At 41.6% G+C, this 288,358-nt stretch overlaps 2 protein-coding genes across 2 annotated transcripts; one reads left to right on the plus strand and one right to left on the minus strand.

Moving 5' to 3' along the window:
- Nucleotides 1-4,144: 4,144 nt before the first annotated feature.
- Nucleotides 4,145-51,878, plus strand: LOC124593982 (formin-like protein 14). Its single transcript, XM_047132334.1, has 4 exons — nucleotides 4,145-4,222; nucleotides 22,408-22,994; nucleotides 43,253-43,492; nucleotides 51,541-51,878. Exons 1-4 carry the CDS (start codon nucleotides 4,145-4,147, stop codon nucleotides 51,671-51,673), a joined length of 1,038 nt encoding a protein of 345 aa, XP_046988290.1. The 3' UTR covers nucleotides 51,674-51,878.
- A 10,932-nt stretch (nucleotides 51,879-62,810) lies between these two features.
- On the minus strand, nucleotides 62,811-240,526 carry LOC124593984 (cyclic nucleotide-gated cation channel beta-3). The gene is made up of 15 exons (XM_047132335.1): nucleotides 240,444-240,526; nucleotides 148,483-148,609; nucleotides 132,918-133,068; nucleotides 109,150-109,283; nucleotides 96,483-96,641; nucleotides 95,635-95,894; nucleotides 90,911-91,000; nucleotides 90,614-90,801; nucleotides 85,767-85,908; nucleotides 84,555-84,714; nucleotides 82,491-82,672; nucleotides 82,140-82,303; nucleotides 75,654-75,755; nucleotides 75,452-75,575; nucleotides 62,811-63,228 (listed from the first exon to the last, which is right to left on the minus strand). Exons 1-15 carry the CDS (start codon nucleotides 240,468-240,470, stop codon nucleotides 62,980-62,982), a joined length of 2,259 nt encoding a protein of 752 aa, XP_046988291.1. The 5' UTR covers nucleotides 240,471-240,526; the 3' UTR covers nucleotides 62,811-62,979.
- Between the last annotated feature and the right edge of the window lie 47,832 nt (nucleotides 240,527-288,358).

Below are 288,358 nucleotides of genomic sequence, written 5' to 3' on the forward strand. Positions count from 1 at the left end.
AGATAGTAGTTAAACGAGCCACACATCTCCTCCTAACTATTCTTGATAGTCCACTTGATCACTAATTTTGACCACCATAACGCTATCGCAAAACGGTTCTGTAATAGGTGTTAGCACATTTACATTCTTCCTGTTAAGTAGCATACCATTTTCGGTGTGATTTATGTTGTCAATGTCTGTAACCAGTTATCTAGAGTCTGCTGTAATAACAACAAACCGAAGAGTTTGTCTGTTGGTTTCGTCTTCCTCCCTAATGGCTGAGAAATGTTTAGCAGTTTGGAGGAACCCATGTTGACACTTTTAACTACCGCAGGCCTCCTTTTATACTTTAAAATACAAGATGGCGGCACTTCGGGTCACGTAGTTTCCGGTCATACACTCTACACAACTCCCAACCCGGTTGTGCTATTTTGTGTTTCACAAGTACAATATAAATACTAAAATTTTTCCTATGTAAGTCAATAGTAAGACAATTACGAGTACGTTTACATCAGAAGGCGAGATGCTAGAACGACATTTCATTTTGTACCAGACGATGGCATACATACACATACACCACATTTCAATGAAGTTGATGCAGCAGCTGATGATGCTACATTTTGGTGCTGTGTGTTACAGACTTTTTCACTGTTATGAAGGTACTTTTATAGAGCAAATTTAATCGGGTGTAACAATACCAATAAATCACAATTACACTCTAAGACAAAAAAGAAAAATGACGAACCACGATGGAAATAACCGAATGGGACGGCAATCGATAGATGTAATGTACATGTACAGACAAACGAACTAGTACAGTTTCAGAAAAACCGAATGATTTATTCAAGAGAAAGTGCTTCACAAACTGAGCAAGTCAGAAACGCGTTGTCCGCCATGGCCCTTATGCATTAGTTCATGCATTGTTGCTTGTCTGTTAGCACTAACAATTCCACTCAAACGATGCTGCATTCGGTCGTTAAGTAAAGGCCGTCGGCCACTACGTTGTCCGTGATGAGAGGCGATGCCTGATATTTGGTATTCTCGGCATCTCTTGGCACTGTGGATCTCGGAATATTGAATTCCCTAATAGTTTCCGAAATGGAATGTAGATACGTCTAGCTCCAAATACCATTCCGCGCTCAAACTCTGTTAATTCCCGTCGTGCAACCATAATCACGCCGGAAACCTGAGTACGGGTTACAGCTCCACCAACGCACTCCCCTTTTATACCTTGTGTACGCGATACTACTGCCATCTATACGTGTGCATATCGCTCTCCCTCAACTTTTGTCACCTCATCGTAGTTACATCAGAGATTCTTGTTCAACTTGTCACAGTATCACCAAGCACAAAATACTATCAGATGGGGCAACAATGAATAGCTATCCACGAGAAAATCTTGAAACAAATACATGCAAAAAGATAGGCGAGGCATAGTGACAGACTGCTCTACCACAAAGTCACCCATGGCCCCAGTGTTGTAGTCTTCAGTCTGAAGAGTGTTCTGATGCCGTTCTCTTGTCCTTCTATCCCGCAGAAGCCTCTCCGTAACTGCTGCTAGCTACATACACTTGAACCTGTTTGCTGTAGTCAAGACTTAGTCTTACATTATCAAAATAAGTACTCCCTGATACCCATTCTTTTGTTGTAGTTGTGCCATAGAGCTCTGTTCTCTCCAGTTCGTTTAAATACCTCTTCATTAGTTGGTCGATTTGTTCATCTAATCTTCAGCATCTTCTGCAACACAACATTCCACAACCTTCTCTTCTCCTCTTGCCTGCACTTATTGTCCGCATTTCGCTTCCATCCAGGGCTACATTACAGACAAATATCTTCAAGAAAAACTTGCTAATATTTAAATTTATATTTGATCGTAAATTTCTTGTTTTTACAAAAGCTTAGTCCCAGTAAAAATACTTGGATAACACACAGGGAATAGGCAAAATAATGTGAACATTGAAATTACTTGGGAACGGTTTATTAATAAAGGATTGGACCCCATTGGCATGTATACAGCTGTGATTCTTCTTGGAATACTGACATATAATGACTGTATAGTCTCCAGTGGAATGTTATGTCACTCTTCGATCATAACCTCTTCTAACTCCGGCAGTGACGAGGAGGGTGGAAATCCGCTCCAAAGTCTGCGCTCCAATACCCCCCACAAGTGTTCGATAATGTTCAAGTCCAGGGACTGTGCTGGCCAGGGGAGACGCTGCAGTTCAGTTGCATGCACCTCATACCACGATTATACTGTCGTGGCTGTGTGAATGGGTACATTATCGTCTTGAAATATGGCATCATTGTTGTGGAACAACATTTGAATCAATCAGGTGCACCTGATCACCTAAAATGTTCACATAATCGTTGGCTGTAACACGGCCTTTGAGAGTAATGATGGGACGAGCAGAGCCATGTATGGCTGCCCACATCGTCACACTTCCACCTCCATGCTTAACCGTTGGAATCAAACAATCAGGATTGTAGACTTCTTCGGTAGGACGACGGTTCAATCTCGTCTCCAGCCATCCTGATGTAGGTTTTCCGTGGTTTCCCTAAAATCGCTTCAGGCAAATGCCGGGATGGTTCCTTTGAAAGGGCACGGCCGATTTCCTTCCCCATCCTTCCCTCACCCGAGCTTGCGCTCCGTCTCTAATGACCTCGTTGTCGACGGGACGTTAAACACTAATCGCCTCCTCCTCCTCCTCCTGTAGACTTCTTTTAGCGCTCTCCAGACTAAAACCCGGCACAATGTTCGAAATAACGAAACGTTGACTCGTCGAACTATATCACGTGTTTCCACTGATCAGCTGCCAAGTATTTATGCTCCTGACACCTTGTTTTACGCTTCCTTGTGATGGTTGGCGTCACTAACGGTTTCGGTATAGCATCTCGTAATTAATATTCGATTTATGGAGTTCTCGGCGGACAGTGTCGATATATATGGCGTCTCGAAGATGGCTATTGAGCTCTGCGTCACTTTAACCGCTGAAGTTTTGCGTTGTTTTGACACAATTCGTGTTAGCATACGACCATCTCAGTCATTTAGTTCTGATTTGCGTCCACCACACGATGATGTCTTTCCATGTTTTGTGTAGGGTGTCATGACTGTTGCAACAGTTGCTCTTGAAACATTCAGTAAGTTGGCTGTCTCGGTTACTGATGCTCCAGCTAACTGGGCCCCCACAATCTGCCCTCTTTGGAACTCTTGTTAGGTCTTTCATTGCACGTCGACCCCGGCCTCTGCAAATACGAAGTGTGCGCTAGTCGTAAATAGCCTGCACTGATGCCTAGTCCGTACGGACCACGCACAGTACAGCGCGACACGTGCCTTACCTGCATTGTCGACCGTCAAACACAACCATCCCATTACTACCACTGTTCACATTATTTTGCCTATCCCCTGCACAACGCACATGGTGAATCGTTAACCCTTGCAGTACCCAGGGGGACGGGAATACTTTGTGCCCGTCTTTTGTAAACATCTAAATATCGATATTTCGATTGTTATTCATATTTTAAAATGCTGATCAAAATATTTATTGTTTTTTTGTCATTTCCTCTATCAGATTTTATAAATACATAATTTTTAGCTTAACTTAATATGTTAATTTAAGTCTAATGCCGGTGGTCGTAAAGTCTACCTCCTCAGTAGTAGATGTGAGTTGACAACGAGTGTCTTATTTCATAAATTATAACATTTCTGGGCATTGAATTTCTCTGAGTGCGTAGCAACAATGATCTCCACAGTGATTCATTTCTCTTCGGTTTCTGATTGTTTCTTGTTCTTTCTTATTCAGCGCCGTTGACAGAACTGATTGAAAATGTACCGCCGCTGTCTTACTGAGAGAGAAGTATTAAACATTTTAGAAGGACCTACAGATTCTGGAATTTGGTGACAGTGATGAAGTAGTGAGTGTAACTGAATGGGAGTGTGTTGTGTGGTCGGCCGGAGTGACCGAGCGGTTGTAGGCGCTACAGTCTGGAACCGCGCGACCGCTACGGCGCAGGTTCAAATCCTGTCTGGGGCATGGATGTGTGTGATGTCCTTAGGTTAGTTAGGTTTAAGTAGTTCTAAGTTCTAGGGGACTGATGACCTCAGATGTTAAGTCCCATAGTGCTCAGAGCCATTTGAACCATTTTTGAATGTTTTGTGTGCGAGGATATGAACAGTGATGATATACAAACAGGCTCTGAAGACGACCACTGGGCACCTGCAACGGATGGTGACACAACTGGTGAGGTCAGTGAGAAGTATTTGAAAAAGTTATTACGTCCAAATCTCCTTTACCATAAGGCGAATAGCACGAAACATAGTGAAAGAGCGAGAAAGCAGAAGAAATTAAGGTAAACTAGGAACAATAAGAGAAACATTCGGAAATATTTGTTTCTCCAGAAATTGTTAACATCGTAATAAAGCATACCAATGAAGAAGCATTGAGACAAAATACAAAAGAATGGTCATATGTGTGTGAAATCTTATGAGACTTGAGTGCCAAGGTCATCAGTCCCTAAGCTTACACACTACTTAAACTAAATTATCCTAAGGACAGACACACACACACCCATGCCCGAGGGAGGACTCGAACCTCTGCCGGGACCAGCCGCACAGCCCACGACTGCAGCGCCTTTGACCGCTCGGCTAATCCCGCGCGGCGACGAAATTCACCTAAAACAGACAGACTTGAATTCGTGGCATATAAACGGTTACTTATTATTATGAGGAGGGAGGGCATAATAAGTCACCTATTCCTGATTTATGGTCCAATACTTCAGGAATATTTGTTCATATCCCTACTATGAGTAGAACTAGATTCCATCAGCTTACTGAAATAGTAAGATCTAAAGACAGAGAGACGCGAAATGTTGTCATTGTTCCGTGGCAGGCGTCACTTCAAGGTCGTCATAAAGGAGAAACCTGGGAAGTTTGGTATATTTATACGAATGCTCATAAACGCTAAAACCAAATATGTGCTCAGCATGGAGTCGTATGCAGGGAAGAAAAATGATACTCCACAACAATCAAATACAGCTGCAGCTGTAGTGAAGCATCTGGTTGTACCTATACATCATTCAGGGCGCAATGTCACCGCGACAGATATTATACTTCAGTTGATTTTGCCGAAGATTCGTGGAGGAACCACAAGCTAACTCTCACAGGAACATTACAAGCTAATAGGAAGCATATACCTCAAGAACTGAAAGACATCTCAAGAAGAGAATTATAATCCAGCGAATTCTAGTACTGGAAATATCCTAATCGCAATTGTTTCTTATGTTCACCGTGAGAAAAGCAAAAAAACCTTCTGCTGCTGTCGACTCAACATTATGACGCTGCAATTGGTTCACCTACTGGCGCTAAGAAGAAAACAGTCATAAATTTGTATTACAATGAGACGACAGCCGGCGTTGACACAATCCATCAAATGATGAAATGGTGAGGAAACTCTCAACTAAGAGAGCAGCTAGTAGGTGGCTACTATCTGTTTTCTACACTACTGTGGACATAGCAGCGTTAAATGGTTATACATTGTTTCTGCTCAACTTCCCAAAGTGGAATAAGACAAAATCTAATAAGCGATGGTTTTTTAAAAGAACTGGGACTACGGCTCACGAAACCATACATTGAATAGGAAGCTGAAGCAGGAAGGGGAGGATGTCATTTGTGTCGTGAAAGCCAGTCAAAAGCATTGAAGTATAATGAAGTGAACAGTGTGAGATGCACATGCAGTAAACATAGCAAGAAAACTGTTATATGTTCCGAATGTGAAGACATTTGCGAAGAAAGAGATGAATAAGTGATCCCATAGACTATGTCCTGTAAACTGCTGTATTTAACCTAAAATATCTGTAATATTTTTTAATTGTAATGAAGTGTTCGTCAATAACTTTTTAATGTCTTTTTCTGCCAATGTGCAGAGTCCTGCTCAAGAAAATAAGACGAAATAAACCTTAATGATGAAAAAAGCGAAAAATACTAAATCAGTTTTTGAAGAGAGTGCTAAAAGAAATTTGCCGTTTCTGGATCTTTATTACGCATTAGTAGCTCTTTGTACAATATTTTGTTAACAAAGATCAATAAAAACTAAAGAAATTTTAATTATAAAAATTTTTGTGGTGGGCACCAATTCCCCTCCTCCCTTGGTACTGCGTGTTATGACAAATCCGTTTGTACTGTACGGGTTAACAAGGAAAATTGCACGCCCGGGTTCCCGGGTTCGATTCCCGGCGGGGTCAGGGATTTTCTCTGCCTCGTGATGACTGGGTGTTGTGTGCTGTCCTTAGGTTAGTTAGGTTTAAGTAGTTCTAAGTTCTAGGGGACTGATGACCATAGATGTTAAGCCCCATAGTGCTCAGAGCCATTTGAAACCATTTGAAGGAAAACTGAATTAGTAAAAGTACACGGTAATTGATTTGTACTGACAAAGAAATATACATTACATCTACATGGTTACTCTGCAGTTCACACTTAAGTGCCTGGCAGAGGGTTCATCAAACCATTTTCATACTACTTCTCTACCATTCCACTCTCGAATGGCGGGTGGGAAAAAGGAACAACTAAATCTTTCCGTTCGAGCTCTGATTTCTCTTATTTTATTATGACGATCATTTCCCCCTACGTAGGTGGGTGTTAACAAAATATTTTCGCATTCGGAAGAGAAAGTTGGTGATTGAAATTTCGTAAATAGGTCTCGCCGCAAAGAAAACCGCCTTTGTTTCAGTGACTGCCACCTCAACTCGCGTATCATATCAGTGAAACTCTCACCCCTATTGCGCTATAGCGCGAAACAAGCTGCCCTTCTTTGCACTTTTTCGATGTCCTCCGTCAATTCTACCTGGTAAGAATCCCATACCGCGCAGCAATATTCCAGCAGAAGATGGACAAGTGTAATGTAGGCTGTCTCTTTAGTGGGTTTGTCGCATCTTCTAAGTGTTCTGCCAACAAAGCGCAGTCTTTGTTTCGCCTTCCCCACAATATTACCTATGTGGTCTTTCCAATTTAAGTTGCTCGTAATTGCAATCCCTAGGTATTTAGTCGAACTGACAACCCTTAGATTTGTGCGATTTCTCGTATACCCAAAATTTCATACTGAAGTTAATGGAGGCTCGTATCCACACATTCGCTGTTGTCTAGCAAACAGCTCATTTCCCCTACCCATTTTTACTGGAATGGTTTCGCTCCTATTATCGCATGTTCTCATATATGTCAATTTTCGCTATCAAGTATGATACACCCTGTGTGGCATGTAATTTCCACAGAGAAAATAAAAAGTGCAGCAAATGAAGCAGGCGAAAGGGAATACAGACCTCTAAAATGTGTGATTGACAGAAGATGCATTGTGGCAAAGCAGGAAAAAAGCTAAGCCAGTGGCATTCTGGCCCGAGCTGCCAGAGTTGGCGGTCATGCGTGCGTGAGCTGTGCTTGCTTGTGTGTTTGAATAATGTATGTTTCTCTTTTGCTGATGAAGGCTGTGTCCGAAAGCTTTGTGTGTCACTTAAAAATTGTGCCTGTCTGCAACTTAACGTGTCATCTAATTACGGTAAGTAGCAATCTACCTTCTCCTACCCTGTTGATATTCTCACGTGGAGTTTTCATTGTTTACTCCTAACTACCTTAATCCTTAACTACCGATCATTTAGGGAAAATGTAGTCACCCTGCACGATAGCAGCACGAGGAATGATACGACATGCAACTGCTAATAACCCTTTTCGATAGATACTACCACGTTCTGCAGTAAATTCTTTATATCTTTCGTATCAACTCTCTTGCTTTCGAACTGCCGTTAATTTCAAGTCAGGGCTCTACAGCAAAATGAAAATACCGTATCGGAAATAAAATACAGTCTAAAATTATTGCATGACAGAAATTGAAATATTCATGGTTAGAAAACAGGAATGAAAGGCAATTGCAATAAGTAATTATCATTAAGTGGAATAAAATTTCAAAGAAATGTGTAGTAGCGTTTAATAAATTTGGTGAACTTAAGACAGTTAGTTCCTATTCGTGAAAATTTAAGATGCGTAAACCACCAAAATGGCCTCCATCTAAGCCTAAAGAGCTGTATTTAGGATGAAAAGACATTTTTGTGAATAGCTTAAAGACAAAGGGAAAATACGAGTAAACATTAGTTGGTCAGTGACACCCGTGCGAAAAAATTACGGTGATATAAGAATAGCGTGAAAGGACGTGTATAACAGATAAGCAACCTGACTGAATAAAGATTGAAAAAGAATGAGTAGACGTACGGGAAAGTAACGATTGTAACACTGTAATTAGGTAATTACGTTAAAAGCTAATGGAGACTTGCGGGAAAAAATTGAAGTAGTGATGAGCTTGCATGGAATGGTTCCAAATACGTTGTTCGAAAATACATGGTTGTAAACGGTGGGCGCGTCATTTGATAGAAAATATGGAGCCAAAAATTGAGTAATAAAATGGTGATTAGGCACTTGAAAGCTCAAAGTATCGTCTACAAACTATTTCTAATGTGGTCACTGGAAGTTCTATAGTTATTCTGTGTTGACAAAAGGATCATTGCAAACTAGATATCCTCATCAGTTTTGTTATACCTTCGTGATAGTAGGAATCTATTTTGCCACTCTTTCTCAATCACTTTGCGTCTGTCCCTGTCCTAATTGAAAGTCTGAGTTGCTCTTCACTTGATCGACTCCCCTGCTCTCCCTGTTGGCTTCAAGACTTTAATTTTTCCACGTACGGCAATTTCTTCAAAATTCTCTACGTCCCCTAATAGCGTGACTAGAAACCTCCCAGAATTTCTTGACATTCAAGGTACAAGGGTTCTCTTATCTGCTGCTCAGCACCACTTCATAAAAACGTCTGCTAGTTTCATGTGACTAGCGCTGGACGTCTTGCAACATTGCTGAATTTCTCAAAAGACATTTTTCACTAAATATTTTAGTTTCTTTCGCTATTGTTTGCCATTCATGAGCTTTGTTGCTTTATTAATTACAACTTCTCCACCAGTGACAGCTCTCCGTGTCTTCTACCTTATTGTTGATCCCAGGTACGCGGAACCATTCCCAGGATGCATTGTTTTGTTTCGGTCATTCACTTGCAAAAGTTTTCTTTTTGGTTGAACTGTTCTCTTTCCCATTTTCTGAGGTTACTGCTTTTATGACGTAAATATTACAGTAAAGCCAAATGAAAGAGCTATGGAAAGAAAATCAGTACAAAGATAACAAAGGAGGGATTAAAAATCTGAAGATAATGTGGAATGAAGAAATAATCGAACACGTACAGAGCGTGAAATACCTAGAAAGCAGAACAGGCAGCGGCTGTAACTGCAGCACAAAATTAAAACCGGGATAGCAAAGGCGAAAGAGGCATTTTGTGGGAATAGGAGTTTTCAGCAGCAACATGGGCAAGGGTTTGAGGAAGAGACTGATAAAGTGTTTTTTATGAAGTTTCCTCCACTGTAGTGCTGAAAGATGGGGAGGTGGGGGGGGGGGGGTGGGGGGGAGACATATACACATTGGAGTGGAGGCCTTTGAGATGTGGCTTGGCGAAGAATGAAAAAACTAAATACCATGGATAGGATGAGAAATGAGGTGAGGAGGTATTGAGAGGCGTGGAGTAGAAGGGATTGTATAGGCCGGCGGTAAGTATAAGCCACTTGCAGTTAGACAGAGAAAGCATGCCGTGCTTTGAATAACATGCAGACATTACTCTGCCACTTACTAGCATTTGAGAAATGTAGCTTCGAGTTTATTTCTGAGTGTTGAATCCGGTGAACTGTGTAACTTACAGCGTCGGTTATTACTGCTGAATATTATCATACTATAAATTATGTATGTATTTTGTACTATATTGAATATCGTCATACTAGTATTAATGTTTAAGGAGTCTTGTGTAGGTATTATAGTAATAATGAAATCCCGCTCACTGAACCCGGCGTTTGTTCTCTCGTGTTTTAATATAAAGTCGAATGGTATGGATGTCATAAGTAAATCTTTTTCTTTATTTCTAGGGCACGATGCCAAGGTGCAGGAAGCAGCTTGACAGTGAAGGTCGAGGGGAGAGGAAGGAAGCGATGAGCCGCCAGAGATAGAGATGCATAGCATCTGTTTACATGGGAGAAAACTGATGATGATTACAATGAAACCGAAGAGTTAAACAGAAACGAAGGATTTTGTAACTAATTTGTTCAAAACAACAGTTAAGTGGCTTGTCAAATGGCTCTGAGCACTATGCGACTTAACTTCTGAGGTCATCAGTCGCCTAGAACTTAGAACTAATTAAACCTAACTAACCTAAGGACATCACACACATCCATGCCCGAGGCAGGATTCGAACCTGCGACCGGAGCGGTCGCTCGGCTCCAGACTGTAACGCCTAGAACCGCACGGCCACTCCGGCCGGCTTAAGTGGCTTGTCGAAAATTATATCTCTCCTAATTGAGAAAACCAGCATATTCAACTCTGCAGATCGAAGTGTGTTAGACCAATGATAAACTAAAGCATGGACAAGCATTGGTTGCACCCAGATCGTGTTCGCTGACAGCTGTGAGGATAGTATCGTAGGAAAAGCCTAACTTAACGTGCTTTTTCTAATTTGCAGTAGCGTAATGTGTAAAAGAAGACGCTATTTCATGTTGGAGGACGACCGATGGAAAAGATCAGAAAGTATTCCACTGTACCGTGATATCAAAAGGAACATTTTCAACATCGGCTCTTAGAAAAATTTAATACCTGTATTTTGTTGCTTCATCCTGAGAGGCAACTCTTTACCGGGAAACAAAAACAGTCAAAGGGGAGTGCGCAACGCTGCGTCGCTGTGAAAGTGGTGTCCGCATCCTAGTGGCCAGGGGGCGCAGGCGGGGGAGGACTTACTTAAGGAGGAGGGGCGCCGGCCACTGCAGTCGCCAACATGCTCGTCAGGTCGCTGCCTCTGCTCCTAGCGGTGAGTACCCGTTCACTGCTGCCAACTTACAGCTACGAGCACTACTTCATCGTATATACTGTGAAACAAATCTCTTTCACTGCAAGCTCTTTGCTTTCCATATTTTGGGAGGAAGTAATACGGACCAAAATAAGGAAAAATTGTCAAGTAAAAATTGGCTCTAAAATGCACACCTTAAGAGCTGTGAGCACTTCTTCCCTAGAATAGATTTGTTCCACAGTAGCGAAGATGGAGAAGTCATAGCTCTTAAGGTATGCAGTTTAGATCACTAGACTTCTTTGCTTCGAATGATCGTTCTTGTCTTATCCCTGAATATTGACCATTCATCCTGGGATACCATATACAGTCCGCACACGCCCCTAATTCTGCTGTTCTGAGTTTTGAAACCGACGTGTAAGTCACATGACGGGGGGGGGGGGGGGGGGGGAGGGGGGGGGGGGAAGCCAAGTTTGTGTCATTCAGCACTATTCCTAGTGAAGCCGACAGTTAAAAGAGTTACTATCATTGTAGCTCAAACGAGTTGTGATTTTCACAATTGAAAGACTTGTTGCATTAGTATTACTCATGCAGCAGTACAGTTAACCAAATTTCTCTGAAACTTTCGATATTCATGTGACGGTTATCGTTTTTACTTTTGGCCAGGTGAAAGGACACCATACAGTTTGAAACACTGTATTGACACTTCTTTCTTTTTACAGGTGACAAAATATTAGTTGTTCGGTGAATTCCTGTTTTTGTTGCATTGTGAATCGTTTGGTTCACCGCCTCCACAGTGGCAGGAAACGGAATATCATTTCGGCTAGAAACATTTAGTTTCCTGCCTGTTTCTCAATAATATGCGTAAAAGAGTTTGCCATGTTTCCATTTCTATCCACGATGTCAAGTTTTCTTCCACAGTATAAGCTTAATATACTCACACCGAAATTATCAATATAAGAAATATATTAGTAAATGTTGATTGCAAAGAAAACTCTTTCAGTCAGTTAGATATTAACACTCTCTCGTCTCAAAATCTTCTTCATTCATCGGCTCCTTGATCCTGAGTACCAAGTTATATCCTAACTTACATCTGCAAGGATTTTGAAATGTGTTTGCATCAAACCTCTGTGCAGTCGTTTGGTCTACAAATACCTCCCTTTTCCTACTTCATCAATGGGAAAACTGCAGCCACTTTTGAGGTTGCATAAGAACATATTACGAAACAGACAGAAAAAAGAAAGATCTTGCAATTAATTAATATTTCATAAGATTCTACAAGAATTTTTCACGAGATAGATATCCTAAGGCACAAATAAATACAAATAGACAGCCATTCACATCTACTTGGTACCTGTAAATTCATTGACTTAATCTCGAAAAAAAGGTTCAGTTTTTTTTCCTTGAACTGTTTTACCCTTGGAACGATATGTTACTTCCTTTCAGATATCTTTCAGTACATCCAAACGGTGTACAAGATTCTGCCATTGATTGACAGTCTAGTGGGCTTCACCTAATTCTTCTTCTCCTGATGAATTTTGAAGAGGTTCTGCCAATGACTATTGCTGTGCTGTAGATGGATTGGCAGAGAGCTGTAACCATAATACTGCAACTGACATAAGGAAAAATTTAACAGTATTTCACGAATCGCCTGCAAATGAATTCCGCCACTACTCACCTGATCGAGATGTTTGTTTCAATACAATGACGTCATGAGCGATCTATATCAACTATGGCCTAAGACTGCTACAGTCCGTGTTGGTCGCATACACACGTCACAACTGCGTGCTCCAGTCCACGTGCCCACCTTTTTCGACGTCGCTTCAATCTTCTTCTTCTTCTTCTTCCCTCTGGTGAAACACTTCCCAACCAGGGGCTGATCTCCACCCGAGGAGAAAGAATAGATTTAAAAACAAAAATTGGTCTCTGTTATCACCATTTCGTTAAAATCTACTGTTTATACCATCGTCAGTAACAGTAACAATGTGACTTCCGCTTGCAGTTAAAGCCTTCCTCCAGGCCTTTCCATCCAATGCGGTCTTCATTTCGCACCTGAGTGTTTTCTGTTGTTATCTACGCACCAAACATTTCGTCTCTTGCAATTCATCAAACAAATTTCCTGATCCATGTATCATCTTATCGCCTGTCAACAAATCACAACGCCGGCCGTGGTGGCCCAGCGGTTCTAGGCGCTTCAGTCTGGAACCGCGCTGCTGCTACGGTCGCAGGTTTGAATCCTGCCTTGGACATGGATGTGTGTGATGTCCTTAGGTTAGTTAGGTTTAAGTAGTTCTAAGTCTAGAGGACTGATGACCTCAGATGTTAAGTGCCACAGTGCTCAAAGCCATTTGAACCATTTTTTGAACAAATCACAACCACCTCCACATCATTCTCATTAAGACTCGAATTACATCTTACACTCAAGTTTAGTCCGAAGACCATTTGTTTATTTTCTTGTCTGTTCACTGCTTGCTGAGAAACGCTCCGTTTTTGAACGCTTTTACGTAGTACAAGTCAAAATCTCACTGTCATAAATCCAAACACACACGAACTATAAGTTTCCCTGTCCTGACACATCGGCAGCTTAGTTTCGAAACCTGTTGTAGTTTATCAGAAGCGCATCAGGCCATTTGAACTCTTTTGTTTACTTTATTTAGCGTGGAGGCAGTTTCGAAAGTTATTACTCATCTATAATGAGGCATGAACATAGATAAAATTCCATCTTTGACAGCGCAGTGGCAATGAAATTAAAAAGGTTAAAAGGTGAACGACAGATAAACATAAATGGAGCAAAGCAAACTAAATACATGTCTAGTGTTAATACTTTTCCAGGTCTGCTTCAGTTATATTTATTTACTGTTCAAACAACACTTCTTTAGTGTTAATGTTTTTCTAGGTTTGCTCCATTTACACACTAAGACAAAAGAAAACGACGCACCACGAAGGAATTACCTAAATGCACCGGAAATCGGTAGATGTGATGTATATGTACAGACAAACAAATGATTATAGTTTCAAATAAATTAGATGATTTGTTCAAGAAAAAGAGCTTCACAAATTGAATAAGTCAGTAACGCGTTGATCCACCTCTGGCATTTATGCAAGCAGTCATTGGGCTTGATATTGACTGACAGAGTTGTTGCATGTGCTCCTGAGGGATGTCGTGGCAAATTCTGTCCAACTGGCGTGTTAGATCGCGAATACCTCGAGCTGGTTGGAGTGCCCTGCCGATAATGCTCCGAAAGTTTTCAGTTGGGGAGAGATCCGGCGACCTCGCTGCCCAAGGTAGGGTTTGGCAAGCACGAAAACAAGCAATAGAAACTCTAGCCGTATGTGGATGGGCATTATCTTGCTGAAATGTAAGCCTAGGATGCTTTGTCATGAAGGGCAACAAAACGCGGCGTAGAATATCATCGACTTACCGCTGTGCTGTGTGGGTGTCGGGGATGACAGCCAAAGGGGTTCTGCTATGTTAAAAAAATGGCACCCAAACCATCATTCCTGGTTGTCGGGCCGTACAGCGTGTGACAGTCAGGCTGGCATCCCACCTCGTCAAGGGCGTCTCCAAACAGTGTTCGCTGGTGAATGGGGCTCAGTTCGAAGCGGGACTCATCGCTGGAGACAATTCAGGACATCCAATAAATCAATTAGTGTCAAGCCGAATAACTGCTTGCACAAGGACCAGAGGTGCACCAGCGCGTCATTAACTTGCTCAGTTTGTGAATCTCTTTCTTGTGAATAAATAACCCAGCTTTTCTGAAACTGAGATTATTCGCTTGTCTGCACACGTGCATCACATCTACCGATTTCCGTCCCATTCGTATAACTCCCTCGTAATGCGTCTTTTATTGTATTGGAAGGTATATTTATTTACTGTTTAGTTTTTAAACTTTTTTAATCGCATTACCACTGTGCTGTCAAAGATGGCATTGCATCTGTATTCGTGCCTCATTCTAGGTGAGCAAAATATTTTCCAGTGTTGTTGGCAAATATTGTAACTCCTTTGACGACGATAATCAGTTAAAGTCTGATGGGTTTCTAAGCCAAAACCGGGTAGCTAAAGAAATTAATACTGTAGGACGTACACAATATTTTGTTTTTCATTTATACATTTTCTTAAGTATTCTTCCAATGAATCAGTCTAGCATCTGCTTATTCTTACAATGTATTATTTTAACGTGGTCATTCCACTGTAGATCACCTACCACTCTTACTCCTATGATTTTACGGTCGTAGCTGCTTACAGTGATTTGTCACCAATAGTGCAATCGAAGTGTACTTAATGCGAATTACGTTACATTTATTTTTGTTCAGGGTCATCTAACAGTCGCTGTACCAACTATCGATCCTCTGCAGGTCTTCCTGCATCTCACTGTTGTCTTCTGGCGTCGGGTTGTCTTCTGGCGTTGCGCTAGCTTTAAACTCAAGTTAACGGATAAGAAAGAGAGAAATTTCGTGTAAATGATGAGCCTCTACTAGCTATCTTATTGATTAAATGTGTAGAAGTAGTAAAAAAATGTTCAAATGTGTGGGAAATCTTATGGGACTTGACTGCTAAGGTCATCAGTCCCTAAGCTTACACACTACTTAACCTAAATTATCCTAAGAACAAACACACACACCCATGCCCGAGGGAGGACTCGAACCTCAGCCGGGATCAGCCGCACAGTCCATGACTGCAGCGCCCAAGACCGCTCGGCTAATCCCGCGCGGCGGTAGAAGTAGTACAGAGAAGGGAAACGAATCTGAATGAACATGCCAAGCCACTCTGTAGAGGAAGGCCTTGATTTGTAGAGAGAATTCTAGGAAATTATAGAGTACATACAGAGGAAAATGCTTGCAAAACTTCTTCATCGTAGCTACTGCTCAAGTGTTTGTGCTCGTTCTTAAGTCAGTCTGAAGATGGAGAACTAACGAATCTGTTCTGTCAATATGAGGGTTTTTACAGAGATGTTTGAGAAGCTTAAAGGAAATCGTTACAAGAAGGCGACTTGTTTCTTGTGAATTACTTTTCGATAAACATAGCGAATCATTGTTTCAGATAAATACACTATATGAGACGTTAATGCTTGTATGGAGGTGTATACACGGTAATTTTTCCATTGCATCAGTCTTGAAGGAAATGAGAAACGGCCAGAAAAATCCGCCGCCTCACACTGCGCAATGGCGATTAGAGTGCATACGTAAGAGTGTATAAGAAAAGAAATCAAACTGATACATCACGTCGATAAAAGTGTTGATGATTGACAAATACAAGGCGGAACTACAGACGTCTTCAGAAATAACAAAAGCAGAAAAAGAAATGAAGTACTTTTTTCTTAGGCTGTCGATTGAAACTTGTTATAAAGTACTTCATTATCTCAACGGTATCAGTTGGCGTAGACTGAAACGGTCCTCCCAGAAACGGTCATGGTAATGTAAACTGTAATGCTGATGTGTGTTCAGTTTCCCATGTTGTAACCCTGCCAAGGTTACAGCAGGAAGGGTATTGTGAAGGCGCCACAAGATAACAGAAGTAAGAACCGTTCCTCAAGACACAAATAGACTGGAATGTGTCGATACGACTCCCAGGCAGAGAAAGTGTTTCCTATGGCACCAACAAAAGGCGCCAAGCAGCTCTATCGTTACACAACATAAGCTCTCTTATGCAACACAAGTACACCACGACTCGTGTTACGTCTGCCAAAAACCTTAACAAAAACGTTAAAGTCTGCTATTTGGGTCGTCCTTATGTCCTCATAAAGTAACAAGAGGCATCACTCCCTTTTTTTTAGATGTCTGGATGGTTAAGATTTTGGATTTAATTTGTAAATCTTTTTTTTGAATTGTAGTATTATGGCTTTTTTATGCATTTCTATTTTCAAACAGAAACGCGGCAACAGTAAAAGAAAGTCATTACGGCCAGAATATCCCACATCTCGCAATTTGTCGACTTTGTTTTACGTTGCCATCAGTCCAATTTCAGTTCCTTCCGCTTCTGCTGTCTATAGAATAAACTTCTTATTTGCCTTAGCTTTCTTATTCGATATAATTTTAACCTACATATTCCCTGATTTGGGAAAAATTATTCCGATATCCTATAATTCCTTCAATTCCATGTTTTTGATCAAGCTACTAGTTTTCTACTTCGATTTCCTCTGCAGGAGGGATTCCAGAATTTACTTTGTGAATATCACTCGGTCTAGCACTTTATAGTCTTTATTCTAATATTTTCCAGATAACTTCTAATTTCTTGTAACATGACGATTTCATTCCTGTATATATAATGAAAGATCCTCTTCCAAGGTTTCCTTTCATTCATTCGGAACAGACGTCCGTAAAAGATCAACCTTCACCCCCTCGCATTTGTATTTAATGGTTCGGTTTTTTTAAATCAGATCTTAATTGCTCACTTTATGGTTTGTATCACTCTCTTTTGAAGATCTCGGTGTTCTTCCCATTATATATTTGTTTCTTTCTTTCCATAATTTCGATTTCTCACATGCACGAAAATCAAACTCAGGGATTCGGCTGCTTACGAATATTCCTGTTTTACTAGTGGCGTAATGCTACATCCTGTCTTGGCAGATACAAACCTCAGGTTACGAAGGTGTTTTCCAATTGATAGGCCTTTTCTATCTTGCTGATGAGTTCAGTCACCTCTTCGTCACACCGTTACACCTGTATTACTTTATCAAAATATTTAAATTTCTAATTTTTTCAATAATCTGTGTTAAAAATTTTCGGAATGCTTTGCGTTCGTCATGAACTCCACTTATGTGAAAAATGTAAGGAAACCTCTTCTCTCTCTGCTGTACGTTTGAAAAGTTTGTCGTACAGTTTTTGCTAAATTTCCAGATAATTCGTAATATCACCCGCAAAGGACATATAGATCCTCCCATATTCTTGGTTTTGTAGTCCAGTTTCATCTGGTCACTTACAAGGGAAAAGTGAGAAAACCTAGGGCTGGGACTCAGACGACACTGATGTCAGTAAAAGAGTAAATTTATTATTTTGGTACATATTGTACATTCTATAGCTCAGACGTTAACACGAGTACTGAATTAGTTTTGTTTGCACAATTTTTGATACAGTCGGGTTGTTAGCTTTTCTTTGAAATGAATAGACTGCAATAGCTGCTGTAACGAACTGTAACAATCCTAGGAACGTTTGTTCTGTACGCTGTAGTGTCTACTTACGCTGGAACAGCGCTCTTAAGAAATGCACTGCCCTTTTTTAGAACCCTAAGCCTTCCGCTTATTTTTCCTGTTAGTGATTTTAGGTGCTCGCCCCAGTTTGTGTCATTTCTAACGCTAGAACTTGTGCAATTTTCAAGAGAGCCGCCATTCAGTGCATCAAATAAACACTGGATTGTTCAGCATTTCCCTTCAATCCAGTCAACAACACCACTGACAGTGAATAATATGATGGTGTTCCTGCGACCGTCTGGTAAATAGTTTATGTATTTACTATATCTACGTCTACATCCGTGTTCCAGAAACCATTGTATAGCGCATGGTGGAGGGTACATCATCGATTTTTTCCCCTACCTATTCAGTTCGAACATTGAAGGGAAAATTACGTACGTACCTTAATCTCTCCTGTCATGGTTACTACGAGAGATATACAATAGTGCATCATAATATCCGCATATTCTTCTTCGGATACATATTCTATAAATTTACCAAAGGGGTTTGGCAAGAACTACGCTATCTTTCTTTCAAGGATTCCCATTTAAGTTCCCCGAGTACTGCTGTATGACTTCTACCGATCTGTTACGAACCTAACAACGTGTCTCTGAAATCTTTCAATGTCTGTTGTTGCACATACCTGATAAGAACTCCAGACATTGCAACAATAGAACTGGACGCACTACCATCTTGTATGCGATTTTTTTTGTACGTGCGATGCACTTTCCCAAAAGCCGTCCACCAGTTCGCTTCCCCTAATACTAGTTTTTCGCGATCGCCTCGTTTCATGTCGCTTCCTTGTGTTACCCTTAAATACTTATACGATGTGAGGTATTCAAGATGCTCACCATTAATCCTATCTGTTTGCTACAGCTATTATCCACATTTAAAGATAGCTTCCTTTCGTTACACGAAGTGGAAATTTTGTTCAAGTTCTTCTCCAGTTCCTTACGATCGTCCAACGATAATACCACCCCTCCTCCGCCCGGTAGAAAACAGCACCGCCAGCGACAAATCTTACAATGCTGTCGAGCCCATATGAAAAATTGTTTATGTATCTGGAGAACACCCACTGTGTACTACTACAGCCTACTGGTTTCTGTTCATAAAATAATCCTGCGACTTAGAACCAATCACATTCACAGGGTGGCGCACGAAATCACCCAACATTTATTTTGGCATTAATTGTTTAGGTTATCATTTGTTACATTGTGTTACATTGGCATAAGTGAGAGTAGCTCATGGAGATTAGTTTCTTTTATTTCCAAGTGCACTGCTGATGCATCAACCCAAGATGGCTGACAAAGGTAAACTGACTGGTGCTTTCGCAGAGACGGTTACGTGCACATTTTAGAACTCGATGGTCAGCATAATTTGAAACAGTACGTAGAAGTTATAAAACAAGTAACAGTAATGGTTCAGTGCATGAGAGGAAGCGGGAACGGCCGTGCCAATGTTCGTTCCCCACAGTTTGTCGAAGCTGTCACAGCAGCGTTACTGACAAGGCCAGGCAAATCGACAAGGAAAACTGCAGTACAGCTTGGGATTTCAAGATGATCTGTACAGTGAATTTTGAAAACTGATTTGCTTTTATATCCATACAGAGTAACAGTGTTGCCTAAATTAAAGACGGACAAGAAACACTGAAGAATCACATTCGCTGAATGGGCTGTCAATCAAGGCGTTTTCTTGAACAATGTTTGGTTTTCAAATGAGGCACATTTCGCCTTCATGCAGTTTTTAATAAACAAAATGTGCGCTTTTCCGCTTCCGACAATCCAAACGCATTTCATGAAAAGGTGCATTACACCACACAGTGAACAGTGAACGTTATGTAAACATGCTGCGTAACAATTTTGTTCCTCAGCTTCTTGCAGAAGGGATTAAATTACAAAACCAGTGGTTCATGCAGGATGGACCCGATCCACTTGAAGCTAATGTTGTCAGACTTCTTGCATGAAAATTATAAGGCAATGTCATTTTACACAGATTTCCTAAACGTTGCGCTTGCGTACAAGACTGACCCCCGAACAGTTGTTGTTTGTTGTGGTCTTCAGTCCTGAGACTGATTGAAGTGTAGTACAGTAATACAGTGTTAAAAGTAAATATAGATTGTTACATATAAAAGATAAAACGAGAATGCTCGGTAAAATACACGACGATACTTCCACTTAGAGTGTTTGACAGAGTTTGGCATTAATATCCACTTTTTTGGAAACAGAAAACCTGAAATAGAAATTGATACTTTCTGCTAAAAGAAAACGGTCTAACAGTAAAAATATGTTAACCACTTGTAATGCTGTGTTTACCTGGCACATATATCAATGATTTGTCGTCGTTCATGTAAAAATGATGGAGCTTCACGTAGCAGTGGAAATATTTATAGATAAATTATGCCAAACATATTTCAAGGCTAGTACTGGACTGGTGTTCGTAATCGACAAAATAGCTCTATCAGAAAAATGTGTGGGGTGAAGTTCAAGTGGAGATGCTGTACGTCGAAAAGAATTAGACTGTTTTGGAGAACGGAAAATTTGTCATTGGGCACACTTATCGACTTCATTTACATTAATTCGGACTATCAAAGCTATTGCCTTAGTCTAAAAGAGATGCACCAGTAACAGAAAAAATAACTGCGCACAAAAAGAGTCTCAGCCGCAAATATGAAAATATTGCCACGATATCAACGTTACGCTGTCGTAACTCTTTGGCTCCTGTGGGCGATATCATTGTAGATCCATATAACAGCAGCAAATAACTTCTAACGTACATACCATTGAGCAGTAATTGCAACATATAAATTTTGAGTACAGAGCAGATTTTTGGATTAATACAGTAATGCATATTTGCAGTAGGGCGTATACAGGGTGTTTCAAAGTCCTTGCATCAGACGCCTGGTGGTGATAGATCATTTCATAGGAACAACATTTGTTCGAGACAAAATGTTCGACAAACCATCCCAGCGATGCTAGGCGTCCTTTAATATTCACCGGCCGTGGGACGACGAGATTTCACCGAGCTTGCAGGGTCTACTAACCAGGTATGCTGCATACTATCTACCCCAGTAAATTGATTGAGTGATTTTCAGTACGATGACCTTAAGAATGAGTATCCCTGAGAAGATACTTCATAGCGAATCAGGAACTTTAATTCTGCTGGGCCTACCGCCTCTGCCCTATCCCCCCCCCCCCCCCCCCTCTTATAAGGAGCAGCTGACTGGATTACAGGCGGCACACAAGAGGTGTGCACGCCGCAGAGGGGCGCAAGCAATACTAGAGGACGCATAATGTCGCCGGGGGGCGACAGGGAACAATTTGTAACAAAAGTTATTCCCTCTGAAGAGGTCTTCACCCCCAGACGTTTGATGCCAATACTTTGAAACCCTCTGTGCATTAAGCTTGTTCAGTGTAACCTTCGAAAGCTTATTTTAACTTTAATTTGTTTAATCCCATTGTTCTTTACTGTAGTATCATTACATGACATATTTTTAAATTATATTGTACAGTATTTCATATAATTTTATATTTTATACAGGTTTCCTCTTAACATCTACACACGTTGCTCGAGGGCCTACTGAAAAGTAATGCCCCGAATTTTTTATGTGATAAATCTTATGGCTTTTTGAATAAAACAAACGTTATTAACATTCTGCATCTGTATTCTTCATGTCTTCATCTTCTCAACATGGTTATCCTGGGGACGAACACATTGCTCCCAACGAGAGAATAGTTCGTTGACACCGTCATTACAGAATGTCTTTGTTGACGGAGCCATAACGTCACTGCCGCTTGCACCGCTTCGTCACTATCAAAGTGAAGTCCTCAAATATGTGCTTTAAGCTTTGGAGACAGATGAAAATTGGATGGGGCCAAATGGGGACTGTACGGATGATGATCGATTACAGTGAACACAAGGCGCCGGCATCTTGCAGACGTCGCAGCGCTGGGCTGCAGCCTCACATTGCCACATGTGGGCGATCTCTTTGATTTCGAAATTCCACTACAGCACGCTGTTTCTCACGCACCGACAAAGTTACGTTAGACACCGCCATATTACACGCTACAATTCTGAGCCTTCTAGCGAAAGAGGACTGCAAATATGTAGACATGAAGAAGATATAGAATGTTAAAAACGTTAGTTTTAGTTTAAAAAAAGCTTTTAAGATTTTTCACATAGAAAAGTTTGGAGGCATTACTTTTCAACACGCCCTTGTATCTTACATTCCTAATAACCTACAAATAAATATTTTTGGGAACATGCCTATACTCGGACTTCCAATAATTTGGGCTGAATATGGCCCCAATCTGTCCGAATAAGTGAGCTACTGACAGTAATCGGTAATGTTGGTGTCGTGTGCACAGGTGTCGTTAGCGTGCCTACACGCCAGCGCGGCACAGGACCCCCTGTTCGTGGTGCGCCGTGCCCCGGCCTCCTCCACTGAGCCGCCGGCCAGGGGCAGGGCGCGCGCGCTGGTCTCCAAGACCGCCAGGGGCCCCGCGGCCGCCCCCAGCGCCGCGTCTCCGCTTCCGCCGCCGCCCCCACCGCCTCCGCTGGTAACCCTGCCCGACCAGCCGGCAGAGCCCGCGCACGTTCCGCACCGCTTCGCAGTGCACCAACGGGCGCCCACCTCGACGTCGGCGCCACCGCGCACGCCTCCGTCGCCGCCCCCACCGCCACCGAGGCTCAGACTGCCGGAGCAGCCGGAGGAGGCGGCGCCCGTGCTGCAGCGCTTCGGGCACCAGTCCAGGGGGCAGCCCGCCACCCCCGCGACGACGGCGGCGCCGCTGCCGCCTCCGCCACCCCCGCCGGCCCTCCTCCCTCAGCCGGCAGAGATTGTCCTGCCCGCGGCGCCGCCCCACCGCTTCTCGCAAGAGCGATCGACCCCCAAGCCGCTGCCAGCACCCGTCGTGCTGCCTCAGCAGCCCATTAGGAAGATTACGCCTGACGTGTGAGTATCCGCAGAATATGCTACCGAGCCATGACTTTTGTAACAAAGTTTCCGCACAAAACAGAGCGTATTTATTAATTAGTTATACAAAAGTATAACTTTTGCTACTTCTCTCTACATCTACATCCATACTCCGCAAACCACCTGACGGTGTGTGGCGGAGGGTACCCTGAGTACCTCTATCGGTTCTCCCTTCTATTCCAGTCTCGTATTGTTCGTGGAAAGAAGGATTATCGGTATGCTTCTGTGTGGGCTCTAATCTCTCTGATTTTATCCCCATCGTCTCCTCGCTAGATATACGTAGGAGGGAGCAATATATTGCTTGACTCTTCGGTGAAGGTATGTTCTCGAAACTTTAACAAAAGCCCATACCGAGCTACTGAGCGTCTCTCCTACAGGGTCTTCCACTGAAGTTTATCTATCATCTCCGTAACGCTTTCGCGATTACTAAATGATCCTGTAACGAAGCGCGCTGCTCTCCGTTGGATCTTCTCTATCTCTTCTATCAACCCTACCTGGTACGGATCCCACACTGCTGAGCAGTATTCAAGCAGTGGGCGAACAAGCGTACTGTAACCTGCTTCCTTTGTTTTCGGATTGCATTTCCTTAGGATTCTTCCAATGAATCTCAGTCTGGCATCTGCTTTACCTACGATCAACTTTATATGATCATTCCATTTTAAATCAGTCCTAATGCGTGCTCCCAGATAATTTATGGAATTAACTGCTTCCAGTTGCTGACCTGCTATTTTGTAGCTAAATGATAAGGGATCTATCTTTCTATGTATTCGCAGCACATTACACTTGTCTACATTGAGATTCAATTGCCATTCACTGCACCATGCGTCAATTCGCTGCAGATCCTCCTGCATTTCAGTACAGTTTTCCATTGTTACAACCTCTCGATACACCACAGCATCATCTGCAAAAAGCCTCAGTGAACTTCCGATGTCATCCACAAGGTCATTTATGTATATTGTGAATAGCAACGGTCCTACGACACTCCCCTGCGGCACACCTGAAATCACTCTTACTTCGGAAGACTTCTCTCCATTGAGAATGACATGCTGCGTTCTGTTATCTAGGAACTCTTCAATCCAGTCACACAATTGGTCTGATAGTCCATATGCTCTTACTTTGTTCATTAAACGACTGTGGGGAACTGTATCGAACGCCTTGCGGAAGTCAAGAAACACGGCCTCTACCTGTGAACCCGTGTCTAAGGCCCTCTGAGTCCGTGGACGAATAGCGCGAGCTGGGTTTCACACGACCGTCTTTTTCGAAACCCATGCTGATTCCTACAGAGTAGATTTCTAGTCTCCAGAAACGTCATTATACTCGAACATAACGTGTGTTCCAAAATTCTACAACTGATCGACGTTAGAGATATAGGTCTATAGTTCTGCACATCTGCTCGACGTCCCTTCTTGAAAACGGGGATGACCTGTGCCCTTTTCCAATCCTTTGGAACGCTACGCTCTTCTAGAGACCTACGGTACACCGCTGCAAGAAGGGGGGCAAGTTCCTTCGCGTACTCTGTGTAAAATCGAACTGGTATCCCATCAGGTCCAGCGGCCTTTCCTCTTTTGAGCGATTTTAATTATTTCTCTATCCCTCAGTCGCCTATTACCATATCTACCATTTTTTCATCTGTGCGACAGTCTAGAGAAGGAACTACAGTGCAGCCTTCCTCTGTGAAACAGCTTTGGAAAAAGACATTTAGTATTTCGGCCTTTAATCTGTCACCCTCTGTTTCAGTACCATTTTGGTCACAGAGTCTCTGGACATTTTGTTTTGATCCACCTACCGCTTTGACATAAGACCAAAATTTCTTAGGATTTTCTGCCAAGTCAGTACATAGAATAGATTACTTTCATCACGGATATTGTGTAGGAATTTAAAGATTAGAATATACAAAACTATTATTCTACCAGTTACGCTGTATGGGTGTGAGACTTGGTCTCTCACTGTGCAAAATGAAAAGCCGTTTCGAGTATTTGAAAATAAAATTTTGAGGAAAATTTTCGGAGGGAAAAGGGATGACATTAGCGGAGAGTGGCGAAAACTGCATAACGAAGAGGTTCACGAAATCTATTCAAGCCCTGACATAATCAGTATTATTAAATCACGTAGGCTGCGATGGGCGGGTCACGTAGCTCGAATGGATGAGGGCAAGGCAGCGCGCAGAGTACTGGTAGGGCACCTAGAAGGAAAACGCCCTGTGGGGAGACCGAGGCGTAGATGGGAGGACAATGTGAACGCTGATTTGAGGAGCCTAGGTATTGAAGGTGAATGGAAGGAAATAGCCCAAGACAGGGACAGATGGCGAAAATACGTTGCTGCAATAATGGACTCTCGAGTCCGGTATGACCAGTGAGTAAGTATACAAAAGTAACCTTTAATTCTCGAGCGAGGTGACGCAGTAGTTAGCACACTGGACTCGCATTCGCGAGGACGACACTCAAACCCGCGTTCGGCCATCCTCATTTAGGATTGGGTTGTCTGGGGAAAGAGACCAAACAGCAAGGTCATCGGTGTCATCGGATTAGGAAAGGACGGCGAAGGAAGTCGGCCGTGCCCTTTCAAAGGAACCACCGCGGCATTTGCCTGGAGCTATCTAGGGAAATCATGGAAAACCTAAATCAGGATGGCCAGACGCGGGATTGAACCGTCGTCCTCCCGAATGCAAGTCCAGTGTGCTAACCACTGCGCCACCTCGCTCGGTCCTGATTTAGGTTTTCCGTGATTTCCCTCAAGCGCTTCAGGAAAGTGCCGGGATGGTTTCTCTGAAAGGCCACGCCGTCGTCCTTCCCCATTCTTCCCTAATCCGACGGGACCGATGACTTCGCTGTTTGGTCCCCTCCCCCACCCACCCAACCAACCAACCAACCTAAGCTTTAATTTTGAAAAAGGTAAATAACTTATGGAAATGTAATTCTTCATGCTTTCCCGGCGATCTGTTGACATCTTGGATATCGGGAATCCAGCCGGATATTCGCGTCGTTCTCGCACGATATTTCAACAGCGTGCCTCGCTGTCTTCTTCAGGTGCTACCAGAGACTGGTCCTTGGGTCGATCGAGTCCAGTATTTATGCCTGGAAGGAGCTGGGCGTTCCGTCTCCGGTCCGCGCTGAGTCGGAGACAAGGTGTCGGACATTAGAGACCAGATTTGACACACCCCAGATCATGAACTCGACTTCAGAAGACGGCCAGGCAGGGCGCGGACGCGGTCGCAACACCGGTGACCAGAGAGGGCCAACGTAGGCGCGTCTGGCGGGCGCGGACCGCTGACGGAACACACGACACAGCGCGGACCGATTATGGAGCGTCCAGCACGAAACAGAAGTGGAAATCATAGTAACAGTCATGAGACACAGTACCCAACATCTCAGATCGGGTCTGACACACCTCAGATGACGTCCACAACAGTTGGGGACGGCCAAAACGGGCGCGGACGGCAGTCGGAACATCCGCGACTGGAGGGGTCCATTGAAGCCGAGTCTGGCGGGCGCGGACCACACAGGGAACACTCGATTCGGCGCGGACCGAAGACGGAACGCCCAGCTCCTTCCAGGCACAAATACTGGACTCGATCGACCCAAGGACCAGTCTCAGGTAGCACATGAAGAAGACAGGCACGCTGTTGAAATATGAAACGTCCCCTTTGAACAATTTTACACGACTGTGCTTAAACTGACACACAATATTTTGTTAGCGGAACGCAATCTGACTTTCAAAATTCCCTACAAAAGAATGGCCCTGACTAACATTAAACTATACCTTTCACAAATCACTTACCTCACAAAAATCTTCGCTGCTCAAGCTACTGCAATACAGCGAGCGCCACTACTGCCAGCTAAATAAAAGATTCAAACTATGGAAGGCACTAACTACTGATAGGGATAGTTAGCAAATGAAAGATATTAATAGAGAACAAACAATGTATTTACCTTGATATCATCATATATAAATATAGCAGTTCATGAAAAATTACAAAACTCCGCCATCTCTCTCCCCACATCCACCACTGCTGGCGGCTCACCTCCAACTGCGCAACGCTACGCGCTGTTCACAGCCAGCTGCCTAACACTACAATGGCGAGTATTACAACAATGCAAAGCAGACACAGACTGCCCACAGCACAGCCAGTGATTGTCATACAGAGGTGGCGTTACCAATAAAAAACCTAAACAGCCTACTTACATAGAGAAAACATAAACAGCCTACTTACATAGAGAAAACATAAACAGCCTACTTACATAAAGAAAACATAAACAGCCTACTTACATAGAGAAAACATAAACAGCCTACTTACATAGCCCCCATGCTCCCCACAAAAAATTTTTACAAATGGTGTTGGGCACTGGCCAATACAGATTTGACAAAAATTTTTCACAATTACAGTAACAAAGATATAAAATGCACACACTTATTGATACATTGTTGGTCAAAAGCTAAAAATTTCTCACAGTCCATAAAGACAGTCCACATTGTTCATCACAGTAAAAATGCAGAGTTTTTCTCAAAGTCCAAGCAGTAAAAGAAAATGCACATAGAAGTAGTGGATTTCCATGCAGTCTTGAAGAAGTGCTGTTGTCCTTCCAACTGAAAGACAGTGCTGACTCTTGACATGCAGACAGGTAATGGGCCACAACAGAGCAAACCCACAGCAGGGCCATTCGAAGTTCTGACGAAGATTGGTAGGTAGGTCATCACAGAGCAGACCCACCGTAGTCCTGGTAGAGATTACGATATTGGTGGGCCACCAGAGGCGCAGACCCACTGCAGTCCTTGTAGAAATAATGGTACTGATGGATCATCAAAGATGTAGACCCACTGTAGTCCTTGTAGAGATAATGGTATTGGTGGGCCACCAGAGGTGCAGACCCACTGTAGTCCTTGTAGAGATGGCCAGCAGCCATCTGTTGCGATTGTGCAGGTGCACATTCACCATCGAAGAGTCTTGCGGAGAATATAGCAAGTCCATAACCACCACTTGTGCACTCATAAAGTTTTTGGAATTGTCCTTAGAACCAGCAATGCTGTTATCCAGTCCCTTGCTGAGTTATTAACACACGTGCAAACACTAACAGTCCCTACTTCTCACATATTGTCCATATACTATGACCAACAGAAACGTGTGCAGTGAAATGTAACTTAATTGGAAGAACTGGTAACAATTACAATTTGATAACATAAAAATACAATAACAAAGATACAAAATACATCATTAAAAACATAATAATACAGATAACATCTGTAGTACAGGCTTTACAAAAGAATCGAACTAACATATACATCAGTGGAATTATGACATGAGTACATACATAAAAGATCACAATAATTTTTGAAACATCAACTTCACACATGAGCATTAAACAGAATAAATAATGTGTAAGCATATTTATAAGGTAAATAACATATTATTAATGCCAATTGTATTTGAGGATAAAAGTATTCCTCATCATAGTGAATGTAGCTTAATATTAAAAGAAGAAAAAAATTCTATGAAATTACACAGAGACAGGAAGAAAACAAATACACAAGGGTACACAAACTCATAGTGGGATAACACCAATAGGAAAGGACAGGGTTCGTTTTCAGTGTAACATGTGGTACTGCAGTCCAACCCAAAACTTCATATATCTTTCTTCTTATTTCATCCTTTGTTTCCACCAAAAAAAATTCTATCTAAGCATGCTTTCTGTATTTATATGTTCATACATTTCTTACCTCAACATTTACTTCCAAGAAAATCCTACCTAAACCTGTTTTCTCAATGCATTTCTTTCAATTCATCGCAACTCATTCTCTTCTATAGTCTACCCCCTCTTAATCTAACTTAAATCTACTGAGCTCAGATGCTAAACTAAGGGACGAGGCAATGCAGCAGCACATAAAACAATTAATATAAACAGCAATGAAAAAAAATGGAAAATCGCAAAGCAAGCTACAGTAAATCTAAATTAACAAGCAATGCAACATTACAACTAATATGAGCCAATGTGCAGCAACATGAAAAATCAATGAGTAGTAAAATTGGCTTAGCAGAGTAACACAAATTAAAGTTCAGTAGCACTATGCCTGGCAAACAGCAGCAGCAAATATAAAAAAAAATAAAAACTTATATCTATACATGACAAAGCTCAAGCAGAAAAGATATTACAGTAAAAACAACAATGCAGATAAGGGAAATGTATATTCACATCTTAATATCTATGTAATTAAAGTGGTGCACCACAAGAAGTTATTCTACCAAAAAGTTACCAATTACTTGAAAAGAAAATTATGAATGCAGTTACTAGTTCCTTCTTATTGTTCTTTCCTTTCCAAGTGCTCCTTTTTTAAAGAATGTGGATCATAAAATAATTATATAATAGATCTGTTGACAGAAAGTGTTCACATTAGCAAATGCATTTTATTTTATAAAAGCAATGCTGCAACACAGCTGAAAAACAGGTATCAAATGAAATAAGCAATTACGCAAACCAAAGCATAAAAATATCATTCAATAGTCATGTGACATTTCATAAGTTAGTAGATATTCTCTCAACTCTCGTAGAAAGACGCTTGTCGTAATCAGGTGTGCAGATGTACGAATATGTCCCATCAATTCATAAGCATTTCAGTAATTAGCACAAAGTGCGAGTAATCATATGTTTTCAAGTAACGAGGGTGTCGCATTAGCGATGAAAGGCACACCCTAATGGCTTGTTCTCCAGGTGTTTGACACGTCCCACGTCCCCTTTTTTTTTTTCTACCTGTGCCGCTGAAAAGGGCTCGCAATAATGGCTTTTTCTCCAGGCGTCTGACACAGCTGGGTGCCCGCGACGCATTACGTGCAGGTGGTCACTTAACTTTCGTACGGAAATATTTACGACAGCAGTTTCTGCTACCGTTGCAGTCTCATTTAAAAATATTTCACAGGTCAAGAATTAGCTTTGCAAATCTGTAGAAACAAAATCCTATAAATATAAGTGTCCAAAAAAAAATATTCGTCAGCATTGTGATACAGTCACACATTTCATAACTCTTAAAGTACGTTTCTTGGTTTCCAACATCCTGTTTCACAAGTCAAGAGTCCCTAAACACTACTCATTATTCCTTACCTCATTGTACATATACATATTCGTCGACACTTCTTCAATATTTCATCGTGAGAAATACGTAGCATAATAAACATTCCTCAACAACATAATACACATCGTCGTCGTAATAACAACATCATAACACTTCAGTCAAATCTCAAAATCGTCGTAGCTTCCTCCAATAATTAAAAAATTCTCTGCTCATGTCAAAAGTGTCATCTGCCTCAAACGTACTTTAAAAATCATGCTCCCTTACCAAATATATCATTCAAAGCTCTCATAGTATCACAATGGTTCCGAAAAAATATGAGCATTTCACAAAGTACAGACAAAATACAATTTCATAAGTGTGCAGTTATCCAACTGTGTAATTGCGTAAACATCAGTCACTGATGTAATAAAAAAGTTTATCTCTCAGTTACATGATCAGATAGCTGTGTAATTTGTGTGTTAGAGAAATATGGTACCGATGTGTAAAGTTGTATAAGCAAATACCATATTAGCTAGGGTTCCTTGTGGTTGCCACACACATGGTACACAAAGTAGGCGTGTACCCCCCTGAGGATAAATGTAATTATACCCTCAGGTGTTACAAATTACAGCAATGGAATGAAATGTATCACGGAAAACTTTCTTTGTAATAAAAAAAATCTTTGAAAATAAGTGTTTTAAGTATAAGATTAATCGCTCAAATGCGTGTCCTGTAGCGCTAAATGCGCGTCTTGCTGTAAGATAATTCTGTGGAACTGTCGTAGTTATCGTCCTCTGTAAGCAAGGTTCTGCTAAAGTCAATGTACTTACCTCATGAAACACAAAAGTGAAATGCTTTGCGTATAGATATCTTAGTTATTACGCTTATTGCCGTGATGAAGAAAGTACTGTGCAGTAACGCATTGTTATGCCACGAAAAAGGCTGTCTCATTGTTGCTATACCACACAAGTTACTACTAAAACATGTTTTACTTTGCAGAATAATTCAGAAAACTGTGCAGATATAAAACAGATACACCGCAAAAGCAACATTGTAAATTGTCACTCATTAGTAGCGTCGTGATAAAACCGTGTAGTTGTCACATAAACTAACCACTGTGTCGTCTGGTATCTCACAGAAAGTACTTTAAACCCAGAATGTATTTTCAAGTGAACCAAAATATTGCATTAAAATCTCATGAGCAGTACCAGTACATGTTCTATGTATGTAAGCCTGATAGTCGTTACGTAATCGTGCAACTAGCAAGCAAGAACGTACAAATACAACACTGTGTCGTCTGTTCACTATAACAATGCATTCGTAATTTCTGTTTAAATAAGTTCTCATGGTTCTTGGCTGGATATTTAACTTCAAACATTGTTGCATGGTAACAGTTTCTAAAGCATACTAGTAACGTGAAGTGAAACGTTTTATGGCAAAGACAAAGTTAAAAGGCAGATTATCTGTCAATAAATGGTTTTACATGAGAAATGTGGTGTAAACCTTTACTCTTCCTAGTACGCAGAATTTCAACTTGAATGCAATTATCATGCGGTATTCGTCCGTAAAGAATACTGGAATCTTGCTCAAGGTTAGCGTCAGTGTTATTTTTCTCTGAGCCAGCCGGCGCACGCGGCTGCCTGCGGTGTGAGTCACTGTCTGTTTCTTTGTTGGCGCGCGTTGTTATTGGGATTAGGAGGCCTAACTTCCACAAATTCGCCTTGCCGAGAGGGCCCAGCTCTGTTTGAATCCCGCCAGTTCTGATGCAATTCAGGTCTGTCGTTACGATCATATCGTCTGTCGTCATGTCGGTAGATTCCATAGTTTCTTTCTTGTCGGTCATGTGGTGGAGAATTTCTCCCGGAATCGTAACTGCGCGCTGAACTGTTGCGTCTGAAGTTATTTTGTCTCCCTTGATAGTATTTATTTTGGTTCCCATATTGTCTGTTTCTCTGGTTGTCTCTGTGATAGTCATTACCACGGAGAGGTGATCTTTCCCTGTAATTATTACTACTCTGCCAACGGTTGTCATACGGGTGGTGTCTGTTTTGGTCACGATTTGCGTTGTAAGAATAGCCTTGTCGTGTCCAGTTATTGTTTCTGTCGTCACGGAATTGTGACGTATGTGACCTGTAGTGATTGTTTTCCTGTTTTCGCATCCGGCGGCTGTCAGTGTCAATTTCTAATTCTTGTAAGAGTCCCTGAAATGCTTCAATGTCGTCTTTGCAACGTCCTGCTAAAATAATATGTCGTAAATGTTCAGGCAGTTTGATTAAGCAAATGCGGATGAGTTCTGAGGGGCTGTATGGGTTTGAAAGATACTGATTCTTATGCAACATGTCTTCAAAATATTTCACAAGACTGGAGAATTCAGATTGTTCGAAATGTTTCATCATTATGATACCATGTTTTACCCGGTCTTGTGTGGCTTGAGACCAATATGCTGAGAGGAAGGCATGGTAAAATTCTCCTTCACTGTGGCAATCGTGAATTACCGATCGCATTCTTACAGCTGGTTCATTCTCTAGGTAGCCACACATAAATTCTAATCTGTGTTCCAACGACCAGTTGGGAGGAAAACAATGAGAGAATTGATGGAGCCATGCTTGTGGATGAATGTCGTTGCCAGAATTCTTAAATGTTTTGAATTTACGTGTAGTAATGAACAGCTTATAGTCAAAATCATCATGTCGTCGAGTCGCATATCGGTCATTGTTAGGTCGTGTCGGCCGTTCCATCTCAAAATTCGGTGCACATTGCCAATTTCTTTCATAACTTCCGAAATGCCCTGTGTTATTATTTTGCGGCTTTTCCGTATTTCTAAGTCCCTCTTCCCGTGTTGGAGCGCGAGTGTCTTCTGAAATACGTAATTCTTGTATTACCTGTGTCAGCTGATCTTGTACTTCCCGGATTTCTCTTTGGTGTTGCGTATCAATTTGATTCAGATTTTGTTTCAGTTTCCTAATTTGTTCGCTCTGTTCTGTGTCATTAAAGACTACCGGTTTTGCGTCATTCAGATTATCATCTACCTTCGTAGATAAATTATTTAGCTGATCCGAAAGTTCAACTACTTTCTCTGATAATGAACACATTTCCTCAGTGTGTTTTTCTGAACCAAGTTTCAGAGTGTCCATTTGTGTTGAAATCGAATCTACTGTGTCCTTTAAGTTATCCTGAGTTTTTGCAAGTTGCGTAACCGAATCGGTAGATGCAACTGAGTCAAATTTAGCTTGCAAGGTCTCATGATTTTCATGAACAATAATTTGCAGTTCTTTTATGGCTGCTTCGTGATTCTGTAATGCATTTTCATGCCGCGAAAAAATAGGTTGAAAATGCTCACAAATTTGTGTTTTTACGTCATTACAGACTTTTTGACATTTAGATTCAATGTTATGTAACTCAGTAGTTAAATCTTCACGTGTTTGTTCAAGTGTGGTGTCTAACTTTTGAAGATTTTGTTCCATTGTGTCTAACTGTTGCTGTGTTTGTCTCTGATGTTGTTCCATTGTGTCTAACTTTTCAAGCTTTTGCTGTGTTTGTCTCTGATTTTGTTCAAGTGTTGTGTCTAACTTTTGTAGCTTTTGTCCCATTTGTTGCATTAACTGTAATAACAATGCACTGGTGTCTGAAACATGTTCCTCAGTGCTTTTCGGCAGTGAATTTGCACCGGCAACATTGACATTTTGACATGCAGAAAATGTGTCTTGACTTATTTGAGAAAACGGCGAGAACCCAAAACCTGAGTCTACAGTATTCGCAAAATTGTGTCCTGTCATTCCCGATTCCTGAGGCAAGCTGTTGCCGACCGATCGATCGATAATGCGTCCCTCTTCACTAATTGTTTCACTGTCCACGCCATTGTTTGCCGCCTGCTCCATTTCCCTATGAACAGTTACCAAATTACTACTTTGAACATCAGTTACTTCATTACTCGGTGGCGCTAACACACTGCTTTCATTTTCACTGTCATTTCTCAGTTTACTTTGGAGCCTAGTATTACGTTTTTCACACGCCATAATTGTCACAGTATTTCACACGACAACACAGAAAAACACAATTTGAAGATCAAAAATAAGAGAACACATTAACATAGCACTGAAAATAATATCTAGTTAATTACCAGCGCAGCTGCGAAATACTTGGTGCAAATCTATATACATGCCACAACTGTTTTACTGTACAACAATGAAAGGCTACAACTACAAAGGAGATTCTCTCTACAATTACGCGCTAGCAATAAACAAAAGCTACACTAAATACACAAACTACAAGAAAAAATCAGAAGATTCCAGTGAGGTATCCTAGGCTAAGGGTCGACATATGAAACGTCCCCTTTGAACAATTTTACACGACTGTGCTTAAACTGACACACAATATTTTTGTTAGCGGAACGCAATCTGACTTTCAAAATTCCCTACAAAAGAATGGCCCTGACTAACATTAAACTATACCTTTCACAAATCACTTACCTCACAAAAATCTTCGCTGCTCAAGCTACTGCAATACAGCGAGCGCCACTACTGCCAGCTAAATAAAAGATTCAAACTATGGAAGGCACTAACTACTGATAGGGATAGTTAGCAAATGAAAGATATTAATAGAGAACAAACAATGTATTTACCTTGATATCATCATATATAAATATAGCAGTTCATGAAAAATTACAAAACTCCGCCATCTCTCTCCCCACATCCACCACTGCTGGCGGCTCACCTCCAACTGCGCAACGCTACGCGCTGTTCACAGCCAGCTGCCTAACACTACAATGGCGAGTATTACAACAATGCAAAGCAGACACAGACTGCCCACAGCACAGCCAGTGATTGTCATACAGAGGTGGCGTTACCAATAAAAAACCTAAACAGCCTACTTACATAGAGAAAACATAAACAGCCTACTTACATAGAGAAAACATAAACAGCCTACTTACATAAAGAAAACATAAACAGCCTACTTACATAGAGAAAACATAAACAGCCTACTTACAAATATCGTGCGAGAACGACGCGAATATCCGCCTGGATTCCCGAACATCCAAGATGTCAACTTATGGAAATGTTTGATACAGCACTGAATGCAGTATAGCTTTAAGTTTTACACTGAACAGCTAAATAAACTGGTACACCTACCTGATATCGTGTAGGGCCCCCGCCAGCACGCAGAACACGACGTGGCATGGGCTTGACTAATGTCTGAAGTAGTGCTGGAGGGAACTGACACCATGAATCCTGCAGGGCTGTCCATGAATCCGTAAGAATACGGAGTGGCGGAGATCTCTTCTGAACAGCTCGTTGCAAGGCATGCGAATAATGTTCGTGTCTGGGGAGATTGGTGGCCAGCAAAAGTGTTTAAATTCAGAAGAGTGTTCCTGGAGCCACCCTGTAGCAATTCTGGACGAGTGCGATGTCGCATTGTCCTGCTGGAATTGCCCAAATCCGTCGGAATGTACAATGGACATTAATGGATGCAAGTGATCAGACCAGGTGCTTACGTGCGCGTCACCTGTGAGAGTCGTATCCAGACGTATCAGGGGTCTCATACCACTCCAACTGCAAACGTCTCACAGAACCTCCACAAGCTTCAACAGTCCCCTGCTGATATGTGGGGCCCATGGATTCAAGAGATTGTCTCCATACCCGTACACGTCCATCCGCTCGATGCAATTTGAAATGAGACTCGTCCGACTAGGCAACATGTCTCCAGTCATCAATAATCCATTCGGTGTTGGTGGGCCCAGGCGAGGCGTAAAGGATCCACGAGTGGGCCTTCGGCTCCGAAAACCCATATCGATGATGTTTCGTTGAATGATTCGCAAACTTGTTGATGGCCCAGCGTTGAAATCGGTAGCAATTTGCGGAAGGGTTGCACTTCTGTCACGATGAACGAGTCTCTTCAGTCGTCGTTGGTCCCGTTCTTGCAGGATCTTTTTCCAGCCGTAGCAATGTCGGAGATTTGATGTTTTACCGGATTTCTGATATTCACGGTACACTCGGAGATGATGTGTCCCATCGGTCGCGCGTCGACTATACCACCACGTTCAAACTCACTTAAATCTTGATAACCTGCCATTTTAGCAGTAGTAACCGATCTAACAACTGCGCCAGACACTTGTCTTTTATAGACGTTGCCGACCGCAGCGCCGTATTCTGCCTATTTACGTATCTCTGTATTTGAATACGCTTGCCTATACCAGTTTTTTTTTTTTTTGGCGCTTCAGTGTATGTACCAATGTTCATCTGGCTACCTTTTGTAACACGGCGTCTGCAATTATCCTGCAAAATCCTATGAAGCAAGTCTTGGCGTATGGTGGCAACTGCTTGTGTCATCCCTTGTTGCAGCTCGTCGACGCTTCCTGGAAGCGGAGGAACGAACACTCTGTCTTTAATGTAACCCCATACACAGAAGTCCATTGGTGTTAAATCAGGTGATCGTTGTGACCAGGATATTGATCCACCACGTCCATTCCAAGTCGGCACATTGCTTCGAAGATACGAGACAACTTCACGATGATAATGTGGTGGCGCGCCATCTTTCTGGAAAATAAATTCTGTGCCCGTATCCTGTCGTAACTGAGGCATTAGGTAACGCTCAAGCGTGTGTCGGTACAATATGCCTGTTACAGTTAACACGTCAAAAAAGAAATGACCGTAAATCTTGTTACAGCTTACATCGAAAAAAAAAGATTAACTTAGTCAAGTCCTGTACGTGATCGATTACGTGACGTGGTTTCTGCTCACCCCATATCCGACCACTATGCCGATTCACTTTACCGCAGGGATGGAAGGTCCCTTCGTCACTGAAAACAATTCTATTAAGCAAATTATCGTCAGCCTGCATTTTGTTAAACATTTCTACACAAAACTCAGATCGTTTTTCTTTGGCACTTTCACTTAAAGCTTGCAATGGTTACAATTTGTAGGGTTGAATGACAGGCATTTCCGTAATACCCACCCCACTGTAATACTGGGCATATTCTATTCTAAGCCGGCACGTCTTGTTGATTTACCTTGACTACGAATGTAAGACTGTGGAACTTGTTCAGTTGCTGAGTCAGACTGCTGGCCGACCCTGACCCGGCGTCCTATGTGATACACAGCCAGTTTCGTGGAAACGGTTGTACCAGTTAAGAACAGTTTGTCTTTGAGGTGGTGGCTTGCGATGTTTAGTCGCGAATTGTCTCTGAACTGCAGTAGCCGTTTTGGATTCATGAAACCGTAAACAACACTGCGCCCCCTCCGCGCCGTTACACGACTACTTGATGACTATTGTAATAACTCATTAGCGCATACAGCCTTGCGGGAACTTCGGAGAATACCAGTGTTAACCGGAAATAAGACTTGAACATATACTACATCCCGTGCTGTATGAAACACATGTGTAAGTTATTTACCGTTTTCTCAATTAAAGGCTATTTTTGTATAACTAATTTATGAAGACCCTGTGGTCGTGACGCCCTTGAAAGAGCACATTGGAGGCCTTGCAGCGCTTGTAGATGGTGTGGGACTGGTTCCAGACCGTTATGTGGTCATCCATAGCTGATCTAAGTTGCTGTGTTCACCAAACACACATGGCACCCAACACAAAGTTTGCCAGTAGAGAACCCCCGCCATAGAAAACCAGCTGCTGTATTCAGGGGGCTTGCTAAGCACCCATCAACTAATCAGCACCATCACGGGGCAAACTAGATATGAACTGAAATTTTGGGAAACAAACATTAAGATACATTAATAATAATTTCTTAACAAAAATTTTCATAATCTACTCCAGCTGAGAACAGTTCCCGTCGGACCACAAAAAGGGCGAATATGTTTCTCTTTGAAAAGCTCTGACATAAAAGTGGGAAACAGTTGCCTCAGTGTTCATTTCATCTTCCTCACCAAAAATTTTGGCATCCGAACATATTCACACTCTTTTAACTCAGAACATTCTAAGTCATTTTCATACAGTCTCATTTTGTAGTGAAGCCTTCATATTCAGCATCTCCCTCCCACTGTCTCATTTTTCTCCCATTGACACTTTCTCTCCTGTTTGTCTCTCCATCCGTCACTGCCTTCATCCTTTCTCTCACACTAGCTTACCACTGTCAACTTCTCTGTCACTTTCACTGACTCTCTGTCTACGTCCCGTTCTTTTTCTCTCCCACTGCCACTCTCCCTTTTTTCTCGTTTGCAATCTGTTGTCTTTCTCTTCAACCACCATTATCTCCTCTCCATGCATGTCCTCGGAGATGGTTTCCTCGGGGTTTTGAACTCCAGACTGGGAAACTTTAATACACGGGTACAGGGAGTTGGGAAAAGTGGGCAAATTTTTTCGTGCTGCAGTCCGCCAGTCCTCTCTTTTGCTCACGCTGCTTCTGTCTCCATCCATCTCTCTTTCTCTTTTACTGCAACTGCGTCTTACTGACCATCAGTGTCTCCTCTCTCTCTTTGACTCTCACTGCTATTGTCTTCATCCATCTCTCTTCCACTTTCACTGCCACTTGCTCTTTCTCTCCATTAACGTCTCCTCTCTCTTTCTCTCCCACTGGCACTGTCACCTCTCTCTTCCATATCACTGTCTCTCTGCTACTCTCTATCAGCACGAAGATGTAAGAATATATTCGCATGCTAAAATATTCTTTTCTGTCAGATTTTTTAAAATATAAACATATTAGCCTTTTTTGTGCTCCGGCAGGAACATTTTCCACTGGTGTACTGCTTATATAAAAATAATCTATAGGTCAGTAAAGTTTTTATAGTCTATTTACGAGTATATTCTTCAACACATTTACATCCTTAGACATAAGTAAAAAACATTTAAGTACACATAACATAACGTTAACACAAATTTGTGTGCCTTACATCTTTTCTGGTTACTTCACCTGTCGATCGCGATTCGTTGAAAACGCCCGGCTTATGGTTTGCATCTTAAAGGAGTAAAAATATTATTAGAAATATTTAGTTAATATGCAGCTCAGTTTTATATAATTTTTGACGGTCATTTTAAGTTCTTTTCAGACATGTTAAGACGCTTTTAGACCATTTTTTGTCATTGCAGTCTCACTTTGGGCATATTTGGATAGGTGTGAAGTTCCCATTACACAGAGACAGCGAATTATTAATTTTATTGGTGAAAAAATCCTGCCTAAAAACATAGTTTGATTAACTCAGAACCCTTGAGATGATCCAAGAACCCTTGCCTTGTGTTCATCACCTCAGTTAATATTACATTTACGCCTCAGAGTGGGTATTACGTACGTGCGTAAGCACGATAATTTTGAACCTCTGGATCTCGGTTATAGGATAATGATATCGAGAAAAGTTTCAAGGTTCCCCGAGAATATCGTCTTACAAACATATGGTAAAAATTCCGACAACGATTTGTCACAAAATTACAGAAGTGGCCATCCCCACAATTAGTACTTTTGGTATGCAAAAACAATGGTTTTTGTGTGTATCTTGCCAACAGATACAGATTTTAGAAAACGGGAGAATGGTGTCTAAATGAAGTATAGCTAAAATTTTAGTCATGTGCTATGGTTAGTGTGGTGCCACCGCCAGACACCACACTTGCTAGGTGGTAGCCTTTAAATCGGCCGCGGTCCATTAGTGTACGCCGGACCCGCGTGTCGCCACTGTCAGTAATTGCAGACCGAGCGCCACCACACGGCAGGTCTAGAGAGACGTCCTGGCACTCGCCCCAGTTGTACAGCCGACTTTGCTAGCGACGCCACACTGACAAATACGTTCTCATTTGCCGAGACGATAGTTAGCATAGCCTTCAGCTAAGTCAATTGCTACGACCTAGCAAGGCGCCATCACCAAGTTATATTGAGATGATAATACTGTATCAACAAGACCAATGTTCTACAATTATGGATTAAAGTTAAGTATTCCAGAAGCTACGTACTTTTCTTTATAGCATTCATTACGTATCCTGTTTCAGACCTCACGCCAGCCTGCGTGAGTTTTAAGCGCGTGCCTTTCGGCTTCCTCTCATTGTGTCTAGGCTGTCTTGTCTAGACACAACAGTTAGTTATAAAGATAATTGTTGCCTTCGCTGCAAAAACTCCTGAAAACTGGTTTTAGTGATTTTCTCCATAATTATGGTAAATCTTAATCTCTGGATCTCGGTGAGGGATAATGGTATCGAAAAAAGTTTCGAATTTCCAGAGGATATCATATTAAGAACATATGGTAAAAATTCCGACCATCTGCGATGAATAGAAATTGTAGAAGTAGCCATCCCCATAATTGGTACTAATCGTGCCCAAAAATCATTGTTTTTCTGGGTTTTCTCAGGAACCGCCCATAAACGAAGGTGCATTTATGAACCACCTAAGGAAGACCCTAGATCACTCTTAATTCTAAAGAATGAATCGATTTGGTCAATTTTCCCGGTCTGGAGGAGGTGTGCAATATTTAAATTTTGACCCTGTACTGAAGGATAGCTACAATATGCCTGTTCTTCTGATAGGTATATAATTGGTCGCTAGGCCAAGGGCTACCCAAGGTACTTCACTCCTTATCTTTGTGATGAATAGAACCCGACGTATTGCCCCACTGAAAATCGCGTTTCCGCGCCACGCTGTTTGGTACATATTGCTACCGTGCACTGTCGCGTACGGAACGATTACTGAACCTCTAATCCGGAACCCGGTACCAGTTGCAGCGTAGTAGCACAACGAATTCGATTTTCAATATTAAGCGTAGTTATTAACCGAGTTTAAAATGGTGTCATAATCTGCACTTTGACACAATAAGCCAAGTATTACAATTGGAAACGTGTGTTTCTCTTGAGGGAGCGTAACTGGCGGTGAGCAAATACACAGACTTAATTCATCCAGTATTTGGGAATGAAAGCACTTAGCGACTTCCAGCAAAGTTTAACATAATTACAAACCGTTACGAAACATTTTCCCGCTGACATCCCCCACAAAACTATGACGGAAAAAAAGCTTATTGCTTACTAAAATTTCGCTATCCGTGCATTCAACCTCCAGAATCAACTATGACGTATTAATTTATAACTTCTTTACTACTAATTCTGTTCGCACCACTTTTTCGCTACGGTATCTGTATGTATGACTTAATGTACATGTAAAATTATATCGCTGTACGATACATAATTCAGGAGATATGACGTCATAAATATTGTGATACGTGAAAAACTAGCTTTTGCTTTAAATGGAGGGCAATAACCCAATTGATATTCATCCAATGTTTCGTAACGAGAGCAGGTAGCGACTTTCAACAACCTTTAAGCGTAATTTCAGACCTTTCCTTATCTTGTTTACATGCTTAAAGGTAAACATTTAACACATTAACTCATTTGTAAGATAATGAGACGTTTGAAGATATTTTGTACGTAGGAATTTGACTCTATAAAGCTGGCATGGGCAACCTTCGGTGACCCGCCGCTCCATCCTGATTCACTTACTTAATTAAGCTTGCCGCCCGCCACGTCACCTGACGTAATAGCAGTGCTCCTAACGCATAAAGTCAAAACTATAGCGTCTATGACGTTAATGGTTACTCTTTATAGTGTAACGCTCCAATATGAATGCCTTCCTTTTCCCGACACGCCACTACAACAAATTATGCAGGAAGACACGCGTTTTTGAGAGTACGTTCATTCTGTGTTCACCCAGTCTTGACATCTTTGCATTTATTTATGGGCACTTACTGTCATATTTTGTTCCTGGGGCATCGGACTCAGCTGTTCAGTTACACTACTGGCCATTAAAATCGCTACACCACGAAGATGACGTGCTACAGACGCGAAATTTAACCGACAGGAAGAAGATGCTGTGATATGCAGATGAGTAGCTTCTGAGAGCATTCACACAAGGTTGGCACCGCTGGCGACACCTACAACGTGCTGACACGAGGAAAGTTTCCAACCGATTTCTCATACACAAACAGCAGTTGACCGGCGTTGTCTGGTGAAACGTTCTTGTGATGCCTCGTGTAAGGAGGAGAAATGCGTACCATCACGTTTCCGACTTTGATAAAGGTCGGGCTGTAGCCTATCGCGATTGCGGTTTATGGTATCGCGACATAGCTGCTCGCGTTGGTCGAGATCCAATGACTGTTAGCAGCATATGGAATCGGTGGGTTCAGGAGGGTAATACGGAACGCCGTGCTGGATCCCAACGGCCTCGAATCGCTAGCAGTCGAGATGACAGGCATCTTATCCGCATGGCTGTAACGGATCGTGCAGCCATGTCTCGATCCCTGAGTCAGCAGGTGGGGACGTTTGGAAGACCACAACTATCTGCACGAACAGTTCGATGACGTTTGCGGCAGCATGGACTATCAGCACGGAGACCATGCTGCGGTTACCCTTGACGCTGCATCACTGACAGGAGCGCCTGCGATGGTGCACGAATGGCAAAACGTCGTTTTTTCAGGATGAATCCAGGTTCTGTTTACAGCACCATGATGGTCGCATCCGTGTTTGGCGACATCGCGGTGAACGCACATTGGAAGTGTGCATTCGTCATCGCCATATTGGCGCATCACCCGGCGTGATGGTATGGGGTGTCATTGGTTACACGTCTCGGTCACCTCTTGTTCGCATTGACGGCACTTTGAACAGTGGACGTTACATTTCAGATGTGTTACGACCTGTGGCTCTACCCTTCACCTGATCCTTGGGAAACCCTACACTTCAGCAGGATAATGCACGACCGCATGTTGCAGGTCCTGTAGGGGCATTTCTGGATACAGAAAATGTTCGACTGCTGCCCTGGCCAGAACATTCTCCAGATCTCTCACCAATTGAAAACGTCTGGTCAATGGTGGCCGAGCAACTGGCTTGTCACAATACGCCAGTCACTACTCTTGATGAACTGTGGTATCGTGTCGAAGCTACATGGGCAGCTGTACCTGTACACGCCATCCAAGCTCTGTTTGACTAAATGCCCAGGCATATCAAGGCCGTTATTACGGCCAGAGGTGGTTGTTCTGGGTACTGATTTCTCAGGACCTATGCACCCAAATTGCGTGAAAATGTAATCACAAGTCAGTTCTAGTATAATATATTTGTCCAATGAATACCCGTTTATCATCTGCATTTTTCTTGGTGTAGCAATTTTAATGGCCAGTAGTGTACATAAGACCGCAATTTGAGAATCCTGCCGCTTATTGGACAAATTTCTGCCGTCACCTGTTATTATAGATGCAGATGTTGAAGTAGCTGGTGTGTGTGTCTGGCAGGGTGATCCGCAGCGGCGACACCAAAGCGGACGCTACGCTGGAAGAGGAGCGCCGCCGGCAGGCAGAGTCTGCGCGCTACTCGTTCGGCTCGAGCCTGCAGGACTCCATCAACGACAACACGCAGTCGCGCCAGGAGACAAGGGAGGGCCTCAAGACGATCGGTCAGTACTCCTACAGCGACGGCTTCCTCCGCCGCACCGTCCACTACGAGGCCGACGACAAGGGTTACCGCGTCACTCAGTAAGTAGTCACTCTAGCTAAGACATCTCTCGGAAAGTACCATCAAACCACCGCCTGTCCACTGCTTCAGTGTGCGTGACTTAGGGACAGAGTAAGATTTTTTTTAGTTATTAATCTTCTAGCTGTACAGCAAGAAAGGAAGAATGAATTGATTGTTGGTGTTAATAACGATCACCCTCCTTTACTCCTCTGCATTACTGCAGATGACGCGTCACTGAGCACATTTGTTCTGTGCATGCGGTACACGTGAGACGCCAACAGTACGCGTCATTTATTATGGCGGCCGAGTTTAGGTTCGTTCTGTGCATCTGACGTCACAAAACACAGTCAACCAATGAACAGAGAACGACATTGCCAGAGCTCGACTGCAGTGCAGAGCACGGACAAGTGTCTTCAGTTTTAGAAACGTTCAGTCAAAAATAAAGTAATTGAACAAAAGCAATGTCTTGATAGTAGATTTTCTTTTATAGAAAGTTAGGAAAAAGCATTATTTATACCAATTGCTTCATATTCTATTAATTAATTAAACCAAGCAAGCAATAAGCCTCCTAATTCAGGCGATAGCAAGGAAAGCTGTTTGTATCATTCTCACGAACCGCTTTTTCGCAATAAAGAACAGCGGTAATTGTTTATTTCATATTGTACTTCAACGAAACGTGAGCAATTCATAGTCATACCAACAGTGTTTGTCGTTATTTTGTGTGATGTTTTAAAGTCCTCCAGAAGATTTATTGAATGAGAAGCTACATTAGCGTAATGCTTTAGGTGTTTGGCTGCTACGTGAATGGTTCTGAGTTCAAACCATGTTCGGTGCTTGATATTTTCTTTATTTAAAAACAATATCGAAGTGCCTTACTTCATGAATTTTATTCGTTTGAATGTAATTTTTTGAAATTTCTAGTGCTTTCTCTCTTCATTACAATCATAATAAGTTTCTGGTTTTTCTAATTTTGTCCTCCAATATTTCTTTTCACAGCAATTAAAATCAATGAAAAGGCACACATACAATATTCATGTTATCTGTTTTGTTTGTATATCTTCTCTTCTGGAGTCGCTATTTTACTATTCATAGTGAGATATATTCTTTTGCGACAGTATTAAGAGGATTATTTAGAGCAGAATTTCGGCTCGTACGTTGCTGAGCTACTTGATTGTCTGACACAATTCTTTGCTTCGCTGCTTTGGCAACATCATCATATTCAATGTTTTCGTCGACTGATCTATGTTTTGGCAAGTATTTGCTGTCCATTCTGACAAACACAAATTGTTTGTGCACTGCGTCTCACTAACAATATATTTTAGTTTCTGTGTTTTATTACATCCACAATTCAGTTTTGTGTACTTCACCAACTTTGTAGAAAAAAGCGAAATGAGTCTGGTATAAATAAAACTTTTATTACAGTCGCGAAAGACGGAATATTTCTCAATATTACATACGACACCTATCTGGTACTTAAATTAAATGAGATATTGTTATACATTAAATTTCGTATGAAATTTGGGTATCTTGTCCACGTTTCACTCTCAATATTGTGGCAACTAAAATCGACCATACGGAAAGTATACGCTATGGACTTTTACCTCTGCAAACTCTTCAAAATTTCGTGCAATGGTTTACTACATTCAATGCTGCACAATAACTGTGTTGAACATCGAAACAAAATTAAGTCATTTATGGGGCGGGGGGGGGGCGGGGGGGGGGGGGGGGGGGGGGAGGTATCAGTCAAGAAAATGTGTAAAAATCAAATTATTGGGCCAAATAGTTTTTGTGAAATCGACTGATAAGTGTGTCAAAGCAGTCGGAACACCATGTGTCTGCACAGGCGAGCAGTGCAGTGATGACAAAATCGCATACAGCGCGGAATGCGGGGAGCACGTCTCTGTAGCAGCGAAAGGGTTAATGCGGCAGTGGTGGCTTTACTTCATAAACTGCGCGCTCCCCCCTAAACGTAAGTTTGCGTACTATACTATGGCACTGCTTCTCTTGGCGCATGCGTCATTTGCAACTGGCAACGCAGCAATCTCCCGCGTCTGGGCGGGCATGCGCGAGCCGCCAAGATAAAAGAATTGAACTATAGTTGTTCCCACTGCACTGTGTGGAATACGAAGGTTCTGTTATAGTTCACTAACCTGCTGTCTTCAAGTTGATGCCCCAGCGCAGAAAACAGCACACAGATAGTAGGTTCTGTATCTTGAGGCTGAAACTGACTTTTAGCGAGGTTCTGTTCTGAAATAATGTATCACTTCTTTGGGATGTCCCTCGAGCATTTTAATATAGCCACACGAGAAGACTACATGATCTTAACACAACACCTTCTGATACAGCAAAGTACATGATCAAACACAATATTTACGAAAATGTATCTCAACACTATTTGTGGCACGTGTCTGTGCCTCATGACTACCAGAGTGAATCTTTTAATACTGAATACTGGCAAACACATTCTGTGATGGACAACATGTCTGTTCTTCTCGACTGCCTAATCCAGAGTGACGAACAGCCCGAAACACTTCGCGCGCCATACCAGAAAAGGCGTGACCCGAACGCTTCCAAAGTGCTTCGTCTGCAATTTCGTCAGTCTTTTGTTTTTGATTTAAATTGTTTTTAATAATTCTAAAATGACTGATTGATAGTCAACTGTTGAGAGATATTTATGTTAAAAAGTGAAGTCATTCCAGTGAGTAGTTTAACTAATAATAATAAATATACTTTAACGTTTTGGCGCCCTTGTTTCGAACACAGCAGCCAATCACAGAGCAGTAGCATTATGCAGGCGGTCTTTCTCACGGGAATGGTACCGAATCTAACATCTGTCACAGGTACCTCACACCACATTTCGTCATCTTCTTGCAACTCTGGGAACAGCTTCTTGGAGCCTAATATGATGGCTGACTAAGCCAGAAATATTAAACAAGAGTAAGATTTTTTTTAGTTATTAATCTTCTAATTGGTCTGATACAGCCCGCTACAACATCCTCTGCCGTGACAAAGTCTACGATTAGAACAGTGCGGCCAAGGATTCAGCTCGCGACCCATACGCTGGCACGAGGTCTGTGTATGTGCGGATGGATATGTGCGTGTGTGTGTGCGAGTGTATACCCGTCCTTTTTTGCCCCTAAGGTGTCTTTCCACTCCCGGGATTGGAATTACTCCTTACTCTCTCCCTTAAAACCCACATCCTTTCGTCTTTCCCTCTCCTTCCCTCTTTCCTGACGAAGCAACCGTTGGTTGCGAAAGCTAGAATTTTGTGTGTATGTTTGTGTTTGATTGTGTGTCTATCGACCTGCCAGCGCTTTTGTTTGGTAAGTCTCATCATCTTTGTTTTTAGATATATTTTTCCCACGTGGAATGTTTCCCTCTATTATATATATATATATATATATATATATATATATATATATATATATATATATATATATATATATATATATATATATATATATATATTTTCTGAGAATTTCAAATAACTTGACTATTTTATATTGTCAACCACTTTTTCTACATAGACAAATCTTATGGAAATGTCTTGATGCTTTTTAAAGTCTTGTCTTACGATACAAAACTTTTGTAATAATTTCAGTGCCTCACAGGAACTTTAAGAAATGAGTGAGTTTTAGTTCATGAACTGTCTGGCCTCGTCATGATGGCTCACTTTACAATGCCTCACTTTCAATCAGTGATGTTTACTGTGTAGATATACGAGGGCAGTTCAATAAGTAATGCAACACATTTTTTTTCTGAAACAGGGGTTGTTTTATTCAGCATTGACATACACCAGGTTATTCCCCAATCTTTTAGCTACACAACACTATTTTTCAACGTAATCTCCATTCAATGCTACGGCCTTACGCCACCTTTAAATGTGGGCCTGTATGCCTGCACGGTACCATTCCACTGGTCGATGTTGGAGCCAACGTCGTACTGCATCAATAACTTCTTCATCATCCGCGTAGTGCCTCCCACTGATTGCGTCCTTCATTGGGCCAAACATATGGAAATCCGACGGTGCGAGATCGGGGCTGTAGGGTGCATGAGGAAGAACAGTCCACTGAAGTTTTGTGAGCTCCTCTCGGGTGCAAAGACTTGTGTGAGGTCTTGCATTGTCATGAAGAAGGAGAAGTTCGTTCAGATTTTTGTGCCTACGAACACGCTGAAGTCGTTTCTTCAATTTCTGAAGAGTAGCACAATACACTTCAGAGTTGATCGTTTGACCATGGGGAAGGACATCGAACAGAATAACCCCTTCAGCGTCCCAGAAGACTGTAACCATGACTTTACCGGCTGAGGGTATGGCTTTAAACTTTTTCTTGGTAGGGGAGTGGGTGTGGCGCCACTCCATTGATTGCCGTTTTGTTTCAGGTTCGAAGTGATGAACCCATGTTTCATTGCCTGTAACAATATTTGACAAGAAATTGTCACCCTCAGCCACATGACGAGCAAGCAATTCCGCACAGATGGTTCTCCTTTGCTCTTTATGGTGTTCGGTTAGACAGCGAGGGACCCAGCGGGAACAAACCTTTGAATATCCCAACTGGTGAACAATTGTGACAGCACTACCAACAGAGATGTCAAGTTGAGCACTGAGTTGTTTGATGGTGATCCGTCGATCATCTCGAACGAGTGTGTTCGCACGCTCCGCCATTGCAGGAGTCACAGCTGTGCACGGCCGGCCCGCACGCGGGAGGTCAGACAGTCTTGCTTGACCTTGCGGCGATGATGACACACGCTTTGCCCAATGACTCACCGTGGTTTTGTCCACTGCCAGATCACCGTAGACATTCTGCAAGCGCCTATGAATATCTGAGATGCCCTGGTTATCCGCCAAAAGAAACTCGATCACTGCCCGTTGTTTGCAACGCACATCCGTTACAGACGCCATTTTAACAGCTCCGTACAGCGCTGCCACCTGTCGGAAGTCAATGAAACTATACGAAACAAAGCGGGAATGTTTGAAAATATTCCACAAGAAATTTCCGGTTTTTTCAACCAAAATTGGCCGAGAAAAAAAATATGTTGCATTACTTATTGAACTGCCCTCGTATATCTTTAAGGCTTTCAGTGAGAGTTTCTGAGATGCTCCATTCATTTCCAACCACTGGACCATAACACCCTGCACTTTGTCAAAGTCACTTATGTCAGTAGATTTACCCAGTTGTGGCCTGTATTGTCACTAGAATGAGTTCCTATTTATCCCCTACTCCACTCATATACATTCCTTTCTGCAGCGTGTGCCAGGTGGCATTCAGTCTTCCAGTGGACAGTGGGTAAAATGTTTTGGCTCATCAGTGTATGCTAATGTAGTGTAAACAAGTAAAGTATTGCATTCTCACAGGCCTGATGGTTGAAATAGAGACAGCAATTTACTTTACCAGTTTCTGTATTTAAAACCACCTTACTAATCTGATAAAGCTCTGCCAGACTAACTACAACAACCACCCTTGCAAATGTCACACCCACAAAAGACCACCCCCACCCCCCACCCCCTTTTCATGTGAGGTTGCTGCTTTTATGCTAGGAACTAGCGGCATCTTTCCTTTGACTTAAGACAAGCCAGACATAGGAATATGACGTCTAATGATTCAAATTAAGTATTGTGTAAATTGAAGTTATGCTGATGGCTACTAATGCAAACATTGGAAATCCCTCACAAACTGCTGGTTCTGGTTGCATGCAAAATGTGTTTATAATGTTTATTAAAGAGCTCATTAGGATCAAACCATCTAACAATCAGAAGCTTAGCAATACAATAATGTCCAATGCTAAGGAGCAAGCCATATTTACATAAATCATATGTCAAATTGTGCATTTGGTGTTTTCCTTTTGACATATCCAGTTCTGTTGGTAGAATGGAAGTAAGCATTCTGCATTAGTACCATGTTAGTTTGATATCTACTCATTGTTTATTGGCATTAACTCAAGCCCCAATTAATAATATAGAATCCCAAATACACAAATCCTGTGAATATTTTTAGCTTGTAATTGTTTGTTGTCCAGGTGGCAGGTCCACAGCTTCATATACATATGTAAAGCAATCTTCAAGTTTTATAAATGAGCAACAAAAACTTCGCCATGCAGACAACAGTTCAGTGCACTGAATGACTGATTTGCTGCATCAGTGAGTCACCTTCGCCATAACCAAAAACAATGCAGTGCCATCTCATAAAGATACACACATCTGCCATCTGATAAAGCTCTGCCAGACTAACTACAACAACCACCCTTGCAAATGTCACACCCACAAAAGACCACCCCCACCCCCCCACCCCCTTTTCATGTAGGGCTGCTGCTTTTATGCTAGGAACTAGCGGCATCTTTCCTTTGACTTAAGACAAGCCAGACATAGGAATATGACATGTCTAATGATTCAAATTAAGTATTGTGTAAATTGAAGTTATGCTGATGGCTACTAATGCAAACATTGGAAATCCCTCACAAACTGCTGGTTCTGGTTGCATGCAAAATGTGTTTATAATGTTTATTAAAGAGCTCATTAGGATCAAACCATCTAACAATCAGAAGCTTAGCAATACAAAAGATAGACACATTCACATACCTCAGTGTCAGCATCAACCAACAAAACCTTATAGAACAAGAGATCATAACGAGAAATCGAGCTGGGTGAAGATGTCTAGGAACCACACATAACATCACAAGACCTAAGTTACTATCCAGGCAGGAAAAACTAAGAATATATCAGATCATCATTAAACCAATAGTGTGAAAACTAAAAGACTCAAGTGGTATGAACATGTGAGGAGTTAGAAGAGGTTGTGATTGAAGAGTGGCATAACATTCCACTGGAGAATTTCAAGTCATTGTATACCAGTTTTCCACGCAGTATCACACCTGCATTGCAGGCAAATGGGGTCCAATCCCTTATTAATAAACCATTCCCAAGTAATTACAATGTTCACATTATTTTGCCTATCCTCTGTACATCAAACAATTTCTCAGAGGATTAATGAAATTATAATTGGATTTTGCTTATGCAAAGTATAATGAAAGTTACTGACATGTCTTTACTGATGTTTAAAATAACTAATAGTAATTAAAGCTTCATCTTTTACATGAAATTATTTGTCAAAAGTGAAGTATTGCTTCAAAGGGTTTTCTAAAAAAACTTTCAACATTAAGATCAGTGGTGTCCTCTTGTATCATTAGTGATAATTTCTAAAAGAGAATCCAAATACAAAAACTTTAATCAGACAAGGAAAGCTGATAAAGTAAATGGGGCAAAAAGATGAATAAGGTTAAAGGATGAATAATTTCAACCCATTTTATGTAGTGACCAAGAGTGTCTGGTATGCTACATCAGACCCAACTTTTTCTACAAAGAATTTAGTTTATGATGAACAAAGCAGTTGTTATCTGAAGTAGTATATTTCATATGAATTGATTGGTCACAATCGACCTCAGATTCATGAAAAGTATGGTGAGTTAAAGAGAATTATATCACAGGTCACACAGTTACAAATAACAATTACTGGGATCCTGCATACAATATAGGTGGAACACATCAATATACATTTTTATATTTTTGTTCTTGTAGTGCAGAAACTGACTCTAGATATCATTCAAAATAATGCATACTTGGTACCAAGTACAATACTTGGTAGTTAATATTGCAGATTTAAAAACATATTGTGCAGCATAAAGAACCATGCAAAAGATTCTTATTTCTTCTAAGTACAAACCTGAATCTTCCTCTGGCATATCTTATTCTCCTTACATGCATTTATAACTCTTCTTTTGTCATCACAGACTGATAAATTGTTTACGAAGAAAGTTTGGTTAATGGTTAATTTTTGCAAAGGATGTTAGCAGTGGTGGGATTTTCATCACCGAATGACCAAGTCCTGCCACATACATACAATTATTGATCACATAAATGTGGCTTTATAAAGATGATGAAATTTTCCTTAACAAAATGTTCACTGGCACAAATGCTTCACTAACAAAAGAAGTTAAATGTCAAACATTTGTCATGTAGTGCTTTGCTGAAAATTTATTGCCTGCAGTGATGTAACCTTTATGTGGGTTTTTCCAGTGAGGAGACAGAGACAATTGGCAATGGCCCACAGGTGAACCCTAATGGTCATGCTGAGGTTGAGAGCAATGTGGGTGGTTTCCACAACAAGTATGCCATCACCATTGAAGACTTAGCTGAGAAGGAATCCTGAACATACTCTTGAGTGTTATGAGTGTCTCCTGTCCATTCTTCAGTGGGCATTCACTAGGTTCCAAATAATGTAAATTATTTTTATGCTGTGACTCAAGTACATTTACTATGTTGATAACTGTGAACTATATATAAGCATAAATTAGTATTTCACAAGCAATAAAGAAAATATATCAGTGGATATATTGTTTTTAAATGTGATTGGTGGCAACTTCAATTATCTTAAAATGAGAATTTTAAGAAAATGTTGTATTATTATGTAATCTGCTAACATAATAACTAATGTAATGCAGAAATAGATACAGTGACAAAACACCTGTGAAAATAAATACAACCTACAAAAGTTGTACACAATATATGTTGGATCTGATATTAAATCTATAGTGTTGATTCCATTAATAAAATGGGAATGTGTGCTATATGTTCCCTTATTTCACTCATATGTTTCATCAGAGCAAACTGCTAGATAAATGGAGAATTCAGTACTCACTAATTAACTTTGGGAACAATGCACATACCTCTTCTTGCTATGATAGTAGGGTGTCTGTGTTGTTATTTTATTATTGCCTGTATCCAACATACAGATTATGTGCCAGAGAAAATAAGTACCAATAAATTAGAATTTGACATATTGTGTAGTTGATAGGTCACATTGACCACGTAAAGAGTGAATTTGAACTCTAACTGCTCTGATGAGCCGCCATGTTAATGTTCCAGTCAGCCTTTGTACCTTGTATAGTGTACAGATGTATCTTTCTTTGTGCTAAAATATATGTATGTACTGACATTTATGGGAACAGTTTGTTGCGTGTACAGTTATCCGTATTCCCGTTTCCCATAATCTCATCTATGGCATAGTCCTTATAAATGAGAAAGTAATTCACTTGAAAACAGGTGAAGAAGGGTGGGGTAGGTGTACGGTGTATTGACAGTGATATTATCAAAGAAACTATCCCAGTATTTGTGTTAAATGATTTAGAGAAATCATGGGAAATCCCTGTCTGATGCCATGCCAACTACAGATTAATGAAGAAAGATGTAAAGTTGTGCACTTCACGAACCATAGTAGTACGTGACCTAATGACTAATACAGTACAGATGGAGTGTCTTAAGTCATACAAATGCTTTGGAGCAACAGTGCAAGAAGATATGAAGTGAAATGATTATGCAGGTTCTGTTGTGAGTAAAACAAATGACATGGTTTAACTGATTGTTACGACAATGGAAAACTATAGTCTGCTTATGAAAGATATTGCTTGCAAAATGTAACTTATACTTACAAGAGATTGAATAAATTTTGGAATTTGCCATTATCACAATTTCCAAGTAGTTCACAAGTCTCAGATTTCACCATTCTTCTTGTACATATTTGTAGCAACCCTTTGTTTGAAACGTATGAAGGGTGTTCAATAAGTAATGCAACACACTCTTCGTTGGTCAATTTCAGTTGAAAAACTGCAGAACTTGTTGTGAGACATCATGAAACTATAGGGGCTGCAATGGGAATATTTCATTAAGTTTCGATAGTGGTGCTACACATAGCCTTCAAAATGGTTTCTGTAGCAGAGGTGCATTCCAAGCAGAGAGTTATCACTGAGTTTCTTTCGGCAGAAAAACAGAGCATCACAGATATTCACAGGCACTTGCAGAATGTCTACAGAGACCTGGCAGTGAACGAAAGTGCAATGAGTCATTGGGCAAGGTGTCTGTATCATTGCAATAAGGTCACACAAACCTGTCCACTCTCCCATGTGTTGGCCAGCCACGCACACCTGTGACTTCTGCAATGTTGAACCGTGCGGACACTCTCATTTGAGGTGATGGACAGATCACAATCAAACACCTCACTGCACAATTGGATGTCTCTGTTGGTACTCATCCACCAGTTGGGGTACTCAAAGATGTGTGCCGACTGGGCTCCTCTCCGCCTAACAGAAGACCATACAGAGCAATGAAGGACCATCTGTGTGGAATTGCTTGTACATTATGAGGCTGATCATAACAATCTTTTGTTGAACATCATCACAGGTGATGAAAAATGGCTTCATTGCTTCAAACTGGAAACACAACAGCAATCTGTACAGTGCTGCCACACCATCTCTACTCCGAAGAAAAAGTTCAAAGCCACACCCTCAGCCAGTAAATTCATGGTGATGGTCTTCTGGGATTCTTATGAGGTTATTCTTTGTGATGCCCTTCCTCATGGTGCAATGATCAACTCTGAAATGTATTGTGCTACCCACAGGAAAATTGAAGAAATGACTTCAATGTGTTTATTGCCACAGAAATGCAAACAAAGTACTTCTCCATGACAACACAAGGCCTCATACAGGTCTGCACAACTGAGAGAAGCTCACAAAACTTCACTGGACTGTTCTTCCTCTTACATCATACATCCTGGAAATTGCACCTTCCAACTTCCATTTGTTTGGCCTAATGAAGGATGCACTCTGCAGGAAGCAGTATGTGGGTGATAGGCAGTTATTGATGCAGCAAGACATTGGCTCCAGTCTCAACCAGTAGAGTGACACCATGTGGGCATACAGGCCTTTCAGTAAGGTGGCATATAGTCATGATGAAAAATAGGGATTTTGTTACCAAATGAGTGGGGAACAATACGATATACTGGAATGCTAAATAAAACCAGCCTGTTTTCAGAAACATAAATATGTTGCATTACTTATTGTATGCATCTTGTGGTATATATTGCTGGCCATTAAAATTGCAACACCATGTAGACAGCATGCAATAAATGTCAAATTTTCATGAAATGTTCCACAAATGATTAGCATTTCAGCTCTACCACTCAAAGTAGCAGTAACACCATCTACATTCCATATGTAAGTAAACATTATGCAGTGAATTTCTCATTCTCAATTTTGGGTCATTATGTGAGAATGTGATGCTGTGCCTTGTATAAGAAGAAGAGACATCACATTTAAAGCTTTGAAAGTGGCAGAGCTGTGACCAATTGAGACTGCAGTTCACTGTTCGGTGATACTGATAGTGGTAGTGATCCCACAACTGTCATATGAATATAGAATAAATCTCGTACAGATGGTGTGACCATGTCTGGAGCACCACAGACAGTCAGCATGGTGAGTACTGTTGTGCTTTCTCTTGATGAAACAGCAGAGAGAGGCATGCTAACAATGATATCCAAAGACAACACTGCACACAGAAGTGGGGCCAAGTTGTCATTTCACCCAAGTCCCAGTTGTGGTTACAGCACTACAATGGACATATGTGTGACTGGAGACTCCAAGAATGGTGAATGTTTATATATTGCATTCACCTTAGTCATACAGGACCGCACCTCATGTGAAGGGATGGGATATAATTGAGTATACAGCACAATCTCTCATACCAGCTCATTTGAACTTGCTGTAATATGAGCATCATTGTTGCCAGAGTTGGCAGCTCTGTGCACTAAATTTGGTACCCAATAAACACCCAAACAGTCTGTGTTTTAATCATGTACTCTTCCTACTATACTGTATGTGCAAAATAAGTAAGAGTTCATCATTTGCTATACTTCTTAGTGTCGTAAAATGAATAGCCAGCAGTATACAATTCATATTAAGGATAACATGTGTTCTGTGCACTATTGCATTAATAAGATAATTATCTCAGCTGGGTGATAGGCATCTGGTACTCTAAACGTGAGAGTACCAGTAGGTCTCCAAGCGGAGCTCAACTCCTTATTGTTCCAAACTATTTGTGAATGGTGGGTGGCTATTCTTTTCCATCTCAAGAATCTTAAGGATGAAGAAGAGATATATAATAATCTACTGCCTTTTGTAACTTGTACTTTTGAAAACTTGGAATCACAGTGTACACACATCCTGTAATAATTAATCATAGCACATTGTAACAAAACTAGGAATTGTTTGCTAAATAAATTAAAAACTGAGAAGTGCTTGTGGGAGTTAAGACAAGCATATTCTGTGAGAAACAATTCACATACAATTTGTTCAGTCTTAAGTGAATACCTAGGTCTATGCTTTTTGTAAACACTGAAATATGCAATTTTCTACATCTACAGGTGAGCCGACTTCTTTTTCTTTCTTTTCTTTTTAAGTGAAAAATAGTATCTTCCTCTGATTAAAAAAAATATGCTCATAATATAAATTGTTTCATAATTAGGTGAATCCTTCAATTCCATAAAAGGAGTGGTTACATTTGTATGTAAAAAATGATGCTAACTGATTTTGCTTGCTTGAAAAAATAACATGACAAAAAAGAAATTATCTGTATAATGTATTGTACTTAATATGTGGTCATTTAATTCATAAGGAGAGTATCTATTTCTTTTTCTCTTTTTAATAGATAAGTGTTTAAGATGTTTCATAAGTGGAAGCTTGACATAGATGATAGCTTTGAAGCAGTGAATAATTTTCTCTGATTGTTCTGAGAGATTTGTACTAGGTTCTACAGTCTAGATCACAGTTACATCAATAATCATTTAAATAACAATTATGAAAATACCAACTTGTCTACTCAGATTTTTTTAAGTTACTAGTTTTTCAACTCAGCAATAAACATTTCTGTAAATAATATTTATTTTAAAAATATCACATTTATTTTCAGCTTTAACAATGATTTGCTATTGTCTTGAAAACAGATACAGTAAATAATAAGTATTATTACTGATTAAATGCGAAGCTACAACATAGACAAGAAAAGCAACTATCTCACAAAAAAGTGAAAAATATGTGTGCTATTTGATGTGCTCTATACAATCTAAATTTTGTTAACTGAAAAGTGTTTCAGTGTTTTTACAAATTATTGTGGAGCATGGATACTGGCATGAAAATGTGTATTAATCAGACTATGACCAACTGAAAAAATGTTGTTTATGATAACATTTTTTTACAAAATGAAAAGTAAGATCATCTATAATGTAGCTTAACACACACACACACACACACACACACACACACACACACACGCGCGCACAAAAGAAATTCAGTTGCTACACAGTGCACTTTCCATGCACCAACCATTAATATTGGTAACACCATACATTTGCTTATTCCTGTCTGCAATTTACAATGTCATATGTTCATGCCTCATAATTCAGCATAATATATTTCTTACAGTTTTTTTTAGCTTATGATGTAAAAGTTATGATTTGTGATACCATAACTTAAGTCTGTGTGTCAGTATTCCACAATTCTTCACCTTGCCTCTGTACACTAATCTTCACAGATAAAATCAGTGCATTGCTTGTATATGTTTCAACATGAAACATGTCTTTCTCAGAATAAAAAGCCATTACGTGCTTACTATTGTTTTATGAGTGATCCAACAAGATAATAATTTTCATAATTTCTGTGTATTTGATCTAGAAGAAACCAGTTCATTTTGAATGGAAGGATATTTGATTTGATTAGCATCTTAGAAGAGCAGTAACACAAAGTAAACACAATAACATAACAATATCTCTATGTAACACAGTATCAAGTCTACCAGGTAATTCAAGTGCAGGAACAAAAGTTAGATGCATGAAGGCAATCAGCATTATCTTTTGCTGTATTCATTGATACTTAAATGAACTGACTAAATAAGGAGAAATAATTACAGATGAAAGCTGTTTATAACTTAAATTGATGAGTTACTCAGAAACAAGGCTAGTTCTGCAAATAGATTATTCATCAATCCAAATCTAGACATATTTGAAGAAAACTTGGTGATCTCAGACCACTAAATAAAAATAAAAAGTTCTGTGCTTTATGAGGATCAAAATTTTAGCACATATTTAAGCAAAATCTTTCTCATGGCAGCTTGAATAAGATGATATTGCAGCTTCATGATAACTGTTTCCATTTTAGAAAATTCTGGATTTGTTTCCAAACTAGTCCATTTCAAAGCAAATTCTTTGTGACTGATCTTAAGGAGTTGTGGAAACAAATTTCCCTTGTTTATCTCTGATGACTGTGGACCTCAGAGGGGAAAACAAACACATCTAGCCAAAATTTCTTTGTATCAATGACTTATTTTGCAATGATGTATTGCGCGAGAAACCCCGTTTACAGATAGTGGCTTCCATCATGCAAGTTACACTGGCTTGGTTATGACTACAGTATTATGTGGAGTGTGTATTCTTTGTATAAAGTAATATAAAATATACTGTGTATTTGAGTTCAAGAGAGATACTCCACACATTTTATGTTACATATTAATTTGGAGATAGTAATCATCTGGGATAAGAAATATTATCATAACAGTAAAGTGATTTTTACACAAATTGCACGACATTATCTTTAAGAGGTATGGCCCACACTTGTAATGGTGAAATAAATCAGTGTTGCAAAATTCTGTCTTATTTGCTTTTTATATTATTACCGTATATAGACCTCAACAAATACTTGAACAGCCTTGACCAGAACTGAATGCCCATTGCAATAACTAAATTAAGTGGAATTTTACCCTATGACAATAGTAATGGCGCCACCTGATGTCACTATGGAAACCAAATATCTGGTCCAATGTTACTGTTGACAACTGTGGTACAACTACCCAGAGGACACTTGTTGTCAGGAGCACTCTCTGACAAGATTGTGCCAGACTACTGTATAAGCCTGCGCAGGGCTGGTCTGAGTCAGTCGAGGTGTAATCTGTGGACCGTGCAGTGATTGTGTTACTGTTTTGACTGAAGTGTTTATATCGTGGCCTCTGTTTGTCATAGCCAGAATTTGAACAAAGTGGACTGGATTTTACTATGTAATTCAGACTTAAGATAGCATGCACTGTTTTCAAGGAGCATCTTGTACTTTTCTCTAGTTGTTGATAAACCAGGTGAGTCCTCACTAGTCCATATGTAACCTGCCTTTTACAAAAGTGGTGGCAACGAAAATTTACCAATTCACCAGAGATTAACAACTAACATCCCTCACAGGCAGTCTCCTGCAGAATAGAAGATACCGGGTCTTTCTCCAGGTTAAGAAAAGCAGATGGTGAATGGGAAAGAATGGCCCACTTTGAGGCAGTGTGCTCACTCTTGTGCTTGTTAATATTTACACCAATGATCAGCTCATTAAAAAACACTTCCAGCAAGTCATCTAAGCTGATGATACACCAGTGGCTGCCCATGGGACAATGTTTGTAGACAAAGAAAAAAAGTTTACTACTTCTTTGGATAAGCTTGACGTTTACTATGAGGTCAATCATCTAAGGTGAAATCCAAACAAGATTCAGATGTGCACATATGGAATAGGGAATCCTGGTGTAGACTGGACATCACACAGCAAGGTAAGCCTTCAACTCCGCCCAACACCTGTATATCAAGCTGTTACTTTTACTGTACACTGTCTTTCAAGAAACATTGCTATAATACCAGGCTGATGGTCAGTGCAAGGAACATAGCCACCACCTACGGAGCTAGTCCTCACATCCTGAGAACTTCTGCTCTTGTTTTATATGTGTCAGGTATAGAGTATGCAAATGTTCACACCAAACAGGTTGACACTGCAGTCAATGATACTGTCTGAATCCTGTGGGGATGTACAAAGCCAGCTAAACTCTACCTGATTGTTGAAATAGCTGTCAGAAGGACTGTTGCTGCTCAGTCATCAAGAGCTTCATTGTGACGACTCAGCCACTGGATGGGATACTGGAGTCTAACCACATCACCAGATGGAAGATTAAGCTACTGCCACACATCTCCACAAAGGAAAAGCTAACCTCAGGAAGCAACCTGCCCTAATCTGTTATGGTATCACACAATCATCTTACGGTGGGTATTCCCACTGCATGACCTACATGCAAAAATGTGGCATCCTTCCAGCTTATTGAGGCATGTCCTGCGAGTGCAAAGCAACACAAGATTCAGGCCACTTGCTCATATGCCCTCTACAGGAACAGCCTTGCACAATATGGAACTTGACCAAGGCATATAACAAGATCATCAGAACTGCTATTTTCTGGAAATTCTGTCTGGACACAGAAGTGAATGAATGACTGAATGACATGTTGAGATTTTGGGGGTGATTTTAAAGTAATGATAAACACACACGTTGAAGTGGAATCTTATCCTCTTTTGACCGTGGTTGAACTCTTCAAAATTAGGCCATCATACTTTACTCAGTAAAATTAACATTGCAGAGGTGTATTTTCAAATCCGCTTGGATGCAGCATCACAACTGCATTTACTACTAAATATGCCATATAGTCTTTGCCATTATAATTAGTTACTTTTCAAAATGTCTTCAGTCCTGTCATATGTCAGCATTTTATGCATCAATTATTACAAGGTGTTCCCAACTGAGCAGCATACTTTGACAGTATTTTGGTTGCAAGTGCAGCTCCAGAGGATCACCTTCACAATCTCAAGGTTTTGCTCCAGAGGGGTGCAGCAAAAGGACTCAAATGCAGACTGTGCAACTGCTCTTTCATGCAGTCTTCCTTGAAATATTTAAGGTTTAAACCTTTGGCAAATGGACTAGAACCAACAAGAGAGTATTCAGCAGTGATTGATAAAATGCAGCCTCCCACAAATATAAAAGACTTCTAGATAAGATCAACTATTATGCCTGATTCAATGCAGATCTAGCAGAGCTACCATAACCCCCGGAACCAGCTACGATGCCAAGGTGACGTTCTGAATGATCACCTTTCTGTGAACAAGCTTTCCAGGCTTCAAAAGATTGTCTTAAGTGCACATCATGTTAAACAACATACGCTGCTGATCTCCTCTGTTAGCAGCAACTGACATGCAGTCCCATATTATTGGCTCATTCCAGCCTCAAATACCCCAACAGCACTGAGTGTCATATATTATATGCTTCTAGGACCAGAACCATTGCCCAGCAATGCCATTATTAAACAGAGCAGGAGGCCATCACTGTCATTTATGCGGCTCAGAAACTTAAATTACTTCTTTGTGGACAGAAATTCTATCTCAACACAGATCATAATTTGTTACACATCATCTTCAGACTTAAGCATCATGCCTCCAGAGTTGAATGCTATTCTTGTCTTATTTTTGTTATTCTATCCACTATTGAGCAGTAATGTAACACACAAACATAGACATGATATCCCAATTTCCCTTGGGTCCAACCCAGTCTTTGACCAACATGAATCGCTGTTTTTCTGGCTTGACACAGATATGGATTCATTCATTTCAACATTTTCATAAACACATCATGATGTTGCAGCTGCCACCTGCAAGAACCCAACATTATACAGTCTTGCCCATTTTGTACAACACAGATGGCGAGACATACCTCCCAGACCTGAATTTCATTCCTGCTGGCCACGACAGCATCAACTACACTTAAACCAAGGGGTTCTGTTGTGGGTCTCGGATGAGAACCATTGCTGCATCCCAATTCCTCCACCTCTTTGGCTATAAGTGCTGTGTCTTCTGCACATTGGCCATTGATGCAAGTCCTGGATGAAAAGTTTGGTATGACAACATATATTGTGGTCAAACATTGATGGTGACATCATGGATCTGGTTGACTGAAGCTCCGCTTGTCAGTCTCATCAAGCTGTACCTCCTCAAGAGTTCTCTCCCTGGTCCAATCCATGGAGTCGCAGGAGCTTATCCATTTGGTCCATTTTTGGGCTCCATGTGGTAGGTCGTCATGACTGATTCCTTGTAACAGTTCCCTTTTATCTATTACATGCCTCAGGTCACAAAAGCCACTACTATTGCAGCCTTGGAAAAATCTTTGCCCTTGGAGGCTAACGCTGCATACATACCTTGGTTTCTGGTAACGGGATGATGTTTACCTCCTATGAATTTGAATGATTTTGCACCCACATTCAGATTCGAAAAGTTCACACCATACTGTATCATGTGGTCTCTAATAGTCATACAGCATGTTTTACACCTCAGCTCCTTAAAGAAATTATGTCTAACACTGCATCTAATGCCATCAGCACTTTCCTAACAACTTACAGCCTGGCAGAAAAGCTTTAAAGTCATTCTCACAACAGTCTCTTGGATATTCAGAACCCACTGCTGTTATTCCCAGGCCTCTCACTTTTGGGTGGGCACCCTGGTGTGGGCCAATCAGTTTGAGACCACACAACCTGAATCCACAGAATGATCTCCATTTGCCACAGGTCCATGGTGTACATTGTGGGCTCCACCCATGCACTTCAGCAGCACCATCAAAATCAACTTTGCCTCCACCATTGTGGCCAGCAGCTGCTTACTTCTTTGCCCCCGGTGTACCCTCCAGTCCCATGGTAACTCGTGCATCTTCTATCATGCTTCATTCTACCTCGGCCTTCCACAGCAACACCCATGGACACATACCTGCACACTTCCCAGTGGTGGCTCCTCCAGACCTCACCCCAACTGAGTCTTTTGGAGGTCAGTGCTTGGGGGGCAGGGTGGTGGTGGGGGGGGGGGGGGGGGGAGAGGTGGAGGAGGATGTAGTAGTACCACCAGATGTTACTATGGAAGCTGAATAACTGGCTCATTAGTGTTGACTGCTGTGATGCTACTACCCAGAGGATGTTTATCATCGGGAGTGCCCACTGATGACATTATATCAGAATACGGGATATAAGCCAGCCCAGGACTGGTCTAAGTAAGTTGTGATGTGATTTGTGGAATGCACAGCAAGTGTGCTATCAGTTTGTCTAAGGTCTTTATATTGTGGACTCTATTTGCCATAGGCAGACTTTGATACGGGATGGATTGGACTGGACTTCACTTCATAATATGGAATTAAGATAACTTGCACAGTTTCTGAGGAGCATCCTGTATTTATCTCTTGTTATGAATAAACCAAGCGAGTTCCCCCTAGTTTCATTTAGAAATAGTCTTTTACTGAAACAGTATGCTGGAAACACTGATAGCTGATGGGGAAATGTAAGTCCTATTCTGATCAAAAGTGGAAATCTTGGGTTCTGCATATAGACATCTCAAATGATGTAAAAGGCTGAACAATGCATAATAAACACATACAGAACAGGATACTGAACTGCAAGAATTAAAATAAAATGTTGATATGATCAAAATATATCAATCATGCAGTCAGAGTTACAATGTGTCTTACAGAATAGGAAAGCTATGCCAGACATATGACAGGAAAAATTGTGGTTGAAAGTCCCTTCTAAAAGAGATACTATTATTTGCAAAACAATAATAATAGAATTTTGTATACAGTAAATTCAAAGCAAAAGGAACAGAGTAGTCATTTCCCAAATATGCACTGTATGCTCAATATCTTCTTTTAGAGCATTTTGTGGGCAATGAATAAAAAAGGATGCTGCTGGTAGTGATGATGTAGGTTGAGGTCACCAAGTGACTGTATGGTACTAAATGCATTTCACCTCCTAGGACTACTGACTCATCTCTCTGTGTACAGTCACTCTACATTCAAAGGTCTTGTCGGCTGGACTCACACTGTTACAGCCTCCAGCATTCTCAGTGCCTGCACTACAACTGCACCCCAGTGGCTGTTGTTCCTGCTCACTGTTGCTGTTCTTGCACTGCTGCTTGTCTGTCACTACTGCCTCTTGTGATTCCTCTTTACTCTGTTTCGGGCTGCGACCAATGAGACTAGTTGATATATCAAGATGACCCATCACCTGAAAAGACATGAATTTTTATACTTAATTTATTTTCCACATATCTTTCCAGTTACATATTGGAATTTACTTGGTGTCTGTTTCCATCTGGATGAAGGTCAACTTGCCTCTAGCCCATTATCTGCAGCTAACTTTTTCGCAGTTCTTTAAAACACATTTTCAGTTATTTTACAACTTAACTTTCTTTCCCTTTTCAATTTAACATTGTTTGTAATTCTTGGTAGTTCTAAGAATAGTCTATGAATAAATGCTACTGACAGAACACAAGATTATGGGAGCCACTCTGAGAATTTCAGCAAAGTAATTAAAGATTTAACCTTTATTTTTGCTTTTTCTCAAAGTACTCTCCATCAAGATGTATGCAACAGTTCATCCTATTATTGATGGCTCTACAATGTATCTCCTTTAAAGGTAGTTCAGGGACATCAAAAAATGAACACATCTGTGTATGAATAATATTGGCCATTTGTGGTTCATTTTTATGTAAATTTGACACACTAAGATTAGCAAGAGTGATGATTAAAAGAAAAACAGCTGTTGATCCTTCAGTTGTAAATACAAAGTGAAATGAATAGTACAATTAAGAGCTAAGTCGAAAGAGGAAAGGGAACAGAAGAAACAAAAAGTTAGGAGTGTAGAAAAGACAATGAAATTCTTAAAAAGTACAGTAATTTCAAAACTTTAATGTTCTCATCTTTCTGTTTGTTCTCTCCCCAATCCCCATACCACATTTTTTATTTTCCTCTTCATTACACTACTCATTTCTCTTCCTCTTTAACCTGCTTATACTTCTTATCCTGTTATTCTACCACTTCAGGATTGAAGTTGGTACAGTGCTTACCGACATAATATCTTTGGCTTACTCCTTCTAAAACCTTGCATTCATCTTTGTTTCCCCTCGTCTTCCCACCAGGTGCAACCCTCTCAACCTGCAGTCTGAATGAGTTTTGTGAGGATGGGCCATTATTAAATATTAGGTCTTTAAAATATAAAATTGATGATCTTAGGAGTAACTATATAATGCATTGTAATATAAATGGTTTAAGTGCTGAATACTCATGTGACAGAAGCTCTAAGTTAGATGAGCTACAAGTTGTTTTTATCTGAATTTCTAAATGTTAAAGTAATTTGTTTAAATGAACACTGGCTTAGTAGTGATACCATAAAAATCTTAAATAAAACTGAAAACTTCAAGGTAGCTACCAGCTTTTGTAGGATAAATAAGTCACGAGGAGGTTCATGCATACTCATTCATTCTGATTTAGATTACCATGTAAGACGTGACTTCATTTGTTTTGATGAAGAGTGTATTTTTGAGGGTTGCTGTGTTGAGTTAAATGATTTAAATGTAGTCATAATATCAATTTATAGAATCCCAGGGAAGGTGACAACTGAGCATTTCCTACGTAAATTTCAGAGTTTGTTAGAATACCTCAGTAAAGAAAAGAGGAAAAAAATTGTAGTTGCTGCTGATTTCAACATCAATGTGTTGAATGAAACATGTGAGGTATCAAAATTTACAGACTAAATAAAAAAAATGGCTTCAAATTAAATTTTTCTGACTGTACAAGAGAAAATGCACAGTCAGCTACATGCATTGACAATATTTTAACGAATTACGTATTTGAAGATGGATATAAATTTTGTCTAGATCTAGGAATTTCTGATCATTCAGCATTATTCATTGAGCTACCCAGAGCAGGTAGAGAAGTCCCATGTAAAAAAGCTTATGTAAAAAGACACTTTGACTCTATTCCATGATAAGCTGAAGGAGACGGAATAGCACTTTGATAAAAATATTTCATGCACAGCAAATTTTGAAGCATTTCTACGGGATTTTCTAAGTGTTTTCAATGAAAAGTTTAACAAAAAACTTATTTTAATAAAATGACAAAATTAAAATGGAACACTAAAGGTATAAGAATCTCCATTGCTAAGAAAAGGCAGCTACATAAGGAACTAAGACATAATAAAAAAATTGAATTTATTGAATATGTTAAACGATACAAAAGTACATTTAAGAAAGTTGTCACAGCAGCAAAGCAAATGACAAATAATAAATTAATCTTAAAACATGAGAATAAATCAAAGGAAGTGTGGTCAGTTGTAAAACACGAATTAGGTATCAAAGCCTCTAGACATGGAATTAGTACAATTAAGGTTGAAGAAGAGATCATTGTAAATCCAGCTCAAATTTCAGAATGCTTCAATGAGTTCTTCATTAATGTAGTGATACCAGAGGTTAATGTTGCGGATTATGAGAACAATGTATGTCCCTTTGGACTAAATCATAATTCTGAATGCCTCACAAAATTCAAAACAGTTTCTACAATATATGTAGAAAAAATTATACTAAAACTAAATAACAAAAATTCTGAAAGTTGGGATGGAATACCAGCAAAAGTCCTTAAATTTGTGTGTGAAATAAAAGGATACCCACTATCTAAAATAACAAACCAATCCTTTGAACAAGGAAGCTTTCCAGAGGTGCTGAAGTATGCAGAAGTAAAACCGTTGCTCAAAAAAGGGTCAAGAGAGGATATGGGGAATTATCGCCCTATCTCCCTCCTTCCAGTCCTGTCAAAAATCTTTGAAAATGCTGCTGCTATGCAGATTCGAAATTTTATAGAGAAATATGATGTTATTACGGAAAACCAATTTGGTTGCCAGCGTGGCAAAAGTACTATTGATGCAATTAACAAGTTTAGCACATCACTAGACAACCATAATAAAGTTGTAGAAATCTTTTGTGATCTCACAAAAGCCTTTGACTCTGTAAATCATGCACTGCTCATCTACAAGCTTGACCAGTATGGGATCAAGGGTAATGTTCTAAATTGGCTTACTTCATATTTATCAAATAGGAAACAAAGAGTGATTGTCTCATCAAATGCAGCAAGTTACTATTCAAAATGGAAAACAGTAGGCCAAGGTGTCCCACAAGGCTTGATTCTAGGACCTATTTTGTTTTTGTTCTAATGATTTACCGAACAATATAAATGCTCTATCGATTTTATTTGCAGATAACACATCTGTATTAATTGAAAACCAGGAGCCAGAAAACATCCCTCTCTACATAATAAACACAATGAACAAACTAGAAACATGGTTCCAACTGAATGGATTAAGACTGAACATCCCCAAAACCCACATGGTCCAATTCAGAACAAAACAGTCAAAGGCCCAAGAAATTAAAATAACTCATAAAAATCAGGATATAGAAGAAGTGGATCCTCTGAAGTTTTTAGGGTTAAACCTAGATGAAAAATTTAAATTGGAATAAACATGTTGACTACCTGTTAAACAAATTATGTAGCTTTGCATTTGTTATGCAAATATTAGCTGGTGCATCAGACATGAATACAAGGAAAATTGCATACCACAGCTACTTTCAATCAGTTGTAAGGTATGGTATTATTTTTTGGGGAAATTGAAGCAATATATTGCGCATAGTAAAGTTACAGAAAAGAATAATAAGGAACATGTGTACTGCCCATCCAAGGACATCATGGCACCCACTATTTGAAAAACAACAGTTATTAACAGTTCCCTCCTTATACATCTATATCATCTTTCTATACAGCAATTTAGAGTTATTCGAGAAAAACTGTTTCAATCACATGTATAACAAGAGAAACAAAGACAATTTTATGCTTCCCACTCATCACTTAAACCTATATGCGCAGACTCCTCAGTATATGTCAATGAAAATTCATAACAAGCTAAAAGGAAAGAATGTTCTGAGTAAGAACCTAGAGACACTGAAAACAAAGCTATATGATATACTTGTCAAATGCTGCTACTACACTGTTGAGGAGTTCATGAAGGATGAACTGAACATTTGAGCAGGATAAATTTACATATAATTTTGTGTGTAAATGTAGCTGTCCTTCACAAAAGAAAGGAAAGAAAAATAAAAGTTTGTATTAATGTTAAAATTCTTTGTAGCAATTGGGCCTAAGTTGTGTTATCCACTTTTTTGACATGTCTCCTGTACACTAATCATATGATTAGAAATTGTATATTATGAGATGAATAAAACACTATTCACTATTCACTATCCCCTTTTTTCCAGCTTTCCCCAGGCTATCCGTATTTCCACCCTAGGAAGAAATTTACAAGTTCTGAAAGTTAGGTACAGTTCTTCATTTACATCTATATCTACACTCTGCAAACCACTGGAGATGCATGGCAGAGGACACATCCCACTGTACCACTTATTAGATTTCCTTCCTGTCCCGTTCACAGATTAGATTAGATTAGATTAGATTAATACTAGTTCCATGGATCATGAATACGATATTTCATAATGATGTGGAACGAGTCGAATTTTCCAATACATGACATAATTAGGTTAATTTAGCAACATACTTAAGTTAATATAACTACTTTTTTTGTTTTTTTTATTTTTATTTTTTTATTTTTTTTTATTTTTTTAATATTTTTTTTCTTAATTTATATCTAAAAATTCCTCTATGGAGTAGAAGGAGTTGTCATTCAGAAATTCTTTTAATTTCTTCTTAAATACTTGTTGGTTATCTGTCAGACTTTTGATACTATTTGGTAAGTGACCAAAGACTTTAGTGCCAGTATAATTCACCCCTTTCTGTGCCAAAGTTAGATTTAATCTTGAATAGTGAAGATCGTCCTTTCTCCTAGTATTGTAGTTATGCACACTGCTATTACTTTTGAATTGGGTTTGGTTGTTAATAACAAATTTCATAAGAGAGTATATATACTGAGAAGCTACTGTGAATATCCCTAGATCCTTAAATAAATGTCTGCAGGATGATCTTGGGTGGACTCCAGCTATTATTCTGATTACACGCTTCTGTGCAATAAATACTTTATTCCTCAGTGATGAATTACCCCAAAATATGATGCCATATGAAAGCAATGAGTGAAAATATGCATAGTAAGCTAATTTACTAAGATGTTTATCACCAAAATTTGCAATGACCCTTATTGCATAAGTAGCTGAACTCAAACGTTTCAGCAGATCATCAATGTGTTTCTTCCAATTTAATCTCTCATCAATGGACATACCTAAAAATTTGGAATATTCTACCTTAGCTATATGCTTCTGATTAAGGTCTATATTTATTAATGTCGTCATACCATTCACTGTACGGAACTGTATGTACTGTGTCTTATCAAAATTCAGTGAGAGTCCGTTTACAAGGAACCACTTAGTAATTTTCTGAAAGACAGTATTGACAATTCATCAGTTAATTCTTGTTTCTCAGGTGTGATTACTATACTTGTATCATCAGCAAAGAGAACTAACTTTGCCTCTTCATGAATATAGAATGGCAAGTCATTAATATATAATAAGAACAACAAAGGACCCAAGACTGACCCTTGTGGAACCCCATTCTTGATAGTTCCCCAGTTTGAGGAATGTGCTGATCTTTGCATGTTACGAGAACTACTTATTTCAACTTTCTGCACTCTTCCAGTTAGGTACGAATTAAACCATTTGTGCACTGTCCCACTCATGCCACAATACTTGAGCTTGTCTAGCAGAATTTCATGATTTACACAATCAAAAGCCTTTGAGAGATCACCAAAAATCCCAATGGGAGGTGTTCGGTTATTCAGATCATTCAAAATTTGACTGGTGAAAGCATATATGGCATTTTCTGTTGAAAAACCTTTCTGGAAACCAAACTGACATTTTGTTAGTATTTCATTTTTACAGATATGTGAAGCTACTCTTGAATACATTACTTTCTCAAAAATTTTGGATAAAGCTGTTAGAACGGAGATTGGACGGTAATTGTTGACATCAGATCTATCCCCCTTTTTATGCATAGGTATAACAATAGCATATTTCAGTCTATCAGGGAAAATGCCCTGTTCCAGAGAGCTATTACACAGGTGGCTGAGAATCTTACTTATCTGTTGAGAACAAGCTTTTAGTATTTTGCTGGAAATGCCATCAATTCCATGTGAGTTTTTGCTTTTAAGCAAGTTTATTATTTTCCTAATTTCAGAGGGAGAAGTGGGTGAGATTTCAATTGTATCAAATTGCATAGGTATGGCCTCTTCTATTAACAGCCTAGCATCTTCTAATGAACACCTGGATCCTACTATATCCACAACATTTAGAAAATGGTTATCAAAAATATTTTCAACTTCTGACTTTTTGTTCGTAAAGTTTTCATTCAATTTGATGGTAATACTGTCTTCCTCTGCTCTTGGTTGACCTGTTTCTCTTTTAATAATATTCCAAATTGTTTTAATTTTATTATCAGAGTTGCTGATTTCAGACATGATACACATACTCCTGGCTTTTTTAATAACTTTTCTTAATATAACACAGTAGTTTTTATAATTTTTGATAGTTTCTGGGTCACTACTCTTTCTTGCTGTCAGATACATTTCCCTTTTCCGGTTACAAGATATTTTTATACCCTTAGTAAGCCATGGTTTGTTACAAGGTTTCTTACGAGTATATTTAACTATTTTCTTGGGGAAGCAGTTTTCAAATGCATTTACAAAAATGTCATGAAATAAATTATATTTTAAATCGGCATCAGGTTCACGGTACACCTCATCCCAGTCTAACTGCTGTAGGCTTTCCCTGAAATTTGCAATTGTTAAATCGTTGACTGAACGTACTACTTTGGAGGACTGTTTAGTATTGCTGAATGGAGCTATGTCATATATTGTAACCAGCTGTGCACCATGATCAGAAAGACCATTCTCAACAGGCTGAGCATTTATCTGGTTAAACTTATCTTGGTCTATAAAGAAGTTATCTATCAGTGAGCTGCTATCCTTTACCACCCGAGTAGGAAAATCAATAACGGGTGTCAAATTGAAAGAGCCAAGTAATACTTCAAGGTCATTTTTCCTATTACCCTCTTTCAGAGAATCTACATTGAAGTCCCCACAAATAATAATTTGCTTCCCCCTGTCTGACAGATAGCACAACAAGGAGTCCAAATTTTTCAGAAATAGATGAAAATTTCCTGATGGGGACCTATATACAGTTACAATTATAAATGTGCCTTTATTTAATTTAAGCTCACAGGCACATGCTTCTATATGTTTCTCTACACAAAACTTTTTTGTTTCTATACTTTTTGCACAATGATAACTTTTGACATATATGGCAACTCCTCCTTTCTCCATATTTTCTCTCATTACATGTGCAGAGAGCTTATAACCACTTACATTTACCTTATTCATATCAGTAACAATGTGATGCTCAGACAGGCATAGTATATCTATTTCATTCTCAGCTTCTAAATCTTCTAAACAAACCAGAAGCTCATCTACTTTATTCTTTAAACTCCCAATATTTTGATGAAATATACTTACATTATTTTTAGTTATACTTTTATGAGAACCTTTCCTTATTCTAACATTTGCAGTACTCTCCTGTCTGAGTTTCTCATTGTGCTTAGGCCTAGTTCCTATACCAGTGGTCACATGGTGTTCAGAGAGGCAGATTATGTCAACTGGGTTGGGTGACTTTAATTCATCAATGGAATTACCTAGGATTGAGATACAACTTGGTGGAGATAAAATTTCTGGTGATTGGTGAAAATTTATAATTGATAGCTGTGATTGGTGATCCAATGCGCTAGAATTGTGCTGTTTAATTTCTTTCCTAAACTGAAGATTTGTTTCAATCCTGACCTCTCGTAGAACTTGACATCTTTCTGTCTTACCTATCCTAAAAAAGGTGCTGCTCCAACACCTGTAACCACTGGTATTTTACCATTCATGGCAGTGCCTCCCCCCCTTAAATTTCCTGCTATTACCCCAGCCAGTTTCCCCTTCCCTTTCCTGTTGAGATGAAGCACAAGAAGAATGATTGTTTGAATGTCTCTGTGCATGCTGTAATTATTCTAATTTTATTCTCACGGACCCTATGTGAGCAATACATGGGGGGTTATAGCATATTGCTAGAGTAATTATTTAAAGATTGCTCTTGGAACATTATTAACAGACTGCTTCAGGATAGTTTTAATATATCTTCAAGTCTTCTTGTTCAGGTCCTTCAGTATCTATGTGACACTTTTCCAAGGATTAAACAAACCTGTGGCCATTTGTGCTGCCCTTCTCTGCATACGTCCAATATTCCCTGTTAGTCCTATCTGATACAGGTCCCACACACCTGAGCAGTATTCTAGTACCAGTCACGCTAGTCATTTATAAGCAATCTCCTCTGTAGACTGATTGGGCTTCCCCAGTATTCTACCAATAAACCAAAGTCTATCACCTTCTTTACCCACAACTGAATCTATGTGATCAGTCAATTACATACCCCTACGAAGTGCTACACCCATGTATTTGTATGAATTGGGCAATCCCAACAGTGACTCATTGATGTTATAGTAATAGGATACTACATTTTTCCAGTTTATGAAGTGCAAAATTTTGTACTTCTGAATATTTACACCAAGTTGCCAATCTCTGCACCACATTAAAATCTTATGAAGATACGATTGAATATCTGTGCAGCTTCTTTCAGATAGTGCTTCATTACAAATAACTGCATCATCTGCAAAAAGCCTGATTTTACTATTAATACTGTCTGCAAGTTCATTAATATACAATATGAACAGCAAGGATCCCAACACACTCCCGTAACGTGAACATGAATTTACTTCTATGCCTGATGATGACTCTCAATCCAAGATAACATGCCGTTTCCTCTCTCCCAAAAAGTCCTCAATCCAGTCACAAATTTCACTTGATACCCCATATTATTGTACTTTTGACAATAAGCACAGGTGCAGTACTGAGTCAAATGCTTTTTGGAAGTCAAGAAATACTCCTTCTACCTGGTTGTCTTCATCCAAAGCTTTCAGTAAGTCATGTGAGAACAACGTGAGTTGGATTTCACATGATCAATGTTTTTGAAATTCATGCTGGTTGTCATTGAGAAGCATGTGTTCAAGATACATCATTACATCTGACCTCAGAATATGTTCTAAGATTTTACAACAAATTGATGTCAAGGATATTGGACTGCAGTTTTTGTGGATCATTTCTACTACCCTTCTTGTAGACGGGTGTGACCTGTGCCTTTTTCCAGGAACTGGGCACAATTTTTTGTTCGAGAGATCTATGACAGATTATACTTATAAGAGGGGCTAACTGAGCCATAAATTCAATATAGAATGTGAGAGATTCCACGGGGACCTGGAGTTTTTTCAGTTTTATCAATTTCAGTTGTTTCTCAACACCACTGCCACTAATAATTATTTCATTCATCTTTTCAGTGGTACGATGATTAAATTGGAGCAATTCTCCTGGGTTTTCCTTTGTAAAGGAACATTTGGAAATGGAGTTACACATTCCAGCTTTGGCTTTGCTACCCTCAATTTCAGCTCCCGTCTTGTCTGCTAGGAACTGGGCACTGACTCTGGGGCCACTAACAGGCTTTGCATATGACCAGAATTGCTTTGGGTTCTGTGAAAGATCACTTGACAGCATTCTGCAACGATAGTCACTGAAGGCATCACACATTGCTATCTTAACAACTAAATGCATTTCATTCAGCATCTTTATCTATAACCCTATGCTTTGCTTTACACCTATTGTGCAGTAATATCTGTTTCTTAACAGTGACAGTATACCATGGTGGTTCTCTCGCATCATGAACTGTTCTACTGGGTACATACCTACTCTGTGCATGGTCAACTAATCTTTTAACCCTTTAACTGCTCTGGACGTGTTAACCCACATGTAGACACTTTCGGAGTACCAGGTAGAAGGACTGGTGGCACGTGCAAAACACATTCAGAGCACACAGGGACAGGTACAAAGGAACGCACATTAACATGTCCAGAGCAGTTAAAGGGTTAAACTTGAGCCAGAGTTCTTCTACATGCTCCTGTCCTGTGCTGAAAGTTTCAAGTTCCACATTGAGATATGACACTAATGTTTTTTATCTAGTTTACTAAACATATACATCTTTCTGCTTACTTTAGTTGTCCTTTGTACTTTGGTAATCATTGTTGCCACAAATGCATCATAATCACTGCTACCAGTTTCAATTCTGGCATCCTCAATGAGGTCAGGCCTATTTATTGCCATTAGATCAAATATACACACACCAAAAAAGGTTCCCAGAACTCCTGAAGATAGACATTGAGTGAGGATGTTGTACCACAGACACAGTCCCTCTGACTGTTCATAGATGTCACTAAACCTGCCCAAAGATGTAAACAACCATGCATGAGCAGCGCCTATTAGATGGAGGGTGTCCAACAGCCAATCAGTTCCAGTCATTCCACCAGAAAGGAGGTACACGGCTCATGTTGTCTGTATTTCAACCATGGCTAGATAGTCAATACAGCAGTTTGATCATGTCCACATTGTTACTTTGTGCCAGGAAGGGCTCTCAACAAGGAAAGTGTCCAGGTGTCTCTGAGTGACAAAAGCCATGTTGTTCAGTCATGGAGAAGATACAGAGAGACAGGAAATGTTGATGACATGCCTCACTCAGGCCGCCCAAGGGTTACTACTGCAGTGGATGACTGCTGCCTATGGATTATCACTCGGAGGAACCATGACAGCAAAATCCACCACGTTGAATAATGCTTTTTGTGCAGCCACAGGACATCGTTTTATGACTCAAACTGTGTGCAATAGGCTGCATGATGTGCAACTTCACTCATGACGTCCATGGCAAGGTCTGTCTTTGCAACCACAACACCATGCAGCGCAGTACAGATGGGCCCAACAATGTGCTGAATGGACCACTCATGATTGGCGTTACATTCTCTTCACCGATGAGTGTCACATATGCCTTCAACCAGACAATCATTGGAGACATGTTTGGAAGTAACCTAGTCAGGTTGAATGCCTTAGACACACTGTCCAGTGAGTGCAGCAAGGTGGAGGTTCCCTGCTATTTTGGGGCGGCATTATGTGGGGCTGACGTACGCCACTGGTGGTCATGGAAGGCATCGTAATGGCTGTACGATACCTAAATGCCATCCTCCGACTCATAGTGCAACCATATCGGCAGCATATTGGCAAGGCATTTGTCTTGATGGATGACAATTTGGGATCCCATCATGCACATCTTGTGAATGACTTCCTTCAGGATAATGACATCGCTCGACGAGAATGGCCAGCATGTTCTCCAGACATGAACCCTATGGAACATGCCTGGGATAAATTGAAAAGGGCTGTTTATGGATGACGTGACCCACTAACCATTCTGAGGGATCTAAGCTGAATCACCGTTGAGGAGTGGGATATTCTGGACCAACAGTGCCTTGATGAACTTGTGGATAGTATGCCGTAATGGATACAGGCATGCGTCAATGCAAGATGATGATGTACTGGATATTAGAGGTACCGGTGTGTCCAGCAATCTGGACCACCACCTCTGAAGGTCTCGCTGTATGGTGGTACAACATGCAATGCGTGGTTTCATGAGCAATAAAAATGGCGGAAATGATGTTTATGTTGATCTCTATTCCAATTCTCAGAAACGAGGTGATGCAAGTCTTTTTTTGATGTGCATATTTCCACATGAGTGGGGTTCCTAACTATCTGTTCTAAGTAATAAAGGCATTTAGTAAAGTTTCACAGTTTGTCTTATGATGTCTGCCACTAACAAAACTGTTCAATATTGTTACATTCCATCCTGGATTTTCCATTATCTGATTTTTTACAAACAAAACTATAATTTTCCCCAATTAATTGTTGGATGATTAAAGGCTCCACTGATGATTACAGTACGATTTTTTCTACTTTTAAGTCCTTCTACAAGCACAATTGGATTTTTGCCTCCTATATATAAATCCTGACTAGTCATTGTATCTTATTGTAATTTTATAATTTTTTAAATTGGACTTGCTTTAGGTAAAACATAACTGGAAAGTTGTTTATATAGATTAAGAACAGGAGTGGACCAAGTACCAAAACTTGTTGGTCTCCATGTTTTATACTTACTCATTTTGGGTTTAGTTTTTTCCTGTAGTGAAATCTGCCAATGAGGCTAAGCTTTTTTATGAAGGTTAATCTATGCAAAAGTCATGTCATTAACACAGCAATAATTAGTTATTCAACTAAAATTTTGTAGTGCACACTATAAAAGCTCTCAGTAAGTATACAGAACATATCAACAGGGCTGTATTTGTTTTTAATTGTACCACGGATTCATTTGAAGGATCATAAATATTAACTGTTACTTTAATGGGACAATAGAAAAGTTTAACAATTCTGTTCATTTCATGGACATTACCTGTATAACTGTATGAACAAGCTTTGGTGTTTCTTGTGACTGCAAATTGCCAATAATCACATCACTGGACAACTGTTTTTCCTTTGCCAACTTCTCCCTCAGAGCATTTTGTCTCATTAATGAGCTGAAAAAAAAGTTTGAGATTATGTTTAGATGATTGTTGTGTCATTTATAATAAGCTCTCAATAAAGTTACAGCTTACTTTGCCTTCTTCCTTAGAATCTCTTGAGCTTCTGGATAATGAACAATGGCTTCATTCAAATCTGACTTATTCAGAACAAAAATATTTGAAAACCCTTTAGACCTGAAAAATTAAGTACCACTATTAGAATAACAGCCACAGTGACTCATAACCAATAAAGCTATTGCAAAATAAGCACTCGAAACAGTATTTTCTTAGTTCTTTTCATTGTAAGATCCAATGGAAGATGCAAAAATTGAATGGTGAACAGATCAAGGTGTCTAATCATAACTCAGTTAACAATCCTTTAGTATCAAAGGATGTACTGTACAAAATAAATATATGCTTTTGTTGAAAAACAACTTATGTAATTATAATAATAGATTTTCAATATTACTCAGAAGTTTGTGTCAGCAAGTAAAAAAATTATGAGTCTAACACAAACAGTAAAGACTACAGGAAAAATATGCAGACTAGAGAAAAGTGAAGAGAGAAGACCAGATGATTAAGTTTCATTGGTGGAACTTTAGAAGCAAGGAACAGGGGATGCTTATGGATTGTTACTATCAAACCTACTTACATCAACTGTCTAGCAACTTTAATCTTGGGCTGAACAAACATTTTTCTTTTGTTTCTTATGCCTTTGTCCCACATCGGCACAGAGTCAGCATGGCTAGTAATGGATTTGGTTTGGTCAGTTTAAGCAGTGCCAAGATGCTCTCCCTGTTCCCACCTCGTTTCCCCTCAGACAGAATGTGTGTACCCAAACTGTCTGTGTGTAGTGCTATTTATATGAAAGAAAGTGCAGTTTCCTAAATGTTTGTGAATTGTGTAATTGAGGTAGGACTTGGGTACTAGCCCACAATATACCTAATTGGGTGTGGGAAACTGCCTAAAAACTACATCTAGGCTGGCCAGCACACTGACCTCATAATTAATCCACTGGACAGATTCGGTCTGAGACTGGCACATCTCTCTGTCCCAGAAGTGGAGCTTTAACACACATGGCTCTCCGGATAGGTTTCGGCCAAACACTTAATGATAAAAAACTATTATTGTTTTATATTCTTTCAGTTATTGAACTCAAACAGATGCAAACCATGCCTGTTCAAGGATACACCAATTCAATCACATGCTGGTGAGTGAGACAACTTATGACGAGCAGAGAATATTTGGAAAGGGAAAAATGATACAGAGGAATAAAACAATGATCACATTTCTGTTAACTCATCTTCATTTATTTCAAGCTCTTTTCGTATCTAATGCAGCAAGTGAAAGTAATTATTTGTGCTTTTCAATCTGCCTCCTGAACAGAACTGCTCTACATTATCACGAATTACTGACAGACCACTGTAAAATGAGATATATATGTACTGCCTGATAAAAAAGTGAAGCACCCAGGAGATATGAGTGTCAATGGAATTTCATTCACATACACACCATCAGAGGTAATTAAATGATTGGAGTTCCAGTTCTCAATGACAAGTTGAACAGCCACCAGAGTGCAGTGATTGGTTGGTTGATTTGGTGAAGGGGAACAAACAGTAAGGTCATTGGTCCCATTGGATTAGGGAAGGAAGTTGGCCATGCCCCTTCAAAGGACCCATCCTAGTCATCCTAGCATTTATTTACCTGAAGTAATTTAGGGAAATCATGAAAAACCTAAATCAGGATCACTGGACATGGGTTCCAAACACGAGTCCAGAGAGAGAGAGAGAGAGAGAGAGAGAGAGAGAGAGAGTGTGTGTGTGAGTGTGTGTGTGTGTGTGTGTGTGTGTTAACCAGGCTGCATTAGTGTTTTTTGTGTTAAGTAGTGCTAGGAGGCCTAATAGTGTATATAAGAGGCATGAGCAGTCAAATATCAAATACTGAGTGACAACTAAGAAAGGATGTGGAGATGAGTTGTACTTGCATGCAACAGCTTTATCAGCATCTAACAGAGTTTGTAAGGGGCCTCACTGAGGGTCTCCAGTTGGTTAGATTGTACACTATCCAGATTTGTGGAGCATTTGGATGTGACATAGGCCCAATATTGGGCTACATGGGAACAGGAGGGCAGGCATGCTCATTGTCAAGCTTCTGGTCAGCCACATCTGATCCCCACATGGGAGGAATGGCACACTGTGCACCAAGCACATCATAACCGCTTTACATCTGCACTTACATTCCAAGAGCAAGTAAGGGACTGTTTACAGCATTTTGTGTCATCTCACACTGTTGGTTGGAGACAAGGAGCAGCATGACTAGGGAATTACCATTCAATTCATAGGTTAGTGTTAACACCACAACACAAACTGATGTGTCTGGAATGGCACTAAGACTGGGAAGCAAGGACTGTGGATGAATTGCATCACATTATTTTCAGTGATTAATCATGATTTTGCACTAACTGGATGACCACTGATGAAGAGTATAGCAGCAACTTGGGAAGAGGTTCCATTCTTCCAATGTTCTGGAGTGAGACAGCAATGTTGCTCTGGGTGTCACGGTGTGGGGAGCCCACGGGTATGACTTCACACACAGCTGGTAGTGATTGAGGGCCCTATGTCATCATAATGGTACAGTGAGGACATTCTGCACCACCAAGTGTTACCTGTCACGTGGCAGTATCATTGTGAAGTTTTTCAAGTGGAAAATGCTCATCCACACATAGCGTGTCTCTTTATGAAGTGCTGCATGATGTTGAGATATTCCCATGGCCAGCCAGATACACAGATCTGTCCCCAATACAACAGGTGTGAGACTAGCAGGGATGTTAAATTCATTGCAGTGTCAATATACACGATAACAATGACCAGTTAAAACAGTAAAGTGCCATATTTCTTCAGGAGAGGATGCAGTGGCTTTGTGGAATCCTTGCTGACCGAATCCGTGCATTCTTCTGGGTAAGAGAGAGAGTGCAGTTTCATGCTGATAAGTGGTCTCATACTGAAAAGTTCTTTATAAATGTGGTTAAATAATGTAATTACTGAAATGGCTCTGAGCACTATGGGACTTAACATCTATGGTCATCAGTCCCCTAGAACTTAGAACTACTTAAACCTAACTAACCTAAGGACTCACACAACACCCAGTCATCACGAGGCAGAGAAAATCCCTGACCCCGCTGGGAATCGAACCTGGGAACCCAGGAATTCCTTAAATATCTATATCTTTATGTAACATACATTACACAATCTCCTCCTCGCCACCCTCTCTGACCATATCCTTCTTCCCCAACTCTGTCCAACTCTTCCTTGTCCCTACCTATATCCAACTGCAACTTCACCTTCACTTGTCTCTGTCCACTTCCCCCTCCCCTCTCCTTCTGTCCATTCTCCCTCCTCTCTCTGTCTATTTCCTCCCCCTTCCCACTGTTCATCTCCATCTCCCTCACTCTCTCACTCCACCCATCATCTCCTCCCCCTCTTTGTGTCCATCTTGTCTTCTTCCCTTTCTGTGTCCATCTACTCCTCCCCTCTGTCAGTCCATCTCCTCCTCCACTTCCCTCTTCCTGCGTATTTCTTCCTCCCCAACTCACTAACCATACCCTCCTCTCCGTCCCCTTCCACAGCCACACCTGTTGGGATGTACATACCAGTTGTACAGGGCAGACTAGACATCAGACATTACTAACCCTTTTTCACACCAATTCCAACTTCTATGGGTGGGTAGGTGGTACTTACCACCACAGTACTTATTTCCAGATAACAAAAGAATGTGTACGAAATTTGGCTGAAATTGATACAGTGGTTTAGGAGGAGATACGGAACATTAATCCATTTGTATACACTTCCATGCATTTTTGAATATATACTAGACTTTTAACCCATGACTTTTCGCATGTATATGTAGATCACATGTATTGTACAGCCATATATGTCTGAATCTCTACTGTTTCACACCATTCAACTCCAGAGAGTATGTTAAATTTATCATTATATTACATTAATACTTGTTACATGAATCATGAATACAACATTTCATAATGATGTGGAACATGTCAGTTCAACAAAAGTTTTCTTTACACACTGTAATTTTTCTATGGTTACTGCTTCATATCTAGAAATTCATCCATTGAGTGGGAAGGAGCTGTCATTCAGAAATTCTTTTAATTTGTTTTTAAATGTTGATTGGCTGTCTGTTGGACTTTTAATGCTATGTGGGAAATGACCAAAGATATTTGTGGCAGCATAATTCACCCCTATCCATGCCAAAGTCAGATTTAACCCAGAATAGTGAAGATCATCCTTTCTTCTAGTATTGTAGCTTTGCACTTTTCTATTGTTTTTGAACTGTAAAGGGTTACCGATAACAAATTTCATAAGTGAATATATGTATTTGCAAAGGTACTGAGAATATCCTGAGTTCCTTATAGAAATACCTGCACAGGATTTTGGGTGAGCTCCAGCTATTATTGTGATTACGTGCTTTTGTGCAATGAATACTTTTTCTCTTAATTATGAATTACCCCAAAATATGATGGCATATGAAAGCAGTGAATGAAAATAGGCAAAGTAGGCTAATTTACTGATATGTTTCTCAGCATAAGAAGTTGAACCTAAGCCTTTCAGCAGATCATCAATGTGTTTCTTTCTACTCAATTTTTCATCTAGGCACACACCCAGAAATTTTGATTATTCTGCCTTAGCAACAGACTTCTGTCCAAAGTCTATACTTATCAATGGTGTTATGCCACTAAGTGTACAGAATTTTATGTATTGTATTTTCTCAAAATTTAGTGAGAGCCCATTTCAGAGAACCACTTAATATTTTTCTGAAAGAAATTTACAATTTCCTCAGATGATTCTGGTTTGTTGAGTGTGATTACCATACTTTTATCACTGTCAAAAAAACTAGCTTTGCACCTTTATGAATATAGTGTGGCACGTCATTAATATATATTAAGAACAATAAGGGACCCAAGACTGAACCCTGCGGGATACTGTTAAAATTTGCGGTAAGTTCGTATGGGACCAAACTGCTGAGGTCATCAGTCCCTAACACCGTTCTTGACACCTCCCCAGTTAGATGACACTGCTGATTTTTGCAGACTTCTGCACTGTTAGTTTCAACCTTCTGCATTCTTCCAGTTAAATATAAATTAAACCATTTGTACACTGTCCCACTCATACCACAATAGTTAAGTTTATCTAGAAGAACTTCATGATTCACACAGTCAAAAGCCTTTGAAAGATCACAAAATATCCCAAAGTGTGGTGATCAGATATTCAGAGCATTCAATATTAGAACAGTGAAAGCAAATATAGAATTTGCTGTGAAAAGCCTTTCTGAAAACAAAATTGATATTTTGTTAGTACTTCATTTTTACAAATATGTGTGCTTTGAAAAAGTAATGTATTCAAGAATAGCGTCACATGTTTGTAAAAATGCAGTACCAACAAAATATCAGTTTGGTTTTCAGAAAGGCTTTTCACAGAAAATGCTGTATTTGCTTTAACTGTTCTAATATTGAATGCTCTGAATAACCAAACATCACCTATTGTCATATTTCATGATCTTTCAAAATTTCTGTGGTATTCAGCCATGTGACATGATAATTGGCCCCAAAACATGTTGACAAAAATATCGGCCCAGTGCAGTAGTCATTTTTGCGACCTGGATGACACAAATAAGAGAAAAATGCCATTTCAACTTTTAGAGTATTCCAAGTCAATTAAGCACAGAAAAGAGATACGGGCAATTTGTTACAAAACTTTTTCATGTCATCCCATTCTCACCCCCATCCCTAAGAGTAGTAGGGGTATCTTACTCCAACACTACTTTTATACAAAAAATGAGTCATGTATAGACCAAATTTTGTTGAAATGGTTACACCAAAATAATCAGGAAAACTTGAATCTCTCCTCTCCTTTACCTTCCCCCTGTTTCACCCTCCCCACTTCCACCTGTTCTATCACACTGTGGAGTTCTTCCACCTGCTTTCCCATGCCCTGGCCACCTTCCACCTGCCTCCTCACATGCAGTATCTTTCCCACATGCCTCTTGACAACTTGTTCCTCTTCCATCTGCCTCCCTACAACCCCATCCACTTCCACCTCCCATCTACACCTTCCCTTCTTCCCCCTTTCTCTGTCCACAACCTTGCCCCTCCACCTCTCTCTGTCCATCTCCTACTCTATCCCCTCTTTCTCCATTTCCTCCTCTCCCTAACTCTCTGCCTGTCTATTCCTCCTCCCTCTCTCTGCCCCTTTCTCTGTCCATCTCCTCCCTCCCCCTCTCTCTATGCATCTCCTCCTCCAACTTTCTCTCTCTCTATCCATCTCCTCCTCCCTCATCTGCACATCTCCAAAGTCATCCTACTTTCACCTTCACCCCAATGTGAGTTGGTTCTTTCCCCTACAGTACTTGTTTTCAGACAATAAGTAATATGTGTACCAAGTTTGGCTGAAATCAATCCAGTAGTTTAGGAGGACATGTCGACCATATATGCATTCACACATAAATTCATTTCTATATATAAGGCATATAGAATATGTAACATCTGATATAAATTTAAGTAATTACTTCACAGTGGCAGTTCTCCTGTTTCCTTCTGCCAAAGAAAGAAGACTGATCTCACCAAAAACACACCCTTCAGTAAGTGTTGCCAGCACCTCATCATTATTCTTACCACCCATCACCTGAATTTGGCCTGATTTTATAATATACATCTCTTTTCCAACTTCTCCCTGTAAAAAAGGAAGTCCTTGTTTGTAGCCTTCTGAAGAATTAAGTTTTATGTAGAGAAAACAATGTCAAATAATCTGTAATAATTCACATTAACTGAAAGAATCCTTCCAATAATTCATGCAATATCTACAAATGAGAAAGTATTCAAAAGTAATCACAAAATCTGAGTGAAACTTAGATCACTACCTTGCGACAGATGTAGTCTCCGGGAAGGTAAATAACTGGCCGCAGTTTGAGGACCAGATCACGAAGCAATGCTTCATCACAATCTTGAAACAATTGAACTTTGCTCAGAGTTTGAATGTGTACATTGATAGCAACATCTGTTTTCAGTTTTTGAGGTAGTGCATCTAGAATTCTGCTTTCATCTGGATGAGAGTAAACACAAGATAAAACATTTTCTACTGAGCTACTACTTTACAGTAATAAATTACACAAAGCATGAAAATGCAACAAAGTATCATACAAACATTCATCATGTTTCATAAGACTTTAAAGGCATGGAATAATATAACAATACATTAGTAAATAGAAATACAAAACATTGCCTCTATGTGCCACATCAGTTGTCAGCAAATGTTTCTGATTTGAGTACTTCTACCCATATTTAATATTAAATGATTATTCCATGGGGGAATATTGTTTTTAACAACAACTGTATTATTTTTGAAATTCTAGCCTTGCAACTACTGTTTACTACCCACAGCAATCACACAATCATGCAAATATACTATCCAACTATTTGCTCAAGCAAACATTCCCAGCTGAGAAACATATTGGCAGAATAAAATTTCACTTCTTTTGCCAATAATTTCTTTTTCAACTGCACAACTGGCTTTGAAGCTTATCTTCAAGTGCCTTGTTGGTTGTCGAAGGAGAGCACCCCAGCTGCTGATCCTACACTCCCATGCATTTGTTTGACGTGGATGTGATCCATCATGCCTGACTAGCCCAAGTGCCACATATTTATATTTCCATAACTATTTGGTGACACTTGAAGGTGAAGTTTAAGGCTTCAGAACTGGCTGTCCAATAAAAATGAAATTACTGGCAACTGAAGTGGATTTTTATTACATCAATATCAAGCTGCATTTAAAAGGATATTGAAGATTTATTTATAAATCTATGTTCATTTAACCTGTTATGTAAATTGTACCATCTACTTATTTTACTTTAATAGATAATTAAAATATAACATTTAGGAGAGGCAACTGCAGCTTTGGAAATGAAAAAAATTTACAGTTTTAACCAATTTTCAAATTAGTCAGAATAGTGAAGTACACACAATGAAATGAAATGAATAGAATCAGTATGGGTGAAATAAGAGAAGATGTAATGACATGAAATGATATCACTGAAAATTGTTCAGAAATCCCTAACCTGGAATATAATGAATATGTCATGACAGTCACAAATTCATGCCAGATCAGAACTCAAATCTAGATTTCCTGTATACTTCAAGCAGTTGCTTTAAGCATGAGCGTATCTGAGTAAGTTTCCAGGCCTGGTCCAGACTGTCATTGTGACATCAATGACAATGGACTTCCAGATGCACAACATTTGAAATTAATAATGGTTATGTGAAGCCCGCATAAATGTTACAACAGATAGTCATGCTGGATTGCCGTCACCAACATAAAATATGCATCTGCAGTAGCTCCACCTTTAGCCCATTCTTTACCTCGGGTCCCTCTTGGTCTCATGATAAATGCATCTGCAATAATGATAAGGGACTGCATTACAACATACCAATACCAACAACATGGGATATTGTATGTAGCAGAAAATTGTACATCTTGTAAAGACCACATCTTCCTGAAGTTATTACACTTATTTTGCTGTTTTATGGCATTTGTTGTATTAAAAAAAAACTTCCACTAATATGCGATTACCACAAGTAAAATGAAAAATAGAAAAATAAATTTTAGGTAGATCTTGCCCCTTGGCTATGGTTCAGAATAGAGTTCTGTGGGTGTGATGATCTCCAATGGACATATACCTGGAAATTGGGAGTCCCTACACTCCCTATAATCAAAAGAAAATTCAAATCTCATCTGATTAGCAACTCCTAAAATTTATCTGATTTCTACACTGAAGTTTAGGAGATTCCTTCTAGATGCCTCACAAAAAGAAATATTATTTACAGGAAAAAAAGTATTAAAGCAAACATATCACTTGTCACTATTGAATACTGATTAGTAATATCACAACACACTAAAGAAATAAGTCATCTGTATTCAGTAATATTACCAATTGTATGTTGCTGTTCCCAGGTATAGGTGAACCAGAGTTTTACTCTTTCTTGGAGTTTATGAGGAAGGTTAAACCTTCGCATGTACTTCAGAGTCTCATCCAAGAGCATCTGATACTCTGTCTGGGTTTTTGTTGCTGTAGCCACAATGTCTCGCATCTGTCATGTACAAAGAAACATGGAATCAGCAGTGGAGATAATCTTTAGTACCAGAATTCATATCTAATTCACAACTGTTCACTATTAACTATGTGTCTAACAGATGAACTTAGATTCAGCATATGAAGAATAACATTTTTCCCTCGTTCTACAAAGCACATAACATTATTATTAGTTTATCATTCAGCATAGTCACTGCTATTAGCAATTATAAATTGACAGATGGTTTTTAATATAAGAAAGTGAGCATTTATATTGTCTAAGAATGTGATATTAGTCTTAACAATGATCCTTACTGTATTCAGTACACATTCTATGGAGTGTACATTAAGTCCAGGAACACTTTCAATTATTTATTGCACAAGAACCAAACATTGTACAGATATCATACATATGTCATTTTGAAGAGAAACCCTGAAAGGTTTTTTCATGTATAGCACAACAGCGTAGTTTGGTAATTTGCTGATAGTCAGTGCTAGTTGCAAACATGGCTGTGCTACAGAAGGGGACAGCTGTTTCATGAAATGGCCTACCCAATCACCAGATGTAACTCCGTGTGAATTTTTTCTGTGGGGGCACGTTAAAGATCTGGCGTATGTTCTGCCTCTACCATGTGATGTAGCAGAGCTTCAGGAGAGAAGATGGGAAGCAACTGCCACAGCCGACGATGCCATGCCGGGACAGGTATGGCAAGAATACGGTTACTGTATTGACGTCTGCCGGGTCACTCATGGTTCGCATATCGATTGTTTGTAAAAAAAACTTTCAGAGTTTCTCTTCAAAATGCAATATGTATTACATCTGTACAGTGTTTAGTTATTGTGCAATAAATAACTGAAAGTGTTCCCGGACTTTATGTACACCCTGTATTTTAAATTTGACAGTTGCATGTATATGTGCCACTTGCAAAACTTCCATGTCTGCTGCTAAATATTTTGATATATTATGACATTTTAGCACCTACAGCTCTTGAGAACTGCCTATAAGGCAGAAAAGGCCAGTCCTGTGAAACTACATAACACAAATTACATTAATTAATTAAATATACTTACTTGGCCAATTAGGAGTGCAAAAACAAAAACACCCATTAGCCAGCTACCTGTCATAAATAAATATTCCTGTTCATTTTCTGGTTTTGGATTTTTCCCAATTGATGTTGCTGTCTTTGTAGCAAAATAAAAGCATCGTATATATCTGAAATGAAAAGTAAAAGTGATAATATTCCCTAATTAAATGACAGTACATATAAGGTGACCAAGTGAAATGTGTGCCTGAAGCACTAATAACTAAATAAATGTTGTTTAAGTAAACCAAACAGCCAGTACGTTCTGTTGTGCCCAAAATTAGGATAACTTTGTGTACATAACAGAACAATTAATAAGCATTACACATACTATTTTTAAATATGAGCTCTTTGAAAGCACATACACAACTTCCACCAAACAATGACAACTTACTATAGAAATTAAAATGTCTCCACTTTCAGTTCTTAGGATTACAGTGCAGAAAAATTACATAGTAATCTGTAATGATACTACTAAAGTCAGTACCAAACCTTCCGTGAGACTCCATCATACTGGAATGTAGATTGTATTAGTCTTAATGTATCACTTCTTTCTAACTCAATTGGGCTCAGCTTACTTTATTCTCTGCAAGCCTGTCTCTACAGGCTATAATTGGTAGAAACTCTTGGTCTGTGCCATGCTGGGTGATGATGAAAGACAGGACAGTTGCATTATTCACTATGTAAAGGAGACTTCTTCAATAATTCAAATGACAATGGTCTGAATGTTATCCTGACAGTATTGTTTGAAGGTACTATTACATGAAAAACACTATCTCTGTAAAAACATCATCCATCACTGAGTTTTAAGAGAATTCTAACTACATATCAGACAATATTACTAATGGCAGTAGCATCCTAATTTGACACTTTTTTTTTTAATCCAGTAAATCTGCCACCGACTGTACAACCAATCATTGAACATATATGACAACTGTGATCTGATAACTAGGAGGACAACTTGTCACTATCAATAGGTGTCTTTGTGACACTGTAGTTTGAGATGTCAGTTGTTGAACATTATTGGTAGTAGACACATTTGTTACAAACATGGGGACAAGACTCTCTGCAAAATAGAGAATTGATTCTTTGAATGTTCCATAATGGATGCCACCGAATGATCTTTGATGCTGTATGGTAAATTTGCCCACTATTCCTTTCATTTAATGATGATGAGACTGTTACCCGATCAATGTCCATGACCGTCAGCTCACCTCATTGCATTACATAAATACTTGTTCCATAGATATCATGATTACATTTCGTAATAATGTGGAACACATCAGTTTAACATAAGTTTTCTTTACACAATATAATCTCTCTCTCTCCCTCCCATCTACCTCTCCCCTGACCCCTCTCCCTCCACCCCCCCCCCCCCCCCCAATCTCCTGCCCTCTCTCTCCTTTTTTTTCATTTACTACTTCATATCTAAAAATTTATCTATTGAGTAGGAGTTGTCATTCAAAAATTCTTTTAATAAATGCTGGTTTGCTATCTGTCAGACTTTTAATGCTATTTGGTAAATGATCAAAGATTTTTGTGGCAGCATAACTCACTCCTTTCTGTGCCAAAGTCAGATTTAACCCAGAATAGTGACTATCATCCTTTCCTCCGTTGTTGTAGCTATGCACTTTGTTATTTTTGAACTGGGATGGGTCACTAATAACAAATTATGTGTTGCAAAGGTACTGTGGATATCCTCAGTTCCTTAAAGAAATGACTACAAGGCGTTCTTGGATGAGCTCCAGCTATTATTCTGTTTACACACTTTTGTGCAATGAATACTTTTTCTCTTAATGATGAATTACCCAAAATATGATGGCATATGAAAGCAGTGAATGAAAATAGGCACAGTAGGCTAATTTACTGACATGTTCATCACCCAAATTCAACTCTAATAGCATAAGTAGCTGAACCTAACCAACTCAGCAGATCAACGTGTTTCTTCCTATTAAATTTCTCATCTATGCACACACCCAGAAGTTTTGAATATTCTGCCTTAGCAACAGACTTCTCTTCAAAGCCTATATTTATCAATGGTATTATGCCATTAAGTGTACAGAATTGTATGTACTGTGTTTTCTCAATATTTAGTGATAGTCCATTAGCAGAGAACCGCTTAATATTTTTCTGAAAGACATTATTTATAATTCTGGTTTGTTGGATGTGATTACTATACTTTTATCATTGGCAAAAAGAACTAGCTTTGCATCTTCATTACTATAGAGCGGCAAGCCATTAATATACATTAAGAATAATAAGGGACCCAAAACTGAACCCTTGATACCCCCTACTTAGAGGACACTGCTGATTTTTGAGACTGTCTGTACTGTTAATTTCAACCTTCTGCATTCTTCCAGTTACATATGAATTAAAACAGTTGTGCAGTGTCCAAATCGTACCACAACAGTTAAGTTTATCTAGGAGAATTTCATGATTCACACAGTCAAAAGCCTTTAAGAGATCGCAAAAAATCCCAATGGGTGATGTTCTGTGATTCAGAGCATTTAAAATTTGATCACTCAAAGTATATATAAAATTTTCTGTTGAAAAGTCTTCCTGAAAATCAATCTGACATTTTTTTTTTAGTACTTCATTTTTACAAATATGTGAAGCTACTCTTGAATACATTACTTTTTCAAGCTGTCAGAAGTGAGAATGGGCAGTAGTTGTTAGTATCAGACCTATCTCCTTTTTTTATCCAACGGTATAACAAAAATATATTTCAATCTATCTGAAAAATGCTGTTTCTGTGAGCTACTACATATGTGCCTGAGAATTCTACTTATTTGTTGGGAACAAGTTTTTCATACTCTGTTGGAAATGCCATCAATTCCACCTGAGCTTTTACTTTTGAGTGAATTTATTATTTTCCTAATTTCAGTAGGAGAGTTGGGTTGAACTTCAATTTTATCAAATTGCATAGGTATTGCATCTGCCTTGTATTTTCTTATGAACAGCTGGATCCCATTTTCTCTACAACACTTAAAAAAATGGTGAAATACTGTCTTCCCGTGCTTCAGTTGCCCTACTTCCCTTTTAAAAATATTCCAAATTGTTTTAATCTTATTACCAGAGGTCCTAATCTCATGCACATTCTGGACTTTTTAATAACTTTTTTTAATGCAGTGCAGTAGTTTTTATTATGTTTGACTGTGTCTGGATCATGACTCCTTCCAGCTATAAGGTACATTTCCCTTTCCTGTTTACAAGATACTTTTATCCCTTCATAAGCCATGTCTTTTCAGAAGGTTTCTTACAATTGCGTTTCTCTGTTTTCTTTGGAAAACTGTTTTCAAATATACTCACAAAGGTATTAATAAATAAGTTAAATTTTAAATTAGCATCAGGTTCCCTGTACACCTCATCCCAGTTGAACTGTTGCAAGCTTTCCATAAAATTTCCAGTTGTTAAGTCATAAACTGAGTGCATTATTTTCTGGGGCTGTTTTGCATTACTGTATGATGTTATATACTGTAATGAGCTGTGTATCAGGATCAGAATGACCATTCTTAATGGGAAAAGTTTTTATTTGATTAAATTTATCTTGGTCTATAAAAACATTATCTATTAGTGTGCTGATTTCCTGTACTACCTGAGTACATAAATCAATAACTGATGTCAAACAGAAAGAACCAAGTAATACTTCAAGATCATACTTTCTATCAGACTCTTTGAGAAAATCTACATTGAAATTGCCACAAGCAATAATTTACTTGCCTCTGTTTGACTGATGGCACAACAAAGAATCCAAGTTTTTCAGAAATATCTGAAAATTTCCCAATGGGGACCTATACACAGCTACAATTATAAAAGTGCCATTATTTTCTTTAAGCTCACAGCCACATACTTCTATATGTTGTTCTACACAGTTTCTTTTAGTTTCTAAATTTTTCACATTACGATAAATTTTAACATATATGGTAACTCCTCCTCTCTCCATAAGTGTGTCTACTTACATGAGCTGAAAGCTTATATCCGCCTACATTTATCTTTCCCATAGCTGTGACTATTTGATGCTCAGACAAGTTTCTAAATGTCCTAAACGAAGAAGAAGCTCTTCTACTTCAGTATTTAATCCTCGATATTCTAAAGAATATATTAACATTATTTTCCACTATACTCTTATGAGAATCTTGTGATGTACTAAGATTATTTTTCACTGTACATTAATGAGTATCTCATGATATTTTAACATTTCTAATCCTGCCTGTCTGAGCTTCTCATTAAGCTTAATTTAATTCAGTTTTGAATAATTGGACACTGATCTTAGCTTAAAAAAAGAGGTACTCCCATGAGTTTCAGTGCCCTCCCTTAAAGATTTTGCTATCATCCTGGCTGATTTCATGGTCAGATGACAGTACCAGTCAGCTGTTGCATCCACAAGACAACTAGTGATTAAATCTTCAGTTAGATGTACCCCAACAAAATGCTGTATTTGAAGTTAATGTATTGTTTATAACTCATTCCCTAATTGCAGTGGGGTATGGCAAGACAGAAAAAGCACTCATTCTGCGTGATAATTTTGTTTTAATCCCTTGTAGTTTCCACGGTGACTGGCAAATTATATAATATCTGATAGTTGTGAGGTAGCTGCTGTGTATTCACATGATTAATGATATTATCAGTGTCATGATCCAGTGGTCTCTGTGCCACACAGCATATCATACTCTTTATGGATTCTACAATTTCAAAAACAGTGGTTAAATAATTTTGTAGAATCTTAAGATATTAAAGAATTTCTTCAATCAAAAGTATCAGCTAATAAAATTAAATGCCCTAAATGTTAATCTTAGAAAGTCTTTCGAACTTTTTAATAAATTGAAGATAACTTACGCATTTCCTTGGCCATTAAACACCCATTTGTTAGATCCAAGGCCTTCCCAGAGTGAAAACGCATAATATGCACAGGCATTAACATGAATTAGGAAGAGCATGTACGAGAGAGTTCTCGCCATTCGCACTATGTACGGTGACTTGAGGATGTTGTCCACACGGTCATAGAACTCCCAAAATGTCTGTACCTTCAGGACAAGAAGGTTATGTATGGAAGTTATTACACAATGTTAAGTAAAACTGACCAATATAACTAAAGAGTGCTTAGTGAATAAATTACACTCATTATTTTGATACCTTCAGCAGTCTTGGCAGTCTAAACAGTAATTGCTGGGGTCCAAACATCAGATAGAACAAGTCTAGAGGTAAAAGCGACAGCAAGTCCATCTAAAAACCAGAAAAAATTATAATAAACATAATAACACAAAGAATTATTAATTGTCCTTACTGTATTAAATGATTTAAAATTTATGGGAAGGAGGAGAAAGGTACACAGATTAGATTATGAGAAATGTAGAAAACTATCATATGTACATATTTCTACAGCTAATGAAAGCATGTAGACTTTCACTGATATAGGAAATATGTAAGCTAAAGCCTCCCCCCGATGAACCACAGACCTTGCCGTTGGTGGGGAGGCTTCTGTGCCTCAGGGATACAGATAGCCGTACCATAGGTGCAACCACAACGGTGGGGTATCTGTTGAGAGGCCAGACAAACATGTGGTTCCTGAAGAGGGGCAGCAGCCTTTTCAGTAGTTGCAAGGGCAACAGTCTGGATGATTGACTGATCTGGCCTTGTAACAATAACCAAAACGGCCTTGCTGTGCTGGTACTGCGAACGGCTGAAGGCAAGGGGAAACTATGGCCGTAATTTTTCCCGAGGGCATGCAGCTTTACTGTATGTTTAAATGATGATGGCGTCCTCTTGGGTAAAATATTCCGGAGGTAAAATAGTCCCCCAGTTGGATCTCCGGGCGGGGACTACTCAAGAGGACGTAGTTATCAGGAGAAAGAAAACTGGCATTCTACAGATCAGAGCGTGGAATGTCAGATCCCTTAATCGGGCAGGTAGGTTAGAAAATTTAAAAAGGGAAATGGATAGGTTAAAGTTAGATATAGTAGGAATTAGTGAAGTTTGGTGGCAGGAGGAACAAGACTTCTGGTCAGGTGAATACAGGGTTATAAACACAAAATCAAATAGGGGTAATGCAGGAGTAGGTTTAATAATGAATAGGAAAATAGGAATGTGGGTAAGCTACTACAAACAGCATAGTGAATGCATAATTGTGGCCAAGATACATACGAAGCCCACACCTACTACAGTAGTACAAGGTTATATGCCAACAAGCTCTGCCGATGACGAAGAAATTGAAGAAATGCATGATGAAATAAAAGAAATTATCCAGATAGTGAAGGGTGACAAAAATTTAATAGTCATGGGTGACTGGAATTCGGTAGTAGGAAAAGGGAGGGAAGGAAACGTAGTAGGTGAATATGGATTGGGGCTAAGAAACGAAAGAGGAAGCCGCCTGGTAGAATTTTGCACAGAGCACAACTTAATCATAGCTAACACTAGGTTCAAGAATCATAAAAGAAGGCTGTATACATGGAAGAAGCCTGGATATACTGACAGGTTTCAGATAGATTATATAATGGTAAGACAGAGATTTAGGAACCAGGTTTTAAATTGTAAGACATTTTCAGGGGCAGATGTGGACTCTGGCCACAATCTATTGGTTATGACCTGTAGATTAAAACCAAAGAAACTGCAACAAGGTGGGAATTTAAGGAGATGGGACCTGGATAAACTGAAAGAACCAGAGATTGTACAGAGTTTCAGGGAGAGCACAAGGGAACAATTGACAGGAATGGGTGAAAGAAATACAGTAGAAGAAGAATGAGTAGCTTTGAGGAATGAAATAATAAAGGCAGCAGAGGATCAAGTAGGTAAAAAGACGAGGGATAGTAGAAATCCTTGGGTAACAGAAGAAATATTGAATTTAATTGATGAAAGGAGAAAATATAAAAATGCAGTAAATGAAGCAGGCAAAAAGGAATACAAACGTCTCAAAAATGAGATCGACAGGAAGTGCAAAATGGCTAAGCAGGGATGGCTAGAGGACAAATGTAAGGATGTAGAGGCTTATCTCACTAGGGGTAAGATAGATGCTGCCTACAAGAAAATTAAAGAGACCTTTGGAGATAAGAGAACCACTTGTATGAACATCAAGAGCTCAGATGGAAACCCAGTTCTAAGCAAGGAAGGGAAAGCAGAAAGGTGGAAGGAGTATATAGAAGGTCTATACAAGGGCGATGTACTTGAGGACAATATTATGAAAATGGAAGAGGATGTAGATGAAGATGAAATGGGAGATACGATACAGCGTGAAGAGTTTGACAGAGCACTGAAAGACCTGAGTCGAAACAAGGCCCCGGGAGTAGACAACATTCCATTAGAACTACTGACGGCCTTGGGAGAGCCAGTCCTGACAAAACTCTAACATCTGGTGAGCAAGATGTATGAGACAGGCGAAATACCCTCAGACTTCAAGAAGAATATAATAATTCCAATCCCAAAGAAAGCAGGTATTGACAAATGTGAAAATTACCGAACTGTCAGTTTAATAAGTCACAGCTGCAAAATACTAACACGAATTATTTACAGACGAATGGAAAAACTGGTAGAAGCTGACCTCGGGGAAGATCAGTTTGGATTCCGTAGAAATATTGGAACACGTGAGGCAATACTGACCCTACGACTTATCTTAGAAGCTAGATTAAGGAAGGGCAAACCTACGTTTCTACCATTTGTAGACTTAGAGAAAGCTTTTGGCAATATTTACTGGAATACTCTCTTTCAAATTCTGAAGGTGGCAGGGGTATAATACAGGGAGCAAAAGGCTATTTACAATTTGTACAGAAACAAGATGGCAGTTATAAGAGTCGAGGGACATGAAAGGGAAGCAGTGGTTGGGAAGGGAATGAGACAGGGTTGTACTCTCTCCCCGATGTTATTCAATCTGTATATTGAGCAAGCAGTGAAGGTAACAAAAGAAAAATTCGGATTAGGTATTAAAATCCATGGGGAAGAAATAAAAACTTTGAGGTTCGCCGATGACATTGTAATTCTGTCAGAGACAGCAAAGGACTTGGAAGAGTAGTTGAATGGAATGGACAGTGTCTTGAAAGGAGGATATAAGATGAACATCAACAAAAGCAAAACGAAGATAATGGAATGTAGTCGAATTAAGTCGAATGATGCTGAGGGAATTAGATTAGGAAATGAGACACTTAAAGTAGTAAAGGAGTTTTGCTATTTGGGGAGCAAAATAACTGGTGATGGTCAAAGTAGAGAGGATATAAAATGTATACTGGCAATGGCAAGGAAAGCGTTTCTGAAGAAGAGAAATTTGTTAACATCAAGTATAGATTTAAGTGTCAGGAAGTCGTTTCTGAAAGTATTTGTGTGGAGTGTAGCCATGTATGGAAGTGAAACATGGACGATAAATAGTTTGGACAAGAAGAGAATAGAAGCTTTCGAAATGTGGTGCTACAGAAGAATGCTGAAGATTAGATGGGTAGATCACATAACTAATCAGGAAGTATTGAATAGGATTGGGGAGAAGAGATGTTTGTGGCACAACTTGACCAGAAGAAGGGATCGGTTGGTAGGACATGTTTTGAGGCATCAAGGGATCAGCAATTTAGAATTGGATGGCAGCGTGGAGGGTAAAAATCATAGAGGGAGACCAAGAGATGAATACACTAAGCAGATTGAGAAGGATGTAGGTTGCAGTAGGTACTGGGAGATGAAGAAGCTTGCACAGGATAGAGTAACATGGAGAGCTGCATCAAACCAGTCTCGGGACTGAAGACCACAACAACAACAACAACAACGTAAGCTAAAGACATATTATGTTGTCTGATAGCAAATGAAAAGCAGTCAACAGTTACAACTCAAATTGCCTGAGATAGTATCATGTCAGGAACTGAGTTCTCAGAAATTTGTTTCTATACCTTCTTTATCTAAATCCTCCATGACATCTTTCTCACACCCTGGTTTTCACTTCATATCATCCTCTTTCTCCCCTTAACCTCTACCTTACCTCCTCCTCCTCAGAGGTGGTATAGTCAACACTCAGTCTTTCCTTCTCACCCCATCTGGTAAATCTCCTCTGACTTGGGGGTTTGGACAACTTTTCCAAACTCTCCTCATTACCTAGACCTCGCCCGTTCTTTCCCTTCACCCTTCCCCTTCAATCCTCCCAGCAGAAGGAGACACTGCCTCCAAAAGCTTGTAAATTCAATATCCTTATATGCATTTCTCCTGCTGCTGCTTGGTGAGTAGATATTTTATCTCTCCAGACTTCAGTAAGTGATATTGGTACTGAAGTTCCATTTCACCTTATAAGCAAAAATCGTAACAACATTTTAATTGATTACAGATCAGTCTTAAGAATCTCTTTGAAGATTTCCATCAACAGTTCCTTAAGTGAATTTTAAACTCAATTATATTTGCCAGTGTGTGTGTTTGACTACCTAAGAAAAGGGGGGGGAGGGAGGGAGAGACAGAGAGAGAGAGAGAGAGAGAGAGAGAGAGAGAGAGAGAGAGAGAGAGAGAGATTGGGGGGGGGGGGGAGAACAATGCAGAAGACGTCTTTTTGTTGTCATTTGGTAAATTATGTACAATGTTGACAGATTTCAAAATAAACTGTAAAATTAAATTGGATGTTTTTTTTGTGACAACTTTTTCATTCCAGAGATTAATCTCTGTTTGTAAATTCGTTACTGTACTCATATTAGTGTAAAAGAATAAAATACTTATTATAGAATAACATACTAATAATGAATATTAAATGTTTTTTGTTGCAATGTTATACAAATTATGTTGAACAACCTGAAAGACAACTCAGTTTACATAATTCCAAAAAGTATGCAAATTATTTGTGCAACATTAGGTAACTATCATATTTCAGGAAAATCATCAGTGCCACCAATTTCTAGACATCTGTACCATACCTTGAACTGCCACTTTCTGAAGTATCTTTGACGAGTAAGTTTCGTGTCTTTCACCCAAAATCCATCACTAAGGTAGGTCAGCCTCGGTTTAAAAAATAGAATGTCCATCAAATAGACAGCATCAGCAGAGTAATCCAGTGCTAACCACACTGGTGTGTTTTCTTCTGTTTGATATGGAAATGTGCTTCTGAGTGGGATCACCCAGCAGTTGTAAGAGTAGCACACAGTAACAAGAAGCAACCAAAGCACGTAGCATATCCCTGGAGAATAAGTATTTACCAGTACACTTTGAATCCATTTTTAAAACCATATGATTAAACTTTTTATTCAGATCACAGAGCACAAGTTTCGAAATCAGATGCTTATTTTACAATGTACATAAAAACTTTGTTCAAACAATAACCCTATCAAAAATTTAATTTTACGTATAACAAAACTGCAGTCCAATATTTGTCTTACAGTCAAAATATTTAAAATTAAAATAAAGTAGTTTTATTTGATAAGTATCTGTGAGATGCAAAATAATACATACGTCTGCTTACATTGTGTTAAATGCTGTTTAGTGAGCTGGAGTAGTTAGACTTCATCTATCACTTTTCATGTGGACAGACATTTATGTGTGTGTGTGTGTGTGTGTGTGTGTGTGTGAGAGAGAGAGAGAGAGAGAGAGAGAGAGAGAGAGAGAGAGAGAGAGAGAGAGAGAGAGAGAATGTGATGTCTGATCTCTCCAAATTATTCAAGATGAAAAACCCCAACGGACACACATATCTTCATTTTTATGTTCCACATTATAATCATACAGACAGTTTATAGATCACTACACAAGTGACATGGCTCTTCCAACATACCTTGTGGATCAAGGACTGTATTACATTTGAAACAATCAAAAATCTTCAAAAAAGACCTGCAGCTGAGGCTGAATGTGCATGGTAATTGTTCCTGCTCCTCACTGTTGACAGTCTCAACACATTCATACAGTGGTGGGGAAGAAATACCATTGCTATCAGCTGAAACAGAAACAGTCAAGTACATTTGTAACATTATTATACTTTGCTGTACATTTGAATTCTGTTAACTTTTGTAAATTGAAAACTGTTACATTATGTTAATGTGATTAAGTATTAGGATGTGCACTAGCTATGAATCAGGTGCATTCTTATTCTACACCTAAAACATCCTGGATTTTCCTTATTCTACATCTGTAGTACAACACAACATGCAGACATAATTTGTTACGTATCTAGCATGTTAAAATGTAAATGATCATTAAAATGTATTGTTATAATAGAAGGAAACATTCCACGTGGGAAAAATTATATATAAAAACAAAGATGAGGTGACTTACCGAACGAAAGCGCTGGCAGGTCGATAGACACACAAACAAACACAAACATACACACAAAATTCAAGCTTTCTCAACAAACTGTTGCCTCATCAGGAAAGAGGGAAGGAGAGGGGAAGACGAAAGGGAGTGGGTTTTAAGGGAGAGGGTAAGGAGTCATTCCAATCCCGGGAGCGGAAAGACTTACCTTAGGGGGAAAAAAGGACAGGTATACACTCGCACACACGCACATATCCATCCACCAATGGATGGATATGTGCGTGTGTGCCACTCCCGGGATTGGAATGACTCCTTACCCTCTCCCTTAAAACTCACTTCCTTTCGTCTTCCCCTCTCCTTCCCTCTTTCCTAATGAGGCAACAGTTTGTTGTGAAAGCTTGAATTTTGTGTGTATGTTTGTGTTTGTTTGTGTGTCTATCAACCTGCCAGCGCTTAAAATGTATTGTTGTTGTTGTTGTGGTCTTCAGTCCTGAGACTGGTTTGATGCAGCTCTCCATGCTACTATAATTTATTATACTATAAGATAATTAAAAATTAAAACTCTGAGGCAATTTGTTCATGTATTATACAAAGTATATACTGTATAACTTGTCTGACAAGACTTTACCACTGAGCAGGGTTTGTCAACCCTAAAGAAGCAATGCCTTTGTAGGAATGAAGGGTGCTGTGACAATCTGTTTCTAAAGTATGTGGACACTGGCAAAAATATCAAGATATGTTTATATGTTTTGTATGCCTGTACATCTGAGCCTGTGAACCAATTCATCATTTGAAAATATGAGGGTTTGAAACCACCTGAATATTTGAGACAGGCTGCCTGTTTTTACAGCACAGCATATTTGCTCTTAGTCTGGCTCAATATCGTTTCTTCCATTCACCATATATACTGTGCTAACCAAGCAGTGCACATTGCTTGTCTCACCTTTGTAGCTGTGTTGAGAGCAAAATGAAGCTCCCTCAATGATTGATGGAGAATTTGTGTGAGATATTATTTTTCAACAGATACTGAGCATTCATTGTCTTGAATTCTCTCTCTCTAAAGGATACAATGGGACTGACACAGTAAATGCATTAGGGAGCCCTCCTGAATCATGACTGCTCGACCTCTGCCCACAAGCAATGGAGACTTGAAGAGTCCAGAGGTTGAAACAGAGCAAGCTGGAACTCTTCCACTGGCTATTGTTGCACTCCTTTTTAATAACTATATTTTTCTCATTTTTCATTTTAAGTCTAGTTATCCATGTTGTGTATATGACCAAATCTACCAAAATGTTATTCAGGCCATATTCCATGTAAATTCATTATTGAGATGATAATTGTCAGTATGCTGATTATAGTGATATGCTTACCTTTACTTAAAACCATGGTGATTAAAAGTAATCAATGACTGAAATTATCATAACAGTGTGTAATGGTAGATTTTACTGGAGCTAAACAGTGAATTTAGAAATATTGAGAGCTACCATTAGAAATCTATGAGTTTTGGCTTTACAGTAACATATTTTAATTTTCAGGAAACTAATTTATTTGGGAGATAATTAGCACTGAAGTCCAGACACATTTGTGCCATTATAACTGTGTAATTCCGAAGTTTACCAGTATATTTTTGGTGCCCTAGTTTGTCTGGATTGAATAACAATCAATTAAGCCACCAATTAGGAGTTTGCATGAATTATCATAAAGTCAAATATGGCAAATGTACTTGTAAATGAGTAATTCCCAGTGCAGACACACAAAGTAGTTCTGTAAACTTTTGTTATGTACTAAATAAATACTTATGTGAACCAAATTATTGCCTGGACCTACTCTACTCTAGTAAATTTCAACCACATGCTTTATAAACAAATACATATTTTTTAAAATTCAAAAATTTAATACGCAAATCTTGAAATAACCCATGGCACCCAAGAATTTTCTGTCCACGTAGAGCTATCTCAAAAGTAACATCGATGTATGTAAAGATTTCCAGATGAAATAATACGTGACTAACATCTCTGTGAAAGTCTATCTATCACAGTCATTGTGCAATCTATATGTGTGGAATGTCTCTGTGAACTTCTTTCATAGTTATGAGCAAAACTATGTTTATGTTAATAACAAATTATGCTCAACTGGCTGTGCTTTATAAACTGTGATTTTGAGATGAGGAGTTTCAGGATGAGTGTTGTCACTGAAATTGCCACTGATTGTGAGGTCTAGCCTGGTTCTCTTAATATGTGAGTAGAAGTGTTAGCAAACTGGTCATTGTCCAGAATATCAGTTTAAAGTCAGTAAATTTGTGGCCAAGTGCAACAATAAAAAGTGGTGTTGCACCCAGTATTGTGTAACTTATTTCAATACTCTAAAAGTTTTCAATAAGGCATTACCAATAAGATGAGACTCAAACCAGATTAGTACCACTGCAAGGTGTTCTATATGATTGTGATCAGGTGTCTAAGGTCTTCTTCAAACCATTATGACACCATACAATATTGACAGACTGGTTCATTGTCTTGCTGAAGTCAGAAGTCACTTGAGAGGTACTGTAGGCTGTCAAATGGATGTGCAGGATCTCTCAATCAATTCTCACATCACTTGCTGGTAAGACATGATTGCAGGTATGTAAGGGGCCCCCACACAATGATATCTCCAATCACTTACCTAAACGATGGCTTTTTGGCAAGTAGCATGAATCATTTTATGTTTTCCGTATACTCCTGTCCTGCAGTCAGCATTTACCAATACATACCCAAATTCATTAGACCATAAGACCTTTCCCAACTTTGTCATCGTTGTGCGCCCACGTTAATTTGTATTTTGCTCTGAAAAGTGTAGTGAGTACAGATATATAGGCAGTGGCTTCTTTACTCATTGGCCAGGCAGCTGTTCCCACTGGTATAGCTGTATACAGCTGTGGCTCAGCAGTGAACTCTTATGTGATTTGCTGTACAGCTGTCAATCTACCTGCTGTTACAACCCACAACAGTCAACATTGATCCTGTCTGCAGTACGTTTTTGCCAACATCAACTGGATATGGTAATATCTGTAAAGCTCATTGCTTGCACAACTTTGGAGGCAAAGGGTACCACATGTGGGCATCCCTGATTTGGCCCCATGTTCAAACATTTCTGGCCTACAAGTTGTCAGTCAGCACCAGGTTAGTTTTGGTCCTGTTGAGCAAGTTCAAGTCTTTGCCATTTATCATGTGTGCAGGCACTATCTAACTACTTAGGGCAGCCATACAAAGCATTTTCACTGACTGACAGGATTGTAATTGATAAATGTGTTTAATGATCTGTTTCACAGCAGCATGTAGGTTGGCATACATAAACATCAAGTCAATGTTGAATTCAGACATCATTGATGCATAGAGCTCTACAGTTCTCACAATGTGCCATTAGTCCAATCTTGATAAAGTGAAGAACATGACCAGTTCTGAAGGTTCATCATTTCAAAAATACTTGTGCCACTGGCTCACCAGCTGATGAGCTTCACCCTTTGTAGTTCTAGGAAGCCAGTTCCTTTATCCATCATACCACTGAATGAAATGTGAACAGAGAGCCTGTCAGTCCGTTCCCAGACCCACATCATCACTGCTTATTACATGCTACATTTCAGTGATTGTTCTGCAATCATAGAATAATGGGTCTTCCTGCCTCTTTATGTACTGCACATTGTAACTGTTCATGTTGAGTGCAAATCACCAATCCCTATACTAAGTGTCAATCCCCTGCAGATCTTCCTGCAACTCCCCTCTGTACATACAGCAGGTCTCTAACAATAAAGGCCACTCTATCAAAGCCATCTGTACACTGTTTGCCTCAGTACAACACTCCCAGTGGGTGCTGTGAGGTCAGATGCCAGCTGCAGTGCACTACTAAGGTGGTACGTCCTGTCCTTACAGCCAAATAATGGTCCTCTCTTTATGATGTCACATGTGATCAGCCCTGCCCTGGTCTTCGGGATACAGTTTTCATCTTTATAAACTGTTGCAACATCCAAGAAACAACAGAACAATTCACATTAAGCCATCAGGCCACATCAGTTTGCGACTGTCTTGCATCCATTCTTCCTACGGCTCTCTACTGCAGATTGACTGGTAGACATCTTCTCTGTGCCATACTGCACCACCTGTGCCAGTGCACACAGTGACTGTCATTGTGGGACTACCTGGCAAACACTACACTCTTTGGTAGGTGCCCTGATGTCATTGTTGGCATGGTTCTGTGTAGAACATGATCCTATGGACATCTGTTGACAATTTGTATGACTATATTGTGAATTAGACACAGGATGTGGAAACAGCTGTTTGTTGCTTTAATTTTGGACACCAGTGTAGTTAGACATGTAGCAACTTTATCTGTATCACTTTACATTATTTTTCAAGAAACTGTTTTGCCTCTCCTGTAAAATTTAGCAAAATGGAGTTATGAGGTTTTCATTTCCTACCATTAACTTGTTATTTGCACTCCATGTTTACATTACACATTACAAACTTTGCTCAATGTAAAGACCATTTGCATCCAAAACAGCCTGGAACCACACTAGAGATTGTTCTACTGCTGCCCGAAACATCTTAGGTGGGATGTGGATCATGGAATGTTCAGTTGTCATTAAACAGTTCATGCACTGCTCAAAGACATTCATAGCCATGCCAACAGTAACGTCTTCAACAATTTGTGGCCCAATTTATCAAGGGCCTCTCCCGTGAACAATTCCCAAATTGTCAGTTAATGTGAACTTCCGAATCATGTTCCTCAGCCCCAGTGTAGTAAGTGGACGTCTCTATATTCATTTAATGTGTCAATATTCATGAAGAGCAGCAGCATTGTTGTTTTTGTTTTGATAAAACAGCTTAACAAGTAGAGCCCTACTTCTCTTGTCCAGTAATAAACAGTTTTCTACTGCTACATCTACAGACATACTCCACAAGTTGCCGTAAGGTGTGTGGCAGAGGATTTCCTTTACCACAACTGGTCGTTTCTTTCCTGTTGCACTTTCAGATACAGCAAGGGAAAAAGTGACTATCTACATGTCTAAGAATGAGCCCAAATTTCTCTAATCTTATCTTCGTGGTCCCTATGCGAAATGTATGTTGGTAAGAGTAGAATTGATCTGCAATCAGCTCTCTAAATTTTCTTAGTGATGTTCCCTGAAATGAAAGTCTTCTTTACTGCATGGATTCCCACTTAAGCTCCCATAGCATATCCGTAACACAAGCATCCTTATCCGAGCCGCCAGTAACAAATCTAACAGCTTGCCTTTGAATTGCTTCGGTGTCTTCTTTCAATCTGACCTGGTACGGATCCCTAACACTCTAACAGTACTCAAGAATAGGTCATGCAAGAGTCCTATATGTGGTCTCCTTTACAGATGAACCATATGTTTTTAAAATTCTCCTAATGAATCAAAGTCAAAGATTTGCCTTCCCTACCACAATCCTCTCATGCTCATTCCATTTCATATCGCTTTGCAGCATTATGCCCAGATATTTAAACAACGTGACTGTATCAAGTGGGGCATTACTAATACTCTATATGAACATCAAGGGTTTGTTTTTACCAAATCATCCACATTAACTTAGATTTTTCTGCATTAAGAGCCAGCTGCCATTCATCAGACCAAAGAGAAGTTTTGTCTAGGTTGTCTTGTATCAGTGTACAGTAACTTATCTTTGACAGCTTCCTGTACACCACAACATCATCTACAAAGAACTGTGAATTGCTGCCCACGCTGTCTGCCAGATCATTTATGTATATAGAAAATACAACAGTTCTATCACACTTCCCTAGAGCACTCCTTCTAGACTGGTTCTAGTAGTGAAAGTTTAATTACAACCACACTGTACAGCTTATAATACAAAATTTAATTTGTTTTTATGGTAAATTTATTCAAGGATGACCAAAAATTTTGAACCTAAAATTTAGTACTCCATGTAACTGACCATCTCAAGTCTTATTAGTGCCAAATAAGGCAAGTATAAATCTAAATAAATACATTTCATACTGAAAATTACGAACCCACACACTATGAACTTGTGTATAAGAAATCTTATAAACTGGAACTGAAGATAGAGATGAAGTGCTAATATGTGCAAGAACTGCTCAGCCAGGAAAGAGAGCGTGTCTAGAAATTGCTGCAGGAAACAACATGAAACACTGATGAGCTAGAAACAATATAACCGTAAAAATTTCATAATGAAATATAATACAGCCATGGTTTGATACCTTGGCAGCTTCACATTGTCCTTGCCAGTGGAGTGTATTTGATAGACACAAAATAGCACTGCTTACATAGCATATACTGAAAACAATGGTGAAATAATTGACAATGGGAACTTTAAAAGTATAAAAATATCCCTTATTGGGTTGAAAATTGTGATAACTGTTGATATTATAGAATATCTTGGGATTAGCATTGCCCATTTTCCATGAATTGCAGCAAAATTCTAAGTTCACACTGACTATGCTCTACAATTCAGGTAAGGACCGATGTTCTCTGAAAGGGTTGTACAAGTGGGAGCTCCAGGAAGGGCGCTACCCCAGGATACCAGTTCCTGTGAGTGGGCCTTTGTGTGATGTTAGAAGAACTAAAAGTTGTAATTTCTTGTGCTACGGAAAATGTGATCGTAGTTAAGAAAAATCAATAATTACACATTTGGTACATAGTTTTACATTATCTCATAGCCACTAACAGCATTAGCAGTTTTTGACACTAAATAGGTATACTGTGTTATTGGTGGGAAGGTAAGCAACTGAGCTTGTTGCATATCATACCCTTGACCAGCAAAATCGTAGAAATCTAAGCAAGGAAATGCCATTGCAAATGTGGGATTCTGCTGCACAACTTTGCTGCCTGCAATTTCCAACAGGAGAAGAATTTAATACAACTGGGTAGAGCTACAACAGAGTCTTGCATTCAGTTATGATGAACTCAATACAGGACGAAAAGCTGAATCATCATTTAGAACTTTCTTTTGTATTTACAAAAACTTCAAATCTAATACAGAATGAGTTGACTCCTGTTTCAAATACTCTCATAAATAAAAGAAGAATGGAGATCAGTCAGTCAAATTTTGGTATCAGTTATTATGTTTGAAACAACTGCTCTGTGTATTTTCTTGTAAGTACTTCACTATGTCACAGCTGTTGGTGAAGTCTATGAAAGTTCTTAAAATTCTTGAACGTCTCATAGTATGGAGCTGGGGCTATGGTTAGTCATTTGAATGGATTAAAATCAAGAGGAATAAAAAGATTTTCTACTGCACTGATTATTCATATACTCAGTTCAGTGCTATCGCAAGCCACGTCAAAGGTTGAAGAAATCATAATTTCTTTTCTCACTTTCAATTGACCTGCTACTTTTTTTCCTAATTCAGCCAAAAGAATGTGAACTCTAGATGAGGAAGTAAAGAAACGGTTGCCTAAAGTGTCTGTTACACAGAGGAGTTCTGCATCCCTTTTGGTAAAAATCTTATATTGCAGTCAACTAGCTTCACTTTTCAAGAAGATAATGGACTGAAATGAGAAGTGGAATGAAGAAGCCTTCACTACTGCTTGTGGGTTTGAAGTCAAGGTGCAAGATGTCAGTTTCAGTTTAATTTTGCATACTTTTGCAGATATTTTCCCTCTCATTATGGTTTATTTGATATATTGTAAGCCAGAGCTTATGACACTGGTTAATGTATAACAAAAACTAATTAATTCTGCAATATGTTGAAAACCAAATGTTGCTGATTTGAAAGAATATGAGAAAGAGTCATGCAGATGAACTGGTAACTCTTTATCCTAAGCATTATATTGCAGTTAATTTGGCTACAAACATTAGAGATACTTACTGTAAATTCTGGGCACATTGGTGGGACAGTTCTGAGACAGATTCAGTAATATGGACTCTATGATATTTATGGAACTTTTAAAAGTACTTAATGCCAAGTGGACTCCAGACTGCACACTGTGAAATTTTGGAACCAATTTCAACTATTTTGTCATTTTGGCGTCCAGTGTCTCAGCTGACTGAAGCTTTTCAGCCATAAAAAGGATAGAAAAACAAATTGGTAAAGGTTAATTTACACAGTTTACATACAACACTAAGAAACCCAGTACTGCTTCAGAATTGCTAAATACATATTGGAATTGGATGTACATTCTAATCTCTATCTCCTCTCCTCCCTCTGCACATCTTCCCCCCCCCCCCCCCTCTCTTTGTCCATCTCCTCTTCCTCCTCTTTCCTCTGTCTGTCACCTACTCCTCCTTTTTTCTGTCATTCTCCTCTTCCTCCCTCTGTCTGTCCATCTCCTCCTTCCCTCTTTCTGTGTTTATTTTTTGCCGGGCGTTGTGGCCGAGCAGTTCTAGGCGCTTCAGTCCGGAACTGCACTGCTGCTACAGTCGCAGGTTCGAATCCTGCCTCGGGCATGGATGTGTGTGATGTCCTTAGGTTAGTTAGGTTTAGGTAGTTCTAAGTCTAGGGAACTGATGACATCAGATGTTAAGTCCCATAGTGCTTAGAACCATTTGAACCATTTATTATCTTTATTTTTTCCCGTCTTTTTCTGCTTTCTTTTCTCCCCCTTTCTCTGGTTTGAGCCTTGTTTACTGGTGTTGCAAAGGAAATGTTGACTGGAAATAGAAGTCTCTTAAAATAAATGGTTAAATGGGTTGGGATCATTGGTATATGTGGTATGAGAGAGAGAGAGACCTCTTCAGCTGCTGGATCTAGAATTTAAAAAAAAAAAAAGTCCTTTCCAGTCATAAAAGTCTCAAATCCCTGACACTCTTGCATCTCTGGACATTATCCCAGACAGTACTAAAAAACCAGAACAGTCTTGGCCAATCCCGACTATATGGTAAGCCTCCTCCTTATCAGAGACTTGTCCACTATTATATTTCAACCTAACTTAGCCTTTGGTCTAGCTACATATCAGGCTGTCACAATGACCAAGACCAAGACCAAGACTTTAGAGGAGAGTGGAGGGCGGGGGGGGGGGGGGGGGGGGGGGGGGATATCAGACTCCAGCTTAAAGCTATGTACACTGCTTGACAATTTTTAAGGAACAACTGACACTTTCTAAGGAAGAACTCCCTACTGCAACTAAACAACTGACAATTGCTAGTAAATGGAGATGTAGAAATGAGATGACTCAGTTGCAGTGGAGCATGTGCATGAATGCTCTTTATGCATTTGACAGTTCAGATATTTGGTGTGGGTAACATGTCTGAAAGACGTCATTTGAGTGCTTGCAATTGCGATTGCTTGAAGCCTGTCAAAGTATCACTACTGTGGTCACAGTAATCGGTGCGTCAAAAAGTGTCATCTCGTGATTAAAATACTAAGTGAAAGCATGCTGGCAGTCGGAGATGGACCACCACACCACAAGGAGATCCATATGTAGGCCCAGTGGCAAAGAGGAATGGATATCTCACTTGTAGGCAGATCACTGTAGACTTTGCAACAGTTATGGGTACACACGTCAGTGACACAGCCATTTTGTGGTGGTAAAATCAAGCTGATTTGTATGTTTGAAAGCCTGTTACATGCATCCCACTTTAACCACGTCATCACCGAGAAAGAGTTTGTTGTTGTATGGAGCGTGCTGGTTGGGGCCAACAACACTGGTCAGAGTGATGACGAATCCCACTTTACAGTGGCAAATGATTCTGGCCACCAGTTCATGTGGAGAGAGAGGGGAACACATTAAACATCACAGAATGTTCACGAACATCATCGGTATGACGTAGGCGTTATGGTGTTGGAAGGTATTTGCAGAATGACCAAACACAGCTGCAAATTTTTGCGAGGGGTATCATCAACTTCCACAGTGGTATTGCAGGGAGGTTATTCTGGATTTATCTATCTGTTTACAGGTGTGGTAGGTCCTGACTTTCTGTTTATGGATGACAATGTCCGACCTCACAGGGCTGTTGACGTGTCAAACACGTTGGAAAGTGAAGAAACTGAACCTATGTAATGGCATTTATACTCTCCGGACCTGATCCTACAGCTTATGCCTGAGATTCTCTTGGCAAACGTGTTTCTCAATGAACATCCCCTTCCCGAACTGTGCAAGAACTGGAAGCCGCCTTGAAAGAGCCATGGCAGAATATCCCCCAAGGACTCCACAACAGTTTGGTAGTCAGGGTGCAAAATGTACCTTAGTGCTTGAGAGTCCGATATTGATCTTAATGTTGGGTGTCTGACCTGTGTCAGAGACGAAAGTTATTTACAAGGGTCACTCCAAAAGAAATGCACACTATTTTTTTTAAAATCCATCTTCTATTCTACATGTTTGAAAGTTTTACAGTGTGTAGATACATCCTTTAGGAACAATATTTTCATTTCTCCACAAAAGTTCCATCCCTCTCAACTGCCTTACGCCTTCTTGGAACCAGCGCCTGTATACCCGCACGGTAAAATTCTGAACCAACCTGTTGGAGCCACTGTTTGGCAGCGTGCACAAGGGAGTCACCATCTTCAAACCTTGTTCCACGAAGAGAGTCTTTCAGTTTTCCAAAGAGATGATAGTCACATGGAGCCAGGTCAGGACTGTAAGGCGGGTGTTTCAGTGTTGTCCATCCGAGTTTTGTGATCGCTTCCATGGTTTTTTGACTGATATGTGGCCGTGCATTGTCGTGCAACAGCAAAACATCCTGCTTTTGCCAATGTGGTCGAACACGACTCAGTCGAGCTTGAAGTTTCTTCAGTGTCATCACATATGCATCAGAATTTATGGTGGTTCCACTTGGCATGGTGTCCACAAGCAAGAGTCCTTCGGAATCTAACCATAACTTTTCCAGCAGAATGTGTGGTTTTGAATTATTTTTTCTTGGGTGAACTTGCATGATGTCACTCCACTGATTGCCTCTTCGTCTCTGGTGAAAAATGATGGAGCCATGTTTCATCACCTGTCACAATTCTTCCAAGAAATTCATCTTCACCATTCTCGTACTGTTCCAAAAGTTCGCTGCATACCGTTTTTCTCGATTCTTTGTGAGTCACTGTCAACATCCTGGGAACCCAAGTGGCACCAACCTTTTTTAAGGCCAGCACTTTCAGTATTCTGCAAGCACTTCCTTCCCCTAGCCCAACAGAGCGTGACAATTCGTTCACTGCGAGGCATCTGTCAGTAGTCACCAATTCATTAACTCTCTGCACATTGTCTGGAGCGTGAGCAGTACGAGGCCTGCCACTGCAAGGACAATCCTCAATATTGCCGTGCCCACTTCCATCCCGTAACCTGCTTGCTCACCGACCGGCAGCATTTCCATACACCTTTTTCAACCTCTTGTGGACGTTTCCCACTGTCTCGTTTTCACAGCACAGGAATTCTATGACAGCACGTTGCTTCTGACGAACGTCAAGTGTAGCAGCCATCTTGAAGACATGCTGTGACAGCGCCACTCACGGGAACAGGTTGAACTAAGTTTGAAAACAAGTGGGAAGGATGCATCTACACACTGTAAGAGTTTCACACGTGCAGAATGAAAACTGTATTTTTACAAAAATAGTGCGCATTTATTTTGGAGTGACCCTCATATTTCTGTTATCCTACTTTTCTGCGTGGAAATCTGTACCATTTTTCGTTATAAATATACGACTTCACCTCCATTACACACCAGTATGTACTGTGTTTCGTGTCGTCATTCACTGCTTGTCATTATTTGTGTCCAACAATGTCTCTGTTCCTTAGCAGTTGTCACGCAGTGTATGTACTTGACAACTTCAAGAATTGCTTACAAACTTTGTTTTATTATCAACTGAAAAGTATCTTCTGCGGCAGATGAGGGCTGTTTCTTCATGTCGCACCTGTTTACCTTCACAAATATTCCAGTAGACAGAACTGGTCCTTGCAGTTGCAAATATTCGTTACACTTTTTTATCGGCTGTCTCTGAAGTGTCAGCCGGCCGGTGTGGCCGTGCGGTTCTAGGCGCTTCAGTCTGGAACCGCGTGACCGCTACGGTCGCAGGTTCGAATCCTGCCTCGGGCATGGATGTGTGTGCTGTCCTTAGGTTAGTTAGGTTAAGTAGTTCTAAGTTCTAGGGGACTGATGACCACAGATGTCAAGTCCCACAGCGCTCAGAGCCATTTGAACCAAATCTGAAGTGTCTCACAGAGAAAGATTCTGACGTGTAAACAGCTAAACTTCGCGACTGCTACTGCTTTTGTAGACACTGGAGTGAGGAGCTGCGACTCACCTTGTCCGCTGCTGTCGGTGGAGGGCGTGGGCGGCAGCTCGAGGCGCCGCCGCACGCGCAGCGCGCGCTCCGCGAACGCCCTCACCAGCTCACGCAGCCGCCGCTGGATGACCATCTGCCCATCACGCTGGAGGCTGCAACAGCGCAGTACAAGCGTTCACACTAATCAGCCAAAATACACTACTGGCCATTAAAATTTCTAAACCAAGATGAAATGCAGATGATAAACGGGTATTCATTGGACAAATATATTATACTAGCTTACATTTTCACGCACTTTGGGTGGATGGATCCTGAGATGTCAGTACCCGGAACAACCACCTCTGGCCGTAATAACGGCCTTGAGTCAAACAGAGCTTGGATGGCGTGTACAGGTACAGCTGCCCATGCAGCTTCAACACGATACCACAGTTCATCAAGAGTAGTGACTGGCGTATTGTGACGAGCCAGTTGCTCGACCACCATTGACCAGACGTTTTAAGTTGGTGAGACATCTGCAGAATGTGCTGGCCAGGGGAGTAGTCGAACATTTTCTGTATCAAGAAAGGCCTCTACAGGACCTGCAACTTGCGGTCGTGGATTATCCTGCTGAAATGTAGGTTTTTGCAGGGACCGAATGAAGGATAGAGCCACGGGTCGTAACACATCTGAAATGTAACGTCTACTGTTCAAAGTGCCATCAACGCGAACAACAGGTGACCGAGATGTGAAACCAATGGCACCCCATACCATCACGCCGGGTGATACGGCAGTATGACGATGACGAATACACGCTTCCAATGTGCGTTCACCGCGATGTCGCCAAACACGGATACGACCATCATGATGCTGTAAACAGAACCTGGATTCATCCGAAAACATAACGTTTTGCCATTAGTGCACCCAGGTTGGTTGTTGAGTACACCATCGCAGGCGCTCCTGCCTGTAATGCAGCGTCAAGGGTAACCGCAGCCATGGTCTCCGAGCTGATAGTCCATGCTGCTGCAAACGTCGTCGAACTGTTCGTGTAAATGGTTGTTGTCTTGCAAACGTCCCCATCTGCTGACTAAGGGATCGAGACGTGGCTGCACGACCCGTTACAGCCATGCGGAGAAGATGCCTGTCATCTCAACTGCTAGTGATACGAGGCCGTTGGGATCCAGCACGGCCTTCCGTATTACCCTCCTGAACCCACCGATTGCATATTCTGCTAACAGTCATTGGTTCTCGACCAACGCGAGCAGTAATGTTGCGATACGATAAACTGCAATCGCGATAGGCTACAATCCGACCTTTATCAAAGTCGGAAACGTGATGGTACGCATTTCTCCTCCTTACACGAGGCATCACAACAACGTTTCACCAGACAACGTCGGTCAACTGCTGTTTGTGTATGAGAAATCGGTTGGAAACTTTCCTCATGTCAGACGTTGTAGGTGTCGCCACCGGCGCCAACCTTGTGTGAATGCTCTGAAAAGCTTATCATTTGCATATCACAGCATCTTCTTCCTGTCGGTTAAATTTCGCGTCTGTAGCACGTCATCTTCGGGGTGTAGCAATTTTAATGGCGAGTGGTGTATAATGGCCACTGCCCACCGCGACATTTAATGCGACCTGGTGGCGTTGCGCGCATGTTACACCCTAAGAGAAATACCGGGTGGTTATAAAGCGCAGCTACTCACGTAGGTCCGCTGTGGACTGTAATCATCGTATGGCAGCAAAAACTTGGTAGACATACTAATGGGTTGATGCGGAACCGATTTACGCTGGAAAAAAATTTAGTTCCAATTTTCGCCACCAGGTGCAAATCTGGCGCAGTGAATGCAAGAAGTATAGAAATGTTTCCATACATAATGGATTTGCAACGGGATGTGGGCAGGAAAGGTCAAACATGTGAGGAAGGTATAATTTTGATTTTAGTATTAACTGCCACTTACATAGATTACTCAATATGGGCACGGGAGACGTCGACGTAAAACGCTCGCAGCAGTTCTGGTCCTGTATGCTGGCCTTCAGATCAGGTAGAGACCGAACATGTCCTTGGTAAACGCGTTCTTTTAGATATTCCCAGAACCAAAACTCACAAGGATTCAGATCAGGAGATCTTGCAGGCCATACATCTGGAAAACCTCTAGACATAACACGTTCACGGTAGGTTGCATTATTCAGATCTTTCAGAGGGTGAGCGACATTGTGTGTTGCCCCGTCTTGCCTGAAAACAATGTTTTTCACATAGTTGCGCTCTTGCAAAGCAGGACTCACGTCCTCTAGCTATAAGGAGATCTCGATAACTTGCAGACGTCAAATTACCCGTGGCAGGTCCTCTGGGAGTATGATCTTCAAAGAACAACGGACAGAGTATAAAAGTGTTTGTGAATCCACACCACTCAGTCACATACGGCGAATGAAAGTACCCCAAATCGGCAGTTAGACCTATGTGTGTTCACTGCACACTGTAGTGTAAGATGTGCCTTGTCGGTTCATAGAATGCCGCCCAGCCACATGTCACCAACTTCAATCCGTGCCAGAAAGTGAAGAGCAAATTCAGACGTTTCAGCAGATCGTGAGCTTTCAGTTGATGCACTATCTGGATTCTGTATGGATACCTGTGTGGTCCCGACGGAGGTTCGAGTCCTCCCTCGGGCATGGGTGTGTGTGTTTGTCCTTAGGATAATTTAGATTAAGTAGTATGTAATCTTAGGGACTGATGACCTTAGCAGTTAAGTCCCATAAGATTTCACACACATTTGAACATTTGATACCTGTGTAAAACAGACTGCAAAACTCTCTGTACTGCTGACCATGGTACGGAAAATTCTAGTCACGTGTCACGAGCACTATCACCACGCAGGGCACGTGCTCCATTGCCACTTATGGCAACAGCAATAACTTCCACTGGGATAGGACGCCTCTCTCTTCCAGGTGCCACACCAAGCTCAATCTATGTTTACAAATTTCATTATCATCTTCTTTAAACCATATACTGAAATCAGGCATTTCCTCAGAGCTTCAAGTCGGCGACACTCTCTCAATGCAGCACTATAATTGATGCCATTCAGAATAAAACTATTTCACTAACAGTGCACAGTGTCTCTCTTCTCGATAGCCATACTTGTTCACTCACACTACGGCTTGTCAGAAGACAGTGTGGATGTCATAACGTCAAACAGACAGTGCAGAGCCAGATTTGCTCCTAGTGGCAAAAATTGGAACAAATTTTTTTCCAGTGTAGATTGGTTCTGCATTAATGCACTAGCGTATCTACCAAGCTTCGCTGCCATACGACAACTACAGACCACGCTGGGCCTCCGTGAGTAGCTGCACTTCTACATCTGTATCTACATCTACGTGATTACTCTGCTATTCACAATAAAGTGCCTGGCAGAGGGTTCAATGAACCACCTTAGAACCGTCTCTCTACCGTTCCACTCTCGAAAGGCACGCGGGAAAAACGAGCACTTAAATTTTTCTGTGCGAGCCCTGATTTCTCTTATTTTATCGCGATTATCATTTCTCCCTATGTAGGTGGGTGCCAACAGAATGTTTTCGCAACCGGAGGAGAAAACAGGTGATTGAAATTTTATGAGAAGATCCCGTTGCAACGAAAAACGCCTTTGTTTTAATGATTGCCACTCCAATTCACGTATCATGTCTGTGACACTATATCCTCTATTTCTCGATAATACAAGACGAGCTGCCCTTCTTTGTACTTTTTCGATGTCATCCGTCAGCCCCACCTGATGCGGATCGCACACCGCACAGCAATACTCCAGAAGAGGGCGGAGAAGCGTGGTGTAAGCAGTCTCTTTAGTAGACCTGTTGCACCTTCTAAGTGTTCTGCCAATGAATCGCAGTCTTTGGTTTGCTCTACCCACAATACTATCTATGTGATCGTTCCAGTTTAGGTTATTTGTAATTGTAACCCCTAAGTATTTAGTTGAATTCACACCCCTCAGATTTGTGTGACTTATCGCGTAATCGAAATTTAGCTGATTTCTTTTAGTACCCATGTGAATAACTTCACACTTCTCCTTATTCAGGGTCAATTGCCACTTTTCGCACCATACAGGCATCTTATCTACATCATTTTGCAAGCCGTTTTGATCATCTGATGACTTAACAAGACGGTAAATGACAGCATCATCTGCAAACAATCTAAGACGGCTACTCAGATTGTCTCCTATGTCGTTAATATAGATCAGGAACAACAGAGGGCCTATAACACTTCCTTGGGGAACGCCGGATATACTTCTGTTTTACTCGATGACTTTCCGTCTATTCCTACGAACTGTGACCTTTCTGACGGGAAATCACGAATCCGGTCGCACAACTGAGGCGATACTCCGTAGGCACGCAGTTTGGTTGGAAGACGCTTGTGAGGAACGGCGTCGAAAGCCTTCTGGAAATCTAAAAATATGGAATCAGTTTGACATACCCTGTCGATAGCACTTATTACTTCATGAGTATAAAGAGCTTGTTGTGTTTCACAAGAACGATATTTTCTGAAAACGTGCTGACTATGTGTCAATAAATCGTTTTTTTCTAGATACTTCATAATGTTCGAGTACAGTATATGTTCCAAAACCCTACTGCAAATCGACGTTAGTGATGTAGGCCTGTAATTCAGAGGATTACTCCTACTTCCCTTTTTGGGTATTGGTGTGACTTGAGCAATTTTCCAGTCTTTAGGTATGGATCTCTCTGTGAGCGAGTGGTTGTATATAATTGCTAAATGTGGAGCTATTTTATCAGCATACTCTGAGAGGAACCAGACTGGTATACAATCTGGACCGGAGGCCTTGCCTTTATTTAGTGATTTAAGCTGTTTCGTTACTCCGAGGATATCTACTTCTATATTTTTCATCTTGGAAGTTGTTCTTGATTGGAATTCAGGAATATTTACTTCGTCTTCTTTGGTGAAGGAGTTTCGGAAAACTGTGTTTAATAACTCTGCTTCAGTGGAACTCTCAATAGTGACTTCACCGTTGTTATCGCGCAGTGAAGGTATTAATTGCGTCTTGCCACTGGTGTGCTTTATGTATGACCAGCATCTCTTTGGGTTTTCTGCCAGATTTCGAGACAGAGTTTCGTTTTGGAAATTACTGAAAGCATCTCTCATTGAAGTACGCGCTATATTTCGAACTATTGCAATACTTTGCCAGTCTTGGAGATTTTGCGTTCTTTTCAATTTGGCATGCTTTTTTCGTTGCTTCTGCAACAACGATCTGACACGTTTTGATGTACCATGGGGGATCAATACGTTCAGTTGTTAATTTATGTGGTATATATCTCTCAATTGCTGCCGATACTATCTCTCTGAAAACATTCCACAAATTTTCTACACTTAAATGATCAGATAGGAAGGAGTGAAGACTGTCTCTTAAAAAGGCGTTAAGAGCATTGTTATCAGCTTTTTAAATAGATATACTTTGCGTTTCTTTTTGATGGTTGTAGGTGTTACGGTATTCATCCTAGCAGCAACTGCCTTGTGGTCACTAATCCCTTCAGTTATAACCAACCGGTATATGAATGGAGAAGACACGAATTAGAAACTAGTCTATCAATGATGCGGGCTGGAAATGTTTTTATTCACTGACATAAGCTACTTTGACAAAACGCAGGTAACAATGGCCTGGAGCCTGGGAACGAGTGCCTCGGAAACGAGAAAGCTGGCCAGTTATTTTTGTGCTGCTGTCTTGATCATCCGTTAAACATGGTTGGAGAATGGAGAAACCACGAGCAATGGACAAGGTGCTGGACGTCCGCGCTCCATCACAGAACGCTGAGGTTGGAGGTTTGCCCGCTCTGCACGGCAGGGTAGGCGGTGATATATGAAAAATATGACGACAGAGTACAATGCTGGTACAGGGACAAGTGTTTCAGAAGTCACGCTGCTGAACAGGGGTTCTACTTTTCCCACGTTGAAACAACGATGTAGAAAATTTAGACTTCTCTGCTACGTGATCTCCGAGATTGGGCAGTGGATCAATGGAGAGTGTCATAATACGTAACAGACCAGTTCAGGGAGTATACAGCACTGATCGACGGAAATCATTGTATTATGTTATAATTAACATATAATGAAATCGCCGGCCCTGTGGTCTAGCGGTTCTAGGCGCTCAGTCCGGAACCGCGCGACTGCTACGGTCGCAGGTTCGAATCCTGCCTCGGCATGGATGTGTGTGATGTCCTTAGGTTAGTTAGGTTTAAGTAGTTCTAAGTTATAGGGGACTGATGACCACAGATGTTAAGTCTCATAGTGCTCAGAGCCATTTGAACCATATAATGAAATCATGTAATACAATGTTACCCACATTTTCGTCTCCTAGCCAAAAATAGCCCAAATAACATGTGAATTGCTAATATCAATCTGTAAAACAAATGTACGTAACGTTAAGCCTTTGATTTTCAAAGCAACTGAAATAATTTGTAAAGTATGCAGCTTAAGATATGTCAACAAAATTACCAAAAAGTACTTTTAGTCTGAAGGACAGAACTAATCTATATTCTAACAGAATATACCGCTAGTGCTGCCTCCTGCCCTCTGTGCTGTTACTGCAGCGCGACAGAATGCCATGCAAAAGGGTCCAGGTTCGATTCCCGGCTGCGTCGGAGATTTTCTCCGCTGTGGACTGTGTGTTGTGTTGTCTTCATCATCATCTCATCCTCATCGGCATGCAAGTCGTCGAAGTGGCGTCAACTAAAAGACTTACACCAAGCGCCCGGTCTACCCGATTGGAGGCCATAGCCACACATTTTGTTTCAGTTAAGTACAGAGAAGTGGTATTAGGGTGCAAGGGTGTTTTTAGTGGTTACGGTATGGCCCCCTGTTGAATTTAAAACGCTAAATGTGGAAGTTCGAGGAGCGACAAAAAAGTAATGAGATTGATTTTCTTTGAAAGATGTGGCAACCCTGCAGGCTCGTGTAGGCACACTATCTTTGACCTTGGTCTATAAGCTGCTTATAGTCCAAGCGGCACATTTATGCAACTGCTCAGTCGTGAGTTTTGCTGTAATAAGTTAACACGTGTTTGTGTCTCTCGTCACGGAAATGGAACCGCATAATATTGCGCAACGGTATGCCATTTCTTTTTGCCTTAAATTGGGTGAAAACGCGACGACAACTTACGGTAAGCTTCAGAAGGCTTTTGGAGAGTAGATTATGTCAAGAGCTCAAGTTTTTCGTTGGCATAAAATGTTTAGTGAAGGCAGAACGAATGTTGAAGATGAAGACCGCAGTGGACGACCATCAACCCCACGGACGGATGTCAACTTGACCAGGGTGCGTGAACTCGTATGATCTGATTGAATATTATCCGTGAAAATGATTGTAGAAGAACTGAACATCAATCGAGAAATGGTTCGTCTAGTAATAACTGAGGATCTTGGTATGAGAAAGATTTGTGCCAAAATGGTCCCTAAAAATCTCACACCACAACAGCGAGAAACACGGAAAAATGTGGCAGCCGATCTGTTAGAGCAAACGGAAATCAGTCCAGAATTGTTGAGCCATGTTATCACTGGTGATGAAAGTTGTTTTTTTTCCAGTACGATCCAGAGACAAAACGCCAAAGTTCGCAATGGTGCTCAAAGGGATCACCCAAACCAAAAAAAGCTCGCATGTCAAAGTCAAAAGTGAAATGCATGCTTGTGTGCTTCTTTGCTTCCAAGGGAATTGTTCATAAAGAGTGGGTGCCTCCTGGACAAACAGTTAACCAATATCACTTCAAAGAAATTTTAGAAACACTTTCTAAAAGAGTTCTTCGTGTCCGTGTCAACATTGCTGATAATTGGATTCTGCATCACGATAATGCGCCATCCCATACTGCTCTGTCTGTACAGCAATTTTTAACCTCAAAACAAATTTCAGTACTACCACAGCCACCTTATTCACCAGATATCGCTCCATGAGACTTTTTTCTATTTCCAAGAGTCAAAACGGCGGTCAAGGGACACCATTTTCAAACAACATAAGTGTCCAAAAAGCTGTGACAAGGGTCTTGGAGGATATTACAGAAGATGAGTTCCAGAAATGTTACCATCAATGGCAGAAGCGCTGGAAAAAGTGTGTGCAATCAGAAGGGAACTAATTTCAAGGAGACAACACTAAACTTGACTAAAACGGTAAGCAACTTTTTTTTCCATCAGTCTCATTACTTTATTGTCGCACCTCGTATATGAACACATTATACAGCATTGTGCACTGCATACAGTAGAGGAACAGTTCGGAGATGATAATTAAATTTTGTATCAGCATAACAATGCACCCTGCCAAAAAGCATCATATGAGGAGCAATGATTTGTTGACATGAACATTCCTGACATGTGACCTGCCCAGAGTCGCGACTTGAACCCAATGGAACACGTTTGGAATGAGTTCGCGCGACGACTATGCTCCAGATCCCAGCATCCAACATCACTACCTTCTGCGATTTCGCCTCTTGGAGAAGAATGGGCTCCCATTCCTCCACAAGCAATGAGACGCCTCACTGCAAGTGTCCTCATCGGAGTTCAACCCGTCATAAACGCGAAGGGTGGACAAACTCTATATTATTGCCCTGTAATACGTATCAAGATACTTTTGATCATGTAGTGTATATTGTAGAGTAAAATGCACATGCGTCACAGATAAGACATTCGGCTAAATAGAGTCAGTCGTAGATATAACTCATGCATCAGAGATAAAAATGAAGCTAGCGCTGATTGTATACACTTAGCCACTGCACAGCGCATGGCGGAGGCTATTTCTACATCTACATCCACATCCATACTCCGCAAGCCACCTGACTGTGTGGCGGAGGGTACTTTGAGTACCTCTATCGGTTCTCTCTTCTATTCCAGTCTCGTATTGTTTGCGGAAAGAAAGATTGTCGGTATGCCTCTGTGTGGCCTCTAATCTCTCTGATTTTATCCTCATGGTCTCTTCGCGAATATACACAAGAGGGAGCAATATACTTCTTGACTCCTCGGTGAACGTATGTTCTCGAAACTTCAACAAAACCCCATACCGAGCTACTGAGCGTCTCTCTTGCAGAGTCTTCCACTGGAGTTTATCTATCATCTCCGTAACTCTTTCGCGATTACTGAATGATCCTGTAACGAAGCGCGCTGCTCTCCATTGGATCTTCTCTATCTCTTCTGTCAACCCTATCTGGTATGGATCCTACACCGGTGAGCAGTATTCAAGCAGTGGGCGAACAAGTGTACTGTAACCTACTTCCTTTGTTTTCGGACTGCATTTCCTTAGAATTCTTCCAATGAATCTCAGTCTGGCATCTGCTTTACCGACGATTAATTTTACATGGTCATTCCATTTTAAATCACTCCTAATGCCTACTCCCAGATAATTTATGGAATTGACTGCTTCCAGTTGCTGACCTGCTATATTGCAGCTAAATGATAAAGGACATTTCTTTGTATATATTCGCAGCACATTACACTTGTCTATATTGAGATTCAATTTTCATTCCCTGCAGCATGCGTCAATTCACTGCAGATCCTCCTGCATTTCAGTACAATTTTCCTTTGTTACAACCTCTCGATATACTACAGCATCATCCGCAAAAAGCTTCAGTGAACTTCCGGTGTTATCCACAAGGTCATTTATATATGTTGTGAATAGCAACTGTCCTACGACACTCCCCTGCGGCACAACTGAAATCACTCTTACTTCGGAAGACTTCTCTCCATTGAGAATGACATGCTACGTTCTGTTATCTAGGAACTCTTCAATCCAATCACACAATTGGTCTGATAGTCCATATGCTCTTACTTTGTTTATTAAACGACTGTGGGAAACTGTATCAAACGCCTTGCGGAAGTCAAGAAACACGGCATCTACCTGGGAACCCGTGTCTATGGCCCTCTGAGTCTCGTGGAGGAATAGCGCGAGCTGGGTTTCACACGATCGTCTTTTTCGAAACCCATGCTGATTCCTACAGAGTAGATTTCTAGTCTCCAGAAAAGTCATTACACTCGAACATAATACGTGTTCCAAAATTCTACAACTGATCGACGTTAGAGATATAGGTGTATGACAATGTCAGCATATTTCTTTAGAGATACACTGATCCTTTCCAGAAGCCTTCCAATAAATCTAAGTCTTCCATTCCGTTTCAATAGGATCTCACGTGTTCGGCTTATTTCTTGCCGCTTTGTTGTACAGGGTGGCGCATCTAAAAGTAGCCCGGTTAAGTATAAAGGTAATGTAGTGAAGTTATAGAAACGAAGAGTTGAATGGACTTACCATTTATTTTCAGTGAAAAATAGATTTACAGATGTTGAAAGTGATCCCTTGCAACACCAATACACAGCTGTGCATGTCTAAGCGTATTCAGATACATCCGGCGGAAAGTTCGGATATCGATGGAGCAATTTCACGGCTGATGTTGCCTTTCAGTTCCTGTATTGTGTGTGGACTTGTTTCATAGACCTTGCTCTTCAGGTGTCCCCACGTGAAAAAATCACATGTTGACAGATCCGGCGAACGTGGTAGCCGTAAATGTTTGCTGACAGTTCGTTTCTCCACGAAGACATCATACATTCGTTCCAGGACCACCTTAGACATGTGGCATGTTGTCCTACCCTGCTGGAACAAGCAGTATTGTCTTAAATATTCAACGAGTTGAGCACAAAATGTACCAAAAATTACCATACATGAAACCGTGTTGAGGACAGTGTCAAAAAATATCGGTCCAGTGATGGGCATTTCTGTTACATCACACCAAAAGCCGATCTGTCCTTCATGGAGTAGTTGCTGACACACAATGTTAGGGTCCTCCGTTGCCCAGTACTTCTCGTTGTGTGAATTCACATGACTGGAAAGATGAATGCACGCTTCATCACTCATGATGCAAAGGAAAGAGTCTAACAAACGATCGTTGATGTTATTCAAAAGCAACGTGCAGTAATCTACACGTTTATGGCTGCCATCCTCCCATAATTGCTGCACAACCGTCACACGATATGGCTTCAAATTAAAGACTTTTCCAGATCCGCTGGCAACTCCTCCTACTTACAAGCGCCTGTAGGACCAATTTGCATGTAGACTTCCTTGGGCTCTGAATAACCAAAACGAAGACTACGATTTATTGGCAGAACACTAGGTAAGTGCAACAGGTCTACTAAAGAGTGCTTGCAAAACGCCTGTCCGCCCTCTTCTGGAGTACTGCTGTGTGGTGAGGGATCCGCATCAAATGAGACTGACGGAGGGCATCGAAAAAGTACAACGAAGGGCAGCTCGTTTTGTACTATCGCTAAATATGGGAGAGAGTGTCACGGACACGATACGTAAATTGGGGTGGCGGACATGAAAACAAAAGCGTTTCCCGTTGCTCCATGAACTTTTCGTGAAATTTCATTCACCAACTTCCTCCTCCGATTGCGAAAATAGTCTATTGACGCCTGCCTACGTAGGAAGAAATGATCATCATGATAAAATAAGAGAAATCAGAGCTCACAGAGAAAGATTTAAGTGCTGGTTCTTCCCGCACGCTGTTCGAGAGTTGAACGCTAGAAAAATACGCTACTGGCCATTAAAATTGCTACACCAAGAAGAAATGCAGATGATAAACGGCTATTCATTGGACAAATACACTAGAACTGACATGTGATTACATTTTCACGCAGTTTGGGTTGCATAGATCCTGAGAAAAAAATGGTTCAAATGGCTCTGAGCACTATGGGACTTAACATCTATGGTCATCAGTCCCCTAGATCTGAGAACTACTTAAACCTAACTAACCTAAGGACAGGGAAGCGAGAACGCTACCGCAAGACCACGAGCTGCGGCCAGATCCTGAGAAATCAGTACCCATAACAACCACCTCTCGCCGTAATAACGGCATTGATACGCCTGGGCATAGAGTCAAACAGAGCTCGGATGGCGTGTACAGGTACAGCTGTCCATGCAGCTTCAACACGATACCACAGTTCATCAAGAGTAGTGACTGGCGTATTGTGACGAGCCAGTTGCTCGGCCACCATTGACCAGACGTTTTCAATTGGTGAGAGACCTGGAGAATGTGCTGGCCAGGACAGCAGTCGAACATTTTCTGTATCCAGAAAGGCCCGTACAGGACCTGCAACATGCGGTTGTGCATTATCCTGCTGAAATGTAGAGTTTCGCAGGTATGGAATGAAGGGTAGAGCCACGGGTCGTAACACATCTGAAATGTAACGTCCACTGTTCAAAGTGCCGTCAATGCGAACAAGAGGTGAGCGAGACGTGCAACCAATGGCACCCCATACCATCACGTCGGGTGATAAGCCAGTATGGCGATGACGAATACACGCTTCCAATGTGCGTTCACCGCGATGACGCCGAACACGGATGCGACCATCATGATGCTGTAAACACAACCTGGATTCATCCGAAAAAATGATGATTTGCCATTCGTGCACCCAGGTTCGTCGTTGAGTACACCATCGCAGGCGCTACTGTCTGTGATGCAGCGTCAAGGATAACCGCAGCCATGGTCTCCGAGCTGATAGTCCATGCTGCTTCATACGTCGTCGAACTGTTCGTGCAGATGGTTGTTGTCTTGCAAACGTCCCCATCTGTTGACTCAGGGATCGAGACGTGGATGCACGATCCGTTACAGCCATGCGGATAAGATGCCTGTCATCTCGACTGCTAGTAATACGAGGCCGTTGGGATCCAGCACGGCGTTCCGTATTATCCTCCTGAACCCACCGATTCTATATTCTGCTAAAAGTCATTGGATCTCGACCAACGCCAGCAGCAATGCCGCGATACGATAAACCGCAATCGCGATAGGTTACAATACGACCTTTATCAAAGTCGGAAACGTGATGGTACGCATTTCTCCTCCTTACACGAGGCATCACAACAACGTTTCACCAGGCAACGCCGGTCAACTGCTGTTTGTGTATGAGAAATCGGTTGGAGACTTTCCTCATGTCAGCACGTCGTAGGTGTCGCCACCGGCGCCAACCTCGTGTGAATGCTCTGAAAAGCTAACCATTTGCATATCACAGCATCACTACACAGCTCACGACAGCTGGCACCTGCTTCCGAACCACGGTCTGGTATGAGAAACCACTCACTTCCCATTTTCTAGCTGAATAGAGGTGAGAACTTATGCTGTATTGCAGTGGCACCGATATCGCTGGATTCCGCCGACGACCGACATCGGACGAAGAAGACTGATGATATTAAATCAGCACGCCACTACATATGCAGTCACAATGTACCAGATCTCATCGCCCGAACTTACAGATTTCAGACGACACGAAACATGGATCTGAGAAACTGATACGTTTAGTCAAAGAAGAAAGTTGTGGCAGCCTGACGATGAAAAATATGATAATTGCAATATAGCTCGGAATTGCATGTTTATTATAAACCGCAAGTAGGCAATATCTTATAAACAGGGTTCGCGGGCGAGACGTCAGATGTCGTTGTGAAAACTCTACAATATTTCGTCGGCGCAACTGGCCGACATCTTCAGGTGCGCCAAACACACTACTCAGGCTATGACCGTAGCCTGCTATTTATGACAATTAGAGAAGAAACTGCGGAGACGTGAACGCGCCATGTGTCACAGCCTGAGCAGTGTGTTCGTCGCACCTGAAGATGTCTGTCAGTTGCGCCGACGAAATATTGTGGAGCTCTCACGACATCCGACCTATCGCCCGAGAAGCGTATTTACAACTAGTCCGTCGGGAAAGCCTCAAGCAATACATCCTACACCTGTACGGGGAGGATATGGTGAAAGAAGTTAATAAGTTTGATAAACTTCGGAATAAGAGGAGCAGATTGCTTTGCGCACTTACGTTCTTATTAAGATGCCGATATCTTCGAATTATTCCAACTTTCCCGAAGGTTTCGCACTCTATTAACTCTGCAGCCGACAACAGAATTAAAAAGCGAGCCGGCCACGCTCTGGTGAGAGAGAGGATTCGTCACATTCGGCGGGAACTGGACTTCGTATCCAAAGATCTACTGGCCCTTCATCTGCAGATTTCGTCACGATTCTCAGGAGGTTCTTGGGCATCGGTTGATAGCGCCCGTGGGCGCTCTCAGACTGGAAGTGTCAATACTACACGGCACAGCATTGCTTCAGTGACCGTTTACCACAAGAAGAAAACTTAACTTCGTGGACGGATCGTGGACGAATCTCTGCCTTACGCGGCGGTTTCGGTCTTGCAGAAGGGGCTTAACTTTGCGCCCATCTCGAGGACGCCACCCGCTATGGATATCATTAGCTCTGTTGAACAGGGAATTCTTAAACTGCCCAGGGACGCTGCAGAGGAGGTCAGACGGGAGACGTGCCGTGCACTGACACGGGCGCCAGCGCTCAGGAATAATACACTGAAAAGCCAAAAAAAAACTGGTACACCTCCCTAGTACCGTGTAGGGCCCCCGTGAGCACACAGAAGTGCCGGAACAGTACGTAGCATGGACTCGACTAATGTCTGATGTAGTGCTGGAGGGAATTGACACCATGAATCCTACAGGGCTGTCCATAAATCCGTAAGAGTACGAGGGGCTGGAGATCTCTTCCGAACAGCACGTTGCAAGGCATCCCAGATATGCTCAGTAATGTTCATGTCTGGGGAGTCTGCTGGACAGCGGAAGTGTTTAAATTCAGAAGAGTGTTCCTGGAAGCACTTTGTAGCAATTCTGGACGTGTGGTGTGTCGCATTGTCCTATGGGAACTGTCCAAGTTCGTCGGAATGCACAATGGACATGAATGGATGCAGGTGACCCGACAGAATGCTTACGTACGTGTCACCTGTCAAAGTCATATCTAGAAGTATTAGGGGTCCCATACCACTCCAACTGCACACGCCCCACACCATTACAGAGCCTCCACCAGCTTGAATAGTTCCCTGCTGACATGCAGGGTCCACGGATTCATGAGGTTGTCTCCATACTCTTTCACGTCCATTCTCTCGATACAATTTGAAACGAGACTTGTCCAACCGGGTAAAATGTTTCCAGTCATCAACAGTGCAATGTCGTGAAGCTTTGTGTTGTTCAGTCATCAAGGGTACACGAGTGGACCTTCGACTCCGAAAGCCCACATCGATGGTATTTCGTTGAATGGTTCGCACGCTGACACTGGTTGATGGCTCAGTACTGAAATCTGCTGTAGTTTGCGGTAGGGTTGCCCTTCTGTCACATTGAACGATTCTTTTCAGTCATAGATGGTCCTATTCTTGCAGGATCTTTCCCGACGGCACAGATGTCGGAGATTTGATGTTTTACCAGATTCCAGATATTCACGGTACGCTCGTGAAATGGTCGTACAGGAAAATCCGGACTTCATTGCTACCTCGGATGTGCTGTATCCCATCACTCGTGCGCCGACTACTACAACCCGTTCAGGCTCACTTAAATCTTGATAACTTGCCATTGTAGCAGCAGTAACCGATCTAACAACAGCGTCAGACACCTGTCTTAACCGTCAAACGAAAAACTACAAAGAACGAAACTTGTCTAGCTTGAAGGGGAAAACCAGCTGGCGCTATGGTTGGCCCACCAGATGTCGCTGCCATATGTCAAACGGATATCAACTGCGTTTTTAAAATAGGAACCCCCATTTTTTATTACATATTCGTCTAGTACGTAAAGAAATATGAATGTTTTAGTTGGACCACTTTTTTTGCTTTGTGATAGATGGCTACCTCGGATGTGCTGTATCCCATCACTCGTGCGCCGACTACTACAACCCGTTCAGGCTCACTTAAATCTTGATAACTTGCCATTGTAGCAGCAGTAACATATGGTTCACAATTTTAGACGAACAGTTGGTAACAGGTAGGTTTTTAAAATTAAAGTACAGAACGTAGGTACGCTTGAACATTTTATTTCAGTTGTTCCATTGTAATACATGTACCTTTGTGAACTTATCATTTCTGAGAACGCATGCTGTTTCAGCGTGATTACCTGTAAATACCACATTAATGCAATAAATGCTCAAAATGATGTCCGTCAACCTCAATGCATTTGGAAATACGCGTAACGACATTCCTCTCAACAGCGAGTAGTTCGCCTTCCGTAATGTTCGCACATGCATTGACAGTGCGCTGACGCATGTTGTCAGGGGTTGTCGGTGGCTCACGATAGCAAATATCCTTCAACTTTCCCCACAGAAAACATCTGGGGACGTCAGATCCGGTGAACGTGCGGGCCATGGTATGGTGCTTTGACGACCAATCCACCTGTCATGAAATGTGCTATTCAATACCGCTTCAACCGCACGCAAGCTATGTGCCAGACATCCATCATGTTGGAAGTCCATCGTCATTCCGTCATGCAGTGAAACATCTTGTAGTAACGTCGTTAGAACATTACGTAGGAAATCAGCATACATTGCACCATTTAGATTGCCATCGATAAAATGGGGGTTAATTATCCTTCCTCCCACAATGCCGCACCATACATTAACCCGCCAAGGTCGCTGATGTTCCACTTGTCACAGCCATCGTGGATTTTCCGTTGCCAAATAGTGCATATTATGCCGGTTTACGTTACCGCTGTTGGTGAATGACGCTTCGTCGCTAAATAGAATGCGTGCAAAAAATCTGTCATCGTCCCGTAATTTCTCTTGTGCCCAGTGGCAGAACTGTACACGACGTTCAAAGTCGTCGCCATGCAATTCCTGGTGCACAGAAATATGGTATGGGTGCAATCGATGTTGATGTAGCATTCTCAACACCGACGTTTTTGAGATTCCCGATTCTCGCGCAATTTGTCTGCTACTGATGTGCGGATTAGCCGCAAAAGCAGCTAAAACACCTACTTGGGATCATTATAATTATTTGTTGCAGGTCGTGGTTGAGGTTGCACATTGTGGCTGAACACTTCTTGTTTCCTCAAATAACGTGACTATCCGGCGAAGGGTCCGGACACTTGGATGTCGTCCAGGATACCGAGCAGCATACATAGCACACGCCCGTTGGGCATTTTGATCACAATAGCCGTACATCAACACGATATCGACCTTTTCCGCAATTGGTTAACGGTCCATTTTAACACGGGTAATGTATCACGAAACAAATACCGCCCGCACTGGCGGAATGTTACGTGATACCATGAACTTATACGTTTGTGACTATTACAGCGCCATTTATCACAAAGCGAAAAAAGTGGTCCAACTAAAACATTCATATTTATTTACGTACTACACGAATATGTAATCAAAAATGGGTGTTCCTATTAAAAAAAAAAAAAACCGCAATTGATATCCGTTTGACCTATGGCAGCGCCATCTAGAGGGCCAACCATAGCGCCTTCTGGTTTCCCGCTTCAAGCTAGACGAGTTTCGTTCTTTGTAGTTTTTTCGTTTGGTACTTATTTCGTGAGATATATAGCCCGGTCACTATCAATGAACCACCCTGTATAGGCGTTACCGACCACAGCGCCGTATTCTGCCTGTTTACGTATCTCTGTATTTGAATACGCATGCCTATACCAGTTTCCTTGGCGCTTTAATGTACATATTTTTTAAAACACACGTATAAATATAAAAAACACCGGATACGTCCTGTTAGCTTTAAATATGATGCCCCTTCTGACGCTAGTGGGAGATGGGAAATGGCGTCACAAGTTAAAGCGTCTTTAACTTCTGTGGCATTGTGTTGTGCCCTACATCTCCGATATTCGTAAAACTTGTCTGGAAACAGATTCCAGAATGTACGGTATCGCCAAGTTCTTTTCGATACAGATATAGCTCATTTACATACATTCCTCAAGCCCAGGGGCGTTGTAGTATCCAACCCACCCATGGGGGTGAAAATCTGCCCTGCTTCATATATAGAATTGGCTCTAATCTAATCTAATCTTGACCCCGCCAAAAACTGACGTAGGAGATCGGACGCACCGCGAGCAAGCTGTCGGCCGATGTTATCGGGAGACGTCTGGTGACAGCGTCTGGCGACCGTTGTCGGTGCTACTGTGAACGCAGACTTTATATATAAAAAAAGGCTCTCACACGGGACGAGGCAGCTGACGTTGACGTAAACGCGGTCGGGACACCCCACCTCACTGTAAAGGTCGGGACACACACGTCCGGGCCGTGTCAGGGCCGAGCGTCGGACGAGTGACGGCCGTACTCCGGTCCGTTCCTGCAGGGGCCACACATGACCGGGGCACGTCCGTGTCTCTGTTGTTCCTTGTAGTGACTCGGACGCGGTGAGCTGTGTTTCTGTTTGTGAAAGCTGTAAAACATGTTCACTAATTTTCGTAATAGTGAATTAGGACTTATAGCACTTGCTTTAGACGAAGAGGAAAACGAACGAAGGCAAACAAGAAGAAGAAAATTATGGATCCACAGTGCCTGGAAAACAAGACCAGTACAGGGGGAGTTTCGAACACTATTTTCTCACCTCGTAGATGATGAGACTAAGTTTTATGAATATTTTAGGATGACGCAGTACACCTTCTGTGAACTTTTAAAGAAACTAGAACCAAGGCTGAGAAAAAATGACACGTTCTGGAGAGTTTCAGTTTCACCCAAAGAACGACTGGCTGTTTTTTTTACGGTAGGTTAAAGAAAAGTACACAGAACACAAATAAATAAGAAGTTTTAAGGACAGCATTTTTATTTTATTACTTTAGTAATTGAAAGATAAATACATAAGTTAGTAAACAATACAGTTAAATTTCTACTACCCTAAGAAAAACAAATGAGGACTATTCAGTGAATTAGTTTCTGAAGCTGATGAGGATGCAGGGGAACTTGGAGGATGATGGCTTTGGTTATTTATATACGAATTGTGCGAATCCCTTTGCAGGTCCAAAAGCTGCTGTGTAGGTTCTGTTGACTCGTTTCCCACAGGTGAAGGATATGGTGTTGAAACAGATTTTGCTGAGGAATTGGAGGATGATGGAGTGAATTGATGGACTGATACGTCATTCATGAGTTGCTTCAGTTCAAAGTCTTGTACAATTGAAAAAATCCTACTTTTAGCTTGATGAAACAGTAGTGGATGCAATGATTTTAGGGCTGGTGCTATACCAGCCAAAAAAGCATCAACTGGGTTTTGTATATCTCTCTGTTTTTCAGCTTTTTTTTCTGCCAAAATGTAAGCCATGAGCTGGCTTGATGCAGATTCTTGTGGTTTAACCTCACGCTGAAATTTTCGTTTCAGTGGTGGTTTCATAAACGTGTTCTTCTTTGAAGTGACGGACGAATGAGCTGAGGGCGTCTGGGAATGCCGAGTGCGCTCTATCAAATTCTCTGTTTCACTATCCTGGGTTTTAATGATCCATTCTTCATCTGCAATGTCTTCTTGTGTAGACACTTTTTCGTTTTCAACAATCGACTGCTCCTCTTGGGAATCTGTATTTGATTCTTGTTTATGCTCATTATTGTCTTGCGTGTAAGGAACATTGGAAACTGTTTCTCGTTCTACCATGTAAGGTAGCAGGAACGTTAAGAGATCTTCATACTTGTATTTATGTTGATGAACAGCAGCTTGTCCTGAAACAGTTTTCCTTTTCTGCAAGGTCTTCCTTAGTTGGTCACGAACAGATGCCCATTTTTTTTTGCATTCCTCTATTCCACCTGTAGCAAAAATATTTTAAATCGCGTATTTATATTACAATGTTTAAAATGCTGCAAATATTTTATAGATTATACAGTATTTCTCATCTTATACATCCAATTTTTTTCAGGTTCCTTGCTACAGGAGATTCCTTTAAAACTATTTCCTTCAGCTACAGGTTGGGAAAATCCACAGTTGCAGCTATCGTCCATGACACCTCTAGAACAGTTATCGATTTATTGTTAGAAGAGGTGATGCCTGTGCCGAATGAAGAAAAATGGAATGCTATAGCTGAGGAGTTTTGGACAAAATGGCAGTTTCCAAACTGCATTGGATCTTTAGATGGAAAGCACGTAACAATACAGGCTCCAAACAACTCAGGAAGTCTCTATTGGAATTACAAAAAAACATATTCCATTGTGCTTCTAGCTCTGGTTGACCCATGTTATAATTTTATTGCAATAGACGTGGGAGCGTACGGAAAAAACTCTGATGGAGGCATTCTAGTAAATTCAAATCTTGGAAAGTCATTGGAAAACAATACGCTTAGCGTCCCAAAGAGTAAAACTTTACCCGGAACTGATGTTGAACTTCCAATGGTAATTGTAGGCGATGAAGCTTTCCCTCTCAAAACATACTTGATGCGACCATATCCTGGCAGGAACTTAACAAATGACAAGGCTATATTTAATTATCGTTTGAGTCGGGCAAGAAGAATATCCGAAAATGCATTCGGTATATTGCAACAGAAATTTCGAATATTTAGAAGAATCCTTCAGGGAGATCCTAATAACCTTACAATGATTGTGACGGCTGCGTGTGTACTGTACAACTTTATTCGAGAAATGGAAGGTTATAGGGTGCCCGAACAGAGGATGGATCAAACGGAAACTGCTGAGGGATCCGGAAGTTCATCAAATCTTCGAAACCTACCTCGAATTCGTGGGAGATCAACAGATGCTGCATTTGCTGTACGAGAACAACTCAAAAAATTCCTGAACTCTCCACAAGGGACTGTGGAATGGCAAGAACATGTCGCCTTGGCGATATAACGATGACATAAACCAAACATCTGTTTGTAAAATAAAAAGTAAATAAATATCTTTCGGGTATTAAAACTTGTATAGTTTTTATCTTACCTTTGGCTTGTAGATCTGTTGCAATTGTCTTCCAAACTCTGTCTTTGTACTCGATATTCCTGTAATTTTCACTTCCCTGATCGTAAAGAACAGGAAACTTCCTCTATTAGTCGTTCCACATCCATGTTTTGTACACAGAACAGTTTTGCGCAGTTGCACAGCTCACAAGACAACCCCACCGTCAGGCCGTGTCCGTCACGTGAAAATTTAAACACGGCGAATCCCGCCCGGCCCGGCCCCGGCCCGTTGACGTTCCCCGTGCACGGCCCGGTCAAGTGGGGCCCGCTGCATTTGTTTTAATGTTGTATTTCGTAGTCCGGGTGACGGCCGCTACTCGGACGTGTCTCGGCAGGGACACGGTCCTGACATGTGTGTCCCGACCTTAAATATTGCCGTCTGCACACACAACGATCTGGTTACCGTGTTGCGCTATCAGCGCTCTCCAGCGGCCGTTGTCGACATTACTTGGCTCGCAAACAACAAAGTTTCTTGACGGAAATGGACGTGCGTAAAATAGCTTCATTAACTGTAAGCGATTGTCGAAGAGGAGCGGAGAAAGTAGCAAAGGAGGTTTTGGACTTGTCGATGGCTTGTACAGAGAATTACTGGTAAGAAAAACCTTACATAATGCTGCACAAGCATCTGAGATACATACTTGTAGTTACTCGATAAATCAATTGAATTTTCATCCCATTTGCGGTTTTAAACTGAATATAGTCATGGTGTAGCGTCTAACCATATTCTCGATGTTGCATTGACTACCAACACTGAAATACTTACTTCATTACATAGATTTCAAGATCGAGATTCGTTTCGTAATTTCATTCGAGCACGAGGAGATTTTTTTTAACCTGCTCACCATCATTGGAAACGATATTTACCGGCAAGATACAGACACAAGTCAGTCTATAATCACACAGACAGGTATGTAAATATATTACAAAAAGTTTCGTGTTAGGTAAAACTTAAAACTTCGAGTGTGTAACTTGTGTTCACTTTCTAACACACTCGCAGTCACGTTAAGATTTCTGGCCAATGGCGGAACATTAGTCGTTTGCCTCTGTAACCAGAACTGCCACGAATACATTATTTATAATAAACAAAATCGACTATTGCAGATAATACTTCTATTAAATGAAAAAGAAAGACCCAGAATCGTTTGGAAAACACAAGGTGAAAAAAATGCTTTGGAGGAGGTGCGCGCAAACCTGCTACCATTTTCTGCTCAGCTTAATAGCCTACGTCGCTATCAACTGCACTACAGCTTTCACATAGCAGCCAAGTCTCCGTACATGTTATAGACTGTCAAAAGGCTGTATCTGCAACTGTCATTATTTGATATTTAATGTTAAACTGACCAAATAGACGCGCTTTTGATAGATCACCATTGTGCCGTAGTACAGAAACGGTATAATGTCGTAGCAATCAATTTATAACACTAAAAACATCAAACAGGAAGTCTTTACCTACCGATATGTCGTTTCCGGTCATATTATTATAACGAACCGTAGTTAGAATGTCGCGTTTTTCGAGAGATCCTTATTTGCACATGATTTGAAACAGCTTATATTGGTTATAAATTTAGACAACATTATTGGAGTACAGCGACCAGCTGCTTTATTTAGAGTAAAACCAACAGCCGAGATCGCAATAATATTTGTTTATTTAGCGTTTTCGGCTTACGTTAAAGCCATCTTCAGAGTTTTTGGCCCCTATTTCTGGTGATGGCGTCTCTCCGGTTTCTCGTGATACCATGATCGTACGTTGTCAACCGAGGAGCCGCCAGCAACAGCCATAGCGGCCAAAAATTCTGAAGATGGTTTTAACGTAAGCCCAAACCGCTAAATAAGCAGATACAGAGGGGTCCAAAAAAATGTTTCCACTGTTTAAAAGTCCATAACTTGCAAACTAATTGACGGAGTTGTCTCATTTTTGGCGAAAGTGTAGCTTAAAGTCCAACTTAACGATATCGCTGGAGGTGTTCGAAATGGTCACCGTTAACATCCACACACAAACGATGCCGCCGAACTGCAGCACTACAACGTGTTCAGTTGGATATATGCACACGAATGTACGATGGATTCTCCAAGTTCATCCAATGTGCGTGGCTTTTGTCGATAAACGACGTCCTTTAGTGTTCCTCACAGGTAAAAGTCCAGAGGAGTTAGGTCTGCGGAAAGTGGATACTTCACAGCACCTCTACGGCATATATCTTCCTGCTAGATTTTCGCCGAGATACGCCCTAACACGATTTTGGTAGTGGGCTGGGGCACCATCTTGTTGAAGGTAAACTCTTCCGCCTCCATACAAGTCTCGGATGGTAGGTAAAATGGATTGGCCGGCTGGTGTGGCTGTGCGGTTCTAGACGCTTCAGTCTGGAACCGCGTGACCGCTACGGTCGCAGGTTCGAATCCTACCTCGGGCATGGATGTGTGTGATGTCCTTAGGTTAGTTAGGTTTAAGTAGTTCTAAGGTCTAGGGAACTTATGACCACAGATGTTAAGTCCCATAGTGCTCAGAGCCATTTGAACCATTAAAATGGATTTCTGAAGCTTCTGAAACTCATCGAATGTAAGCCTTGCGCCAGCCATGTTTACTCGAGTAACTAGGTGCAACTAAGAACAAAACACTGACTATCTGGCGACTGTCATCTGACAAAACAAAACAACGCAATACAACGCTTGTGTGGCGATTGCCGGAACTACAAACTATTACTCTGCCAAAGATGAGACAACTCCGTCAATTAGTTTGCCAGTTATGGACTTTTAAACAGTGGATACATTTTTTTTTTTTTTTGGACTCCTCTGTACTATTGCGATCTCGACTGTCTTCTTTTAACGTAAGCTTATAATCAAAGCACGTAGTCTATGACACAGATGTGATGTAGCGGCTCCGTTGTGCTTGTGGAGTAAAAATGATGTCGCATCTCATTGGCCACGGTCCTCTCCACGAGGCAAAAATCTGATATGGCAAAACACTTCATTTCCCGCTCCGCAGTGCAGTGGAACGTGGAATTCCACGCTGTGACGTCACCAGCTCTTCGACCGCGTGCATTTTCACGTCCCGGGAGAGAACAGCTTGGGGTAGCCACTAAAACTACTACCGAGCAGCAGACGCTAGGCGGGTACTCACATGGCGTTGAGCTCAGTGCTGCTGCGACAGGTGTTGGCGCAGGATTGTAGCGGGAGGCCGTGGTGGGCGAGGGGCTGGCGGGCGCACGCGCTCAGGCTGTCTGCAGAGCTGCTGACGCGTAGGCCGGGCTGTGAGCAGCTCAGCTCCAGCTCTGCAACACCACAGGGCGCCACACCTCACACCACCTGCTGCCGGCAGGGAAGCTACGCTATACACAGGAACGTACAACTGATCCCGTTATATGTCGATTCACAGCGGACGTCAACGACACGGAACAGAAGGTCATTACCATCAAATGGCTGTCTGTTCACACTAGACGGAACATCAACACACGGTCGAGTGACATTAATATGACCGCCGGCTACGTCCGACGTCGACATGCAATAACTCACGGACGGCACTTGGTAGCAATAGCATTGGAGTGTACCAGGTGTAGAAGTATGAAGTCGGATTTTGCATGGTACTACCAGCCATCAGCGTAGGTCCCGTCAGACCGCGTCTGCAGCGCCATCTGCATCTTGTAACGGCTAAAGACGAATGTCAAGACATAGAAAACCATGTTCCTTACGTGTCGAGTTTTGTGCCTACGAACTACGATTTGCGGGCAGAATTGGTTTTCTGTTATCATTTGAAGGAAACTGCTGCAGAATCCTATCGAATGCTTGTCGAAGCTTTCGGCGAACATGCTCTTGGGAAAACACGGTGTTTCGAATGGTTCAAACAATTCAAAAGTGGTGGTTTTGAAGTGAGAAACGACGAGAGTGGGAAGACAACGTATAGCAGGCCTTATTCCTCGTGCATCATTATACTTTGGAGACAAAACTGCAGTCAGAACAGTGGGTTTACCAAGAAGAAGACTCATCGGAAAAAACCGGAATTAGTTTTTTATCTAAGTCTCATTGCGCGTCACTGTTAGATTAGATTAGTACTTGTTCCATAGATCATGAATACGACACTTCGTAATGATGTGGAACGTGTCAGGTTAATAAAACGTGTCTATACAAGATATTACATTACACAAAATATTACATGACACTCAATTTTTTTTTGTTTTTGTTTTCGGTGGGGGAAGGGAAATTACCCATATTACTATGTACAAAAATTAATCTAATGAGTAGAAGGAGTTGCCATTAAGAAATTCTCTTAATTTCCTTTTAAATGGTATATGGTTATCTGTCAGACTTTCGATGCTATCAGGTAAGTGACCCAAGACTTTTGTGGCAGCATAATTTACCCCCTTCTCAGCTAAAGTTAGATTTAACCTTGAGTAGTGAAGATCATCCTTTCTCCTAGTGTTGTAGCCATGTACACTGCAATTACTTTTGAACTCGTTCGGATTGTTAATAACGAACTTCGTAAGTGAATATATATATTGTGAGGCTACAGTGAAGATCTCTAGTACTTTAAATAAGTGTCTGCAGGATGATCTTTTATGAGCTCCAGCAATTATTCTGATTACACGCTTTTGTGCAATGAATGCTCTTTTACTCAATGATGAGTTACCCCAGAAAATGATGGCATACGAAAGCAGAGAATGAAAATAGGCGTGGTAAGCTAATTTACTCAGATGTATATCGCCAAAATTTGCAATGATCGTAATAGCATAAGTAGGTGAACTCAAACGTTTCAGCAGATCCTCAGTGTGTTTTTTCCAGTTCAACCCCTCATCAATGCATACACCTAGAAATTTTGAATATTCTACCTTAGCTACCGATTTCTGATCGAAGTCTATATTTATTAATGGTGTCATTCCATTTACTGTGTGGAACTGTACATACTGTGTTTTTTCAAAGTTTAATGAGAGCCCATTTGCAGAAAATCACTTAATGATTTTCTGAAAAACATCGTTTACAATTTCACCAGTTAATTCTTGACTGTTGGGTGTGATAGCTATACTTGTATCATCGGCAAAAAGTACCAGCTTCGCATCTTCGTGAATATGGAATGGCAAGTCATTAATATATATTAAGAACAGCAGAGGACCCAAGACCAAAGCTTGCGGCACCCCATTCTTGTTTGTTCCCCGGTTTGAGAAATCACCAGTTTTTTGCATATTATGTGAACTGTTTATTTCACATTTCTGTGCTCTTCCAGTTAGGTATGATTTAAACCATTTGAGCACTGACCCACTCATACCACAGTACTTGAGCTTATCCAGAAGTATCCCATGATCTACACAATCAAAAGCCTTTGATCGATCACAAAAAATCCCAACGGGTGGCTTCCAGTTACTCAGAGCATTTAAGATTTCATTAGTGAAAGTATATATAGCATTTTCCGCTGAAAAACCCTTCTGGAAACCAAACTAACATTTTGTTAAAACTTTATTTTTACAAAGGTGTGAAGCTACTCTACAATACATTACTTTTTCAAGAATTTTGGATAAGGCAATCAGAAGAGAGATTGGGCTGTAGTTGTTGACATCAGACGTCAATACCTTCAAGAGGATGCTGGAGCAGAACTAGTAAAGATTATCGCGGAAAAAATACTCTCGCACCAGGACTAAGCAACTCTTCAGACATCAGCCGATGCAATAGGGAAAGTGCACGAGTTTGGGTTCGAAGTAGTTAACAGCTCATTCAGTCCCCTTGATTCAATTCCGTGTAAACTTCTCTATGTCAGAAGATGAGTTTAACGGGAAAATTCTCTCTGAATAAAAAGATGCTGTAAACGAGAATTCTGTAAAAATTGGAAATACATTTCTTTTCTAAGGAAATTAATAAAAAATGTAATCCTCCGTGAACCAAGTGCATTAATTTTAATGGAGATTCTGTTAGAAATAAATATTCACTTTTTCAAATAAATGTTATTTAGCTACTAAATGTTTAACCAACGTTATCAGTGCATCCTCTCAGAATGCTCTTCAGCACCGGTAAAGATTCTGTTGATAAGGATCTGTCGGATCCATTTCATGTAATAAAGTCTCGATGTTCACCTATTCCTGTGTTTTCTTGCTTCAAGCTGGCTGCCTACATGCAACGGTGACTACCCCCAAGAGAGAAAAGTGTCGTTGCTCACAGTTGTTACATTTATATTGTATGTACCTACATTCTTTCCTGTCTCCTAATACTGTGATTAAATCCAAAATGTATGGCTATGTTTGATCTGAATGTGTATTCTTCAAGTGTGGCGGAAATCTGTAGTCTGCTTTAACAGTTTTGCCAACTTGTGAATGTAAGCAGAAGAGCGGAGAGGCTTAATAATGTCGACACGGCAGGTTCCTGGTGTGGCATGCACAGTTATGTTGACGAGGGACGCGTCGTGTCTCTCTGGACAGGTATTCCTTCCACATTTTTTTTTCAAAGCGGAACCACTAGTCAGTGTCCGTAGTCAAGTTCTCTTTTGGCAGGACCAGCTAATGACAGGCGCTTTTTGGTACACATTCTGTCATGCTATAGCTACAGGTATTGTACTGTTTTATAAGTGAGCTATGATGGTGTCTGATAACTTTGTTTCAGTTTTTGGATGTTTGTGGAAATTATTATAGTATTTCAACTGTAATTGTATGTGTGCTCGAATAATAGCTATTTCTGTACTTCGTGTGTAGATCGAATTGCTACCACTTGTAGTGGTAGCAGAAGGAAACCATCTCCTTGCTCAGCGATTAATAATGTAAATTCACTGCCAACGATTTGTGAGAAATCGGAAGTGGATTCACCAAGACGAAAACTCATCGGAAAAAACCGGAATTAGTTTTTTATCTAACATAAGTCCCATTGCGTGTAGTTTGGTGAATCAGAGGGTACCCCCGATCATGTGGTCTACGAGTGCCCCCTCTTCAATGATGTTGCATCCACATTACGTGACCAATTACCTGACCGCGACGCATACCAGTTACTACGACAAGAAGACACTTTTCAAACTCTCAACAAATTAGCAGACGAGGTATCACGAAAAGTGTTAAAGGGATACCTGAGGGGCATAAATTAACTTAAAAAATTGAGACATAACAAATACTGAATGCGCTCCCTACTCCTATGCCGCCTACACGTGAATAGGCCGACTTTCCTCGTAGTCTGGAATCTGCCGCGTACAGGACAAGGGGGAGTGGGGAACAACGTCACCGATACTAGACAGAAGCACCGGACTTGACTTAGCTTAGAACTACTTAGTAGGACTTAGATTAGGAAATTAGTTATTAGGAACCTGCAGCGAATAACATCTTTGGCCTGCCCAGTGTCAGGGGCACGCCCATCGGGATTAGTTCGATGGGCTAGGCAATAAAGTAGGTTTATATATCTCTGACACAACTGTGACGCTGCAGGCAGTAGAGTTTAGTCAAGATATTATACATTAAATATTAATAATAATAATAGTAGAAATTTAGCTGCCCATTGTTAACAGTTATAGCTGTAGCTCACAAATTAATTAAACCCATAACTAGCTGCAATTGATGTTTGAACAAATCAGGACCCACTAATTATATAAGGAAGTGTGTAATGTTTGTATAATTACTATTATTATTGAAATAGAGAATTTTTTTTAAAAAAAAGAAAAAAATCGGAAGTTCGTGCCTTTGTTGAGCCACATGCTTACATGGGCAGTTCTCGATATTGAGCCTTGGGCTTATAAATTAATAAAAGATACTCAGGCCTTCAGCACCAGTTCGATAAACGTGTGAATTTCCGAATTAAAATTTCTTTTATGATGAAATAGAAGGGTCATTTCTTGTCGACGCAACTAATACGTTCATCTACGTGCTTCTCTGGTGTACATGGCGTCATATTCTCATAAACTAATGAACACTGACTCAGTTTTATACGTCGAGCGAGTACATAAACAGTGGTGATAAAAGATATGGCTCTGAGCACTATGGGACTTAACATCTATGGTCATCAGTCCCCTAGAACTTAGAACTACTTAAACCTAACTAACCCAACGACATCACGCAACACCCAGTCATCACGAGGCAGAGAAAAATCCCTGACCCCGCCGGGAATCGAACCCGGGAACCCGCCCGCGGGAAGCGAGAACGATACCGCACGACCATGAGCTGCCACCAAAATACACATCGAATTACCATGAATAATGCAGTCTAGGAATATCTTTGGCATTCAAAACAGCTTCAATTCGCCTCCGTATGGGTAAATACAGGTCCTTTACGGTAATCAAGGGAATCTTATATCATTCTTCTTACAAAATAGTGGAAAATTCAGGTAATGATGATAGAGGTGGATAGCGATCATGCACACTTCTTTCCAAAGTAGTCCACAAAGACTGAAAATATTGAATGATAGTTAAATGAAACCTTTAGCTCCGACAGGTGTTGTTGATATACCTCGATAGGGGCAGCTGAAAATGTGTGCCCCCACCGGGACTCGCACTCGGGATCTCCTGCTTCCACGGCAAACGTTCTATCCATCTGAGCCACCGAGGACAGCTGAAGAGCGTGACTGCAGGGACTTATCGCTTGCACGCTTCCCGTGAGACCCACATGCGTGCAAGGGATAAACCCCTGCAGTCGCGCCATTCATCTGTGTCCTCGGTGGCTCAGATAGAGCGTCTGCCATGCAAGCAGGAGATCCCGAGTTCGAGTCCCGGTCGGGGCACATATTTTCAGCTGCCCCTATCGAGGTATATCAACAACACCTGTCGGCAGCTGAGGGTGTCAATTAATTATCATTTATTCTAAAGAAGCTGCACGGTCATCAATGGTATCTGTTCATTCGAGAACAGTTACTATCTTCACATATATATGAATAATATTGAGATCTGATGACTGTGGAAGCTAGGTGAGATGCTACACTTCATTCTCGTCTGCAAAACCAGTCCTGGACGATGCAAGCTGTGTGAACAGAAGCCCTGTCGTCTTTGAACACAGCATCACTTTTGAGGAACAAACCCACATGAGCCTCGGCAGTAATGCGACCCTGCAGACTAACCATGGCAACCATATAACTCCACGATATGGCTGCCCAAATTGTTCAAAAATGGTTCAAATGACTCTCAGCACTATGTGACTTAACTTCTGAGGCCATCAGTCGCCTAGAACTTACAACTACTTAAACCTAACTAACCTAAGGACATCACACACATCTATGCCCGAGACAGGATTCGAACCTGCGACCGTAGCGGTGGCTCGGTTCCAGACTGTAGCGCCTAGAACCGCACGGCCACTCCCACCGGCGCCCAAATTGTCAACGATGCCCAGTCATGTACCACTCTTGGGACGTAAACTCGGCCAGGAGCTGAAAGTAGTTTGAAACAAGCCTCATCTGAGCTAACGACAGTCTTCCATTGCTCCATAGTCCAGTTTATATGGCTCCGGCACCATACTTTCCTGTTACGGGCATTTTGCATCACAGATGAATGGTTTTGGAATTTCAACACGCCCTGCAATTCCCTGCTCCTCCAGCTCCATTCGTGTTATTTTCGTATTGACAGATCGAAAGAGCGACATTCACTTTTGCAGTGATTTAGCAGCTGTCGTTTTCTTATTTTTCGTCACAGCCATCTTCAGTGACCGTCCGTCAAAATCACTCAACACACACTTCCGTCCGCGTGTTGACTTAGCGGATGACGTTTTTCCGCCTTTTCTTTAAGAGGTATGTATCTTCGATACGGCGCCTCTTAAAACACCAAATCCCTCGGCTACCTGGTTACGGAAGCACCCATCATACGAGCATAACAAATTTTTCCACGTTCCAGTTCACTTAGCTCCTATGTAATGCACTCAAAACTACACAAAACATCAATAAAACTTTCTCGGTTTTCAAGCCGCGTCAATTCGAATAAAATCCTCGAGCTTTCGATGACCATCTCCGCCATCGTCTTCAGGAGTTCACTGACTGCCGAGGCTGATACGATTTCTCGCTTATATAGGCATGATGACAGGGGCAGGCGCCACGTTTGAAACTGCCGTTCCCGCGTCGCGCATCTGTCTTTGCTTTCTTTCGATGTTCAACGCCCGCCCCCATGCCCTGCTGAGTGTGTACCCCTGGTCTCTGTTGAAACTGTTATTGTTTAAACGAATCTCGGCAGCTTCCTTTATAACGGAGTCCCAATATGTAGATGCATGAGCCAACACTTTTGTATTTTCGAATTGTATTATGTCCGTTTTCTAGGCAATGCTCCGCTATGGCCGACGTGTCAAGCTCCCTTTGTTTTATACGGTGCTTGTGCTCAGAACAACGCTCCGCAACCGTGCGAATTGTTTGTCCGTTATACATGCTGCCACATTCACAGGGTACACCATACACGCCAGACAGGGGTACACACTCAGCAGGGCATGGGGGCGGGCGTTGGACATCGAAAGAAAGCAAAGACAGATGCGCGACGCGGGAACGGCAGTTTCAAATATGGCGCCTGCCCCTGGCGCCACGTGACGTCACCGGTGCTGCCAAGGGCAATACCTCTGCTAGCTGCCCGCGTCGATTTACGCACGCGCGTGCCACATGGGTCTATCTGATTGGCTGCTGATGTCATCATGCCTATATAAGCGAGAAACCGTAGCAACCCCGGCAGTTACACCGGACGCTACACCGGCGCCTGACGTGGAAGGCGCACATCAGGGAAGTAAGGGGTGCTTGGCAGATTGCGCTTGTTGTCCCCCTTACTCAACCCAGCCAAGACCCTGTCCCCACACTGTGGCATAACTCTGTACCTGACACTAATCGGGCCTGTGTTAGAGTACGCTGCTGTGGTGTGGGGCAACGCGGCCGACTCGTCCATCGCAAAGCTGCAGACGGTCCAAAACAAGGCGCTTAGGCTAGTGCTTCACCTGCCACGAGACTTCAGCACTGGAGAACTCCACAGAGTAGCAGGAGTCCCGCTGCTCAAACACCGATTCCGGCAGCCGGCGCATCGTTTTTACGCGGCCACCCGGATGTCGGAGAACGACCTTATACGCAACTTGGGGAACCAAGTGCACTGGCGCCCGACCACAAAATGGCCAGACCTGTTGCTGGAGTAAAGGCACGCCGCAACATGAGCCAGATGAAGTAAAAGAAGAAACGTAACCGTGAGGAAGATTCCCACGAGAGGACAACTTCCAACAAACCCAGGAAGAAGTAGGAAAGGCGTGATCCGCTCACCCTACAACACACCAGAGTACGAAGCTCCGTGAATCTGCGTAGCGTAGCCCCGGCAGTCAGTGAACTCCTCGACGACGATGGCGGAAATGGTCCTCGAAAGCTCGAGGATTTTACTCGAACAGACGTGGCTTGAAAACCGAGAACGTTTATTCATGTATGCCGTCGCTAAAGACTCCGAGGATACACAGAACATCGTTCTGAACACGAATGAGCACCGAGCGAGGTGGCGCAGTAGTTGGCCCACTGGAGTCGCATTCGGGAGGACGGCGGTTCAAACCAACGTCCGGCCATCCTGATTTAGTTTTTCCGTGATTTATCTAAATCGCTTCAAACAAATGCTGGGATGGTTCCTTTGAAAGGGCACGGCCGACTTCCTTCCCGATCCTTCCCTAATAAGATGGGATCGATAACCTCGCTGTTTGGTCCCCTTCCCGAAACAAACCGACCACGACTGACACCTACAACGTAATGAGGACATCGCACAGGTGCCGTTAGTGGTCAAATACAAGAGCGCAACCTGTAAGTAAGCTTTGCTATCATCTGCATTTCAAAATGGTTCAAATGGCTCTGAGCACTATGGGACTTAACATCAATGGTCATCAGTCCCCTAGAACTTAGAACTACTTAAACCTAGCTAACCTAAGGACATCACACAACACCCAGCCATCACGAGGCAGAGAAAATCCCTGACCCCGCCGGGAATCGAACCCGGGCGCGGGAAGCGAGAACGCTACCGCACGACCACGAGATGCGGGCCATCTGCATTTATGTTCAAACATGCATTTCTCGCGGTGTTTCCATATTTTTGCCCACCCCACGTATAGTAAATGAGCGTGTCTGCTATTCAAAGGAAAGGACGTCCCGTCGACATTAAGATTATTATAGACAAGTCACCAGCGCGAATTGCACAAAGATGGTGAATGAGATCGGATCAGGTCTTGATACAGGAAACGACCCGAGATTCGCTTAATTGAAAATGGTTCCATTTGTTCATGCGGATCGCACCTCGCGAATAAGAGGGTTGGGTTGGGTTGTTTGAGGGAAGAGACCAAACTGCGAGGTCATCGGTCTCATCGGATTAGGGAAGGACGGGGAAGGAAGTCGGCCGTGCCCTGAACCATCCCGGCATTTGCCTGGAGCGATTTAGGGAAATTACGGAAAACCTAAATCAGGATGGCCGGACGCGGGACTGAATCATCGTCCTCCCGAGTGCGAGTCCAGTGTGCTAACCACTGCGCCACCTCGCTCGGTCGCGAATAAGAATGCAGCGTCTTAACCACTGCAGCAACTCGTTCGACATCTCTGCCATTAGCTTCAAAGATGCACTGTAGTTAGGCCAGCCTCTCCCACGGCTTATCCAGAACTGCAGGCTTTTTTTTTTCTTTTTTGAAGCGTGACAAAATGTGTCCTGGGTACGCATCGATAGACTCACAGAGTTCTCGCCACATAAGCACAAAATAGCTTTGCCCGTTCGTGATTAGAATACACGACATTAAGGGACAGAAAGCATGGTTGCGTCGCTTGTTTCAGACCTCTTTCACTGGAGGTGAATATATCATCCCGTTTCTTGGATCGTAAAAGAAATTCAGAGCAGCTATATCGTTCTTTACCAGTGTGGTACAGTGTATGGTAAATAACGTTTTTATCACACCACTGCCTTTTAAAAACTTCAAGATATCGCCTCTCATAAATACCTATTGTATGGTTCATTTATTATTCGAGTATTAAAAGCACTTAAAGAATATTTGTCATTTAATCAGAACAGAAGTTATATATCCGAAGATTAATAGATTCTTCGTTGCTCATTTGTAGACCTAATTCGTATATAAGAAAGAAAATCATAAAACACAATGCGGGACATCCACAGTTTTGAACTTTTAACTTCCGCAAGTTATATTCACAATAATTTGTGGAAATAGTGGAATATTTACTTTTTACATTAAATTAGTTAAAAATTTTTGAAACCTTTCCCAAAATTGAATGGTCTCTTTCTTCTGGCTCTCTCACAAATAATGTGGGAGGGCTGTTTTCTAGCTCAAGCAGCGTGGCTGCAAAATTGAGAGACCCCCCCACCCCCCGGAATAGAGATGAACGGAATTTTTGCTTCCTGTATGGCATGTGTCAGTGAAAGGCAAAAGTTCTACATCTTAATATTCGAAATATTAGGCAATCTGGAATTATTCGATTATATGAAACCATGGAGACGTGTATGCTAATGAACTTTTTTATAATTTGTTTCTATGAGTGAAATTTTTGGGTAATTTCAGATTACTTATTTACATAAATATAAGCAATATATTCAGTATATTTCAGAATCTAGTTCTCAACTGAGCGATGTGATATTATAAGTAGTCAGCAGACTTAGCAGAACAACTATTTCATTGGCATCTAGTTACTTTTTAATCGATTTCAAGCATTGATTCTTAGAAGCAACGCAGCTACTGCTCCATCATACAAAATTATGAGAAAGTTGAATGAGAATAATTAAAGTAATTATAAATAAACATGCAAGATAGCGAGTTAGAAAATACATTAGAAAAAAGAAATTAACCAATTCTTAGAAAGACAAATCTGTTCTTCACAATGTAAAGAACTTCTAAGCACTAGAGTGAGCCAGATCATCTTAATTCTGCTAACTATTATGACGGCTTCAATCGTCTGTAAGTGGTATGTAATATTTTTTTAATGATGTCTTCATAGTCACACGTCATGCTTTCTCAGTACACACACTCTAATCGCCTTAAGGTTAATAAACGGTGACATTATTCCACATTGTGTCCATCTATCGTTCTTGTTGTTGTGTTTACTGCCAAGAGAAAAAAGCATTATGTAGCAGTTTCTTAGAATTACGTAACTATCAATGATCTAGCACGAATTTAAAATGATGTAAATATCAGATAGCTGAGTAAACAAAGCACAAAAATTAGAGTGTCAAGCGAAAACTGACATACTAATCATCACCAACGAGGCCACAGAGTTCGGTGTTAACATCAATTCAAGAATAATTATCAGCATTGCTGGAAACGATGTAGAAGAAAAAACTCCTTTGATTACCTTGGAAGCGTAGTTGTGAAAACAGGCAAAGAGGGGGCAGTTAAAAGGCGGATACAGAAAGCTAATGGCGTATTCATCCACCCATGAAAACATAGAAAAATAGTAATCAAGAACATACTATACAACATTTATGCAAAATGTATGCTACTCTATGGGCACAAAACGTCGAAACGTCCTGCCAGGTTAAAACTACACTCCTGGAAATTGAAATAAGAACACCGTGAATTCATTGTCCCAGGAAGGGGAAACTTTATTGACACATTCCTGGGGTCAGATACATCACATGATCACACTGACAGAACCACAGGCACATAGACACAGGCAACAGAGCATGCACAATGTCGGCACTAGTACAGTGTATATCCACCTTTCGCAGCAATGCAGGCTGCTATTCTCCCATGGAGACGATCGTAGAGATGCTGGATGTAGTCCTGTGGAACGGCTTGCCATGCCATTTCCACCTGGCGCCTCAGTTGGACCAGCGTTCGTGCTGGACGTGCAGACCGCGTGAGACGACGCTTCATCCAGTCCCAAACATGCTCAATGGGGGACAGATCCGGAGATCTTGCTGGCCAAGGTAGTTGACTTACACCTTCTAGAGCACGTTGGGTGGCACAGGATACATGCGGACGTGCATTGTCCTGTTGGAACAGCAAGTTCCCTTGCCGGTCTAGGAATGGTAGAACGATGGGTTCGATGACGGTTTGGATGTACCGTGCACTATTCAGTGCCCCTCGACGATCACCAGTGGTGTATGGCCAGTGTAGGAGATAGCTCCCCACACCATGATGCCGGGTGTTGGCCCTGTGTGCCTCGGTCGTATGCAGTCCTGATTGTGGCGCTCACCTGCACGGCGCCAAACACGCATACGACCATCATTGGCACCAAGGCAGAAGCGACTCTCATCGCTGAAGACGACACGTCTCCATTCGTCCCTCCATTCACGCCTGTCGCGACACCACTGGAGGCGGGCTGCACGATGTTGGGGCGTGAGCGGAAGACGGGCTAACGGTGTGCGGGACCGTAGCCCAGCTTCATGGAGACGGTTGCGAATTGTCCTCGCCGATACCCCAGGAGCAACAGTGTCCCTAATTTGCTGGGATGTGGCGGTGCGGTCCCCTACGGCACTGCGTAGGATCCTACGGTCTTGGCGTGCATCCGTGCGTCGCTGCGGTCCGGTCCCAGGTCGACGGGCACGTGCACCTTCCGCCGACCACTGGCGACAACATCGATGTACTGTGGAGACCTCACGCCCCACGTGTTGAGCAATTCGGCAGTACGTCCATCCGGCCTCCCGCATGCCCACTATACGCCCTCGCTCAAAGTCTGTCAACTGCACATACGGTTCACATCCACGCTGTCGCGGCATGCTACCAGTGTTAAAGACTGCGATGGAGCTCCGTATGCCACGGCAAACTGGCTGACACTGACGGCGGCGGTGCACAAATGCTGCGCAGCTAGCGCCATTCGACGGCCAACACCGCGGTTCCTGGTGTGTCCGCTGTGCCGTGCGTGTGATCATTGCTTGTACAGCCCTCTCGCAGTGTCCGGAGCAAGTATGGTGGGTCTGACACACCGGTGTCAATGTGTTCTTTTTTCCATTTACAGGAGTGTATGTGCTGGACTGCGACTCGAATCTGGCAACTTGAAAGGTTACGTAATTAAGTTTTTGTTTGTTCTTAGGCGCATATCTGCATTTCTGGTGCACACTGAAATCCTCAGGTTCGCAGTTTCGATGCCCGCCGCTAGAGCAGCCACAACAAAAGGGCACTGGTCCCCCCCCCCCCCCCCACCCCCAATTTTCAATGTGGTGATCCATTTTACTTTCACTCCTCCAGCAAGGTACTACGGTACTGGAGGCGTGGAAATTGCACTGCGTATTTCAATTGCAGACATGTACCTGTAAATAAACAAGACTTCGTTAGGTAGCTTTACTTTTTCAAAGCGTTAATTAAAACCTTATAGCTCCCCCTCGTATACAAGCAAGACTCTTGACCAGCTCTCTCTGCTCCACTTCTGCCTGTATTTATCTTATACTTTCCAAAGTTCATACATGTTCTCCTAGATACCTTGCCGTCTAGCACGTGTACAACGAAGAGCACTGTGCAGAAATGACGTAGCCATAAGATAGGAAATTGTTTCTAGAATCAGCCTTTCACTCTACAGTGGAGTGTGAGTTGCTTTGTCTGTGGGTCGGACCAAGACTCGAACCCGAAACCTTGCCTCTGGAGGCAATGCTCTTTCCAACTGTCAAGGCACGATTCACGAGCCTATGGAAAATCACTGAACGTATCACCCACGTTTCATACATGTATCTGATGATGCGACAGAAGAAGAAAGATCAATCGATGTAGAAGAGGTTGGGGATTCAGTATTAGAATCACAATTTGAAATAGGACTGGAAGATTTCAAATAAGGCAGAAGGGATGGAGAGCATTCCATAGGAATTTGTAAAAGCGCTGGGGGAAGTGGCAACAAAACGACTATTCACGTTGGTGTGTAGAATGTATGAGTCTGGTGACATACCATCAGACTTTCGGAAAATTAACATCCACACAGTTCCGAACATAACAATAGCCGAAAAGTGCGAGAATTTTCGCACAATCAGCTTAACAACCCATGCATCCAAGTTGCTGACGAGCACAGTATACAGAAAAATGGAAAAGAAAATTTATGATGTGTTAGATGACGATCAGTCTGACTTTAGGAAAACTAAAGGCAACAGAGAGGCGGTTCTAACGTTGCAGTTGCTAATGGAAGCAAGACTGAAGAAAAGTCAAGGGACGTTCACAGGTTTTGCCGACCTGGAAAAAGCATTCGACAATGTAAAATAGTGTAAGATGTTCGAAATTCTGAGAAAAATAAGGGTAAGCACTGGGGAAAAACGGGTAATATACATCATGTACAAGAATCAAGAGGGAACAATAAGAGTGGAAAACCAGGAACGAAGTGCTGTGATTAAAAAGGGTGTGAGACAGGGACGTAGTCATTCACCCCAATGTTCAATCTAACCGTCAAAGCAGCAGTCATGATAATAAAAGAAAGGTTCAAAAGTGGGATTAAAATCAAGATAAAATGATGTCAACGATAAGATTCGCAGATTACACTGTTATCGTCTGAAGGTGAAGACAAATTACAATATCTGTTGAATGGAATGAACAGTGTAATCAGTACAGAATCTGGACTGAGAGTGAACTGAAGAAAGACGAAAGTAATGAGAAGTAGGAGAAATGAGAATGATGATAACCTTAACATCAGAGTTGGTGATCACAAAGTAGATGGAGTTAGGGAAATCTGCTGCCTAGGCAGCAAAATTACTCATGGCGGACGGAGAAACGAGGACACAAAAACAGACTAGTACTGGCAGAATGGGCATTCCTGGCAAAGAGAGGTCTATTAGTGTCGAAGAGGAAGAAATTTCTGAGAATGTACGTTTGGAGCACGGTATTGTGTCGCAGTGAGAGACAAACTGTGGGAAAACCGGGACAGAAGGGAATGGAAGCATTTCAGATGTGGTGCTACAGAATAATGTTGCCCTGGTAAGGAAAGGAATTAGAAGGTTCTGCGCAGAATCGGAGAGGAAAGGAATATGTGGAAAATATTCTCAAAAATAAGGGACAGGATGATAAGACCTCTGTCAGGGAATAACTTCCTGGAGGGTGCTTTAAAGGGTAAAAACTGTAGAGGATGACAGAGATTGGAATACAACTAGCAAATAATTGAGGATGTAGGTTGTAATTGCTACTCTGAAATGAAAAGGTTGGCACAGGCGAGGAATTCGTGACAGGCCGCGTAAAACCAGTCAAAAGAGTTATGAAGCAGAAGAAAAACCTGTGGTCTTCTCACATCTTTTATGTCAGATGGTTAGATGTGGTTTCATATCCAGCCAAGTAGAAAACTATTGACGAATGATCAGCCAGTCTAGAGACGAAAAAGTTAAAATGCGATCGATAGAAGAAACACTAAGAGACTGATATGGTACTGCTGAGCAGTGAGAACATGTTGGACTGGATTGTAAGGCTTATGAGAACGTGAGGGAAAACTAGGAAACACATGGAAACGCATCGTTGAGGGAGAATTGCTAGAGGATGGGAAGAACTTGCAGAAAGGTACAGGAGTTGGTTAAGACAGAAGCAAGTGCCTGATCTTTTGTAGATATAAGTATTCCTATAAAAGCAAAAGGAGACGATGAGGATGCGACACACTTGACAATCTCAGAAGGGCTCTGCAGCACGAGGGACAGAAAAATGAGGACTAACAAATTAGATGCAGTAATGAAATAAACTCGCTTCCAAACTGGCGATAAAATCACTGATGCATGTGGTTTAGTTACTAGTGACGTTAATCTTCTTTCCCATTTCCCAAAACAGCAGAATGATGACTTGGCTCACCCTTGCGCCCTCCGTCCGTCCGTCCGTGTTGTGTGTGTGTGTGTGTGTGTGTGTGTGTGTGTGTGTGTGTGTGTGTGCTGATCTGACCTGATATCTGATGCGCCGGATTGTCCGTGCCTTTCTCCAGGCTGTCAGCGTTTGCCCAGGACCCTTCGCTGCAGAGCATTGATGCTTTCAGACTGTCCAATGCCAGGCGCTCAGGGTATACCATACGCTAAAAATGACGTTCCATGCAGTTCACATTACCATAAAACAAATGCAATACGAACTAGCATGCAGTTCACAACAAAGGAAAAAAAGTAATTTTGAAAAAGTTATGTCACTCACATATAATGAAACAATAAAAGTATGAAAATCTAATTCTATGGTGCAGTAAGAATCATTGAAATTACGTAACTATGAACCCATGAAGTAAAACACTGTAGCTCATCGAACTGTTTAAGAAACATCCGTTTTATACTACGGCTCTACTCAATCATTTTCGATGTACACTACTGGCCATTAAAATTGTTACACCGCGAAGATGACGTGCTACAGACGTGAAATTTAACCGACAGGAAGAAGATGTTGCGATATGCAAATGATTAGGTTTTCAGAGGATTCACACAAGGTTCGCGCCGGTGGCGACACCTACGACGTGCTGACATGAGGAAAGATTCCAACCGATCTCTCATACACAAACAGCAGTTGACCGGCGTTGCCTGGTGAAACGTTGTTGTGATGCCTCGTGTAACGAGGAGAAATGCGAACCATCACGTTTCCGACTTTGATAAAGGTCGGATTGTAGTCTATCGCCATTGCGGTTTATCATATCGCGACATTGCTGCTCGCGTTGGTCGAGATCCAATGACTGTTAGCAGAATATGGAATCGGTGGGTTCAGGAGGGTAATACGGAACGCCGTGATGGATCCCAACGGCTTCGTATCACTAGCAGTCGAGATGACAGGCGTGTAACGGGTCGTGCAGCCACGTCTCGATCCCTGAGTCAGCAGATGGGGACGTTTGCAAGACAACAACCATCTGCACGAACAGTTCGACGACGTTTGCAGCAGCATGGACTATCATCTTGGAGACCATGGCTGCGGTTACCCTTGATGCTGCATCACAGACAGGAGCGCCTGCGATGGCGTACTCAACGACGAACTGGATGAATTCGCATTCTGTTTACTGCATCATGATGGTCGCATCCGTGTTTGGCGACATCGCGGTGAACGCACATTGCAAGCGTGTATTCGTCATCGCCATACTGGCGTATCACCCTTCGTAATGGTATGGGGTGCCACTGGTTACACGTCTCTGCCACCTCTTGTTCGGATTGACGGCACTTTGAACAGTGGACGTTACATTTCAGATGTGTTACGACCCGAGGCTCTACCCTTCATTCGATCCCGATCCCTGCGAAACCCTACATTTCAGTAGGATAATACACGACCGCATGTTGCAGGTCCTGTACGGGCCTTTCTGGATACAGAAAATGTTCGACTGCTGCCCTGGTCAGCACATTCTCCAGATCTCTCACCATTTGAAAACGTCTGGTCAATAGTGGCCGAGCAACTGGCTCGTCACAATACGCCAGTCACTACTCTTGATGAACTGGGGTACCGTGTTGAAGCTGCACGGGCAGCTGTACCTGTACACGCCATCCAAGCTCTGTTTGACTCAATGCCCAGGCGTATCAAGGCCGTTATTTACGGCCAGAGGTGGTTGTTCTGGGTACTGATTTCTCAGGATCGATGCACTCAAATTGCGTGAAAATGTAATCACATGTCAGTTCTAGTATAATATATTTGTCAAATGAATACCCGTTTATCATCTGCATTTCTTCTTGTTGTAGAAATTTTAATGGCCAGTAGTGTAAAAAGGATTTATACGCTACAGGCAGCCCTCCTAAGAGAGAGATAAACTATTTCATGCAGAGGTTCTTTAAAAATCTAAAAATACTTATAATAAAGAAATATTATGAGAATATTACTAGACCTGAGACAAATCGAAATATAGCTACATGCACATAGACAAATATAAATTAGATGCATTGCACATAATTAGAAAACATTTGGGAGCAGATTCATACATGTGCGTACAAAGAGGTAAATGAACATGTTCTGGCTCATATAGCGTGACTGTAGCAATATACGGGGTGTTTCTATAAGGACTTAACAACTTTGAAAATACATGTAGATTTATTCATATCAATTATACACATGGTTTTGGCGTCTTTTTCTAGCACAGTTCATCACGTTTTTATCTTATAGCTAGAAAAGGTGAATGCGACTTCCATTGTATATGTGGCACTCACCCATTCTGAAGCCGATTTCTCGCCGAAACTCCTTGCAGCATGTCAGGCGTAACTCGTTCAATTGTCGTGTAGATTCTTACACTGAACTCTGCTAAGGAAACCGATACGGATTCGTACCAATACGGTATCTTTGATGAATGTCCACAAGAAGAAGCAAAAGGTGTTGCATCCGGTAAACGCCCTGGAAATCAGTTACTGAGGAAACGCCGCACGTCGGCAAGATAGCGTGTTAATGAGCCATCTTGCATGAAGTGTTCCCCAGCATTCTTGGTCAGCCTTGTCAATCAGCGGCATTAAAAAAATTTTGAGCTTATCTTAATACGCTATTTCGTTGGTTGTTTTCTCTTGGAGAAAGTAAAGACTTTAAACTTTGTTCTTGCTCAGTGCAAAAAAGATGTTACTTTCGGACTATCACGAACATGTTCCAGGTTTGTTGAGGATCTTCACTGCCCTAAATCCTACAGTTGTGTGAATTAACTTTACCTACCTCTTAAGTGAAGAGCCAACCCATCACTACAGCTTCCAATGAAATCTTCGTCTTTATCCAATAGATGTAACACATCCCCACAGAAGTCATTAAAGCAACCTTTAATGTTTCTTTTAGTTCTTGCAGCACTGCCAGTTTTAACGGCTTAAGAAGAAAATGTCTTTTTAACACTCGCCAAATAGCCACTTGTGGGACGCCAAGCTCGCGATAAGCACGCCATGTCGATTTTGTAAGACTGTTAGTAACTCCGGGCCCCGCTTCTTGTTCTACGACGTTAGACACACGTGGTCGGCCTGAGGATTTTTTACGTCTCACAGAGCACTGATACAGTTGATAAATGGCAGGTCCACTGGAAGGATCTGTACCTAACTTGGTACGAAAATTGCTTTGCACAGTTATCGCAGAGTTTGATTCTTCAAATCAAAACACAGAACGAACACGCTCGAGACAAATGAGGACAGCTGTCTTCGCTACAACTGTCGCTAGAGCTTGCGGTAGTGTGATTCGTACCAACATATTATGTGAGCCAAAACTAATCTAAGTCTATAAGTCATCTGAATAAGTTTAACAAATTATCAAAACTGTAAAACCTTCGAGAAAATTCCTTTATTTCTATGAAGAATTGTCTTCTCATGCAGGGACAATTCTATTACGTCTAACAGCTTAAATCAAAACAGAAAACTGATACAAGTTGTCAACAGGGATCCGTATATTTATAGAGAGTAACTACAACACAATTTCATAATTTTCACATTCAAAAGATTCGAGTGAAACACACAAACTTAGATCAGTTAATTGTTTTAATTTGAAACACTTTCGCAGTAGATTGATTGATTTCCTTAATTCAGAGAGGGCGGAAGAATATAATCGACAGTGTGTTCGGTTGCTGCAGCTTGAAATTCTACGTCTTGCTTCCGAGATACTCAGAGACTTCCGCTGTTATGCATACGTCCATTTCCGTCCGGTGATGGTTAAAATGTGCATCGTACAAACGCATTTAGAGAAGGGTGTAATAAAGCGGTACCGACAAACGTCGAGTAGTTGTAGAGGGTGTACTGAGGAATAAATTGAAGATAGGATCCTATGTCCGGAAAAGTCAACCAACGCTGCTATCAAGCGTCGATATTATAGTTGCCAACTCCCGCCGCTGAGACACTCCTTCGACAGCAAACATGAGTTTGCACCCTCTGCACCAGTGGTCGCCAAACTTATGAAGCTTCTTAACTACCGTACTGTTTTTAAATCATACTGTGCTCTACCAAAGTAAACTAGGACAGAAATAAGAATTTTAAAAATATCTTGTATTTGTTTATACCTATAAACATACATTTGTAGTAAAAAAGAAGTGAATTTTAGCTACACTTTATACATAAGAGAAAGAAATTGAAACTGAATAGCACGTAAGAAAGAAATTGAAGTGCACTTAGTAATAAATTACAAATGTAAAAACAGGTATTTTTTTCAAACTTATTAACTTTAATGAAAAGGATGGCCCTCTTTTTGTCATCAACAAGTAATTCTAATGTTGGAAGAGTAGGCATCGGCTACCATTTGAATTCAGTTGTCCAAATGTTCATCAGTCAGTCTGTTTCTGCACCTGGATTTTTTTTCCTTTTTTTTTAATTTCATGCCGGAAAAAGAAACCTCACAAGAAATATGTATATCTGAACATCGCCTTCACTTTGGGACCAACGTGGACCAAATTTGGTATTTTTCTTTAGGAAAAAGCGACCAAATACTTTCAGACCTCGAAGAAAGAGATTTTAAATACAAATTATTTTGGAAAACGATCAGTTCCAACTCCGCTGGAGCACTGTCTTTTTGAAAATCAGAATGTTCCATGGCACAAGTTTCAGCATTAATTTCTATATAAGGTGATTTGACAAACTGCACAACTGAAATGCTTTTGAAATTTTGGAAGCGTTTGTTAAACTGACTTCTCAAATATGAAAGAATTTCCAAGTACTGTTAGCCGCTGTAAAGAGGCGTTGAAGAGCCTTGTTTGTTAAGGGTCTGTTTCAAACAGGCAAAAGTGTTTCTATTCATCTTGGATGAGATTTTCTTTCCCATAGTTCCAGCATCTGAAATAGTTCCCCAATACCTTTATTCTTACCTTGAAGCTGAAAGTTAAGAATATTTAATTTTACGGAGATGTTTGCGAAAAAAGCAAAATCCTGCAGCGAAACCGGATCTTCTAGTTCATGGAAGGATTCGCCTTAGTCTTTCAAATATTGTAGGAAGGTAGGAAGCAGATCTTCAAAATGTTGTAAAACTCTGGCTCTCCAAAGTCAACTAACTGCCTTGTGAAGCATCAGATCACAATACTGGCAGTTTAGTTCATCAGTCAGCTGCTCTGAACAAACGTCTTTAAATTGCGTATCATCTAACTTTATTCACTACTTTTCTGACTATTTTCACTACATTGGTCATACTAAAAAACTTTCCACACAGAGAGTGCTGCTATATTACACAATCATAAGACTGCAATTTCTGAAAGCTGTTGCTTTTATAAGGCAAGGCTATGAACTCCTTCCTTCCGCCTACCATTGTAGGAGCTCTATCAATTGGTAAGCCCACCAACATTTTTACAGGAATATTTTCAGAGTTAGTAAGATCTTAAATTGCTAAAAGTATGTCCTGTCCCGTAGAGCGTGCTGTTAGTGGTATAATCTTTACCAGCTCCTCTACTAATCCGAAATTAACAAAGCCACTCTTGCAAAAACAGCCAACTGGGAAGTATCAGCTATATCGTCCGATTCATCACGTTGTAGAGAAAAATAGCTGCAGCGATGAAAGTCAAAATGAATCTGCAGCTTCTAAAAAGGCAGTTTTGATCGATTTACAGGCTTTGTACTGTTTCTTATTCTTTGTAATAATTTTTGAAATTCTAAATGATGCCTCAGTTGTTGCTTTATTCCTGTCTAATGGTTTCAGAAAAGCAGATTGTTGAGCATTAAGTTTGGATTTTAGCTGCCATCTTTTTCCTTGAATTAGAGCAGAATCCCGTGGGAAATCCTTTTCAATCCATGAGTGAACGGTTCCGATGTGACGTTCGACGGTCCCTTTCATCCCAAGTGGCACACTTCCTCAGCACAGTAAACAGACGTACCTGTCCTTTACCTGGGTAAAGAAGTAATCTGTTTCCCATTCTGAATGAAAGTGATAAGTTTTTGGATGTCGAACACCTTACGGGCGTCTAATTTCCAAACTTATTTTATTTGGTTACCAGTTTCGGCGATTTATTACACCATCTTGAGGCCCCTGACCAACATGTAGGAAGGTTCCACCTCGGTTCTGGTCAAAATAGAGGCCAGCATTCATATACTGATATCTGTAGATTTCTGCTTGATATAGCGATCACTTCAACCATCGACTGCCGACTGTTAGGTCAACAGTCGGCAGTTGATGGTTAAACGCACATATACAGCTGGTGGCAGTATCGAGTACACAAGGTATAAAACGGCACTGCATTGGCGGAGCTGTCACTTGTACTCAGGTGAGTCATGTGAAAAGCTTTCCGATGTGATTATAACCGCTTGATGGGAAGTAAGAGACTTTAAATGTAGAATAGTAGTTGGATGTGTATGCATGGAACATTCCTTTTCGGAAATTGTTAAGTAATTCAATATTCCGAGATCCACAGTGTCAGGAGTGTGCCGAGAATATTAAATTTCAGGCAGTACTTCTCGTCACGGACAACGGCACGGGCCGGTGGCCTTCACTTAACGACCGAGAGCAACGGCGTTTGCATAGAGATGTCAGTGCTACCAGACAAGCAATACTGAGTGAAATAACCGCAGAAATCAATGCAGGACGTTCGACGAACGTATCCGTTAGGACAGTGCGGCGAAATTTGGATTTAATGGGTTATGTCAGCAGACGACGGACGCGGGTGCCTTTGCTAACAGCACGGCATCGTCTGGAGCACCTCTCCTGGGCTCGTGACCATGGCGATAACGAATACACGCATCCAAAGTGCGTTCACCGCGATGTCGCCAAACACGGATGCGACCATCATGATGCTGTAAACAGAACCTGGATTCATCCGAAAAAATGACTTTTGCCATTCGTGCACCCAGGTTCGTCGTTGAGTACATCATCGTAGGCGCTCCTGTCTGTGATGCAGCATCAAGGGCGACCGGAGTGGCCGAGCGGTTCTAGGCACTATAGTCTGGAACCGCGCGACCGCTACGGTCGCAGGTTCGAATCTTGCCTCGGGCATGGATGTGTGTGATGTCCTTAGGTTAGTTACGTTTAAGTACTTCTAAGTTCTAGGGGACTGGTGACCTCAGAAGTTAAGTCCCATAGTGCTTACAGCCATTTGTACCATTTTTGATCCTAGACGACCACACAACCGTGGCCTGGTCAGATGACTCCCGATTTCAGTCGGCAAGAGCTGATGGTAGGTTTCGTGTGTGGAGCAGACGCCACGAAGCTATGAATACAAGTTTCCAGAAACGCACTGAGCCAGCTGGTGAAGGCTTCATAAGGGAATGAGCTGTATTTATCTGGAAAGGACTGGGTCCTCTGGTCCAACTGAACAGATCATTGACTTTAAATTGTTATGTTCAGCCACTTGGAGACCATTTGCAACAAAACAGCAATGGAACTTTTATGGATGACAATCCACCATGTCTCCGGGCTACAATTGTTCGCCATTGGCTTGAAGAACATTCTGGAAAATTCGAGTGAATGATTTGGCCAACAACATAGCCCGAAATGAGCCTCATCGAACATTTGTGAGACGTAATTGAGAGGTCAGTTGGTGCATGAAGAACAGTGGCACCACTTTCGCGATTATGGACGGCTACAGAGACAGTATGGGTCAATATTTCGGCAGGGAACTTCCAACGACTTGTTGAATCCGTGCCATGTCGAGTTGCTGCACTGCGGCGGGGAAAAGGAGGTGCGACCGACACAATATTAGGAGCCATCACATGACTTTTGTCACCTCAGTCTAAGTATTCCAAGAATTTTAGGGATTGCAGCCGGGTTACATTGACTTCTTGCCACGATACAGATGACGACCATACAGCCTATTTGGATGAGTGTTTTGCACTAGAGATTGCTGTAGCGCATCGCTAAGTTTATACCAAAAATTGATGCGGGGAAGCGTGCGCATAGGTTACAGCCGTATGAGCGCCCTCTGTATAGTTTAGTGACCTCTTCAAATATTGCCCCACCTGAGGCGAGCAGGCGTATGCATTATGCTGATATGGGATTCACATCCTCTGTCGGAATGCAGACCCGCGAAGTTAAAATTCAGGTGTTGATATACTACACTACTGGCGATTAAAATTGCTACACCAAGAAGAAATGCAAATGATAAACGGGTATTCATTGGACAAATTTATTATACTAGAACTGACATGTGATTACATTTTCACGCAATTTGGGTGCATAGATCCTGAGAAATCAGTATCCAGAACAACCACCTCTGGCCGTAATAACGGCCTTGATACGCCTGGGCATTGAGTCAAACAGAGCTTGGATGGCGTGTACAAGTACAGCTGCCCATGCAGCTTCAACACGATCCCACAGTTCATCAAGAGTGGTGACTGACGTATTGTGACCAGCCAGTTGCTCGGCCACCATTGACCGACGTTTTCAATTGGTGATAGATCTGGAGAATGTGCTGGCCAGGGCAGCAGTCGAACATATTCTGTATCCAGAAAGGCCCGTACAGGACCTGCAACATGCGGTCATGCATTATCCTGCTGAAATGTAGGGTTTCGCAAGGATCGAATGAAGGGTAGAGCCACGGGTCTTAACACATTTGAAATGTAACGTCCACTGTTCAAAGTGCCGTCAATGCGAACAAGAGGTGACCGAGACGTGTAACCAATGGCACCACATACCATTACGAAGGGTGATACGCCAGTATGGCGGTGACGAATACACGCATCCAAAGTGCGTTCACCGCGATGTCGCAAACCAGGATGCGACCATCATGATGCAGTAAACAGAACCTGGATTCATCCGAAAAAATGACTTTTGCCATTCGTGCACCCAGGTTCGTCGTTGAGTACATCATCGCAGGCGCTCCTGTCTGTGATGCAGCATCAAGGGTAACCGCAGCCATGGTCTCCGAGCTGATAGTCCATGCTGCTGCAAACGTCGTCGAACTGTTCGTGCAGAAAGTCGTTGTCTTGCAAACGTCCCCCTCTCTTGACTCAGGGATCGAGACGTGGATGCACGATCCGTTACAGCCATGCGGATAAGATGCCTGTCACCTCGACTGCTAGTGAAACGAGGCCGTTGCGATCCAGCACGGCGTTCCATATTACCCTCCTGAACCCAGCGATTCCATATTCTGCTCTCAGTAACTGGATCTCGATCACCGGGACCAGCAATGTCGCGATACGATAAACTGCAATCGCGATAGGCTACAATACGACCTTTGTCAAAGTCGGAAACGTGATGGTACGCATTTCTCCGCCTTACACGAGGCATCACAACAACGTATCACCAGGCAACGCCGGTCAACTGCTGTTTGTGTATGAGAAATCGGTTGGAAACTTTCCTCATTCAGCACGTTGTAGGTATCGCCACCGGCGCCAACCTTGTGTGAATGCTCTGAAAAGATAATCATTTGCATATTACAGCATCTTGTTCCAGTCGGTTAAATTTCGCTTCTGTAGCACGTCATGTTTGTGGTGTAGCAATTTTAATGGCCAGTAGTGTAAAACTTACTGTCGCTATAAGTGTAGTAAGTCGTAAAGTGTTTTCTTCTGAAGATATTAAAGAAACCACCGGGACCCACGCCTTATCCAGCTGAAAGCAGCCATCACGATTAATAAAACCTCCCTCCAAACGTATTTCCACAGATTCGTTAATATGAGGCATATATTTTTTTAAGTAAGTGCTATTTTGAAATGAAAATAAAACAAGTAGACTCTTCTTATCAATTCTATTTTCACACGAAAGCCTGTACTTTAACCCATTTTTCTATCTAATTCCCACCAATAGTCTGCGTGTTTACGTTTGTCTGTAAGTATTTGAAATGCTTCCTCCGAATCAGAATCCCGCCGACTGTGAAACACGCGGTGTGATTAGTTTTCTTACTGCTAAAGACGTGAAAGCGGCTGAAGGTCATCATCAGATCAGTGAAATGTGTGGAGAAAACATTATGAGCGATAAGATAGTACGAAAATGTGTGCGAGCTTTTAAAAATGGCTGTACGAATGTGTATGATAAGGAACGATCTGGCAGACCTTCAGTCATTACTGATGACTTGGTGCTGAAAGTTGATGAAAGAGTGAGAAAGACCCTTTACGATTTCGAAGTTACGTGCTGAGTTTTCTCTAGTATCAAGACGTATGCTTTATGCAATTTCTGTCTAATGAGGTGGCAGATTTCTTGCGGAAAGGTATTCAAAAGTTGGTTGTACGACACGATAAGTGCATTAATATTGATGGGAATTATGTAGAAAAGTAGATTATGTATAGGAGAAAAAGTTAGTGGTAATGATTTTGTAAAAAGGTCTCGTAACTAATAACGCCTTTGTTTTAATGATTGTCACCACGACTCTATTATGGTATCCGCAACACTCTCTCCCCTATTCCTCAATAGTAAAAAGCGCGCTGCCCTTCTTTGAACTTTTTCGGTGTCCTACGTACTGCGCAGCAGTACTCCAGAAGATTACAGCAAGCGTAGTGTGGGCGGTCTCTCTATAAGATTTGTTGCATCTTCTGTTATCTGTCAATAAAACGCAATGTTTGGTTCGCATTCCCCAACTACATTTGCTATGTGACAGTTCCAATTCAAGTTTTTCGTAATTATAATTCCTTGGCATTTGGCTGAATCCATAGCCTCTAAGTTCGTGTGACTTAACATGAAGCCGAAGTTCAAAGGATTTTTTTTTTAGTATTCATGTGAAGCACATCACACTTTTTACGGTTTAGGACCAATTTCCACTCTTCACACCATACAGACATCTTGTCTAAATGATTTTGCAATTGGTTTTGCATCATCTGCAAACAACCTAACAAGATTAACCACGAACCTTTATGATCCTTAGGTATGTTGAAGAAGGTCCTGCCCTGAGTACCTGGTTAGCAGCTCTTCATGCAAGGACTCCTATTTTCCAAGAAAATCGATGTTGTGAAGTTTTGTGCGTCTCCTATACCCGTAACGTTAGCCGTGTTTCGACCATGCGAGGGTAGCGTAGCGGTCAAAGTTCGCCATTGTCATGCTCGTGGTACGGGTTCGAGTCTTATCTCTGTACTTTTTTTCTAACTTTACCGTTCGTAGCACCATTAAACAGTATATGCTATGCTCGATTATTCAAAAATAGTCATATTCGCCGTAGTAATTTCATTAATAAGTGGGTCATTACAGCACATTTTCTTCAAATGCATTATAAACATTTGAACAGCTCCAAAGAGGTCACAACGCTGGACGAAGTAATAGCAGCTACGGAAGGATTCCAGATACAGACGAAAATACTCATCCATAACTTTGTCATCGATTATGTATTTAATACCGATCAATCCGGCTTCAGTACCAATCGATGCACAATAGATACCTTGCAGAACAAGGAGCGAAAATCGGTGCAGAAAAAAAATTTGAAAGAGATTAGTCATCCTTCACATCACAGTGTAAGTATGTAAGTCTGCAGGCTTTCGTGGCCGTTGTCACTGAAGTTAAAATCTTCTGGGGTGTTAGGCCGCGTCATGTTTCTTCTAAAATGTTCGACGTTTAGACCCCTCTGCTAGCAGTAGTGGACACCAGAAGATTCTGAGGAAGGTCCCAGCAGAGGGGTCGAAACGTCGATCATTTTAGAAGAAACATGACGCGGCCTAACAACCCAGAAGATTTTAACTACAGTGTAAGTAATTGAGTCAAGAAAGATATTCCATTACGTTTTCTTAGGTATGCAAGAACCTTCCGGGGAATTTTGGTTGGATTGTTCACAAAAGAGTTGACGAGTTGACTCACAAATTCCAAAATATAACTGTGACCTGCACGAAATCCGGGAACTTCATGAGAGTGGTGTAGGAATGATTTTTAAAATGTTCATTGTTCCAAACGTGAGACAAGAACAATTTCTTTACATTGCTGCTTCGTGGGGAGAGTAAACTGATCAGACGCTATACGATCAGGTCTTTGTAGATGAAAGAAAAAGCATGCACTTGCACCGTAAAAATTATCCTAACGAAATATATTCCATTTTGCCAAACCTGTGATGTTTATTTTTACACGCAGGTTAACATTTTCATGAAAAATTTCAAAATTTTCACACCTTGCTAGTGACTAATAGAGAAATCGCTTCGAGGGAAGATTCCGTAAAAATACATTCTTTAATTCTGCATCAGTTTAGTGAACCTGCTTTGACAGGAATGATCAAATACGCGTGGAAATGGGAAATTTGTGATAAGTCCCTATGGAACCAAACTGCTGAGGTCATCGGTACCCAGGCTTACACACTACTTAATCTAACTTAAACTAACTTACGCTAGCCGGCCGAAGTGGCCGTGAGGTTAAAGGCGCTGCAGTGTGGAACCGCAAGACCGCTACGGTCGCAGGTTCGAATCCTGCCTCGGGCATGGATGGTGTTAAACTTAGCTGCGGGACTACGCTCACTTGTAGATGACGTTACGGATATAAGACTTAGGTACGCATAAAACTTCAACATCGATTTTCTCGGAAACTGGGGACTGTCGCATGAAAAGCCGTTAGCCACGTACAGGGGACAGGTCACTCATCAAGATAACTAATTTTATATCTCATCAAAATCCATGATTAACAGGTCTCGAGGTCGGATCATTTCCCAAATCGCTTACACAGATTAAGATCAGGGGAGGGCCTCCATGAAGTATCAGGCGATTTACGAGAAGCTTGAGTACGAGTTCGGTCTCGGCCAGTGGCAACGGCGGCTCCGCTGAGCTGCTGAGGAAACGCGTCGAAGGAGGAAAAGGCAGCGGCGGCGGCGGCGGCGGCTGGCACACTTTGCGAGGCTGCGGTGTGAGGGACGCTTGCTCAACTGCGGCACCGACCTGAGCCGCCAGCACACGCTGGCTTCGCTACAGCCCATCTGTAGCCTCTTTCACATCACTCAGACGTAACGCTTCCCTCCAGCGGCGCCAGTTCTCGTCCTAAGTAAAACCCACTACGATTTTTACCCTCCACACTGCCCTCCAATAATAAATTGGTGATCCCTTGAGGCCTTAGAACACGTCCTTCTAACCGATTCATTCTTATAGTCAAGTTTTGCCACAAATTCCTCCTCCCCCCAATTCTGTTCAGTACCCCCTCATTAGTTATGTGATCTACCTATCTAATCCCCAGCATTCTTCTGTAGCACCACATTTCAACAGCTTCTATTCTCTTCTTGCCCTAACTATTTATCGTCCATGTTTCACTTCGATACATGGCTACGCCGGCCGAAGTGGCCGTGCGGTTAAAGGCGCTGCAGTCTGGAACCGCAAGACCGCTACGGTCGCAGGTTCGAATCCTGCCTCGGGCATGGATGTTTGTGATGTCCTTAGGTTAGTTAGGTTTAACTAGTTCTAAGATCTAGGGGACTAATGACCTCAGCAGTTGAGTCCCATAGTGCTCAGAGCCATTTGATACATGGCTACACTCCATACAAATACTTTCAGAAACGCCTTCCTGAGACTTAAATCTATACTCGATGTTAACAAATTTCTCTTCTTCAGAAACGCTTTCCTTGCCATTGCCAGTCTACATTTTACATCCTCCCTACTTCGACCATCAGTTATTTTGCTCCCCATATAGCAAAACTCATCTACTACTTTAAGTTCTCATTTCCTAATCTAATTCCCTCAGCATTACCTGATTTAAATCGACTACATTCCACTATCCTCGTTTTGCTTTTGTTGATATTAATCTTATATCCTCCTTTCATGATACTGTCCATCCCGTTCAACTGCTCTTCCAGGTCCTTTGCTGTCTCTAACAAAATTACAATGTCATCGGCAAACCTCAAAGTTTTAGTTCTTCTCCATGGATTTTAATTCCTACTCCAAATTTTTCTTTTGTTTCCTTTACTGCTTGCCCAATATACAGATTGAATAACATCGCCGGCCGAAGTGGCCACGCGGTTCTAGGCGCTGCAGTCTGGAACCGCGAGCCGCTACGGTCGCAGGTTCGAATCCTGCCTCGGGCATGGATGTGTGTGATGTCCTTAGGTTAGTTAGGTTTAACTAGTTCTAAGTTCTAAGGGACTAATGACCTCAGCAGTTGAGTCCCACAGTGCTCAAAGCCATTTGAACCATTTGAATAACATCGGGGATAGGCTACAGCGCTGTCTCACTCCCTCCCCAATCCCTGCTTCCTTTTCATGCCCTCGACTCATAACTGCCATCTGGTTTCCGTACAAATTGTAAATAGCCTTTCACTCCCTGTATTTGACTCCCTGCCACCTTCAGAATTTGAAAGAGTATTTCAGTCAACATTGTCAAAAGCTTCCTCTAAGTCTACAAATGCTAGGAACGTAGGTTTGCCTTTTCTTAATCTATCTTCTAAGATAAGTCGTAGGGTCAGTATTGCCTCACATGTTTCAACATTTCTACGGAATCCGAACTGATCTTCCCCGAGGTCGGCTACTACCAGATTATCCATTCGTTTATAAATAATTCGTGTCAGTATTTTCCAGCCGTGACTTATTAAACTGATAGTTCGGTAATTTTCACATCTGTCAATATATGCTTTCTTTGGCATTGGAATTATTATATTCTCCTTGAAGGCCGAGGGTATTTCGCTTGTCTCATACGTCTTGCTCGCCAGATGGTAGAGTTTTGTCACGGCTGGCACTCCCAATGCTATCAGTAGTTCTAATGGAATGTTGTCTGTTCCCGAGGCCTTGTTTCGACTTGGGTCTTTCAGTGTTCTGTCAAATTCTTCACGCAGTATCATATCCCACTTTTCATCTTCATCTACGTCCTCTTCCATTTCCATAACATTGTCCTTAAGTACATCGCCTTTGTATAGACCCTCTATATACTCCTTCCATCTTCCTGTTTTCCCTTCTTTGCTTAGAACTGGGTTTCCATCTGAGCTCTTGATACTCGTACAAGTGGTTCTCTTTTCTCCAAAGGTCTTTTTAATTTTCCTGTAGGTAGTATCTATCTTACCTCTAATGATATATGCCTCTACATCCTAACATTTGTTTTATAGCCAACCCTGCTTAGCCATTTTCCACTACCTGTTGATCTCATTTTTGAGACATTTGTAATCCTTTTTGCTTTCTTCATTTACTACATTTTTATATTTTCTCCTTTCATCAATTAAATTCAGTATCTCTTCTGTTACCCAAGGATTTCTACTATCCCTCTTCTTTTTACCTGCTTGATCCTCTCCTGCCTTCACTATTTCATCTCTCAAAGTTACCCATTCTTCTTCTACTGTATTTCTTTCCCCTATTCTTATCAATCGTTCCCTAATGCTCTCTCTGAAACTCTCTACAACCTCTGGTTCTGTTAGTTTATCCAGGTCCCATCTCCTTAAAATCCTACCTTTTTGCAGTTTCTTCAGTTTTATTTTACAGTTCATAACCAATAGATTGCGATCAGAGCCCACATCTGCCCCTGCAAATGTCTTACAATTTAAAACGCGGTTGCTAAATCTCTGTCTTACTATTATATAATTTATCTGAAACCTTCCAGCGTCTCCAGGCCTCTTCCACGTATACAACCTTGATCCTTAAACCAAGTGTTAGCAATGATTAAGTTATTGTCTGTGCAAAGTTTTACAAGGCGGCTTCCTCTTTCATTCCTTACCCTGATTCCATATTCACCTGCTACTTTTCATTCTCTTTCTTTTCCTACTATTTAACTTCAGTCCCCCATCACTATTAAATTTTCGTCTCCCTTCACTATCTGAATAATTTCTTTTATTTTACCATACATTTCTTCAATCTCTTCGTCATCTGCTGAGCTAACTGGCATATAAACTTGTACTACTGTGATAAGTTTGGGCTCCGTGCCTATCTTGGCTACAATAATGCGTTCTCTATGCTGTTCTTAGTAGCTGACCCGCGCTCCTATTTCTTATTCATTATTAAATCTACTCCTGCATTACCCCTATTTGATTTTGTATTTATAACCCTGTGTTCACCTGGCCAGAAGTCTTGTTCCTCCTGCCACCGAACTTCACTAATTCCCACTATACCTAACTTTAACCTATCTATTTCCCTTTTTAAATTTTCTATGATACCTGCCAGATTAAGGGATATGTCATTCTACGCTCCGATCCGTAGAACGCCAGTTTTGTTTCTCGTGATAACGACGTCCTCCTGAGTAGTCCCCGCCCGGAGATCCGAATGGGGGACTATTTTACCTCCGGAATATTTTACCCAAGAGACGGCATCATCATTTAATCATACAGTAAAGCTGCATGCTTAAGTTTAAAAACTTCCGCTGGCCACCGAACTCCCCAGACATGAACATTATTGAGCATATCTGGGATGCCTTGCAACGTGCTGTTCAGAAGAGATCTCCATCCTGTCGTACCATTACGGATTTATGGTCAGCCCTGCAGAATTCATGGTGTCAGTTCCCTCCAGCGCTACTTTAGACAATAGTCGGGTTCATACCACGTCGTGTTGCGTCACTTGTACGTGCTCCGTGGGCCCTACACGATATGAGGCAAGTGTATCAGTTTCTTTGGCTCTTCAGCGTATTTGACACTATACTATATAATGTTCGTACTTTAATATTCTTGTGGAATTATTATACATTTTCGTAAGTCCCATAGATTTTCATTACATGGCAAGAAAGGCAAAAAATTAAATTTTATTATCGTGTTTTTCATACTGTCGTCACTCAGGTTCCACTCAAAGCTAAACTGCGCAAGTTCGATGCGGACAACATTGACTCGTCTTAAAGGGTTTCCTTTCTTGTTCCCAAACGCTTCACAAAGTGGACTAGCCGCTTGCATTTAAGTTAACCATGGCACCGGTTGCGGCTTCGTTGTCATCAAAGCTGAAAACATGGATTTCTGTTTTAAGTACTGATGGTAAAATGGTCCTCTGTCAAACTTGTGGTAAATGTATAGGATGTACAATGAAGTTTGGAAGTGAACATCATTTACAAAGCAGTCCACACTTTAGGAATAAACAACCGATTTCTTCAAAGAAAGAGGTTCTTCTTACCCAGCTGCTGGGACAGCCTAAATCATCTAACAGTGAAAGTTGCAAGCAGCTGTTTTGCATTTCTTACAGAAATACCTCAATCACAACGTTCCCGCCGAGTCGACTCTCAGAAAGAATTACCTGGATTCTTGCTATGTTGACATATTAAAAAAAATCAGGGCTGACATTGACAAATCAACAATATGGATTTCTGCAGACGAGACGACGGATGGCTTAGGCCGTTTCAAAGATAATCTTGTCGTGGGAAGGTTGGAGTCTGAGGCAGCATCAAGACCCTATGTAATTTATTGCAACATTTTGAAGGCAACAAGAAGTTCATTTGCTAGATTCATTAATGATGGACTTAAGATACTATAGCCATAAAGCGTAAAAGATAGGATCCTACTGATGTACACAGATGCATCTCCATAGATGTTGAAAGAGCGGCAAACGCTTAACGTATTTTATCCAAACTTGGTGCATATTATATGTGGGACTCTTGGAATGCAACGAGTCGCAGAAACGGCTAAATATCAATTCCTAGAAGTAAACACACTGATGTCAGCGACGAAGAAGTTTTTATTGAAATGTACTTATGATATACAACGCTTCAAGCGTAGTGTAACAAGGTGGGCAACGTGAACTGAGGCTGCGATTTTCTACAATAATCAATGCATGTGCCACACATGTAACATGCACTAAATCTGGATAAAATACATTTACCGATTTCCACAATTTCAACACGTATGGAGGTGCTCCATCTGTGTACATCAATAGGATCCTTTCTTCTTTTCCGCCATTAAGCAGTAGTATCTCAAGTCCATCATTAATGAATCTAGCAATTGAACTGTTTGTGCCTTCAAAGGTTAACAATAAATAAAATAGGGTCTTGATGCAGCCTCAGACTCCAGCTTGCCCACAATGAGAGTGGCGATGAAATGGCCTACAGCATCCATCATGTCATCAGCAGACAGTCGTTTAAATATATGGGCGTAATGTTGCAAAGCGATATTAAATGGAACAGGCATGCGAGAATTAGGATAGGGGAGGCGACTGGTTGGCTTTCGTTTATTGGGAGACTTTTAGGAAAGAGTGATTCACTTGTAAAGAGGGCCGCATATACGACGCTGGTGCGACCTATTCTTGAGTACTGCTCGATTGTTTAGGATCCGTAAAAGGTCAAAGCAATTCAGAGGCGGGCTGCTAGATTCGTTCCAGTATATTCGAACAACACGTAAGTGTTACGGAGATGCTTCGGGAACTCAAATGGGAAGACCTTGAACGAATGCTACAGTCTTTTCGAGAAACACTATTGAGAACAATTTGAGAACCGGCATTTGAAGCTGACTGCCACACGATTCTGCTGAAGCCAACATACACTGCAGGTAAGGAACACGAAGATAAGATACGAGAAACTAAGGCTCATATGGAGGCATACAGACAGTCGTTTTTTCGTTCGCTCTGTTTGAGAGTGGAACTGAAAAGGAAATAACTACTAGTGGGACAGGGTACCCTCCGTCACGCACCGTGTGGTGGCTTGCCGGGTAGATGTAGAAGCTGTGAAGTCAGTGATGGAGAACTTTTCTTCTGATCCTGCAGTGTGTGAGTGAATCCTCGTCTTCATTCAACAGTTCTAAAGTGGTTAGTTCAGTTTCATACATTGCAAGTCACTTCATCTCACTTGCAGACAGTTTTAAGAAACTGGAGACTTCAAGTATGCCTCTCCAAGGGGCTGTGGGAATAATGAAAGAAGCAGTTCAGAAGGCCAGGTAAATGGGTAGATTACTTTTCAGTAAACTGGAATCTATGCTGAATGAAAACTGTAGATCTCAAATCTTGTTATTTTGTTTCGCTTGTTTACTGGGAAAACTATACGACTCCCTGAGGATATTACTCCTAGCACAACCCCTCTGTATAAATATGCATCATTAACGTTTTGCGAAGCTGAGCGACCTTTCTATATTCATAAAAACGTACTGGCAGACAGGAGATTGTGCATGTCTAAAGAACTACACTCCTGGAAATTGAAATAAGAACACCGTGAATTCATTGTCCCAGGAAGGGGAAACTTTATTGACACATTCCTGGGGTCAGATACATCACATGATCACACTGACAGAACCACAGGCACATAGACACAGGCAACAGAGCATGCACAATGTCGGCACTAGTACAGTGTATATCCACCTTTCGCAGCAATGCAGGCTGCTATTCTCCCATGGAGACGATCGTAGAGATGCTGGATGTAGTCCTGTGGAACGGCTTGCCATGCCATTTCCACCTGGCGCATCAGTTGGACCAGCGTTCGTGCTGGACGTGCAGACCGCGTGAGACGACGCTTCATCCAGTCCCAAACATGCTCAATGGGGGACAGATCCGGAGATCTTGCTGGCCAGGGTAGTTGACTTACACCTTCTAGAGCAAGTTGGGTGGCACGGGATACATGCGGACGTGCATTGTCCTGTTGGAACAGCAAGTTCCCTTGCCGGTCTAGGAATGGTAGAACGATGGGTTCGATGACGGTTTGGATGCACCGTGCACTATTCAGTGTCCCCTCGACGATGACCAGTGGTGTACGGCCAGTGTAGGAGATCGCTCTCCACACCATGATGCCGGGTGTTGGCCCTGTGTGCCTCGGTCGTATGCAGTCCTGATTGTGGCGCTCACCTGCACGGCGCCAAATACGCATACGACCATCATTGGCACCAAGGCAGAAGCGACTCTCATCGCTGACGACGACACGTCTCCATTCGTCCCTCCATTCACGCCTGTCGCGACACCACTGGAGGCGGACTGCACGATGTTGGGGCGTGAGCGGAAGACGGCCTAACGGTGTGCGGGACCGTAGCCCAGCTTCATGGAGACGGTTGCGAATGGTCCTCGCCGATACCCCAGGAGCAACAGTGTCCCTAATTTGCTGGGAAGTGGCGGTGCGGTCCCCTACGGCACTGCGTAGGATCCTACGGTCTTGGCGTGCATCCGTGCGTCGCTGCGGTCCAGTCCCAGGTCGACGGGCACGTGCACCTTCCGCCGACCACTGGCGACAACATCGATGTACTGTGGAGACCTCACGCCCCACGTGTTGAGCAATTCGGCGGTACGTCCACCCGGCCTCCCGCATGCCCACTATACGCCCTCGCTCAAAGTCCGTCAACTGCACATACGGTTCACGTCCACGCTGTCGCGGCATGCTACCAGTGTTAAAGACTGCGATGGAGCTCCGTATGCCACGGCAAACTGGCTGACACTGACGGCGGCGGTGCACAAATGCTGCGCAGCTAGCGCCATTCGACGGCCAACACCGCGGTTCCTGGTGTGTCCGCTGTGCCGTGCGTGTGATCATTGCTTGTACAGCCCTCTCGCAGTGTCCGGAGCAAGTATGGTGGGTCTGACACACCGGTGACAATGTGTTCTTTTTTCCATTTCCAGGAGTGTATTTGGAAAAGTATTTTATAATTAATTGTGGATCCCGCTCCCGTTAAATGCTTGAATAGCAAGTACGTCAGTACTTTGTATCAGAACTGAACTAATTAAGAATTGATATAAATATTTGACTAGCTACTTGAGAACTTCTATTTGAACTTATATTGTCTAGCACAAATATAAAATTTTGGATCTGACATAACAGTTCCGTTATATATTTATTTACACTTTACACCAATTTTGGTTACCTATTTATTTACATATTTCTTAATTTGAAATTACATAAAATCTGAGCTCTAACTTCACCATTATTATTACTATGTCATTACAATAAAGATGGAACACTTCACGTACGCTGACATGCTCTATAACAGTTTTTATCATGATGACGATGATGATGACGATGATGATGATGTTCATCTCATCATCACCATCATCATCATCATCATCATGGGTATCTACAGGTTAGACATCTTTGACTTCCGAAACCAAGCAGTTTAAATCTGATCGCACCATTTTCTTCGTGGTCGTCCTATCCTGCTCCTACCTTTGGATCTGCAGACAAAAGTTTTCTTGGTATCCGCTTTTGATCCGTACGTCTAGAAGGTCGTCCCACTCCTTGCTATACTGTTTGATCTTTTCTACCATTCACACAATACTGAACTCCTCTCTTACCTCACTGTTCCTCTTAAGAATTATTGTATCCTCCAAAGATCTGCTGCTTCAATTCTCTGTAATTATTTGCTCATCAAAGTCCATACTTCGGATGCATAGAACAGTAAAGTACAGTCATAACATTATAGAATTTAAGTACTGTCTCTCTCCTGGTTTTGTCCCGGAGCGTCTTTATTATCACCATTATTGTTATTATTGTTGCTTCTTTAACGTGAAAAAGGTTATAACAGCAACGCAGCATGTCATGTAAAGTGGCACTAAACTCTGAGGGACGAATGTATTTTGATCGCCCCGACGAACTTCTTGCCGAGAGTCAAAATAAAAAAAAAATAAAAAAATATTGCCAGGCAAATCGGAACGCAAGCGACAGCATGCGCTACCAATTTGTTCCAAATTGCAGTGCATAAAAACGGGATTTTTCTGGGGCTCATGTCTCGGATTCTAGTGGTGATATAAAGTTACGGTCAAGCATCTTTAAAAAATTTCCCAAAAATTTTGGTATGTGAATATTTCGCGCTTTTTTATTCTGAGACATGGAGACAGTGGCAGTGGGAAAGAGACGGTAAAGCGATACATATTGGAACACAGTAGACAGTGGTTGTGGTATAAATATATCGAAGGAGACATTGGGAGTGTGAGAGAAAGAGAAGGGCACAGCGGCAGCAGAACATAGTTGACAGTGACAGAACAGTGCTAGGAAAAGAGCGAAGGTGCCAGTGCCAGAGGGAGAGGAATAAAAAGGAGAGTGTGGAAGTGGGTGAGAGCTAGGGGTAATGAGAGATAGTGTCTATGACAGTGGTTTCCTGCCTTGGGTAGTTTCCTCCGAGAGGTAAAAACTAAATGATTCTATTCTGTTTCAGTCAAGAAACTAAATTATTTTCGAAAGGTCATTACTATTAACACACATTTGTTAGACTCGTATATTGATTGTATAAGTTTTCACGATTTTTTTCCTCAGTTTGTAGCATTAATGCAATGTGGGTTAAGGTTCCTCACACAGTTTACCCCTTTTTACACATATATTTTGCGCTTTGTCCGGTACATTGTTGATGACAAAAGTGAGACAAATACGTAACGCATGCTAAATTATCTCAAGAAAATGTCTCCTCCAAGTTGTAGATAGTACCTGAAGTAGTTTAGACGTTGCTATATTACTCGCTTCTAATCACATAGATGAAGTAATTGGCACCACAACATAGCATTAATTACACAAGGACTACTATAGTGCTGTGCATACTGTAACTATTATTAGAGTGAATAGATACAAAGCATTAACAGCCTGAAGTCGTCTAATTTCTGTCAGTTCAGAAGTAAGGAGTGCAGCAATGAAGTGACTTACGAACAGTAACTATAGTACATACATCTGAACTTGTTTGATTTCAAATGGATTTGCAGTGTGCAGGTCAAGCAAATGCCGCAATGGAGAGGAGTAATGCAGGGGAAGCATATTTTATAACGAGTGGGTACTCTCACTGTGGAGGGTTAGCTTTCTTTTCTGGGAAGGATTTGTGAGTTGTGAGCAGCACTTGCAATGCACCACGAATTTCTTTGTCATTCGTCTAAAAACAAAACAACCGCTCACACACACACGCACACACACACACACACACACACACACACACACACACACAAAACTAAATATCATTCATCTTTTAAAAATAAAAGCGTTCAAATGAAAGTTTTTAATTCTACAGTTTAGGTAGGTGCTAAAGTTGGTGGTAATGAGGAAGAGCATGGGAGAACAATAGACAGCAGGGTGCGGCGGAAGGGTGGGGGGGGGGGGGGGTTACTAGCTAATGTCTGATTGCACTCACGGGTAATGGTCCAAGAAAGGTTGGGAACGACAAGTCTACGATAATGACGACGAGGAAGAAAAACACAGTGGCAGTGAGGAGAGAGAGCAGCAGTGAGAAGGAATGAACGAGACCGTACCAATAGGAGAGAGCAAGAGGGAGACAGTGATAGTGAGAGAAGAAAGTAGCAGTAAAACACAACAAAGAGGACTTTGACTGAGACACAGGTGTCAGTAATGGTTAGAGAGTCACAAAGAGGTAATGACGACTTGTCTGGCATAGCGGTAATAAATTTCATAAACAAACCTTCCTCGTGAATGGATCTATCTATTAATGAAAGTCTTGTCAAAATCCCTAAAGCAGTTCCTGCAAATTAGCCTTCACATGCAGACTGAAAAACGCGGAGGCGAACTTTAATTTAGTAATACGCATAGAAGTTATCCTCGTACCGAAGGTTGATTTGAACATCATGCAGCTTTACAAGGCACGGCCCTATTAGATGTGTTATGCCTTCCTCCTATCTTTGAACTGCCGCAGAAAGCCAGTTACGGAAGATCTACTGTTTAATGTGGGTTCCGAGCAGCGGCACAGATCGGCATTTTTCACGTCACCGAATCATTGCCAGAGGTGAACGAAGCGATGCGTAACAGAAAAAAATTTTAGGGCCGATGAGGGAGTGAATGCTAGAACTTTGGACGAACAGTCTGACATTTTATGCTGAGCTACCGACCGACACTCCGTGCTTACACGGCCGGTACAATCTTAGCGGTACAGGGTGGCCTGGTCTCTAAGTTTGGGGACTACAGGGAAATTTGGCGAGTAGTTTACGTTCCAGCAGGAGTCGCTAGCCTCGCACACATCGACATAATCTCTAGCAACATGATAAGTCACTACTTCCCGGTCATGACGTTACTGGCGAAATATCGAGATTTTATTCTTACTTTCTCGGCAAGAACAGCAAGAATATTTTATACGAGAATTCTATCACGAGAAACTTCGATCCTATAGTTACAGCTGTGACTAGCAAAAACTTACTGTGATTACTATCTTTTTTACTTTCATCAGTGTCATTTTCATCGACAACAACAACAATCATTTGACATGGACTGCCGGATAAAGGTCTTCTTTAAAGTTTTCCACGCGTTAAAGTCTTCAGCTATACTTATTGCGCTTGCATGTTTCCTAATGTCAACTACCCACATTCCATTAGGTTGTCCTATCGGTTTTTTCTTGTTTCTTGGAATCCAACAAACAACTTCCTTGGCGCATCTATCACCCGATCGCCTAGCTACATTAAAGCCACCTTTACACCGAAGAGAACACAACCGAACGAGCAACAGCGAATAAGAATTCCCTCTGATGTAGTCATTAGATGCGGGTGCTCAAACGGCATTCGGTCATGCGCGGTTCGCATTCGAAGTTGTTCGATCGCGTCCCTCTGGTTGTAGGTTTTCCAGCGAACCAACAAACGAAGTAGCGTTCTCTCCACTTCGGCGCTAGCAGTACGGAAGACTTTCGTCTGATACATCCTCTACTTTTGTTGTTGACAACACGAGTTGCCTGAGCAATGGAGTGATTCAAATGGTTCAAATGGCCCTGAGTACTATGGGACTTAACATCTGAGGACATCAGTTCCCTAGAACTTAGAACTACTTAAACTTAACTAACCTAAGGACATCACACACATCCATGACCGAGGCAGGATTCGAACCTGCGACCGTAGCGGTCGCGCGGTTCCGGACTGAAGCGCCTAGAACCGCTCGGCCACAGCGGCCGGCTGGAGTGATTCGAACAGGACGTATCGATGCTGATAGAAGATTATAGATACCACACGTGCTTCTAGGACCAAAGAGACGCGGAGCACAAACTCCGAAGGAAAAGAAAAGACAGGTAGAAAATAGCCAAAGCAGTCAATAGTCCTACAGGCGACGTGAGAAAGACGATAAATAAATTAGATGTTTGCATCGGGTAGGAACGAAGGGAATGAGCAAAAGCTTCCATTTATCAAGAAGTAAAAGCACAATAAATTTACTTTAAAGCAGACAAATTAGAATATGTAAATATTAAGCTATTATAATGATCAAAGCAGACGAAATGAATTAAAATTTGTGCTGCGGGCGGCACGAAGACGAATCCGTGTCTACGTGCTTGCTAGGTAGAAATGCTTACCATACACCACCGCAGTACGATGGTCAACATTGCTGCACGAACTACCTGAGTGCCCTCCCCAACACAAACTTAAATTCATTTTTCGCTTACATATTGTCAGTACTGCCAGGGCTCTCCGATATTGGCAAGCACCTCAGCATTGGACGTAATGGGACGTCCTTGTACCATTGATGAGCTTATAATTTAATGTTTCCCTAAGATAATATTATCTTAGATAATAAAAAGGGACATAAATGTATCAGGGAAACGTTTAATTATAAGATCATTAAGCTATTATGCTCATTACAATTAAAAGTGCAGGAAAAACCTGATCATTCTCGTTGCTTACGTTCATGTCATCTGTAATTACATCTTGATGTATCACTATTATATTACAGATTTTTTATGATAAATAAAAATGTTTTACCCACGATCCAACTACATGGCTTATAACAAACTATGTAGCAACTTTTATCGAGTAGTTTTTGCCACAGGTCATATGTATCTCGTCAGTTCAAATATTATCGACGCTGGATTAATAAGAAATAGAGAAAAGTTACGATAGTGGTTTTAATGCTTCTGGTGTTTCACATAGACTCCCCCATTCTAGTACAACGAACAGAACTTTCATACAACGACGAGAAGCTGGCAGAAAAGTGCTTCTTTGGGATGTTGTTCAATTCGCGAGTCACATCGGCTTGAATGTCAGTTATGTTGTCAAAGCGTTGACCCTTCTTGTGTATTTCTGCACTTCGTCGTTTTGGGGTAGGTTCGTACTGAAACATCAAGTCTCATAACCCATTACTATTTCTTCCAGAAAAAAATCTGTTCGCATTTTGCGTTAAAATCGAGTTGCGGCTGGCGGGTTTTTGCTCGGGAGTCAGGGTGTGAAGGACAAGCTTTGCACACACTTTTCTCTTCTTCAGAACATTCTGGAGGATGTCTTCAACACTTGATTTAGAAACGTTGCTCCATTATGATTTGCGACACTACGGCCGCACAGCCACTGCCTAACGCTGCCTGCTCACACCTGACAGTTCCGAGCGCACATCTGTTGTTTTTGTTTGTCCTCAGTTCAAGCTGGTTCAAATGGCTCTGAGCACGATGGGACTTAACATCTGAGGTCATCAGTCCCCTAGAACTTAGAACTACTTAAACCTAACTAACCTAAGGACGTCACACACATCCATGCCCGAGGCAGGATTCGAACCTGCGACCGTAGCGGTCACGCAGTTCCAGAAACTATCTTCGTTATACGTACTTTAATAAAATCCTTGACGTGCTTCACATATGTCACTGCACACATCAGAAACCATCCGATACAAACAGCTATTGAAATGGGAAATAATGATTAACATAAATGTCTCCACGTGCTATTAACCAGAGTGTAAATACTAGCCTTTTTTCTGGTTATGCTGGTGGTCGGTAATCAGTATTCTGCTTTTAAATTTTCTCCTCAGTTGCAATGAAAAAAAATGGCTCTGAGTACTATGGGACTCAACTTCTAAGGTCATTAGTCCCCTAAGAAAACTGCAGTTGCAATTCAGTGTTACGTGTACCATCTCCACTGATTCCACGTTCACGTACAAACTAAGACACCTAAATTATTCCTTTCTTATGGCAAGTTGTGAGTGTGTTCTCCACCGCGACTGTAATGTACGGTACTGCATATAAGTTAAGCAACTTTACCGTGGCAACGGTAGCTCCAAAAACCAACAGAAAGGACCTGCTTTGATATTCGTTTCCTGTTGTTCTCCTTCGGCCACTCCAATGTAGATGATTATTTACAGGTATTGTATTGTATGGAACTGGGGACCTAGAAACGGCGGAGAGGCTTCATCCCCGCCGTAGCCCTCAGTGGTTCACATCCCCACAACAGGCCACAGCAGTCCACTCACCCCCCTCGCCGCCCCACACCGAACCCAGGGTTATTGTGCGGTTCCGCCCCCAGTGGACACCCTCTCCCGAGAAGTCTCACGCCAGACGAGTGTAACCCCAGATGTTTGCGAGGTAGAGTAATTATGGTGTACTCGTACGTGGAAACATTATTTACAGGTGCCAGTCAATGAAAGTGCGCACTAGCAAATCCAATACACACTGCGAATGTGCATCCGCCTGCGCGCATTTGTGTTCGCTTCGGTGTAAAGGGAGCTCAAGAAGACGAGAGAGCGCTCGTAAAACTGCCACTGTAGAGAATCGTCGCTTGATAGCTCGGTCGGTTAGAAGATTGTCATGGACAGATCTGAATATGTGATGGCATCCCGTTCCGATACCCAGTTTTGATTTGCCAGGAAGTTCCTCAGGATTACCTGTTTGGAAATTTTCAGTGTACTTCAACTGGTAATCAGCTTTTCATATTGCTTATTAATAAACCGTGCCATATATAATGCCAGATTTCAGCAAGCGACTAGTGAACTGTCTATTATATAGGATTATTCCGTGATGCTAGAAACTTTCAGGGATGATGCAGAAGAGTAAATGTATCAATCTGGGGTAAGGGACCCTGGTCCTGAAGCGACTAAGTCGAAAGTTATAAGTGAAAATCGCTCTGGTACCTCTGACAGTGAAATACATGCACTGATACTGTTGTTGCTAATATTGTAGGGCAGGCAACCCCGACGATACATACCGGTAGAGGTTGGGTGACAACTGAACTAATTCAATGCATATGGCGTATTGTGCTCTGAGATGAACAATCTTGGTGTACAAAGCCTGTACGCTAGTAGACTGCAGTCTCACTTTACAAGTTGAGGTACTAACGTCGATAGGTCTTGACCAAATGGGGTTATACCCAATGACGGAACTTGCAGGCGTGATTTTCGTGTCTGGGCAGACAAATGGAAGCAGAAGAGAAGGTTGTACATGATCAAATACCCTCGCAGGAGACATCCAGTTCACGCCATATTTCCATGTCTGCTCCAGCGAGTAAGTGAAATAGAGTATTTGGAACCACAGTACGTCAGAGGAGGACGAACTAAACAGACTCCAAGCTTAGAATATGGAGTGCTTGCTAGAGTGGATCAGTTGCCTGAACCAGCAGTCTATCAGTTACACATAAAATGAATGCCTCGCAGTCTACTGTGTGGCGAGTATTACGGGAAATGCAGCTACACCCATACCATCCCCAGAATGTGCATGATTTGACTCCTGCTGACTTCAGACTCCTTGTCATGTTCAGCCAATTGTTCTTGCAGAGCCATACAGAAATCCTCACTTCCTGCGTATGTTCTTAATACGGATGAAGCTTACTTCACCAGAGACGGAATGCTAAATAATCGCAACAGTCATGTTTGAATCGATGAAACTCCCGATGCTACAGTTGGGAAGACGCTACAGTTGTGAAGAGCCGTCAACACAGATTATCAGTCAACGTGTGGGCAGGCACAGGCAGTGATTACGTACTAGACCCATTTAAACGGACCAGTGTACACAGTGTTTATCAGAAACCTACTATCCAGGCTTTTGAAATATATCCCACTTGTTATTGGTCAACGGATGTCGTTCCAGCATGGAGCCCACCTCACTTTGGACTGAGGTTTGGTGAACACCTGGATCAGACATTTCCGGAAAAATGGATGGGCAGATGAGGTCCTGATTCGTGGTCAGCATGTTCACTTAATTTCACACCACTTTATCTCTTCTTGTGGGTACATGTGGAAAGTTTTGTGTGCGAAACACCTGTCGAGACGGAAGAGGATCTCCTGGCAAGAATTCTCGCTGCCAGCAACCCGGTTCAAGCGCCACCGGCGATATTAGAACAAGCACGACAATTTTGTGCATCGATGTGATGTCTACACTGACGTTGAAGGATGTTATTTTGAATAATTGTTGTAAATGCAGGAGGCTGTGAAACTTGTAAGGGCAACTGGAATTCATTATAATGTACCGAACTGTAGTGCACCGTACCGTAGGGCTTAGGATTTTCGGACTCTCAGATATCAATTTAGGTGCGCCGTTAATAGTCCACAAACAGGGGAAATTATCTGAGGGTACTGTGGCGTAATCAGAGGGAATTCTGTACTCCACGATCAGGGTACGGAAGCTGTGGCCCTTAGTCTGAGCGCTGCGCTATATCTTCCGTCACCGTCGTTTCCAGTCTAGGGTCGGGTACTCTTCTTCATCATCGCTGAAATACTGTAACTTCATCAAGGAATCACCCTGTATTTGTCGAAGTGAATAAATCGTGATATCACTCCCTTAACTGGCGTCTGGGTGCCGAGAGGTCTAAATAGCAACACTTTTATCCACCTCAGTCTTTATATTCCAGACTTTTTTAATTAGCAATAGCGTCCAGATAGTCTTATAGTTTCCTAGTATATGCAAATGTCGTGTGACTAGGGCCTCCCGTCGGGTAGACCGTTCGCTGGGTGCAAGTCTTTAGATCTGACGCCACTTCGGCGACTTGCGAGTCCATGTGGATGAAATGATGATGATTAGGAGAGCACAACACCCAGTCCCTGAGCGGAGGAAATCTCCGACCCAGCCGGGAACTGAACCCGGACCCTTAGGATTGACAGTCTGTCGCGCTGACCACACAGCTACCGGGGGCAGACAGTTTCCTAGTTAAAAATTAGGATCGCTATTGCTTTCAGATGGTCACGAAATTGGGGCTTAGGCCAATCTCGGCGCCAGAAATCCTAATTCGACACTGAATATCTTGTCTACAGAAGTATTCATACAAAATAATCACACTAAAATCTAGAACGAGTCTTGGTGTCATTAGAAATAATAGTTACCTTGTTTTATAACCTTAGGAACAAAAAGACTACGTAATGATTAGTTTGTGCCGAATTATATCACCTTCAGATGTAAAGATGAACATCAACAAAAGCAAAACGAGGATAATGGAATGTAGTCGAATTATGTCGGGTGATGCTGAGGGAATTAGATTAGGAAATGAGACACTCAAAGTAGTAAAGGAGTTTTGGTATTTGGGGAACAAAATAACTGATGATGGTCGAAGTAGAGAGGATATAAAATGTAGACTGGCAATGGCAAGGAAAGCGTTTCTGAAGAAGAGAAATTTGTTAACATCGAGTATAGATTAAAGTGTCAGGAAGTCATTTCTGAAAGTATTTGTATGGAGTGTAGCCATGTATGGAAGTGAAACATGGACGATAAATAGTTTGGACAAGAAGAGAATAGAAGCTTTTGAAATGTGGTGCTAGAGAAGAATGCTGAAGATTAGATGGGTAGATCACATAACTAATGAGGAAGTATTGAATAGGATTGGGGAGAAGAGAAGTTTGTGGCACAACTTGACCAGAAGAAGGGATCGGTTGGTAGGACATGTTCTGAGGCATCAATGGATCACCAATTTAGTATTGGAGGGCAGCGTAGAGGGTAAAAATCGTAGAGGGAGACCAAGAGATGAATACACTAAGCAGATTGAGAAGGATGTAGGTTGCAGTAGGTACTGGGAGATGAAGAAGCTTGCACAGGATAGAGTAGCGTGGAGGGCTGCATCAAACCAGTCTCAGGACTGAAGACCACAACACAAACAACAACAGATGTAAAGCTAAATACAGGAGTATGGGTGCCGTAGCCAGCGCCAGCTGGTGCGCGTCATTACAGATTTATTTAGTTCTAGATCTATAGATAGCCTTATTCGTCCAAAAGCGATAGTTACTAATAAATAAAAATACGTGATCTGTTTGGTTTTTTAGATTAAGACAGTATTTACACTTCGTGTAGCGAGCATCAGCTCGCTATAAATGTGGATAAATGCCAAATAATGTTTATATACACTAAAAAGAAATCCCATGGCATCGGGTTGTACTAAACCTAGCCTGTCGTACAGAACCTCCATGCTCTTAGGGAGTAACGTCCCGCCGGCAACGAGTTTGTAGAGACAGAGCACAAACTCGGATAGGACAAGAGCAGCTCAGAATTTGGCCGTGACCTTTGCTGAGGAATTAACCCAGAATTCGTCTTAAGTGATGTGGGCAACCAACGAAAAATTTAATCTGGCAGAACGGAGGCGGCTTTGAACGCTGCTTCTCCTGAAGACCTAGGACAGTCCCTTAACAACTACACCACATCGCTGAATCTATGATCTATGTCAAATCGGTTAAATAGTGAAGTGTATGATTATGGAGCGTTACGTACTGGAACGGACACTCGTCATCCGTTGTAGGGCACGCATCTTAAAAATCTCGGATCGTTGGTAGTTTTCTGCAGCGCATTACAAAAGGGTCTGCATACAAGACCTATTCTTGAGTACTGTTCCAGGGACTTCATCAAGTCGGTCTGAAGGAAGACGTCGATGTGGTTCGGTTTCACGTTACTGCGAATGAAACTGGCCGGTAAAGCACAATACGACGTGTGTTTTACCTACACGTAAGGTTAAATGACAATTCTTGGGAGAAAGTGGAATGGATGTACTCTGCCTTGGTAATGCAGAGACGAAGAGACTTGCACAGGATGGACCAGCTCGGAGAACAGCCTCAAAACAGTCTTCGGGCTGAGGACACAATCACCACAACAAACAATAACAACAGCGACGACGACGTCGAAAACAGCAGCCATTGAAAGGGCGATGTCTGAGACATGCAGAAAGTCTTTCTTCTTACACGTACAAGATATACTGTCTTGGGGAAAGACAGTGATCGTCTAGAAAAAATTTCTACACTACTGGCCATTAAAATTACTACACCAAGAAGAAATGCAGATGATAAACGGGTACTCCTTGGACAAATATATTATACTAGAACTGACATGTGATTACATTTTCACGCAGTTTGGGTGCACAGATCCTGAGAAATCAGTACCCAGAACAACCACCTCTGGCCGTAATAACAGCATTCATACGCCTGGGCATTGAGTCAAACAGGGGCTTGGATGGCGTGTACAGGTACAGCTGCCCATGCAGCTTCAACATGACACCACAGTTCATCAAGAGTAGTGACTGGCGTATTGTGACGAGCCAGTTGCTCGACCGCCATTGACCAGACGTTTTCAATTGGTGAGAGATCTGGAGAATGTGCTGGCCAGGGCAGCAGTAGAACATTTTCTGTATCCAGAAAGGCCAGTACATGACCTGCAACATGCTGTTGTGCATTATCCTGCTGAAATATAGCGATTCGCAGGGATCGAATGAAGGGTAGAGTCACGGGTCATAACACATGTGAAATGTAACGTCCACTGTTCAAAGTGCCGTCAATGCGAACAAGAGGTGACCGAGACGTGTAACCAATGGCACCCCATACCATCACGCCGGGTGATACGCCAGTATGGCGATGACGAATACACGCTTCCAATATGCGTTCACCGCGATGTCACCCAACACGGATGCGACCATCATGATGCTGTAAATAGAACCTGGATTCATCCGAAAAAATTACGTTTTGCCATTCGTGCACCCAGGTTCGTCATTGAGTACACTATCGCATGCGCTCCTGTCTGTGATGCAGCGTCAAGGGTAACCGCAGCCATGGTCTCCGAGCGGATAGTCCATGCTGCAGCAAACGTCGTCGAACTGTTCGTGCAGATGGTTGTTGTCTTGTAGACGTCCCCATCTGTTGACTCAGGGTTCGAGACGTGGCTGCACGATCCGTTACAACCATGCGGATAAGATGCCTGTCATCTCGACTGCTAGTGATACGAGGTCGTTGGGATCCAGCACGGCGTCCGTATTACCCTCCTGAACCCACCGATTTCATATTCTGCTAACAGTCATTGGATCTCGACCAACGCGAGCAGCAATGTCGCGATACGATAAACCGCAATCGCGATAGGCTACAATCCGACCTTTATCAAAGTCGGAAACGTGATGGTACGCATTTCTCCTCCTTACACGAGGCATCACAACAACGTATCACCAGGCAACGCCGGCAACTGCTGTTTGTGTATGTGAAATCGGTTGGAAACTTTCCTCATGTCAGCACGTTTTAGGTATCGCCACCGGCGACAACCTTGTGTGAATGCTCTGAAAAGCTAATCATTTGCATATTACAGCATCTTCTTCCCGTCCGTTAAATTTCGCGTCTCTAGCACGTCAACTTCGTGGTGTAGCAATTTTAATGGCCAGTAGTGAATTATGAAAATCTCATACACACTTTCGTGTGAGATAAGGTTGAAATATATAATCGAAAACAGTTTTTTCGCATCCCATAAGCGTATTCGAGAGTAAATGGAAGACTGATAAGGGTACGAAGTACTCAACTGACCTGCATAGTGACTCTGCAATTGCACGCATGTAGGCGTACATAGCTTTATTAGGAGTATCGTGTCTAGAATACCATTCATCATCGTTTACACGCCGGAAACTATAATAGCCTCGACAGCATGCTGTGCATGCTCGCGTCTGAATGTGCTGTAACGCCCGGCTGTGTAGACACGCCCGGGTCTGCGCTGGATCAATACGCCACAGGTCTGAGCGGTGTAGGGACAGCGCGTTGGCATCGTTTCTGGCGGATGGCTGGGCCAGCATCTGCACATTCTGTAACCTTATCCTCTGGCACTCAGAACTGTTCTATGTGGATATCACTCGTTATCCCTGATGCTTTGTGAAGCTTCTGTTAGTTTTTCTGCTTTCGCAAAGTCCCACATTTTCTGACATTTTCTTCCCCCTTGCGCTCAAATGCGCCTACAATACCAGGTGCACGGAAACTCTCAGTGGGAAACAGGTGACGTCAGTTTCTCTGACTTTTATGACATTTATTACTAGTATAGGGAGCTAAATCATAGAGGACCTAGAAGGGTATTGTCCAGTTATGTAATGATGTAGGACACTAGACATCGAGAACAGGTGCACTAACTGACTCTCTGAAACAAACAGCTCTGCTTCAGGATGAACCACACGAGTGACGTGTGAAACAGAGCTTGCTAACAAGTAGATGCAGGTGAAGAGTTAGACCCTGTCTTCCTAGATTTTCTAAATACGTTCGACACTGTACAACACTGTTGGTTGATAAGCAGGATACGATCATGTTAGTATCTTCGCAGACATCCCAATGGCTCGATAGACTTTTTTCCTACAGAGCAGAGTACGTTATACTGGACAGCCAATGTTTAACACGAACAAAAGTAACATCGAGTGAATCCAAAGGAAGCGTAGCATGTCTACAAAAGTTAATAAAAAACATAAATGAATTATAAGCTAAGGACAGACTCTGGGAGAGTAGCCGTGATAAACTCTTCCATGACAAAATTCTCCCATCTAGTGTGCAAGATGTATGAAACAGGAGGAATATCCAAGACTCCAAGAAAAAAGTAATTCCAATCCCAAAGAAAGTTGGTACTTGATAGGTGTGAATATTATCGAAATATCACTTTAATACGCCATGGTTGCAAAATGCGAATTCATTACAGAAGAATGGAAAAATTGCTAAAAGCTGAACTCTGAAGAAATCAGTGTGGATTTCGTAGAAATGTAGGAACACGCAAGGCCGTATTGACCTTACGACTTACCTTAGAAGATACGTTAAGGAAAAGCAAACTTACCCTTATAGGATTTGTAGACAGAGAAATTTTGTCAGTGTTGGCTTGAACACTCTGTTTGAAATTCTGAAGGTAGCAGGAGTAAAATACAGGGAGCGGAAGGCTATTATAGCTTGTATAGATGCCAGACGGCAGCTGTAAGAGTTGAGGGGCAAAATAGGAAAGCAGCGGTTGAAAAGGGAGTGGGACACGTTTGTAGCCTATCGTCACTATCATTCAATCAGTACGCTGAACAAGCAGTAAAGGAAACCAAAGAAAAACTTGCATTAGCAATTAAAGTTCAGGGAGAAGACATAAGAACTCTGAGGTTTGTCAGTGGCATTGTACTTCTGTCAGAGACAGCAAACGACTTGAAAGAGCAGGTGAATGGAATGGGCAGTGTCTTGAAAGGAGGATATAAGGCTAGCATCAACAAAAGCAAAACAACGATAATGGAATGTGGTCGAATTAAATCAGGTGACGCCGAGGGAATTAGCTTAGGAAACTTGACACTTGAACTGGCAAACGAGGTTTGCTACTTGGGCAGCAAATGGTTGATGCCCAAAGTAGAGAGGATATAAAATGTAGACTGGTGATGGCAAGTAAAGTGTTCCTGAATAATAAAATTTTGTTAACATACAAATATATATTTAAGTGTTAGGAAGTCTTTTCCGAAAGTATTAGTCTGGAGCATAGCCTTATATGGAAGTGAACGTGGACAATAAAGAGTTTAGTAAAGAAGAAAATAGGAGCTTTGAACTGTGATGCTACAGAAGAATGCTGAAGGTTGGATTGGTAGATTGCGTAACTAAGGAGGTACTGAATAAAATTGGAGAGAAAAATTTGTGGCACAACATGACTAAAAGAAGGGACCTGTTGATAGAACACATTCTCAGACATCAATGGATTACCAGTCTAGTACTGGAGCGAAATGTGGGAGGCAAAAATCGCAAAGGGGAGGCCACGAGATGAATACAGTAAGCAGATTCAGCAGGATGTAGGTGAAGTAATTATTCGAAGCGACGGTTGCACAGGACAGAATAGAATGGATAGCTGCAATAAATCACATTTCGGACTGAAGACCACAACAAAACAACAATAACAAGATAAGATCAGCAACATTATTGGACAATCGAAAGGGAATGCAGAACGACTTCGATAGTTTTTCTGTTTGGTGTACTGAATGACAACTGTTTTCAAAAGTGGGTGAGCGCTAGGTAATTCCCATAACAAAGCTAAGGAACACGATAGTATCCTATTACAAGACTAGTGATGCAATTCTAGAGCAAAAATCGTAGAATTTAACGCCCCGTTGACCTCGAGTATATTAGAGACGGCGTACAAGCTCAGATCACGAAAGAATGAAGAAGGAAATTCGCCGTGTCCTTTGCAAAGGAGCAGTGCCGACGTTTTCCTGGAGTGCTTTAGAGAAATCGCGAAGTACCTAAATCACGATGGCTCGGCGGGTATTTGAACCGTCGCTCTCCCGAAAGCGAATTCAGTGCGTTAGCCAATGCGCCACCTCGTTTGGTACTGAATGAGAGTCCACTCTGCTAACGAGTGCGCCATTACGCTCGATTTTTGGAGCTCGTCACATAGTTTAAATACACAGGGTGTAAACGATAGCTATTTACGAAGTACCGCGACTGTGCAGAGAATGTCAAGACGAACATTATGGTACAGGAGACGTGTAGTCTATCAATTCGAGAAACTACCTCAAAATGCCCTAAGAAAATCACCTAACCTTCGGCGCATGAGCGCCGCACAGATTTTGAGCATCCTCTTGCTGTCTACGCGCGAACTGTTAGTCACAGAGAAAAAAAAAAATATGTTTTACAGGAAATTTAACGTAATTTCATTTTTTACTGAAATAAGTTTTCGCTAGAGGCTGCGGTTTGCGAGTTGCTGGAGAAAAACATACGAAAGTAGCCTACAAAAGAACATCCTCTCCCACGCTCAGCTCACGCCGGCCAGGTTTCTAACGAAGTACACTACTGGCCATTAAAATTGCTACACCACGAACATGACGTGCTACAGACAAGAAATTTAACCGAGAGGAAGAAGATGCTGTGATATGCAAATGATTAGCGTTTCAGAGCATTCACATAAGGTTGGCGCCGGTGACGACACCTACAACGTGCTGACATGAGGAAAGTTTCCAATCGATTTCTCATACACAAACAGCAGTTGACCGGCGTTGCCTGGTGATACGTTGTTCTGATGTCTCGTGTATGGAGGAGAAATGCGTACCGGAAGACTTTGATAAAGGTCGGATTGTAACCTATCGCGATTGCGGTGTATCGTATCGCGACATTGCTGTTCGCGTTAGTCGAGATCGAATGACTGTTAGCAGAATATGGAATCGGTGGGTTCAGGAGGGTAATACGGAACGCCGTGCTGGATCCCAACGGCCTCGTATCACTAGCAGTCGAGATGACAGGCATCTTATCCGCATGGCTGTAACGGATCGTGCAGCCACGTCTCGATCCCTGAGTCAACAGATGGGGACGTTTGCAAGATAACAACCATCTGCACGAACAGTTCGACGACGTTTGCTGCAGCATGGACTATCAGGTCGGAGACCATGGCTGCGGTTACCTTGACACTGCATCACAGACAGAAGCACCTGCGATGGTGTACTCAACGTCGAACCTAGGTGCACGAATGGCAAAACGTCATTTTTTCGGATGAATCCAGGTTCTGTTTACAGCATCATGATGGTCGCATCCGTGTTTGGCGACATCGCGGTGAACGCGTGTATTCGTCATCGCCATACTGGCGTATCACCCAGCTCGATGGTATGGGGTGCCATTGGCTACAAGTCGCGGACACTTCTTGTTCGCATTGACGGCACTTTGCACAGTGGACTTTACATTTCACATGTGTTACGACCCGTGGCTCTACCCTTCATTCGATCCGCGAGAAACCCTACATTTCAGCAGGATAATGCACGACCGCATGTTGCAGGTCCTGTACGGGCCTTTCTGGATACAGAAAATGTTCGACTGCTGCCCTGGCCAGCACATCCTCCAGATCTCTTACCAATTGAAAACGTCTGGTCAATGGTGGCCGAGCATCTGGCTCGTCACAATACGCCAGTCACTACTCTTGATGAACTGTGGTATCGTGTTGAAGCTGCACGGGCAACTGTACCTGTACCTGTACCTGAGCTCTGACTCAATGCCCAGGCGTATCAAGGCCGTTGTTACGGCCAGAGGTGGTTGTTCTGGATACTGATTTCTCAGGATCTATGCACCCCAGTTGCGTGAAAACGTAATCATATGTCTTTTCTAGTACAATATATTTGTCCAATAAATACCCGTTTATCATCTGCATTTCTTCTTTGTGTAGCAATTTTAATGGCCAGTAGTGTGCTGAGGGCGTTGCTGCAGCGCATATGCAACGTATTGCGACTGCAATGCTGCTATATAACCATTGACATGCAGGCAAGGAAGCCTGCGGTCCCCTAAAAAAAGGCACTGAAGTGTCGAAGATTGCTGTCGGACGAGGACGTGCAGCAGGAAGTTACAGATGGAGCGTCGGTCGGATGCTAGCCTCAATGATCACACTGAATTTGCTGAATAACAGACCAATTCTGTAGTGTACGGCCCTCTAACGGAAATTTTTTTATCGCCCCTTATATATTGTTCATGGGTCTCCCTCCTATCACTGTACAAAAATTTGCGACTACAGTAATTCTTTCCCGTATTCGACCTTCTTTAATCTTCATTGACTGTGCTATTGTGCCACCGTCTTAGTCGCCTATTTCATTAAGATAATTAATTTGAACTTTCCAATAAGTGTAATTTTGATAATATTTATCGAATATTCCGCCGGCTCTTGGAGGAACATTAACTATTAATAACTTGGACACAATGTATTACTGTTCCACAATAATATTTATTAGTTCGTTATGAACCGGCTTTCGGCTTCTTTGGCGATCGTCAGATAACTTAATGTTGAACGCTTCAGTGAAAATTCATAGCTGTACAAAGAATGCTGTACCAAGGTATGTGACATTTTATGACTATAACGATACAAAACAAGCATAAGTAATACCTAAAAAGACACTGAACAAATAAATCTGACGTTACAGTATATTCAAATACTAAAACTATGCCGGCCGCGGTGGTCTCGCGGTTCTAGGCGCGCAGTCCGGAACCGCGCGACTGCTACGGTCGCAGGTTCGAATCCTGCCTCGGGCATGGATGTGTGTGATGTCCTTAGGTTAGTTAGGTTTAAGTAGTTCTAAGTTCTAGGGGACTGATGACCTCAGATGTTAAGTACCATAGTGCTCAGAGCCATTTGAACCAGCCACTAAAACTATGTAAGTGTATTAAACAGAAATGTACTACAAGTGAGTAATGGACCAACTGGTAAATGTGATGAAGAGGTCGAATAAAGGGTGCGGAAGGAAGACGTTCATGGAATGGTGAGAGGAATAATAATTGGCTGCTACCTTAATAGAGATGAGCAATGAAATTGTGTTTAGTCATTAAGGACCAGGTCAGGATTCTTTGATTGGTGTGCATTTTCAACTTCTCGCTACGTAAAGAATAGTCGATTAAATTTCAGGCATGCAGCCGCTCAAATAGAATTTCCTCCACTGATATTTCGGCAGCATATTGTCTGACCACCATCGGAGTGAATATCAAGACTAACGACAAGATTTTTTTTTCTTTATTGTGATTTCATTCCCTGGCCCCATGTGGGCAGGGGAGGGCTGTCAGCGGCACAATCCGCTGCTCTTCAGCCGAGTGACATGACAACTAAAACAAGAATAAAATGATACATATGTAAGGCGATAAAAAAGGGGAACATAAAACAGAGTAAGGGGAGATAATGGAGGTAAAAATACACTGACAGGGAGACGTTCATGGGGGGGACAATTAAAAAAAGTCACCATAAAGTTAAAAAACACAGTTGGCGAGTCTTAAAACACAAAGAAGACACTGAATGCACATGCACAGGTTAAAAGTCGGCCACAGTATTAAAAACACTCCATAACAACGCGCCTAAAACCCACTTGGAGCACACACGGTGAAGTATAAAAAAAACTGTGATGTGGGATCTGCCAAGGGAGAGGATGGAAAAGGAGGGGAGAGCAAGGGGCAGCAGGGGAGGCGGCGGGATGAATAGAGTAGGGGCATCAGCAGGTACACTAAGAGGCAGGAGACTGGTGGGGCAGGAGATGAAGAGGAAAGACAAGGCAGAAGGCAGAGACACTGAAGGGGAGCACCAGAGAGGGAGGGGGAGTAGGATGGGAAAGCCGCTCAGGAGAAGGGAGGGGGAGGAGAGGGAGCCCTGAGGAGGAGGCAGGAAGATGGGGTTAGAGTTGGTAGGAAGGGTAGATGTCAGGGCGAAGCTCATTATCTGGGAGGGGTAGATGGTGGAGGTGCATTGGGAAACGAGGCGGAGGGTGTGGAGATGGAGAGAGGGTGGGACACAGCGGTAAAGGCGCGGCAACAGGTTGGGGGAGACACCAGGGGGTGAGGGGGATCAAGGCGGCAGTCAATATACAGTGTGCGGATGTGTTCAAGGAAAAGGAGAAGGTGGGGGAAGGGGATGAGGTCATAGAGGATGTGTGTGGGGGATGGAAGGCGGATGCGGAAGGCGAGGCGGAGCGCATGGCGTTCGAGGATTTGGAGGGCTTTATAGAACCAGGGTGGGGCGGAAATCCAAGCTACGCTGGCATAACAGAGGATGGGGCGGATCAAGGAGTTGTAGGCGTGAAGGATGGTGGAAGGATGCAGACCCCACGTCCAGCTGGACAGGAGTTTCAGGAGGCGGAGTCTGTTGTGAGCTTTGTTTTGGATGGTAAGGAGTTGGGGAGTCCAGGTCAGGTGGCGGTCGAGGGTGAGGCCAAGGTATTTGAGGGAAGGAGTGAGGTGGATAGGACGTCCAGAAATGGTGAGGTAGAAATCATGAAGACGGAAGGAGCGGGTAACGAAAAGATGCCAAGTGCGGCCTTATATGCTCCACAACGGCGGTACTGCGCATGCGGGTCACAGTGCGTTATTTCTTTGCCGCCGACCAGCATCTGTGACCCGCATGCGCAGTACCGCCGCGGTGGAGTATATAAGGCCGCGCTTGGCATCTTTTCGTTAGTCTTGCTACTCACTCTGATGGTGGCCGTACGATACGTGGCCGAAATATCAGTGGAGGAAATTCTATTTGAGCGGCTGCATGCCCGAAATTTAATGGTCTTTGATTGGTGTTTATTAATGGCCAGAATTTCAAGTAATGTTAGTTTTCTCCCTTTAGTTCATTTATGGAGAACATCACATTTCACATCATATGAAGGACATTCATTCAGAGCATGTTCAGCAAAGGTGGAATCTCTGAATAAATGCAGGGCCTTGGAGGAACAGGTGGTGAAAACTAGAATATTACTCCGGTATCAGCACCAGGGTGGAGGTCCGTTAGCATGGGGCAAGCCAAACGATCGTGTGAAACATTCTCTACAACTGCCACTATCTGTATAACTTACAACGCGTGCAGGGATTACTACCTACGAACTTTCCTCCGCTTTTGTTGCTAGTTCGTCCCACAGGGCACCGCGATGCTGTGACTTCTGTCACCCACCCTATTCACAGACGAGGCCACCTTCACGAGGGACGGCATCAACAAACTTTGCAGGCCGCTCGGGATAGCTGCGCGGTCTAGGGTGCCTTGTCACGGTCCGTGCGGCTCTCCCCGTCGGAGGTTCGAGTCCTTCCTCGGGCATGGGTGTGTGTGTTGTCCGTGGCATAAGTTAGTTTAAGTGAGATTAAGAAGTGTGTAGGCTTAGGGACCGATGACCTCAGCAGTTTGGTCCCATAAAACCTTACCACAAATTTCCAAACTTTGCATCAGCCATCTGAGGGCTAAGGAAAACGCTCTTGGTATGGTGACTGCGAACCAGACGTTTCGGTTCAGTCTCAATGTGAGGGCGGTGATTTTTGGCGATCGCCTCTTCCACAACACCTCACAGGCTACGCAAATGTGCACTTCCTGCAGGCGACCCTCCCTCCTCTGCTGGAAGATGTGTCTTTTGTGATTAGAAGGGCAATGTGACTACTACATGACGATGCTCCAGCTCGCTTCCGCTTTTCCGTGTGGAGACATCTCGACAACGCCTACCTCTGCCGATTGATCGATGTGGTCATCGACCGACCTACATAACGGTGAGAAGGCGGGGGGCAAGAGGCACCTGAGAGAAGTCATACAGGGTGAAAAATATTTAAACCGACAAACTCTGGGAGGTTGTAGGGGACATCAAAACAAATATTTTTCCCCTAATGTCATTTTTTCCTATGAGGATTATTTAAACCGGTGGGGGCCGTATTACGCTCATCAGTTGGTAGAGGGCAACTGCTGTCCACCAGTGTAGTAGTGCATTGTCTCTGTTTACTAACGGAGCGACACACCTGGAATGAGTACACTGATATGGTTGGTGCGTACTACGTAGCGCACCACAACGGACGAGCTGCACAGCGGGTTTATCAACAACAATATCCTAATCGCCATATCCCGCATCATACGACCTTTGCTGCTGTGTACCAACGTCTGCGTGATACCAGGTCATTTAGCAGATTACCTGGACAGGGACGCCGTCGCACAGTGAGAACGCTGCAATTTGGGGAAGCTGTCTTGCAGCATGTGGAGCGGGATCCTCCAATCAGCACTCGTGCAATTGCACGTAACATGGGGACGAATCAGACGAATGTAAGAACAGTCCTTCGAAAGCAATTGTTACGTCCATTTCACTTACAGCGTGTCCACAACCTGGAACCAGTTGATTATCCACCCAGAGCACAGTTTTCGCAGTGGTACCTGGAACAGTGTGAAATGCATCCTACATTTCAATCCTCTGTGTTGTTTACCGACGAAGCAACGTTCGGGCGTGATGCAGTCTTCAACACGCACAATTTGCATGTTTGGAGTGAGGATAACCCACATACCACAGTTACTCGCGCTCATCAAGTGCGGTTCTTCGTTAATGTGTGGGTCGGTGTTGTTGGGGACCGTTAAATTGGGCCGTATCTGCTACCTAGGCCATTAAACGGCAGGCACTATAACAATTTTCTTTTCTCGCCAGAGCAATTCTGGAAGACGTCCCGCTCTTTACAAGAACGCATGTGGTTCCAACATGACAGGGCGCCAGCACATTTCAGTCGTCGTGTGCGCCGGTTCCCGGACCGACGGTTCCCAGAAACGTGAATTGACAGAGGTGGTCCTGTATCATCGCCTGCTCGATCCCCTGATACGTCCCCTTTGGACTTTTTTTGTGTGGGGAGAGGTGCGCAATCTTGTTTACGCAACTCCTGTTGCATCAGAAGAGGATCTGGTTGCCCGGATAGTAGCAGCAGAAGGAACAATTCAGGATACTCCTGGGGTTTTTGCCCGTGTCCGACGGAACATGATCGGACGGTGTAACCTTTGTTTACGTGTCAATGGAGGCATTTTTGAAAATATACTGTAATTGAAATTGGGTTGTGTTAATGTGTTGTCTCTTGGTCATAAAAAAAATGGAAAAGTGTTTGTTGGTTTAATTAATTTGCCGCCAGAGAAATTGTCCTCTACCGGTTTAGCCGGCCGGAGTGGCCGAGCGGTTCCAGTCGCTACAGTCTGGAACCGCGCGACCGCTACGGTCGCAGGTTCGAATCCTGCCTCGGGCATGGATGTGTGTGATGTCCTTAGGTTAGTTAGGTTTAATTAGTTCTAAGTTCTAGGGGACTGATGACCTTAGAAGTTAAGTCCCACAGTGCTCAGAGCCATTTGAACCATTTCTACCGGTTTAAATACTCCTTATAGGAAAAAATATTACAGAAAAATATTTGTTTTGATGTCCCGTACAACCTCCCAGAGTTTGTCGATTTAAATACTTTTCACCCCGTATATGCGGTACCCACTCCGGACGTGTACACACTGGAACAACGCATTCGTGCTGCCTGTGACGCCATTCGAGGGCAGGATGGCACATCTGAACCAGAGCATCAGACGTTGCTGCGACCTGTTCGCGCATGCTCTGAAGCCCATAGGAGCCATTTCAAAAACCTTGTCCACTGGTAGTCTCATCACAGCATGTCGAGCACTGCGTTGTACTGTACTACGCTGCTATGATTAATTAATTCGAAGGTGTGCTGTAAAGTAATGTCTGCGAATTTTTTATTCTGTTCACATTATCGGTTGAGGTGTCACGTGTCATGCATAGTACTCCGTCGACTGTCCCGTTTCGCTGGCCCAATTTTCTGCCGCTATTGGGTTCCGAATTGTAGGGTGTAACATGGTGATGTGTAACGTAACTACGTCGGCGCGTAGGAAACAGCGTGCTGAAATCGAGCTTCTAACCGGAGAAAAAATTCGAAGAGTGCGTCCATGTGTCGAGTACCCTCTCCTTCACTATGACAGCGTGAGAACACCCATGAGCGCTGCGACATCTACAACAATCCGGCGCCTTATATTATCTGTCACTGATTATCTTCCATACAGCCCCCACTGGGCTCCATCCGATTTCATCTGTTTTCAAAAGTTAAGGAACACCCTCGAGAACCATGTTTTGACAGTGATGAAGCGGTGTAAGCAGAGGTGATGTTGTTCTATCAACATTGTCCAACATTCTAAACATTCTGCAGTGATAGTATCAAGAAACTTAACTCCCGTTGAGAAATAAATATGTAGACGTGAAGAAAAAAATTGTAGAATATCAATAACGTTTGTTTTATTTAAAAAACTTTAAAAGGTTTCACATAAAAAATTCGGAGGTATTACTTTTCAGCAAGCCCTCGTAAATAGCCTACAACATAGGTACCACAGAATTCGACCATATGTCCATATGGGACTTTTTGCTCCGTATCCACTCAGGGAACATACCTTGCAGTTTGTTCCCATTTAGGAAAAATCAGCCTGTATAACGGTGTTTGAATATTTTGGTTCACCCACTTTAATCACATTACAATGAATTTCTTCAAATTTCTCCAAAGTGTACATCGTTGTATAATGTAACATCGTTTGAAAACTATGGCGTTGTTCTTCGTGCTGAGTCTTCGTGATGAGATCGTATGAAATTACAACTTAATTGCAAAAGCGAAACTCCTACTGTTTTGACATAAACTGGAAGAATCGCGAAAACTATTTTACTGGAAAACCGAAGCAGTTCCACAAAAACGTACATTGGATATTTTGTTTGTTTGCCTCTGTTGTAAGGAGTCAGATGTCAAAGAATATCCATAATCAGTTTTCCTCTTATTCACGTCTCCACTTTTCCGTTATACTTTCTTCAGTTTGAAGTGTCATATACGAACAACAGTATGTCCACTACCTTATTTGAGTACGACTCGGAACTTAGTTCCATAAGTTCTGGCAGTGCTTCACGAGGAAATACTGGCTAAGAAACTGTGTCTCAATGTGCGATCTAGGTTTTCCTGTGCTGTACTGCATCCCAACGTGCGCCCAGTCTAATGCATTCCCAGACAAAAAAGTGAAGCAGCCAACAGATACGAGCGAACGTCAGTGTGGACTTCGTACACTTTCACACCATCGACAGGTGTGTAAATCATCAGAGTTGCAAGCGTCTGTGACAGGCAAGGGCCCCGTCTTTCCAAAATTTCTCTGGGTGCATATTAATGGCGGAATGTAGTATGTTTTCTGGTGAGTCTCGATGCTTCATATTTTTGGTAATGCAGTGTATTAGAGAAGCGTGGAAGATACCTATGTTCAGCAGGAGATGTCGAATAACTGATGATCGTTATTATTAACATGACTAATTATAGCGATAGAATGAAACTGTTTCTTTTGATGACGCCTTCGCCTTCAGTATGGACTAGTTTTCTCCTCTTATTTTGGTTGGAAAAGTAGTTTGTTAGCTCAATGAAAATTGTAAGACAAAAAATGTTACAATTGGTTTTGCACTTAATTACGCGAAACACCATTGCATGTAGTGACAATCCTGATTTATGACGACCTAGTTACCAATAGTACTCAACTGCTTCCAGTATTGTTCAAAAATGGCTCTGAGCACTATGGGACTTAACATCTTGGGTCATCAGTCCCCTAGAACGTACAACTACTTAAACCTAACTAACCTAAGGACACCACACACATCCATGCCCGAGGTAGGATTCGAACCTGCGACCTGCTAGCAGTCCCGCGGTTCCGGACTGCAGCGCCTAGAACCGCACGGCCACAGCGGCTGGCTCCAGTATTGTGGCGATAAGATGTGGCAATGGAGTGAAGAAATGTCGTTACTACCCTTGTGGTATGGGCACCTTCAGCACATCCAATGTCATCTTTATAGCGTATATTTACTATGGATCGTATCGCGTGGCCGTCGATTTCATCAACTCATGAAGCTGCTGACTATGAGAGCTGGGTTTTCTGTGAACAAACCCTAGTGATGAAAGTCACGCTCTAACTTTACATGATTCCTATGTAGGACGTTTCTGATGCGTACATATGTCATGCTTTTGAAATGAGGGATTAGCGTTTTTTTTCTTTTTTTTTTTGTGCAAGTTCGACAGAAGCGACTAATCTATAAGGAGGTGGCAATACCGTAAACCACTTTCGCCTTCCTCTACGGCCACCATACGAACGCCACCCATCCACGGGACAAAGTAAAAGCCAAGGCTCGACACACACCACTTGGCATGCACGATGCAGCCACCCAGTCGGTTCCGCCGAAGAAACCACGTGACATATGCGTGACGCAGTTGGTGTCTGTTAAAATAGCGGATGTGCTGCGCATATTCATCAGAAGCATGGAGTGGGTGGTCGTCACTCTGCAACATTACCTCTCCTCTTCGTACCAGACAATGAACCGCGCGCTGCTTCATCTCGTCACAATCCTCCTTAGTTGTATCGAAGGCCTGTCATCTTCTTACGGTGTACACTAATCTTGATTTGATACTCTTCAACGGTAGCAGCTATTGAATGCCTTACGAATGGAGCTATTTGTGAGCAGGCGTCGCTAGAAGCCTGGATCTTTACGATCCGTGCTTAATAGCCTACGGCACCAATAAATCCTTTTGTTCTTGTCATGGCGGACCGATTAGTTCCTACCGAATGACAGGTCGCTTCGATATGTGTTGCAGGGTTGAGCGATGTTTCTTGATGACTGATCCTTCGACACACTGCAAAGTTTGCAGGTTAACATAGTCGTCACAAATCAGTGCCAGTTCAGTGCACCAAACAGACGCTTGTAATGTAAAAGTATTGTTAAGTATTTTTAAAATCAAGGTTTTTAAAGCAAATGGTCTACGAAACATCGATTGATATACCGACCCAATTTTGACGCTTACCCTTATCTAAATTATTTTGCTTTCTAAAAATCTAATAACCTCTGTATGCATGACGTTTTTTTGTGGCAAATAATACACCGCCATTGCTGGTGTCCAACAACAGCTACAATAAGTTTTCGCCGGCCGCGGTGGCCGAGCGGTTCTAGACGCTTCAGTCTGGAACCGCGCGACTGCTATGGTCACAGGTTCGAATACTGCCTCGGGCATGGATGTGTGTGATGTCCTTAGGTTAGTTAGGTTTAAGTAGTTCCAAGTTCTAGGGGACTGATGACCTCAGATGTTAAGACCCATAGTGCTCAGAGCCATTTGAACCATTACAATAAGTTTTCATACCGGAATATAAAATTTCATTGCTGTTCACTTCTGGTTTCAGCCGGATTTCGGTTCCTGGTACTACGAGATAATTATTACCGTTACTAAATTACGCTAAGTCTGGAACCTTACCATGTGGGTTACTGCAGTAGACTAATACCGTATTCACATCTCCTTCTGAGCTGCAGGGACGAATGTTCTATGTAATTATTATGGTTAATCTACTTCTCTTTCCGAATACGGCAAGTAATTGATATCACAGGATCTATGGGGATGTCTCTTTACTCCCTTCGTCCACCCCTGTAGCTGAATGGTCAGCGTGACGGATTGTCAATCCTCTGGGCCCAGGTTCGATTTCCGGCTGGGTCGGGGAATTTTCTCCGCCCATGAACTGGGTGTTGTGCTGTCCTTATCACAATCCTATCATCCTCATCGACTGCAGGTCGCCGAAGTGGCGTCAAATTGAAAGACCAGCACTCGGCGAACGGTCTGCCCGGCGGGGGGGAGGAGGGTGGGAGGAGGGGGGGAGGAGGGGGGGAGGGGGGGCTAGCCATTCGATTAAATAAATAAATTTACTCCCTTTAAAAGATTGAAAGAACTGGCTAAGTGTGAGTAGGACTTGCATTCTGTGAGTTCCGCAGAAACTTAATCATTTATATTGATAGTTCATTTATCCCGGAAATCAAGAATCTTGACGATTTTTGCCTGTTGTCGATATCGATACCGGCAAGATATCAGTAGCTGTAATTCCAAGATTTTCGAGAATGTTTCTTTTATGTGATATAATTGGGAGAAGGAGGCTTGTATTGTTGAAGAGGTGCGTCCCGGCGCCTAAAATTTTAGAAATAAAGCACTGCATTGAAGGATTACTTAGATAACACAGACTAGAGGTTTGATAAGAAAATGTAAGACATAAATAATAATAATTATTATAATAAAACATGTATCACTTCACATACCTATTTCACACTATTTTTCCCTTTTTTTCGCGGAAAAACTTACCCTCAATACTATGTATATTCTCTTTCTGAACTCTGACATCTCACTTTTTATAGACGGATGCTGACTCAGGTTTTTCAGGATAGCAAATGGGAAGCTGCACTACACAAAACTGAAACAGACATCGTCGCCAAGGCCCTGATATCAGCTGACGGTGTGTGCAGTATTGTGTTACGAAACAATGTGAGTATGGTGTGTCTAGGGAGTGCAGTGACTGTGACTGAGAAATGAGTGGACAGTGTAGCACTAGCCTTCTACGTTTTTAAATACCTTCTTTGTGGTCCGCATCGGTAGCTGGCGCGGTCAGCGCGGCTGATTGCTAAGCGAACGGGCCCGGGTTCTATTCCCAGGCGGGTCTGTGATTTTCTCCACTGATGGACTGGGTGCTGTGTTGTCCTTACTTTAGTGTCGTCATAATTGACATTACTACTGAGATGGCTGAATGGGCACGGCCCGAAAGCCAATAAATTGAAAAAAAAAAACTTCTTCATAAAACAGTATTCTACACCAGCGATGAACCGAACGAGGTGGCACTGTTTTAAAGATACTGGCCGTACATCCGCGTGCGTGGAGTCTCCAGTCTTCATTTGGCCATCCTGATTTAGGTTTTTCGTGGTTCCTTAAATTAGTTCAGGCAAACGTTGGGATGGTTCCTACTCTAAAAAGGCTGCGTTCACACTGCCGGCCGGGCCGAGCCGAGCCTGGCCGGGCCGCCGCCCGCTTTGATATCAAACACATGGTTTTGAATTGCGGTGTTCACACTGGCGGCCGGGCCGCGCCGACACTGCGTGAGCCTCCCGGAGCCGAGCCGGCGACATCCCGAGTGTTTAATATTGCCGGCGCGAGCCGACCGCAGGCGCGAGCCTGTGGAGCAGCACTACAGCTTCTGCAGTACACGCATCACTCGTCTCCCTTCTGCTTTCATCACAAGTGTGACTGCACACGTCTTTTATTTTAAGATGTTACCTCACATTTCACAATCAGTGAGGAAAAATTACGTTTATTATAATGATACATGCGAAATTACTTTTATTTCATTTATTTAATCTGCAGTATTTACATGCATTTACAACAATACCTTGCCAGCGATCGCGGCATTGCCGCCACTGAATAGTTCGCATTTACTTGTAAACGGAGACAGATATGAGTGTCACTGAGGGACGGAAATGTGTGCCTACCAGATGATAATGCATTGTAAAATCATGCTGTGGCAGTTCCTTATCAGTGGAAATAGAACCACTGAGTCATAGGGCATTATCTCAAAACTCTTCGCCTATCAATCTGTCTATCTTACAAGGTAATGAAAAGAATTCTGTGAGGTCATCAGTGGCTCCACATGATGAACCATCACCACTGCCAAACGCTGCATCATGAAGAAAAAAGAAGAAAAAAAGTTGGAAAATTCTGAAGGAGTATTTCTGCGATTCTTCGTTGAAGGCACAGCAAGACATTACCCAAAATGACGAAGCTAATTACTTCCTAATGATTCTCACAAGTCCCATAAACTCTCTTCCCCTCAGAGGTAAGCGTTTGTGAAATTTAAAATACAAAAGCATGACTACAATTGACTGGAGGTAGTGAATGCTGTACAAAGTTCTACTGCAAACCAAAAAGTGTGTAGTAACGAATCTTACCTTATCGTTATACACAATTTTTTTTCTGCTGTTATACTTCCGGGAAAATTTGTGTTCTGTTTAGAAATTTTGTCTTGAATGTTCTGCAGAACATACTGAAATGTATTATGATTCATTCTGTAATTTGAATAAAATTTTTCAGGATAGTTTTTAAGTTCTTCATATAAAGAAAAAAAACTCTCCTAAATGTCTGTCGCTATTTATGGGATGAATCCATAACCTCCTAGTTCTTCTGCACTTCAAAACTCGACGAGTTACTGCAGGGTCAAAACAATACCTATAAAAGAGTGAAGACATTGTTCTACACGACAGCACAGACTAGATAAAGGCGAGCAACTGTTGACTGCAGCTGCGTTTTCTACTGACTTGCTTGTCAGCTGTCGAAGGGTGGGGATCTTTTTAAATTTATTTATTTGGCCTCCGGCCAGCCATTTAGCCAAAGAGTGGGGATGACCTTGACAGTGCAGCGCAGCCCGCCAAGGTAGAAAAAAACAACAATGAAGAACAATAAAACGCATATCTGTGCCGATCTACAGTAGTTTCATTAACTCTCCATCATTTTTTCTGTCAAAGTAGACAACGAGACTACAGAATTGCGCTTCAGTTATCTTTTAGTTCGAAATACGAAATGTACATCATACTAATTGTAGGATGTTGATGACAAATAATTGTTTGTCTTTTGTGATGCAACGTGTGGCCAATTATAAAAGCATAGCAGATGATTGTCCAGTAGCCGAGGGAAAAACTCTTATACATTTGGATTTATCTAGACAATGAGACAATTAAAATAATACGAGGGACCGACACCAGGTCTACGCTGATCACTAGTAATTAGTTTTTTTCTGTCCTGCATTATATGACTATACAAACCAAGGTGTAACCGCGCGAACTCCGTGGCTTGCGGACGCGGCACTGACGCCACTGAATAGCTCGCATTACTTGAGACCAGAGACAGATATCAGTATCATTACCATTTCAAAAACGTTTTGGTACTTTTAGCTACATTTCATTCTCAACAATGTATGGTCTAAAACGGATCTAACAGTAAGCTACCCGCTACATAACTTTTTCACTACAAGATTTGTAAATCAAGTGCACAACGTTGACAAATAGCATCATTTCACAATGACTGTTAAGAAATATGGAAAGATAAATGATTCAATACGAAGCTAAGATGTTGCACTACCACGTGTACAAAAATCAGATTCTTTAGCCGCATACTTTCTTCAAAATCGGTTGGGAAGCGTTACGAAACTAAGAAATCACACGAAACGAAAAGTAGACTTTTTCTTTTTTCACGACGTAAGTAACGCTTTTAAGGAAAAAATAAGTTCATAAAACGATGTGGCGAAGTCTTATATACCGCTAAGAATTCTTAAAACATGAAAACCGAAGAAGTGGATTTTCCCCCATTTCGCCGTCCCGGCTCGGCGCGGCGCGCAATGTGAACGCACTACTCGTCGGCCTCAGCTGGCTAGGCACGAGCCGAGCCAGTACGCGTCAGCCCGGCTCTGCCCGGCCGGCAGTGTGAACACAGCCTTCAAGGTCACGGTCGACTAACTGCCCCCTGCCTGTCAAAATAGACCTATTGGTATGTAAATACCTGTATATAAAAATTATATTATTTCGCTGTTCTTAAATTGCAGGGAAAAGACATGTACAATATCCTTGTGAAAGTGATATACAGGGTGAATATAACAACAACAGCTACTGCCACTACTGCCACTATTTTGCTACTACTACTACTACTACTACTACTACTACTACTACATAAAACCACAGAGAAACGCTCCCCGAATCCCATTCAGCTGCGAACCTGCCTTCCCCATTTCATTGCAGACCAGAAACAGTACCTTTTCATTATGGATCTTGCTCCGGTAGCGCGCGAGATGCCGCCGTGTATATTTGACATGGACTGGCTTCCATCACCGTCGAAACGGTCTTGCATAAATTCAGAACATATGCTCGTGTCTGCTTCGACCGACGTTATTACGGGAGACAGCAGGTGGCGCCGTACTCACCGACTCTGATGTGGTAAGACTTACCACGTTTACCGGCCTTTTTGTCCAGATCCTGTATTTCTCATGGTGAACCTCGATCTCTCTTGTTAGTTACTCCCAATAGCCCATCTCGTTTCACTGAATCTACAGAGACTGGACAATCTAATATTCCTTTCTTATTTTTTCTTATGTTATTAATTTTTCCTACGAAAGAACGACATACTAATGAATAATCCACAATTGTGCGTTGATATTATTCTATTGTGTAACAAGGCTACTTCGCATTTAATCTGTTCAAAAAATGGTTCAAATAGCTCTAAGCACTATGGTACTTAACATCTGAGGTCATCAGTCCCCTAGACCTAGAACTACTTAAACCTAACTAACCTAAGGGCATCACACACATCCATGCCCGAGGCAGGATTCGAACCTGTGACCGTAGCAGCCGCGTGGTTCCGGACTGAAGCGCCTAGAACCGCTCAGTCACAGCGGCCGGCTTAATCTGTTCTTGATTATAAATAGACTCTTGGAAGTGAACAGTGTTCGTAACAACTATGCCCCGACAAAGAGAACGTACTCTTGCTGAATGACTTGAGCCATTTGAATGGGCTCGCACTGTAGGCCTACGTGAAGCTGGCTGGACATATCGACGGACTACTGCGCATGTTGGGCACAGTGTATAGACGGTGTGTCGCTGCTTTCAACAGTGGTGTGTGAAACACTCCCACACCCGTAGACCAGGTTCTGGATGTCCGCGCAGTACAAACACATGTCAGGATCGACGCATTGGGCGATCGGTGAAGGTCCACCGAACGTCATCCAGGATCGAAACTCAGCCACATGTTGCACCTACTGTGTGATGAGGACCATTGGGAACCGTCTACTTGCAGCGGGATTAGAAAGATCTCGTGTGCCTCTGGCCTGGATACCACCGACACCACGACGCCGCCAAGAACGACTACTTTGGTGTCGTGAAAGAATCGACTGGAGGGTGAATGGTACCCTACTATGTTCAGTGACGAGAGAACGTTGTGTCTGTATGCGAATGATGGATGTACACATGTATGAAGTAGACCTGGTAAGCGGCTTAATCCGGAGTGTATTCGACCATAACACACAGGTCCCATTAGCCGGCTGCTGTGGCCAAGCGGTTCTAGGCGCTTCAGTCCGGAACCGAGCGACTGCTACGGTCGCAGGTTCGAATCCTGCCTCGGGCATGAATGTGTATGATGTGCTTAGGTTAGTTAGGTTTAAGTAGTTCTAAGTTCTAGGGGACTGATGACCTCAGATGTTAAGTCCCATAGTGCTGAGAGTCATTTGAACCATTTTTGAACAGCTCCTATTCCATGTTTTATGTAGTGGGGAACCATCAGTCACATTTGTTGTTTCTGCAAAGTTTCCAATCCCCGCTACAGTGCAAAGACTGTTATTTCCCGTGCTACTCCAATATTTTTTTCCGATAGGAAGGTGATGTGCTTTTTCAGCAGGACAACGCACGTCCACATACGACTGCTGCGACATAACGTGCTCTTCATGGTGTACAACAAGCGCTCTTACCTGCAAGATCAGTAGATCTATCGCCGACTGAACACGTATGGGACCTGATGAATCAGAAAGTTATTCGTTCTCCGGGGTCTGCAATAACTATGACCAAAATGCAGCAAAAGGTGCAAGATGTTGGAAACAGTGCCACAGGATGCTATTCACCACCTTTATGATCGTTTTCTTACGAGAATACAAGCCTCCGTTGCCGCCAGAGTGGGTACACTGTGTATTAATGCGACTGTTTGGGCACCTTTACTGTGATGCGTGTTTCATTGGAACTGAATTTGTTATCATATGCGCATACACTGACGAACCACCTGCAACCTCATTAGTCAAGAAAATGATCTTGTCGTCGAGGGGGATTTTTGTTTTTTTGACAGTGTATGCTGAATCCTTTAACTGCCTGCCTGTTGCTGGTTTGTAGCCCTCCCCCCCCCCCCCACCCTCCTCCCGTCGTCCCTTTTCAATACCACTTATTCTGACAACAGATGTCCCCGTAATACGAAATGTAGTCCGATGCCCCCACGGTCAGTGGAGGAAAATTTTCAGACAGGAATTCTTTTGCCTGGTACCAGAGAAATTGTAACAGTCAGATTCTCTTAATTTGTATCCCTTCGAAATATCAGAGCGCTACAGGATCACGTCATTGATACCACCTACACATAGTTTAAAAAATGCAGTTAAATATTTGAGCTGTATAGCTCCAACGTCAATTGCTGAAAGACTGTCCTCAAACACAGGATATGCTCCCTATCAACAACACAATAGACTGAAAGGGAAAAGCGACCGAATTAATCCTCCGCGCTCTGGCCCTGGTGTGCCAATCGCGACCGATCGAATTCTGTGGCATCCACAGCCAATGGCGCCATTGGATGCGGTATGAACGGCGCTGGATCAGCACACTGCTCGCCCGGCCGTTGTCGGGTTTCTTGACGCTGGAGCAGCTACTTCGCACTAAAGTAGCTCTACAGTTGCCATCAAGAAGTTGAATGCACCCCGTTCCAGTCCTCCCACCAAGGAAAAATCCCTCGCAGTACCGGGAATCGAACCCGAGAGCTTCGCATAACAGCCAGAGATACAGACCACTGAGCTACAGAAGCGGACACTGAACGGGAATCGTCTTTCACGTATCTTCTATATACTTTTGATAAAATTAGTTGCAAATTGTTTATTTCTTTTTCATTGCGTAAGTTCACTATAATCTTGTATCGGAATATCGAGTGTTCCTGTTGACATTACATTTATACGAGGAAAACACTTTATTTTCAAGAGTTAGCTACATTTTCCAGATACTTCTCAACATAGTCGCCGCTCCGACTTAGACATTTGTCGGAGCGTTATACCAAATTTCCAACACCATCGTCATAGAAGGCAGCCGTCTGTGCATTCCGATAATTCTCTACACTGGTCTATAGCGCATAGCCTGCGCCCAGGTATTGTCTTCGTATACTGCGTTTCATGTGAACAGAGACGATACTCAGAACGAGCCAATTAGGGCTGTGTTGTGGATAATCGAACACTTCCCATTGAAAAGGCTGCAGGAGCGTCTTCACTGCCCCTTCAGACTGTGGCTGAGAATTGCCATGAAGAAGGAAGTGCGTGGCAGTTGTGTTAGGTGGGCTGCATTCATTAAGGCGAAGCCTCTCAGCGGGCCCTCCTACTTGGCGGGAGACATCGTTGTGCTAGGCACCTTCACTAGCTCACAGTGTGCTCACAACTGAAAAGAGCATCTTGATGCGACCGACGGTCATACTAGAGACACTACCCAACACATCTGTGCAAAGCTTCATCAGGTGTTCACTGTGGTGTCCATTTCGAAACCAATCGGAACTTACTTTATGGACAACCCTCATATATCATTTTTTATTTTACATCAGTGTAATAATATTATTATGCTATACTTACATCTAGTGGAGTGACGTCCATAAATCATCTTGGAGCGTAATTTCTTTATGTGCTATGTTGTAAACAGAGGCTATGTACAGGGTGTTTCAAAAATGACCGGTATATTTGAAACGGCAATAAAAACTAAACGAGCAGCGATGGAAATACACCGTTTGTTGCAATATGCTTGGGACAACAGTACATTTTCAGGTGCACAAACTTTCGAAATTACAGTAGTTACAATTTTCAACAACAGATGGCGCTGCAAGTGATGTGAAAGATATAGAAGACAACGCAGTCTGTGGGTGCGCCATTCTGTACGTCGTCTTTCTGCTGTAAGCGTGTGCTGTTCACAACGTGCAAGTGTGCTGTAGACAACATGGTTTATTCCTTAGAACAGAGGATTTTTCTGGTGTTGGAATTCCACCGCCTAGAACACAGTGTTGTTGCAACAAGACAAAGTTTTCAACGAAGGTTTAATGTAACCAAAGGACCGAAAAGCGATAGAATAAAGGATCTGTTTGAAAAATTTCAACGGACTGGGAACGTGACGGATGAACGTGCTGGAAAGGTAGGGCGACCGCGTACGGCAACCATAGAGGGCAACGCGCAGCTAGTGCAGCAGGTGATCCAACAGCGGCCTCGGGTTTCCGTTTGCCGTGTTGCAGCTGCGGTCCAAATGACGCCAACGTCCACGTATCGTCTCATGCGCCGGAGTTTACACCTCTATCCATACAAAATTCAAACGCGGCAACCCCTCAGCGCCGCTACCATTGCTGCACGAGAGACATTCGCTAACGATATAGTGCACAGGATTGATGACGGCGATATGCATGTGGGCAGCATTTGGTTTACTGACGAAGCTTATTTTTACCTGGATGGCTTCGTCAATAAACAGAACTGGCGCATATGGGGAACCGAAAAGCCCCATGTTGCAGTCCCATCATCCCCGCATCCTCAAAAAGTACTGGTCTGGGCCGCCATTTCTTCCAAAGGAATCATTGGCCCATTTTTCAGATCCGAAACGATTACTGCATCACGCTATCTGGACATTCTTCGTGAATTTGTGGCGGTACAAACTGCCTTAGACGACACTGCGAACACCTCGTGGTTTATGCAAGATGGTGCCCGGCCACATCGCGCGGCCGACGTCTTTAATTTCCTCAATGAATATTTCGATGATCGTGTGATTGCTTTGGGCTATCCGAAACATACAGGAGGCGGCGAGGATTGGCCTCCCTATTCGCCAGACATGAACCCCTGTGACTTCTTTCTGTGGGGACACTTGAAAGACCAGGTGTACCGCCAGAATCCAGAAACAATTGAACAGCTGAAGCAGTACATCTCATCTGCATGTGAAGCCATTCCGCCAGACACGTTGTCAAAGGTTTCGGGTAATTTCATTCAGAGACTACGCCATATTATTGCTACGCATGGTGGATATGTGGAAAATATCGTACTACAGAGTTTCCCAGACCGCAGCGCCATCTGTTGTTGAAAATTGTAACTACTGTAATTTCGAAAGTTTGTCTGCCTGAAAATGTACTGTTGTCCCAAGCATATTGCAACAACGGTGTATTTCTATCGATGCTCGTTTAGTTTTTATTGCCGTTTCAAATATACCGGTCATTTTTGAAACACCCTGTATTTACCTTTTATAGAAAATAATAGCGAAATTTCGTATTATTTTTTGACAGTTACAAACTTATAGCTCGTTCTAATGTCAATGTAATAGTAGTGTGAGTTTTATCTCATCTTATACTTACGTCTTAGAACATAAGTTGTTTCATGTACTATGTTGTTAACATATGTCACGTATTTACTTTCTATTGAAATTACGTGTTATTTTTTCAGTTGTAAAATGACAGATCATTCCAACGATGCTTTATGTTTCTACAAGTAAATTTTATGTCAGACAGTTAGAGATATTTTTGCAAGAGATATTATGGGTTATGTTATTGTGTGAGCTTAATGTTTCCATTGTTTTGTTTATCGTGTTATGTTCGTTCCCTTTTCTTTTTCTGTTATCTCGAAACAGTTTCCCAGCTGAAACAAGCTAGCCTGGAACTCATACAATAAACAAGTAGTAAACAATTAGCGGCTAATTTTGTCAAAAGTATAAAAATGTCATTATGACCTTACGCAAGTTTCGGGCCCAGCAAGGAAGTTTTCTCTCAAATATGTCATTCAGACAGAAAGTTCTGGGCTACGTAATGTTAATTACTGCCCTATTTATTGATTCATATTCACTGAAGAGCCGAAGAAATTGTGACACCTGCCTAATATCATGTATGCCCCTGCGAGCATGTAAAGTGTCGCAGCACAACGTGGCATGGACTCGACTAATGTCTGAAATGGTGCTGGAGGTAACTGACATCATGAACCTTGCAGGGCTGCGCATAAATCCGTAAGACTACGAACGGGTGGAAATTTCTTCTGAACAGCACGTTGCACGTTTATTAACACCTTTATCTCACACAGCCCCACAGCGTCTGCCATAAACCAACTGCTTAAGAGAAAAGCAACTATCCTATGAATATTTACAAGGAGCATCCTGCAGAGGCTGATTCTAATGTTAAACCAAGATAATACCCGGCCAATACAACAGTTGGTGAAAGTTCACACAAGAGAACTCGAATAAAAGTGATGCTGGCATTCAGCGTTAGTTGCCTCGTGTACATTCCTGCAATAATGGCACAGATTTCTACATTATTGATACAAATGAATATGGGCTCCTGTGGCATAATACAATTGTGGACATTAAGCTACATGTCTTACAAAGTCTAAATCTTTCATTTGCTTTCCCTACTACCAATTTTGTGGGTTCATTCCATTTGATATCACTTAGCTTCAGAGTAGTAATGTGATATTTTAAGCAAAGTATTGCTGAAAGTTTTGTAATCTATTTAATCCTCTCTTAAAAATCAACTGCATGGAATAACTCATGATAGTTTTGAAATATTGAACATCATATGTGACCTAGTTGAAAAATACTTCATGTTTTGCAGTTCACCTTGATTTTTGGCGTCGAGATGATTAATAATCTGCCATATTCCTTTTGATTAAGGGGTAACAGCACTATATGACCTAAAAAAGATTTGCTTGACAATTTTGTTTGGGCGGAAGGAAAGGTGATAAAGAAATAATACTTGGGGTAGTTATTGAGCATATACACTGAAGAGCCAAAGACCTGATACACTTGCCTAATATCGTGTAGGGCAACCGCGAGCACGCAGAAGTGCCGCAACACGACTTGGCATAGACTATACTAATGTCTGAAGTAGTGCTGGAGCGAATTGACACCATGAATCCTGCAGGGCTGACCATTAATCCGTAACAGTATGAGGGGGTGGAGATCTCTTCTGAACAGCACTTTGCAAGGCATCTCAGGTATGCTCAATAATGTTAATGTGCCGGAGTGGCCGCGCGGTTAGAGGCGCCATGTCACGGATTGCGCGGCCCCTACAGCCAGAGATTCGACTCCTCCCTCGGGCATTGGTGTGTGTGTGTGTGCGTGTGTGTGTTCAAAAAATGGTCAAATGGCTCTGAGCACTATGGGACTTAACATCTGTGGTCATCAGTCCCCTAGAACTTAGAACTACTTAAACCTAACTAACCTGAGGACACCACACACATCCATGCCCGAGGCAGGATTCGAACCTGCGACCGCAGCAGTCGCGCTGTTCCGGACTGAGCGCCTAGAACCGCGAGACCACCGCGGCCGGCGTGTGTGTGTGTGTGTGTTGTTCTTAGCGCAAATTAGTTTAAGTTAGTTTAAGTAGTGTGTAAGTCTAGAGACCGATGACCTCAGCAGTTTGGTCGCTTAGGAATTCACACACATTTGAACATTTTTTGAATGTTCATTTCTGGGGAGTTTGGTAGCCAGCGGAAGTGTTTAAACTCAGAAGAGTTTCCTGGAGCCACTCTGTAGCAGTTCTGGACGTGTGGGGTGTCGCATTGACCTGCTGGAATTGCCCAAGTCCGTCGGAATACACTGGGGACATGAATGGATGCAAACGATCAGACAGGGTGCTTACGTACGTGTCACCTGTCAGAGTCGTATCTAGACGTAGCAGGGTCCTATATCACCCCAACTACACCCGCCCCACACCCTTAAAGAGCCTCCACCAGCTCGAATAGTCCGCTGCTGACATGCAGGGTCCATGGGTTCATGACGTTGTCTCCATACCCGTATACGTCCAACCGCTCGATACAATTTGAAACGAGACTCGTCCGACCAGGCAACATGTTTCCTGTCATCAACATCAAGTGTCGGTATACACGGGCCCAGGCGAGACGTAAGGCTTTGTGTCGTGCAGTCATCAAGGGTACAGGAGTGGACCTTCGGCTCCGAAAGCCCGTATCGATGACGTTTCGCTGAATGGTTCGCACGCGGACACTTGTCGAGGGCCCAGCATTTAAATCTGCAGAAATTTGCGGAAGGGTTGCATTTCTGCCACATTGAACGATTCTCTTCAGTCGTCGTAGGTCCCGTTCTTGCAAGATCTTTTTCCGGACTCAGCGGTCGGAGATTTGATGTTTTACTGGATTTCTGATATTCATTGTACACCCGTGAAATGGTCGTACAGGAAAATCCCCACTTCATCGCTACCTCAGAGATGCTGTGTCCCATCGCTCGTGCGTCGACTATTAACACCACGTTCAAACTCACTTAAATTTTGGTAACCTGCCATTGTAGCAGGAGTAATCGATCTAACAACTGCGTTGCCGACCGCAGCGCCGTATTCTGCCTTTTTACATATCGCTGTGTATGACTACGAATGCCCATACCAAAAGCGCTTCAATGTATAATCAAAAAGAAAGAAACAATTCGCAGCTAATTTTCTCAAAAGTATAAAGATGTCATACTATGACCTTACGCAAGCTGTAGGGCCAGAAGAGAAGTTTACTCTCGAGTATGTTATTGTTATAGACTTTAGGTAGGAAGTTGTGGGATACGTAATGTCAATTACTGCCGTATTTATTAATTCATATATATGATACTGAAAGTTTTTATGGTTTGCTTTTTACGCCATTCTATAAATTCATTTCAGATCGATGTTAAAAAGATCGAGGTTTGGGTTCGATTGTTATCGGCGTCGGTATTTAGGAGTCACTGACGCAATCGTGGTCAGTACCGATTACTTGCGAGCATTGTACACCAGTATATCAAGGGCGTGTAACGAGAGCAGGTGCCTTGTGCCGCGGACAGCAGGAGTAGTGTTGGCTCCGCAGGCGCCTCGGCGTGGGCGGCGTGAAGCGCGGCGTGCGGCGCGTGCAGACGACCTCATTGCGCCGCTCAGCAGCCGCCGAAGGCCCGGGCGGCGGGCACGTCCGCTGCCTCGACCGCTGGACGCTGCCCGCAATAGCCCCGCCGCCCTTGACCGGCGCGGCTCAGCAGGTGCAGCCGCTCGTACCGAGCGCTCGCGAGGCGCGAGGGTCACACACACGGCGTACGGGCTAGCGTCGACACTTAGTGTACGTGCACTATCTGGTCAAAAGTATCCGGACGATTCTACACTACTGGCCATTAAAATTGCTACACCAAGAAGAAATGCAGATGACAAACGGGTATTCATTGGACAAATATATTATACTAGAACTGACATGTCATTACATTTTCACGCAATTTGGGTGCATAGATCCTGAGACACCAGTACCCAGAACAACCACCTCTGGCCGTACTGACGGCATTGATACGCCTGGGCATTGAGTCAAACAGAGCTTGGATGGCGCGTACAGGTACAGCCGCCCCTGCAGCTTCAACACGATACTACAGTTCATCAAGAGTACTGATTGGCGTATTGTGACGAGCCAGTTGCTCGGCCACCATTGACCAGATGTTTTCAATTGGTGAGAGATCTGGCCAATATGCTGGCCAGGGTAGCAGTCGAACGTTTTCTGTATCCAGAAAGGCCCGTACAGGACCTGCAACATGCGGTCGCGCATTATCCTGCTGAAATGTAGGGTTTTACAGGGATCGAATGAAGGGTAGAGTCACGGGTCGTTACACGTCTGCAATGTAACGTCCACTGTTCAAAGTGCCGTCAATCCGAACAAGAGGTGACCGAGACGTGTAACCAATGGCCCCCCATACCATCACGCCGGGTGATTACGCCAGTATGGCGAAGACGAATACACTCTTCCAATGTGCGTTCACCGCGATGTCGCCAAACACGGATGTGACCATCATGGTGCTGTAAACAGAACCTGGATTCATCCGGAAAAATGACGTTTTGCCATTCGTGCACCCAGGTTCGTCGTTGAGTACACCATCGCAGGCGCACCTGTCTGTGATGCAGTGTCAAGGGTAACCGCAGCCATGGTCTCCGAGCTGATAGTCCATGCTGCTGCAAACGTCGTCGAACTGTTCGTGCAGATGGTTGTTGTCTTGCAAACGTCCCCATCTGTTGACTCAGGGATCGAGACGTGGCTGCACGATCCGTTACAGCCATGCGGATAAGATGCCAGCACGGCGTTCCGTACTACCCTCCTGAACCCACCGATTCCATATTCTGCTAACAGTCGTTGGATCTCGACCAACGCGAGCAGCAGTGTCGCGATACGATAAACCGCAATCGCGATAGGCTACAATCCGACCTTTATCAAAGGCGGAAACGTGATGGTACGCATTTCTCCTCCTTACACGAGGCATCACAACAACGTTTCACCAGGCGACGCCGGTCAACTGCTGTTTGTTTATAAGAAATCGGTTGGAAACTTGCCTCACGTCAGAACGTTGTAGGTGTCGCCACCAGCGCCAACCTTGTGTGAATGCTCTGAAAGGCTAATCATTTGCATATCACAGCATCTTCTTCCTATCGGTTAAATTTCGCGTCTGTGGCACGTCATCTTCGTGGTGTAGCAATTTTAATGGCCAGTAGTGATGTAATGCGTAATTGACAACTAGATATCACGAGACACACCCGCCAGCATACGGAGTAAAACCAGGCGGGAAGCAGAATCGGTCGGTTGGGAGAGCTAACTGACTGAGAACGTGGACTACTCATTGGACTTCGCGGAACTAACCGTCTATCAGTGGCATTTCAAGCCTAAAAGCTGCCCAAGTCGAGTGTTGATGGTGTGATTGTGAGCGAAAAAGCGAAGGAAATTAGCGAAACAAACAGATCAGGGAGACGTCTTATACTGACGGATAGGGTCCGTCGTGCATTCCAGAAGGTGGCTGTAAAAAATTGCATGAAATAAGGAGGAGGAATCTCTTCAGTCCCCGAGTGTTACCAGCAGACCAGCTAGCACAATTACTGTGCGGAGGGAGTTAAAAAATGGGATAAAGTGGTGGACCAGCCACACATTTGTGTAGTCAGAGCTAAACGACGCTTGAGGTGGTGTAAAGAGGGACGCCACTGGACAGTGGAGGGCTGGAAGAGACTGAGCCGGAGAGATGAATCACAGTACACCCTGTTGCAGTCTGACGCAAGGGTTTGCGTCTGGCGAACTCCTGGAGAAAATTACATACCACCAAGCGTAATGCCAACTGTGAAGTATCGAGAGGCTGATGACACGGTATGAGAGTTTTCCGTGGTTGGGCGCTTATTATGCTTAAGAAAAGGATGTGAACACCTCTTACAGCAATGCGTACTGCGTACAGTAGACGAACAGTTCAGAGATAATGATTGTTTACATCAGCATGACAATGTGAGAGGTTCCATGCCCTCTTTTGCATGTCGCCTCTCCATTTCCGGTTGGGGGCTGCACTTCCCCAAATTCTGAGGGGTTCGTACAATGGGCTTAAGCGCCTGGCGGAACGACTGACGTCGTCGATTTTCGCCTATTGTATGCAGGACGAAACGACCTGCGAGACGTCTGAGTGTCGCCGCAGTTTATGTGTTTACCGTTCTGGCGCGTCCAGAACGAAGACTCCTGGCACCGACTGACTGCATTGTCCTCTTGATTCTGAGAATACTTGTGGACCGTGCCTTGCTGGGTGCGACTGTCTGGCGCCGGATGGCCGATGGTCTAGGCAGGTTGTTTTTGTAGCCGGTCAAACGGCAAGTTCAGTGCCCTCAGCTGAATAGCAGAGGCAAGACTGGTCAATTTAAACTGAGGCTGGTCGAAATTGGAGGGAACGGTCGCTATTGGAGCGAATGATATTCTGGGACAGTGTGGGGGAATTTTGGAATCAGTACTGAACGCTGATTCGCAGTTTTCTAGGAGAGTAGGGAGTTGGGAAATGTTGGCTTCACTCTTGCATTGTGCGGGCGCAGGTGTTTCGGGATCTGATCTTCGTCGGTATCGGACGGCCTTGTAACTTAATCGCACTTTTTCGGCAGAACTCTAAATTCTCGAACAGCCTTCGAGGCCAGTGGTTGAGACAGAGTTGCTGCACAGCAGAAGTCGGCGCCTACATCATCAGAACGCTGCCTACCGACGACCTGCTACAGATATCAGGATTGCTATATCAGGATTGGTAAAGTATTTTGCGACTCCGGAATTGTAGGACCTATCATTTTTATAGTGAAGCTCTCAGCAGTACGCGCGCTCGCTTTGCTACAAGTCCACCTTGCTTGTGTCTCCATGTGATTCCATTTGAGTTGTCACTACTAATCGCGATACTGTAATATAGTCAGGAGAGCAATATTTGATTCATTAGGTCCTCCAGTCATTATCGTCAATCTATTGGATCACAGAGACTAGGAGCCCATTGTTCTCGAGCCAACTCTTATTCTCATAATAGTTCAGTTAAACTACTGTTTGTGTTGAGAATCAGGTGCCTTTATTTTCTAATGTATAATAAATCTCATTGTAATATTTAATCCGCATATCATTTCGTAGATGTATGCAGAATCCCATTTCCTGTTGCTTATTATGATAAAGTTCTCTTTTTTATGTGAGTAGATTACAATTTTTATTAAATTGTGAGTGTGCACTCCTTATTTTACCACCCAGCAGGGTCCACCATCATTTCCTTCCATTGCTGTTGTGCGCATAATTTATTAGATGGTAGATAAGGAGGGGGATCGAGTGCATGTCTCGTTCTCATGCAAAATTCGTCAGAATTAGAGAGGTACAAACTCTTCTCCACCCCGGCACCTCGCAAATGCACCCTGTCGTAAAGTTGGTTTGAAGATAATAACATTCACGTAATGCATTGGTCTTCCGATAGTCGCAACCTGAACCAATGGAACCCCTTTAGGATCAGTTAGAACGACGATGTCACTTGATACCCTCAGAGTCCAACATCATTACTTTCTCTAGCTTCGGATCTTGAGGAATAATGGACTGTCATTCCTCCATGGACATTCAGATGCCTCACTGAAACTGTGCCCAGCAAACTTCAAGCCGTCATAAAGGCGAAGGGTGGACACATCCCGCATTAATTTCCACTAATAAGTGTCCGGATACTTTTGAGCAAAGCATATATTCTATAAGAAAGAAATGATCACGCAGCTTGTTTCTCTTTCAGAATTCTTATTAGAATGTTCGTTGAACATGAGAAGATCATGTTAGGCATCGAATACGAAGAATAAACATTTAGGAGAACGTGTCAGAATTCGACAGCGACAGGATCGTGGCCCATCGAGACTGCGTCTACGATATTGCTGTTTGCATTGGTCGGAATTCCACGGCTGCTGAGTTCAACGCCATGCACGATCTCAGCCACCCCAAAGTGACTGGCACTCGAGAGGGCAAACATTGTTCGGTCAGCCGTGCTAGGTCAAACAGCCACGTCACGTACCTAGAGCAAGGAAATATGCATGTTTGCTGCAAGACAAGTATCCACACGGACAATGCAATGACGGCTCGATTACCAAGGACTGTCAGCATGGCGAACTTTGTAATTTGGAAGGGTGGGCTGTTACATTTTTGACACATTATGACCAATGGTTGTTCCCTGTCTTCGAAGACTCCAGAATATTATCTTTCAACAAAATAGCACAAGACCGCATGACCGACCCTGCTTCACAGGATGTTTGGCTGTTACCCTGTCCATTATGTTCTCCAGACCGAAAACATTTGGTCCTGGGTGAAATGTAAGTTAAAATTTTCCCCAAGTTTTTACCTTCATTCATGTAGAATTTCCAGTGTTGTGAAATGAGATAAATATTTTTGAAGCTCCCTGTACTTCAGTTAAATTTCGGTTTAGTAGACTACAACGTATAATTATCTCTACACTCAAATTTTTCTAATAATTTTCTGATATGTTTGACATCAGACACATCAAATACACTGACTCGTGTCGATATCGTGAGCGAACCCAGAACACATATCGTGTTCTTAGTTTTGCACACATGCCAAATTTTAGTAACATTTAATGAAAGACAGTGAACTACTTCGTATTCTTCGTCGAACTTGGTGTGTAGTTATTTGTGTAAGCTGTAATGCATCATTTGATTGTTTGACGTATTAACAAGGTAAGTCTCTCGGCTAGAACAGGAATTCTGTGTTCCAGTTGTATGCAAAAGCTTCATGTACCACTGCGATTAGGATGGTGAAAGCAATCGACTGCGGTACTCTTAGTTTGACCACTATCGGACTTTAAAAATGAACATGAAGTTCTTCAACAAAATGCATGAAATAGCATACGTAAGAATCACAACAGGCCCATTTGGCGAAAACAATATCTGGACAATCCTCAGCTGCAAAACCAAATGTCATTCGAATCACATTCTTTAGTTCAGCAACATCCGCGGTAGTGTTGTACCCAGCCGCTTGCCAGATATATGGAAGCATATGCTGATAAACTGGAGCAGACAGCTGGTTATGAATAATAAAACGCATTTTCATTATGACAATTTTACTTCCTAATTTAGTATCGTAGTAGCTGCACAGAGTCCTTATAGTGTTATCCTTCTTGTATATATAATATAAAGCCAAAGGGTGTACATATTTTGTTGTTCTTAATGTCTTGACCGGCAAATGAATCATTAACTATTATTGTGCCCTTGTGAGCACTCCAAGAATCACTAAGCCGTACATACTTCTAAATATTTGCGATACTGTTATTAACAGTATTCACTAAAAAGGATTTTAAATGGTCTTTTGACGTTTCCCACTTGTGCTAGTCTCCAAATGTATGTTTGGTGGAAGATTGTCTTCAACAGCCTTTTTAACTTTCGGGCCGAAAGTTTTTTCCTGAAAACATATATATACAATTTTTTTGCAAGGTGTCCACTCACTGGAAGTCGAACATTTGTTGTATAACTAAGAGTGTTACTGTGTGCAGACTGGATCAAGGTAACTATTGATATTTCCGCTTTTTTAGATAGTGTCGCACCAGAAGTTAGTTCATAATTAAATCCACTTTGATCTGAGTTCCAAATGCAGCGTGGCTGTATCTGGAAACTTGCAGTTTTCTTGTTTACTTCTACGACAAAACAGGTCCCAGACTGGCTAATATCTTGGTCTTAACTGTACGTCTCTGGCTCCCATGAAAGCAACGATGTGTCTACGGCATATTCTCTGTTCTTTCCTGAGGCGCGTTATGAGTGGTGAAGTACATTTAAACTTTGTATGCCCAATTTCGCCTGCTTTTGGTGTTGCCCATAGTTTCAGGCGCCAGTAATGGACACATTATTCTTCATTCCTTGCTGTGCGAAACTGGAATAGAATGAGTTGCTTTACCTCAAGTCCTTTGGTTGTCTTGTTTCCTCGAAATGGATGTTCATTACGTCTGTATTTCTCCACATAATCAAATATTACTTTGATGTTAACCGTGCTCTTTATAGACAGATGTCTCTTCAGTAACTAGCTATAAGCCAGATGACTGTCTCTCCAATACCTAGCTGCAAGTCGCAACTTTACATGGAGATGTATAATACTCATCACAAATACGTTCAATATGTTCTGAAATTTTTGTTAAAGTACTACCAGTATTGGATTTATTGTCTGGTGACGGTTCGTAGTTACCAAACCTGTTAGCTTCTCAATGAGGAGTACTGTTTTCATCACTGCCGTTAGCACTACAAGCTTTGGCACTATTAATGGCGTTATCTTCTATAAAGTCTAATTCTGCATCCACTATCCTACCCAATGTAACTTCAGTTGAGCAGTCAAATGAAAAATGTTCAAATGTGTGTGAAAACTTATGGGACTTAACTGCTAAGGTCATCAGTCCTTAAGCTTACACACTACTTAACCTAAATTATCCTAATGACAAACACAAACACCCATGCCCAAGGGAAGACTCGAACCTCCACCGGGACCAGCCGCACAGTCCATGACTGCAGCGCCTCAGACCGCTCGGCTAGTCTCGCGCGGTGCAGTCAAATGAAAATTCATGTTTCTGAATAATCAAATCCACATTTCGAAAGTGTCATCGTCCCCTCCTACACCATCTTCCGTTGAATAACTCTATGTTACAATTTAAAACGTTCCAAACATTAATGGTTTCGTTCATTTATGCTGTATATGAATGACAATGCTGACCAACGTATACTTAACACGTCAACTACTTGCTGAGATAATCGACCAACTGGCATGTTAATCTTCCCTCCTCCAATACTGCAAGTGCTGTTGTGGACAAACGAAGAGCAACACAATCACACGTCGTCGCAGTCGTAGTAAAAAATGTGAGAAGGGTCTGCCTACAAACGTTTAAATACAAATTCTTGTTCGAGCCGAGAGGCCTCGCTTCTAGGAGGACTGTGCTATTGCAGACAGCACGGGATTTCAATCTACTTCCGTAAGAACACTGGAAAGCAAGTGCAAAAACTGTATTCTTTTAATACCGAATTAATTAATACACCTTTATGGCACATTAATACAGGCAAGGATCCAGAGCAATTTTTCTTCATTAGTGCGTAGTACAGTGCTTTTGCTGTTTGGGGAGAATCAAATGGGTCTAAGCTCTATGAGACTTCCAGATTGAGATTTTCACTCTGCAGCGGAGTGTGCGCTGATATGAAACTTCCTGGCAGATTAAAACTGTGTGCCCGACCGAGACTCGAACTCGGGGCCTTTGCCTTTCGCGGGCAAGTGCTCTACCATCTGAGCTACCGAAGCACGACTCACGCCCGGTACTCACAGCTTTACTTCTGCCAGTACCTCGTCTCCTACCTTCCAAACTTTACAGAAGCTCTCCTGCGAACCTTGCTGTGAGTACCGGGCGTAAGTCGTGCTTCGGTAGCTCAGATGGTAGAGCACTTGCCCGTGAAAGGCAAAGGTCCCGAGTTCGAGTCTCGGTCGGGCACACAGTTTTAATCTGCCAGGAAGTTTTCTATGAGACTTAACAAAAAAAAAATGGCTCTGAGCACTATGGGACTCAACTGCTGAGGTCATTAGTACCCTAGAACTTAGAACTAGTTAAACCTCACTAACCTAAGGACATCACAAACATCCATGCCCGAGGCAGGATTCGAACCTGCGACCGTAGCGGTCTTGCGGTTCCAGACTGCAGCGCCTTTAACCGCACGGCCACTTCGGCCGGCTGAGACTTAACATCTGAGGTCATCAGTCTCCTAGACATAGAACTACTTAAACCTAACCAACCTAAGGACATCACATACATCCATGCCCGAGGCAAGATTCGAACCTGCGACCGTAGCAGCAGCGCGGTTCCGGACTGAAGCGCCCAGAACCGCTCGGCCACAGCGGCCGGCCGGGGAGAATCATGAGGTACTGACATCCCCTCATAAAAGCACGTGCACTGTACTAACCAAGTAACCACTGATGTACAAAAGTTATTAGATTATATTAACACATTTGATACATTTTTATCATTATAATCATTATTAGAACCTAGGCATCTGTGGCAAGTTAAATGCGGGTGTGACGTTAAGTTATATTTGGGAAGGAAAGGGGGGGGGGGGGGAGGGAGCAGGGAGAGACATAGTAAAGAACTGTGACCTTGCTCCACATAACTCAGAATCGAGCCCTGCCTTAGTATAGTTTTAAAGTGCAACTCGCCTAAAACAAGATATACGTTGACAGCACACATCCTTAGACATGAAGAAATAGTTTGGCGGGTGAGGGGGAGGGGGGGGGGGAGAGAAGAGGAGAGGAGAACGTGGAAATTGTAGATGGAGACCAAGGCTTGACGACAAATCGGGTCCAATGGACGTAGGCTGCAGTGGCTAAGCAGAGGTGAAGAGGCTCCCACAGGTGATTGTGTCAAACTGCATCGAATCAGTAGTCAGGCTGAAGACAACAACAACAACAACATTAAAACATTAATTAACAGTCGAACATTCATCACAGCACGCTTGCAATGCGAAAAGCAACATCTAAACATGTAATGCAAGTGGATGAGAAGCAACAGTAAATTTTTTGACCACTTGATATCTTACAGAAAAGTGGTTATTTTTATTTATAAATTCCTTGAAAACAATCTTCTCATTGCAAACCCAAGACAATCAAAAAAATTGTAAATACTGACTCAGTACCAAAAGAGTTGGCATTCTGTAAGGGGAATTATTTAAAATTGAAATCCATTTATTTATATTTGTATCTGGTCTTGTGTTAATAATATTTTTAACATATTTTAACCCTTAAGTGATGATAGAGCAGCTTCAGATCGAATGGCAGTGTGGGTAAAGGAATGTAAGGTTTTTTTTATTATTGACAGATTACTTACAAACAACTATGAATAATTTTAGGAATAGGCACAAGTGCTGCGTCGTCGATAGGTACACAGACAGAGGGTACAGAGCTTTGCTCGCTTTCAGAATGCACTTCTTTTTTAAAGCTTGTAGAGAAAACCTGCACACACACACACACACACACACACACACACACACATGCATACTCCTGTCTCCCTACATTGTTTTCAGTCGACTGCACAATGTAGACAGACAGGCGTTTGCATGTGTGTGTGTGTGTGTGTGTGTGTGTGTGTGTGTGTGTGTGTGTGTGCATGTTTTTCCTGCAAGCTTGAAAAAGGAAGTGCATTCCGGAAGCTAGCAAAGCTCTGTACCTTCCGTTTGTGTACCCATCGACGAAGCAGCACTTGTGTCTTTCGGTGAGTCATCTACTTTATTCCTAATTAATTCGTAATTCTTATCCAGAACTATCCGTACATCACAGTTTAACAAGTCACGGCTGCAAAATACTAACGCGAATTCTTTACAGACGAATGGAAAAACTGGTAGAAGCCGACATCGGGGAAGATCAGTTTGGATTCCGTAGAGGCAATACCGACCCTACGAGTTATCTTAGAAGACAGATTAAGGAAAGGCAAACCTACGTTTCTAGCATTTGTAGACTTAGAGAAAGCTTTTGACACCGTTGACTGGAATACTCTCTTTCTAATTCTGAGAGGTGGCAGGGGTAAAATACATGGAGCGAAAGGCTATTTACAATTTGTACAGAAACCAGATGGCAGTTATAGGTGTCGAGGGGCATGAAAGGGAAGCAGTGGTTGGGAAGGGAGTGAGACAGGGTTGTAGCCCATCCCCGATGTTATTCAATCTGTACACTGAGCAAGCACTAAAGGAAACAAAAGAAATATTCGGAATGAGAATTAAAATCCATGGAGAGGAAATAAAAACTTTGAGGTTTGCCGATGACATTGTAATTCTGTCAGAGACAGCAAAGGACCTGGAAGAGCAGCTGAACGGAATGGACAGTGTCTTGAAAGAAGGATGTAAGATGAACATCAACAAAAGCAAAACGAGGGTAAAGGAATGCAGTAGAATTAAGTCGGGTGATGCTGAGGGAATTAGATTAGGAAATGAGACACTTAAAGTAGTAAAGCAGTATTGCTATTTGGGGAACAAAATAACTGATGATGGTCGAAGTAGAGAGGATATAAAATGTAGACTGGCAATGGCAAGGAAAGCTTTTCTCAAGAAGTGAAATTTGTTAACATCGAGTATAGATTTAAGTGTCAGGAAGTCATTTCTGAAAGTATTTGTATGGAGTGTAGCCACGTATAGAAGTGAAACATGGACGATAAATAGTTTGGACAAGAAGAAAATAGAAGCTTTCGAAATGTGGTGCTAGAGAAGAATGCTGAAGATTAGATGGGTAGATCACATAACTAATGAGGAGGTATTGAATTGAACTGGGGAGAAAAAGAATCTGTGGCACAACTTGACTTGAAGGAGGAATCGCTTGGTAGGACATGTTCTGAGGCATCAAGGGATCACCAATTTAGTATTGGACGGCAGCGTCGAGGGTAAAAATCGTAGAGGTAGACCAAGAGATGAATACACTAAGCAGATTCAGAAGGATGTAGGTTGCAGTAGGTACTGGGAGATGAAGAAGCTTGCACAGGATAGAGTAGCATGGAGAGCTGCATCAAATCAGTCTCAGGACTGAAGACCACAACAACAAGTGTAACTCTAAGATAGATAATATAGGTCAGTAACGAAAATGTGAAACATTGAAAACAACAGCTTTTCCTTATGTATTTGGGAGTGACTCATTTGAATACAACAACTATTCCTCATGTATCTGGGGATGCAAAACACGAATATGACACTTAAAACGTTTCGTTAGCTTTTTTTTCTGAGATACAGTGCATAACTGTTTTCATAATATGTAAGCATGGGATGCTTCATTATGTTAAAATATCAATGTACATCTTACTTATTTCGTTATGTATAGCTTTTTGGATTTCGTTATTTGTTTGTAGATTGCCTGTAGTGAAACTAAAAATGTCCTTTTGTTGTTCAAGTTTTGATTTCGCCAGCAGACTCAGCTAGTATAGCAATAATGTCACCTAAATGTGTAAACCATGCTGACAAATTTTGCTATATCTGTGGGCATTTGCCAGACAGAAACGCCATATTAGAGTCTAAGACAAGAGGATTCGGTAGCCAATGCGCAGTGACCAGTTTTCGTCCAAAGCGCTGGGCGAGTTCATTCGTTCGTTCGGAAAGGGAGGCCAACAGTGTTTGCGCGCTTTTGGTCGGTTGGTGATGAAGCAATCGAGGCGCACGCCCTGCAATCTTTCACAAACGATTTTACAGAAGCTATTAGGAAAAAAAAAAAAAAAAAAAAAAAAAATGTTCAAATGTGTGTGAAACCTTATGGGACTCAACTGCTAAAGTCATCAGTCCTTAAGCTTATACACTACTTCACCTAAATTATCCTAAGGACAAACACACACACCCATGCCCGAGGGAGGACTCGAACCTCCGCCGGAACCAGCCGCACAGTCCATGACTGCTTGGCAAAAAACAACTCATTTTTGCGTTACTTATAACTTTATGTGTCGGTTTCATGATAATGTGCCAATCATTTCGTTCATAGTCATAGTTATTGTGATACTTGCATGGAAGTAAGGCACTGCGCGAAATTCGGAAAAGTTTGCAATGAAAAATAGCAATCGTTATTGCTATACCGGAGCCAAGGTATCCCCTGAGGGCCGGCAACCCATATAACACCACAGAGGACGAGTTTGTCTACGCCCAAAGGCGTACCCAAAATCACCATGGTCAACACCGGTTATTTACACACAAGATAATGGAAACAAACATTCCGAGCACTACTTCCTGCCGGGGGTAGCTCGAGCCACGGCCTGCAGGAAGTATCACTACACCGAAATCTGATTGGCTGGAGATAGCTATTTAGGAGGTAGAACCAGGCCCGAAGTTCAGTTCACGCCGGATGCCGACCTCGTGTACTGCAACTGTCAGAGATTACGTCTTCGTCTCGGAATTGGACTGTTACTAGTGTGTGTGTTACCACGAATCTTTGTGGAAAATAAGAAATGAACTTTTGTTTGCCTCAATTAGGAGACTTTTTTCGTTATTGTTACCTTTCGTTTGTATGTTCAGTCATCAACCTTGTGAACTTACATCAATAAAAGTTATGTTGTGAAAAACTGCGAACTGTCAGTCACAACAGTTATGATTTTGCTTTTGTTGCATATTATATGTTGCTGCGTATGAAATTTAGCTAACAGATTGGATTTTTGTTTAGACTTTGGGGGAGGTCTACCTATCACCAACCTCGAGAAAATTGATCTGACGTTGCACACTCATTTGCGACTTTGTGTGCCAGTGCTAAAACCAGAGTGAAATATCCACAAAATTCCTCATATTTCATGTACAGTTTGAGATATCGAAATGAGAGTTTGGCAAATGATTGCATGCAAAAAGAGGAGAATATTTTGCCACATGGTTATTAGGCAAAACTTAATTATCTGTCGTGTTATTCCACTGGCTACAGACATCTTTGATGAAAAAATGTAACTTTAAGGGTCATAGATGCTGAAACGAGAAATGCTGTCGGTTTTGTAACAACATAAGTGAAGCCGTTTATTTTTGTATCGAGGATGTGCTTTTTCATAATCTACATAATCTACTGACCTTACTTTTCCTCAGTTCCTCACTTATAAACTTAATACACAACTGTTTCAAAATTCTCTCGCGATTGCGTCTGCACAAGATGTCAGTTAGGTGACACGGAGTCAATTATATGGTGTTTTGGAAAAAGTAAATTTTAACATGGCAATAAGAGAAATGTGCAGGTTTTACTCAAAATTGGCCAGTCATGACGCTTCTCTCAAGATTACGAACGGTTAACATGCCAGGCGAAAATAAATCGCTGCTATTGTTGCATTTGCAGCAAAATTCGTTTTACAACTAACCGAAGCGATGGTGACATTCTTGAATGGTTACCAAGCAAGTATGCGCGTGGAGGGGCTCCAGTAAATATTTACAAAAAATGTGAGCGTAGGCTTCAGTTTACAACGGCACTTCCCCTCCAGTGCTCGGCATTACTCCTGCAGTGCCTCTCTGTAACCCTCACCATACCACTCTCCACGTGCGCGCCATTGACTGCGCATCTATTGGCCATGTTATTCTGCACGGACTCTTCTTCACTACTAAAGGCAGCCCACCACCATGATTTTGGTGTGAACTTAGGTGACGACTACAAATAGGGGGCATGCTGTATTTGCTATAATCCTATTTTTCAAATTTACGTGAATAGATCAATAAAACTGGACGTTCAGTGCCCTTTGCCATCCCTGTAATTTAGTCAGGTAAGCGACTAGCTGCCATTTCTGCACAGTATCTGTTATACACAAAGGTCTGAAGAAGGAACAGGTTGAACATCACATACCCAACTTTGTGTCTGTCCATCCAATTCCACCTGGCGACCGTCTTCCTGTACCAGATCCATCAGGGGAGTACATTCTAGGAGGCAGATGTTGACACAGCCAAAATGGAGGAAACATACCTTCCAAAAACCTTTCATTCAACATCACAGGACCCTTATTTCACAGCTGAATCAATAAGCGACACAGACTAACTTAAGATAATGCAAACAGTATAAGAAAAGAATAGATTGCTGCTTACTGTAAAGATGACACATTAAGTTTCAGACAGGCACAATTAAAAAACACACATTAGCTTTCGACCACAGCCTTCGTCAGAAAAAGAAAGAGAACCACAAAGAATTCATTCACACATGACCACCAACTCCGACAGCTCGGGCCAGCATTGCTTGCTTGTGTGGATGAATGGTGTGCGTTTCTTTTTCTTTTTCTGACGAAGTCTGTGGCCAAACGCTTATGTGTAAGTTTCTTAATTGTGCCTGTTTGAAACTTAACGTATCATATTTATGGTAAGTAGTAATATATCCTTTTCTTAAATTTTTGACATTTGAGCCTGGTGTTTCCATTAAGGTGACGTAAGTCACGGGTGGGCAACCGGCGGCCCGCGGGACAGATGCGGCCCACGATTGGGTTCAATCCAGCCCGTCGAAATCAATTCGTGGCAAAGAGAGAGAGAGAGGACAAAAGAGAAAGAGAGAGAGAGAGAGAGAGAGAGAGAGAGAGGTGTTCGCATTGTACCCTGCCCAGGACACATTTTCTGATGACAGCACCAACGCTCGGCTCGCCTCGGATTTGCAGCTCGAAACGGGGAACAGTGAAGCTTTTCTCCACGCACGCGAAATACCATTTCACCGTCGCTGAATTTGAGTAACACGCGAATAACGCGCCAGTGGCCAAAAATCGCTACGAAAATCCTAATTGCTTGTCGACTGAGAGTTCGTCGTATCTCATTGCCGTGTTTTTTGCTGTTCTTTCTCGTATCAATTAATTCTTGCCCGCTGTGGTCGCATTAGAACACTGCAACTCTTAAAACTGAAAGTAATTTATAATGAATTAGCTTCAACCAGTTGCTTTTACGGGCGTCTATTTTTACATGATGATAGTCCAAGATCTTTTTATTTATTTGAGTGTCATGAATACTGTTTCTTTACAAATTACGTTGCAAAATTTTGCAACGGATTTTCTAGACACCTATTGTAAAACGTCGTAACCAAACAAAAAATAGTAACGCCGCGTAAATAAACATGAACATCAGAAGATGTGGTGAACATATTGTTCAGAAATGTGAAATACAAAATCAAGTTGTATTCAGTGTAGTAGCACTGCTATTAAAATGCGATGCATTTGTAGTTTTCCCTTCTATCCTTTCCTCACACTCAGTGTGCCATGGTGGTGGTGGAAATGTGCAGTCACGCTGAGCGATATGTCATTTGTGCCAGGGTACGGATGACGAGCTGAATTCTTGGCCAACCCCAGTTTACAGTGATGGCTACATACAGCCTTTGCTCTGAAACTGAAGTAACAATATGTGAATGTGAGTAGTACTTCCTTGTGCCCATCAAATACTACGTCTCCTGCTTTTCAAAGGTTGTAAAATATAAACAGACATCTGTCTGCAGCAGCATGATTTGCACCCAGTAACGTAATTTTCTGCACAATATGCACCGTGTCCCTTTCCAACCTACCGAGCGGGGTGGCGCAGTGGTTAGACACTGGACTCGCATTCGGGAGGACGACGGTTCAATCCCGCGTCCGGCTATCCTGATTTAGGTTTTCCGTGATTTCCCTAAATCACTCCAGGCAAATGCCGGGATGGTTCCTCTGAAAGGGCACGGCCGACTTCCTTCCCAATCCTTCCCTAATCCGATGAGACCGATGACCACGCTGTCTGGTCTCCTTCCCCAAACCAACCAACCAACCAACCTTTCCAACCTCCCACATTTCAAAGGCACAGGGGAAAAAAGCTCCAGTAGATATAATAATGAAATTGCACCATTTGCTACAGCATCTCAAAGAAGTTATTTAATAATCATTAGTGCACCTCTACATGCGAACCATCTGCAGCACAAAGAATATCGAGTCTGTATTCATTTTCTTGCCATGTTCTTCATAACATATCCTCTGTCACTGGTGTAATCGCATCAGTGGTATCACGTCTTAACATAAGATTACGGTCCAATTTGGTCACATAGAGATGGTTCTGCACCAATTCCCACAAGAATAAATCAAGTGAGGCAATGTCGTGGGGAGGGGAGGGGGGGACGTGGAGACATTGAGGCATTGATCCCCGTGTCAGATCCAGCGATTGGGAAATATCGTATCCAGGAACTTGAAAACAGTCCTTGACCAATGTGGCGGAACTCCATCTTCTTGAAAGATGACGTTGGATTGCAAGTCTTTTATCTAAAATATACATACTGCTCCAACATGTCCAGATACACTGACCCACTCAACTGTGTTTTCTGCAAAAAAAAGAACAGTGCAACAGTCCTGTCACGCATTAGTTCACGCACGGCATTCAATTTAGGGCTACCACAAACATGTTCAGTCATAGTGTGCAGATTTTGTGAGCCCCAAATTCGAACATTATGCCGACCAACCGTTCCTGATGTATGACGGTTTGCCTCATCTGAGAATAAACATCTTTCCATGAAGCTGGCATTCCTGTCAGTACACTGCAGGATATCTGTAGCAAATTGTTGTTCGCGTGATTTGTCTTTTGGCATCAGATGTTGCAGAAATTTGCACTTTGTAAGCATACAGACGAAGACGCTGGTGTACTACACGACACACTGTTACTCCGGGTACATTAAGTTGTCTAGATGCCTACCGAACTGACTGACGTGGGCTTCTGAGAAACACTTGTCTGGTGTCCTCCGCTGTCTCTTCCGAAACACTACAACGTGCGCTGCCAGAATGTTTCAGAACACTTCTAATTGCCAGGGATTTACGATACCATTCCTTAATTGTTTTTACATAATCCACACAACCTACAATAATTTCTTTGCACAGTAATCGGTGATTTTGTTTCTGCGAACCAGACTACTATGCTGCTTGTTTGCACTGCTGTGATGTAGCCATTTTCACTTCGTGACATCATTCTGCACTCTAGCGTCTGACGCGGGAATCTAAATTCTTTGAGACGCTCACGCATATAGTACAATTTCAGTATCATATCTACTCCATTTTTCTTTCTTGGCTCTTTGAAGTGTGAGTTTTGAAACGGACACCCTGCATTTACCTTCCAAACAAATAAATGGCTGAATAAAACTTTAAGGGCTTAATTCAAACAGTTTGTAATTAATTGACATCTCACACCTTTTCGGTAAAACAGAAGGCAAACAGTCGCTAAAATATAGTAATGTTCCTTCCTTCTTCAGATATCCTTGGGAAACATTTATGTTCAACTTTGTAGACCCAACGATACATAAGTTTAATTAGTCACATGTAAATTCCAGGCCGGCCAGGGTGGCCGAGCGGTTCTAGGCGCTACAGTCTGGAGCCACGCGACCGCTACGGTCGCAGGTTCGAAACCTGCCTCGGGCACCGATGTGTGTGATGTCCTTAGGTTAGTTAAGTTTGAGTAGTTCTAAGTTCTATGGGACTAATGACCTCAGAAGTTAAGTCCCATAGTGCTCAGAGCCATTTGAACCATTTGTAAATCCCATCTAGAGCCATTTAATCCACAGCAATACATTAATCAGTTTTAAATAATGAAAAGAAGAATTAGTCTATTCATTACATAATTAAATGAATATGTATAACGTTTATTTTACTTTTGGGGTACCCGCTGGGGGCATATACACGCTGGCTGAATACTACTGCTTTAGTTCGGCTAATGAAAGTACTGAAGATTGCTTTCATCCAACGAATAAATGGATAGACCAGTCAACTAAAACGCTAAAGAATGGCTTCAGTTTAGAGTACTAATACATGGTTCAATCGACAGAAAAACTACTGCCTGTTTCACTTGAAAAGAAAGAATGAACATCTGTGTCAGTATTCAAAACTATGAAGGACTGTGTCGATTGTTTTCATTCTGTTGCTTTTATAGACTGGTTTCACTAGAAAGAAATCAATTAATAATAATCCAACTGGTATGTAAATCTACAACTGACTGATTCGATTGTTTTCATTTGTTTGCTCCCACAGACTGGGGAAAAGAAAGAATGAGCAGTCCAACCAGCTGATTCGACTGTTTTCATTCAGCGGCTCCTACAGAGTGGTTTCACTCAAAAGAAATGAATGAATAATAATTCAACCGATACATAAACCTACAAACAACTGACTCTGGTTGTTTTCATTCGGCTGCTCCCACAGAGTCTTGTGTGGGGTTGCTGGTCCCTCATCGGGTAACTACCCGGGTGGTGGAGAGGGGAACACTCTGCAGATATGGAACGTACCGGGGAAATAAAATACCTGGGACGGACCAAAACCAGCAGGTATGAAGGCCAGTGGCTTGGAAGAAAGGCAGAGGAGCCCCCAATCATCAGCTGCTTCCTTGCAGTCAGTAGAGGGATCTACAAATGCTCCTCTGAAAATAAAGCCAGCTACCCCATGAGCTGTAAGGGGCAACCACCCAAACGGTTGGGCAGAATATCAACAATCTTCTCCTGTAAAAATCAATTGTTGCGAATGCTAACAAAGGAATAAGCTGGACAGATATTTTGATGATGATCCCAGTAAACAAAAAAGGATAAGAAAGATGTACATAGGGGTTGGTTTGTTTGGGGGAAGAGACCAAACAGTGAGGACATCAATCTCATTGGATTAGGGAAGGATGGGGAAGGAAGTCGGCCATGCCCTTCAAAGGAACCATCCCGGCATTCGCCTGGAGCGATTTAGGGAAATCACTGAAAACCTAAATCAGGATGGTCGGACCCGGGATTGAACCGTCGTCCTCACGAATGCGAGTCCAGTGAGCTAACCACTGCGCCTCCTCGCTCTGTGATGTACATAGGAAAATGGAATCTGTGAAGCCTATACCAAGCTGTAGCTCTACATCAGCTGCTAACGCAAGTAAACAACTACGGTATAAAAATGTTGGTTCTCCAGAAAATTAGGTGGAAGGAAGGTGACAATTGGCTCGGGAAATTTCACTATCTTCTATAGTGGCGGGAGGACGAATACATTTGGAACAGGTTTTGGGGTCGCTAAAGAACTGAAACATGCGATGATGCACTTCAAACCAATAACTGAACGTATTTCCATGTTAAGATTAAGAGGAAAATTTTTCAACATAACAATGATAAATGTACATACACCCACAGAGGAGGCAGATGAACAACAGAAGAACGACTTTTATGGCATGGATGAACAGGCTGCCAAACATGATATTAAGATACCAACAGGAGACTTGAATGCAAAAATAGGAAAAGAAGAGGCCTACAACTATAGGAAGACATAGCCTCCATGAAATATCAAGTGACAATGGACTTAGGGTTGTAGATTTCGGTATAAGCAAAAACACGACTGTCAGCAGTACATGTTTCCCACAGACAAAGATACACAAAGAAACATGGATGTCGCCAGATGTACAAAACTGTAAATCAGATAGATCATATATTGATTGACTGGAGACATGGACTTGACATAATGGATGTCAGGAGCCATCGCGCAGCTGACTATAATTCAGACCATCATCTAGTGAGAATTAAGTAAACAAAGAGGCTTAGTAAACACTGCTTAGTAAACAAAGAGGCCTCAAACAAAAGAGTTTTGACATTAAGAAACTGCAGTTAGAATAAATACAGAGAGCATATCAGACGAAAATAGAAGTGGGGATTAGGAACGATACTGACACGTCAAATGAACCCACTGAAATAATGTGGAAACGATATAAGACTGCAATTCTCGAGGCAGCTGGAAGGGTTTTGGGACACGTACAGGCTCAAAGTAAGGCGGATTAGTTTGACGAAAAATGTATGAGAAGAACTGCAGAGTGTAACATAGCATGAATGAAATTATTTCAGAGAAGAACTAGAGAAAATCTAAACGAATATAATGAGAAGCTCCATGTAGCTAAGACGGTTTGCAGACAGAAGAAAAGAGCACAAGAAAAAAAATAGATGAAATTGAAAAGTTGGGGAAAGAGAAGCAAATACGTGAAATGTACCAAATGATTAAAGAAGGAAAAACTGGGTTTCAAAAATGGTTCAAATGGCTCTGAGCACTATGAGACTTAACTGCTGTGGTCATCAGTCCCCTAGAACTTAGAACTACTTAAACCTAACTAACCTAAGGACATCACACACATCCATGCCCGAGGCAGGATTCGAACCTGCGACCGTAGCGGTCGTGCGGTTCCAGACTGTAGCGCCTTTAACCGCTCGGCCACTTCGGCCGGCAAACTGGGTTTCAAACCAGAACAAATATGTAAAGAAGGGGATCTGATAGGGGAAAGTAATAAAATATTTGACAGATGGCAGAATCTTCCAGAAGTTACCGAACACAAAAGTAGAAGAATTAGAACGAGAGGAACTGATGGAAATAACTTATTAAGGATCAGAGGTCGTAACTTCAGAATCCACACTGGAAGATGTGATACAAACTATTAAGACTTAAAAAACCAATAAGGCACCTGGCGAATGTCAGATCCAGGAGGAACTTCCCAAATTTGGTGAGGAAAAACTGTGGAACCTCTCCGGGGGACTCCAATTTGACGAACTGTCCATGCAGGTGGAGAGGCTTGCGTATCCACATGAAGCTGAGGACTATGCCGAAGGTAGGACCTACTGCGAGAAAGGCCTTAGCTGATGGACCAGACTAAGAGTGCCCCACAACGTCCTGTCTTCCTTATCCACTCCTAGTCCTTACCGAAATCCCTTCCCCAACCCAAGGTGTGATGCGATCCATGATGAGGGGTGCGTGGCACATAGGAAGATGTGTAACAAACGGAGCCTCAGGGATACCGAGCAACCTCCAAGGAAATGAATGGCTTCCAAAACAAAAGTCGAGGGAATTAAAAGGGCTTGAGCCCAAGGCCCCCAAGAAAAAACTGTCACAGACTGAAGGTGAGATGCAGACCCCCTCAACGTCAAAGACAGGTAACAAGAGGATAAGGAAGGAATCTAAGACTCTCCTCTTAGGATAAGTGAGTCCAGAAAAAGCTGAGGCAAGAAATAGGGAAACAGACCTATAGTACTGCAGTCTCGGTTTGTAGCATGGCGGTTATCCAAGAAGGCTTTCCATTGGTAAGCATCACCTTGCAGCTGGAGGAGCTTGTGCAGATGGCCCTCTTTGAAAAGATTGGGGGAGGGGGGAGAGGGATGATAGTCCAGGACCCAAATCCAGGAGGGTCTATCTAGATCATGGTGCCCTCATTTTTGTCTGTGAGGGGGTGCATACAGTGGAATGGCTCAAGAACAAGGTGTCCAAGATATCCCTGTGGGGCCAGCCGGAGTGGCCGTGCGGTTCTAGGTACTGCAGTCTGGAACCGAGCGACCGCTACAGTCGCAGGTTCGAATCCTGCCTTGGGCATGGATGTGTGTGATGTCCTTAGGTTAGTTAGGTTTAAGTAGTTCTAAGTTCTAGGCGACTGATGACCTCAGAAGTTAAGTTGCATAGTGCTCAGAGCCATTTGAGCCATATCCCTGTGGGAGGATGCAAAGCTGCTGGTCAAGACGGCAGCTGAGCTCCTTAAGACTGCAAAGGTATCAATATGGGTACCAAAGATCCTTAAGGATGTCTCTCCAAAGACTGTTCGAGGAAATAAGTGTCCAGAACCCAAAAGTCTCGACAGAGGATTGGAGAGTAATCAACCAGAAGCCTGTACTGGAAGGACGAACCCTGGTGGTGGAGGTTGGGCAGAAGTCCCTGAGAGCAAGACCTGAAATTGTTTTTAGGGTTCTCACTGGTCGCCTTCAGGGTAATCAAAGACATCAAAAGCAATGATGGCAGCAAGATGGAGACTTGAGGTGCTGCAGATTAATCTGCAGCACAGTAAAGGGACCACTGCTGCCCTGACCTATCACCTGGGGAGACAGGAAGTGGACGTGGCCCTGATACAAGAACCCTACTTATATAAAGGGGGTGTATCTGGCCTCTGTGGTACTGGAAGTAAGTTGATTTATGCTAGAAATCTAAGAGGCTCCGGAACAGGCATTTATGTGAGAAATGGAATTTCTTTCGTGCCAATGATGGGTTTCTGTTACAGGGATATGGTAACCATCAGGATACAGTAATGTGAGGAAGGTATCACGAGGGAAGTTGTTTTGTCCTCAGCATACCTTCCTTACAAAGACAGCTCTCCTCCTCCTTTGTAGGAGAGGAGACTGATGGAAGTTTGCCATCAGCAAGGGGACTAACTGTTGGTTGGATGCAATGCCAATACCCACAACCTAGTGTGGGGCAGCAAGGACACCAACGATAGAGGTGAGTATCTTCTTGAATTTCTCTTGTCTAACAACTTGGAGGTCCTGAATATAAGTGATGAACCTACATTCAGGAGCAGCAGAAGGGAAGAAGTAATTGTCATAACCTTTGATTCCATGATGATGGGCAGCTACGTCAAACAATGGCATGTGGCATTAGATCCATCCTCATTGGACCACAGGTATATTAAATTCAAGGTTGAAATGGGAATCAGACAGACCAGTGTCTATAGGAATCCCAGGAAAACAGACTGATATAGGAGGGCCGTTGACTTAAGCTTATCAGAAATTAAAACCTGGATAAGGAATCCAGTAAAGTTTGAGGAAGTAGTCGAGGCTGTAACCTCTGTCACAGTGTCCTCATACCAGGACAACTGCTCAGTCACCATAAAGTGCACAAATAGGAATGTGCCTTGGTGGAACAACAATTTGGAAATGCAAAGAAGACAGGTACTAAGACTGTTTAACCTTGCATGACGTAAAAGACAATGGGCAAAATATCGTGAGGCCCTTGTCAACTACAACCTTGCAATTACACAAGCAAAGGAGGCATCCTGGGAGGCATTCTGTGAGGAAGTGGAGGGCATGGCTGCTCAAGGCAGACTTCACAAAATCCTCACTAGAGTACCAACTATATCCAGGAGGTACGTTGAGGAAGGGGAAGACACGAAGACAGCACATGAGACGCTGGAATTTCTCCTCAAAACTCACTTCTCTCAATATGCTCTGGCGGATAACGCAGACCAGATTGCGATCCCTGAGAGACAATGGTTCTCAGGCTTTCTAAGAGAGGACTGGGAATCAGCCAAGGAGTGTGTCGATTTCAGTAAAATCCAATGGGCCATGGGAACATTCCAAGCATTGAAGTCACCTGGCCCAGATGGAATCTTTCCAGCTCTCCTGCAACAAGCAGGAGACAATCTTATATGAGTCCTAAGCAGGTTATTCAGGGTTAGCCTAGCAGCAGGAATCATTCCCAATGCCTGGAGGGCAGTGAAGGTTGTCGTTATTCAAAAGCCAGGGAGAATTGATCATACCAAGGCCAAGGATATGAGACCAATCAGTGTGTCCTCCTTCAGTCTTGAAACATTGGAAAAACTGGTTAATGTACATGTTGGGGAGAGGAGGCTAACTAAGGCTCCTCTGCATTCAAACCAACATGAATATCAACCAGCTAAACCATGTGAGATAACTCTCCACCAACTCTTTGGGGAAGTGGAGAAAGCACTTCACTTTCAGGAAATAGCCCTTTGCATCTTCCTGGACATTGAGGGTGCTTTTAATAACACAACTTTCGATTCCATGGTTAGGGCAGCAGAGGTGCATGACATAGGGACCACTACAAGTAGGTGGACTAGGGCCATGCTTTGTGGAAAGAAGGTAGAGGCCACCATGACGAATGAAAAGATGGTAATTAACACCACTAGAGGTTGTCCACAAGGAAACATTTTGTCCTCTTTATTGTGGAATCTAGTGGTGAACGAACTTATTGAGGAACTAAATTCCAGACAAATCTTTTGCCAAGGATACACAGATGACCTTGTCATAGTAATACTTGGCAAATTTACTGACACAGTCAAGAATATGGCACAAGGTGTGCTGGACATTGTGCAAGACTGATGCAGGAAACAGGTTCTAAGGATTAATCCTAAGAAGACAGTTGGTGGTACCATTCACGAAGAAGCATATCCAACACTCAAGTTGGAATCTAAGGCTTTTCGATGAAAATCTACCTGTGAAGGGGATAGCGAAATATCTAGAGGTAACCTTAGATGAGAAACTAACATGGACCCCTCACATTAAGAGCATCTGCTTCAAGGCAAAATGTACTCTAATGAGTACCAGAAGAGCTTGTGGCACTGGATATACACCATAGTGGTTAGACCTAGGATCTCCTACAGGGTCGTAGTGAGATGAGAAAAAGGTAGAACAGCTGGCTGCAGCTAAGGAGGTTGCAAAGGTGCAGAGAGTGGCCTGCTTGGCTAAGCAGTGGGGAAAAAACAGTTCGACACCATATGGGGGACATTATCTGGTTCACTGACGGGTCGAAATTAGACCAAGGTGCTGGAGCTGGGGTGTACGGGGTTCAGCCAAGACTGGGGGGCATCATCTCTCTAGGAAAACTGGCCTCCGTATTCCAAGCCGAAATCACTGCAATCAGGGCGTTTGTGGAGGAGAATGTGCGTAGGTGCTGCAAGGATCATAGCATCTACATCTATTCAGAAAGCCAGGCAGCCCTCAAATCATTGGCAGCTACTGCAACAAGATCTAAGATTGTTGCAGAATATCACAAGGTTCTGATAGAGCTAGTGGGAAGCAATAGGATAAACCTAGCGTGGGTCCCTGGCCACTCAGGGATCGGTGGCAATGAACAAGCCGACGGATGGCCAGGATGGGGGCAAAGATGCCATTCATTGGACCCGAACCTGTCCTGACAATCATCAAGGCTATAATCAAACTAGAACTACGGAACTGGCTCAGAAGACAGCACGTAGAATACTGGACCAAGGTCTATAAACAAAAACATGCCAAGGCAACGATGCCAAAATCGTGTTTTAAAAGAAGCTCTGTAATTCTGGGCTTGAACAGGAAAGAGATTAAACTCATGGTTGGATTGATGACCGGCCATGGGAATTTCAGAAATCACCTACATACAATGGGTATAACGGAAGAAGACCCTAAATGTAGGATATGTGATAAGAGTGAAGAAACTGAATCACACCTAATCTTCGAATGCATTGCGTTGGAAAGCAAGAGACACATAGTTTTCGGGACAACTAGACCTGAAGAAATCGTGTCTAACAAAGAACTGGTAAAGAGACTCCTTGCACTATTTAAGGGCATTGGTTGGCTTTACTAGATTTACAGGGAGCGATACCGCACAATAAACTCGGTTTCGGTGCAGGCAGTGGCGGGTTAGATCAAAGCTGTTTTAGCTTCCCTGCCAAAATCATGTCAAATCAAATCAAACACTGTGGAAAGCAATACATAAAATAGTACTGAGCGTATAGCAGGACGAGAGCATGCCATTAGAGTGGAAGACGGCTATAATGTGCCCCATGCATAAAAAAGGTGATAAATTAAACTGCCAGACCTACCAAGGAATCTCCCTGCTAAATACTACATATAGTGTTCTCCAAGATCCTAATTAGAAGGCTCATTCCCTATGTGGAAGAGAGAATTGGAGACCATCAGAGTGGCTTTAGAAGAAATTGGTCATCAACTGACCAGATATTCACACTACGCATACTACTTGAAAAATGTCATGAACATCAAATAAACATACACCAGCTTTATATCGATTTTAAACAAGCCTATGATAGCGTGTCAAGGATGGCATTGCAGATTGTAATGGAAGAAGCTGGAATACCTAACAAGTTCGTCAAACTTACTATGACGATCCTCAGTGAAACCAATTGTAAAGTAAAAATACAAGACGAAATCTCCAGAGAAGCGGAAGTGAAGAAGGGACTGAGACAGGATGATAATAGCTCCTCACCGCTATTCAAAGTCTGCCTAGAAAAAGTAGTAAGTCAGACAGAGTTAAATATAGAAGGAACCATTTCTAATCATTCACTGCAGTACCTAGCTCACGCAGACGATGTGACATTACTCACACGAAACACTGCTGTGCTAACCGATTCCTATCAACAACTGGAGAGATGTACAAGGGAACTTGGCCTGGTAGTCAATGTCGAAAAGACCAAATATATGTCAACGACCAACGAACGAGACCTACCAAATCTCAGGATAGCCGACAAGAAGTTTGAAAGGGTGAGAGACCTCAAGTACCTTGGATCCACTATCACAAAGACGAATGGCATTAGCGGCGAGGTTAAAGCTACAATAGCAGCAGTAGGCAACAGATGCTACTTTGGCACACTACCCACGCTTAGGAGCTCGCTTCTACCACGAAAATCTAAAATCATTTACTAAACAATCATGACTGGTTGTTATGTACGGTGCCGACACACAGACCATGACTGCAAATGAGGAGAGGATCCCTTAAGATTGGGACAGAAAGGTTCTGCGTAAGATAAATGGCCCATTATACGATCAAGAAGGTTGGTGCATCCGTATGAATGCAGAACTAGAACAACTTTTTGTCGCCACCATTAAAATTTTTGATGGCAAGGCTGGAGGCAGACGATGGAAGGGACGTTCCAGAAAGAGATGGGTGGACGGACCTGAAGAAGACATGAAAAAGCTGTGTGTCAGAGGATGTAGACGAAAATCTATGGACCAAATACAATGGCAGGATATTGTGATGGAGGCCAAGGCCCTTCAAGGTGTAGAGCCGAGGATTAAGTAAGTAACCTCCCACAGAGTGGTTTGACTCACAAGAAGGAATGAATAATTCAATTGTTATGTAAAATCACAACCGATTGAATCGATTCTTTTCATTCGGTTGCCTCCATCACTAATAAAGATGAAGACTCTGAACTTGCATTTGAGAAGCAGTCTTGAAATCGCTGTTCGGTCTTCCAAAATTCGTAGACTTTCCTTGGTTATTGATGATTATTTAAGGTGAATGCTGGGATGGTTTAGTTGAGAATTTTCTGTTTCATCCTTATCCAGTCCGGGGTCGATCTAATGAATTCGTCGTAGATGAGACATGTTCTTCTCACATGGCATCCTGAAAGCCACGGATCAAGAAGTCAGGTAGCTGCAGTATTTCTTGACTTCCGAACAGCATTTGACTCAGTAGCACTTATATACGAGTATTTATTATCGAAAGTACAATCGTGTGAGATATCATGCGAAGTTTGCGACTAGATTGAGGATTACAGGACGGAGCATGTTACCTTGCTGTCTGTCAACTTCAGGCGTGCCCCAGGTAAATGTGTTGGTACCTTTGTGTTTAAGCTGCGTATATGAATGACCTCGCAGATTTTTTTTTCCAGATGATGCAATTACCAATAATGAAGTAATATCTGAAAGAAGCTGTACAAATATTCAGTCAGATCATGATAAGGTTTTAAAATGGTTTAAAGATTGGTAAATTGATTTAAATGTTCAGAAATGTAAAATTTTGCACTTTACAAAACGGAAAAACGTAGTATCCTATGTCTAAAATATCGATGAGTCACGGCTGGAATCAGTCAACTCACAAAAATACTTGGGTGTAACAATTTGTAAGATTAACTGTAGTGATGTGGAACGAGTTACTTTACATTCACATTACACATGTAAATATGGCCACATTCTGACCATTTACGACTAAGGTAGGAACTTCAAAAAAATTTGTGTCCACATTGATAAGAATTAAACTGGAAAACACATTTTGGAACACCAAAACAACTTAATTAAGCCACATCTACACTTCAGGTCATTGCAAATCTTGGAGAGAGACGTATCAGTAAATTAAAAGTCGAAATATTTTGCATATTTTATTCATTGATGTCATATGGGATAATGTTGTACGGTGACTCATCTTTAACAAAGGAAGTCTTCATTGCTCAAAAACGTGCGGCAATAATTATATTTGGTGCTCACTTATGACGATCTTGTAAACACATTTTTACAAAGTTAGACATTCTGACTACTGCTTCACAGTACAGTTATTCCCTCATGAAGCTAGTTGTAAATAACCCACTACAGTTCGAAAGGAGCAATGATGTACATAATTACCATACAAGAAGAAAAAATGGCGTTCATTACACCACATTAACGTTGTCTTTGGTACAAAAAGAGGTTCAAAATACTGCCACCAAAAAAAATCATTTATCCAGTAAGATAAAACGTCTGATAGACAGTAAAGTTAAATTTTAAAACAAACTGAAAAGTTTCTCCTTCATAACTCCTCCTATTCTTAAGAGAATTTTGCAATGTGTAAAAATGGATGAGCAGAAATCTCTCGCATCATCAATTCCCAAATGATACTTCAACACGCCTTTGCGAGGTTGTTATGATCAATAGTACATTTCGTACACATACCATATCATCTAGATTGCAGTATAAATAAATTTAGGAAGGACTTCTTGTTAGGAGGATCTAGCATCGACAGATGTAGAATAACTTCACACATTCTCCAGAAATATATTGAGACCTGTGCTGTCCATACTGCACATTTAATACCTGGCAGGCAGTATTAATAATAACCACAGATTGCTTTAGATGATGCAGTTATCTGCAATGAAGAACTACCTGAAAAAAGCTGCACATGTATCCAGGCTGATCTTGAGAAGATCTCAAAGTGGTGCAAAGACCGACAGCTGCTTTAAATTTTCAAAATGTAAAATTGTGCACTTCACATAATGTGGTGGCCTATGACTATAATATCAGTCACAAATGGGATAAGTCACCTGACTACCACAATTTGTAGGGATATGAAATGGAAAGATGGAGAGGCTTGCACAGGGTAGACTAGTATGGAGATATCTACATCAAATCATTGTTCGGACTGATCGCTACAACAACAATAACAATGAAATGGAACTATCACAATGGCTCAGTGGCAGGTAACGCAGGTGACAAACTTCGGTTCGTTGATAGCATGCTGGGAAGATGCAGTCAGCGTGTAAAGAAGATTGCTAACAAAACACTTACACAACCCGTCCTAGAAAACTGCTCAAGCGTATGTGATCCATACGAAATTGAAAGTGTACAAAAAGGGGAAGCGCGAATGACAGGTGTGCTAGACCAACGGGTGAGCTTCGAAGAAATGCTAAAAAAATGTAAACTATTAAAAGCATGGAGGGAACCACCGACTATCCCACGAAAGCCTACTGTCGAAGATTCAAGAACCAGTATGAAGGCAGAGGCTCGGACCCGGTGAAGGGGAGGGGAGAGGGGGGTGGGGGCAAACCGGGTAACTGCCCCGGGCGCAATTTCAGACAAATTCATATACTTGAAGAAAAACACCTTGTTTCATAAAGCGCCTAGCATCCAGTGCACGCTGGTCTGTCGATTATTCATGTGATTTTTAAACGGATCGCAGTTGGTTTTGAACACATCCTAAGTTGATTTCTGAACGAGTCGTAAGCGCGTGCATAGTGTCTCTGCTAGGGGAATCCCCGTCGCATCTAGAAATAAACTTTCACGCAGACAAAAGGGGATGGGGTGTAGGCTCTAAGCGAAAAAACACGAACCGTTGAATGCCAGTCGCTGTTTGTTTATGTGGTTGATAGTGTACGAATGATCAGCGTTGTTATAATTATTAGCGAAATCCATAGATTCAAACTACCAGAGTGGAAATAAACGACTAACAAGAATAACAGGTAAGAAAGATTGCGTGTATCTTCACAATATACCCAAGAAAATGAAATTTTGACAGAAAATTTTCGCCAGATCGCTACACTACTGAGGACCAGTTGTACAGACCACGGTTAGCAGCCCCTGTAAGTTCTGTTCTCGGAATAGCGCGGAAAACGCGTTGTACGAATACGTAATAGCACGTGACCAGAGAATAAACGCGGTATAACTGATTCAGTGATTCTGGCAGAGTTAGCGAAGTTAAGCGAGGAATAGGTTTGGGCAATGGCAGGAAAAGTTACAGAGTTAGTGATAACAATGTTGTTTGTTAGCCGGTCGCAGTGGCCGAGCGGTTCTAGGCGTTTCAGTCTGGTACCGGGCGACCGCTACGGTCGCAGGTTCGAATCCTGCCTCGGGCATGGATGTGTGTGATGTCCTTAGGTTAGTTAGGTTTAAGTAGTTCTAAGTTCTAGGGGACTGATAACCTCAGATGTTAAGTCCTATAGTGCTCAGAGCCATTTGAACCATTTGTTTTTTGTTAGAACGAGAATGGAGAAAAACGGGGACATCACATAAATTATATGGAAGAATATGACGATTCCAAATTTATATAAAAATTTCGTACTACTGCGTTTCGATCTCACGTTTGAGAAACTGGACCGTATGAATGAAATGTGAAACTATTTCCTAACATAAAACTTTTTGCTTGTAGTAGGCCTAACAGGCATTTGATATTGGTATTTCGTGAATTATATTCTGTCGCGTTTATGTAATGAGGTACATGAAAATGACCATTTGTGTCACAATAGTCTCGCTTATTTGGCGTGTGTTACAATTGCTGCAATATTGGAAAGGCCTATTTCGTTTTATCTAGTAGACGATGATAAAATAGACGTGATCAGATCGAGAACCACACCAGTCTTGGGTACTATCCATATTAACAGCTTTTTCAGTATTAGACAACGACATTTTAATTTTTCATATTGCAAAACGTTTGATGAACTTAGGTGAGGTAATAGATTCTATCGCAGAAAGGAAAGCACGGCGTATAAAGTTGTACCAAGATTACACAGAAAAAAATGCTGGGATCTATGGATTGAAGAAATGTGTACTGTCTTGCTTTCCTCTTGTCTTTAGTGGTTTTATGTTTCCTATATTTAATTTTATGTCACACGAAAGTGAAAGTTGTTAGCTAATAGGCAGTAAAGAATGCAAATTTTCTGAAGCGTTCTTATTCTCCCGGTCACAATCCTACCCAGTACTAATTGTGAGTTTTTTTTAAGGGGATAGATTGGCAAACCGGCTGACTGGGAGCAGGAGAGGCATCACTGAACATTTTAATTTCTACTGTCCCGAATATAGGTTTGTTGGCTTCCATTACAAAATATACACGTTTGAATTCCACAGAACGAAATACGCTAACGTGCGATAGAAGAATCCTGTGTGAAGGGGCGTGGCACTGCACTTTGGCACACTTAAGACCAAATAACATGTCTTACATTTCCTTTCCCGTATATGTTTTATATATCAAACCCTTCACAAAGATGTACGCTACAAAATGAACACATTTCTGAAAAGTCGATTTTTTAAAAATTTGGCGTGCTGTCTCAAACAGTCGTTCGGAAATATCGTAGATCCGGGGCTGTTAAGCGAGCAATTTAAGAATATGATGCAGCCGCCAAAGTGGCGCTCCTGTAGGCACCGCAAATACAATTCCGGTATTAGACTAATTACAGCGTGCACAGAGACATTTAACTGTCATTCTTTCCATGGTCCACGCAAGAATGGACCGGAAGAAACACTGGAGTCTGGTATCCTGCCATGCACTTCACAATTGTCTGCGGGCTATGACTGCAGATATAGATTTATGTATCATATTCATTCCGGTAACAAACTACTCCAAAATACGGTATGATGCTGTTCTGCCTGCATGCCTCGATTTTAAAGTGATGTTACCATTCTCAGCCACTATTTAACACCACATCAAAATCTATAGCACATAAAAAAGTACAATTGAATGCAGTAGAATCATGTAGTTATATTTTAACAGAGCAGGCAAAAACAGTGATCCAAGCGGCATGTGTTCCACAATGGATCTAACAATAACACATCAACATCGCGCTGAAAAAAAAAGAGACGACTTTTCTGAATTTCGTAATGTGTCAGGCAATAAATTTACGTAGTCGTGATAATGCTCAAAATATGGCACACTTATGTTACAGTCATCTCCTTAAGGCTTAAATGACAGTTAATAAAGCAAAATCAACGTAGAGCTCCTCTACAGTTTTATGGAAACATTACTCTTTAGATTAAAACAGATTTGCAACGTGCGTATAACAAAAATATCCATCAAGTAGATGTACCTAACAATGTCCCGAGCGAGCATGTTATTTTTTTCTTAGAAAAAAAAATTACTACACTGAGTAAGTTTTCCCAGTGTGCTGTGTTTCTCGAAAATTAAAACAGTAAGCGTGGCGTCGCAGTTTCTCAACAGACAGCTCTCTTTTTAGGTCCTTCGCTCTTACCTTCTTGAGCGCTGCGATTCTGTCCATTTCTCGCAGTCGCGGCGTTCAAACGCCGCTTGACAGCTTACTTGCAGCCGGCTGCATCGCGACTGGCTGATGAAACAGGTAAGCCGCAGGTCGAGGCGACGTCTCTTGGCGGAGACAACCGAAGGACGCGCCGAAGTCGCGATCGATAACCGCGACCAATCGATACTCCAAGTCGACCAAAGATGGCGGTAAAATTCATTTGTGTGAAGGTATTCGAGAATTGCGTATAATGAGCGTATTATAAATAGAAAACAAAATTAAATGAAGCAGACGTAAAAACGAATGAATATGAGATCAATATAATTCATGCCATGTTCGAATTGAGAAACTTCAGTGTTTATGACGTCATATTCCTAAATTATGTATCGTACAATGATATAATTTTGCAGGTATATTCAGTTGTATATGAGGATACTGCCTGCAAAACGTGTTGCGAACAGAGTTAGTATTAAAGAAGCTATAAATTATTACGTCATGCTTGATGCTGGAATTTTACTGCAGGTATAGGGAAAATGCAAGCGATAAATTTCTCCCCTGTCTTTATTCTGTGGGAGATGTCAGTGAGAAAAAGTTCCGAAAAGGTTTGAAATTGTGTGTAAAATTTGACAGATTCCTAACTGCTTTCATTCTCAATTACTGGATGAATGTACTCTGTATAATTTGCGCACTGTGATTGTTGGTGTGTCAATACATAAACACAAATTGTAACTGTAGTACTTCATATTAAACCTTTATGCAAGATCATACCTTTTACAGAGTAGATTACAAAAGCATTTTAACTTTTCAATTAAGTAAATAATTATATGAAGTACTAAAAATAAAATTTTTGTTGCCTCTAATACCCATTAGATAGGCAACCTGCGACTGGGACTGTACTCTGTTTTAAACGTTTAGTAGGACAGTAATAGGACCACGCTTCAACTATTGTTGAGCATGCTATGGTTCGACGGCGTGGAGATGTGAATGAACACACACCAATGTACTTCTGGTGACTGTGCTAGAACCACCATTAAATTTATGGCACCAAAACCGACATACATTTGATATCAAATATCACCAACAGAAACACATGCACCCTATAATATGATCCTCAAAGTATCCACCAAATTGCCTGATGGCACACTATTGGGTAAAGAAGGAATTTCCACTAATAAGACAAGAACTTATTGAAAATAAACACCTTATCAAGAGATCTCCACTATTAATAACCTGCACTGATATCATGGAATACGTTGGCAGATAAAGAAAGAAGTACTTCAACAGATCACTGTACATAATACAAATTATACAATAACATATTACACCAAGTTATTAAGGAAGCTAAAAAAATGTATAGTGATTCCTGTACCTAGGTGAAGACATTGTTCTGATGCATAATGTTAAGAGTACAAAACTCTTCAGTCAACAGAACCTGGAAACAATATCAATAGTTACCTTCCTGGTGCACCAGTAGATGAAAATTTAAAAGAAAAACACTTCACCAGAAATGTGAAGCCAAACAGAAACAAAACCCAGTCTTACACAAACTAATCGCATGTTACCGATATAACCAGTGAATAAGTAGTAAAAACTATTAAGAACTAATTATTAGACACAGCTGGCATTGACAATATACAATGTCTGATCATAGACAAAAAGTGCACAAAATATAACCGAGCCTCTAATACATATGTGTAATATCACACTCCAATCAAGAATTTTTGTACAAACACTAAAAGCCTCTAAAATAACACCCATTCAAAACGTGGGATGGAAAAATAAAGAATGTAATTACTGCTGTCATATGCTAGAGAATATTATGTATTACAGGTTGACAAAAATTCATTAACAGAAGTGATATACTAACTCACAGCATGGCTTTGGCAGCCAGAAATCAACAGAAACTCCTCTAAAACTTATTTATGGCAAAAGGGGCAGTACCAGTGGCGTCTTTGTCAGCTGCACAGTGCTTGCTGCATGTTGCTCACATCTCCATAGAAGAAGTTACATTCAAATAGGTCACCAGCATGCCACCTTGAGAAACATGGTCTTATAATAAATATCATCCCAGGATTTGCCTGAAGTAAATTAGGGAAACAAATGAAAACTAAAACCAGAATGACCAGTTGAAGACTGGCACCTCCACCCTCTTGAATAAGGTGTTGCTCTGTTTAAAACAGTGTGACATGATTTGGTTTATTTCTTGTTTACAATACTGTTTTACGAAGAAGTTATTTAACAATATAAAAGGCTAATGCTACACTATTCATTCATTTCTCACTCACAGTCACTACACACACTATGCATACATTATTTCATAACACTACACACTCTGTCAGTTGACATCAGGACCATTTTGTGTACTGAAACTTCCCATTTACCAGTCTGAAAAGGGAGTTGGCATCCTTCTATAACAAGTGAGCTCCTGAGCTCAGAAAGTGAATAATGTGTTAGTGTAATACATCACAGAGCTTTGTGAGTAACATTTCCCAGAAAAGAGAACAATGAAAGGAAATAAATAAGTAGTGTGTTTTTACCAAATCCCCACTCCTGTGTTATCTAAGTAACCCTTCTATGTATAAAAAGTATTCTTAACAGGTACTTTTAACTGCCCTTTGGCATAAGTTTGTTTCAGTAATCTCTTTACTCTCCCTTGGCAATTTATTGTACAACTTTATTCTTTGACAGAAATGCCATTTTGAGTTTTGTGTTTGTTCTTTCTTGGTAAATGTCAGTTCAGTTTAGAGTTTGTTCCATGGTCATGGACAGAGCTGTTTATACAGTAATCATCAATGTTATTTTATGCGTGTACAATTTATTGACAAATGTACTCTTGTGGTGTAGTTCAAATTCCCAGCTATGATGACCAAACTAAAGAGACCATAAAATGCAGAAGATTCTTGTACCAGTATTTGCCTGGAGTGTAGCCTTGTATGCAAGTGAAAAGCAGATAACAGGAAGAGGATAGAAGCTTTTGAAATGTGTTGCTGTAGAAGAATGCTTAAGATTAGATGGATAGATAGAATAAAAAACAAGGGGGTGCTGAACAAAATTGAAGAAAAAAGAAATGTGTGGCACAATTTGACTAAAAGAAGGGAAATTTGGGAATGGAAGGAAGTTTTATCAAGATTATTTACAGGATAGACTAGCACGAAGAGCTGCATCAGATCAGTCTTTGGGCTGAAAACCACAACAACAACAACAACAATCACTTGGCGAGGCTGATCATGCTGTTTTCCTTAGAAGGACTCATCAAATCTTTTTACGGGAGTGCCAAATGAATGGATTCAGTCATTTATGAGCAACTGTAAATAGATTTAGCATAAGATTTACAAAAAAATCTCTGAATATGTTACACAAGGGTCTCTACAAGGGCCACTTTTTCCTTCTGTGTATTAATCACCGATCTTGAATTCCTAGGCACATGAGACAATAGTTTTTGCTGATGACACAAGTTATAATAAAATCTAGAGTGAATTTAAACTCTTCAAGAAAAAAACATGCAGTGCCACAGTCCTCACTTAAACCAGCTAATTAAAAATAGAGATAAAACAATAGCTCTAAATTGGCACAGTGTACAAAACATAAATGTGCAACAGGCAACTGTCACTATTAATAATAAATTGATGAGTATACTGATCTAGATAAAAATGAAGTGGGACATATATGTGGCACATATTGACTGAAATACAAGTAAAGGTTGTTATGCCCTAACAACGCTGGAAATATGACTGTTCAACAAAAAAATATGAAATTAGCCAGAAAAACACAAAAAGTTCAAACATTCTGAGTCACTGTACAAAACAGCAAGGTAACCTGCACATTATGCCTACAAACACTGACATATGTCAAAAAGAGACCTATCACATAGAGATAAAACTCTACTACAGACTTCTCAGTAATCTTCTATACACTCTATTATAGATTTAAAAAATCTTTGAGAGACAAGCATGGGTATAGTTACAATATCAGTACTACTAGAAATGGTGTTTGCCTTCCTCTGCTCTATAAATGACTTACACTGCCAGTTACAGAAGGATGTCGGGTGCATCGTGCAACATGGTATTTTCCACATTAATAACTAATTGTCGATGGTCAAAGAAATGATAAGTGTCTGAGAAAAATTCTAGAGCCTACTGGATATTGAACTCTGAATGTTTCATTTTAAATCTGTTACTTACTTTTTATCATTATTATTTTCTCTCAGAATGAAGCCAAATGAAAAGGAATCAAGATTATGGTTCTCTGTGAAGAAAATGTCTTCTGGGGAAGGAATCTTTCTTCGACTATAGATTCTTGTTAGCAACAGAATCTAACTCGATGTTTGGAATTCTTTGATCTCTGGCACCTTTGTACAACGAACCACAGCTAATAACACAGAATAGTAGTGTATATTTTAAGTCCCAATTAATAAACTGAATGCGAGACTCATTAATGTTTTGTAATTGTGTAGCCCTACACAAACCTCTTAAATTACAATCTATAAATCAGAATGTGCAGATGTAAATATATACAGTATGGCCCTAGAATTGTGATTCGGATATCATGAAGTATGCAGCAGTGTTCATGATCCAGTGGATGCATTCAAAAAAGGCAAGCTGAACTTATGCATACATGCAAGTTTGAAATGATGATCCTTCCTCAATGGCACCCCATTAATTGCAGAAGTATCACACATGGGGTTGCATATGGGAACACAACACTGATGATTCAGAAATTAAGTAAGTGGTCTGAAGTGTTTACATGGATAAAACAAACATTTTTTGATTTACTGGGCCCAACTGAGCGGTGCTTTGTAACTTACGGAGGAATCCCTTTCTTCTTTTACTTCCAAACCATTCACAGAGTTTCTTCTTCTTTTCTTCTGTCTATCCTGGAGCTTGCCAAGAAGGAATCTCAGCAAACTCGCAACTGTTATTTATGGTTCTAAATTTTGTTCAATCTGGAAAGATTTCTTCAGAAGTGCTAATTTCTACTAGGCCTCCCTAAATTTATGTTAGCCAATTGTTTTGGTTCAGTTTTGGTGGGGCTAAGTTCAGAATTTTCTTTGTGAGCCCATTGATGTTCATTTTATGAAATTGGCCATAAAGATTTAATTAAAGTTTCCTGATGGTATCTGTGACTTTTTCTGTAACTTGATCAATCTCTTTTTTTTCTCCATCCAGATCCCAATTCTGCATTCTGGATGCAATGGCAATTATATAAACATTCACTGGCAGCAACAAAAATGATAGCAGAGTAGGCAGAAAAAGCATCAGAGGATATTATTGTGATAATGTTGATCACACAATCAGCCACATCTCTGCTACACATATATACAAATTAAAGATCTCTTTTTGCATACTAATCTGCATATTTCTCATGTTTTGATTATCCTGAGAATTGCTAACAAGCTGAAATTAATAGAGATAATTAATTCAGTTAATGGGAAGACAGTAAAACTACCAAAACAATCAGTATGTGAAGAAAAAGTAAATAATAAACTTCCAACAGTCAAATTATTTTATTTCATTTGCTTGTTTAATCTGGACAGAGTAGATCTTAAAGGCTCTCTGTTATATGAGTCTTGGCACATTACAGTTTACAGTGTAGTCAATGTTATGTTTAAGTAGCAAAGACAGTAAAAGTACTCAAATGAGTTTCATTGTAATATCTATTTTACTGATAAGAATATTAAAACAATGAAAATGTATAAAGAGAGGAAGGAAAAAGCGAATAGAAACTAGTGGGAAGAGAAAAGAAGACAATTAATTAAAATATCTCTTTGCGTAACTATATTGAGATTGCACATTAAGGTGTTGTGTTAACAAGGCACTATACTGGGTGAACATAATGACATATGTCCACTTTACGTAATGAAACGTATTTTTTGCAGTGCACTGATACAAAGTCATAATTCACTAATGATCACAATGGTGAGAGAAAACAAACTGAGTAAAAAAAGATATCACTGAGCTTCACAGCAGTGTAGGCACGCAGGGAACGAAATGAAGGACCAGCACTGCAGTCAATAGGGTGGAGGGGCGGTGGCAACGTGGAGTGCGAGACTGAGTGACCAGTCGTGTGGTGGCAGACTCATGAGGGAGGTATGGCTGTACCATTTCTTGAGGCCAGAGGTGGTGTGAAGTCACAGTTCCCAGAGACCGTGTAGTCCTGTAGCCATTGAGGAGGATGCAGAGGTCGGCCTGGTTGAGAGAGAGAGATCATGGATCCCACACTGTAGAGGAAGGGTGTGTGATGAGCAGGATAGTGATAGAGAGGCATCGTTGTTGTCAATGGAAGCTGCAATGTTCTCTTCATCAGCATCTTGCAGAAGCTGAAAGGAGTGGAGAATATGGGCAGTTGCTGAATCATTGAGTGTATGTGGAGGAACATGGAGAACAATGAGGCTGCCATCTCAGAGTTAAGGAGAGGAATCCTCAATGCAGATATGTCAACCATGAAGATCGCAACACAGAGAGGAAGGTGAGGCAGTATAAAGTTCACACTGGGAGAGGGTACATCGTCCAATGGGGAGTCATCACACAGAGCACTTTCGTTAACGGATACACAGGAAGAGGTGAACTCAGAAGACAATTGGTTGATGCACGCAGAGGAAGGTGTGGCCATGGATGACATCTCAGAATCAGATATCAACTGGGGGTTCTTGTCAAGAATCTAAGCAGGTTTATCTCAATTAAGTGACATGGTCTGCTGTTTCCCATTGACACAAATGTCTAAAGTGTTATTTGTGTACTGAAGCACCCTGTGTGGGCTGGAGTAAGAAGGCTGTAATGCTGCCTGAACCATGTCATCTCAAAGCATAATGAACTCTCTGTGTTCTAGGTCTTTGTGTACAAACACTTGTGGCAAAACATGAGAGTGCGGAGGCACAATGCAGATGTTGGCAATGTGCGAGGGGCACACTCAGTTAAGGCCGGGAGCTTGGCAGTAAAGGAAGCTTGGAATCTTCAACAAACTTGGCGGGGAGTATCAAAGGCTAGCCATATAAGATTTTGGCCAAGGAAGAGTTTAGGTTATCTTTACAGGCTGTGCAGATGCCAAGTAACACCCATGGAAGAGCTTCTGACCAGAAGTCTGAGTGACACATGGTGGCTGCTTCTAGTACCAACACTCTGTGGGTGGTACGCGACTGTGTGGAATTTGCTGACACCACACAGGGCACATAACCTGGTAAAGAGGAGTGACTCAAATTGTCTCCCTTGGTCAGTCCTGATAGAAGAGGGACAACCAAAGTGGAAGAGTCATGTAATGAGAAACGCTCATGCAACCAAATCAGCACATTTCTCTGAGAGGGGAAGAGCCTTAACCTGTCTGTTGGCGTGATTGATGACTAATAGTATGTACCTAAAACATATCAAAGGGGGAAGAGGACCCATGAGGTCAAGGTGTACGTGACTGAACAGTCCTTTCATTATTTGAATTGTCCTAGAGGGGTTTGACTAACCTTGCTATTCTGGCAAGGTAATCATGCGTGTGTCCAAGAGCAAGTCGTTTTTTACTCTAGATCAGGTGAAATATTCTGTCGCAAGGCACTTGGTAGCCTTTATTCCCAGGCATGCCAGGTCGTGAATAGCCAAAAAAATTTATGTCATAGAGAGTGGGGGAGAGTACCCATAAAGTTATCACACAGCACTGGACATGATGAGCCAGGAAGACAGTGGGATTCCACTGTCAATGCAGAGGCAGTGTCTTGTTGCAGAGTTTGAATGTCGGGGTCACCCATTTGCAGGCAAACTAGTTCATCCAAGGGAGAAGAAATGTCGTGCACGTGTGATGTATAATCAGTGACAATGTTATCAGCCCCCCTGTTCTAGCGGACATGTGGTGGTGTATTGGCTAATGAGGTCCTTATGATGGAAACGTTGTGGGGGATGATCATTGACAGGGTTGCAGAGTGCACCTGCGAGAAATTCATGATCAGTAACGATCGTGACTTCACATCTTTCAGTGTCCTCATGGAAATATCACCCAGTCTCACAGATTGTGAGGAGTTCCCAGTAGAATGCTGACCACACTTTCCATGTCCCTGAAGTTTTCTCACCCACCACATGCCGTCAATGGATTCTGAAGAAAAGCAGTGCAGCTCTAGTGTTACCTTCCTGGGTCACACCATCACCGTCCAATGTGAGACAGCATCGCATTTATCAGTGACCTGCCATTACCAGGGACCTATCACAATCTGCAACAATTCCTCAGAATAGCAAATTTTTTCTGGTACATTTTCTGAGGAATTGTTGCAGATTGTGATAGGTCTCTGGTAATGGCAGGTCATTGATAAATGTGATGCTGTCTGACATTGGACGGTGATGGTGTGACCCAGGAAGGTAACACTAGAGCTGCAAAATTGTGGTTTGTTGTGGTTAATCTCCACACTGTGGTTGCCAGGTGCTTTAAGGACCTGCGGTAAGTGTCGCTCATGCTCCTTGGCAGAAGTGAAGCAGATGAGAATGCCATTGAGATAGGCATAGCAGAAAGGTAGGGAAAAAAGTATAGAGTCAATAAATCATTGTCAGTCTGGGCAGCGTTCTTGATACCATATGGTATAAACCGGTATTCAAAGAATCCGAATGACATAATGATGGCTGTTTTCATTATGTCATCTTAGTACACGGGGATCTGATGATTGCTCTGCAATGATAAGTTACTCTAAAAATCCGTGCGCTGTTGAGTTGCTGAGCAAAGTCTTGTATGTAAGAAATAGGGTAGTTTCCCACAAGGCACAATCTTTGAACTTGCGATAGTCCCCACATAACTGGAATAAACCATCCTTCTTAGGGACTAGACGAATGGGTGATGACCAGAGACCGGATTATATGCATTTGCATGTTTGGCTCCTTTTCACTGGTTACTGCATATTTTAATTAAAAATTTACGACGATGCATATTTTCGTTCTATGTTTACAATATTTTAAAAAATTTGCTGGGTGGTCTCTAGTTTTGGTGTCTCACAGGTTGACCATGATCTAGAATTGCGTGCAATCACTAACTGAGAGGCTACTGCCTTGTGAAATCATTACAACAGAGGAACAGGGTCAGGCAGATAAGGGTCAATTCTCCTGCGCTCGCGCCCCCGGTTTATGCCCTCCGCTGTCATAACGTACACGTCGGCAACAGTTAAATTAAACTATGCAAGCTTTTAGTTGCACGTCCATTGTTTCAGTTTTGCTTTCTATCTACTTGTACACGGTTGAACGTGCTTTGATGTGTAGTGTGTAACATGTTGTGCACCATGCCACTCGAAAAAAGAAACATCGTTTCTTAGACAGCTGACCATCCTGGAACATTTACATATGACAGAATTGTTTTATATTGTTGAGTTTGCGAGAAAAATATTTCCTGCAAAAAAAAAAAAAAAAAAAAAAAAAAAAAAAAAAAAAAAAAAAAAAAAAAGTTTCAAATAGACCAGCGCGTTAAGACAAGTCTTCATATCGCAGAAATGGGGACCACGACAACAAGTTCTAACAACAGCTAGTTACAGTAGCAGGAATTTGTCCAAAGGTAACTAAAAGCGTCGGTTTAACATGGATCAATATGCAGCATTCATTGCAAGCAATATTCATCTTAAGAAACTTACAAACCCTACCCTCAAAGGCCTCCCGCACAAATATTGCTTAAATCAAAATATACCAGATAAATCAACATTGCGTAAAAATTACATACCAACAATTTACGTTAAATGTTCTGCGTGCGATATATCTCGAAGTTAGTCCTGTACATACCGATTGTTTCGCTGCGACTCACTCGCATCGTATCGGCTTGTTACCAACAACAATAGCAAGAAGGAACAATTATTGTTGAAACACGGTATGCATCCCTATATTGCAAATTTTTAGAAAATGATCCCAGAAAGGCCCCCATCCTAACTTCTACTAGAAAGTATTTAGAAAATGATATCAACGTTCTAAATGTACCGATTTTTCGCGTGGCTGGAGCTCTTCCACATAACTGATACGCACAGATTCGACTTCGAGATATAATGCATGCAGTAACTACAATGTTTTTTATTATTTGATCTTGCATATTCTGACATTTTTCATCCGTTTTTAAGCAATTTTCATGCATATTTGTATGCATATTTAAAGGTTTTTGCGATGTGTATAATCCGGTGTCTTGTGATACCAATTGCTGTCCGATGGATGCACAATTCTGGCACTTAAGAGTTTGTGAATGGCTGCTTTCACATAATGCAGTTTCTTAGATGTTACGTGTTGGGTCTTGAAACAGACCAGACGGTCTTCTGTAGTGGATAACCTATGGCAGGTACTGTTTGTGATTGCGCCAACTGGAGCATTTTGAATCCGGGTGAGGGTGCACAAATGTGTATCAATATGAGATGGAAATACCTGATCACACGAAACATTGATAGTCTGAGTGTCACTGACCTGAGTTGTATGAAGTATTCTTAGGGGTGAGGGAGCAGTGGCCACAAAGGCGGAACCATGACGTGAAGTGGCCTTGAAGTGGGGAGGTTGTTGACTATGTGAAGAGCATGCACCATTTTGACTGACACAGGTAATCAGCTGATGAAGGACACTGGAGCAGAGGACATTGTTCTCGTGATGTCTAAGATGTCCATAAAGGCAAACCTTGTATTTGGGTTCTTTTTCTGCAGCTCGGGAATCTGCATGCAGGAATGTGCTTCAGTGGAACAGAGTAAAACGTGGGTTCGTGAGCAGATGGTGAAGAGATAGGCAGTTGAGGAGAGATGCCGTTGGCAACAGAACTGTGATCTAGAGCAATGGACAAAGTAGGCAGAAGATGTGGTGCATCGCCCGAGGCCTGCCTGAGAAGGGTGGGCAGGTCCTGTGCACATATCAGACATGGCGCGGCTGGCATGGAAGGTAACTCGACCATTGCAGATTGGGCAACTGTGGTCTCCGGAGGATGGTTTGGAAAGTTTGTAGGAAACAGTTTGGACAAGCAAACGGAATGCTGCACCCCTTGCAGATAAATAAAATCACAGAGTGCTTAGTCAGTTATGAGGGAGGCGGTGGTGCGACAAGCTGATGTGGTGATGTGGCTTTGTGCATCAAATCCTGCAACATACGTTCTGTTTAGGCACAAGGAGCCTGGAAACAAACCTGTGTTTCAGGATGTAGTGGCTTGAGTTCATGTGGTTTGGCGGCATCAGCCAAGTGAGTAGGCACTGGGGCACCAGTGTGAAGTGAATGTACATGTGTCCACAAATCTGGAAAATGTGACAAAAGCAGAGTTTGTGCTTCACAGTCAAAGTTGACTGTAGGAGCCAAGAATGTAGAGTTTGAGTCACAATGCAGTAAGTGATCCACAGATCTTGGTACAAAACTGGTAAATTACAATACATATTTTGCGGACAAGTAAAATGAATCGGAGTCATGAGTGTGGGATCGAGGCACTATACTTGGGGAAAATAATGTCAAGTAACTATTTTGTGAAATGAAACATATTTATTGTGCTACACTGATTCAAAGTCATAATTTACTAACGATCACAATGGTGGGAGAAAATAGACTGGGCCAAAGATGATATCACTGAGCTTTACAGCAATTTAGGCAGACTCTTGGTATTTGATCCACTATCGATAATCGCCACAATGTATATGAACACAATGCAAAGGAAGGCTAAGCTCTTAGTTTACATTTGAAAGTGGTGAAATTTCTCTGGTGTAATAGGGAAGGGTATTCCACAGCAGTACTTGAAGAACTGAAGGACTTGGCATAAAGACTTGTGTCATAAGTGAGCTCAGAAAGTAATTTGAAATATAAGGAGCTGCTGTTTCACAAATGTAGTTGATGTAGAAATGCTGTATATGTGTCTTGGTCATGAAGGAGTCAGCAAAGCAAGCAGCATGTCATAAAAAATGCCCTTGAGCTGTAAATAAGCAGGACAGCTTTCTCTTGAAAGCGCTAAAGTAGCCGTACAGCTGTATGTTGGTATCATGTCTTATACAGGAACTGGGGATGGTTGATATGATGGAGTTTGTTACTTCTTTGATGTTGTTACCGGATATCACAATAATATGGACAACACAGGCTTTCTCTGGAGAAAAAAGTTTTCCTTTTTAGCAAGATATAGAGTGACATGTATTCCTTATGGTTACACATATACAATATTTGCATTTAAATGCTCACGCAGATCTGTAACAGAGGTACTGAAGGGATTCCTGTTTTATTTATGATTACACGCCATGCTTAAAACAAAAATCAAAGAAAAAGAAGAATGGGACAACATAGGAAGGACAAAACTATAGACACATACAACCAAAGAATCAGGGATGACAATGGTGTTATATCTTACAATATATTTTCAGCATCTACCTTGAGACAGAAATTTATTAGCAATTGCTGTGAGAAAAATTTGTTTTGCAGAGGTGTGGTGGATCTGTTTCCTTGCCTGTGAAATGAAAAATAATGTATAAAAGTCATTTTGTTTGGATGCACAAAATTCTCAATGGAAATTAGTGAATTCAGAAAAGCACCCATATGTTCAAACTGAAAATTAGTAATCTGCTTGAGGACGTGAAAGTTTAGGAAGTTGTGTATGATAACTTAAAAAATATTAGAGTTAATATCTGACAGATAAATCTGTGTAGCCCTCTGTGAGGGATTTGTGACACATGGTACTAGCATGTCTGTACACTCCTGTCATAAATGAATAGCACAAAAGGTCATTCAGACCCTGTGAATGAATAATACAGAAGGTCACTTAGGACGTGAGTTAAGAGAAACCCACATATTTCAATGCTTCGCTTTGAGCAACCTTCCTAACATACCACTCTCTCCTCGCAAATGAAAAAACTATTAGTTCTGAAAGTTAGGTAGTGTGTTCCTTTTACTTTTATATGTGTTTTATCAGATACAGTTCGGCTCCTGAAGGTGAATACTGGCCAGAAATTCTGCCTCACTATAATTTATTTGTTTACTAAATTGAATTTTCCTTTGATACAGAGAACATTTTATGTAATAAAGTAGTTCAAACTTTCAACAAAATAATGTATTCAAAAATTGTGAATCTGCAGTCTGCAAGGCATACTACACTGTCAAAGGGATTGTTATAAGTACCTTTCACATCTACTGTCATCCATGTATAACCTATTAAGTACATTATGTTTCCAGAGCTTGCATGATGGATAGAACATAACTGTAAACTGTACGGGAAAGTTTGCATGCATTAGTGTTGTGCTCTTTAGTCTGAAAACTGTTCTGACGCAACTCACCACAACACTCTGTTGTTAGGAAGCTTCTTCACCTCCACATGACTGTCACCTATACCTGTCTGAATATGTATACTGTGCTCAAACCTTGATCTCCCTCTACAATTTTTACCCTCCACACTTAATACCATTAGCAAATTACCATTCCTTCGTGTATCAGAAGATCTCTTATCAAATGATACCTCATTTTAGCTGTGACAGTTTTTTATCTCAAATTTGATTTGTGGCGTCGGTAGGTCACATCGACCATGTAAAGCATGATATTTGAACTCTAACTGCTCTGACAAGCCGCCATGTTAGTGTGACAGTCAGCCTTTGTATCTTGTAAAGTGTACATGTGTATCTTCCTTTGTGCTAAATATATGCATGAATAGACATTTATAGGAACAGTTTGCAGTGTGTACAGTTATCCGTATTCCCATTTCCCATATTGGTGACCCCGAAGTTTCTGTCTTCCGTGACATCCGCAACAGCCTTGTGGATCAACAGGTTTTACGTTTAACACCATGGCTGCCTCACCCAACGTTTTATACAAGGATTTGGAGGCTTAGCTACTACCACTAGGCCACTCCAAACCCCTGCCAACAGTTGTTTCGCCGCTAATGGACAGTAATTCGCGATCTCAAACAAAGTTAACCTCAAACTTTGTAGCTCTACAACGGCCAAGTGTTACGCCGTTACCTCAAACAATGGACTCAGGTTTCATGTTGCTGGACTGTGCACACCAACATGTGAAAGGTGAAGTGGACAATTTCCAGAATTGTGTAACTATTGATCGCTCGTGTATTGTTCAAAGGGACCAAAATTTGCACACATGCTTTGATCCGCCATGCGCCACAACATCAGTTACAGTTGTGTCGTGTGCAACTCTGCCATTTGTACAAAACACACACATGGTCAACTGCTATCAAGCTATGCCAGTTTTGCCTCCCTCATCATTTACTAACGGACATTTTTATACAGGCTCAACTACCAGATCTGTCGCCCAGTTTCTCGACCACGTGGGTTCAAGCACACCCGATGGCGCTTCACCATCCAGGAACGTTGTACCATGACAATGTGACCGCCAGCAGGTTTCACCACTGATTTATGGTCCTACCACACAGGGTGTGTTTCCGATGTGCGCAGAAAACTCTCGCTGTGGCCACACCAAGTGCCAAACCACCCCTCCCTCCTCTACACCCCTCCTCCCACTCACGGGGGACCCTGATCCCGACCATACAGACACTCACTCCTTCCGCAGTACCATCTGCACCTGCCGCGCTGGCCTTCTGTGTCATTTCCGAGATGGACAATTTAAGTACTGTGCCTTTAACCTCCGGTCCAGTTTACGGGCCTACCTCACACACCACTCATTTGTTTGTTCCCACGGTACAGACCGTGCCTGCCTTGTCGTGCTTCCATGACTCATCAGGGACATTGCAACTGGCTGTTGTTCAGGATGTGTTTGCTAGTAACATGTCCTCGCCAGTAGTGCCGAGTTACAGGACAGCCTATCCTACCATGGGGCAGCAGGCCTTCCAAGATACGCTGAAGCCACTCTCTTCCCCACCACCCCCCTCTAGCCGTCTGCCAAAGCTACCTCCTTTATACGAGGACAACCCCATTTCATGGTTCGCGCTTGTGGAGCACCTTTTCGAGTTACATCAGGTGACCCATGACAGCTCTAAATTTCTATGTCTCGTCATGACCACTCAGATTTAATTTGTAACTTCGTTCCGCCACCGCCGCTGCCAACGAGTTCGCCAAGAAGACAATATTGGACCGATTCGCCTACTCGCCACAGGAATTAATAATTGAGATCCTGTACGAGGAACACCTGGGGGACCACACTCCATCACAACTCTGGCGCCGCCTTCAGCTACTTGTGAGTGAACACACAATGCACTGTGGGTGGTATGGTCTGCCAAGTTACCTACCAACCTGCAGATACACCTACTGCCACAATCCTTCGAGTCTGTCGGCTCTTGCCTTCACATCACAGATAAGCTGTATGCACTACTGCCCAAAAACAACCAACATACCTCTCACAGCTGGTTGGCACTATGGCGCCTGTTTACCAGATGTCTGCAGGCAGAGGCAGGGTCGTTCTGCCTTCACGCCATCTACACCACCGGGCAGTACTCGTTCGCTCTCTCCTCTTTCCGAGCACTCAAGAACTGCACATGCGCCATACATCCCAGTTTACATTCCGGAACAGATCAGTGAGGAAAACCTCCTCTGCTGTCACAATCACCATCACCACCACATATGGCTCATCCGTACTGTTGGTACCACAAGATTTTCGGGGATGAGGCCAAGAAGTGCAAATTACCTTGCTAGCACCCACAGGATCTAAAAGACCCCGAGTTTTGTGGGGAACTTCACAGGCATCCTCAAACATTGCACTCCGTCCACTCGTCCTCTCGGTCAAAAGGTCATTTATGCATGACCGACATTTTGCGTGGCTTGTTTTCATAGTCGACACAGGTGCTGACATGTCTTTCATACCTACATTATTGGCTCCTCCCGTTTTTTCACCGACAAAGTCGCTTCTACCCGCTGTCAACACATCAGCATTACAAACTGTTGGCTCTGCTAAAGTTATGGTGCATCTATCTCCTTCTCTACATTTCCCATGGAATTTTTACATCGCCGACGTTGACGAACCAATTCTCGGTATGGACTTCCTGTCCCGTTACAAACTCTCCCCGCACATAGTCCAAGGTTCAGTGCTACACCACCATTCTGACACTCAGATGCTGTGCTCAGGCACTTATGCTTGTTGTTCCATTTCCATCGTGACATGTGATATGGTTCGTGAATACTCCACCCTCGCTGACAAAATTTTGACCTGCATCACTAATCTACTGTCAGAGTATGACGCAGTGACACAACTCCGTCGGCAAGACGACGAGTTGAAACAATGGATTGCACACACTTTCGACGAGCTCACCGAGGCCCATACCTCGCTGCTACAACTGCACTCCACAGTTCCTTCACCTGATTGACGTTCATCAGCAGACACCAGCATGGACACTCATCAGGTTAGTTCAAAAACCTTCATTGCATGTGACGTTTTGCATTCAGTGATCTCTGCACCCGCCACACGCCTGCTACGTGCAGTGCCATGTGTTTCAAACAGTGGTTCTAATGACAATCGCGCTTGTGATGCGAACACGCCCACCGTGCAGGCAGCCACCCCACATGTTGGTAAACAAACCCCCTCTCTTGCATGCCAAGTACGCGATTCAGCGGCCATCACTGTTCCCCGCACAAGGCCAATGCCTCTCTCACCCGCACCAGTTACTCAAGGCAAAGCTAACAACAGACTGTCACTGTGCACCCCGATCTGCTCTGTGCTGCACGCAGCCGACCTCTCCAAACAAGTATACGCCGCGCTCACGCAATAGGCATGTGACTTTCGTGCTACGCCTCATCGCGCCCCACTCGTACCAAAACTTCACGTCAGGACGTTACTCAGACTCGTGTGCAGTTCTCAGTCTCTTCCGTCACTGACGGAACGACACACAAGATAATTACCATTGCGAACCGTCCTATTAGGCACAAGGTTAGACGCCTCAACCCTATTAAGTTGCGTGCGGCCCGCCAGCAAATTAACGAACTTCTGGAGGCGGGCACTCTACAGTCATCCGACAGCAAGTGGTCTTCACCGATTCACCTCGTCACATAACACGACAGTTCTTTTTGAATGTGTGGTGATTACAGGTGCTTAACCACTCGTACCATCGTGGACAATTACCCAATGCTGAACATAAACGATTTCTCCCATATGTTATCGAGCACCAGAATCTTCAGTGTGATTGACTGTAATTGTGCCTATCACCAGATTCCCGTAGCGCCGAAAGACATTCCAAAAACTGCTATCACCACGCCGCTCAGTTTGTTCCAATGCAACTTCATGCCATTTACCTTAAAGAATGTGGCACAAACGTGGCAACGATTGACTCAATCTTACGACAGTTCGAGCTCTGCTTTGTATACCTGGATGACATTTTCATTTTCAGCCAATCGACTGAGGACCACGAAGATCATTTATCCTAGATCCTCCAGACCTTGACTCCAACAGTGTCGAGGTCAACACAGATAAATTCCAATTGCGCCAGTGTTCTGTGACATTTTTGGGTTACACTGTCTCCGGAGACAGAGTACAGCCTCCCAAATCCCACGTGCAGGCTATCACGTCATTGCCAGCCCTGGCTGTGTACAAAGAACTCCGACATTTCCTGGGTACTATAAATTACTACCGCCGACATCTACCTTCTGCCGTCACCGTGCAGGCCCCACTGACGGACTCGCTGTCCAGCAAACAGACTTTGAGCCTTAAGCCAGTTCGCTGAACTGAATCTTCAGGGCTCTAAAGACAGCGTTAGCTCACGCTGTCGTACACACCCACCCCAATCCGTCTGCAGAGTTGTTCATCACTACAGATGCCAGCAACATCGCGGTCGGGGCAGTATTACAACAACGCAAATGCGACTCAGTTTTACCCCTTCATTTCTTCTCTAAAAAACTGTCTACAGTACAGAAGAAATATTCTGCTTTTGATAGAGAACTTCTGGCAGTCTATGAAGCCGTCACACACTTTCAGCCTGACATCGAGGGCCGTTCTTTCTTCATCCTTACTGACGACAAACCACTGGCGGACGCCTTCTGCAACCCTCCTGAGGACTCACCCCCTCGGCCTTTCCGCCACTTCGACCTGGTCTCTGAATTTACTACAGACGTACGCTACATCAAAGGCACGGAAAACATCCCCGCTGATTTCTTTTTGCGGATCAATACTGTCTCACACATCGTCGATTCATCCGACCTCGCCGCTCTTCAGGACTGACGAGGAATCTCAAGCTTTCCTCATGGATCCTCAAACATCGCCTGTGTTTACCAAAGCCAAGTTCCCCAGCGTTTCGGACAAAGTGTAGTGCGGCTCTTCTGCCAGCACTCTGCAGCCGTTGCTCCCTCCCATGTTGCGCCGACATGCCTTCGACGCCTTGGCAAGTTTGACATTCCGCAAGGACGTTTTCATCATGTACATATTGACCTTATCGGCCCTCTGCCACTGTCAGAGGGCCACAGATATATCCTCTCCACAATCGACCATATGTCTCGTTGGGTGGAAGCTGTTCCTTTACCCAACATCACAGCAGAAAACGTGACCAAGGGATTCATCGCATCATGGACCACTTGGTTCAGTTGCCCGTCCACCATCAGCACCAGCCAGGGTTGACAGTTCGAGTCTGCACTTTTCACGATTCTGTTTAACCTTTGCGGTATCAAAAATCCCATTCAACAGCCTGCCACCTGCAAAGCGACGGTTTAGTGGAACGATGGCACCGCACCCTTAAAACAGCTCTCTGTTGCCATGACTGCCTCTGGTCTGAGGCGCTTCCTTGGGTGTTACTAGGTCTCCGTTCGACCTTTAAACCTGACTTACAGGGAACCATCTCTGAATTCGATTTTGGCGAGAAACTGGTTCTACCTGGGGAACTTATCCTGCCTCAAGCACCCGAGGATTTCCCCACCTCCCCAGACTTTATTAGTAGAATGCGCATCCACTTTAGACACGAGTGGTTACACCAGCCTGTCAGTCATTCCCCGCTGGACACTTACATGCCAACCGCACTCAACACATGCTCCCACGTTATGCTTAGGGGCGATTCCGTTAGACAACCCCTGCAACCCCCATACCTCGGCCCCTTCGAATTACTCCGGAGGGGAGAGACGATGTTCGACATTATGGTTAAAGATTGCTCGCAGACTGTTTATTTATTTATTTATTGTTCCGCGGGACCAAATTAAGGAGAAGTCTCCATGGTCATGGAACGAGTCAATACATGAACTTATAACACGATATTAGAAACAGATAAAATGAAATATAAAAAAACATATTCAGGTGACAAGTAAGTTTAAATAAAGAAAATCAACAACGTAACACTGGAATTTGCTTCATTTTTTAGCTCTTCCAGGAGCTCCTTGACAGAATAGAAGGAGTGAGCCATGAGGAAACTCTTCAGTTTCGGCTTAAAGGAGTTTGGGCTACTGCTAAGATTTTTGAGTTCTTGTGGTAGCTTATTGAAAATGGATGCAGCAGAATACTGCAATCCTTTATGCACAAGAGTCAAGGATGTGCATTCCACATGCAGATTGGATTTCTGCCTAGTATTAACTGAGTAAAGCTGCTAACTCTTGGGAATAGGCTAATATTGCTAACAACAAACGACATTAAAGAAAATATATACTGTGAGGGCAATGTCAGAATTCCCAGGCTATTGAATAGGGGTCGACAAGAGGTTCTCGAACTTACACCACATATAGCTCGAACAGCCCATTTTTGAGCCAAAAATACCCTTTTTGAATCAGAAGAATTACCCCAAAAAATAATACCATACGACATAAGCGTATGAAAATATGTGAAGTAGACTACTTTTCGTGTTGAAGTGTCACTTATTTCAGATACTGTTCTAATGGTAAATAAAGCATCATTTAGTTTCTGAACAAGATCCTGGACATGGGCTTTCCACAACAGCTTACTATCTATCCGAACGCTTAGGAACTTGAACTGTTCCGTCTCGCTTATAATATGCCCATTCTGTCTGATCAAAATATCGATTCTTGTTGAATTGTGAGTTAGAAACTGTAAAAACTGTGTCTTACTGTGATTTGGCATCAAATTATTTTCCACAAGCCACGAACTTATTTCATGAACTACAATATTTGATACTGTTTCAATATTACACACAAGATCCTTCACTACCAAGCTGGTGTCAACAGCAAACAGAAATATTTTTGAATCACCTGTAATACTAGAAGGCATATCATTTATATAAATAAGAAACAGCAATGGCCCCAGCACCGACCCTTGGGGAACACTCCACTTAACAGTGCCCCATTGGGACTGAACATCACTACCACTCTCAATATTGTGGAGAATTACCTTCTGCTTTCTGTTCTTAAAGTAAGAGGTGAACCAATTTTAAGCTACTCCCCTTACTCCATAATGGTCCAACTTCTGCAGTAATATTTTGTGGTCAACACAGTCAAAAGCCTTCGTTAAATCAAAGAAAACACCTAGCGTTCGCAACCTTTTATTTAATCCGTCCAAAACCTCACAGAGAAAAGAGAATATAGCATTTTCAGTTGTTAAACCATTTCTAAAACCAAACTGAACATTTGACAGCAAATTATGTGAATTTAAATGCTCCAGTAATCTTGTATATACAACCTTCTCGATAACTTTAGCAAACACCGATGGCATAGAAATAGGTATATAATTGTCAATATTATCTCTGTCTCCTTTTTTATGAAGTGGCTTGACTACCGAGTACTTTAATCAGTCAGGAAACCGACCACTCCTAAAGGAAAAGTTACAGATATGGCTAAGTACTGGGCTAACATACATAGAACAATACTTCAGTATTCTGCTAGATACCCCGTCATATCCATGAGAGTTCTTGGTCTTTAGTGATTTAATTATTAACTCAATCTCCCTCTTGTCAGTATAATGGAGGAGCATTTCAGGTAACAGTCTCGGAACACTTTTTTTTAAGAGCGCTACATGATTCCCTGTTGGGACTAGGTTTCTATTTAGCTCACCTGCTATATTCAGAAAGTGATTATTAGATACTGTACATATATGCAACTTATCAGTAACACGGACATTCCCACTACGCACTGATTCTATATCCTCAACCTGTCTCTGCAGACCAGCCACTTCTTTTATGACTGACCATATGGTTTTAATTTTATACTGAGACTTAGCTATTCTATCTGCATACCACATACTTTTTGCCTTCCTAATAACATTTTTAAGCACCTTACAATACTGTTTGTAATGGGCTGCTGCATTTAGATTCTGACTGTTTCTAACGCTTTGATATAATTGCCACTTTGTTCTACAAGATATTCTTATCCCTCTAGTCAGCCACCCAGGCTGCCTGTTTGTGCTAGTACCCTGTTTTGAACGTTCTAATGGAAAGCAGCTTTCAAAGAGCATGAGAAAAGTCTTGAGAAAAGCATTATATTTATCGCCTACTGTATCAGCACTATAAACATCTTGCCACTCTTGTTCCTTGATAAGGTTTACAAAGGTCTCTACAGCAACTGGATCAGCTTTCCTAAACAGCTGATGACTATATTTAACACGTGTTGCAGCACAAAAATCTTTTAGAGTTAAAATTTGTGCATCATGATCTGAAAGGCCATTCACCTTTTTGATAACAGAATGCCCTTCTAGTAATGAGGAATGAACAAAAATGTTGTCTATGGTTGTTCTACTGTTCCCTTGCGCTCTCGTTGGAAAGAAGACGGTTTGCATAAGATTATATGAATTAAGGAGGTCTACCAGCATCCTCTTCCTTGCACAATCACTTATACAATTAATATTGAAGTCACCACATACAACTAACTTCTTGTATTTCCTATAAAGTGAACCAAGAACCTCCTCTAGCTTTAGCAAAAATGTTGTGAAATCGGAGTCTGGGGATCTATAAATAACAACAGTTAGAAGTTTAGCTCCATTAAATTTAACCACACCTCCACAACATTCAAACACCTTTTCAGTGCAGTACTTTGAAACATCAATTGACTCAAATGGGATACCATTTTTCACATACATGGCTACTCCCCCACACCGCAAAGAGCTCCTCGAAAAGCTGCCAGCCAACCTGTATCCTGGTAAAGGAAGCCTCTGAATTATCTCCTTATTTAAGAAGTGTTCAGATATACCAATAATTTCAGAGTCAACATCTATAAGCAATTCACTAACTTTATCTCTAATACCTTGTATATTTTGATGAAATATATTAATTCCCTCATTACTCGGATACCCAAGCTTTGTCAAAAGTGCTTCCTTTGTTAGAGAGACTTCCCTTAAGCAGGAATACCTATCAGCTGACTTCAATCTAAAAAAGGTGCAGCTCTAACACCCACTACTGCAGGAATTTTCCCATGAGTGATCCCACCAACCCCACTTATGCTGTCACCTATAAGCTTTGCTAACCTTCCCTTCCCATACCTGTTGAGGTGCAGGCCATGTCTGGTGAAACCCGTCCTGCTGATAGACTCCACCGACACCACTGAAATGTGACCTATGCTTTCTGTCATCAGTGCACCCCCAAGTCTCATGTTATTACGCCTGACGGCTGTATTAAGATGAGGCCGATCGTGAAGCTGAAACAGTTCCACGAAATGCACATTCGTGTTGCCAGTCTGAGTGGCTATCTTTTCCAGGTCACCATCTATGTCATACTCCCCATCCCTATCAATACTATTACCAGCCCCACCCACAATCACTACCTGATCCTCTTTAGTAAAATCCCTACATAACCCTCCTATGTTAACAGTCATCTGAGCCAATCCTGCATTAGGCTTCACAATGCTGGTGACCTGGTACTCACTCCCCAGCACTTCCTGCAACTGCTGGCCTACACCTCTGCCATGAGAAGTACCTAACAGCAGAACCTTCTTCTTCCTCTTTGACTTTGCAACTGTTCTAGCCACCGTAACTACTGAGGTCTGCTGCATACTTCCTACATCTACAGCTACTAGAGATTCCTCTCCACTAGACTCTGACAGTTGGTAATATCTATTGTAAACACCAATAGTAAAACTATCTGAAAATCTTCTTCTCCTAGCAGATCTCTTGCCAACAGCCAGCTCCCATTCCCCAACCCCCTTCTCCCTCCTCATCCTATCTAGCTCCTCCCGTGCGTTTTTCAACTGCACCTGAAGGGCACAGATCTTAAGCTCCTGCTCCTCTATCAACTTACTCTTGCTACATAACCTGCAGTTCCAGGAGAGGATCTCACCAGAATGCCCACTGGCTTCCCCACTGCATTCCCCCCAGTGAAAATACTTCGAACAAGTCTCACACCGCAATCCACTACTCACGAACCTACGACAAAGCCCACACTTCTCACTCATGGTAAAATTTTAGTTTTTCTAAGTTCTGCTACTACAATAAGAAGATGTTAAAAACCTGACTACAATAATCACAAACTTACTCTACAAGGGAAGTAACTACTATTATTAACAGTATTAATAAACAACAAATGTGAATATAACAAAAAACTAATACAGAAAGAGAATCAAACATCTAATGACACAGTAATGAAGCTGAAAACAGTTCCCAAAAGGTTCTTCTGAAATTATTTCATCAGAAAACACAAAAAACACCAGTTGAAGACTACTAAAGTTCCTAAATAAACAACTATACACAAACAATTAATTAGTACTTAGCTTTCGATGCACCGCTACAGCTGCAACTGGTCAGCGCGGAATGTAAACACAGGTAAAAGGTTATGTTGCTCGATACGAAACACTCACAAATATCAGGTCACAACACAAGAAAGGCAGAGGTGAATTAAGAAACCACTAATAAGTCACTTATATAGTAAATATTATCACAAAAACCGTTAAAATATGTAACTGAAACCTAAAAATATATAAAAACTTAGAGAGCAATCTCACATGCAGTCACTCGCTTATGACGTCACACCAAAGATCACACGCAGGAGTGTTTCGCTACACAGGCTCAAGCCTGCTTTCGAGGACTCTGATGCCCCTCTGCCATCCCAGGCAGATCATCCGGATGAATTTTCCATTGCCGAGCCCAATAATGAGTTAGCTTATCCCATGGTAGTGTCTTCTCCTTTTGATGATTCGTCACCACAGTTTGCAGGTTTCCCAAACATGTCGTCATCAACCCCATGTGCAGGTTTTGATGATGTTTCATCTACTGGAGAGACTTGCTCCCCGACTTTCAGCTTGCACTGCACTATACCACCTAACCATGTCGACTGCCGCTTTCAATGACCATGTACTCGTGCTCCTTACAGACACTGCAGACTCGACACTCAGTGAGGAACTAGGTATCAAGATAGTGCATAGCCTGTCCCTCCCCCAAGAGTGTGATCCATCAAGAGTTCGTGCATTCATCTCCTTAGATGGCTCAATCTGCATTAGGGGCAGGCACGCTCGCATGCCACTCCCCTCCGCACACCTCTACTCCCGGGCTCTCCGGCGCATCGCCCGCCCCCGCTGGCTGTCTGATTACAATGTTGTCCTGCAGCCTGTCACCGCGCCTCCGCACGCCGCCCTGACTGAGATGGAGCTTCCAGTCGTGCGCCTGCTACCTCACACTACTCAATCTGATGCTGACGCCCACATGATCACCCCTCAGGCCATACTCCGTACTGCGGGAAAGGGGGGGGGGGGGGCTGTTTGGCGTCGACAGGTCACATCGACCACGTAAAGCATGATCTTTGAACTCTAAAGCATTGTCTTTGAACTTTAAAGCATGATCTTTGAACTCTAACTGCTCTGACGAGCCGCCATGTTAATGTGACTGTCAGCCTTTGTACCTTGTACAGTGTACACATGTATCTTTCTTTGTGCTAAAAAATGTGTATGTATAGACATTTATGGGAACAGGTTGTTGTGTATACAGTTATCCGTATTCCCGTTTCCCATAGATTCAATACCTCTTCCTCTAGACAGATACGATGTAGGAGAAACACTGACAAGCACAATGGAAAGACTGGAAATCATCAGTTATTTTGCTGCCCAAATAGCAAACCTTCTCTACTACGTCACATTTTCTAATTTAATTCCATTGGCAACAACTGATTTCATTTGACTACATTCCATTAGCATTCTTTTACTTTTGTTGGTGTTTATGTTATAAACTTTTTCGAGGCACTATTCATCCCATTCAGCTGTTCTTCAAAATCATTTGCTGTCCCTGATCAAATTACAACATTGTTGACAAATGTTGAAGTCTTTATTTCTTCTCCTTGAATTTCCATTCCTTTTTCAAATTTTTCCTTTGGTGCTTCCTCAATCTACAGACTGAATGATATAGGGGATCAGTTGCAACCTTGTCTCTCTCCCTTTTCAACTACTGCTGCCCTTTCACAACCTTCCACTCTTATAACTGAAGTAAATATGTAGATAACCTTTGGCTCCCTACATTTTATCCCTATTATCATCAGAATTTCAAAAAGATTATTCCAGTCAACATTCTCAAAATCTTTCTCTGAATGCTGTCAACAGAAGTTTTGGGGTCTTGAGTCTGTCATTGCAAAATGATTTAGAAAAGATATCCAAATGGTGCAAAAATTGGCAGTTGACCCAAAATAACGAAAAGTGTGAGGTCATCCACATGAGTGCAAAAAGGAATTCAATTCAATTCAATTCAATTTATTAGCGTCCTTGTAGTACATCATCTAAATGATATAGGACTTGTCAATAAACATTACAATTTAAAATACATATACATGAAAATTTGTAATTGAATTTACTTGTCACTTAGACATTACAATTTTAATAGAACTTTTAGAACATTAACATAAAAATATACACGTAGGATAACAGTGTACAAAAAAAAAAAAAAAAAAAAAATTAGTGATTCTCACATCAAAGATTATTTACATTCTTACATTAACAGTTTCACACTGTCATAGAAACAGCATGTATTTAAATGTGAGCAATTACACATATTTATTATGTCAGGGAAATATTAACTGCGCTTTTATTGTCAACGATTCACAAACTCTTCAATACTGTAAAAACTATTGCTCAGTAACATGTTTTTAAATTCTCTTTTAAATATGTACAGTTTTGGTACTATTTTTAGTTCTTTGGGGAGAGCACTGTAGAGGATTTTGGGTTGGTATAGTACACTTTTGTGATACATAGCTGTTTTATGAATTTCTCTGTGGAAATCATTCCTATTCCTTGTTTCGTAGTTGTGAAATTCTCTGTTTAATGTAGAAAATTCCTCGTGTTCTTTCAAGAAACATATGCTTTCATATATGTATAAAGATGGTAGTGTCATGATTTTTAATTCTTTGAAAGCTTGCCTACAAGAGTCTCTATATCCTATACCTTTTATTATTCTGACTGCCTTCTTTTGTAGTCTAAATGAGTGTTTTGTTAGACTGATGTTCCCCCAAAACTGTACGCCATATCTTAATAAACTGTGCATGAATGAGAAATAAACACATAACACTGTTTTAATATTACATGAGCTTTTAAGCATTCTAAGTATATAACATGTTTGACTTAATTTTTTGTTCAATGATATTACATGCTTTTCCCATCTTAAGTGTTCATCAAACCATACTCCCAAGAATTTAGTGTATGATGCTTGTTCAATCTTACACTTACCCTGTTCTACTGTAAGGTTAGTTTTTATTTTATTTGTAATATGTCTGAAGTTGATCCACGTTGTTTTTTTGGCATTCACAATGAGTCTGTTTTCATTAAACCATCTGTCTGCTTCGTCTGTTGCTAATGTGACTTTTTCCTGTAAGTCAGCTTCACTATTTGCTTTAACAAACAAACTTGTATCATCAGCAAACAGTACTGCCTCTGCTTCAGATAGTTGACTTGGTAGGTCATTGATAAATATTAAAAACAGTAATGGCCCTAATACAGATCCCTGGGGTACTCCATACAAAAGTCTCTCGAATCTTGATGAATATGTCCTATCTGCCTGGCTTATCTCCACCTTCTGATACCTGTCTGACAGATATGATTCAAACCATTTGTGGGCAACTCCACGTATCCCATAGGCATATAACTTCCTAAGCAGTAACTTATGGTCGATGAAATCAAAGGCCTTTGATAAGTCTAAAAACAATCCACAATTTAATTCCTTTCTGTTTATGGAATTTAGAACAAGTTGCAAAAAATTGAAGATAGCTATTTCAGTTGATTTATTTTTATGGAAACCATTTTGCGCATTAACCAATATTCTATTCTTAATAAGAAATTTGTATAGTCTCTGATACATTATCCTTTCTATTATTTTTGAGAAACCTGACAACACTGATAAAGGCCTAAAGTTACTAACATCATATTTATCACCATTCTTGTAAAGTGGCTTTATAGTAGACATTTTAAGTTTTGATGGGAACACCCCTGTCTTAAAAGATTCATTTATAATTTCAGTGAGATGCGAGGCTATGTTTCTTGCACTTTGCTTAATGACTTTGTCAGGAATCCCATCACACCCACATGACATTATATTTTTTAACTTATTTATAGCATTTAGTACCTCTGAATCAGTTACTGGATAAAGGAACATTGTCATGTCATTCATGGGGATTTTTACCTTGCTATTGGAATTGCATTTAGTTTTAATTAAATTTATGGCTATATTTGTGAAATGTTCATTAAATATGTTGGCAATCTGAAGTGGGTCCTTAACAGTTTTACCTCCACTTTTAATGACAAAGCTGTTATCTTTTCTTTTGTGTCTACCTATATTTTTATTTATTACCTCCCAAGTTGACTTCATTTTGTTGTTACCTTTCTCAATATAGGTATCATTATCAAGCTTCTTAGCTGCAATTATTACTTTCTTGTACAGGCTTCTATAACATTTCACATGTGCTTTCAGTACTACATTCTTCCTGGCTGATTTATTTAACTTTCTGAGAGTGTCTGATGACTTTCTAATCCCCTGTGTAACCCATGTTTTGGTTTTATGTTTAGTTTTGACTCTTTTTATAGGAAAGGCAACATCGAAGCAGTGTTTGTAGCTTTCAAGAAATGAGTCAAACTTTCTGTTGACATCACCACTTGATTCACTACCCCAGTTGTTATTTTCCAGAATGTAATTAAAAATTCTTATGCTGTCATCATTTATAAATCTCCTTTCACTGTAATTGTTATTGATAACAGGGTCCTTGTAAGATGTGACATTTAAACTCAATTTGATACCCTTGTGATCCGAGAAACCAGTGTCAATTACTTCAGTGTTATATTCACACTTGTCCTTGTTTATAAATACTTGATCTATTATAGTTTCAGACATATTTCCGCATCTGGTAACTTCATTTACAGTTGCTATCATATTATGACACAAAAACAGATTGCACAGTTGCTGTTGTTTACTACAATCATTCTTAAAGTTAACATTAAAATCACCAAGAACAATTACATTATGTTTAAGTTCATTCAGCAGTCCCTCAAGGTTTTCCGTAAAAATGGCAAAGTTGCCCAGTGGTGATCGGTACAAACACACAATAGTAATTTTTAATTTGGTTAGCTCACATATACTGTATTCAAAATCTTTTTCTATGCATTTTAGTTTACATTTAATTTCTTTTGATTCTACCCCTGTCCTAACATAAATACATGTCCCACCCCCTTTATGGTTGATTCTACAAAATTTGCTAATCATTTCAAAATTTGGAATAATTATGCTAGACGCTTGCATTTCTTTTACCCAGTGCTCACTTATGCATAGTATGTTAATGTCTTTTAGATAGTCAGTTAATAGAACTTCTATTTCAGCTAATTTACTTTCTAGTCCTTGCACATTTTGGTATACAACTGTTAAAGTTTCATGTAGTGGATTTGCTGCACTATTTACCTTTGTACTTTCTTGTTGCTGACACTGTAAAGATTCTGCCTTTTCTTCTTCTTCAAATTGCGAATTCATTAAATTCGGTTACAAGATAAATCAGTCTAATCTAAAAGCTGTAAATTCAACTAAATACTTAGGTATTACAATTACAAACAACTTAAATTGGAAGGAACACATAGAAAATGTTGTGGGGAAGGCTAACCAAAGACTGTGTTTTATTGGCAGGACACTTGGAAAATGTAACAGATCTACTAAGGAGACTGCCCACACTACACTTGTCCATCCTCTTTTAGAATACTGCTGCGCGATGTGGGATCCGTACTAGATAGGACTGATGGAGTACATTGAAAAACTTCAAAGAAGGACAGCAAGTTTTGTATTATCGTGAAATATGGGAGAGTGAACGAAATGATACAGGATTTGGGCTGGATATCATTAAAAGAAAGGCGTTTTTTGTTGCGATGGAATTTTCTCACGAAATTCCAATCACTAACTTTCTGCTTGGAATGCAAAATTATTTTGTTGACACCAACCTACATAGGGAGAAATGATCACCTAAAGCTTTGCAATTCTTCTCTAACCATTTCTTCGTAGCCATTTTGCACTTGTCAGTCTCATTGTTAGAGGTCTGTACTCCTTTATGCCTACTTCATTGTTGTATTTATTCCTTTTTTTTCAATTAAATTCCATGTCTCCTGGGTTATGTGATTATTTGATCCTCTGCTATATTCACTATTTCATTTCACAAAGCCCTTCGTCTTCTGTTGTACTCTTTCTCCTGTTTCAGTTAACCTTTGCCTACTGACCCCTTTGAACTGTCAGCAAGCTCTAATCATTTCACTTTATCCAGGTGGGTCTTGTCTCCTTAATTTCCCATGTTTCTGCCATTTCTTTAGTTTTAAATTGTGGTTTGCAGCCAATATACTGTTCTCGGACTCCAATCCTGCCCCTGTGAAAAGTTTACAATTTAAAATCTTGTTTCAAAATCTCTTCCTTGGTAGTATATAATCCATCTGAAACCTTCTGGTGCCTCCTTATCTCTTCCACACATATATAACAGCTGTTTATGATTCTGTGCTCAAGTGTTAGCTGTGCAAAATTCTATCAGGTGCCATCCCCTTTTATTCCTTTCCCCGATTTCACATTCTCCTGCTGCTTTTCCTTCACTTCTGTTTCCTACTATCACATTCCAGTCCCCCATCACAATTAAATTTTCACCTCCCTTAATGATGTGAATAATTTCTTTTATATCATCACACATTATTTCAGTCTCTTCATATCTTTGGAGCTAACAGCCATACATCGTTGAGATGGTGATGGAGTCTTTTACTAGTTCAGCTGCCATAATTTCATAATCATAATACAGGGATATTGCACTGATTCAGGACAGACAATCGACGATGACGTTATCTGCACCTTGAATGTGATGCACGTCAGTAGTGCAATGCACAATGAGATCTAAGTGTCTGTACTGCTGAGGTCTGGCATCTTGGTACCAGCAACCAGCTGCTTGTGGTTAGTGTATATAGTCACCTGACATCCTTTGATGTCTTCTTGAAAATGTTTGACAGCTGTATACCCTTCAAAAAGATTGCAGTCAAAGGGTGACCATTTAGACTGAGACCATGAGAGTTTCTTTGAGAAGAACTGTAATTGCTGAGGAACACCATCAACAACATGCTGAAGTACCACACCCACTGTGGAGTCACTAGCATCAGTGGTGAGTGTGAGGTCAACTTCGTGATTGCGAAGAGAGAAAGTGATGGCTTGCGCAAAATTTTTTGTTTATGTTACAGAATGCCTCAGACATCTCTGCTGCACAGTCGATTTTTCTCTTGAGCTGCTTGTACTTGCCTGATAAGGCATCTGTAAGGGGAGACAGAAGCCCAGCAGCATGTGGAAGATGTCTGCAATAAAAACTGAGAATCCCAAGGAAATAACATAAGTTGTGGTAAGTTTCAGGAAGAGGCAAATTTTTAACTACGTCCATTCGTTCAGTGGTTGGCTTAATGCTGGATGAAGTAGGAAGTGTTACTTATAACTGATGTAGCTGTGACTTGGCATCATTGATGATAACACAACTCTGTTGCAGAGTAGCTAGAACTTGTTCTAGGTGAAGTATGTGTGCTCTTCTGAGAAATGCGAGAAAACCAAACTATCATCAAGACATGCATAACAAAATGGGAAGCAGCAGAGGAGTCCATCCACAAACTGCTGCCACATTTACATAACAATCCTTAAGCCATAACGCACAAAGAGGTATTAGTAAAATCTGAATGGTGTTATGATGGCAGTCTTTTGTATAGCATCAGGGTACATCAGAATCTGTAGATACATGCGGCTGTAATCAATGACGCTGGACGCTGTTGCATCTGCAAACACACGTATAAAACCTTGGAGATTCTTGACAGGGTAGCTGTCATGGACTGTTCCGGAGTTAAGAACTCAGTAGTCGCCACACAGTCTTGTTGACCATCTTTCTGAGAATAACTTTAATTTGTGACGCCCAGGGACTGTTTAATGGTTGTACAATGGCAGTTTTAGCTGTAGGACACAGACAATGAAGCTTGTGTGTGACGGGAGGCCATCTGTCATCACAGTTCTATGCATTTTACCATTGCGTACTGCACATGCATTAGCGCAAGTCCAGGGGGTTGTGGAGTTGGTGCACCATTTACTAATACTGCAGGTAGCTGCATACTGACCTTGAAGTGTGCTTTCTTGTGAGGCGTACGTGACAGTGGCTGAGGTGAGCACTGTGCTGTGACTGGTGTGGAGACAGGCAGTGACAGGAGGGAGGCACCTCAACTGCAGCTGCTGGTTTTAAATGATTGTTGACATCTGGTGTTTGTGTGTAGCATGGCAGAATGCCTATGAAAGTGTTTGTCACAGGTGGTCATTGCAAAGAGGGCTTGCGTATATGTGTGTGTGTGCTGTTGCTAGTTTGACTTCTGATGCGTTGATGTGGTGGCAGAGGTCAGAATTTTCATTGTGAAGTTATCATGCTTCCACGAAGCAGTCAAGGTATTGCTGCTGAATGGAGAGAACACTTTGAATCATAGAAACGCACTGATGGATTTGTTCTGTCATAGACTCGTGAGTAGAAGCACATCAGGCAAAACAAGGCGCAGTGAATGTAATCTTAGAGAATCATCCTTGAACCTGAGCCCCGGTAATGTGGCGCATTAATGCTGCATGCACTACATCGGGCAAAAGGTTGTTGTGGTGTAGGCAGTCCATGCTGTAACTGGCACACACAAGTTGATGATATAAAATATCCAGGTGCATTGTAAATCTAGTGGAATCTGAACAGCTCACAAGGTGGTGCCATGGATGGAGATCATCCACAGGTGTCATAAAACTGACTTGAGTCTTTGCAACATGGGAGGGTGTTAGGAAACTATGTGGTACTGAGTGGGCTGAAGCATCTATTTCAGTGCACTGAAGGCATTTGGGAACTTGTACAGTTTTTTATTTTTTTCAAGCTGTCTGCCCAAAGGTAGTATGAAACAAGCAGAATGATTGCCATGACGAGGTCGCATTGCCAGGCCTGTCCTTGTCCTGTGTCAAGAGTGAGGTGTTCTCACTGCAGTGTGTGTAAAGTCACCCTCAGATTGTGTCACGCTGGCTCGGCTGGTAGTGGTTGATGCTGAAGATGATAATGCCTTTGGGCTACCTAGTGTGTCATTGTCCTGGTTATTTATTAACTGATGGTGACATTAGATGAAGAACATACAGTTTGTTAGCATGAGTCATTTGTCAAGAGGTTCAGACTCATGCGTAATCATCACTAGTTGTAGTTCCGTCAGTAGTTTAAGCAATCATAACGTCCATAGTACCATGTCTCGCATGAGAATATAGTTGACGGTTCCATTGAGATGTCATCAGAGGTGTGACATAGTGTTGTCATGTAGCTGTTGGTTATACATTGCCTCCTGTACTTGTTATTCAGGGGTATGTGAGAGATGTCATAGGAGCGTGAAATTCTCTGTCTCATACTTATTTGTTTGATATGGTGACAGTTGATGTTACTGATGACTTCTGCTTCACCTGCAAAGTGGTAGAGTAAATTGGTGTATGTATAATTATCACCAAGGACTCCTGTCGCTGTAAAAAAATTGTCAACTGTCACAACATCAAAAGTGGGCTATTTGAGGCGAGTACTAAGCTTTGGACATGAAGCGAAGACCAAATCTGCAGGATGGTCTCTTGTAGCAGGAAAGATGGCTGCAGATTGTGCATGAAGCCTGGTTTGTTGTGATGAAACAGTAAACAACTGGGCATTGCATTTCACGACACAGAAGGTGCAGAAGACACACAATTTGTGTTACATGTATATTACACCTGGTTTCAAATGGGAGCATTACCTGAAAATGCACTATCCTCCAAACCTAAAAGCAAGGCTTTAGTTTGAGACAATATTCCCAGTGATTCTTCATGACACATGAATGGTGATTGTGGGGCATATGTGAATGTTCATAATGCACATGCGAAGCAGAAGGCATGGATGACACAAAAATGTTCCTATAAACACTCTGGGATCATTGTACACAGGTAACACTATTAATAGCAGAGTTGTACTCATGACGTGAGAATGGGTTCATAAGTGGTAGACATTGTTGATGGGCCAAAGGTTCAATGATGTTGGTAGGGGTGTCTTGAGTCATCGGTGCACTCAGTTTCCGACATTGTTTTTGCACACAGAGAACACTTCACAATGCGCACTGCAATCCTTTGTTCAGTGCAATACAGAAGTGCTGCACTGGTCAAAATGTTGTGTGATGGCTACACTGTCACAATGAAAAATGGTGAATAGCGCATTTCACGACTGGCGTGGGTTCCCCAAGGAGGATAGATCATTGTAGAGGCTTTTATTTACAACTATACAACTAACCTAAATAATGAGTGGAATGGATACATCTAAATAAACTTTATTAGTCAACAAAAATACATACTACCGCCTCAGAGAGGACTCAGATCACACTACACTCTCTCTCTCTCTCTCTCTCTCTCTCTCTCTCTCTCTCTCTCTCTCTCACTGCACAATCCAAGACTATTCTCTTCCAATGTGGAGGGTCCTGGAGACTGTGTCAAAACTGATATTCCCACAAATTAATTTTCTAATAGAAACTTTTCACAAATGTTGTTATGAATGTATCATTAAATAATATAACCTGTAAACATTTTCCCTCATAATGGAATTCTCAGAAAGAAAAGTTTGGAAATGGTTAGAAGTACACAACCAATATTTTGAGACAATTTTCTGCCCTCCCTTAAAGATTTCATGGATCTAACAAGACTGGATAAGCACCTGTGGTGTGAATTCAGACACGTCCACAGTATGGAATCTTTGCCAAGAAGCCTCCAGCAGGAGTGTACAGCAGGCAGCAGATCTCCAGAACCGTGCAAAAATCTACAACCACATTATACATACATTCACAGTCTTCTTGACTACTGCCCACACAGTACAGTTTAAAATTTTTGGATATTTGAACACTGTATCAGTGCTTTACTCATTGGACAATATACAGGTATGATTTCCAGAACAGTGTGAATGTTCAAATAACTTCTGTGTACTTAAATCAAAAGACACCACTTATAAATCTATAATAATAAATCCTGATGTTTTCAGTCCACCGGGCAAGTTGATATTACATTTTTATTACTAGACTGGTGCAAGTTTAATCTTCCGTATTACTTGCAGTATTTCTGTTGTATGCAATGTTACTTCTGTATCCTTGAGAAATGACCTATGGGTGCTGCCATTAAAGATGTTTCACAAGACAGCTGTGGTTATTACTTTTACTAAGAAATATATTTAGAATTTTATTTTGCTTGTGAAATGATGGCAGTAAAACTGGGAAAAAATATGTTCCTAAGTTTATCAATAAGGGGGACATTACTGAATCACAGTATTTGTTCTGTGTATAATTATGTCCTTTAGAGTTTAATAATGTATTGATACATGATGATGCTTCAGCACTAAATTGATGTGGATAACAGTCAAAGAGTTTTCTTCATAGAAACATAATGCCTTCCTGTAAAATAAAAAGGAATCACAGAAAACTTGCACAGGATGACGGAGCAAGTATTTTAAATAGTCTAGTGTGCCATATTTTTTGACAGGTATCTGTTATGACAGCATGAAAGGGGTGGAGTTTGTAGATAACATGCCAAGGATCCCTTTTCAGGAAAATGCAACATTTTGATGTAAGGTCATCTCACCAAATTGAATAAAGGATGCACCAAAAATATTAACCATGTCATTTTGACAGCTAACAGTTTTACGTGAGATTTTAGAAGACCTCTATCTCATTTGCAGAGATAATGCCAACACATTTCCTAATTTTGGTTTACACTAGACAAACATATATTGGAATTCTTTCAAATACTTATCAGTCAAAGTATGGACACCTTCTTTGCTACAAGGGAGAGCATTATCTCATATTTATTTATCCATCTGTAAACAATGTAAATTGTATGGATGTTGCCAACATAAAATCCATAAAATGCAGTCACAGACATTCATAAATGTACACAATTACACATGTAAATACATATATACATTTCTTGCCTCACTGAGTTACCCATCTGGACATTGTATTTCACTATTCTAGTGGATATATTGTAAAATACCTCTTAATTGCAGTAATTAATCATTAGCACAGTTGTCAAAAAAATTTACTCATCATTTCAGATAATCCTTTGTGGTATAAGAACACTTTTCAAACAAATTATTTTTTATGGTATTCCTGAAGGCATGTATTTCACTTTTGTCTTTGATCTCTTGTGGTATTTATTGTATATTTTAATTCCATAACACAGCAAATTATTTTGTTTTTTGTTTTTGCTCTATTGAGATACAAGTGGTGGCTGGATATGGTTCCATGTTCATGTAGAGAGCTGTTCACTGGGTACTGATCAATGTCTTTTTTAATGTGGATCACTATTTTCAAAATGCACTCACATGAAACAGTCAAGATTCCCATAGATTTAAACAGTTCAGTGCAGTAAGTTCTCTTGCTACTTTTTGTTGTAATTCATACAGCCCTTTTTTGTTGCTTAAAGATTGTTTGTCTCACTTATTCCCCAGAACATTATCCCATAATTTATCACAGAATGAAGATATGCAAAATATGTTGTTCTGGCACCTGAGCTGCTACATGTAGAATTTATTATACTCAGTGCAAAGGATGCTGAAGCTATTCATTCCCTGAGGGCAATAACATGCTCTGTGCATTTTAGTTGTGCATCAACATGCATCTCTAAGAATTTTGTTTGTGATACACAATCTTTGAGCTGACCTTCCACTTTTAAGGAGTTATTCTTGGGTTTTATGTTTATGTGGAAACTACTATTGATGTTTTTTTCATTTAAAGTTAATTCATTGTTATCTACCCATCTGCATACACGCATGAGTGTTTCTTCAGCTTTGTCCTTTAGTACACATGGTGATTTTTCACTGATTAGAATGTTACTGTCATCAGCAAACAATACTGTTCCACCATGTTTGACACTCCAGGGAAAATCATTGTATATCAAGAAGAGTATTTGGCGAAGCACATTTCCATTGGAGACTCCAATATTAATGTACTCTGGGTCAGAAAGGTATTTTATGATATGATTGGAGTTTGTTTGCGTAATTTCTACCCACTGCACTAGGTTTTTTTTTAGGTCTGAACAAAACCATTTATTTGCTATCCCTCTTATACTTAGAGCTTCCAGTTCATTTAACAGAATTGTGTGGTCTACTGTACTGAAACCTTTGCTGAAGTCAAGGAAGATGCCTGTTATATGATCTCCTTTATCTAGTAAAAATGAGCTATATCTGAGTGTGTGCTTTTACCAGGCCTGAATCCAAACTGTTCTTTACACAGAAGACTGTACTTTGTTAGGTACCTCATGAGTCTAATTTTCATTATAGTTTCCAATAGTTTTGAAAATGATGACAGTAAAGAGATGGGCCTATAATTTTCTGTATTTTTGGGGTGTCCTTTTTTATGTAGGGGCAGGACCTTTGCATGTTTTAGTGCCTCTGGGAAGCAACCTGTTGTGAATGATTCATTTGTGATGTGCACTAAAGGGTTTTTAAAACTGCCTATAGAGTCCTTCAGCAAGCTCACAGGCACTCCATCTACCCCTGCTGAGGTTTTATTTTTTAGGTTCCAAACAACATTGCTTATTTTTTTCTGAATTGGTGGGGCACAGCATCATTGCATTTGGAACATAATTCAATGTTTTGGCAGGCTGTATTTTGTTAAATTTGTGATGTAGCTTGGTAGCTATGTTGCTGAAATATTGATTTAAAAAGTTTACTTTTTTTGGGGGGGGGGGGGGGGGGGGGAGGGGTCAGATATTGGGGTACCATTGTGCTGTAGTTGTATGTTTACCTGTTTTGTCTTTTTTCTATCTGTCTCCTGTTTGGTGGCACTCCAGGCTGCTTTTATTTTGTTTTCTGCCTATTCTATAATTTAATCATTTTGAGACCTTTTTGCTGTTCATATGTTTTTCTGTATATGTTTTTTTAAATGTTTGGTAGTATTTTTGAAATGCAGGGTATATTGGTTGTTATTTGTGCTGCTGAGGTGTTTGCTGTTACACCTCTGAAAACTTCTCGTCTTTCTTGTCGCGGTCTAAAAAATCATTTGGATGATGAGGAGCTACAGTTTTCTTCTCATTCACTTCACTATCCAATGTTGTATCCTGTTGGTCACCCAGTTATTTTTGTTTTGTGTTTTAGTGACTCATAGTACTTTTGGGAACACTTTTTCAAACCTGAATTTAAATTTTAGTAGAAACTTTGAAAGCTTCCCATCTGTACCAGTCTCCATGTACACTTCTCCCCATGTTTCATTCTTCATTTGCATGGTAAATCCAATGCTTTCTTGCTTAGAGAAGACCCTTCTATATGTGAGTGCTTTAGTTTTGTTTATGCTTAATTTTAAGAGGTGACGAATGATTTGAGATGCCCAGGTTACCTACTACCACATCAAAATTTTCTTCCTCCAAGTCAGTATATGGTCAATGATTGATGCTGAATGTTCAGTTGCCCTTGTGGCTGTGTTAATCAATAGTGATATTCTATAGCTGCACATAATGTTCAAAAATGTGTAGCACAACCCATCTGGATTCAATGTGTTGATGTTTGAATCTCCACAAATGAGAATTTTGCCCTTAGGATTAGTAAGCATGTCCAATAATTGGATTAGTATTGCAATGAATGTATCTATGTCACCACTGGGAGAACAGTAAATACGAGGGCAGTTCAATAAGTAATGCAACACATTTTTTTTCTGAAACAGGGGTTGTTTTATTCAGCATTGAAATACACCAGGTTATTCCCCAATCTTTTAGCTACACAACACTATTTTTCAACGTAATCTCCATTCGATGCTATGGCCTTACGCCACCTTGAAATGAGGGCCTACATGCCTGCACGGTACCATTCCACTGGTCGATGTCGGAGCCAACGTCGTACTGCATCAATAACTTCTTCATCATCCGCGTAGTGCTTCCCACGGATTGCGTCCTTCATTGGGCCAAACATATGGAAATCCGGCGGTGCGAGATCGGGGCTGTAGGGCGCATGAGGAAGAACAGTCCACTGAAGTTTTGTGAGCTCCTCTCGGGTGCAAAGACTTGTGTGAGGTCTTGCGTTGTCATGAAGAAGGAGAAGTTCGTTCAGATTTTTGTGCCTACGAACACGCTGAAGTCGTTTCTTCAATTTCTGAAAAGTAGCACAATACACTTCAGAGTTGATCGTTTGACCATGGGGAAGGACATCGAACAGAATAACCCCTTCAGCGTCCCAGAAGACTGTAACCATGACTTTACCGGCTGAGGGTATGGCTTTAAACTTTTTCTTGGTAGGGGAGGGGTGTGGCGCCACTCCATTGATTGCCGTTTTGTTTCAGGTTCGAAGTGATGAACCCATGTTTCATCGCCTGTAACAATCTTTGACAAGAAATTGTCACCCTCAGCCACATGACGAGCAAGCAATTCCGCACAGATGGTTCTCCTTTGCTCTTTATGGTGTTCGGTTAGACAACGAGGGACCCAGCGGGAACAAACCTTTGAATATCCCAACTGGTGAACAATTGTGACAGCACTACCAACAGAGATGTCAAGTTGAGCACTGAGTTGTTTGATGGTGATCCGTCGATCATCTCGAACGAGTGTGTTCGCACGCTCCGCCATTGCAGGAGTAGCAGCTGTGCATGGCCGGCCCGCACGCGGGAGATCAGACAGTCTTGCTTGACCTTGCGGCGATGATGACACACGCTTTGCCCAACGACTCACCGTGCTTTTGTCCACTGCCAGATCACCGTAGACATTCTGCAATTGCCTATGAATATCTGAGATGCCCTGGTTTTCCGCCAACAGAAACTCGATCACTGCCCGTTGTTTGCAATGCACATCCGTTACAGACGCCATTTTAACAGCTCCGTACAACGCTGGCACCTGTCGGAAGTCAATGAAACTATACGAGACGAAGCGGGAATGTTTGAAAATATTCCACAAGAAATTTCCGGTTTTTTCAACCAAAATTGGCCGAGAAAAAAAGTGTGTTGCATTACTTTTTTGAACTGCCCTCGTACATAGTACAGTTAGTCTTCAGGACATATGTGGCTTTCTTATCTCCATAGCTAATATTTCTACACACTTTTCTTCACTCAATGAAATCATATAATTTCTAACTTCCCTTCCATTACATATATACATGATCCACCGTCTTTCATATAGTGTTTCTACTGTAACAGTGTGCTATATTATATAGGCTTACAACTACATGTGTAATTTCAGATCCCCTACACCAGTCCCCTGTTATGCAAACAAGTGAGCTATCAATAGTCTGCAGTTCTACTTCTAGCCGTTGACCTTTATTTGTTATATACCAGATATTTTTGTGGAGAACTGAGAAACACTGAGCACTTCTTACCTTGAGACTTCTCGTGTTTGTTATATCTGTCTAAAAACTCATTTGGATGATGAGGCACTATAGCTTTCTTGTCATTCTCACTTCTTATCCACTGTTGTTTCTGCTGACTCCTTGCATTTTTTACATGTTTTGCTGCTACTGCTGACGGTTCTACCACTTCTAAATAATTTTTAGGTGTTCCTGTTGGGTCTGATGATGTAGTTGTGGCTGGGTTTGGTTTTGAAATTATTTTAGTGTCTCTTTTTTTTATATTACCTTCATTAACAGGTTTGCCAGATATTTTTGCCCAAACCATTCAGGTGTAGTCCTTGTTGTGTGTGGACTCTATGTCTTATATTATTCATGTAAATACTTTTCAAATTTTTAAAATGTCTGCAGATTTTAGCAAACTGATTATTGGCACATTGTATTAACCCATTATTGCCTCATAAGATCATGGTAATGCTAAATATTCACAATTACGACATTTGCATGAGTGAGACTTTTTAAGACACTGTTTAAGATCATTTCATTTTTGTATATGATGTGTGACAAAAGTGTGACAGAGTGTTAATTGTGTAGATTTTTTTACCTCTGTCAATGCAGTCTTCTTTTTTTTTAATTTCACAAAGAAAGGCTCCAGGTTTCACTCTAACACACAAATTATGTTAGCTTTTTCTCTTAGTTTCTATTCAAGACTACGGCTGTGGCTGTCACAGAATATTCCACAATATAGGGCAGGATGCAAACATAAATGGCCTAAACCAGCCCTTCATAGTGCTCATAGGTAACAAATATGTGTAACATGATTAGTGGACCCAATCTATGCCATGTGGAAAATAACTACCAGCATAAGCAGTGTGCTGTTACTTTCAGTACCTATGGACATCCTTTATTTATTTGTTTAGCAGCTTTGGATATACCTATATGTGTCCGATCCAATTGCATACAGTGTTTAATTATCATAGATATATCGTTTTCAAATATAGTAACACCATACATAGCAAGATGTTTTGTATTTGCTGTAAAATCTTCATATACACATTTTCATTCCATTACATGTGTTTTGGACTTAGCATGTATTCACTGAATGAACAGAAGGTACTTTCTACATGATCAAGTCCCACTAATGTGACAGCTTCTTATGCTTGATGTCAAACTGCAATAACCACACACAGACAGTGGGAAGCAGCACTAGGGTATATAAAGCATGTCTGGGAGGGTTAAATCACTGACACAATGTGGAAACTGACTGATTTATCTGATGTCCAAAAGGGCAGGATCATTGGTTTTCAGGCCAGCATTGGAGGCACTTCTGAAATGGCTAAGTTTATAAGCTGTTTGCATACCACTGTGGATAAAGTATACTGTGCATTGCAAAATGTCATTGTTCAGAACTGGTGCAGACACAACAGTGGTGCAGTACGAGCCATAGATGACAGGGGTGAATGACGGCTGCAGAGATGTGCACTGGTGAAAAGATGTGCAACTGTTGAACAACTGACTACCCAGATAAACCAAGGAGCTACCAACAGTGTCTCCTCAATGACTGATCAGCAAACGCTGCTGCATATAGACCCTGAAGCATGTGCTTGGTTCATACACTCGTGCTGACTGCTGTTCAACGGTAATGAAGGCTGGAATTTGCATGGTAATACCACAACTGGGCATCCACTGAGTGGCGACAAGTGACCTTCTCAGATGAATCACATTTTATGCTTGATTGGGCAAATGGCCATTGGTATGTAAACATGCTGCAATCAGGAGGAAGCATTATGGTCTGAGAAATGCTTTCATGCCATTCAGAGGTTGATATAATTCTAGAAGGCACAATGGATCAACACAAGTAAGCATCTATCCTTGGGGACTATGTCCACACCTACATGCAGTTTGTATTTCCTCAGCATGGTGGCACCTATTAGCAGGATAATGCAATGTGTCATACAGCTTGCAGTGTGCATGAGTGGTTCGAAGAGCAACAGAATGAGTTTACCATGGTTCTTTCGCCACCAAACTCTGTGGATTTCAACCCAGTTGAAAATCTGGGAGACCAACTCGATCAGGCTGTTTGCACCATGAATCCTCAATTGAGAAACCTAGTGCAACTGGCTTCTTAACATTATACAGTTTCCAATAGCATGGCTATGTGTCTTCACTTGAACTGAAACTTGTTTTTATGTTGCAATGCAAGCAGTAGTATTTTATATACATACATTTTGTAGAAAGATGTAATTCAAAGTTTTCTGAATATTGGCCGACATCTGTCTGTTGTTCTTGCATTAGCCATTATTGCAAATTATTAAATTTTGCAGTTTGATGATATTAATTGCTCGACTTGACTGACTCCATTTTCCTACTACGTTAAAACATGAGCAGTGCATCACTCACATAGTATTATCTGTCAATAATGATTTAATGTTTCAGAGAACAAAAATGGCTGAACTTATTTTACTATTTACTGTAGGAATGTTGTCTTTCCACAGTAAACAGTTATCTGTGGTGAGTCCTAAGAATTTTGTGTTTTCTACACTTATATCCAGCAGTCCTATATTCTGCTCCAGCTGTTGTTCCTGAACAGTTTGATTTTAGTTTCCTCACTATTGAGAATTAGCCTTTTGGTTTGGTAAGAAGTATCATTTTGCTTTTTGTTATGGTATCTTTTTAATTTGTGTCAATGGTAATGCTGTTGGTATCACATGCAAAAAGAATCATTTTGCTTTCAGTGTTAAAAGGTAAATCATTTTAATATATTGGGAAAAACAGAGGTCCTAATATGCTACATTTATATACATTAGTAGCAACAGAGATCCAAATATGCTACTCTGCGATATACTGTTACTTATTTGTTGAAATTCTGATAAGCTTTTTGTTTGAATTGTATTTGTACTGCTTGATTTTTTATTGTAGTATCATTTATGATTTAATGATACTATGAGCTGCTCCTCATATTACACAGTGATCAAGTTTCCTTAATAAAATGTCACAGGCAACTATGTTGTAAGCTTTTGGTAAGTCACAAAATATGCCAAGAGGATTCTGGTCTTGATCTAATCCCTGCAAGATTGTATTAATGCATCAAATTGAGTTGAAACTTACTTTTTTATTTATTTTTTTACTGGAATCCAGACTGTACCAGTTCTTTCAAAATATACATTATTTTTTCAAGAACTTTTGAGAAAATGAGTGGTAGGCCACATGGTCCATAGTTTTTGCAGCACATTGGATCTCCTCTTTTGGACAGTGGTAAAACTGGCCCCTTTTTTCCATTCTGTCTGGAAAATTACGTGGCAGAGAGGTTTACCCATTTCATTTATTGTTAAGTTTTAATTTATATTTGAAATCCCACTTATGTCAGTGGAGGTTTTATTATCAGTTGTAGGATACAAATAACATGACTTGATGGAGGAGTCTTGCTTATCTTTAACCAGCTATTGAGCTTGCAGAGGATCACTTTTGTTAGTGTGTGTGTGTGTCTCCGTCATACTGGTAACAAATTTGCTGAAAGTAATACTAACTACTACAGGATCTTATATTACTCTATTGTTTATTTTGAGCTTTAGGCTTTTTCTACTATTATCTGATGATTTTCCTGTTTCTTTGTTAACTACCTTCTATATGCTCAAGACTGTTTGATAACTGAGCAATAATGTTCCCACTTTTTTGTTTGCTGCTTTATAATATTCATCAAAATGGTCAGGCTGTATCAGTCTCTGCTACTACTGTAAAGATATTTTAGTTTTTTTCAGTATACAAGTGAACTAATCGTCAACATGCCGACTGTCATGAGGCTGCTAGTAGCCACAGCAGAGGTTCACATCTGACACTGTATGTCCGCTTGTGGCCATGCACTACACTGTTTAGTACAGTGTATATTTCGATGGTGTGTAAAGTTGCAAAAAACAAAGTGCAATTCCTTGAACAAAGTACCATACCGGATTTCCTATACACCGAAGTCAGCTCAATGAAAACATACAAATCAACACATAGTACTGCAGTATATACTATACTAAACATAGTTTTGATTATGGAAGCCAACATCAGGCATGAACCACAGCTCTGTCTGGCGGTGACCTTATGGCAGTCAATGCATTAAAATTTCTCTCTCACAACTCCACAAATTTTATATTTTTTTCTGGCATGTGCAAGGTATTCATTTAAATGCAGGAACTGTCAGTTTTCTTTCCATGAACAAATTTTCTGTAGTTAATCACACCTCCTGGCAACATAACACAATTTTACCACATTGTTCCTGTGCTCCTGTCCTTAATTCCATTGAGAGACAAAAGTTGTTAATCCTATGACACTGGTCAATATAAACTGGTAAACACCTGGAATTACTGTTTATTTCTCATGGTTTGAATTAATAATACGTCATAATTGAGCAGGTTTATTCTTCACTATTCCCACAGAATGCATACCAACACGAATTTAATTGTTGTGCTGTAAAAAAACCTTTCGTCATTTCAAGGATTAATAACTAGGACCTGTAACTTCACTGAGCATGTGACACCTTACTTCAACAATCAAACAATCAGCTCAAAACTAAATGGATTACACCAGAATATGTTACTGCATATTCATACACACTAGTAGGATAATTAATAGTTGACTTTGCTGCAAGACAGCATCTTCCAGTTCCTACATAAAATTCTGGTGCCATTTTGCCACTGATGTTTCTTTGAAAGCTTCTTGTGCTCTGTGACAGATCATGACAGTTTAATAGAGACAAGCATAAGAACTTGTGTGCAGTAATACCTTCAAATGCACATTTCCTTTACACACGTTGGCCAGCAGCTGGGTTCTCAAAAACAAACAAAATCAATGTATCAACATATTTTGCCTACTTACACTCTCTAATGTACAGAATATTCTGGCATAGCTCATCTTAAAGAACATTATCACTGTACAAAAGTTTGACATGGCATTAATGTACAGTGCCTTATACGTGACCACTCTGAAGAAAGGTACTCACACAACTGAAGCTGTATGGACAGATAATGAATTGTGCCTGGATAACTTAATAACCAAGAGCACTGCAGGTGAAAGGGAAAGTTCTGGGTTCTAGTCCATGTCCAATGAACAGTTTTAAGCTGCCAGTAACTTTCCAAACAATTTAAACATGTGTGAAGATTGGACAGCAGCTTCATAGTACAGATCCTCTATAATGAATGATGAGTAATAATGTATATTATTTTAACACTTCATAAAAATGACTTGTATTAGTCTTTCTTATAACTGCTCGAGCCCAAAATGGGATGAATTATGCTGCACCATTTTTTTCATGCTAAACAATCTAAAATGTGTTACAGACTGACTGGGGAAAACACAACCAATTGAAATAAGTGTGCAAAATAAGAACCAATGAAAGACTGGCAGGTGAAGAAGTTTACCTTCACATACACAGCAGACTGTAACAACAAGCCTTGGGAAGGGATAATGAAGAATTACTGTGAGGGAATGTGTGCATATGTTACACTGCCTGGTTACAAAGTTAAGTGCTTAACTTCAGCTTCGAAGCATTCTTTCATTATAACTGACTCCAGCAGCATATGAATACTGCTGCTAATAAAACCTTCGAATACTTATCAGTTGATTCAAATTGTATGAAATACAAAAAATGGCTCTGAGCACTATGGGACTTAACTTGTGAGGTCATCAGTCCCCTAAAACTTAAAACTACTTAAACCTAACCGACCTAAGGACATCACACACACCCATGCCCGAGGCAGGATTCGAACCTGCGACCGTAGCGGTCACGCGGTTCCAGACTGTAGCACCTAGAACCACTCGGCCACCACAAGAACTAAATTTGAAAGTAAGGTGTAAAAAAAAAATCTTATATTTAATGGCAGGAATTAAGATTAGATTTAACACCTTGTCAACAATAACTTCATTGGAGACAGAGCACAGTCTCAAGATGCACAAAGATGAGAAGGAAATTTAGGGAGCCTAAATCTAGATGAGAATCCCACTACTGACAAAGTCCACTGCCTTAACCACTGAGCAGTTAAGCAACACTTAAACATGAATTATTTTTATTTAAAACCATAAAACTAATTTTTTCCAATCACTATGATATATTGAATGGTCATTAGAATGGGTATCTAATGAAACATAAATTATGAGACAGAATTGGTGGACAGTAATACCTTCAGGAGTCAAAATGTTTAGCACTGCTGATAGCAACATATAAAAGTAAAAGTAACATAATCACAACTTTCAGAACTATTAGTTCCTTCCTTGGGGAGGAAATATGGATAGTGACACAGACCACAGGATGAGAGACCCACCTTCAGTGAGGATGAGAGTCTACTAAAAATGTAGTAATACCATCAATCTTTTGTCACTGATCATCAATTGCTTAATAAACAGTGTGTAGTCATCATAAATAGGCTTACAGTTCATTTCTATCTGCATGTATTAAACATGCACGAACTGCTCAAACTATTAGTAAACATACAGCTTTCACTCAATAATAATACTGATTGACTCTTACAAGCAATTCGAAAAGCAAGTTATCTAAGCATCTAATGAGCATTCAAATTGTTAAAGAAAGGAAAAGGAGTGTTTTCTGAGTTAGAGCAAAATACCAAAAGTATACTGTCTAATAAAGTAAAAAAAATGACAGTTTCTGAAAAAAGACAAAACTTTCTCATAATACTTGATAAGATGGTAAGATAGGTTGTGACACTTTTACACGTAGTTTATCGTATTTCAGAATGAGACACAGAAAGAAGAACATTAGATACGCTGCTGACGACTCCTGTCAGTTACAGAATATGTAAATTTAAACCACCAATAGAAGTAAGACAATGGCTTTAACACTACTGAAATACTCTACTTCGTACCTCCTGGAAAAAATGGTAAAACTTTATGGAAATACACAAGCCAATATTGCACCGTATGAATTATTCTCTCAGTTTTCTATAAGTTTATTTCTTTCCACATATTTTGCTGAACAACAGAACACAAAATGTATTCCCGATATGTAAACCACATCAGTGTCAGCCAAATTAAGGGCATTCAAATTTCATTCATTCATATATCACATTCTGTAAATCTCATCAATAAGAGAGGCTTCAGGGATGTGTCACAAGTAAAATTATATATGAACTGGCAAATGCAATAACTGTAGCCTACTTCTGTAAAGTGTACAATGATAATTTTGGGAATAAATTTTACATAAATTTTTAATTAACATAAAAGCAGCTTATTGAAAAAAAAAAAAAAAAAAAAAAAAAAGCCATTGCTTTTGTCCTTGGCACATATTGGTTGCTGCTTTCATTGAATTTTTCACTCTAAACATTCATGTAACTTTACACAGAACACCATCAGTTGTCAGTAGATAAAGTTGAAACCTGCTTACTATTTCTGAGTTCTCAAAAAAAATACACGTTCAGTCAATTAATTGAACACTAAAGTGATTATATCAGTTCAATTTAAGTCAGATATCTTAACTAATAATGGTTGAAATAGAGAGGATATAAAATGTAGACTGCCAATGGCAAGGAAAGGGTTTCTGTAGAAAAGAAATCTGTTAACATCGAGCGTAGATTCAAGCGTCATGAAGTCTTTTCTGAAAGTATTTGTATGCAGTGTAGCCACATATAAAAGTGAAACATGGACAATACATAGTTTAGACAAGAAGAGAACAGACACTTTCGAAATGTGGTGCCACAGAAGAATGCTGCAGATTAGATGGGTAAATCACATAACTAATGAGGTGGTACTGAATAGAACTGGAGAGAAAAAGAATCTGTGGCGCAACTTGACTAGAAGATGGGATCGGTAGGTAGGTCACGTTCTGTGGCATCAAAGGATCACCAAATTAGTATTGGAGGGAAGTGTGGAAGACCAAGGGATGAATACATTAGACAGATTCTTCAGAAGAATGTAGGTTACAGCAGTTACTTGGAGATGAAGCAGCTTGCACAGGTTAAAGTAGGACGGAGAGTTGCATCAAACCAGTCCCTGGACTGAGGACGACGACGACGACACCAACAATAGCCGTAAACAAACAACAGCTCTTGGTAATACGGAATATTTTTGTGAGCATTAGAAATTAATGTTAGTGTACGAAACATTTGTATTAATAAAATTTATCTAACAAAGCTGCTGATGTGTGAAGACATTCTGTAGTTTGCAGAATGTTGGATGAACAGACAACTTGTCTTACAACCGAAGGGTACACATGAAAGAGCAGAAGAAACTTAAAGCATTGCAAAACATTTGGCCCAATACAGATTAATATGCACACAAAAATTTTCACAGTGATAGATATTAAAATAAAATATTACAGCCCAATAACACGCTACTACTGAAAACAATGAAGAGGATTCTCAACAGAAAGTAGGCCTACTATGACACAAATGTATTGATACCTGTAAAGCTGAAATATTATTTCCATCCTACTCTGTAGC

This window comes from Schistocerca americana, chromosome 2 (assembly GCF_021461395.2).
Source record: "Schistocerca americana isolate TAMUIC-IGC-003095 chromosome 2, iqSchAmer2.1, whole genome shotgun sequence".
NCBI lineage: Eukaryota > Metazoa > Arthropoda > Insecta > Orthoptera > Acrididae > Schistocerca > Schistocerca americana.

Bases quoted from the DNA above. Each gene is read 5' to 3' on its own strand.
- LOC124593982 (XM_047132334.1), top strand. From the start codon at position 4,145: ATGAACAGTGATGATATACAAACAGGCTCTGAAGACGACCACTGGGCA. The intron at 4,223-22,407 runs GTCAGTGAGAAG...TCGTGTGCACAG, and splicing joins ATGGTGACACAACTGGTGAG to GTGTCGTTAGCGTGCCTACA. The intron at 22,995-43,252 runs GTGAGTATCCGC...TGTGTCTGGCAG, and splicing joins AGGAAGATTACGCCTGACGT to GGTGATCCGCAGCGGCGACA.
- LOC124593984 (XM_047132335.1), bottom strand. From the start codon at position 240,470: ATGGACAGAATCGCAGCGCTCAAGAAG. The intron at 91,001-95,634 runs GTATGGTACAGA...TCTGGTTTTTAG, and splicing joins TCAGAAAGTGGCAGTTCAAG to ATGGACTTGCTGTCGCTTTT. The intron at 75,756-82,139 runs GTAATTACTTAA...TTAATTTTTCAG, and splicing joins AGGAGAACTGCCACTGTGAA to GTCTAAAGGGTTTTCAAATA.